The following is a 211,474-nucleotide window of genomic DNA, read 5'->3' as shown; positions in this document are numbered from 1 at the left end:
ATAGGGTTGGTTTAACTCGTGTAGTGATGTACACGTCTGGTCCGTTCAAGGGTGCGTGAACAACTGAACTTTGAAATTGAAGGAGAGCTTGGGAGAGGCTAGATTGTGGGAGAAGGTAGAGAAAAGCCAGGAAAAGGCTCGTACATTTGCAGCTACTTAATCGGAAGTTTGAGAACAACAGACAGGCGGGAAGCTGAGATACCTAGCGACAGTCTGAAAAAAACGGATGTGTGGCTGTAGATTATCCTTTTAACCTAGTGAAGGTTTCGCGACGCAACATAGGGTTAATTCCAGACCTGAATCTGTTGACGGAAACGTTTTTTTCAACAATATTGATACCGATATACGTGAAGCAACGCGGTTGTTAAATCCTCAAACCAGATTCAAGTTCATCGTCGAAACTTGCCTCCGTGCCTGTGTATAAAATGCCTGAAATAGTTTAGAATTGTATATTGAGAAAGAGATAAAAACTTGATACGCCCGAATGCGGTTAATCCATGCAGATGTATTTACTGCTAATCGATCTTCGTCCATGTCAAGCATATTTCAAACAATTATCAACCATTGAAGAATAACGTTGGAACTTTACGACCGCTCGATAATTGGTTTACTTTCTCAGCGTTGATGGGTCCAATACAGAATTGTCAAAATTCGCGCTAATTCTCACCTCCCTGGTTACGCAGGTAGGGTGAACCCGGTAAATTGGCCAATTTATATAATACTCTCGATGTTTATAGTTCCCGGAACCTCGCGATACTGATTCACTAACATTTCGGAGTTGACTTCTTGCCTACATAATCTAGTGAATGTAAATAATTTACAATAGACTATGAATATGAACATTTAATATACCTGCGTGCGTAAATACGTTTTACAATCAGCGACGTACACGGACGAAATAACAAATTACGCCCACGCATTGTGATAACAATTTACCGGGAACAAAGATACTTCATTCGTTATTCGTAATAACTTTGCTATAGCCGGGGACTCGAGGACAAGTTTCCACGAATCGGTTGAATGATGAGAATTTTTGTTTATTCAAAAGTTCGTTATATGCCTCTCTCCCTCTCTCTCTCTCTGTTCGTGGGAAGAGTGATGTATGCATATAGATATGTATTAATGTGAACGGCGCTCGTATGCGTCATTCCGAAAAGTACGATTAGAATCGTAAATCGTATAATAATTGATGGATAGACACTTCGAATCAAGACATCGTCAACTCTGCTATCGCGTTATCGCCCGATAAGCAATAAATGATTAATAATGGAAACATACGCGTTGGTGCGAAGGCGAGTCTGTACACAGCTACGTAATCATAGTGAATACTGACCGTCGGAGCCCCAGGACTCATATCAGGTGTAAACCGACTTTCCTGGAATTTCAATTTGTCAAAAAGGCTTGGAAACTTTCCGAACGAAACAATGAGGCCCGGAGGCCCAATAAAACAGCTATATAAATTTTACCACAGTGATGAATGTAAGGAGAAATACAGGTACCAGGAACCTTGTGCGCAGGTACACTAAAAAATTGTCGAAAACGATATAAGTCCTCGAGGATAAACCAAGTATACGCATAACAATACTTGTTAAATAGATTTGACTGTGGAAGACTTTCTCCACAAATGATTCACAAATTTAAATTCTCCGTATATGTCTGAGTTACACATATCTAGCAACATAATATTGATCGTTGTGAATGAGTAAAGACCTGTAAAGATGACTGGTAAAGTTTTGACGATTTTTTTTCCGGTACCAGGGATAGTTATTTTCAGTTAAATAAAATTCGTTAAAAAATTGGCCGGATTAACGAAGCAGGTATACATGTATAAGATACTTTTTTTTTACTACAGTATGAGTAACTTTATTGGCATATTTAACCGGTACAATTCTGGTTGCGGTTAGGACATTTTATGTTAAAAAAACTGGCGAAACAAATTAGATAGACTGTACAACTGTCGCGAAAATCGTTGATTGTTTTACCAGCTAAATGAAACATACAAACAATTTTCCAAACCCGAGCTTTTATCGTGATAATTCTGGCCCAGATTAATATGTAAATACATATTCTCTTATTTAAATCATTTTCATTCCATATTTGCTTTTTACATAAAGTATCATGTTTGAAACCAGAAAATGCAGTTGCTATTTTTTTTATATTTCAGTTTTTTAAGTCTGTAGTATTATATGTACATACATTTTTTTTTGATTCTATTACATATTTATCCGGGCCCTAGTCACGATGTACCAAACCAACCAGCACTGAATTTTTCAGTGTAATGCACAAGGCTTCGAGAATTTTATAGTTACTTTTTCCCCTGATTCCTCCGCCATTAGATAAGTGGTGTGTTTCTGCCATCAGCAAGTGATGAACAAAACAAACGCACAAGATGTAGTCGTTTATCTGGACCAGTCGTAATCCAAATACGGCCAGCTGCCGGGTGTCGCACAAAGTAGCACGGTATCGGAATACAATCGGTTTGTTGGTTGTACCTAGAACTTACAAAATTCCGTATTATGCCGCGAGTTGACCGACAGGCGAAGAATCATTCGAACACGTGTTCCGCCCGCACATTTCGTAAAAGTGTCAGTTTCACTGTTTTCCGTATAGTTTAACCCTCTTTGTTTACTACCGCCTGTCACTCAATGACCGACTGTATACGAATACAGGTATGCCTATACTTTGAGGTAAAAATCAGGCCGGATGACTCAAGAACGTTACGTAATTTTGTGCAATAATTCTTAACACTGACAGTTCAATTCTAACAAATTGCGCAATACTCACTACAGTTTACCAAATCTACGTGGGACCCATCATTCTTTATCCCATTCAATTTCATTCTACCGAATTCCTTTTTCGGACATCGTAAAAAATTGGCAAAAAAAAAAACCGAGCTGTACGTAACGTGTGTCACCGAGTCAAGCTAGTTTCTTGCATTTGGTTTCTAGATATCATAACAACAGTGATAAAACGAAAATTGCGTTTACTCGTCCCGTATGAGCAGATGAAGCACATGTATTTTCCAAGGCATTGATCACAGGTATAAGATATGTACACCTTAAATACTCACAATCAGGTCTTCTGGCACGATTGATGGTGATGTTGGTTTCCTGGATAAAAGTGTATACCATCTACGTTTGGTAATAGCCCAAAGAATATCCATCTACATTAGGGTGGCCCTTAATATGGGTAAAAAAAAAATTGATCGCGCCGCCCTCCAAAACGGTTCCAAATGATAAAAAAAAAGCACGAAATTTCCGTAATTTTAATAAAATTCCTTACTTTTTCACAATCGGTTTCGTATTTTTATTTTTTTTTTTTTTTTCATTATGTTGATGTGAAACTTTTTTTGCATCATCGTAACAACGATTCATACGTTAAAATTTGATTCACTTTGCCGATTTCCCTATGATGCATAAATAAATAAAGGCATCAACATTTCACTTGATGAAAATAAAAAAAAGATATTATTATCAAGAATAATCTACCTACTTTCCACATTTTTTTCATTTGTAATTTTGAATTTGGCGGTCGATCATAAAAAATTCCCCGATGCAAAAAAAGAGACGTCTATGCGAAACTTTTAGTCGGATCGATGTAAATAAAATTATTGTAACATGCAATCTTTTGGGATATTTCTGTGTTTTAAATAAATGAATTTGAACTGAACGAATTAGTATTGATATGTTATGTGTACATTTTTTAAATATTATGTTTTGATCGATTATGTTTGATTTTGATGTGATTAAAAACGTTCAACAGCAGCTAAATCGAATTATTGTTTCAAAATAATAGAACGGTAGAACTGAACTCTCATCAAATCTAGTATGGAGGACCTTATTATTTGATCTGTATATTGAATATCAATATACAATAGCTTCGGAAAGTTAAAAAAAAAAAATTGACTCGTAAACTAGATTTAAAGAATCAAAATTTCTCCAATCATGAAAAAAAATTGATAATTAAATTTAAGTTCATGCTTACAGCCACGTCTTCCTCTTAACGGACATAGCTGGGACTTCGTGTGGATTTTTTTTTTATTATATGGAACCGTTTTGGAGGGCGGTGCGATCAATTTTTTTTTTTATCCATATTAAGGGCCACCTTAATCTACATACATGCATGTATTATACATACCTATATACGTACTTCGTATAAAAGGTAATATATATGGTACGCATAGGAGTTTCATCGTATATTTTAGGACACGATTCGTGGATGTGTGGCAGCCGGTCACATGCATACAGTTTAAGTGTGCTACACTGCGTATGATAACGTTGTTATCTGCTGACATCAGCGAGGTAGTGCAGTAATATCTATATTTGTGAGCCTAATGGGTCCGATGATGAATACATGCGATAGGATCCATAAATTCACTATGCAGGCATGTTTCATTATTCAGGAATTCCAACATCGCATTCCCATTACACGTACATGAATGATACATGCAATATCAGAGTAAGTAGGTGAGCGAAGAAAATAACGTACACTGGTAGTTTAACTTTTCATTAATTCCTTTATTATTAAATAAATTTGCCAGAGGCGGTGTCCCCGGCAACGATCACATAGAGTTAATTTTTTTATCTTAATTTACTAAATTGTTTTCGTTTCTCTTCCGAAAAAAAATTTTATTTTCTTTTTTTTTTTTTTTTTTTTTTTTTTTGTTGACTTCAATATTCAATTGCAACAACACTATTGTCACGATAATACGAGAAAGGCGGGGGAACTAAAAAGGATAAAGAAAAAGAAAATATAACGATGCGAGGGAAAAAAAGATTTTACACGTACAAAAAAATTCGTACGGTAAGGAATATCGTTATATTTCTATACGACATACTCATTCGTCGGAAATTGATATTATCGTACTAAATTAATTCTCACAGCATTCTCAGTAGGTAGACAATACTTGTAACTACATACTAGTTGAGAAATATTTATTATTAACATACTTAAATATGCAATGACGCGTAGTCACCGTAGTTATGCGTAATTTGGTTGACATCTGGGACGCACTTGGGTGTACATTCACAATAATTCTCATCAGTTTATACAACCCACGTTGCGACGCAATATCAATACGTCTGTTCGGAAAAAAAATTTACGCTGCTATAACATAACGAAGGTGTACACAATTGTTCATTCGAGTTGAGCTGCGGTAAACGTAAGAAGTGAATAGCTCCGTTCTCTGATGTCAATGACCATATTTTAATATACAGCTTTTTTTTTGTTTATTTTTTTTTTTTTTTTTTATTTCATTATGATTTGTCGGGTTTTTTTTTCGTTTTTTTTCTGCTTGAATATACATGATATTTTACAAAAGCCATAACACGTCGTTACATCTAAATGTTAAATGATTATTATAATATTATGTGATTATATTATACATACCATGCACTAAAACATGCACGGCACGATGTAAAGCTATTTTTTTTTTTTTCATTTATAAGCCCCGTGTTTCTTCTCGCAGTTAGAAGTATAAATTACACGCATGTGTTATTATTACATGTACAGCTGGTGCCCGTAGGTACTATATTCCCGACTCTTTAATAAGCCGTTATTTTTCTTAGTATTTACTCGTATATTTGTATTCCGTGTATTCCCTACATAGCCTTTTCGCATTTCATTATTATCATCATACATACAAGCTATTTCCATTTCATTCCAATGAACAATTATACGCGTAAATATACACGGTTGTATAGACATAATATTATGTGTATCAACTGCAAGACTCGTCGGAACAAAGGTCACAAACTTATCTTGAAAATAAGAGAACAAAAATAAAAAATAAAAAATAAAAATAAAAATCGAGAAAAACATTGTGGAGAAATGTCCAATCAAATCGAACGTTCCAACTTAAATACTTTACCTTAATATGTTCTGTATGTCGACAATAGAGAAAAAACAAAAAAAAAAAAATGACACCGACGAACATATTTTCAGTTTCTATCTTCTTTTTTTTTTTTTCGTTTGACAAATAAATGAGATCACATATTTCCTTTCATTCCCAAAGTATAAAATTTCACATACGCGCACAAAAACGCAACAGCATACCGTACTTATTGATAAATGTACAGAATTATTCTTACTATTTTTACCTCTTATTATTCTCCTTCTAACTTTTATACTATACATACTGTTATATCGTTGATTACAAAGATGGTACTCGATGAAAATACACTTATATTGTATTATGCTCATCTCGCAAGTTATTACGGATTGATACAAGTCGCCGTAGCATTTTACATACCAATATATATATATATACATGTATGTATGTTAACTATGCAACTCCCTTATCGTAATGTTGACATACATATTTTAGTTGTTATACATAATAATATACTATTCACGTACATTATCCAGGTTTGTTTGCGGTACATTACGTGTAACATACCTATTATGCTACAGGAGGAGAAAAAGGTGTAAACACTGGCTAGTCCGATTGGTGCCAGAATAATACACGTTTTGGAACTTTAAACGTTGTACATTATGTATCTATATGTTTGTATAAATTAAACTAATATCAATAATTATAATAATGACGATGATGCGTGTATGTGTGAATAACGATAAATAATTTTTCAACAACGGTAATACCGTACAGAGGCGCAACGAAATCTGGTAACAGTATTTAATGACGAATATTACCCCCCCCCCCCGTCTTTGCCCGTAGAACAGTTCGCGATTCGCGGCGAAACGTGGCAATATTTATTTACCGCGAATCGTTAGAAAGCTGCGTTTTGCGAACCCGTTCGCAGTAGTAATAACAACAATAATAGTAGTGAGTCATGAAATTCGTTGAATGGTGTCGCGACTGTTGAGAGTTTAGAGCAGCGAAAGGCAAGCGTCGTGCCGCGTACACATAATATACATACGGTACGTAAAACTTTATACGTTTTACGGCTATAGTCTCTCTGCGCTTGTCCCAGCGTCGGTTTAGCTTTGAATGTGTGCGGGGTGGGTTGTATTAAAAAACTTATGCCGCATCTTACGTGAATAAAATCACACAGCGTGTATGCGCACCTATGTAATATACCGGGTGTGCGTGTATGCGTGTGTTATATTCTGCCGGCACGCTACATCGATAATGGTTGTGTGTAACATACGCTCGCCGTGAGTCTTCCACGTATAGCCTCTCGCTAAGCATACGTGTACTATCGTATATCTGTATTTACGAATATATAGTTATATAGTCAGAGTCGATACGCCGGCGACGATCTTGACCGAACGTTCACGAAGCATCCGCCAGAGTGAGAGAGAGAGAGAAGGAGCGATACTCCTTCAAATAACAACACACCATATTTACAAACACACGACCGTGTAAGGCGAGTTCCTGCCCAATTACGTTTATACCTATACTCGGCGCAAGCTAACATACGGTTTATAGAAAACCTCGGTGTTGGTATTGTACGTTTAAATGCAATGGTGGGTGGGTGTGGATGAATTTGTTTTTTTTTTGTAACATTTCAAATTAAACGTGTATGTGTGATGTGTGTGTACGTTTATATGGAATTTTTTTTTCTTCTTTCCCTAATCTTATTTGCCAAATTGTTCACTGTTTATTTTTTTTTTTTATGGAATTTTTGTTGTTTTTTTTTTCTTTTTAAATCGGTTCTGCACCTTCATTTTTCGATTACTATTAAACTACCACTATAGGCAACGCACTATGTATGTACCTCGGTATCCCGCACACAGTATGCGTGTAAGCTGAACAGCGCGAGGGTATGTCGAAATTATGTATGAATTTCACTTTTTCACATTGATTATCGTCGTCGTTGTTGCTGTTTGACATCATGGTTATGATTGTGATTATGATTACGATTACGATTATCGTACCAAATCGCGTTTATTTCTACCAAGTCCGTGATACATTTTTGTTCCATCACCTCAAAGTTCAAGCGGCGGTATAACCGGCCTGGGCTCGTCTTCGGAGTCGTAGAAGTAGGGCTTCCTCTCGTAGACAGATTCCTCCTCGGGGTTGTCCAGCTCCTCAAGATTCGCCTGTAGCGAGGCTTGCAACGAGGCCTGGAGCCTCTTGACCGCTTCCTTAATCAGACCACCCTCTCGAAGCAGGACCTGGAGCAGCTCGTAGGGGTCGTCAACGTTTGTGCTCGACCTCTTCTGGCTGTGATGATGATGATGATGATGCTGGTGGTGGAGGTGATGGTGGTGGTGATGGTAGTGGTGATGACTCTGTTGCCTCTCGTCCTCGGTCGCGTCGACTCTTAACCTGCATGCTTCGCACGTCGCCGCCGGGTCTGCCCACGATCTCGACGGTATCCTGTAGGGCGAAGGGCGACTTTTCTGCGTGAAGCTCGATTTGGCCTTGAATCCCGACAGCCTGAGGTTCTCCTTTATCTGGGATACGAGCAGATCGACGTCTCTCGTGAGAAACTCCTGCGTCGTCGTTGCCTCTCGCCTCGGCATAACGTCGATTAAATTCAAATAAGTGGTCTCTTCAGCTGCGCTCGGCATCTTTACGCCCGTCGTCCGTCTTCCGCCGGGAGAAAGAGGAGTACTGCTCGTTCCTTCGGGTTGTGCCGCTGCTGCTACGCTCGCACTCCTGCCGTATTCTTGTACGTATTCCTTACTCTCTCGGCAATGGTATGTCCTGGTCACCTCCGAATCCCTCGCTACCACAGAACGCGACCGCAATGCAGTTGGTCTTTCTCCTCCGTTCAGGCGAGTTCGAACTTGCGGGCCGCTGATGTGTACTGGGTCGTGAGCGTGACTCACCCGGCTGACGAAAACTATCCCACCTCTCTCTCACGCCCCCTCTCTCAAGTCTCACTCTGCCTCGCTCTATTCTCCACTCACTGACGATGATTCGACCCAGCTAAGCTACTTGCTGCTCGGCTATTCTCTGGATAGACCGGCAACGGTATCACCGGTCGACGACGACGACGACAACAACAACAACAAAAACAATAACACAACAAGGATAAATCGAGTTTGGAATTTTCCTCGTTATCGTTCGACCGCCGAGTACGATGTATATGCGTATATCAATAGACTCGTACCGGTTCGAACAAGCTGTATTTACCACCGCCGCAGACTCGGTTTGTTATTGTATTGAAATATTAAACGTTGATGAACGAGATTTCGATCCAACTCTCGGCTTCTTACGCAGCAGGTATTTCCTCTTGATATTCCTCTCTATCTCGGCCAAACTTTTGTTACAACTGTACTTAATGTAGCTCTCGGTTCTTTTGTCTATTGTTGTTATTGTTTTGGTTTCGAATAGCGTCGAGCGTCTGTGTATGCGTTACGTCACACTCTACGCGCTGCCGACGGATCGTCGTTCGTAACCGACGTCTCTGTGTGGCTACGCGGCTGTGTGTTTATCTATATATCGTATATCCGCGGAACGGAACAAACACGAGATACAGAATATGTAACACTCGCACTCGTAGTCGAAGCACACACGTGCAAACAACTTAGAACCGGCAAGAGTTTTTTTAGAGAGTTAGAATTGAGAACAGTTGATTAAACATTACACAATAATGGCAACACGCGGGTTCGGAGACTGTAGCCGGACTGACGAAATTATGGACACCGTTGCTGCGAGCGATAGAGAGTCGGAGTCAGAGCCAGCCAGCCAGCCAGCCAGCTAGTTAGTTACCACCGTACGACACGACACGCTCTCTGCAATCGAGATGATGGTAGTTATGTATAATACGTGTATATGCAATATATATTTTGGTGCGCGATCGTTGGTCGTTCGGTCGTGTTTATTATATATATACGTGTATGCGTAAGTGCGCGCGCGCGCCTCTCCGCCTATATCTCGTTTAGTATCCGTGTTTTGTTACGTGTCGACGACGTACGTTCGGAACACGGGAGAATCGAGCCAGCGACTACTGCCTGCCTGTCTCTCCCTGACGCCGCCAGGCCAGCCTTCCTTCCTACTCTATTATTGTTTTGGAACGACTCGCGCATGCGCCGTGGCGCCTTTTATACTCGCTCGTGTAAACAAACCGTTAACTCAGGCAAGCCCGGTCAATCGATACCCACTCGCTGGTATGCATCCGCTACTATTCTCGATACCGTTTCTCCCTCTACTGCCCGGCACGTAATACATCGGTCAAAATTTAACCCCCGTAACGGGAATATTATTTACAAACATCACAGCCGTTTGGCTAATTACTTCGGTGATTAGGGTTTCAGCCTAACTGCTGCGTAAATCGACCATCGGTCGATTCGTTCTCCGTACTCGGGCAGCCTAATCGCTACAGCGTTTGGCGATATCTTTGCCATTTTTAAACCACCTGATCGACCTCTTCCGGTCCTCCTTGCCCTTCCCCCGACCTTAGGCCCACCAACCCTCAGGTCAGATCAAGGTTACACCGGAGGCTCGTGCGCGCCTCTGCGGAGGTGTGTAGATGTGTGCGTGTGTTGTTCTCGGGTCGCCCTCCCTCCCTGCCTTTCTGCCACGCTGTCTATCATTCATCGCACCTTGTCCTCCCGGCGCCAGAAACACGTGCGCTTATCGAACCCCTTTTGTATTCCGCCTTGATTAAAGGAAAAACAAAAAGTATTGTTTACATTTCGAGGAAACTGTTGTTTATGACCGTTATTTTTGAATATCCGTTCAAGTTTCTCGTCTTTACACCTGGAACTTGTCTCGTCTTCGTCGGAATCTATCTACCAAGGGTACTCGACGAGGAACTTCCGGTTTATGTTATTCTCGATCGGGAAAAGAAACCTCGGAAAAAACCAATACTATTTTCGAAGATATTTTGTTTTCGGCCTCCGTCGGTCCCTTCCAAATCGTTCGATCATCCTGAATGACATTGGAAACTGATTTCCCACATTTTAAGATTGCATCTCAATCGTTCTGTCTGACAAAATCAACCGCGTTTGTAATTTCGCTTTTTATCCGCTTCCTGTGCTGTTTTTATCTACCTGTAGTTTTTTCCCTATCGTCCATTAATTAAGGCATCGGAGACAAATGCGGGCTGTTGTTATTCGACTCTGTAAACAGGAGTGAAATACGCGTCAGCTGAGGCGGTTTTTATACCGTTTATATCTACCCGCATAACGTAGTCTAAATTTAGATGAAAGCCCTAAGTGCGAACGAAGGGCAAGGATGCGTACAAGGGGTGAAATTCAGTTCGATGACTTCGGTGTAACGATCAACCTGCCATTGCAGAACTCTAGATACGTTGATGTTTGGGAGCTGTATTCATTCATCATTAAACCTGAACGAATGTACATATATCTGCAGTAATTTAGCTAGCTATGGGTCAAGGTTAAGGAAAGAGCCGAGAGAGAAAGAGAGAGAGTTTGATTTGACGCTGGGATCCGTACACGCTCGTGTGACCGCAATATAAACTTAAGTGGTTGAAACAACAAATTCAAAACAATGTATAAAGCGTAGGGCTGTCGAAATCTGTATTATCGCACTCTCCTGATTTCACGATTTTTTCGACGGTTATTACCGTTATTACGTCGTCGAGAGTCAGCACGCTCTGTCAACTGTCAAAATTCATGCACGCTATTATCGTAAGTGGGTCTGCGGAGATACCAGTATCAATTATGTAACCAAAACGTATCTCGTTCTTATAATTATCGCTATATTTAATCGGATGAATTTGTAAACTAGCTCAAGGTTCGTTGAAGCTAGCTGAATTATGCGCCATTCCTTTATTTACACACCAATCCACGCAGGCAGGCAGCTATTTATTATGCCAAGGTGCCTGCACGAGGCACCTCAATTAACTAGTACCTAGATTTCTGCATCGTTTTCAATTCATAAATACAATGCTAGCGGGTTGCAATCGCGCTACCCACGTTGTGAAGTTCAAAACAGCTCGGCTGATTCTCTTTCTTTTCTTCGAAAATCAATATGCTTGGGTTATTTTCATTGACTTTTTATTCCAATTCCTACAACCAGACTAATCGTGTTCCAAAATTATTAATTAAATTTTTTTTGGGTCACGCATGACTGTTAATTCTAATACTTGACTCTCTTATCCCTCTGTTTGATTATAATATTTGTCACAATTCGATTTTATTCATTTTCTTACATAAAAAATTACAAAAATACGTGCTTCGTTTTTTATAATTGAGCTAGTTTTTCTCAAAAATTTGTACCAAAGTGTAACTGTTCCAGCCTCTTCTGAGCGTCATCATAGACCTTTTTCACGGAGTTAGGATTAGCGAGGAATCTCTGCCAAAGGATCAACTTTTCCCATTCGAATCCGTCGATATTTTTACGCTGTGAAGAAATAGAATAATATAAAATCAACGCGACTCTTTACGAGGAAAGTGTTAGGAAATAAATAATTATAATTGTTCTTTTCATTCGTAAAAAGTACTTCTACTTCTCTATAAAAAATTACCAGTTTTTCCTTCAGCCGTTTTCTCCGCGCTGCAACGTCGTTTTGAAGCTGTGAAACCCGGCTGACCACTTCCTTCGTTCGCGTTGCTGTTTCAAACGACGTTTGTATCAAGCTCGACGTGCGGCCGTTGTTTATTTCCCGTTGATAAACTTCTTTCAGTTTGTCTTCCCTATAGAAAAAAGTTTTACCGGTTGCGGTGGTTAATAATGTTCATGACATAGTTTTTAAAGTCCAAATTACACGTATAGTTGCGTTACATACATGTGCATATGCATGGCACATCGTAAATAAACATTGCAGTTTCTAAATTCATGAGCAGGAAGAGTGTAGCTCCAGAGGAAAAACAAATATCAAAAGAAATAAATTTTCAAATTGCAAACCAAATACTCGTGGAATTAGAAAGTAAGATTAGCAAAAAATTGATGAATCGCATGCATAAACATATCTAATAACGTCCATAACGTGAGGATTTGAAATTTCACAACTTTGACGTATGATTCGAAAACAGTTGCGACCAAGGAGATAAATTTAGATGTGTAAATTGCATGGAAAATGAATGTTGACAGTTGAGGTACGTGTGTTTGTGTCGAAAACACATACGTGGGATACAAGTATAGAAATATCAAGAAATTTCAAACTGGAAGTTGAACAATTTTCGGAAATAAAGCCGTGCATCTGAAATTTTTGATGAGGTTTATTGGGATGGAAACTGTCCAAATTATGTACTTTCAAGGACGTTTATTTATACCCTGCCCTGTACTCACAATGATATGACCCCGTTTAATCTGCCGTCAACATCGTCGCCGAATATTTTCTCTTCGTTTGCTTCATTATCTGCTACTAATCGTTTGAGTTGCCTCATGGACTCGGCCAAAGAATCAATGTCGTTTACGTTACCATTCATCATAGAAATAAATATTTTGTTGTATACATTCCTCTTAGCGGGTGGGCCTGAAACGATAGCGTCATATTCGGCTTGCATTTGCTGCGTGATGTTCTGTAATTGAAATGGTAAATGGAACAGTTAAAAAACTTGAATAAGAACATTTGTTCTTATTAATTATGTCACTCCATTTAATAAACAGACAATAAACATATACACACATCCCTCACTGAAGAGAGCGAATATTCGGTGGAGAGATAATACCGGGCATCTGCGACGAATTCAACCGCTTCCATAACTCTGTTGAATTGCAATTCCAGGAGCATGCAAAGCAGGTCTGAGTGCGCGTGTCCGCGTTCACGTGCTAATTCCCGAAGGCGAAGCATACTGGATAGACGGTGTTCCCTTCTCTCGTATCGAAGCCGAGCATCCAGCACAAGAATTTCGGTTATGAAAAATTCTGCAGAATGCGTTACCGCCTCCTCCACTTGATTTTCTCGCCAAAGTCGGACCTTTTCTTCTAAATAATCTCTCCTTCCGATCAACTCCGTTACCTCCGCCCTGAAATAACCGCCTAATTGAGATTTTTCGAAGATATTACAGATGTCAAGTATAGATAAAATACTCACTCGAGATGCGCTTGTGATTGAGGCAGCTTTGGGTTACCATTGTTATATATATTCACTGCCAATTCTTGCATGGCCAGACAAGCATCTGCGCTCGCTTTGCTAGTGACCTCTTCGACCTTTGAAGTAATCAAGCTGAAAACCATATTTAATGCTTGTACATCTTACAAAATTAAACTTTATACAGCAATAAAGAATATGCAATACTGATTAATGATTTACTTTTTAAAACAAACGGATAATTCTTGCAATATTTCTTCTCCGCGTCTGTCTCTGCTGTCTTCCATAAAAGTGTTATAGTCTGAATCATTGATGTGTTCGTCTTTGCCAGTGTTTCCAAAATGTCGTTTTATACAAGCAGTTAAATAATTGATGTACATCTCGGTCTGAGTTTTGCATAGCTCTAAAGGCATCTGGGTCCAAACGACTGCAGGTCCTTTCTGAACCAAATAGTCAAAATATGTATTGTTTGTTTCGAATGACATAATAGAAATTTGTACATACAGTTTCCTAATTTCTCTTAGAAATTATTAAATGTTATGATAACTTTTTAATTCCAAGTTTTGTACCATCTCCGCAGCGTCAGCATAAACATTGATTAAATGTTCCACATCTTTGTACAGAACTCTATGGACTTCGTCAAAATCCCTTGTGAGATCCAAACAGTCCTTGTAACGCTCTTCCAATTCGCTGCTCGCTTTAGCAAGCTCAATTTCTTCCTGCTCAATATCTTCGTTCACTCTGTCTTCCTGTTCCCTGTAACACAGAATTTCCTAGTATTTAAAGTCCAAAAAATTTTTATATTAAAATGACTTACTTTAAATTCTTAACACTTTGTTCGAGTAACTGTAAGTATGCCCAATCCTCCTTATAAGCTTCTCTCTCCACTTCATATTGACAATTATAGTCTGTTTCATCTGTAATCTTAGAATGTAGGAGTTGGCGTAGCTCAGGGCAGTTTGCAGTGGCCTGTTCAAGCTCGGCATTCAGATCGTCGGTTAACCATTTATTAGTTTTTGTCAGATGTTGTTTTCTGCAATTCGGACAAAAAAAAAAATCGATCTTACTTGCTTAGAGGTTTATCAGTGTTCCAGTTTCTTTTCAACTGAGATATTAAAAATACTTACATTTGAATATCCTCTTCTGATAAAAAATTCTCACGCGTAACATGAGAGCAAAACCATTCTAAAAATCGCCGGCTGTCAGATTGATGGCATATTCTGTTTAATATTTCTGGAGTTATGTTGGGTGATATGTCAGGGAAAATTTCATGAATTTTCTTGTGCAAAATTGATCCTGTTACTTCCATTGCTCGTAATTTGTGCGTTATTTGTAATATAATCGAGTAATTGAAGCAATCAGCCAGACACTTCACTAACCTTCGTTACATTCGACAGTTCGGTAAACAGAGTGTAGTTCAAAGTTCAAACCGCGGGTATTTACCAACGCTGTTTATAACCTACAAATTATTGTCCTCCATCTGGCTTTCGGATACTTTCCAAGCTTTCAGTGTAAAAAAAAATAGACTAAGAAAGAAGACTATATACTATGAGTGAACCACGTTTTAACAGCCACTTATCTACTATTTGTTCCACTTCATAAAAATATTTTTAAACATTACATAGGTATGACAGTTTTTTACGACACTCAGAAGTTTGAAATTCGGAATTCTTCAGCATCAACGAGATCATTGGCTATAAATTGACAAAAAAGGTGAATCATAAGCCGCACAAAATTTGGCAAAAGCTCCATACAGAGCGCAGCACTGTTCGACTCGCTTTTTTTAAACTAATTTCCAGTGGGGAAACCAATGTCGGTAACTGATCTATATTTACTCTATTTCCTGACAGTAGCTAACATAAGCAATGCATGCACGCCACGACGCTTGAGGGTATGTTAACAGCTGTTAACAGCATGGTTTTTTCATAGAAAATTAGTTCCAGAAGCCTGGTCAGAGGGCGCGCCGTTGATTCTCGTGTAGCCTGCTAAAATCCGGAACAAGTGGGATTACATTCTATATTTATTTATAAATTTGTCCGCTACACTTCATCACAAACGGGTTCTTTTACTTTTGTTAATAATAACAAGCCACAATGTGGCAGATACAGGAAGAGGAAAAACATTAGGTTGGTTTATTTTATTACCGACCCAAGAAGATGTAAGTCCCCGCAAGGCCTGAGAGTATTTAACTGTTGCCAACCTGAGGCATTGGTGTCGGGTTGGTTCCGCCGTCAGCGTGGCCTGCAGAGCCACCTTCAGAGTACCCCCGAAATCACGGGGCGCTGAAAAATTCGAATGTGCTTAGCTCGCATCCTGTGTCACGAATCTGTGCAAATTTGTGCTCAATTCAATAATTTTTCGTAATTAACTCGATCCGTGGAGCTGGTCTTAGTATGTGTTCATCAAATATACAGTTCAAAGTCACCGAGACGTTCATTTTCACGCCATATCTCTGGGACTGGTTTTTTCAACGCTAAAGAAATGACATTCACGATTACGTCTTCACACCGACACTAAATTCTTGATGTTCAATTGTGTTTTCACAACGCGCTTGATCATTTTTCTTCATAGATCGTGCGTGAAGTCGTTTCTGGTACAAATTGCGAAACCTTTCGACACTGTATAACCGTTACTTTTAATTTTCAACAGGTATGTGCGGGCTCTAGAGCTTTATAGAATGAAGAGAAGAAATTACAAATAACCGTTATGCAGAGCTGAAAACTACAGTGACTCTACATCGGCGAATATTATCGCCGATGCAGCCTGAAGTGACGTGTTAGGAGTCGATGTATAAAAAGAACCGATACGGTGAGTCTTACCTGCATCCTGTTAAAGTAACAAGATGCCATGATATTTGCCCATAATTTCATGTATAATCGGGTAGTGATAATTCTCATAGAGGTGATCTCAATATAATTATACTGTTGCATTCTTATGTGACACTGTTCGTAAATCCACTGCAGATAATACTCAATGTTTTGCTATATATTTGAAGCATATAAGATTATTCTGCCGTATCACATCCATCGATGTGTTTAGAAACTAAAGTAACTCAAATTTACGCCTGATACAGCATAGCCACGAAAACTTGATGAACACCGTTTGATTTGTGCTCGAATATTTCGTGCATCGATCCAAATGGGCAAAATCTGAAAAACGAGCAATCGCAGTTTGATTGTCTAGCTCTCATAATTTTCATTTGCAACATTCTGAGATATTATTTATTCTTGTGTAATTTCCTTTAGAAATTTTACCGAATTAAATTTTTTCGAGTTTAGAATCTTATATCAACACGTAAATTGGATAGGAAATTGAGGAGGAATTGCTATAACATTCTCAGATCATAAGTTTGTCAATAGATATATTTTATATCATAACGTAAACAAGATAATTGTACAAATAGCATATTATAAAAAGATGCACATATTCGGGAAGTGAATTTCTTTTCTTACTTCCCTACTTACGTCTCAGCAAAATATATTAGACGTATATACAATTAGTCTCTGAAGACAGTGTTACTTGATAATGAGACTTATTAGAGTGTTATCTGAATTCGCGTAAAAGACTTCAATTCAAGTGACACTGTTTATTGAGGACCATTATATCCGTACAAACAAAAGGATTGCAAAAGTAGCTCGGAGCAAGCCTTTGGCAAACTGGATTAGATCTACTTGAACCAAACCACGAAAGTCCTTGGAATTTATAATAATTTAACTGGAGAAACAATCTTGATTCCTAATTAGACGTATTCAAATCGTTATCGAATTTGTAAAACTCCGTTATACGTAATTCGTAGAATTTGACTTTAACAATTTCATCTCATTACATCCATTATATTATGCTTACGATACACACTTGACTTGACAGCACTGCTCCTAAAAACTATTGACAAACCTTCCGATGGTAGAATAATATGGTATTATTATGTTATCAAGGCTATTTTACAAAAAATGGTCGTTGTACGTTTTCGAAATGAAATAACGCCCTGATTTCTTCACAATTTCTAACAATTTTAACAATTAACAGCTAGTTACCAAGGTCTGATTACATATATAAATGTCATTACTTTTATCAGTAATCCGTCTCTCCAATAATACGCAATATTGTCGCTATATATACAAGACAAAAATATTCGCGATACTAAAATCTCAGTTTCACGGAATGATTGTATTACTTAGAGGTATGTATTGTGTTACTTGGTCAAAGTAAGTACTATAAAAACGCGAAGGAGGCTGCAGGCGCTGCTCAATTCACTTCTAATACGTTTTCGAAATTGAACAATGCTATATTCCTTCTCGAACAAGTTGAATCATCGTAGGCAGAGTGTTCTGATCATTCTAATGAATGACATATCTCAAGTCATGCTAGTCATTGCAAACCATCAAATGCTAAACCAAGAGTCTATTTAATACTTCAAATTTTAAATTATTGGGAAACCTCTGCCCTTAATCAGTGACGATTTATTAATCTTGGTTGGGTAAAATATTGCCATAATTAGTGAAGATGGTCCGACTTTCAAGAGTTATGTTCTACATTCAATTTTGAACTTAAATGATAAATCTGTTAATTTCGGACTCCAGTAACATTAATATATCCAAGTCAACATCGAGGATTGTTAACTGATTTCTTGAAACGCATCCGCATGACGCGTGTATACCGTTGCTCGTAATGTAACCGATCGCGATTCACGTTTTGTGCGTAAAGAAATATTAGGTCGGGAGTGACGCCAAAGATTATGCAATATTAGGGAAGCCTTGGTGTGATAAGGGACCCACATAAATGCTCTAGCCGAAGCATGTCTCGAGCAACGGTAGCACTTCAACAATCCTTTTCTGGAGACTAATTGTGCTAAGCATCTTTCTCGTATCTCGATTATCTTCGTTTGATTCGTACTCGACTGAGTTCCTCGAATATTGATGGCTGTGAAAGTGTTTTGTCTAGATTGAACATCGTTTTCGGCAGGTAATTTTTGTGGCCGTCTCTGTTTTCGCGCACGCTTTTCACTGGTGCACGAAATATCATCATCTGGCCTATTCCTGTTTTCTGTCTTGATCTGATTTTCATAAGAAGCTAAGTAACTTCTTGTTATGCGGTCTATCATTTCCGAACAAGTACCAACGTCCAATTGGTAAATACTGCATTTGTAGCAGTAAATTGGCTGATTCTCACTGCAACGTCGAGAGACAGTTCCCTCGTGCCGCGTTCCGAATCCAGTCCTCTTCAGAAACTCAGATCCGCAATTCTCGCAAATTAATATATCCTGCGACTGTAAGCTTGCCGCGGCTGTGGAGCCGTCTACCATCTCGTGGCTGCAACCACCGCGGCACTGCTCCATAAGTTACGTTCGCATCATTTCAGGAACATCAGGTGTTAGTTGAAGAGATATTAAGAGAATACAACATTTCAGGAATATCAGGTGTTAGTTGAAGGGACATTAAGAGAATATAACAGAGTATTTCACATATGTATTCGTACAAATTACACAAATCGGAAAACAGCGTTAGCAGCAAAGAAAAGGAAACTACCAGCGCTAGTGTGATATGCTATACGGTATAGGTGTACCTCCGCCGGTATTTTCTGCAATTTGCCAAGTTTTTAATGTGTAATCTGACAAAAGTTAGAAAACTTGTAATGCCATTTGCTCAAATTAATAAAAGCGAAGTTGTCCTGAAATGCTTCCAATAAATTGTTGAAAGTTTGTTTTCACTTGAAGCGAGTGGAGTCTGACGACCTACACTTTGAAAAACTAGTAACGTAATCGTAATTTCAGAAATGCGTACAAACTCGATAGAAATACAATTGCTGCTAGATTTAGAGCTGTAGTTAATTCCGATTGCATAATCTTGTACATCATACATAAATATACGAATGAATGGATGGCATGCAGAAATTGAGACAGCAAAGAATAGTACCAAATGTGTCATGCGTTAGGTAATTAGTGTGATTGTAGAGTAATTCTGATTGAATCATGCAGTACAATTCTTTTTTTTTATGCAGTTAGTTTACCAATAGGCTATTATATAGCATCGAGTGAATGAAACTGATTGTGAGACAGTAAACTGAAAGTAGTAAATTATAATCTGTGCAGATACTCACCCAAGAATTGTGGTTGGCGGTATAACGCTACCGCTAACAGTCGGCGGAGCTGGAGCCGGAAATACAGGGGGACCAGGCGGCGGGCGTCCACCACCACCAGACGGCCTATTCATTGGGACAGAACAAAGTTGATTAGGCAACTAATGAATACTAAAATGCTGATACTTCATGCTCGCAATCACGGCTGTACGCACTGTAAGTGTTGATGATGGCGCGGAGTCGGAGGAGCCGTTGGGGCATTGGCGGTTGTAACCCTGTGAACGTGTAGCTGGTGCAGCTGTAGCTGTGCAGCATCTTCAGCGAGGTAAGAGCAGCGCGAGCATTGTCTCCTGTTATGGACCTTGAGTACATGAGTTGACAAACGTTCAGCTCGGGCGGCTTTGTACTCGCATAACGCGCAAGCAAACGGTTTCAGGTGAGTGTTCAAGTGGCGTTTCAGGCACCAGTTGTCCACACCGCTCCAAGAACAGTAACAGCACGTGTACCTGGGTGAAAGGAATCGCCAAATCGTATTAAAACGTATACATCATCTCCATTGACTATAATCATATTTCAGCCTAAGAATCAACAACTATTATTGTGCAAACTTGTGATTTTCACAACCTTCTTTCTTGGGCTCCTTTCGACGCTCCTTTGAGGTGACTCTTGCTATTGCATCCGCCATTCTGCGTTCTCCGTGCTGGTGTGTGCATCGTGGTGGCAGGCATCCCTGGCGTTGGATAAAGACCAGTAGTTGACGTGGAATGCAGCTGATAGCTTTTGTTGTTGTACGCGGTTGGGTAGTTTCCGGTATGGTGGGAGCCAGTGGAAGCGGTTCCTCCGCTTCCAGCAGCAGCGCTCTGGTCCTGTAAGGACTTGGAAGTGCTACCGGTGGGTCTACGTATCCTGGCCAACTCGTATCGGTGTTCCCTATGCATTCTCAAGAAATGTTTCTTCACATGATCCGCTCTGTTAAATGGCTTATAGCAGACGTAGCAATGGAACGGCTTTTCCTCACGGTGAATGTTCTCGTGACGGGTGTACAGATCTCGCCTGTCCGTACCGTAGGGACAATACGGACACGCGTACCTCTTCCCGCTAGCCGTTGTTGTCGTGGTTCCGGTTCCAGGACTCTGCTGATAAAGTCGAACTTGAATTATACGGTCAGTACGAAAGTCTTCTTGTTCAATTCTCTTTTTCAATTAGCCACTATTGCCCTTGGAACAGTAGCAGAATTTTACGTCTCCTATAATCTGACTAACTTTCACCTGTTAAGTAGTACCTATTAGTTTAATATCGTATCTTCATATACCTGATGCAAATGAGCATGCTGCGTCGACGTTGCGGCGTGAACATCGTGAAGGAGAAAACTAGTGGCGGGAGGCAAAAGAGCTGCAGGAATTGTTTGGGTTTCCTGGGACCTACGAGACGGAGGTGACGGTCTCTCAGCCCGCTCGCGGACCCGCTCTAGATAAAGGGTAACCTCGTCTGCGAGGGAGTCTTTCCTGCACTCCGTGGATCGACCCGCGTGGTGCCCTACTCCACCATCCTCAACGGACACCCTGGACGGATGCAGTCCGAGGAAATGCTCGGCGACTTCCCGAGGCCCTCCGCCGAGACATTCGCCTGAAAATGACCAAGTTGGCATGTTCAAAAATTATTCGTCACCAACTTTTTTATAGGAAAAATTTATTGATTAAAATCTATTACAATCTATTTGTTAATTAACTATTTTACAACGTCAGTCACGTACGACTCAAGAGTTTACAAGCACGTTATTCAAACTTTGGAGTTTCTACTGAAAAATGATTCAACACCGGGAGATGTAGTGTCGTAATACTTACCACATTCGCAGCATCTCCAAGTGGCTTTGGTCGCGTGGTAGGCAGCAACTCGACTACCTTCTGTACATTCTAGAGGTTCTTCGGCGCAGGTCCAACCTGCGTCGTCAGTCCCGTCATTTCCGTTTCCGGTATCGTCGTCCGTGTTATTTTTATAGGATGCCGAAGTCTCGAACTCATTTTGTATGCTCGATGCTATCGTCGTGAGGAAATGAGACGAATTATTGAAAATTTAAATGTAAAACAGATGATCATGCAGTTTAGCCTCGATTATATACGTCAGAGCAGAAACATTAGCGCAAATATAGCAATTATAGTACAGGCGTATACGCAGTATAGCTATGACGACGCAGAGGAATTATATAAAATGTGCAACAATTTTGACTAATTTTTAGATTCATATTTTCACTCAAAGGATCGATCTCATTGTAAAATACGTTGTGATTATCAACACAATGCACCGAATTACGGATCCAGAATTGATACTGAACATCGAAAGACGTTACTTATAGAGTTAATGCGAACCCTGAAAAGTTTCTTTTCATCCGTGTAGGTATGATTAAATTGTTCGGCGTTCATCATTAAAGAACAAAGTACCTATGTATTCGGCTCTCAAGGTGTCCCATGACCTTATAATTTTCTTACTTCGGTGATCAGGATCCTCTCCGTATAGCTTTCTCGTGATCTCCTTGAACATATCTTCGTAGCAGTCAATCCTGCCGATTCCGACGCCGCTACCCTCCATGCCCACCTCCGGTGATGGTGCAGCGACCCTCCCAGTGTCAGCACACCCGGCGCTCGGCCCGGTTCGCGGTAAGCTTCGAGGCCGGGCCTCGGTTGATGGACCTGCTTCACCCTCCCTCCGCCGGCTCCTTCACCACCTTCTCCTCTTCCTCTGACGGTGCTACCGCTGCCGCCTCTTATACCTGAAATTGCGAACATCTCCGGTATTCTTATACCTAGGTTTCAACCCTGCGCCGGGCAGAATCTCGTAACTCCTCTCGACTCTTATACCTTTCATGCATGATATAGATACCGGTGTATATATGCAGATATATTATAACGTATATAAGCATGTAAGATAACATTGCGCGAGTGAGAAATAACGCTCATTGTTCAACATCATTTTGTTCTGAATCGCAGTTTCCTTAGTTTATAACTTTGGTGCTTTAATCATGCTGCATGTTTTCAACTTTTCTTGATCGGTCGCAACATTTTGAACATCATTTAATATACAAGCGACGGTTGATTTTTTTTTTTTTTCTTTTATAAAAAAATGTTAACTTTCTGTTATTTTTTTTATAATAATACAAACCGCCGAATAAGAGTTACTGTAAGTTGTAACGGTGAATATAGTCTTATATGCCATTGAAAGCTTCGCGCTTTCCGCGGCAAAAGAAATTGGGAACCGTATATAATGACCGCCGATTTAGCTTCTCAAAAATATCATTTTCTCTTGGCATTATACTACTTTGCTCGTATAATTTATTATTGTCAAAACGTACTTATATCGCAAAATGTGTTCGTGATGCATTACTGTACATTTTTTAGTCGACTTTCCGGGACATGGAAAAAAACGAATGTCAAGATTAAGACGATAACCAACGGTATTACGATCGTACTTTAATATACACTTTGTGAAAAATCGTAATATATATATATATATATATATATATATATATATATATATATATATATATATATGTATATATATACACACACACACACACACATATAGATGACAATCTGTTCCGGAATCTAAAAACGAATTCTCCCGGCACGAAAGATTTCTGTATTACAATTATTAGCATACTAATTTATCCTGAAACAGAGGGGGTTGTAAATGGATTTTAGCGTTATCAAGATTTATATTATACGATAATAATCGACCTCGAACTAAACTTGAGTAAAAATAAAAATTCCAAGTGAACAAGTATACATTGTATTATAATACAGCACGTTTGTCGTGTCAACGTGCAGCTTGCAGCTTGCGGAAACGTATTATCCATACGTATATGGGGGTTAATGCGGGGGTTGTTCGGGTGGTACAGGAGGATACAAATACGAATTGTCGACCGCGCGTCGGGCTGATCAAGAAAAGAGGGAACTAAGTTGAAGAGACGCGTTGTACGTCTGTATTGATCGCCCGGGGTCAGGGAGTCTCGAGACCATGTTCCTAGTCGTCGGCCCGGTGGTTCCATGCTTCGCGCGTGTGTTCGTTCGCCCGTTCGTGTGGGCGTGAGGGATGGTATGTACCGACAGAGCGGAGGGGCGGGGGTCGTTGGATGTGAGAGGAGAAAATCAATACACCCTCGGAGGAGGTCGAGGCGGCTGTAACTCGGCGCGCACGCACACCAATCCGATCGACGGATAAACGTGCAGACTCGGCGTAAACGTGGACGTAAACGCAAGCACGTAAACTTGAGCGCCAGGTTGGCAGGGTAGTTGGGGGGGGGAGGTTGGTGGGGTTCGTCAGGCAGATGGGCCTCGGCTGAGTTCGGACCGCCTCGGCTCCTTTCGACCTCTGCCCCTCCCCCCCTTTCTCATCGAGTTGGCAGCAGAGAAACGAGCACAACAAACGAACGACCGAAGGAACGAACGGTCGAACGGACCGACGGATGGATGGACGGATTGTCGACCGGTTGCGAGCCACTGACTGTAACGACAGCAGGGACACACGTTGGCTGAAACTTTTCGAGGAAACGGTTCTCGTAGGAACAGAGCTAGAGGAACGCGGTTAGAGAGATGTTCCACAGAATGTTCGTTAATTTTTCGGTTTAAATAATTACAATACGGTTTTGTAATCCAGGAGCTTTAAGGCAAGGCAAGCGGTTACGTCATCTATTCTCGTGCGAGTGGTGAAAACCCCGGTTTGTATCGTTTCACCGTAAACCCCCTGTACTCTGTAGTTATCACTTTCGATATATGCACATGGAAACGCGCGCACATTTACGTACGTACACAATACATACATTCATATTCGGGGAAGGACGCGCGCGCAAACAACTACTTCGGGTTTTAAGGGATGGTCGGGGGACGCACGACGCGACGGTAGAGACGGTTGGGACAACTGCTAGGCGACTACCCCATTGCGCCTGCCTACAGCTCGTGGGGTTTGCAGAATGCAGGGCACACCTGTGCGTTGCGAAACATCGTCGTGATCGCACCGTATTCGTATATATAGATACACGTACGTAGATATCATATGTATACGCGAAAGAACTAATTCGCAGGAGGACGAGGAGCAGGAGGAGGAGGAGGAGGACAGAAATGTGGAAGGAGAAAGGCCAGCATGACGCGACGTCCGAATGAAACAAGGCGAATTCGGGAGGGAAATTTAGAAGGCGGTGGATGATGCCAACGCGCCACGTACATACATACGCGAGAAACGGGAAGTACGGAGTACAGCTTACGTATTGTTATTGCCTACTCACTCTTTTCAAGTTTTGATATTTTGTACTCACCCAAAGTGAGGCTGAGTCGATCTCGTGTCCCGTAGAAAGGAACCTCGTGTTCCACGATGTTGAGTTGCAGGTTGTTTCCTCGGCGGCAGTCGGGTGGCGAGTGGGTGGCAGGCGGGGTGGTGGCTGGGTGGGGTGTTGGGTGGCGTTAGGAGGGGGTCGTTGGTGGGCGTTGGGAGGGGGGCAATATCTACCACCCCTCGCCCATTCAATCCCGCACAGTACACATGCCCATGGGCCTCCTCCTCTCTCTACGCCTGTGCGTGCGTGCGTGCGTGCGTGCCTTCACCCTCCCCACCTACTCCTCCCCCTCCGCCTCCCTCCTCCTCCCACCGCTCCCCCTTCAACCTCCTCCTCCTCCTCCTCCTCCTCCTCCTCCTCCTCCTCCTCCTCCTCCTCTTCTTCCTCCTCCTCCCCATCCTCATCCTCCTCCTTCTCCTCCTCGTACTCCTCCTCATCGCCCACCCGCGTTTAATACACGTAAGCGCGTCACCCGGCTGCACACACATACCGGCAACAACGACACGACACGACGACGACGACGGTGACGGCGTCTGGAGCTGCGCTTCGTATCCTCATAGGAGTTACTGGATCTATCATGGTGAGACACGCGTGGGCGGATGCTGATTTCCTGGCTTTCTTATACGTACCACGTAGAGAGAAACCGTAGGAACCCGGAGCTCGCGCGATTATACAGATTTTCTACACTGCCAGGGGTAGAATTGCCAGGGATCTACCAGATCTGATGCTCCACCATGCGGCCCCGTGTACTCGATCTATACTTCAATTACTACAGATCGTTCGAAAATCGACCGCATTTTGCTCTCCGGTTTTTATGAACGAAAGGGTTGAAAAATACCTTCGACAGCGCATGCTTGTTCAATATTTAAAAATTAGATGAACCTTTGTGTTATTTGGTATGTTTTTTCATCTGGCACAGTTTAAGTGCAAGTGATAACATAATGTATGAGTGTAATTGTTGAAATCGATCATTGTACAAAATGAAAACAGTATTTTTCCAACTTTTTTTATGATGCAGAAATCATCGCTCATGCAAAAATTATGGCATATGTATGACAGAGATCGACTGTCCGAAACTTGTCGAAAGTGACAGAGTAGGGCAAAAAGAATAGAAACAAATGTTTGAAAATAATCTGACAGGTGAATATCGCAAATACCGGCGAGAAATCAAGATGCGACCGTTGATACTCTTCAAATTGACAGAAAGTAATATTTTCCCTATTATATATGTTTTCACCTTCGAAGGAAGTATAAAAGCTTCAATTTAGCTTACGGAATTCGCTCGTCCGTGATATCCGGATGTTTTCCCTCCGGGTATAGTTTACTCTTAATCAATACTTTATGATAAACCCCTGACTACGGATCAGCTGGCTTTACCTACAACCTCTTTCTATAAGCCGTACCATCTACGGAGGGATGGTGCCCACCGGTACTGCAGTGTACAAGATTTATCATACAGACGTATAAAATTGGAAGGGCGTGTGTGGAAATGAAGGGTTTATATACGGAGGAAGAGTTGATCCGTAAATCTTCTTCCGTTTCCGTTTCTCCATTTATATTATTTCTCTTAGGCACAACAGAAAAAATTGTATTAATTCTCTTATGCCGTTTGGATGATCCAATGTATATACCTAGGTATATATTACATATGTACTTACATACATACCTGTATATATACATATATATGTATATAATCTACCCGTATATGAATAGCGTATTTTTTTAATGTAACACGTATCAATCGAAGCCTGATGACTGTAAAAACATTTATTTAAATCGTGACGAGGCATCGAGTTTTTCATAAAATTTATGTGAATGCTATGTACCGATAAAGTTGTAGTACTGGCTTTATTATGACTTTTTTCAACATTCACGAATCGATGCACTATAATGCTGTACAGCTTCTGAACTGTATAAACTGCCGGCCAGAAGTTTGGGTATACCAGTCGAAATTTCTTGCCGCACTAAAAGTTAGATAGCGGACTCAAAAATAAAGATAATCAAAATTTCTTGGCGGCGTTTTAAAGACGAAAAATTTACCTTTATTTTTCTTTTTTATAAAATTCTCTACATTTTCTTTTGGCTCCGGTATATATTTTTGAACATGGACGTTTTTCGGCTATTTTTTAGCCGCCGGAAAGTAACCGCGTATCTTCGGGAAAAATTTTCCCTCGGTTTGTTCTGTGGTAAACTTAATAAGAATATCGAAACGTACATTTTAGTTTTTTTAGAAAGTTTCACAATTGCTCTACACGAAACTGTCGATATATATTTTTTTTTTTAATCTGTTTCGACAGTCTTGTGTGCGAACAGAAGCTACGAACACTTCGAAGGAAGCAAAATGAAGGTAGATCTGTTCTCTTTAAAACGCCGCCTGGAACGTTTGATTATCTTTATCATTGAGTCCGCTATCTAAATTTTAGTGCGGCGAGAAATTTCGACTGTTGTATCCAAACTTTTGGCCATCAGTGTATACGTTTGATGCGTATGAAAAAAAGAAAACACTAGTCGACTCATAATAGCGTAATAGTTTTTTAAACCGTTAAAAGACGTGGAAAAAATTTTGACAAATTATATGGAAAATAAAATTTATTACAGGCATTTTTCATGGCGTAAAAAATGGGTTCGGTATAATATACATACGCATGCACTTAGATACGCAAGGAAAAGCGATGGAATAAATTTATACAGCGCGAAGGAGCTGTATGTTTGTCTGCGAAGCAATAAGAAAATGAAAGAAATAATAATAGTAATAACAAAACGACCAGAGCCTGAATAAGACGTTTCTTGTTTATTTCGTTCTACTGCCTGCCGATGTCGCGGTAGGAAGCGATCGATAAAAAGCATTTGTGGGAGAACGTGAAAGACACGACTTGTATAAAGCAACTGTGACAAATTCTAGGGTGCACTACGGCGGTAAACGTGAGCCAGTAATAATTAAAATGAAGAATAAAGTAAATCCAGAGACGAAGCTGCAGGAACGGAAAATACTGAATTCGGAACTGTCAGTGCAAACGGAAGAAAAGATGTGCTTTACTGATTAATGAATTAATAATGGCATAACTGCAGTCTTTGTTTCGGCGACTATTCGGTCAGTTCGGGAATTTTCGGTGCATGTCATAAATTTGTACCGACATTAAGAGACCTTCAATAAAATTTGACACTTATTAGATCATATTCTTTTGTTTGGACATTGTAAGTAGCTGAAAAGCGTGCTGAATTGTCAACAGGTAAAAGTTGAACCCTGCATAGGAAATCGACAGGTGGCAAAGATCCTGCAAAGTCAGGTCTTATCGATAGTTACGCTTATATTTATATTAGGAGATTATATATATATATATGTGTGTGTGTGTGTGTGTGTGTGTATTAGGAGATTTCATGGGCAATACTCATTATTGGGGTCCCAGGGTAAAGGCTATTGTGAAAATAAGATAGTTTCCGAATACCCTTCGATTATCAAGGGTCTTCGAAAGTCTTGCCGTTACATCGCTGTATGTATATATTTCCCTGCGATCGGCAGCTGCGTTTTGCTTATCGTAAATTTATGCCTTTGTGTTTAAGCAAAGAATATTATCGTTCCTACACACAATGAACGGTTGTTCAAATCGAGTATAATATAACCGGAGTTTTCCCCGCAAGGTGCACTTTGACGCGGTCAATGGAGCGTCAAGTCCTCCGGCAATTCGAACATCGTCACACCCAGAAAAATGGATTGCCAAAGGTAACTTGTGATAAACCTTGAATGACAGGAATTTTGAAATAGTTTCCATCATCGAGTGAAATAATTTCTATATAGCGAACATATGCGTATATAAAATAATATTGCGAACGTCAGAATTGACGTCCCTGTTTCCCTGACGTTTGTCCGATATTTCCGCTGCAGCCGCATCAAATTTTCTGACACATATCATTCGTTCGTTTTTCCATACTTTTCTGACAACCGCGGAAGCTCAGGTTTGCTGAATTTTCAATCAAATAATTGGGGTTGTTATATAACCTCACGGGTACACATACAACGTATACATACAGACTCGAGAATCAATTCACGAGTCTGAGGACCTTCTTGAACGACGTCCTGTAAAGGTCTCCGAGCCAAAAGGGTTGTCCGATCGTATCGGTACACCGCTTGCGTGGGTATGAGGCCTCCACTTTGTACTCTCGTTTAACGTTATCGCTGCAATTTCATCGAAATAAATAATAACGTCGGTGAAACGAGTCGGCTGAATTTTCTCCCGAGTTTACCTTCGTTTCGTTGCAAACTCTTGTACGAATAAATTCGGAGATTAAAAAATACGGTAGAAAATTCCATTAAACTTCGAACGTTATTGTTATCACTGCGGACAATACGTATCGTAATTTTCACGAGAATCCGATTTTACTGATTTGAAAATTTCTTCTTCGCGCACTCCGAGCCGTGACGAGCGGCTGCAGAGTCTTTGATTCCTTATCGGTAAAACGCCACGCCGGCTGCAGCACACGCGTGAAAAACGTATAAACCGTGTATCGGAAAGGCGGCGAGATAAGCTAAGGGTGCGGAATGAGGTCGAAGCGAGGGTTGCAGGTGTACCAGAACGTGCGCACACGCCTAGAATTCACCCTCGAGTGGTGTGAGTACCGAGCACACGAAAGGTAAAGAAAATACCGCGGTAGATTCTACAGCGAGTTTCTTCTTCCCGAGAAAGATTACGCCGCGGCGTATATTTAATATACAGCGATGCTCCGCTGCGGAGGCGAGAGGCTTACATTGAAGCCATTGTCAAATTTTTATAATGGAAACCGGGTCACCGGACGAACGGAAATCCTACAAGCACACGGCGTCTTACGTATACAATTGAAGCGAAACATATCGCGGTTATGTAGAAGGAAGTAAAAGAAAACGACGCGCTTGGTCGCGGGGGAATCGAGGTAGAAAAGTTACGGCTGGGCTTTGTGGATCAGAGGTTAACATCGAAGCGTGCTCGGAGCTTCGGAGAGCTTCGCGGATCTCGCGCCGTTGAAGATCAAGACGAGTATAGGAGCCAGTCGCCTAGATCCGTCGCGGATTTCGTGGAGATGCGATAGAGAACGCTGATAATTGTGTGAAGTTCGGAAACGGCTCACGGCTGGCAGCAGCGACGTCCCTCCTCCACCTCCTCCTTCTCCCCGAGCCTCCCCCCCCGTCCTGACTCTCGAGGAAATATAGTGGCGCGGGCGAAATAAACAGAGAGAGGTTCGTTGTTATTACGAGGGTAAAAATATCTCGCTCGAAGGTATACGTATGCGTCTGCGTATATTATATACGCACACACACACACACACGGACAGGATCGCGCGGCGTTTAGTTGTCAGCTTAGCGCGAAGGCCAGGCTTTTCGCCGTTGGGAGTCGCATGCGATACGAGCGAGCGAGTTCGCCTCCCTTTGAAAAACGCATGTGATAAGTACACGTAAAAAAGGGTCACGTGTGTACAGGGTTAAAACGTAAGTGAATGGGAGTAATAATCGGTAGGAAGGGTGAAAGACAAGAAAAAAGAAAAAAAAAAGGAAACTGTGTCAACGTTGATCTCCTTCGGTCGTATATAATCCATGCGCTACGTTTGTAACTGCATGAGCGCGCGTGTGTGCGTGTGTGTGTGTGTGTGTGTGATGCGAAGCGATCGAGGGACCAAGTGAGCTCTGGCAAGAAAATTTAAGGGGGTGGAAAACCGGCGCGGGGGCGGCCGGCCTTATCGTATCGGAGGGAATCGGGCCGGATCGCGGAGGTTCCTCTTCCTCCTTCGATTCATCCTATCCGGGTTGCGTTGTGTACACCTCCGGCAGCGCGGCCGTCGGCGTCGCGTCGCGTCGCGTCGCGTCGGTGGTGGTGGACCGGTGCGAAGGCGCTCCCAAGCCACTCGCCAATCAATACGTGGGAACTCTCGACCCGACTCGACCCGACTCGCCGGCGAGCACCGCGCCTGCCACCAGCGGGCTGGAGCGGGAACGCGAAGCCAACATCATCATCACACACACCGTCTCTTATACCGCCACACAGCACACCCCTGAAAACGAAAGAGCCGAAAAACTATTTTTACTCAACTCGCACATACCATCAAGCACGAAAAACGAGCCACAACCGTTCGGATCATACCAGTAGAAGGAGATACCCGAACGACCGGAGAAACACACGTACCTACCTATCCGTCGTAATGCTGGAGTGTGCGTCGGGTGTGTTGCACCGGAGTGTTATAACCGTCGTCGACGGCGACCGGTACTTTTGTTGAAAATTAACGAAATAAGGAGAGGAGAAGAAAAAAAAAAAACAAACAAAAAACAAGAAGCAAACAAATAATCGAAGAAATTAATAAAAAAAAAAAAAAATAAAGCCAACCAATCAAACGAGGGGAACAAGCTTTCGCCGAATACACCCGCAACCACAGCAGCAGCAGCAGCAGTGACAACTGCAGCAGCGGTTCGAAACTGGGATATATATCGAATACACCTGTATACACGTTTTTTTTTCCTCCCTCCCCGCCCCCCGCCCCCTCCCCCTCTCCCCCGCTCTCTCTCTCTCTCCCTCCGGCCCCTCTTTCTTTCCGAGAACCCTCGATAAAGCCCACATTACTGTGTGAACGCGAGTGCGGGTGACCGAGTGGCAACGCGTTGTCTTGTACCGGTCATAGATCAGCGGTGCTGTTCGGTTGGAGGAAAACGCGGAGAAGCTGGTGCGGCACGGAGGAGGAACGGGCGGCTTCGACGACGACGGCGACGAGGAGGAGCAGTAGTTATCTGGCGAGAAGCGCCGAGGCGGAGGAGGAGGAGGACGAGGGCAAGGAGGACCCCGGGCGAGGTGCGCCGTACCCGAGGACGTCATCAATGGATCGCGAGAAGACGACGCGAGGCCTCGGCAGCACGCGGACGATCCCGGAGCTGAGCTAGGGCCATCTCCTTCCCTCCCTCCCCCCCTCTCTCCCGACCGCCCGATCCACCCGTCATCCCTTCCTCCCGCCCTCCCGCCCCCCAGCGTCGCTTAAAAGCCCTCCTAGCGTCATCCCGCCAAACCGAAACCTCCCCATCGGGGAATACGGGAGGAATGCTGCTGCTCCGTACGACGCGGAGGAGTTGCCGGCCCTGCAGAGGGTGAAAGTAGCGGTGAAAATACTGACTGGGGGGGGTTAAACGAAGGAAATAATACGGGAGGAACGAAGTAGAAAAGAAAAACTGAACAAGAGGAAGAAAAAGAAGAAGAAGAAGAAGAAGAAGAAGAAGAAGAAGAAGAAGAAGAAGAAGAAGAAGCGGAAGGAGAAGAAGAAGAAGTTCCATTCGGGGTGCCTCGTGTGTGCGGGATTATTCTGCGGGGGGTGCAGTGAGAGAGTTCGTGCGGTGTGCACATTTGGATTATATTTGGTGCTGGTATAACATCGTATTTTCGTGATTAAATCGCTATTATAATCGTATAGTAATATCGATATTCGTGGAGAATTGTGCGTTTCTCGTGTTTGAATAGAAAAAATTTAATCTTTTTTCACCCAGCAGTGAACGGCTTCGGTGGTCATCGGAAAGATCGGAAAGTGTGTTGAATAGGAGTGACGTGTGGTACGGTGTAATACGTAGCGGGACGTTAGTCGGGTATAACGCTGACGGGGTGCGGGAAGCATGCGGGGTTCGGGCGAGGCCCGGCGAGGTGGCCCCGGAGGACCAGGCTAAGGATCGCTACGAGTCACCCGCACCCGCCGCACCCGCACCCGCACGGACACCTCATCGCCAACGAGGAACGTTGCTCGACACCGAGCAACTGGTTACGCGGAAGGCGAGCTGGACTCGCTTTCAATCGCATGGAACATGATAGAGGTACGTCTGATACTGAATCTAGAGATGCCGCTTCGCCTCCTCACCCGCAAAAGTTCCCTTCATCAATTTCATTCCGAAACTTTAAATGGCTCCGACATCTATCACGCGAAACTCGTTCAGATACAGAGTGGAAAAACTGCATAAACATCATCGGTAATAACATCTCTTAGTACGTTGGGTATGTATGTGTAGTAATGACGACAAGATCGGTTCATTTCCTGCCTTCAATGAAAAACTCACTGTATGATGTCGTCTCGTTCTGTACAGATATTACGTCGATGGACGGAGAAGCTATTGTGCGGTATGAGTATCGGTTAGGTTGCAATTGATTCTTCAGCGTCCATTCGCACCACGTTTCGGTTTCGTGACCAAATCGGAATTGGTTGGTATTCATTGATTTTTGGTTTATCGTCGTCATGCCGTACCGACTGATATTGCACTTTCATTCATGGTTTGTTGGTGAGTCCTGTACTGAAATTCGTCTGAGATCTGTAGAAATTATGTTAATGGGCGGAGAAGGAAGTACAAATCATCGTACCACTGCAAGCTTGTAGGTTGCTTTTGTTGGAGGTGTTTGCTGTTCCATTCAATCAAATTTCCGAATTGCATCCGAAATTGGATCGTTGAACCATGAATAAACAATGTCGTGGCACAATTACCTTGCAGCTGAATAAAGAAACAGAAATAATCGACGTTAACGTATCCGGAAATATTTATAGTTCAGTATCCGTCCGCTTGTAACATTCGTTTGCAGTGTGAAATCGAATTTCAATTTTTACCTAACGATGCGCCTTAAATACGTGTGACTTACGACTTTGGATAACCTATCCATTTAAAATGAGATTCCTAGTTTTTATAATCTATATTACCAGTGACTGGACATTGTCTCAAAGCCGCATATTTAGCGTTTTCTCGAATCCTGAGTAAACAACCAGTGAGCATAACGGACACCAATGACAGTACCGATCGTTATTGTTTTATTCACGTTTGTTTCTCTTTAAACGAAACAACGGTCAATTGTCGACCGAAAGTCTGAAAATATCGCTGATTAAGTTTTCAATCAGTGATGTGTTGTTTTATTCTTGGATGTTTCGTTGAATTTTTTTATTCTCATTATCTCCTTCAACGTTTGTATTCGATACAGTTTATTACATTGGGTTCAGATGGCGTTGGTTTCGTTTTTCACGCTGTTGCTCTTCGTTACGGCGACTGCGATCATCGGTTAAACCATTACCTGTCAAAACGGTGTTAGGAGTGATGGGGAGGGGTACCCTGCAGGTGCGGGAATATGCGAACGAGCACCGATCGATGGAGAGTTAAAAGCATTTCAATTCATCATCCGCCACTTAGATGGGGCATGAAGGCGTAATTGTCGTCATGCCTACACGGTGGAATATTATTTAAAAATTTCTATTAGGTATTATAATTGGGAACAAAAATTTTTTCCTCTTCTTTTGTTTTTATTATCAGTACGATGTTCTGAAACTGCGAAGGTCCCATCGGGGGTAATTAGCGACAATTAACCGATTATAGGAGGAAAATTAAGGAATGACGCAAAAATGACAAGAAAGGAAAAAATAACCGCTTGTTAAAAATGGTGTACGTTACACTCCCGTGGCCACGATAAACCCTCGCTTGACCAACGTCCATTCAATTTGGAAGCTACGGTAAACAAATGCCAGTCACTCGGCCGCCCACTCAACCGCCGCCAACGTGCCGCTGCTAATCTTTAAGCGGCAGCGGCGAGGGAGGAGAAAAAGAGCCACGATTCGACGTTATGACAATGAGCAGCACGCAACATTAGTCAAGTTTGCGTCCGGGAAAACAATTGGGGGGGGACTGATGCGTCGAATGGTATTTTCACGCAATTGAAATCACGTTAGCTACGTATCTTTAGGGGGTTGGGGATCTTTGAAAGGAATTTCTTCTCAATTCTCTGTGTTTATAACAAATTTTTATGAAGGCTGGACGCCCGTCGTTTGATGTAAGATCATTCTAAGGTCAGGATTTCGTAAAAGGTTCTCACAGCTACTCTGGTCAATGTTGATTACAAGTCTGATCAGCAATCACGTGGCGTCTCTTCTACTTTGTCAGTTTCTCAAAATGATACATCTATTATCCTTGACCTATTTAAAAAGTTATTCACAACAAATTTTCAAATTACTCGTAAACGGCAAAGCTGATTTGATTTCTGTTCTAGCGGAACACCGTGATGGTCTACACATTAATGAAATTCAAGATGATTTGGCAGGAAAATTTCAAATGTTTCCAACTTCTAGGTCTGCATAACTTGAATGAACTTTATGATTTTCCAACAACTGAATTCAACCCATTTGCAGACAAATTTATCAGCGCGAACTTCCATTCAATTTACAAACTAAAATGTGATTTAATGTAACGATCTTCAGACATGCAGAGCAAATTTTTGATACAAGACAAGCATCTCTGTATCACACAAATTTAACTATACACCAATTTCAGTTACTTCTCCTGTGACTTTCCGGTATACTCACAATCAATATATCAGAGATTTTTATACCTCTACACATAGCCAGGAACTTGTTTTTCTCACTACGATTTAAAATAGTTTAAAACTGATCGTAATATAACGACGATTGCCTTTACTTTGTATAAACGCGACATCTTGCACGTGAACTGATTTCGCCGCGAATCCATTACAGTGGAAACGACTGTAGATGATGGTGAAAGAAAATTGGTTTATCGAAGAATTTCGCTTAAACGCGATATTATTTAAAAATTTTCTACACCACCCAGTGCAGCTATAACGCATCGGAACTCGTAATTTTTTTCATAATAAGGAACTCGTCTTGGAATTTATTTCAGATGTCGAGCGGAATCGGTGCAACTGCGATGGGGATCGGTGTTAGTCATGGAACGGAAGGGGGTGGCTGTCGCTTAAGAGCGCAGAGCCAATCCCAGGGCCAGTCGCAGAGTTCAGGAACAATGGTTCAGCACGGCAATCCGCAACAATCGACACAGCAACAGCAGCAGCAACAGCAACAACTACAGCAGCAGCAACAACAGCAACAACAGCAGCAGCAGCAGCAGCAGCAACAGCAACAACAACAGCAACAGCAGCAGCAGCAGCAGCGCGCTGGTACGCGCGACGCATTTGTTGGACGATCTAAAAAGGACAACTGTTGCCTGTGCTGGTGCTGCTGTTGCAGTTGCTCGTGGTATTGGCGTTCTTACCTAATCACTATGTGTCGTATTCTTATTTTTATGTCTTGTTTTGCGGCTTCTCTTTTTCTTTACCGCTTGTCGTCGTTGTTACTTTGCTTGTTTGCAAATCTTCTATCTCCTTGGTGTTCGGTTGCGATGAAAATTTTAAGGGATCCTTACTTGTCCCAGAGGCAATCATATAATAGCTATGTTGATTACCGCTGCTTCGTGCTTTTCACCGATCCATCAATCCTAGTCGTTTAATCTATCTTTGAAATTTTTCTGTTTCATGCTGCCTGCAGGAACAAGTGGTAAGCTGAAAATTAATACAATTTCGTTAGTCATTGTGCGACCTCGCACCAAAAGTTCATGAAATTGGCGACAAGCGATGTCGTCCACTTTCTTCGATATATCAGGATAGTGGCAAGATAAGTCAGGTCTGGTTAAGTCAAGTTAGGTTACATTATGGTAGAATAGGGTTTGTGATGTAAACGTTTGATCTTATCTCTACGTTAGTACTCACTTTTCCGTCGGCTTTATCGCATCAGGTGCGTTCAAATTTCCCACTCCAATTTGAATTTTCGGCTCCCCGCGTCTAGATCATTCGACATAGGTGCTTGAGCTTGGGAAAATGATAGATACTTGCATCTTAGGATCTTTTCAAAGTTGCGTTGACCCATGAAAAGTCAAATAAAATTAATTATGTCCGTTTTATTCGAATGCCGGGTGGCCGTGATAACGCCGTTAAACGGTATTGCATGTACTTTTAAATATTTAAAACTTATCGTGCATTTAAAATCGAATTGTTTCTCGTCACCTTTGCATAGGTATATAACCTGCCACTCGGATTCCTAATACATGTAATCAAGTTGTTGCTTCGTGGCGATCGAATCATCAACCGGAGTCGCGCACGAACATCACATAAATTTTCACGGTACAATGCTCAACCAGCACGAAAGCTGTCGTTGTAATCCAGAAATACTTTTGTTATCCTTGTGGCGTGTTATACACCCTATAGAAACGCGGCCCTGTTCCGCTGAGTGGAAATATAACGAGTTATTTGGTATTTGACAACCTCTCGGCCCCTGGAGGCTGCCCCCGGCAAGTGTAAAGATCGAATTCTAACCTTTGCCATTCATGCGAAACAGCTACGCCTGACTAGCGGCAACCCGAGGTACGTAACGCGTGTGTTACGAGCCAATATTCGCGCGACCGTATCGACCTCGCGTCTGGAACGGGTCGGCGCCAAGAACGCCGACTCCATACATACATACAGCCTCACCGTCCAACGGTTGTTTACGGTGCATACAGGATGTTTCCGAGCAAACACCCCAGTACGTTCGGTTGCCTATGGTCGGGTGTTAGCGATGCCCGTAGAGATCGGTAACATGAGAAAAGCAAATTTCGATATTTGCTATTATTTTACCGACACAGCGATGCAATATATATTTTTTTCTTCCGTTTTTGGTCAATAGTACAGAACTACCAGTTAGAAATGACCAGCTAAAAATGTTAATCGATTACCCCCTTTTACCATTATACTTGCTACTTTACCACATGCAGATGTTTTGTCGACACGGGCGAAACGGGGGACGATAGGCAACCCGACACACTGCGACGCTTACTCAGAAACACCCTATGTGCACACCGGGGGCTCTCAAGTTCTTGTACGAATGCCAATTAGCGGCTTCCCGCGAATCTTTATCGATATGACTCTGCTTTAGCTTCGTTCTGGGACCTTGCTTTTGAACCCGTCTGTAAGTGAATTGTACCCGTTACAGCGGATTACGACTAGATGTACGCGTTACTTTTTCTAACCATCATGCTTCGCGAGCGATTTATTGTGCCCAAGCCGCAATCGTTAGTCTGTCGGATGTAGATATTTATACCATGGATCAATATCCTAAAAATGCTTATTTAATATTCGTAGAATACTGTTTCACGTTAGGGTCGACGTTCGGAAAATCGACAGCGTTATGTATATACCCACTCGTCGCATGCATGCTACACAGTAATTGTCCCTAGAGAAGGTATATCCTTAGTGGCACGCATGCGATATATCATGCAGCGGCCATATTTAATTTGAGTGGGGAATTCCCCGTATCAACTATTCAGAAAACCGAAAGGACGACTGGAGCAACAACTAAAAGTTGCAAATCCGTGATACACATCTGGTCTTTGTATTTTAGATTGTTTTGAATAAATATTACAACATAACTTTTAGAAATATGGGTTGATTGAAAATTGCTCAAGCAACCGCTAGCCATAGGTATTTTTTGGAAGCAAGCCAAGGGCACGATGGGCGCGGGGGTAATCGTAGCGTCTTACACTTACCGACTCAGTTATGGGATTTTCATGATGTCCAATGAGCCGGTAATGATAGGAAATTTCTATACTGAAAGCTCCCCTCATCGTCTCTCGCCTAGTTGCACCAAGCTTAAAAATGCTCCATTTAGCTGGTTGTCTTTCACAATGTCCGATTCAGACGATACAAAGTACTCGAGAAATGCTCACTGCGGCTGATACCACCTGTTCTTGTAAATCTATCAAAATCCCGTAACGTGTAACTTTTTCTGCGAGAAACGATCGTGCTCGTCCGACGCCTGGCGGCGACTTGACGTAATGTCAATAGTTCATCGACTCACAACGCGCTAACAAACGGTGTTAATCCCTGTTCCTAGTTTGGCTGCTGTCGGCGGTGGAGGCCCAGGGGGTGGTGCCGGCAACTCCGGGGACCAGGGAAAGAAGAAAGGCGGAGGCGGTGGGGACTTGGGGTCCGGGGGTGGCACCGGGGGTGACCTCACGGGCGATGGCCTCGACGGCCTCGACGGAAACGGTGACGTCGCCTGCAGCAGCTTCGAGGAGATCAGAGAGTGGGGCTCCTCGTTCGACAGGCTGATGCACAGCGCCGCGGGGCGCAAGCTCTTCCGCGAGTTCCTCGTCAGCGAGTACAGCGAAGAGAACATTGCCTTTTGGCTTGCCTGTGAACAGCTCAAGCTCGAACGAAACCCGGAGCGCATCGAGGAGAAGGCTCGATACATCTACGAGGACTACATATCCATTCTTTCGCCGAAGGAAGTGAGTAGATCCCAGGCTTTCAGCTCGAAACGCTTAAATATACTATTCGCTGCAGGGGAACATATGGGATTTGAGATTGTCGTAAATTCGTTGTCAGTGCTGGAGGCAAAACGACAACCCCCGAGATCTACCTATATTGTTTCCGATGAGTCAAGCTTTTGTCAATGATGTGCTTAAGCGAACGAGAAATTCTTCAAACATGTAGTCATAGCGTCTGCGGTACTTATTCTTTTATTTGTATCCCAAAGCGAAGTGTTATTATGCTTGTAGACTTGTCGACGTCAATCCGAAGGCGAGAACAAAATAAAAAAACACCAACGGTCTTGGTCAATTTCAATGCAAGTTTCGTCATCCACAAATTCATTCGTTTAAGCATCCTTGGTCCCATCACTCATGTCCTAATGTGTGTACATAATATGCCTATACGGAATCAAATTTCCATCCGGAATTCGGAAAAAATAAATTGATCGTCTCAGATATACTGAGATACTTTTTGAACATTTATTACTGTATTCACTGTGTTGAAATTTACAAATCTTCCTCCAGATTTGACGAAACGTTGACAATTATCGGGACTTTAACTACGCACAACTCAGCGTCGTTATTTATTTAACTCTGGTACAGTTTTAATAATTTTCGGTAGATTTCAATCTTTTTTTAAAATGCATCTTACTGTAATATGACATAAAACTGAAGAAGTAGTTTCACGTACTCTATGTCGTATGAATTATGATTATACTGCGATATATTGCGATTATAACTTTGAATTCTGCGTGCCAGAAAAGGGGAGGTCCTTGGCCTGTTGACCTTGCGTACATGTGACCTTAATTCAGCGACTTCAGCTGTGCCTGTGACCTCGCGACCTTCTTTATTTGAGTATTCAGTTTCCTTCCTTTTTCCTTCTTTCTCTTTCCAACAAGTTTTCTAAACTCGGGAGGATCGAGTTTCGACGTATCGTGCACTGGCGTGACGCATCGAGGGGTATACCTATGGCAGTGAATCATTACGGCCTGTTTTTCTCTGCGAATCACATTTGTGGGAGTATCCGTCGAAGTTTTCGTTCATGATATATTCGAGTACATACGGGGAAATTAGTACCTAAGATGTGGGAAAAATCAAGAAGTGGCACTGACGAAGTAGCCGTCTTAGAGGCTGCATTATCGACCGGGGTCAGATCGATTGTCATGTGTCACGATACTGAAATAATTTCTAAACATTCATTTCATATCGTCTTTGTTGTCCTATTTCAGTAAGTACCATAATACATCGGGTACGACATAAAGTATACGAATGACGAATTTCAGGTGAGCCTGGATTCGCGAGTGCGAGAAATCGTGAACAGGAACATGGTGGCACCAACGCCAAACACATTTGACGAGGCGCAGCTCCAGATCTACACACTGATGCACCGAGACTCGTATCCACGTTTCGTCAACAGCGACATCTACAGAAGGGTGGCACGCCTGGGAAGCGGACCGCCGAGTCCATCGAGCGGCGAGCAAGGATTGCCGAGGAGCAAATCAAGGTCGACGAAAGAGAAGGACAAAGACAAGGACAAGGACCGGTCCTTGGCGATGGCAACGTAATCCAGACCATCCCCTCTAAACGCTGCAGAAGACTCGATCTCCGCAGAACTACTTCGATACTCGGTAACGATATAATAATATCTTACGGAGTGAGATGGCCATGCAAAGGTACCTGCAGGATAACAGCGGCATGACCTGGCCTCACGCCGCCGTCAGACATTCCCTGTTGATTCTTGGTCAACCCTCCAGGATGCCCACTTAAGATTGCAGTCTCGTTGCCCAGGGTCGAGGGCTGGTTGCACCATTCCAGGGACGGGACCATACGGAAGGACCTCGAAGCCCGCTGGACGAAAAATATGAGTTTCGGAAACTTGACGAGGATGCCGCGACGTGAAATGACATTAATAAAATAGGCGGGGGGGTGGGTGCAGGCGGGCTGCTGCTATAACCGCTACTGCTGCTGCTACCGTAAATTATATACATAGATATATACATATACTTGACTGCATCAACGGGTATACATAATAGGTATATATATATATCGTATATATATATATATATTATTGGGTATAATAACCATCGAAGAAATGCGCAACAATCAATAATCAATCAATGATGATATATGCTATAATAATAACATTAATGATAATAATAATAATAATAATAATAATAATAACAACAACAACAACAACAACAACAACAGTAATAATAACAATGATGATTATGATGATATCTAATAATAATAACAATAGTAAATAATATTAGTAGTAATAATATATATCTTATACGCATGAACGAACGGAGAAACGAGAAGCACGTACATATATTATACATTATATAATACATGTATATCTAAAAACGAACAAGGATATAATATAATATACATGTAAAATAACAAAAACAAAAACAAAAGAGAAAACCAAAAAGAAACACGAGTAAACGAAGATTTAAGCTCTTTACACGCACAACCAAAGTTCATCACGTACTATACTACATACCGTATACATATATATATACATATATATATATATATATATATATATATATACATACGTGTTTGTATATATACTATGTTAAATTATGATAATGCGTAAACCGTCGAGAATAAGGAGAAGAAAAAAAGAAGAAAAAACCATTTATACACGCCGCTTCAAGTAGCATGATGTATACCTAAATGTGCGGGTACGTCTGTTGTACTGTAATGCACCTGTACATTTCGCTAGCCGTTGATTGATTGCACATATTTTTATGTTTTTCCTATACTGCTGTAGTCGGTCGGTGTGTGTACCTGTAAATGAGGTGGGGTCGTTAATTAATGTAGGCATATAGTTACTCTGACCGTCTCCGAGACAACTGGGACAGACACTACAGCAACGACAAGAACAACATCAAAAACACAAAAACAAAATATTAAAAGAAACGAAAAGCAAAATATGAAAAAATGAAAATGGCACAGAAACAAAACGTCACTATATTACCTATCCAATTACTGTATAGTATATCTGTTGCATTAACTTTTTTGATGTAGGTACATGAATACGTTAGACATATACGTATATATATATACATACGTACATACCTATATACATACGCATACATGGAACATCTTATACCAAACTCGTTACCTGTCATTTTTTATTATACTCTATAATAATTATATTATATACTATTATAATATATTGTTGTAATTATAACCATTGTATTTATAATATTAATTACGTGAAGAATACGATTGAAAGTGAGAATGAGTGAGATGTGAAAAAGGAACGGAAGAATTGAGCAGGTGAAAAAAGAAAGAAAGAGAGTGTGACACGGTGGTTGATCTCTATCGCAGATCCAGATATATATATATATGCACACTTATACTATACGTAAAATAATTTCTTACTTCAGGAAAGCAATTGGAATGAATGCCCATGTGTAAACGCAGCCATAAATATACAATCGCCTATGTATAACTCGAACGGATCTTGAAAATGAGAAATCAGTTACGAAAGATGGAATATTAATATCTGACCCGAAAGAAAATTATTTACGGGCGGATACCTGCACAAATTTTCTCTTTTTAACCTGAAACAATATGCCAAAGAAATATACAGTACCTTGTACACTTATATTCTATAAATGTAAAATCGAGTAAGACGTATTTTATACTTATGGATATATATGTGTCTGTGTGTATATATATATATATATATATATATACACGAGTCATACAGTAGATGATACGTCGAGCTTCGAAATGTACAGATTGTACTTTATACCGCGTAAGATGTAAGCTACTGTTATGCAGGCCCTTGTACCTATACTTACTTCTAATGATAACAAGTTATAGAATTCGTATAAGTATATAATATACATACATGCATATACATATATACATATATATATATATACACACACACATGACACCTTTTAATCTGCGGACAGGGAGGAGAACACGCGTGGTCTATTATCGAGGGCCTAAAGACGAAACGTGGGAGGAAATTGAAAATTTCTTCGTTCATTTGTATTTTAAATTGAGTAAATTAAACGCGTATTTATATCCCCTCCCACCTTACCTGACCGGTACGTTTACCTATTGACCTACCTACTCACCTACTTGTCTGCCTACCCGCCTAGTCTACCGTTTGACTCTTTCTAATGTTGTTACACATACGTTACATATACATATATACGTATATGCATATGTGTATATGTATACGTATATTATATTATATACTCATGCGTATAGTTATCGCGCCCTATACATACATACCGTTGAAATATGATGCATTCAGCAAGAGGAATGGAAGAGAAATCGATGCGTATATATTAGTTGTACAAATGAAAAGAAAGAACCAAAAAAAGAAAATCAACATATTTTTTTTACGATATTATTTATCTAACTACATGGTAATTTCGTATTCTTTGTTTGTTTATTTATTGATTTATTTATTTATTTATTCATTTATACGATACGTTGATAGTGGTGATACGTTTGTTATAAACTGGAAGAAAAATATTTAACCAAAGAGAGAAAAATAATTATATAGTTATTGTACTTATTATTTTTAATTATCGTTATAATTATATTTACTCAATAATATATGTGAAATTCGGTAACAGGTGATATCCTCAACCGTATAAAAAAAAAAAAAAAAAAAAGTCTACAGCTATATCGGATACTAAACACTTGTAATAAATTATTCTACTGAATGTGCATTAACATATAATTAATCGTTACGTATGTAAGTCTTATTTACAGTTTATCCCAAGTTAATCAATTTATAAATTCTGCGTTTTATATATATATATCAATATATATATATATATATATATATTGATATATATATATACATATTCTTATACATACAGTTGATCGAAAAAATTTCACATTTAGTAGAATAATCTGAACACGTATTTATGTACCATTATTTTGGAATCCAATTGTACCCACGATGACACACTTCAACATTCTGACGAAAATCCGTACAATTTGAGCCTGAAACGTGAGGTATACAATATGCAGTAACTTTTTTCACCGATTCGTTTAGGAAACAGAGGTATTACGTCCGGCAATTATTGCATCTCGAACGTGGAGTGTGTGAACATACATAGAGAGAGAGAGAGAGAGAGACAGAGAGCACAGAGCTGTATCATAGGGGATAATTATACCGTTATTGATATGCTAACAAATCGACGAGTTGTGTAGGGACACTTGCAGGTGTCCTTCAGGATCGACTCGGTGCAGTCAGGAAGCGTTCTGCGAGTACCTACCTCTGTAAAGGTATATAATAATAATAATCATAATAATAGTAATAACAATACCGACACTCAATGCACAACTTGTCTACAAGCGAGTCTAAGGAATTATAGTAAAATAAAAATAGAAAAAAAAAAAATTAAATAAAATAATTACAGCGACAATTTTTATTGTTATAAAATATTGCAGAATAATAATCAAAGAAATTAAATATCGTATCATAACTGCTCCGTCAGACTCTGTGGCACTCACCTAGTATTCAAATATCGAACGCGCGAAAATTCGAACGACCCGAATGTCGACAGATTCAAATTTAACTCCGGCTCGGTTCCGGGCGAGGAAAATACAATAGAAACGCAACTCTGATGTAATCTGTCGTTAGGTATACATTTTATATGCATTATGGTACTTTCATCATGATGGGTAATCACGAAATCAATATTACATCTTCGACCAGCTACTGTTGAAAATTTTCTTTGATTGTATTTTTACAAGGCAAATCGGCGTCTTGCAGAATTTTATACAAATTTCAAAGTTTGTGATATAAGTATATGTATTATATGTATTAAGTATTTATACAAAGCCTGTGCACCGGTTTTTAAGGCGACATGTTTGAATTTTTTTTTCTGATTTCATTGTAAAGTAATGCCGCTTGTTACGTAAAAAAAGGCGGCTGAACAGGAACGCGTGTAATTCGCGATCAAGTATAATCGATCTTCTTTTGTCGCATCGAACAAAGAAATAGAATCAACACCTTCTGCAATTCGGATTTCCGGTCATAACCCATGAAAACCGTGAACAAAACTGACTTCCACATAGTTTATTTAAAAGTTTTCTCTATTCCTTGTAAACAATAAACGATCCACTTCCAATTAGTTTAGAAAAAATCTGTTGAATTTTTAATCTCCACTCGTTCGGCATCGGCTTAACAGTAATACAACGTTTCCAATGCTCCTAATTTCTTCCAGAACTTTCCAAGTGCAACACGAATATTTTAATTTCTTGTTGCTTTATGGTCCACTGTTGTTTCACTTCAAATTATAACTAATAGGATCAATTTCGACCAGCGTATATCATATATATATATATATATATATATATGTAATACGATGCAATGACGAATAAGCGGATTTGCAGAGCGGATCTGTCGCGAACAATGATATATTCGAGTTGATAATTAAATCAATTCGAATGATGAATAGGATAATAAATATATCTCTAAGTCACGTGCATATGTGTTCAACAATGTACAAGGATAACATATGTATGAGAACACGTTCGTGCGAGATAAAATTAAACGATAAAGAACCAAAAATTGTTAATCGTATCTCGCATAATGCGAGTATCATACACGCACTCTTACATAAATTCTGTAATGCGTATGTGAGGTTTACTCTGTATAATTATAAAACGAAAGGTAAACATGATATATAAATACATATATATATATATGTATATATATATACATATATTATGTTATATATATAATAAAACTTTCACATCAAGTTTTCGGCCTATGTATAAATATATACGTATACAGCGCGCATTTTGGGATCGAAATTGAATCCACAATACTGGAGAAGAAATTTAAACATTCGGGGGAATATGTTTATATCGAGTTATAACGTCGTAACTAATATGTATATGTGGCATTGCAGCACACATGCATGTATAGTGCGTGTCTATACCAGTCGACGCGTTGAAATAATCTATCAATTTATACATTACTCGTATATAAATTATATTCAAAGACGGTTTTACATGAATATTAGTGTGTACGATCACTTACGTGGCGGCTATTCGGTAACGATATACGTATATGAACAAGAAACAGGGGGAGGGGGGAGATACAGCGAGAACGAAAAGATGCAAGAGCCATATTTTACCGATGTTGTAATTGTACATGCACGTAAAAACGTACGATATTCCATGCCAAAAATATACCGCATAACACAAAATACACGCGCTATGATAGCGATAGATACGTACATAGAACTGTAACTAATTATCGGTATGTATGCGAATGTATAATAGTCAACGAAACACAAAAAAAAAAAAAAAAGAAAAAAAAAACGTATAATATAAATTAAAATCAAAACGCATCATTTCATACACATACGATTCAAATCCTCTGCTCCATTTTGTGCGCGCGAAAATTACGTGACACACAACGAGACTGCACAATAAAAGATTAATTCTAATAACATTAGACATGTATTATAATACTTGTTATAATTACGACAATTATATATTAAATATATATGGTGATAATTAATACGATCTTGCCGCGCTTCTCAAGTGCTTTTTGTAATAACTAATTAAACTACACCGAATCGACTTTGAACGCTGTTATATATTTTCAATAAAAATACTGCAATTCTGTAATTCGAATATATACAGCTTAATCCACCGATGCTCTATTGTTGTTGGAAAATTTTTTCACGGGATGATGGGCAATCCCTTCACACGACGTGTAGAATATTATACTGTCAGTATTTTATGTTCCTTTTAAATTAATTACTCGGGAATGAGACGCGGGCAAGAGAACGACACATCAAATCCGATTTATACATCTTTGTGCACAGAGTGTGTCATTATACGCCTAAGGACGACATAAATTATATAACCATTTGCGAGTCGTTAATGTAACAACGTTGAAGATAATTGAAATTATAAAATAATAAAATGAAAATCGTTTGTCGCGTCCTATGAATATATTATTATATAATATACAGACAATGCCGAACAATGTAAAACGTGTATAATTGCGACGGTTATAATTTTTGTTGCACGCATACGTACACACACGTATACATATGTGTGCACATGTACGTACGCGTGTGTGGCTGTAGGTGTATGGATGTGTGTGAGTGAGTGAGCGAGTGTGTACATATATGTACAATATGCTTCCTTCATCGACGAACTACTAAAATATCTATACACATTATAGTGCGCAGAATTATAAAATAACAAAAAAAGTTGTCAAGTCATATTAGGTATAAAAGTATGCGAAAATGTGAAGTAGAATATAAGATACGCGGATGAAGATTAGATATAAATATATGCGATTTAAATTGAATTTAATTAAACTTAAATTATATACACGTATGTAATGAATAAATTTTAAACAAAAATTTAGACATGACAAAACCAAAGAAACTCGACTGTAGCACGAAGTGACGTGAAATAAAGATTCGACAGCCGCAGCTGCAGGGGTTATAAGTGCGTTGAGAGAATTAATCAGTCGCGTCCTTAAACGATATAAATAACAATAATATTAATTAACATGATAAATAATTATTAACTAAATGACTATATAGTAGTCTAATCATTATTTATAATTACGCAATTATATAAATATATATATATATATATATACACACATACATACATTGCGCATTTAATAATAACAAAGTTATTATTATTCCATTCTATATATTATGTGTATACTACGTTTATTTAAGAAATTTTTGTTCGCAAAGTCACGCGATTGTTACCCACTTTTTTTTCTCACTTGGTTCAATTAAACTTGCACCAATTTTTGGTGACAAAAATATATACATACATTATACATTATAAATATAAACGTACATCTTACATGTATAGCTATAATGTAACTATATGAAATCCATACCTATTAGTATAACGGTTTTGGTTAATTGGCATCCCTACCTAGTAAATAAGCTATACATATAAATACCAAATACGAACGACATACTGTGTGTACCTACTTGATTATCAATAATGAACTGCAATTCGCAATCGTGTGGTTCATCCATTCGCCTGTCTTTATATATAACATATACGTAAGGAACGTACGTAAGGTATATGGGTATAAATCGGGTGCTTGGGATTTTCCTAGAGAGCAGCGCACACGGCAGACACAGAAATACATAGGACAGCACTATGTATGATAAAAATTTATATAACAGGGGTGTTTCCTTGGTGTGGTTTATATTACATAATATATATAAACGATGAAAACGAAGATACGGCGGATATCGCATTGTATAAATGCTACCGCGCATTTATGCAACGGCCCTTTCAATGGGTCACACATTTTTTAATATATGTAATATAGGTATACTGGTATACATATACATACATATAGCAAATCCAAAGCTTTCGGGTAAAAGCTCAATCGAGACATACTATGTATAATATATACGTATATAATTGTCGTCAGGTCTTGTAGAAATAAAAGATTCAACAACTTTTTCCTAACTATCAATTCTGCACGGAGTTGGCATACATATCTAGGTATACGGAATTTGTTGGCTGTTGCATTACGCGTTGTATGAAATTCGAATACTTCGAGGTAATGCGGAAAAAGAATCGACTAGATTGCTTGTTTCTCGGTTAGCCCTAGAACGGTATTTTTTTCTTACCTGTTCAAGTAACGGAGGGTGAAAAAAACAACCCAATCTTGAGGATTCCAAATCTTTGGTACATCGTATCGTTAAGAGTCCTATAGGGTCTCATTTTCTTCTCTTTTTTTAATAAAGAATCACGTGTGGCGAAAAACTTTTTACCCAAGTACCAAAAAAGTGACCGAAAATCAGTAAACGAAATATACAAACGTAAGCTCTTCTCTTGCGGTGGTAAATTTGCATTATCGTGAGGTGTTTTTTCACCCGACGTTACCGTTCTAGGGTTAAATTAATTTCTCGAACGCAAGCAAGCAGGTGCAAGTAAAAAGGTCGATAAACTTGTGAATTGGTAGCCGTTTATCCCCCTTCTTATAATTCAAACAATTAATAGAAAATTGTACATATCGTCGACGTTGTCGCGAATATACTCCACGTTTAGTCCAGACTATCCAAGATCCACGCTATGGATACGTCCACTTTGCGGCGACACAGGCTGAATCTCTGTAGGGCGGTCGGCCAGAAGGGCGAAGGGGCGGGGGGCGGAGGGTTGGGGAGGGGGGTGTAGATTTTACCCATTTCTTCATCTCCCCGAGCTGCCATGATCGCGCTTCGCGTCGTATACCTACAAAGAAACACACGCCTATGCCTTTTATACAATCCCACGTACGCACATCGCATGGTGCGTGATCGGATTGCCGATGCATCGGCCGTCATACTCGGTGCATGAGTATAGTAATAAACTCTGCAGCTAGCCGTATACACACGTAATAGGTATATATACCTATATGTACAGGCGTAAGGAGTATTGGAAACTGCACTGCAGGAAGGATAAGAAAAAAGAGAGAAGAGGAAGAAGAAAGTGACGTATAAAAAAAAAAAAAAAAAAAAAAACAAACAACGACGACGCTACCTGATATAAAACGACAGAAAAAAGGCGACAGAAAATGTTGAAACTATGAAACGGAAAAATACGCAACGAGCGACGAGTGCGAGGTGCAGGACCAGGAATGAAAAGTGTAAAGGAAAAGGAAGAAGAAGAAGAAGAAATAAGTAAAAATGAATATACTCGCTTAAATAAAAATCGATCGAATAAATAAAACCGCTCGCGGTATCACGGCCACGCCCTGCGGTCGCCCTGGATGTTACATATAATGCGGATCTCAGCTCTCGCGTCTTCGCGCTCTCTATACGTGCATATATCTGTACACGCATGTATACGTATACATATGTACACCATGGTGACGCGTGTATGTATAATATACGTATATATACATACCTACATAGGCGAGCCCGGGGATATAACATGTGAGAAGAGATACTTTACAGTCGCTCGGAAGCTGTACGGTGAGGGGAAAATAGGGGGCAGCTAATTCCTCCTCCCCCCCCCCCCCCCTCCACCTCCCCGTGGCTACCTCTTCCTCCACGCCCTCATCGTCTCAATCGCCCCTCTGACCCTAGTCAAAGGGGACGGCGACCCGGCTTCACCGTACACTGTGTATGTGTGTGATATAAATACGAACGCCGCGCGATATGCGCTTTTTAAAAACTCAGAAGTTGATTCGTCGACGCGTCGATGGACCGAGGTATCGTCTCGCACGCAAATATATACGTTATAACTATGTATTTACATACATGTACTGTATATACATATGTATGTGTAGCTGTACGTACACTTGGGGACAGTGAATCTGAGATGGTTAATTTTTTCCACCAGACAGTTATGTTGGCAACACGGAGAAACCTACGGTGCCATAGTCGGCCGAGCGCGGAACAAACTCGATCTCAGTAAACGTAACGTAACCCATGACCGTCGAATCTAACCTTAGAATACCGTGGGGATGACGACTTGTTAGATTGACACGTGTTCTAAGGTTAGGTTCGACGGTCATGGGTTACGTTATATTTATTGAGATTGAGTTTGTTTCGCGCTTGGTCCACTGTGGCGCTGTAGGTTTCTCTGTGCTGCCAACATAACTGTCTAGTGTAAAAAATAAGCCGTGTCAGATTCATTGTCCCCAAGTGTACATACATACGTTTGATGTATAATTGATATTGGTAACCATGTGCACGCGCATCTGCACGCGTGCATACCCATGTGCAGACAGCATTATATGTATACACCTGTACGCAGGTAAGTACAGATTTTATTGAGGCACCGTCCTTCCTTTGCATGGCATTGCACATGCGTGATGCACCTTGATGATGCGTATGCGGAGAGTAACATCGTTCCACGAGGATGTGCGTTTGTCGAATATGCATATTTTATATGTGTTATGGGTGTGTATTGGTAAGTATCTAAGAAGAATCTGCGGGAGACGTTATTAACGAGAGTAAGAAATCGAATAATATTATATCTGCACTTAGGTATTCCTGTACTTACGGCAGACTTATCGCGTATAGGTCATGCATGCCTGTTGTAATGTGCATGCGTGCTTCGTGCAAGGCAATTATGAGTAACAATTACTTAACTTTTCATTTCTACACCACGATGGGTAAATTTGTTAATAGAAAAAACAAAATAAAAAAAAATATTACCGACTTATCGATACGATTTTGTTCTATTTACGCAGTTTCTTGGTAATTTGATTTGTAAATATTATATTTAACTTTAAACGTGATTTTTTTCATTTCGTCACAAAATATTAATATTACCTACATCAAAAATCCATAATAGTGCAATCGTGAAATGAGACGCTTGCGCCGGTTTATTTCGTGCTAATTTACCATAGTTTAAATTACCCTGTATTCAGGACATTCAGGGTGCATTCTAGCAATCGTGAACAATGTTAGACAAAAATCGAACGGTAAAATGTAACCTCGGTTGCTGTAAACAGGCGTATTTCGGTCATATAACCAGCCGAATTGCATAAATGCAGGCGGATTTAATCTGTATCCTGTGCAGCCCGGTTTTTTTTTTTTAATTTTTTTTTCCCTCTAACGTACCCTTCGAAGACTTAGTTTTTAGCCACAAACGAAGCCTCGTGAAACCGGAACTCGGTACCAAAATTCTAAAACATGACTCATCCGGTTTGAATTTTTCAAACACTCTAACCGAAATATCTCGAAAACTGTACAAGCTGTGAAACTATTTTTGGTTTCATTTTGTAGATAGTTGAATTATCTTTAAAAAAGGTCGGGACTACTACACACCCTGCTGTTCATCTGGTACTCGATAAGAAAGTTTAAAGTCGATAATCGTCTTCATTCATTTATACGATGTATAATTGTACAATGTATATAAACAATGAACTTGTACAGTTTTCGAGATATCTCGATTGGCGTGTTTGAAAAAATTCAAACTGGATGAGTCACCTTTTAGAATCTTTGTACAGACTTCCGGTTTTAGGAGGGCTTTCTTTGAGGCTAAAAACAAAGTTTTCGAAGGGTACGTATGAATAAAAAATGAAAAAGTTTTTAAAAAAAACCCGCCTATTATTGTGGTTCTGACATTAATTCACCGATCAATACCGATTTCACCAACCCGGTGCACGTCAGTCTGGTTTTACATGTTGGGTATACGGTATGTACCAACACGTATTTATGCTACATACATACAAGTGCTGGGCGTAGCTCTTCAATCTGTCGTTGCAGTTTTTCCAAGAGTATTACGCGAGTCAACAACCCTCCGGCAAAACGGCAATCCGTATCAGTTCATCGCTGCCCGGCGTCGAGGAAGCGTCGACATATCCTTCCTCTCTCTCTCTCTTCTCTCGTTATCTTTTCAAGCACGCATCCGCGTATGTGTGATGCGTGTGTATATATATATATATATATATGTGTGTGTGTGTGAGCCGCATGCAGGTATGCACATATACTGTTGCAGAGAAAGCGATAGAGAAGAAAGAGAGACGAGAGCGCGGAGAAGAGAGAAAGATAGGGCGTGGAAAGTGTGGGTAGAAACTGTGCGATGTGTGAACATTACACATATACACGCTTCCGTCCACACACGGTGGGATACGCGTACGGATACATATGGAGCATTCCCTGAGACTCTGCAAGCTGTACAACTACCGCGGAGAAAAATAATAATTTATCGTTCAACCGTGATTATTCGATTGTGTTAGAGGAAATAATTTTGTTTTATTTGACTCGATGGTAAAATTGTCTGATTATTTATGAGAATCAGTAAGTATAATTACTCTCTGCTGTCGGTAAAAGTTTCATTGATTTTATAAAACAATTTTTGTGACATGGTATCTGTAGATTTATGTAATTTTTTTGGCAACGTTGTATGATGTGACAATTTCATCAAATTACTAACACTAACGCTTCAATTTCATCAGGAAGTTATTCACTATATATGTATATGCGTACTTTGTTGAAGTATAATGAGAAATTTTTTTTCAAGTTTAACGAAGCTTGTTCGATTTAGATAAAATTAAAAATCATTTCATAAAATCGTATTACAATTACGTCTTCGAACGGTTTGAGAAATACTTTTCTCAGGACGTAAACAGAATTGTGACTGGCTGAAAATCATATATTGAATTCTGATTTCAATTTTGTCCAATATCGACTATCGATTATTCCTTTTACAATTTACTTAAAATACGAGTATACAAGGTAAGTATTCCAATTACCGACCCTGTCCCAATTATTGATCGTTTTGTGTTGCATCCGTTTGATCCTCAGTTCTAAAATTACCAAAAAATAAATTTTTAGCGTCTAGCCCTCGAGCAATTGGTTTTAATAATAAATAAATTCACAATTGCTTCCGTCAACTTGTGATTTTTAAAAATAAAAGGGTCAATAATCGGCTCTAACCGCGTCGATAACTGGTGCACTCACCTCGATCGTTTTCGTGAAATGTTCAGATTTTTCTCAGAGTGCGGAATCGCCCTTAGCCGATACGTGCAGCGCGAGTATCATAACGCCAATGGACCGCCGGTGATCTGCAGACGCGTGGACTCTGGAAGCTACTTCGGTGTAAAGCGTGCATGTCTGCGAAGGTGCACAAAGAGCCGAGCAAAGATGCAAGCATTCGGTACAGGCATCTTAGGCGACATACGCATGTCGAGGTCCGGCAGTGAAAGAAACGAATGTCAAAGGATGATTGGTCATGGCTGTGGCCAATGGCTCCTCGGCTTCTTGTCGCCGCCTTCCGCCCGTCCAAGCCGATCGCGTATTTCGCTGCAGCGGCGTCGTCGCCGAATGCAACGCGCGTTGCACTCACACACGCCTGTCGCCAACGTCACCTTTCCTACCGCGGATAAATTTCTTTACGCGAGGATCGATTCCAGACGACGAGCCCCGCTCTTTTGGTCCCTCCGGTTCTTCGCAGAGACGCGTTACAAGCCATGCTCTTTACCTAACTATACGTGACCTTCATCCCCGATCGCGAACGATAAACGATTGCCTGTTGCCTTCAGGTTGGAGCGTTTCTTGGAGTAAGTTGCGTCTTCCGCATGTGAGGTTGAGTGTATTTCTGGAGCCTGAAACTTTTTACCATTTGTTCGTGCATCTGACGATGAGATGATGAGACGGATGGAAAATTTGTGGTCAGATTGAGGCTTTGAAAATTTTTTCACCGTAGCTAAATCTTGAAATGAAATATTCCATCTTATCACGTAGTTATTTGATATTCGATCATTTTGCGGCGTGGATAAATTACAAAAATAGAATCTTTATTCGTCGACTCGTCATTCGCGTGATTGTTAATAATTTGAGACAAGATTGTTTAAGTAATACTGCAAAATCGTACTAAAGTTATGACGAGGTCTGAATAGAGATCGTTGATAAATTTATATCGTACGCAAAAATTCTATAAAATAAACGACATTTTTCAACAATAAGCGAATGAATCAACGGTGTTATAAAAAAAGAATATTTTCTATACTGCAGTATAAAGACGATTGAGATACTGCAGTTTTAATTACAATTTTAAAATTCATATTTCTTCGATTCACCATATATGTATAATTTTAGCGAACCACTGCAGTTCAAAGGTAATAATCGACCCCCAGTATTTTCCCTATGATCTTAAAGAACCTGTTTGCGAAAACCATAGTGTAAAGACAATCCACATTATCAGGAAATTGAATATTTTCGTTGACTCTGCAGAAATGTGCGTTTCTATAATCAATGTAGCGGACAATATTTGACGTAACGTTTTGCAAAGACCTTGATATCGAAGAACTCTACTGTTAAATCAAATCAACGCTGATAATGCATCGACACGCGTCGGGGGGCGTTCGTTAGGTTCGCATTTCATGGGCGGCCACGTGTGTAAACCATTTCATGATTTCCTCTGGTTCCGATCACTCTTAATTATACGACTCCGTGTTACCGTCGAAGATTTTCCCGTCATGTTGACGAAACGGCTGTTTTTGGGGATCGTTATTTTCGCCGTACACACGGCAAAAATTTCGGGTGAGTTCCGCAAGCGATAATTATACGATTATGCTTTCTGATATCTGAATAATTTGTTTATGATGTTAACTATGACGACGTCGTCTTTATTTCGAACACCTTTCGACTTCATCCGGAATCCACGCATCTCAGTCGACGCCTCTTCGGACTGTAGCAGTGTTAGAAAGGGCGAACCGGCTACTATGCAATTGAAAAGATGTCTGCTGCGTAATTACGATCCGTTTATTCGTCCTGCCGGAGTTTCAACCAACGGAACTACGGTGGTGTCGATTGCTTTGACTCCAAAACACATTGATTTCGTGAGCTTTCCCTGCGGTCAACTACTTTATACGAAATAACTAAAAGTTTGAGTGCAGTCGTCGTTACACATCGCGATTATATCACATAGTTTGTTATATATTCCAGGTGGATCGTAAAAATATTCTAATATTTCATACTTGGATAAGACTGGTAAGTTGTTAAAGTCTAACGAGAATTTAATACCTAAAATCAACATAAAATGTACGTCAAGTTCTGTTCGTAATCTTTCAGAGTTGGTCTGACGGCAATTTAAGTTGGACAAGTGGAAAGCGAGGCATCGACAGACTTCACATTGACAGCGATGAAATTTGGATGCCACCCTTAACTATGTACTCCTCGTAGGTTGACGAGTAATAATCAGACTTAGCTCTAACTCAACGAGTATGTATTAACGTACGGTTAATTCTTCATCCGTCGTTTTTCAACACAGAGCGGAAGTTGGTTACGAGCACATGGAAATACCACCAACGGATTGTGTGCTGTTATCCAGTGGAGATTTCCACTGTGTAGTAGAGATGAATTACGTGTCGCACTGTGTCGCGGACTATCGGCACTGGCCCTTCGACAAACACAACTGTTCAATTATACTTGGTTCGTGGTTTGAAAGCCATGATGAAATAAAGTATCACGTCAAGGACAAAAAGGTATAAGATCGACACGTTTTTAATTCTTTAATTCGGTCATTTCATAATTCAAAATCGCTGAATACCTATAAAAAGTTCAGTTCATACGAGTAACAAGTTGATAATGCACTTTCAGAATTGCCGGGAAAATTCTCAATGCGTTCATTCTCGACGTAAAATTAGGTTAGTTAGTGTAGTGAATTAGGTTAATAAATATTTTCATTCCACTTTTGGCAGACAGTTTTTGGCGGACTGATGACTTTAGATTTCACCCCGAACCCCGAGTGGAAACTTGTGTCCTTTGGTATTATCGAAAATATGACGAAACGCATATCTCATGATATAACGATTCCTTCGGTCGTGTACAATGTCATCATCGAACGATACTCAGCCTACATGCAGACCACCATCCTTGCCCCTGCAGTTCGTGAGTATAAATCGCGCGCGGTTCTGGTTAGAAATATTTCATCTTCAATCACGAAATAAAGCCCAATTCCATTCCAGTCTTAATCATCCTGACGTTGGCGGTACTCTGGTTAGATCCAACGTCCGTCGAACGATTGTTATTGGCAGCTCTCAACTTGATCTGTCATTTATTGTGTATGTTAAACCTGAGCGAGAAAGTGCCCTTCAATGGTTCATCTTTGCCCTCGATATGTAAGCTACAATTTATTACCGCGTCTATTCGCACGCTGAAAATAAGTTTAACTGTATAATTTTCATATTGTTTTTAAATTTCCCGAGTTTATTGAAATTTAGTGAAAAACAACAAGGTTCCTTGCGATTCCGAATAAATATGCTGCGGCGGACACGACAGCGGTTCTAATACAAATTAATTTCAGTGGTATTCCATCAAAATTCGATGATCATCGCAAGCGTGACCCTTTTTCTGACGGTCGTGCTGCGTCAGATGTTGGAAATATCGGGCACCGCTTCAGCGTTGTTGGCATCGACGGAATCGATAATTTTTAAAAGCAGGGCTGCTCGGTTGGCTGAGGCGAAGAATTCGAATCCATCGGACTCTGCGACGGTTGAAACAGAAAACGATGACGTCGGATTGGTTGACGCGGATGGTCCGCAAGCTGAAAATGATCCCGGAAGCTCCAACGCCTGGCAACGCCTGATCACTTTTATAGACCGGTTGGCGTTTGCCGGTGCTTTTATCACCTACGTCGTTATGATATGGGTTCTCACACCGAGGAATGACATCAATACCGATGCCCCTGATTTTCCTGTACAGTCATAAAAAATTCTTGGAACTAACCCAGCAAGGCATTTTGCTTGACAAGAATCGTATGTAAAGTTTTTAAATAAAAAAGTACACGAAACTTGTATCACGCCTAACTTATTCATTGAAATTTTGATGTGCATAATTCAGAGTGCCGATCGTAAGTAAAGACCTCTACAACACGTTCGCGGAATACTATTCATACAGTAAATAAAACGAAACGAGACAGGTACGTAGATTTGTAAATATTTATTTTTAAATTAAAAGATTACTCGCCTTTGGTGCCCTCTGGTGGCGAAAAGGTGTCAAAAGCAAACCTGGTTCGATCCCTTTGTGCAGATCAGCGACAATCCCAAACTACTGTACCAGTAGTCAAAATAGTCGATTTTTGGTGTTTTCGATGACACGTCAGACAACTTTTTTGTTAACAACAAATTTCGGGCTTCAACCGCATAACGGATTTTTGAATTGCGGTTCAGCGAGTTCATGATGATACGGTGAAAATTTACATTACCTACATCTTATTGTCGTGACAAGATTTTAAGAGCATCTGTGATGCAACAAAAGCATATTGCCGCAAAAATGATGTAGATTACAATGATAGTGACCGTTGATGCATCTGCACATGGGTGAATGTTGCATATCCAGTTTCACCAATTCAAATTATAAAGCATTCGATGAGCTTATCGTAAGCAACTTTTGGGGGCGTTTGTTTGCGTCAAATTACAAAGGCGTCTGTGTTCGACCATTCGAGGCTTGTGTGTCGCTTTGTTCATTCATCTGATGTCACTATTCTGCTTCGCGTAACTTCCGCGGTCTCCTCTGTCATGGAGCTGAAATTTCTGATCTTGGTGCTCGCCCTTCTCGCCGTTTACACCACGAAATTCTCCGGTGAGTTCCAAACGACGTATCGTTACGTTACAAACCGTGTGTTTTTATGGTGAAACATAAACATTTACTTCGTCGAACCCGTAATTTGTGACAGCTGACGCAGCCCCAGACTACTGTAACAATAGTACGCAGGGTGTTTCGGCCACTTCACGACTTAAGAAAAATTTGCTCTGCAACTACGATCGCACTGTTCGTGCCAAATTTTATGATGACAGAACCAGAGTCGCTCTCTCTCTGTTCCCAAAATTCATCAATTTCGTAAGATATAGTCCCTAAAGTCATCAAGTTAATTCATGAGTAGATCTTTGTGGTTTGATAAAGTCCGGCCGTCCCAACTGATACACGTATAATCCCTATTCTTGCAGGACGAAGATTCAAATACTGTGATATTTCACGCTTGGTTGGGAATGGTAAGTGTCGATACGTGCATGACGACTGGGTGATAATAATTACTCCATATGTTAAAATGGTGTCTAAATTTTGCCACAGATAGGAAAAAAGAACAATACCAATCTAACTGTTTTAGTCATGGCCAAGCCGAAATCTGATGTGGCGCGGTGACAACCCACGCCTACTTCACGTTACGAGCGACGAAATTTGGGTCCCACCAATAGCTCATTACAACTCGTAAGACTCATCTCGCAAAGTTGATATGAATTGGTTTAAATTTCGATTGCAATCTCTTTTTAAACCTTTCGCTTTACGTACTTCTGCAGTGCGGGAGGGAGCAGGAGCCCCAATGGAATACCGAAAACTGACTGTTTTCTGAGTAACTATGGGTACATAGGTTGCGTAGCAGATTTGAAGTACGTTTCTAATTGCGTCACGGATTACCGGAACTGGCCCTTCGACAGGCACAACTGTACAATTGTTCTTGCTTCGTGGACTTACAAAGAGGAGGAAATAAAGTACTTGGCTATTGATCACAAGGTAACATAATTGCATATCCGTAATCGTTGAGTGCTCGTGATTGTTTTCTTCAGTTTTGACTTACGTACATACCGATTATGAATCTCTTCCTCATTTTCTTCTGTTCGAAAAGCATCACTTTCCGGCTATAGGCATGTTCGATTTCACACCCAACGCCCAGTGGAAGATGCTGTCGTTTCAGTACACTCAGAGAGAGGATGGAATCGCTGAGGGGTACACATTTCCAACGATCATATACACCGTCGTTATTGAACGGAATTCAGCCTCCATGGGAACCGCCATTTTCGCTCCTGTAATTCGTGAGTAATTATAATTTATTACCGTTATATGTTTAAATTTTATCTCAAATGACGATGGATCGAAACTCGCACGCGTTCTCGTAACATCCAACGCTGCAATGTCTCTAATTCCCACAGTGTTGGTCATCCTGACGTTAACGGTGCTCTGGCTGGACCCAATTTCCGTTGAGCGATCGGTAGTGTCAGTCCTCAACTTGATTTGCAACTTAATCTGTGTCATGAACTTGAACGAGCAGGTCCCATTCAACGGTTCGACGACACCCTCCATATGTAAGCTTTACACACAAATCGTAACATCATTGGTACATCATAGACTGAGAAAAACAACGCTGGAACATTGCATTGACACTGTATTTTCAACCGGCTCGACTGTACATACATTTCGTCGTACTAAATTTTAAAAATAGAAGCAGTTACGGTAATGGCTACATTTTTATGGCACTTCCCGTTACCGAAAAACACATAGTCGTCCTGACTACGTTACACGGTCTGTTGTCTTGAATTCTTACCGACACAACGTTTAGATACGAATCGTATAATTATCCCTTTCGTTGTAGTTCACGTTACGAGTATACCTTTCCGACGGAACAGTTAACAATGTAATACTGACAATTTTCAGTGGTATTTCATCAGGGTTCCATAGTTATTGCCAGCGTTGCTCTACTCCTCACGATTCTTCTGCGCCAAATGAAGAAAACGTCGGTTTCCCCTCCTGATTGGTTGACATTGGCTATCGCTTCAATCCTGGCGAGCAGGGCTGGCCAATTGATCGTACTGACAACTTTGGACCCGAAAGCTGTTGCGGCTGTCAGAGCAGGCGAAGATAATATTGGATTGGCGACCTCGAATGATTCTTCGATTAAAATTGAGACCGGCAATAAAGTTTGGCGGCATTTAGCCGTTCTATTAGACCGACTGGCTTTTGCCACTGTCTTACTTACATATCTCATTATGATAACTGTTCTCATACCTAGGAACGACGTTTTCGAGGTACCCGATGTACCTTCACTTTATTTCATGCCTTAGCGAAGTACCTTGTTTTTTATAATAAGATAGCAGCGAGTCAAATAGGTTTAAATTTTCGCGACAATAAACTTGATCCGAATAATTTTCAATCGACATAATTTGGGTATCGAAAAAAAAATATACCATTTGATAATTTCTTTAATTAGATGTTATGGATGATAAAATATTCAAGATTTTCAAATTTTTGCTCACGCATTGCTGAAATTGCCGTGACTCTGAGCCGACGATAGGTGATTTCAAAAATCTAATGAGAAGTGTATAAAACATTCACCACCTAAAGTCTGAGACCAACAAGCATGATTTCAATCCTCGTATTGGAAGAAATGTTTCTATACCGGACGAATTGATGCTTGCCAATGCAATACGTCGAGACTGGGAATGTTTTTGAAGGTAATCGTGATGTATTTATGTCAGAAGATTCTACAGACCATCGATCACAGAATGTAATTAAAAAAAAAAAAATACATAGACATGTAACAGCTGTTTCTGTACAATTTACCAACGTCGTATCACCTTACGTATCTTGAGAGAACTCTCGCAGAACGTCAAGAGTTAGATTTAGCTTGTGCGAGGTGATCAATGGAAACGTTGACAAATAATCCATTTAATGTTTTTCTTTTATCTCAAATGACCTACATGTCCAAGAATCTCTACATAAAAACTTGAGGTCAAGATCTGTTCTATATATCAATGGAAACCACTGTGTCACTTGGAAATGATTATTTCTTGTTTTTCATCAACGTGTCGTTGTTTGTGAAAAGACCTGTAATATGGTGTCCCAGCTTCAGATTCATAGACATAAGCGCTGTTTGGCGTTACCGATGAAGTGTAAGTACAACGTTATTCTCGTTGATATTGACTAAAGATTGCATGTACCGATAAACGAACAATTTTGAGGCCATTAAATGAAGTTTAACACACATAGATGTGTGCAATGAAAGTAAAGCACTGCACATGTTGTTCTCACATTAACGCATAATCCCGCGTCTCTGGTTCCAATGAATAAAAACAGCAGTCGATAAGATCAATCGGTGTTCGTCCTTGGGGGCGTTTGCCAGTGTCCGATTTCACCGCACCGTCTGCAACACCATTTTGACGACTGCGCATGGTTCTGTGAATTAAACTATCGTAGTGGTTCAGTCTCGAGTTGCCTGAGCACGCTGGTCTGCCATGCATACAAAACTGCTAGTCTTGGGGCTCACCCTCTTTGCGATTTCCACCACAAAGTTCTCCGGTGAGTTTCGATCATTGAATATTTGCTCACTGTCAACAAGATTAGGTATTTTTTATGATAGATATTTCTTTTGTGTTTCCAATTCATTCCGAACGTGTTTCTCTTTTGCCTAAAACCCCTGCCAGTTGACGCAGCTCTGGACTGTGATAACAAAGTGGACAATGCCCAGGTCACTTTGCGCCTCCGACAAGACTTGTTCTGCAATTACGATCCCGTAGTTCGTCCGATATACATGGATGGATTGAAATCGCTGGTGATAATCAGTTTACATCCAAGATACATCGATTTTGTAAGACATCATATTTATAGATATATATGCGTATAAAAGTGTTGGAAATTATACGCTTGTATATTTAGTGATTGTAGAAGTTTAATGTTTTTATCATATTTGTTACGTTTCAGGATGACAGCACAAATACCTTCACGCTGCAGGCTTGGTTGGAATTGGTATGTTTTTGAAGCGCTTATTCTTCATGCGGGATTTTTGGAACCGATAGGAAATTTAAATTTGCTAATGGCGAGAATAAGTAAAAATAAGAAAGAATATCTTTCAGTATTGGTGGGATGAAAATCTGGCATGGTATTCGAAACCTTATGCCAGTGACGTGACTGCACTGAAGGTTTCTAGCGATGAAATTTGGAAGCCGCCGATAAGTCTCTACAATTCGTAAGACTGATTTCGAACGATTAATATACAAACCAAGATGAATTCAAACTCTATTTTCGTTGTAAGCCTACAACTACCTTATTTTCATACAGTGCAGACGATGGCTATAACAGAGAGAACATAATACCAAAAACTAGGTGTATTCTCAATTTATTTGGGCATATGGTCTGTCGAGCGTTGGTGAAGTTCGTCTCACATTGCGCATCGGACTACCGATACTGGCCGTTTGACAGGCATAATTGTACAATGTTTGTTGGTTCTTGGATCTACAAAGAGAAGGACATCCGGATCATTCAAGATCTGGATCAGGTAACACTATCGTACATCTTCCATAATTATTCAGGTATGTCCGCACTGAAGCATGTAACAATTTCGCAAGTCTATGGGAGGCGATAAGTATTCGTATTTGTTAGTTCGATCTAGAACCACCTTTTCGAAGTACCAGATGCAAGGTTTTTGTGAAATTAGTATTTCTTACATCACGATTTCTGCCTTTTCAGACCTTCAACTTGACGGAGTCAACATTCTATGATTTCATACCTAACAACGAGTGGAAGATGCTGTCCATTGACAGTGCTTCGAGACTGGACGGGTTTCCAAAGTTCAATTACACGTTTCCAACGATAGTGTACAGCGTAATAATTGAACGACACTCAACCTTTATGCAGACCACAATACTTGCCCCTGCAGTTCGTGAGTATATAACACCCTAAATGGTCTATGAGGACGCACAGATCTGGACATGACTCGAAATTTTATTCTAGTGCTGATCATCGTGACACTGACTGTGCTCTGGTTAGATCCAGATGCCATTGAACGGTTGGTACTGGCTATCCTCAACTTGATCTGTCATTTGATCTGCGTTATGGACGTGAATTGGAAAGTGCCTAGCAACGGTTTGACGACACCCTTGATATGTAAGCAGAAAATCATTAATCTGTCCGTGTACCTGGGTAATCCATGCCTAAAAGAAATGGCATCGAAGAGAAACATTACGAAGTTGATGCGGTCGACTGCTTATACAAAGAAACAAAAATCACATTCCTCTTTACGTACAGTAGTTTATCACGTTTACGAAATGTTGCTTTCTTTGAACTTGGAACTACACCCGCCTTTCCACCAACCGAATACCAATTGATTACGAATGATTTTCAGTGGTATTCCATCACAGTTCCATGGTTATCGCCAGTTTCGCCCTTTTGATGACGGTCGCCTTGCGTCAGTTGAAGGAATTCTCGATAACCGCCCCTGATTGGGTGGTATCCGTATCTTCTACAATGACCAAAATCGGCTGGTCCTTCCCGATGACAAGTTTGAACCCGGAAGCTGCCGCACCACTCGAAACAGAGGAAAACGGTGTCGGATCGGAGACCTCGAATGGATCCTCGGTTAAATTTGATTCCAAAAGCTCTGACGCATGGCGATATCTAGCCACCTTACTGAATCGACTGGCTTTTGCCTTCGTGCTTTTAGCGTATATAATCATGATACTTGTCCTCGTACCCAAGGACGACATTAACGGGGTCCCCGATGCTCTCCCTCGCTTGAAAAACTTTCCACTCTAGTAACTACGTCTTTGAGTAGAATTAGTATAATTACAAACAACAAACCTATGAAAAATTTCTTCATTTAGTTCTGTATATACAAGAAAGTTAGACGGATGCCTTTTTGCATGTGTACTTTTGGGAATCACGTTATAATAATGGATAATAAATATTTGACCTGAATCAATAAAGCAGAACCTCGATACCCTTTTATTAATTTATCACGGAATCAAGCCGCGACTTTACAAGTTATCGGTCAATTTATTTCAATAATACGATTAATCCAAACCACAGCTACATGCTGTTTCGAGATAATTCATTTTTCTCACACATTTCCCGTACTTCCGTCTTGTTTTAAAAAAAGTCTAAACGTAGCCTAAGCTTCGGATCACCTTCACGTGTAACGTAAGTCTTGTCGACGTGGTAAATACCAAGTTCCAAAATTATAACGAGCATATTGCGTGACACGTTCGTGATATACATTTATTCGTATCTTCTATAATTCACGTCACATTACCGCGACGACTGTGATGTTACAACGATGAATCTCTATCGGCAAAGCATTTCCAGATCTGGATATATCCGCGCATCCAGTCTCACGGAATCAAATCGGCGATAGATAAGCTCGTCGCAGCCAGCCCTGGGGGCGTATATAAGTTTCGTATTTCATGGGCGTCCGCGTGTTACCGTTTCTCTCGTATTTCAGAATCAGTTTATTAAACTATTCTCGCAGTTGAGCTCCGCGCGTTTCTTCCGCCATGAATTCGCCGTTGCCCGTCCTTGGATTCGTCTTCCTCGTCGTTTCTACGTCGAAATTCTGGGGTGAGTTACCAGCGTTGACAAACATTTTCCCTGGTCCGTTAGAGTATTTCAAACGCCTTTTTCTTTCGTCTGGAATCCCTGCCAGTTGAGGCAAACGGCGACTGTAACAGCGAGGCGCCAGGAATCTCGGCCGCTTCGCGTCTACGAAGGCATTTGTTATGCAATTATGACAAAACCGTTCGTCCGATCGTCAATGACAGCTCGACCACCAAGGTGCACGTCACCCTCTTTCCGCAATCCATCGACTTCGTAAGTCGTATTTAATGGCGTTTCAAATTACGCATGATTATTAATTTTCTCCACCGTTAACGAATCTCGCTCACAATACTCACGTTAAATAATCTTTGCCGTTGCAGTACGATCGTGAAAATACCCTCAGGTTTCACGCTTGGATGTCATTGGTGAGTGACGGAACATTTTCCAGAATGTGGAAAACAAAGAATTTGCTTTTTATTTGGAAATAATCCTTAACTTCGCTGTTATCGCGGCTCTTGTCGGTGTCCGTAAATTTTACATCTAGTTCAATTTAACAAAAGCTGTTTTACGGACAAAATTAAAAAAAAAAAATTACGGTAAAATGTCAATTAATAATGTTTTTTTTTCTAGGAATGGAGGGACGAACATCTCAATTGGACGACGAAGGATTATAAAGATATGACATTCGTCCAAGTCACCAGTGATGAAATTTGGGTGCCGCCAATATCGATTTACAACTCGTAAGTTCTAATTCCACATAATTTTTCCTCGATCGGTAAAACATGCGCCTGTATAACAGTATCCTGTACATGACTCGGCGAACTTCGATTACCTTTGCTAAACCCTTTTATTTATAATTGCATAGCGTCGAGCTTGGCGCCGACGGAATGCAGACAACAAACTGCTTGGTACATTACATGGGTCTAGTAGTATGTGTCCCGATGGTCCAATATTTGACAAGTTGCGTTTCGGACTACCGGGACTGGCCGTTCGACAGGCACAATTGTACAATTCTTCTCGGTTCCTGGACGTACAAAGGAGAGGAAATATCTTATCGCATCTGGGATCCGACGGTATGTACATTTCTTGCATGCACAGCGTTGGCACAATCTCGTCCTATTGTTTGTATTGAAGAGAACACAAAAAGAAAATACCGATTCTCGACAGATGTTCTCCCACCCAGCGGTAGAATTATTTCAATTCGTACCCAACTCTGAGTGGAGATTGCTGTCGATCACCTCTATTACGAGAATCGACGGATTTCCGGAAGTCAATTTCACATTTCCAACGATAAGCTATAGCTTGATCATTGAACGACACTCGACCATGATGCAGACGACTATAATCACACCGGCAGTTCGTAAGTACGAATTGAATTATCGTGGTGTAAATATGCGGTCCAAATAGAATAACCGTAACGGTTTGGGTGACGTTAGTATCTACCAGTTGTGGCTACATTCATTCTGAGTAATCTCTGTCACAAGTGGTACGGAAGTGTTCAATTTCATCCACGTAAACACTGATTTTCGAATAACAAAAGTCAAATTAATAAATACTCACAGACTCTTACAAAGATGGCCACAAACGATGCATCTATCTTACGTAACACGCGTGTAATTTCATTCTAGTACTAATCATAGTGACCTTAACGGTACTCTGGTTGCATCCAAACTCCCCGGAACGATTGATAGCGGCAGTCCTCAACCTGATCTGCCATTTAATCTGCATCTGGGACGTGAATGAGCAAGTGCCTTTCAACGGTTCGAGCACGCCCTCGATACGTAAGCATCGAATCAATTTACGTATATTTTCGGTTAAGGATGGATTGGCTATACATTCTCATATCAATATTGAATACTTTAAGATAAGAGGAAAATCGGGAAAAAATTGACCACAGTAAAGACGATAAGAAAAATTGTTTTTCGACAACAATAATGCCGAAAAGCGATCAATAACTTGTTTAGACAAAACATTGTTCAGCAAATTTTTTTTGTTGTCGTGTCAAATGAATTCGTTGATTTTTCTAAATACGCATGAATTTTTAAAGAATTTTCTCATTATTTTGAAACTTGCGTTTTCAAAAATTTTCAATTTCGAAAAATGGCGGAAAATCGTGAATTTTGGCTACGTCTTCGCAAAAACGTTGTACATTACAATTAAGAAGTTTCCGGAACATTGAACGAATAGTTTCGTAAATACAGTCTTTATAAATTTTCGCAAACGGAAATTTCAAAATGCTGAAAGAATTCTTTCAAAAATCAAGAAATTCATTTCACATCGCAAAAAAAAACAAAAAAAAAACAGAAAAACATTCCCTCAAAATTTGTTAAGCAATGTTTTGTTTTAAACAATTGATTGCTAAATTTTGAGCATTAAATTTCCTTGCCGTCATTATTATTGTTGATTTTGTTCCGATTCTTATCCTATCACAAAGTATATATTCGATATTATCGTTGATACTCACTTTTCGTTCAGAATGTGTAGCCGGTGCGTCCTTAATTTGAACGTATCTCAATAACGGACGGAACTATAGCGCCGACAATTTTCAGTCTACTTCCATCAAAGCTCGATGATCATCGCGAGCTTCGCCCTTTTTCTGACCGTCTTCCTGCGCCAGCTTGGAGAAACATCGATCGCAACGCCTGCCTGGTTGGATTCGACGACATCCGCGATCCTGACAAGCAGGACCGGCCAGTTGATCCTGCTGACCGCTTTGAGACCTAAAGCCTCCGGGACACTCGGAGCAGAGGAGGTCAATGTCGGATCGACGGACGCGAAGTTTATCTCGCACAACGTCAACTCCGGGAGGTCAACCGGGTGGCAACAGCTCTCCACTATCCTAGACCGACTGTCTTTTCTAATTGTGTTTTGGACTTACGTCATCATGATATGCGTTCTGGCACCTAAAAACGACATTCTGAGCGTTCCCGAAATCGTACGTTCCTGAACATTCTTTAAAACCAGGAAAGCATCTTGTTATCCATTCTCGAGGGGTTAACGTATACTGGAAATAAGATGAAGAGAAAAATTTTGTACCGAAGATAACTTGGTAAAATTTACACACCCATGTTTAATTTGCGATGCCGTAACTGTCACGACGTCGAAACTGATCCTCTCAATTTATTTATTCGTACTTGTATGATTCGTTATTCGTACCGTTTGTTCAAGAATCATCGTCGGTAGTCTTATCTGAAATATAGGGTGATTGCGAAAATTTGAAAAGGATTTGAGCTCGGTGAAAAATTCGTTGAACTTTGTGAAAATTCAATGTAAGCCTGCGACAGAAAAAAAAATTCGATTTTCTGCACGCCTGCAGTCAAGGGCTGAAATATTTCACTCACGCATGTTTGTACAATACAATTATACGCAACTATACACAATAAAGTCGTATTCACATAAATTCCAAGGTACTGATAAATGTGACCGGTAGTAAATTTGTATGATGGTAGACCGATCGCCTTCCGGATCTCCGATATCATTGAACCAAACCATCGGACAGTGACCATAATAAAAAAAACAATTTTCAGCATTTTTTACGATTTCGTATTTTAAACGAAAACGATCTACACAGCCGCATAAATTTGCAAACATACCGGTAGCATAAAAATAATTAATCTCATCATATTCAAACGATATTTAATTTGCGATATCGACCAATGTATAGACAATGGTACAAAGTTATACATGACGATATTACGCTGATTAATCTCAGTATTATCCCACCAATATTTCATGGATCTACGTGAACTTCGAAAGTTCTGGCACGAGATCGTTACAACATTTTGAACAACGTGCTATGTTCCGTTTTGTGTCGTGCGTATGCCTGTTACGCGTAACACATGTCCAACGTGAACCAAGAGAAGTGCGCACGTCTGCATAGAAGAAACAGCGACAAAGAGAGGAAGATGAAAGACTCGGGTGAGCTGAAGTGAGCGCACACCTTAGCATCCTGTCAACTGAATACTAGAGAGCGAGAGAGAGAGAGAGAGGGAGAGAGAGAGAGAGAGAGGGTGTATAAAGCCTGCAAGTGCGTGGGATAACGTTGATGGCACAGGTCTCGCCCACATACGGTGAACAGCTAACATTAAGCGTGGCACACACGGTGAGTGAATATAAAATTAAGGTGGGTAAGTAAATCTGTGCGAGCGATGCAACCGCGTAAAGTGTCGTATTTGAGACGGGTGTTCAGATTCGACGCATCTTCAGGTCACCGCTCAGTCCTTAACTATTTTCATTTTTCGCCAGAATCGAAAAATATAGTTCTAGGTAGAAAATGAAAATTAGTTTTCTAGCTGTTACTAGAAAGTCTAGTATCAGGTACTATTCTCTCTCATCACGATCGCTGTTGCTATATTTTCTTGCAACTGTTGCGAAAATTTAACGATTTTGCAACGATAAATTGACGTTAAAGCCTTGTTTAACTAAAAAAGTAGAATAAACCGAACAAACCGATTTTGCGTTGCAATAACCAAAAAAGGATCGACGAAAGCGCAAAATGGTTAGGCGTACCTCGTTTTTCGTAATTCCAACGATACTCAAACAGCTTTTTTTTTAACGATACCTGTTTTACTGAATTTTTCTAGTTACCGTAACAAAATGAAATTTTTCTCAGCGTATATGATTGCCGAGAGATCAATGCCTTTTATAAGTACAGAATAATATTATTACGGGTCGAGCAAACATCGTTATTTTCAATCTCGCATCTACGTATAATAAGATAATTAACACCGTTTGCATTTCATTCGTTTGTATAACGACACCTGGTGTGTAAAACGTTATAATCTAGGTTTATAACAAACTGCGCGTATACATGTACATATAGTGGTAAAAGAAAGAAAAAAAAAACGTTTGTTTACGGTTATAAAAACCAGTCGTATTGTAGAATATATTTATTAAATAGTATACCTATGTATAACTGATACGGGTATTTACTTCCTGGCGGTAGAACGGAAGCTCTTCTGTCCCGTCGTTTAATTTCCCGGATTACTCAACGCCGAAACTATCGCCGCGTAGGCGATGCAGGAACATCTCGACAGGTTATATTTGTGTTTAATGACGTAGGAATAATACTCGTACCCGAAGTTTCTCTTCGAATCTCGATTGCGATCGATTTCAAAAAATTTCCAAATCCCCACGCATTAGTAACGCGCATATAACAGAGATAAATCAGTCTATTGCGATGTAGAAATGATTACACAATGCAAAAAGTTTCGTTTTACGATTGCCGAGGGGTTTTATTGTACACGTACACGTACTTTGTACGCAAATTTTTTCCACGTCAAGACGACCGTTATACCAAGGCTGTCCATTCTATATATAAAGCTTCCCGTAAGAGAAGAAAGAAGATGAATGAAAAAAAAATGCGCAATATCCGTTGGCCAACGATTTTGAATTCCGGTTTTTTCGCACCCCTATCCCGTAACGCGCTGCCTTACCAAGGTGAAACTGGACGTTATAAATCCTCGATCATACAATGAAATTATGCCCACAGACACGGTGCTTGACAACGCGACTCACGAGGATACGGCGTCGAAGACGTTTCGTCACTGACGTCGCACGCACCCCGTCCTCATGTATAAACATAAAACCACCGTCAACGTCGTAGAAAAACCGTCTTTCCGAGTGACCAGTTGCTGCCGTGCTCACGAGTTACGGACATCGCGAACGCACACAATTAGGATCGGAACCGTCCGGGGATTCCCCCGATCAGGTTTTCGTTCCCACCGCCTGCGAGAGGATACGCGCGTTTCCGAGACGCACAATGCCGTCGAAGGGGTGGAAAACGCCTGGACAACGGCCGGCGGTGGGACGTCCGATCATCCCCTGCGGGAGGCAGAGGAAATGCGAAAAGCGTCTGGAAGTCGCGAGGTTCACACGAGGCCGTTTCGGACCTCTCGGACCTCCGGACAGCGCGGCTCGTCCTTTTTCGTTTCAAACGACGACGGGGAAAAACCGGATCTCGCGGCCTGCGAGGGGCTGCGGAAGGGTTGACCGCTCGAACCGCCGGTCTCCTCCGGATGACCCCGGAATCCGGAAACTGGCCAAACCGGATCTGTCGGTCACTCGGTCCGGCTGCTACCTCCCTCCCTGTCTCATTATCATTATCGTCCTCATTGTTGTCGCGCATCGGACCCGTTTCGACCGGTCACTGCCGGGCCTAACGAAACATCGAAACACCGACGGGGCGACAGGTCCGCCCTTAAGCTGCGACGCGGTCTCGGACCTTGCGATTCGTGTGAGAACTCCGAGTTAACCGAGCTCTCAGACCGGCTCGAAGATCTGTTATCTAACTTGCGTCGTAGTTTGATTTCGATTTTTTTTTTTTTTTTCTTTTCCGACGCAGCACCGATTCGACGTCGTAACGAGCCGATATTTCAAATACGAGAAGCCACTTGCGTCGAATAATTTATTCCTCGTAATCGTTATTCGCATTCGTTCGTACGCTAATTAAACTTGACTGTACTTATGATCTGAAGAATCTGTACTTTTGAAGATTTATTTTATATTTCACTCGATGGGCTGTTTGTGTACTTTACGAAATCCCCTGAAAATTTAACGAAATCGTTCGAAACCCAAATCATTTACAATTCAATCGGAAATCGTTCGAATCACTTGAACATCACGAAAAGTCACGATGGAATTAGTTGTTCGAAATCGTCGAATATCTTCGAAATTGATAACATTTGAAATCGCATGATATCGAGTGAAATTATTGAAACCTCGCAGTCATTTGTCGTGAAAATTGAGTAAAAAAATTGACAACGGGGTTAAAATTTGTTGCTGAAACAATATTTGTTCATTTTAGGTAATCAAGCTTGTATGATTCATTGCCTTCTATATCTGGTTGTTAATCCTGTTTTCATTTTTGGATTATTTCAATTCGTCATATTTACAGTTTTACAGCCGTACAAACAATTCTTTTTATGCAAATTCTCGAAGGTCGTCCTTAATATTCAGGTTTTATGTTACTCGCTTTTTCACCGGACCCGATCAGGATTTTTCTTTTCTTCTCATTTTCGCAACTTGTATCTTTTGCTTTTTATCATACTACACACATGCATACTTTTTTCGGTTTCTTTTGTTTTATTCAAATCGCGGTGAATCCCGTCGAAGTATCCTTTAAGATCCTAAAAATATCCCAGCGATGACCACAACGCTGTCCCCGGTCAATCCGAACTCCGGCTTATCTCGTCGATCCTTTTTTTTTTTTTAACTCTCTCGAAGTCCTGCGAACGAGCGCAGCTTTCGCGATCCTCCGCCGTGAAATAAATGCGACAGTGCCGTTTTCCCTCCCTGATCGTCCGAGGCGTATATTTATATATCCTCGCCATTCCTTTCGGCATAAACATTCCTAAGTACTCGGATATACCGCGAATTTCAAGCTGCTGCTGGATTATGAATAATAAATTGCCGCTCGCCATATCAAGGCAAAAATAACCACGCAATCGTTTTTGCTGCGCATGCGACGCCGCTTCTTCGTTTCTCCTTTGAGCATTGTTTCTTCTGACGTTTTAAAAAATATTCTTTCCGGAATTCGTGCGAAACGTTGGGATATTCTTTTATTTTGTTTACTCTCACCGATACTCTTACTTTCCACACAATTGTTTTCCCGACATTCCTCCATCGGTGCACCTGTAAATTAATACCCGCATTCGAATAAATCGTCGCGATTATTGAGCGGAACTTCTTCTCGATACAGAAACGGAAAAGAGTCGTATCGATAATAATGCGAAATAAAAATACAGACGAAACGGAAAAATTAAATTCGACAACGGCTTAGATTTATAAACCGTAATTAAGTCGAACTTACGTCTGATGCCAAATCCCAATCACCCAATAATCTGTTACATTCTTACATATTCTATTGCACACATGAATATTATACCTATACACACACACACACACCTGTGAAGCGGCATATGTAATATTATTATCTTACCGTTCCATTCTCAACTAAGTTTGACCGTTTACGTTATATACGCAGGCAAAAAAAAAAAACAAAAAAAGAAATATGGCGATAATTGTGGCATTTTGTAATGATCGACTCACAAAGTTTATTGTTCCGTTAACCAATTTATTGTATACCTGCAGACTGACTGTATAAATATAACGTGCAATAATTATTCCTAGCAATTCTACAGTATGGTTGACTCGTCAAAGCAAAAACTGTGCGTATATATAAAACAACAAGGTACATTGAATTTTTTTCTTTTCTTCTACCATTTTTCGAATTCCCTTATTCATCTTCTAATTCAAATTCGAAGGTAGATAAGCTGTGAAAATTGTATCAAAAGTATATAAATTTGACAAATTCACACGAAATCAATGCAAAGTATCGATTATGGGTGCGACAAAGCATCGGATATAACGAATTCGGTTTGGCGAATGTTCACGCGACGAGTTGGAAGGCGGAAGGCGTCGTTGATCTGCAGGTTCGTCGTGATTAGTCGGCCTATCCGGCAATAAATGTGCCTGTCTACGTAACGATAGAATAGTCGGGAATCGCCTGTGGCAATACTAAGCATACCGATCGTTGCATGCACGGTTGTTTGAGTTGTGCAGCGGAACTTTGGCATCTTTCAATTGGCACTCGCAGCGTCCTAAACAACGTCTAAACAACGAGCAGTTATTATTCCTGGGGTGAAAACGAACGGACAGAATGGAGGCGGGCGGTCTTTGAAAATGAATGATTTAAACACGAAACAATCATGCTGGATGGTCCGAATAATAGTTATTCATTTCAGTATCGTTCTTTTCGGGAAGCGAATGTTTGTTTATAATGTGTAATATGATGAAATATGTTTCAATTAATGAACCATATAGTGCGGATTTAGATTTCATTCAAGTTTTTTCAAATTTTTATCAGAACCATTACCAATAAATCCATTTCGAGTAATCGTGTGACATGATTTTTTCTTCATGCATTCAGGGAAATCGTTATGAAATCATTTTGCAATTAACACAATCTTTCGGATAATTGCGATAAACTGGATTTTGTGACAAAATGTGAAAAATATTTGTTCTGTGTGAAAAGTAATTCGAGTCATATCTTTTTCTTTTTTCTTTGGGTTTAGAACGTTAACCCTGAACACAATTTTTTTTCTGTCGAAACCAAAAATTCAAGGAGAAAAACATATTTTCCTTATGTTGCTGGGGAAAATTTCATTTGTTACAGTAACTAGGAAAATTCAGTAAAGCAGGTCTCGTTAAAAAAACTGTTTGAACGTTGTTGGAATTACGAAAAACGAGGTACGCGTAAACATTTTGCGCTATCGTCGATCCTTTTTTTGGTAATTGCAACGCAAAATCAGTTTCTTCGGTTTACTCTACCTTTTTTAGTTAAACAAGGCTTTGACGTCAATTTATCGTTGCACGAGCGTTAAATTTTCGCAACAGTTACAAGAAAATATAGCAACAGTGATCGTAATGAGAAAGAATAGAGTAACGGATACCAGACTTTCCGGTAACGGCTATAAAACTAATTTTCATTTTCTACTTGGAACTATATTTTTCGATTCTGGTAAAAAATGAAAATAGTCAAGAACCGAGCGGTAACCGGAACTAAAAATTTCTCTCGGTGTAAAGACACGCAAGATTAACATTCCAATTTCCGTCCCTTCTTGCACCGTTATTTTCCATACAATATTCACGTATCAATTATTTATTAAAATTCGATTCCTCGGCAGAAGTTTCAAGCTCGTAAGCAGCCGTGGATAATTTACACTTCTGACCGTCGTTGCTGGATTCGTTATAGCGTGCAGGCTTCGTGTCTCTGCACTCTGCATCAGGGTGGAGCTGGGCGAGGTTGGTTATGATTTATGCGAAATCGGATTGGTCCCAACTCTGCGCCGTTCTCCACGGCGAGTCGAATGGGCCCGTTTAGGTGTCGCCGAGCTCCCGCAAGCCGCACGACGACGCCTCGCAACGTCCATAGAATATGTGCCTGTACCTCCATGAGGATCGTAATTAACGCCGATTAATAACTCTAATAACTCGAGCGTGCGATGCAAGAGCCCGTGTATTATACGTGTAATATTCCGGACGGACGGGAAAATTGTTGTAGGTATGTACATATAGGTACCTAATCGGGCGCTTCACGCATCGCGGAACACGGGATTCGTGCTTGCAGATCTGGAGATATCCCAACTGATATGCGATTACAGAGAACCACCGCCATTTTTCCGTACGATTACATACGCTCAGGATATTTCATATTCTATTTCTATTATGTACGGGGCATTCCACGCCGACTCACCAAACGGTTGATCGTGACATTTTTTTATTTTACCAAGGATGTTCAAATTTTTTTAATCACTCGTCTTAAGCCTATAAATTTTTGAATCCATTTTAAAAATACCAAAATTGATTGTTACGAAACAAGAACAAAAATTTGTAGTTTCCGAAATTAAGCATTTTCATGCAAGATTCAAAGTCAGATCTCATTATTTTTTTCTATTTTTATACCTGTTAAAAATCTATTACAATACACATAGCGTCTCTGATTTCATTATTGATTTTTCAAACTGTTTCTCCAGTTTTCTAAAACATACTCACGATTTGTTTAAAAATTTTATAGTAGATTTTGAACAGGTATGAATATAGAGGAAACGGTTAAAAAAGTAGAAAAAATGATTAAAAAAAAAAAATGGATATCAACGAGGTCTCACTGTGAACCTTGCGTGAAAATACTTTATTTTGGAAACCAAATATTTTTTTTTTCTTGTTCCATAAAAATGAATTTGCGTGTTTTTCCGATGGGTTTAAAAAATCATAAGGTAAACACGAGCGATTACAAAGGTTTGAAAATTTTTATGGAATCGTTTCAGGGGCCGTACTAACGTAGGAAAAATCCTTGGTGAAATTAAAAAATGTTGTGGTCAACCGTTTATTGAGTCGCTGTGGAATGCCCCATACGGAGTGATTATCTACCGGCTGAATGGTTCGTCGTCTATTTAAATGTAAAGCGCATGCGTTGAAATTCGAAAGCAAATTTTGGCAAGAGCAGCCAACCGTCATGAACGTAACCTCAAAAATTTGTACGATATTCGCTGGCATCTTAATTTATGACGGTTGGTCGCCCTGACAAAACAACTGCTCTCGAAGTTTAGCGCATGCGCATTATATTGTAAGGGAATTGCGGATATTACAAAAGTTCAGCTTTTTAACCTCGAATTACTTTGCTTTCTTTATACATGCGGTGACATGTATACTCGGATTATATTCCCACCATTAAAAATGGGAAAAATTTTTTACTTTCAACGGTATAAATAGTTGTGTATTGTGTACGTGCATCAACGTAATTACGTTCTAACGATATCATCCGTTAGGCGCGCGTTTTTCTGAAAAATTCTGTCTTTGAAATTCTTATCCGCGTATTCTACCATTGATACTGTTGATGTATAATTATTATAATTTCAGCTGCGTCGGCTCTTCGTAGTATAATATTATACTATCATTGTTGCGTAACATCTGCCTTATTCCTTGCGTTTGCAAATCTACATAAATTGATTTATAATCATGCGTTTATAACGTATAATATTAAAGTTTTACACCAAGGGGCTAAGATAACATATTTCACACTGTTACGTTTTTTTAACAATTTTTTACCTTGCGATTTCTTCTTCGTATTCTTCTTCTTTTTTTTTGCACAACATACATACGTCTTCCTTCTTTCTCTTAACGTATATCAATACGATGTACCTCTGAAATAATTGTAATATACAATCGTAAACGGTATACGAGTTTGATAATTTATTTACCGTACTGTCTTTCGATATTATAATCATGCATAATAGAATTTGTTTGAGGTCGTGCAGTTGAAACGACGCGTCGTTATAACGCTATCCACACAAGACCGAAAATTATATACTTGTAAAGAATATATGAGTGTAACATACAGACAGATTCCAAAGTCTATGATCACGCTTATTCGTACACACGTATATACACTGGATATATACGCATGATGGATGTATGCAATATCTCGCATACCTTTGTCATTATATTATAGTTTCACTGGAGGCAACTATTAGCGGGTAATTATTACAACCGTGTCCGGAACTTTCGTATGAGGTTATATAAAACATGTTATATCTTTCACCTATACACGTAAGCACTATTTCCGTATAAAGTATATCCCTAAAGTTCAACCTGCGCGTAAAATGCCCGACACGTGAACACGCAGTCTGTGTATGAAAATCCTCCTCCGTCATGTCAGATGCACGTTTCACCATCAACTTTTCCGTACACGTATATCTACGTATAATGTAAATAAAAATATCACGACGCGAATGTATAAACGTGTATTTTCTCTACCGCTCTGATAATGTCGCGGAAATTGGCGGAAGATATCAATTTATAAATTACGTTCATTCGATCAATGAATATCCAAGTTATATAATACTCGACAAGGGTTTGGTAAAAAGAGAGAAGAAAAAAGGTTTTTTTATCAATTACTTATGGTACAAGGTGCACCGAGATTTAAAAAATTACCGTGTTTGAATTACTAGATCATTGTACCCTAATCTTATTGTTAGACTTGTAAAATATAGGCAGATATTTGTTTAATTCGAGTGCAAATGCCTGCTGAAATGAAAAATCGGTGAATTCGGTTTTACGAATTGAAATTCTGATTACAGCTGACACGTGTGCTCTAAAATGAATATTTCTCAGACGAAGAGGCACCGTGAATACGGAATTGTTCATTCAATTTTTAAACTACACTTATCTATAAAATTTTTACAATATTACAAACAATATCTACAGATAAAAAAAAGTTTTTCATGAAGGACTTGGGATGGAAATCGGCGAGTGATTTAATTTTGTCGAAAATTTTGAGGATCCATTTACAAGGATGCGATAGGTTGTACAATATTCATTCAATGGGAGAAATTTTTAGTTCCTGTTACCGCTCAGTCCTCGACTATTTTCATTTTTTATCGCAATCGAAAAATATAGTTCTAGGTCGAAAATGAAAATTAGTTTTCTAGCCGTTACCGGAAAGTCTAGTATCCGTTACTATTCTTTCTCATTACGATCGCTGTTGCTATATTTCATCGTAACTGTTGCGAAAATTTAATGCTCGTGCAACGATAAATTGACGTCAAAGCCTTGTTTAACTAAAAAAGTAGAGTAAACCTCGCAAACCGATTTTGCGCTGCAATAACCAAAAAAGGATCGACGATAGCGCAAAATGGTCGGGCGTACCTCGTTTTTCGTAATACCAACAATATTCAAACAGTTTTTTTTTAACGATACCTGTTTTACTGAATTTCTCTAGTTACTGTAACGAATGAAATTTGTCTCAGTGTTGTAACATGATACGATATGCAAGCTTCCATGTATACGTAGCACCGAGAAGTCGATGGGTCAAGGCCAAACCGCTTCAAGCTCGAGTGTGTCGGGTTAGGTTGGGTTAGGTTAGGTTAGAAGTGTACCAAAAAACGGTCCGGTGCAAAGGGCCAAAGAATTAACAGCCGTATGCGAGCATACACGGATGAGGCTTTGCAGGATTTGGAGCAAACATCAACCGGTTTGGCGCCTTTCTACGTACACCCGTGCCAATGCATATATATATATATATATATATATATATATATATACCTACACGTACGCTACGTACCGCGGTGTACGTAATATACGCGAAATTGCGCAACGGTGATCGGTTCGTAAATTGAGGTGAAAAAGAAAAAAAGAAAACGCACAACCGAGTGCGTGAATAAAGAAGGGAAAAGTGAGGCGCCGCTCTTACGCCGAATTGAGAATTCAAACGCCAACGCGGACAATAAAAGCTAAGCCGATATAACGGCAATATCTCTTTTCCTCCCCGTCTATGAACATCCATCCCAATTCGGTCCGACTGTCCGTCTGTCTGTCTGTCTGTTTTCTATGGAGCGTTGAACAGGCTGCATTGTGAGAAGGTGTGTAAGGCGTATAATGGAGGGACGAGGAAGATGGGGGGGAGGGTGGGTAGCGTGAAGGGCCTCGGTTTCGAGGAGATCAGACGTTGGCTTTTCGACAAAGCCACGCCGATGCACCTCGGAAGGTGTCGGTCGTCTAGCTTTTAGACGAGATCTATTTCGGCGGTCGGCGCAGCAGCGTTACGCAGGTATAATAATACAGAGAGCGGACGGTTGCGAGGGTGGATTTCGGGGACGTTGCGTGCACCGTTAAACTTCGACAGGTGCAACGCGTTGCCACCCCGCCATGCACCATGGATGAAGAATTTCAATGGGGTGAGGCCTATACACGGCGTTTCGACTCCGCACCGGATCAACGCCGTGACTGTAAGACCGCGCAAGGGGATAGGATCCTGATGCTGCAGGTCCGTTGATCCCCAGGGATTTTTCGGATCTAGGTATGCCGTGAGGCACCTTGTATAACCTACGCGACCATGTGGACCACGGGGGCTGCGGGTAGTATAGCCGACGAAAATAAAGAAACACGCCGACTGCGGCGACGCCGCTGATCTATAGACGGGCACTGACGCAGACCGGGGAATCCGCGCCTGCGTGGTGTTGAGGCCCCTTTCAGGCCCAGGTAACCTCACCCTGTCGAAACCAGGGGTGCGGACCCCGATGACTCTGGGACCGGATAATGCGAACACGGTGCATGATTATGGGTTTTGTAGTTTCGTTGCGAGGCGATCGTGTCGATGGATTCGATCGTTGAAACGATATTGCATTTTCAGTTTTATCGAGAGAGGGTTATTCATGAATATACCTAAGCGTTGGGTCGGGGAGTTTTAGCCAAATCAAGGAAATTTTCGTCACGATATTTTCACATCAGCAAGAACGTTTTTCGTTACAGGTCAAATTTTTTATCCAACACATTGGGACTTGTTGGAGTGAGAAATTTTTTTTCGGCAGGTGAAATTCTTGGTATGATTATATTAACGCTACAATTTGCTGGCTAGGGGTTTTTTTTTTGTTTTTTAAGGGAATGGATTCGAATAAATGTTCGACTGATTGAAATCGGATCGCGAGGAACCAAACGAAGTAATTGAAAATATTATATGTATATACGCGGATATTAGTCCGAGTCTGAATTGTGTGATTTTCATTAATTTTAAATCATTCGTCGTGATTTTTTCCAGTGACTGTGCTCGACCTAAAAATTTCGGTAAAATTGCCTGGAATTCGATGAGAAATTATTGAAAATCGAGAAAAATCACTAAAAATGAATCGTGTGGATGAATCAAAATTCTGCACTTGATTTTAAAGTAAATTGCTCGTCGTTTCTGTTTCATCGTTTTTACGACTCTCCTTCCTCCGACACTTTGAAACAAATACTTTGAGAATACGACACATTGCACGTTATGCGAACCCGCAGCTTTTGGTCGGTTTATTCATCGTGCTTATTTACTTTTTATTTACGTCTTGTCAGACGCGTTTATCAGACAAGCAATTTTGTTAGTCAGTTACAAAAGCTGCAGCCTACCTGTAGCTCGCTTCGCGTGTTACGTCGTGTCATTTAAATCTTTTCCCATACCTTGCACTCTCCGGTCCCCGGAAGAAGAAGAAGAAGAAGAACAAGAAGAATAAGAACAAGACGAAGGTATAAGTATGAAGTGGAGCATCATGGGCGGAGATAAATGAGTGCGTAGGCTGACATTGCGTAATATATTACAGCTCTGCCTCAGAGTGCAGTAGTTGTGTGTTGTACGCACATGTTATAACAGTCGTCGCATTTTTTCTATATAATCGAAACGTGACACGTTACCGAAAGTCAAAATTTGAGAAAATTGAAACGGATCGTTTCACTTGTCTCGTCTTTTACAAGTCGTCCGGATAAACGGTTCTTGTGACTGAAAGAGATTTTCAAATTCCACTTCAGCTGCTCTGTCATTGTGTCATTCGACAACAACGGCTTGTCACCATTTCGCTCATTGTCAATACCACGAGGCGTTTTCACAATGAAAGGAGTATACAGTGCAGAGCTGCAACGAACCTTCTTTGACAGATCTCGTTCGACACCTGTTTGACACTGAGTTGCAATTCGCGTGGTTTCGTATACCTATCCTCATTGCCAGACAAGTAAGAAATAAACTTTTGCCCGATGGTTAATCGTGCTCATACATTTGACCAAGTGGGCGTATAAATTGGCATCCTCAGTTTTGACGTACACTAATAACTACACTTGAATTAATATTAATAGCCCATCGTGTAAGTCACCTGTCAGTATATGTATAGTGGATACATTCTTATCCTTGTATAATAATATTAATAATACTACAGCGAAAGGTCAAAACAGTTTGCAACGAGACGTGTCGTCTTTAGAAGAATACAATACACGTCGAAAGTTCACAAACATACGTACCCACGTAGCAGTTGGTTCAAGTAAACTAATACGCCTGCGTTTAGATGTCATGTTTTTCGACATTAGGCAGCGAGACCAATGAAACAACCGTCGATGTTCCCAATATCAAGTAGGTACCGATGCATCTGCATCCGCGCTATACATCCCGCACATGTTTAGGCGTCCTACGCCACTGCAGAAGAGGATAATACGGGTTACATGTGTGTAACTTAGGTCTACATGTGGTGTTCGAATTTCGAAGAGTGAAAAAAATGAAAAAGGAAGCTGGAAAGAGCGATGGGATAGGCCGAGCGAACGGAGAAGAAGAAGAAGAAGAAGAAGAAGAAGAAGAAGAAGAAAGATGTCTGACCGTGTGTCCGTGCACCCATGCACATGGATACCTGCGTTTCATCCAAGCGTATGGTGTGGCATCCACGTGTATGTTCCAGAGTGCTTCCTCCACCTCCCTCTCTGGACCGCGGGGTGAAATACGCGTGTATGGCTGACACCGAGGTCCGGATTCGCGTGAATATCATACGTGTACCGGCCCGTCTCGCAGGTGTGTGAACGGTTAGTCGATGTTTTATAGATGATAAAACCGCGACAGTGTACGGATGTGTGGAAGCATGTGTGTACAGCCATAACCGCAGTCCGCGGAGCCAGCTTATGGCATGTGAGAGAGAAACGCTATCTTTATTGATTTGTTTACGCCAGGCCAAGGCCGAGTCCAAAATTAGAAAGACTTGAAGACTGTTGGACGCGCCGAGGTTTCGGGATCAATATGCAACCATCCTTTACTCAAGTTCTTTGTTTAATATACATATACACGTATAGCAAACGTTGTGTACACAATATCGTGTTCGAGTATCGGTTCACACTTTACATCGATTAGCATTCGCACACTTTTCAATTAGTTACACACTGGGAAAAATTTTACTTGTTACAGTAACTTGAAAAATTCAGTTAAACGGGTACCGTTAAAAAAACTGCTTGAATATTGTTGGAATTACGGAAAGACGAGGTACGCCTAACCATTTTGCGCTATCGTCGAACCTTTTTTGGTTATTGTAACGCAAAATCAGTTTCTGAGGTTTACTCTACTTTTTTAGTTAAATAAGGCTTTAACGTCAATTTATCCTTGCACGAGCATTAAATTTTCGCATCAGTTGCAAGGAAATATAGCAACAGCGATCGTAATGAGGAAGAATAGTAACGGATACTAGACTTTTCGGTAAAAGCTAGAAAACTAATTTTGATTTTTTACCTAGAACTATATTTTTCGATTCTGCTAAAAAATGAAAATAGTTAAGGACCGAGCGGTAACCGGAACTAAAAATTTCTCTCAGTGCAGTATACATATCCAGCACCATATTGACCCTATTATAATATTTCATATTATAGTGTAATTATATGTATAATAACGATAGATCCCGCATTGCTGATTGTTACTGTTTGTTTGTTTTTTTTTGTCATGACCGGAAATTTTGATCCCAGTGCGCGTACAATGGTCCAAATTACATACCGATCGACGTATGATCGGTTCGTATATATAACATAGACGTATTTCAGTAGTGTAGTCATAGAAATGACTTTGCCGCGGACTGTTACAATTCCGGCGTTTATACGGCTACCGCACGGACTCTCAGTATCACAATCATAATAATATCTTATCGTCGGACTCTTACATTAGACACGTGACCTGAATGCCCGAGGCCATTATTCGGACTCTAATTTTGACTCGTACAATCTTGAGTTCCATCTGAAGTAGGTGAGTAAATACGTATAAGAATATAGATACAAAGTCGCACTGTGGTAGGTACGTACATGCACGCGTATAAGATCTATCATTAATGTCATTACAGCGGAGTTATAATACCAATCGATGCAAGCGTAGGTACACAACTGCGGCGGGTCAACGTGTTGAGACGACGCGTACACGTAATTCGCATGCGGGTGTGTACGAGGTACGTACGTATAAGGTACGTGGGTACCTACCGAAATAGGTATAAGGTATAAGAATTAAGAAGGAGCGCGTAGCTAGACGGAAGGAATACGCTTGAATGAAACGGGGCCTCTTCTAACCGGTTGAGAACCATTCAAAGAGCGCGGCTCCGAGTAACGAAGACAGTCTTACAGGTATACCTACCTCGTCTTGATAGTGTGAGGCGGGCGGCCATGAAGAGACTTCGATGCCCGGTTCGGCCGCGTAAGCGAGAGCTCTCCGTATCTCAGCCAACGGCGAAGCCAGAGATCGAGCGTCGAGCTCTCCGAGCCCGCGATGCGACGCGACGCGACGCGACGACTGCGTCCAATTTTCTTTCTTTTATCTCCTTTGCTTTTTATCCCTCTCTCTCTCTCTCTCTCTCTCTCTATCGCGTTTCGTTTCTTTAAGCGTACATACACGCGTTCGTAAGTACGTACGTGCAATAAGCGCCATTTCCTTCCCTCCGTCTCTATCTTTTTTTATTCATCGAAACCCTGCAAGCGTCGGCTTCGCGGCTCTGCAGCCTCTCAGAGTATATATTATACGTATATATAAATATATATATATATATATATATATGTATATTATTATACCTTTACGTACAACTGCGCCAGCTCTCGACGCTGATCGGCGCCGCTTCGGGCTACCCGATGCAATATATACATATTATTAATATATACATACATACATACATATATATATATATATGTACATATCAAATATCTGTGCGATAGGTTACACACACGTGCAGCGTATAACCTCACAAGCAAATTGTTCGCGATTGTAGTTGAACTACATGTACATATGTACAAATATACCGATTATTGTATATGCGTGCAATTGAAAATTTTCTATACAAATGGAACATACAATTCTACGCGAATTACAACACATCTACGATATCGCGTACCTATACAGCGTTTACGTAGGTATTATAGATATACGTGTGATACGAAGTTGTGTTACAGTCCGCAGCGTCGGATCGGAGGAGCTGTACCTACTCTGCAGCCTCCGGTATTTATCTCTATATCCTCTCTGCCCCTTGGGTGCGCACCTATGTGTAAAAGTATTTTTATTTGTATATTTTTTTTTCCTCTTTCCTTCCATCGCGTCGTTTTTGTTTCTCTTATTCAATTTTATTTCTGTTTTAATATTACACGTACACGTGTATATACATATATATACATATATATACATATATAGGTATACCGTATACCTCTTATCGTTTACTTTTTTATATTATACATGTATACGTATTACACGCACACACAGTCGCGAGGCACGGTTCCGCGCGTATTAGGTTATACATCTCGCTTCGTCTTTTAATTTTGTCCGACGTCGTGCGTTCTTATTTTTACTCTTTCGATAACCCTTCCCCCCCCCCCCCCCCCCCCCCATCCCTATCGCCCCCGTCCCGCCGCCGTCTCCCCCGCCTTTTTATCCCCCCACTCCGCCTCTCACCCCACCCACTATATAGCTGCTATACGGTGAACGTCTCGCGCGCAAGGAAGAAAATTTCTACCGCCCGCGCGCGCTAGCGTGTGTGTGTGTGTGTCTGTAGTAACGATGTGTAATACACGCGTATAGGTGCGTATTGTAACGCACATGGATTCGAGGTATCTTCGTCTACGGTCGGCGGAGCTGTACCACGCGGTTATCCTCGTCAAGAGATGTGAGCCGCGGTGCCGAGATGAGAGACGGAGGATACAATAAAATAATGCCCCTTTGGTCCCCGCGGCGGTCGGTTGTCTTCTCTCCCTCTCCCTCTCTCTCTCTCTCTTTCTCTCCTCCTCCTCCTCCTCCTCCTCCTTCAACGAACAGAGCGGACCGACCGTTCGTTCGTTAGCTCGACGACTCTCGACGCCCGCGTCTTTGGATATCCTTACCAGTTTCCTCCTCGATATCCGCACCGCGGCGGCATGCATCGCACGCAGGCGTTTCGTACCCGTCATCTTGCGCCGTTTCACGACCGCCGTCCACCGCCTGCTTCAAGCCCGACCTCAGCGTTTTCGTCCTGCGGCTCACGGGGATCCGCAGCTCTCTGTATTGGTGAACGCGTGAACCTCCGTCTCTCCCACCACTCCGTTCTGCCCATCGCACGCACTCCTCCGAGTTCCTCTCCTCCTCGTCGGGCGCGGCTGCCGGGCTACCTGAACGCTGCCGCTGCCGCTGCTGTTGCAGCGCGTCGATTCTCGTCTCCGCCGCAGCCTCCGGGCCCGATTCTCTCTCACTCTCCGTTCTCCCTCTCTCTCTGTTTTCCTCTTTTTCTCTCTTTCTCCTTCTCGACCTGCGCGGAGGGGTGAGTGGGAGAAACACCGCGACGGGATTAATGCCTAGAGGTAGGAAGGAGGGCGGCGGCGGCGGCGGCGGAGCGAGAGGAGCGAGTCGCGGGGTGGCGGCAGCGGGCGGGCGGCGGGGGGGGGGGGGGGAGGAGGTGGAGAGGAGAGGAGAGGAGAGGGCCGGGATGCTGGGCGGCCATATTGCCTCTCCCGAGAGAAGAGACTCCGGCGAGGTCCTCCGAGCAGCGTTCCTTCGGTTATACGTGTTCCCTGTGTAGCCACCAGCTCACGATCAGCGGCCCCAACTTTGGTGTGGAATATACAAGCCCAGGCTGGCCTCCGCAGTCCGGCAGGACGCTGGTAGTCACACATCCACTCATCCAGCCTCTGGATCATCGTCTGACTCGCTCCTCCGTTAACGGGCGAACATTACGAAAAACGCGCCAGGATTAAATATACGCGTTGTATACACTTGATCGACGCGAAAATACCTAATCACGCGGTTCCTTGCACGTCTAATATACACAGATCGTATATACAACATCATTGTATCGACCATCCTGCGCGTGCAATCGCGCGTGCCTGTGTGTGTGTACGTGTGTATGTGTATGTGCGTGTGTGTGCGTGTATACATATATATATATATATGTATGTATAATGCCTTGTGTCATCTGTGTACATTTATAACTGTCTCTAAACTTGTCCGCGCGTGCGTCGCCGATCAATCGATGTATAAACACCTCGTCTACGTTATACCGTACGCTATACGCATCGACGTATCTCGTACATGCAATTCCTGCGGTATACATACACGTGGACTATAGCTACGCGTGTGTGTGTGTGTGTTATTCGTATAAAAACCGCGCGTGCATTATTGTATATATATACATACGTATACGGTTGTAATGCCTGCAGTGGAAGAAAGGAATAAATTATACCTGTGTTAAAAGTGTCGTTTGATTTTTAAGGGGTATAATCGTCGTAACGACGACGACAACAGCAACAACAACAACAACAACAACAACAACAGCATCGTTAATAAAGATAACAATAACAATAATAATAATAAAAGAAACGAGGTAACAAAAAAAGAAAAAAAAAAGGAACTAAACTATAATGTTCTTATTGTTCTTGTTGTTCTTTATGCCGCAGCAGTACTGTACCTCGTTCAATTTTGACACGTAAAGAAACAAGAAAAAATAAAAACAAACAAACAACAATCTCGCGGCGGGAGTAATAATTGTGTTAAAGTGACATATGCGTAGAGAGAGAGAGAGAGAGAGATAGATAGAGAGAGGAAAGTTGGATCTGCAACGCCTCGTGCAATATACGCGTATTATACATATATACATGTATACCAGTAAGCGTGCGGCAGAGTTATCGCACGCGTGAAACGCGGACAGCTGATAATAATTGGGCCTTACTGCGAAATTGAACGCGGGGCCGCGAAAGGTGCGCGACGATATTGCACTTGAGTGCAGTGCGGCGGCAGCAGCAGCAGCAGCCTGGATGAACGATTAAGAACGGGCCCGGTATAGCTAAGCGTGAGAGAAGAAACCGCGGAGATGTGATCCAGAGACTGGGAGATAGCCGGTAGTTTGTAGTTCACCTATCCCACGAACATGCAGCCTCCCGTCTGCATCAGCATCCCAGCCGAGAGGAATCATACCTTCGATCTTAACTAAATGCAACCCAAACGAGTGAGTAGCTTTACACCTTATACCGTACATTGTTATTTTATATTATATATCCTGCGACGCATTGAAATTAGCGTGGGTAATATTTTAACGAAGATCAGTAATTGTATAGCCGCGGACTTACGGAGCGACGATCCAGCGCCCTCTTCGATTCACATCACACGATATTATTGTTTCTGTCCATAGCATGTTACGAAAATATGATGCGTAGTTTTACTTTTCCACCTTGTATCCAGATACTAACATCGTACACTGATACCTGCAGCCTCTCGGTCACGTACGTTTATTTATTTTTTTTTTTTTTTCAAATAAATTCCAACTCTCTATCACCAGCTAATTATCCCGGACTCGGATACACCGCGTCTCTTTATCCGTTCCTCGGTCCGATCACGTGACACCTTTACCATCGCACAACATCGAGGAAGAATCGAACGTACCAGATACGGCTGAAGATCGATCGAATTCCATGCGCGCAATTAGACGACCAGTAGTATGTTTATACACACATATACGTATACATGCATACATATATGTATATATATATATATATATATATATATATATATATATATATATGACGGTAAATCGCAAGAGGTAGAAAAGTCAGGTCCGAAGGATGCTTGCAAACTTTTTGGCACTGTGCGGTAGTCGTTTTACGCGGGGAGGGTCCGACACTCGGTGGTACCAGGAGCAATTGGTGACACTGCACTGTTGGTAAACGCGAGCGGGCAAGTCCGGAGCTTCTGGTTCTTCGGCACACTGTCCATCCTCCGTTTGTTGAGCTGCCGCTGGTTGAGAGGCAACGACGTCGGCCGCGGTCGCGGTCGCGGTGGCGAGGGCGTACCTGAGCTCCGGTACCTATACTTGAAATACAAACAGGCGCAAGAGGTGGGCCCACAACCTGACGCAGGGTCCCTTTCGGAATCAGGTTAGACCGGCCTAACCTGCTCCTCGCTCGCACGCGGCTTTGTATAATCTATGGTGCTGCAACACCACCCGCCACTCGGTCCCCCTCCGATCTTTTTCTCGTTCTCTCTTCCTCGATCGGTAGCATTTAACAGTTCGCACCGCGATCCTAGGCTCCTCGTCGATCTCGTCTCTCCCTCTCTCTTTCCCTCCGCATCAGCCGATCTTCACCGGCAGTCAATATCCTCCTCGCCTTCCTTCCTCATTGTCCCGACCGGTGGGCCGCAGGTGCATACCTGATTCCCGGTCGATCCACGTCCTCCTCTACCTGCACCGACGGGTCCCCGTGCCCGGCCCCCCCCCCCCCCCCCCCGCCCCGCGTGAGTTGTTACCGATTTTCGGAGTAGGCCAAACGAAACCTGCGGAGGTGAAACCTGTTGGGTCCGAGACCAGTTCCGAGGCTGCAGGGAGAAGAAGATCGTGTAACTCGAATTGTATGGATCGGGAGGGGAAAAAGACGAGATCGGACGATCGCTGACGAGTCCTTGTAATACCTACGATGTGTCTTGCCAACCGAGTGAACCCAGGTCAATGTCTCTTTTCCTTGTTCTCTTTCCGCAGATCTCTTCCTCCAACGTGCCATACATTCTTCAGCAGCCTGTGATACAAGACTTGAAACGAAAGAAAGAGAAAGAAAAAAAAAACGAAAAAATTACACACCGGACACACGTCTGCGCAGCCTGGTGATCTGCGGGACGGACGTTTCACTGTAGCCGTAAGAAAAGTAACGACATATCGATGCAGCGGAAATTTTGTTAACCAACCATCGAGGCATCGTCACTCCCTGAATTAAATTATATACGTATAGTATACCCGTTGTACCTGAAGGAGTCGAGGAGAAACGAAGACTTGAGAATAAAGGAAATGTCGACGTGCGCGGACGAACCGGACCCGGGCTCCATCCACATCCAGGAGGCCTTGTCTCCGGTCAGTTGAACACTATTTTTACCCTTGTACTATTTTTGAACGACGTCGACCGCGAATCTGAGCCCTCCTCTTATCCTCCAATCTTCACCGACGGCTCTTCGAAAGGAAATATGTTCATTTCGACGATTGGTTGCAGTATAGGTTTGCAGACGAAGTCAGGCACACCGATCGAAAACGGTTTTTTCTGAACTCGGTATGATTAAGAAATTGATAGATGTTAAAACCTCGATCCAAAGAAAGAAAATACTACTCAACGTATCGACACGACGTTTTGCCTTTTCACGGTTTTCCTCATTATCCAGTGAATACGTAATACGTATAAAAGTACACACGCATGCCACGGATATGAAGAATATTATTTACATGCAACGCTACTCGGCACACTGCGTGATTGACGGTTGGTAAGGTGTATGACTATGTACCTATATACATACATACCAACGTGCATAATAACTTGAGGAATTTTATCAACGGTTGTACATCGCGGTGAAGATAAAGCTTACGCGTATTGAAATAACATACGTATTACAGACCTGTACGATACATCTTATACGTGCAGATATCTCGGGACGAGGATCGTTAAGATCAAAGTTCGATCGGTTTTTTCTTTTTTATCGTCGATTAGAATCGCACAGTTGCAAGTCTACGAAGCAATTAACATTTAACGCGGAAACTAACGTCAGTTTTATTTACCCTCTGCTCACCTCCCGCTCACACAACGTATATTGCAATATGCTTTCAACGAGCCGCATTATCCATACAATAACTGCAGAGATTAATTACCGCCCCGATGAATCGAAGTAGGATAAAAATTCCGACGATTCAGGACGGCGGCAAACACGCGGCGTTGATCTGGGACAAACACCTTACCCTTACAGTTTAATCCGCAAACCAAAGGACTGACCGAACACTTGTCTCTTCCTCAGGTCGAGGGTCCCGTCTCACCGGCATCCTCATCTCTGAGCAACCATAATCAAAACGATAATGACCAAGTACTGCTAGCGACGATGCAGCCGGTGAACGTCCTGGACCTTCACGAGCCGTCGCAGCACCCTCTTCACCACAAGTTTCACCGTCACCATCACCATCACCATCAGCAGCAACAGCAGCATCACCATCCGCACCACGCGCACCACCAGCAGCACCACCACCACAGCCATCATCACCACCAGCACCAGCAGGATCAGGATCAGGACACGCGGGGCGAAGAAGACGATGACCGGGTGACTCCAGAGGCGGCTGGAACGGTAGTAGCGCCGCCATCGAACCTCGGTGAGCACAAGATGATCGACCTGATATACAACGACGGTCAGAAGACCGTCATGTACACCCACGACAAGGAGATCATCTACGAGAACGAGGCGGACAGGGTCCAGGTCGTCGAGTATCCGCCCCCGCCGCCCTCTCCGCCGACGAACTCCAGGTCGCGAGCCGCAGCCCTCCACCTCCATCACTATCCTCAGCTGCAGCTCCAGCAGCACGAGGACGCCATCATGGCACGTGGCACACCCTGCACTTCCGCTGCCTCTGGATCAAACTGCGCGACTACAACCACCGTCCTCGTTTTGTCGGAACTCGTTGCCGCCGATCCCGGAGCCGCGCAGCTCGCCCTTGGCAATGCCGCATCCCTTCGCGCAGGGTGAGTAGCATGCTTTGGTTTACATTTACGCTGTCGAAGAGCGAAGAGTAGTTTTATTTATATCGACGATGCATGGAAAGCGGGTGAAGAACCGTTCAACATTTTTTTTCAACATATTATTGTGCATGGAAGGTCTGGCCTGTGAAATTTCGGACCAAAATGAAAAACCAAACGTAAGAGGACGTTAAAAGTACAGAAAGCTCGAGACGCTTTATATTTGCTTGTATACCTACTTGTGACAATTGTTTATCGACTTTCTACTGACAATGAGAGGGAACTTCGAAATTTGGCAGATTGAGCTTTCGATTGCGCGTGCGCGAGTTATTTCGTTTATTCAAGCACGCTGGCCAACCTAAGATTCAGATGTCAAACTTTGCTGGGTTTCATTGGAGGTTATGTAGGCGATGCGAATGTTTTTTGGTTCAGCAGATGCCAAATCGTTGATTTAGCGATTCGGGAAAGTTTTGCAAACTCTCGCTACGCGTCAATGTAGTAGCATGATTTCGATTCACTACTTAATTGGATTGCGCTCTGTTTCGAGTAAGTTGGCTCCCCTGCCTTGCAGACGAAAATATTATCGCGGTAAGATTTTATCGATCGAGCATCGAGTTCAATTTGTTCATGTGCGTTTCACTATTTCCAATCAGTGGATTTTAACGTTCGCGTTTTCTAAAATTCGATACGTTGGCTCATCGCATTTCCGTAAAGCCGTTCAACTTTTTTACGCCAAACCATTTTATCCAAATGAAAAATGAGATTGAGCACTGAATTTCGGCAAATCGCAGCTGTTTTTTTTTTCTCTTTTTTGTACCACATCGACTTGTTTCCTTTCAACTTTTATTTTCCTTTGCGTTACGAGGGGGGATGTTGCTTTCATGAAATTCAACATAATTTATACCCGGTGTATATTTCATGATCGTATTGTATTTATTCGTCCATTTTTTTTTTTTTTCCGTCACTTTATTTATTTCGCTTTCGTTTGGCACTTAGTCGGCCATACAATAGATGCGGCCCACGCATATCGTATCGGATCAAGCGTACAACAGTTTCTAAATATAGAAAAGGCTCGCAATATTTTCTCTTGGAAAAATATTCCTGTTCGTTCTCTGGGCCTTTCGCAGAATACTGACTTTACAATACAACGGACGCTTGCAATACACGAAGAGCTAAATCATTGTCGAAGTGGAGGAAACTTGATATGAAATTGTTATTGAAAGTCTTTTATCTGTCGGTCAATCCTCAATTAAACCTGCATAACAATGTGTATTCAATCATGGCACAAAAACCGCAATAAACGTCAGACCATTTTGAGAGGTATAAATAATTGTCAGGGGAATTGGCCCGAGTATTTTTTGACGGTAATTGTGTATATAACGTATATGCGTGTATATGCACCTTGGAATATTTGAATGCAAATTTTTTTGAAATCGGAGAGTGAAGAATAGTCTGCCGGATGGCTGCATGTACGACAGACTTCAATAATTTTTTATCGCCATCGATCGAGACCCATAATATTATGCGCAAAACAGCCCGGCCGGACTCTCTCTTTTCCTCCGAGTCTCTCATGCTCAATTTTTATTCCCCACCTCTTTGTTTCTCTCTTAACCCCCTTCTCTCACTCTCTCCGTCTCGGATTGCGCGTGTAAATGCCTGAATGGCTTTGAGTGAACCGTGATTAATCGAGTGCAAATTAAACTCGGACACGCGCAAGGTCAGAATTATGAAAGCAAAAAGCATAACACCCCGCATGCTCCAACTGTAATACCCAGTTCTCTCGCATAATTAATACCTGTGTTTTAATTGGGATCGCGGCCTTCTCAATCTCGAATTTACTAGGAAAAATTTCGCCAACTGTCCCCTATCGCTTTTACGCAATATCATCCGACAGCGAATTCGACGCTTGCGTTATAACGTAAAACGAATTTATCCGCGTACCCTAGCTTGCTCATTCGATTATCACCCACATGGAATTACAGTATAAGAGACACACGTGTTTAACGGGATTCTCCAAAAATACAAAAATAAATAAAATACCAGTCATCGGGTCCTACAGAAATTCGGAAATATTTCATCTTCCGTTCGATCTATAGGCTACAAAATGCGGTATGATTAATTCCAAGTGTATAATACATCGGTGCATCGGATGTTTCCATAGCGCGGGAATTCCGGTGAACGTTGTGAATATCACAAGATGAAATTTTTATTGCTTGCGTTAAAGCCGCGACAATGAATTATTACCGTCTGCGCGATGTTATTGAATTATTGCATTATACGTGTTTGTCGTTGAGTCGAGACATTCGCCACATGTACCACATATTACGAACATTCATATATAGGTACAGGTATAATAATCCTGATGCAGCGCGATGCGCGCACTTTATAATGGGTATGAAAATGGAAATCGAGTGATGTAGACGCTGGGTGATAATTGATGTGCGTTTAACCGTTATAAGCTGCTTGACGCGCTACCTTGCTCTTTCGAGTATTGATAAAAATTGGTAATAATTAATCGTGATTTAACACATACGCGCACGGCATCCTGCGCCGTCGAAGGTATGACGCGTACGTATAAAGTGTAAGGTACGCATTCGACTCGCTATCAGTTATAAATACATTCACGTGGGTGTATGTTATACGTATGAAGTTATAGGTATACGCATACGTGTATATATGTATATGTATATAATTATATACATACGGTATCGCTATGCGTCGATTTATACGTAGGCAGGGAACACACCTTGGTCAAATCTCTGGCTAGGTGATGGTGAATGTCGGTGTAGGGTATAAGCCACAAGAGAGGTACGTAGAATTCCGCCAAGCGATTCCCGATTGCCGATCATTAAAGTGAGACGGAGACACGGCCGATAAAGAGAGAGAAAGAGAGACCTTGGAGTCTCGAAAACAACTGGATTTTATTAATCTCGCTGTTGTTTACTGTTTGTATTTTAATTGTATACTATATACCATTCGCTTTGTTATTTATTAATACTCGTATTTATTTATGCGATTACATAGTCATTATTATCACCTGATACGTGATCTACGGTAAGGTTAGAAATACATTGAAATTGAAACGTGAGAAAACAAAGGTTTGTAAACAGGCGTTAATTGAATGTATAATCAACTTAAACATTGTTGAAAAATTCCTCGTGATCTCTGAAAAAATAGATTAAAAAAACAAAAAAACTCATCGAAGCACTAAATTTCAACCGTAAACAACTCTTTGTTACCAACGTCAGAGAAATGAAAATTTATACTGTTTTTTTTTTTTTCGTTTTTTTTTTACCACATTGTTTAATCTCTTTTATTATCCTTTTCTAGTTAGATGTAACAATATAGAGACTTTTCGACCCGATTACGCGTCCCAGGTATCCCTGAATCTATAAACGAAATGTATAAAGCATGTGATCCAAGATGGCGCAGAGCTGAAGAGTTCCATCGGATGCGGTGCGCGTCCCGATTGAAAGTATCGGATAAATATCAGCGGGAATGCGCCTTACGCAGTAAATACGTATCAAACGTCCGTCTGTACGCCTTTATACCTATCCGCGATATTGTGCACGCGTGTTTTTCTTTCCCGTCGCAGCGTGCGTTGTTCGCACAAAAGGGGGCAGAGCTGCCTGCCTTTACGTCCCGCAGTGCGTTCTGTATGAGAAAAACCTGCAGCCGAGTGGTGAATTCATTGGAAGAACGCTGAGCTGCGTTAAGACGAAGAACGAGAATGAGAGGGGAAAGAGGAGAGAAGGAAAGAAATAGAGAGAGAGAGAGATGTGACGATGGCCAGAGAACGGAGAAGTGCAGGACGACTTGCGGAGAAGGAAACGGACAATCAATTTGTATTTACCAAGTGATTGGGAAGGCGATCGTCAATTAGACACGTGCGTCGCACGAAGGTATAGTTATGCCTATACCTATACCCTATTCCCCCCTTACTGCAACCATATACTGCACCAAGGTCTAGGGCGATACTTGGGTTAGGTTAGCATCCCGAGCTGCGCCGCTCTTGTTTGATGTGCCCGTAAAGTCAGCGTCGAAGAAAAAAGTCAGTTGATTCGAGTAAAATCAAATCTACTATGTCGAATCGGGTTTCCTTCGGATGGGGGTCAAAACTTGGAAGGATCAATATTTAGAATGGCCGATATGCGAGATAAAATAACGAAGGATGAATTGTTAGAAATCTTGATTTTCGATAGCGTCATTTGATGGAATGACTACTTGCGTTATTTTATTTTCGCATGTTTGAAATTTCGATATATCGTACATTCCGGATATCGATACTTCCAAGTTACAAGTTCAAGTCTCAGCATTAACTTATACGCAGCTGTTGTAAAAGAGAAGTCCAGTGCCACCGCGAATGCCAACAACATCGGGAACTGTTTTTTAGACCGTCTACATTCTTCATACGCATTTCAATTACAAGGGAAATCAAATTGGAGAAGCATTATACATATAGGGTAGATGGACCGGTTTTGGTCACTGCGGTACAACACCAGTTGTGCCCATATTCATTACGTATAATCTGAGGTCATGGTCACGACTGGTTACAGAGAAGTGCTTTGATCTAACTGAACACTAATTTGTAAAAAATAAATTTTTACCAAGTGATAAATACTTCTGGCTAAAACTTTTACGGTATAAATTTGATTGTATTCACGAATCGAGTAATCGACGTGATTTAAAGGTTTCCACAAATGTTGTATCCACCCCTGTTTCTTTCCATTTTCGGCGCTCGCATTCATTGGATTATGGAGTAATCAACGTTCTTCCGACTAAGATTTTCTCTCCTTTCCAAACGGGATCGGACCTCCACGCCCCGAAACTGCAAACCGATTTCCCCTCTTTTCCCGACTGGCGCCTGTCGTTTCGGACATCTCGTTTAAGTACCATGCAAATTCGATAAAGCTGAGGGTCTTCGTTCGAAAGCTGGAGGCAGGATAGCAACGGTTTGTCAGATCCGACGAATACAGCGTAGGTACTTTACACGTATAACGTCGGCGAGACAGAAGGCAAGACAAGATGGCCGCCGGTCCGCAGCCACCGCGGTCCAGCCCAAGGAAGACGCTGGACGCCGTTCGGTTCGGTTCCACGCCTCGTCTCTCCCGTTTCATAATTCCTCCTCTCTCTCTCTCTCTCTGGGTCTGCCTTTTTTTTCCTCTTCGTCTTCCTCTCTGCGTGCACCGCTCCTCGAAGCGTCTGTACACACAACGAGTCGCGGGGTCACACGTTTGGGTCTTCTTCGGTGGAACGTGAGGCGAGCTTTTCGTAATGAGAGACTGTCGGGAAAGTCCAGGATGCACCGAATAGATGGAAAGTATTTTCTACAAGTATGTCGTGAAAATTGTTAAGAGGCACGAGGCCTCACCCGTATAAAATTGTGATTTCGGGTCTGATATAATTTTAATTTAGTTGGTTATAAACACGTTGAACAATATTCCAAATGGTGTAGGTACTTTGTGAGCCAAACATTCACTTGCTTAAAAATAATTAGGTTAAGCGAACGTATCGGAATTCCATACAATCACTAACATCAGAGCATTGGTTCTTTGATTCAATTGCTTTTACTATCGAATATTTGAGGATCTTTGAATTCCCAAAATATTCGGTTGGTTCGATCAAAATTCACTCCAGTCGAGAAAGTCTTCTTCGAGTCAGGTGAATATTTGTCCTTATAAAGCGTTTACTGGTTAGAAGAAAAAGAACAATTGAATCAAATAAGCCATGCATTGATCTTGTTGAATTTGTCAGATTCCAGTGTCTTGTATAGTAGTTACTTTTAAAATAGCAAAATTCAATTAGCATCTTTGAAAGCTGAATTACTTTGATTTCCATTCGTTTCGTGGTTAATTGATCTAAAAAACTACGCGATGATTGGGGTGTAGAAAAAATGGTGTCTACGATGTACCTTCAAGGCAATATCTACCTGTACCAACTTGCATGGTTCATAAAAGTCAATGTGTAAATCGAAAAAAAGTCGGCTGCGTTGCTGCAGACGTTAGAAAAGCCTAATGACGTGATGCATTATACGTAGACACGATACCCGTGTTCACAAGTTAGTAAATGATAATGCATCCTGATGTATGTGGGTACCTTGTACAACAGAGACGAGTCTGGAAGTATAAGCGTTGCATGGTTTATGCATAGAAACTTCTTATTTATAAAACCTTCGTTAAGTCAACGGTATTATTTGATATATCGTGAGAATGTGACTGACATTGTATCGGGACTAGATTCGGAGTTGAGATCCTAGAAATTTCCAGATTCACCTGTCATACACTCCCCGCGTATAAATCGGAGAGCAGTGATCAATCGCTGTGGAAACTCGTCGAACTATTTACGCGTACTTCGACAGCTAATGGTCTGCACTCCGAAGGCGTGTGCAGTCGGCGATAGAAGTCGTTCTAACGTTGTTTCTTTCTATTATGCACACGCCTCGAAGGTACTTACAACCGTGGCTGGCTCTACCTATTTGGAAAAAGAAAGTCGATTGCGAATTCCGTTCCGATTCCACTCCGCGAACCATGCGGAGAGTCAGTCGCGATTTTCACTCGACCGACCGATCGTCTGATTTAATTTTGCCCGAGGGTGATACCTTAATTTATTGTACCGAGTATTACGCCTCGATCGGTCGATCCGATAAGAAGCGTCAAGTCTCCCGGTAATGGGGAAGAAAATGTTCAAGATCTTTTGTTTAAAAAACCATCAATCATTTCGAAACCGCAGCTAATTTTGGCAACGCTCGAATGTCGAAGATGACGTGACTCGTCATTCGATGGGACGAGACGCTGTTAAAAAGACATAGATATCATACTAATTCGCTTAACCGTAAAACTAGAACTGGAACTTGAACTTGAACGTAAATTGCACAATTATTGTTCTTACAACGCCGAAGGCTCAGACCAATTAGAATCTTACGGAGGGAAAAAGAAACTGTGCCACTCTTTGTTAAATACTGTACCTACTCATTCCACGTGAAATTGTTCGCTTCTTTTTATTCGTTTCGAATGAATGATCACGATGATAAAAAGTTTACTTCACGACAGATGACAGAAACATTCGGAAAAAAGTTTTACAGTTCTTTTGTTAACGTAGTCGGGAGAAATTGAGGTAGACAGAAAAATAAATTTTTGACTTCACACCTCAGGATGCGTCCTGCACCGGAGTTCAGAGTATCTCGGTATGTATTCTCGAGATGCAGTCTTGGCGAAATTAACATGATGTGAATTGATGAATGTAATGAAATGCAAATATCTACGTTACACGTACACGTTTATGATAATACGCAATGTATACACACAGCGTTCAGTGACTCATCCCAAAGACTATCGTTATTCTGAAAGGTCGTACTGTTTACGACATTGAAATCTCTCTCTTCCTATTTCCACCAACATTTCTATTTGCAATACGTACGATTCGGCGTTGAATTGAAAGACGTAAAATCGACGCATCCGAAACCTTAAGGAAATCAAATCCCGAGTATGATGAATCGTCGAGTCCGCCGGCTTATCACGAAACTCTCACTGCTCGGTGCCACTGCGCGTCGCTGACCGGGATAAATGAAAGGTGTAAAATCGGTGTCTGCGGTTTCGGTCAAAACAACTCGAGACCCAGACTGCAGAGTTGTCCGCCGGTGGACCAGAACCATTGAAAAACGCTGTGTCACCTGCAGCCAGTCTGTAATACCTGCTCCATGCTCGGTACACGGATACATACACGTTCACACACGACTCCGGAAAGACTTCTTCTCGACACTTGGACCTGCCTCAACCCACGTTTAGGCCGTTGTACACCAGCCTAACCTACGCCAACTCTTGTCCGATGAATTTCGTGCACCTAGACCACGATCGTCGGAGTCTGGACCATTGGACCAAGTCGCCTCAAGTCGAGCATCGTCCACCAACACCGGCTTCGGTGTTACCCCGCAGGACTGGGTCATTCGAGCGTATTACCCACGCCAGAGTTTTTGTCGGCTCGTCTCGGATCTCCTATTATAAAGCGGTCAAAACTATTGCCGCAAAAGAGAGAGAGAGAAAGAAAGATGGAAAGAGGATGCTCGGGATGCTGGCTCGTTATGATCGTACTTTTTTCTATAATCTCGACTAAACTCTGTTTAGCCGTGACCGACGCCCACTGCAGGTTTTACAGAGCTGTAGACTCGGGTTTCACTTCTCATCTCTTCTCCGCGTCCGATCCACCATTGTAAGTTGAAATACCGGGTTTGAGGTTATTCCTAAGCTGCTGATGCAGTTGTTATGATTCAACATTCAAGCATCTGCAGTTCAGGGGTCACACGGATTGCCCTCAAACTTGACATAACGGTGGAGTTAAGCTTCAAAGGTGTCGTGTTGACCGTGAAAATAGTAGAAATACCGTGTTGTGGGTTAGACAAATCGTGTATCAAGGTCGAGGACCCGCGAAATCATGCGTAGGTACCTACCGTGATTCTAACATCTTTTTTGGATTTCACTTCCTACATTTCCATCTAAATTCACTAAAGTCATTTCACAATGTCGGATTACTTTGCCGATCGGAAATTTCGTAAGATGCCGTAAGATACGAAAATGTACCGATCAAAAGATACGTTTGAAATTCAAAGATTCCGAAGATGATGAATACAGCCAGTGTACTTTTTTTCGTGTCACTGTTTCTCGCGATGACAGATTCGTACAGTAATTCCGTGTCACGACTCTCGGATACCTGAGAACACCGTTTTAATGGACCTAGTATAATATATGGTAATTTCGAGAAGGAAACGAAGAGGGAAAAAACATAATAATACGCTCTGTCGTAGCTGTGTTTAATACGTAAAGGCTTCTAATATTTTACGTCTGAATAAAAGCTTTCATTACTTCCTTTACGAGTTCTTATCTAGATATCTCGTGTCCAATCAGTTTCAATTAAATCTAGAAACTCACGGCCGAACGTTCGATCAGGAAGTAATTATACCGAAAGGTCGGGCGATATATTTTCGATTTATACGACCCTACGGCTTCGCGCAACCTTGAGCCGGCACTGCGTGCATCTTCTCCGGGGTTACCAAATTATACCTAATCGACAGCACGGTTGTTCCCGGATACGCGAGACTCGACTCCTATTCGTGGATCCTCGTTCCTTGAACATACGGAAACTGGTACCTAGCCCGTGAAAAATGTCCATTTGTCAGTCCGCTCCGCTTGTGTGGCCGTTTAGTAACGCACCTGTAGCTGAAACGGGTGTCGCTGAGTTTATAGATATAATTTATGTATAATACCAGTCTCCAGGTTTGAACGTCTCATTGTAAGTTGCGGTCGTATTCGTGGTCGGGTTCAAACCGGGCTTCAAACAGATCGCCGGCAGTTCAGGGTAGCTACGAGTCTCCGGCACCGGTTGCAGGTCGTCCAGATTCCATGGAAGGTCGTTTGCGTAGCCATGGAACGACGCGAAGGCGGCGGCGGCGGCGGTTCGGCTGCGGTGCCGCGGGGGAGACGCGCACCATAAACGTGAAACGTCTGAACTAAACTAGCCGAGTCGCAGCCGCTCCGCCGATGGAAGGAAGCAGCTTTCTTCCTGCGCCTATATAAGCGCACCCAGGCTTACACGTCTTCGTTGTGAAATGAATTATATATACTTGTACGCGCGTGTCGAGGCTCGGCTGCAGATATAACTCCGGATTCTAGTCTACAGCCCCGCCGGCCAGCTCGGGGAATCCCGTCCACGCGACAAGACTCTTTAAGAAAATAAGGAAAGCCCCTGAATAATTCGTTGACTCCGCGCAGCAGCGGCAGCGGAAAGCAACCGGTTCGATTCTTTTTTACTTTACTTATTCGGTCGCTCATTTTTGCTCCTCTTCTGTTTGTGTAGACGAGCGCGTTTCTAAACAGAAATTCTGATTCGGCGAGTCTTGTTGGAAAATGGAGCGGGAAATCTCACTTCGCGTTTATAAAACTCGCTGCAACTTTTTCACGAGTGAAAATCGCTGTTTTTCTCATCGGATTAGAATCTCGGCTGTCGATAGAGAGACTTGCACTCGTTACTTTACGAAAAAACTCGATACGTCCCGCGATTCTTACGTTCAATCGCTGAATACATGTCACGGTGAGCAAACATGGCGTCCGCGGTATTTTGTTCTACGGAAGTCAAAGTTTGCAAATGTAATTTTAAAAAAATTGTTACCTGAAAATTACCTAGATTCTTGTCTCTTCCGTATATCATTGTATAAAATCCTTCTTCTGACAGCATGACACATTGGTTTCGAAGAATGAGAGTGGAAACGGGTAGGAGCAAACTTGGCCGAGTGTACGGCTCGTGTACCTATGTAAACAGGCCGGTGTACACAAACGATTATTACAAAGTAGTAAAGTATATACAATAAAGGCGTTCGTAGCGAGCACTGCAGCCATATATCTGTCCCACGATCAGCTTCGAATATAACCCCGTCTCGTGACGGCGACGTAAGGGACGGGGAGCGAGTCGGTCCAGTACATAAGGTACCTATACATACATACATATATATATATATATATATATATATGTATACGTATATATACCCAGCGAGCAGAGATACGGCGAGGTCCGATACCCAGGTAAATGGAGCTGTGCGAGTGGCCAAGAAGCGTGTGTTAGGCTCTCTCACATGAATGCGGCGGAGCGAGCGACGAGCCGGCGGGAGAGTGTTAATCGTAAAAGACAAATACGCATGCGCGTCGCGCCTCTCGCACCCATGCCTTCTATCCGCGTATACGTGCACGCGATAATGCTCCAAGTCGCGACTTTGTGTGGAGGATTATACGCGTTCACGTTGGAGAACATAAGCCGAAGAGTCAAGAGGAGGCCCACTGATCGGGCTGGGTGACCGCCCGACTGGTTATCCGCGCGACCCGCGCCAGAGAAAGCTCTGTCGAAGCCTCCCATGTGGCCGGGTTCTCCACCTATGTAAACCTTTTCGTGTGTGAGTATGTTCGCGTCTTATACAGGGTGTCTCTCGCGTCGTATTGCGGGTGAAATTTCGCACTTTAGAATACGGTGGGTGAGCGGAACGGAAATTTACTTCTGGCCGCCATGTTTAATCTTTGGTGACTCTTAAAAGCCGGAAATCCCGACCGCGGATGACCGTTGTAGAAAATCGAAGGTTGCATGATTCTCTATCAGTCGCTAAGCTACTAATTCGATCGCTAAATCGGATGGCTTTAGTCGAAAACGGTTTTAATCGAGCGTCAAAGACGCGAGGTGAGACTAGGGAATTTTTCAACAACTGTACTCGTGTCTCTTATAGATTTATTTGTTATTTATTTTGACAAGCCATTTCTACGATTCTTCTACCGAACTTTTCATCTTAGATAATCTCGTTACGAGTATCGAGATATTTCTGTCTCCATGTGACTCAAGCCTCGAGAAATAACTTTTTTTTCTAAGGTTAACGGTCAGAGCTCGCAATTGGTTAGGCACCATGCAGCTATTGCAAAGTGTTCCTGAATGTTAATGCTTATGGGTCTGCTTGTGGAACTGTCCGCAAACACTCGCGCATTTTTAACAGACTGTTACATACACGCGGTTTATTCAGATATTTTTATCTCGCACACACCAGTGTAACTACCTTCACTTTTCCGCGAGGAAATTGTCGGAGCGCCGTTCCGTACACTTTTCCTTGAATCATTATAATATACGTGGGTAGAAACATTGCACTGCACAAATACGAGGATACGGCCCAACCGTTTGAGGAGCGAGGTACGATTTTAAGAAAAATTCAACACACAAGGAAATTAAGAACGAGAGTAAATTCACACAATGGGGTATAGAAATTACATATATTCCGCGACGATACGTCCGTATCGAATGATTTTCCTCGTATCCGTTGACGCATAAAAAATGGGCGAGGCTTTTCATTTAGAAAAACAAAGATTGACTTCGCTAACCACGGTACGTAAGTATATACAGATACGTACACACGTACAAGGAACGAGATAAAAAAAAAAAAAAGTGAAACCCAAGAAAAAAGGAAATCAAGCGAGAAAATCGTTACGCGCGAATTTAATTGAAACTGTTTATACAGCAACGTCAACGTGTACATCAATTATACCTGAGAAAAAAGTTCACAGTCAACATTTGGTGAATAAAAACTGTTTAACCGACTCGGCGAAAATAGATTTATATTTTTGTCCCTTCACCTGATAATTGTAACAAGTAATATCAAATCAGCGAGAGGAAGTCACGAATAACTTTCGTGCCGATTAAACAATATTAACACCGTCGTAAAATATTCTCGCATCGCGTCGTCCGGAGAACCGTTCTTTCTTTTTTCTCATATCAATGCCTATGCGGTATTAATGTTTTTCGATACTAGTGCGCGAAGGTGGCAATGCCCGCACAAGCGTGAAGGCGCAGCACGAGCCCTAGGACGAGTTGAAGGGCGAGTGCGGCGCATTCACGCGAGATAGGCATTGCCAACTTTCGCGCGTGTATCGAACTCTATTTTTTGCTACACCTGTAATGGAAAGTCCGACATACACGATTATATTTACACGAAACCACGGCACGATGTCTGTTCAGTGACGATGTCGAGCACGGCAAGGAGTGACAAACTATTCCGTCGGTGGCGCTAGTGGAGCTGTTTGCGAAACGCGCAACTGTGGATAAAAGCGCGGCCGCCTTTTTCGCACACCGCTAGCAATGTGCGAAGGTTTTTTTCTCACACCGCTAGCAATGCGCGAAAGTTTTTTCCGCACATGTGTATAAAAGACTACTTTCGGTGCTTGTAAATGGTGCATAAAAATCAACTTTCCATGCAGGTGTTGCAAAAACGAATATGCAATGCATGTGTTTAAACGTAAACCGGTGTTCAGACGTTGCGCCGTACAAACACGCCCACCCGAATCACCGAACGAGACACCCTGTAGACACAAAATTGTCTGTGCGGTATCTCTATCTGCCTACCTACCTACCTTCGTGCCTCTACCTACCTACCTACCTACCTGTCACATCCGGATATCTGAGTACGCACCTACACGACTCCCCCCTTCCCCCCTTCTTCCCTTCGACAGACACACACACACACACACACGCACACACACGAGCGCGTGCACACGTCTGTTTCTAACGTACAAACCCGCTAATGGGCCAACTGAAACGTTAAATATCTCTAATTAATTTAAACTCCAGAAAATCTACAAAAAAAAAAGAGAGAGAGAAAAAGCGAAGGAAAAGAAAAAAAAATCACACACACGCACACACCGTTCGTCGCAGGTGTGTAAAGGCGTAGAAAAAATGACATGGAAAAAAAAGCATATATATATGCCGAAATTACCTCCCCCCCTCCCCCCCGCAGCGTGCATACGACATAAATCATTCCATTAAACACCCCGCGAGAAACTAGAGACATAGTGCGAAAGGAGAATAAGGCGGGGGGGGGGATACGATAATTCGACATATTGTCCCACGCTGCATCCGGCGATTCTATGCTTGACGGTGATTTTTTCCACTCGCTGTTTTTCGTTTTTTAAACATATTTCTTACCTTTTTTTTTTTTTTTTTTTTTATCTTACTCGCTCTTCGCCTTCGTTCGATTTTCTCTGTCCTCCTCTTACACGATCCTCGTGTATTCCCGTATATATCAGCGTATTTTTTTTCTCTCTCTCTCTCTCTCTTTCTCTTTCTCCCTCTCGATTTTTGTTTCTTGCTTGTTGTCTCGAATCACGTCGAGTCCGCGTGTGTCCTCCAGCGATCGGCGCCGCAGGGTGGTGAGGAGGAGGGAGGTGTGGAGGGGAGGAATCTCTCTGGCCTTTCGTCGTGTTCGCATACATACGATACATTTATATCTATATATATATACACGTATATTATATACATTATATGGTCAAGAATCGTTATTTTTAATCGTATAATACTTATACAAACATGTGTAGATATAATGCAGACATATTATATTATATAGACGTGATGTTGGTGCGTATCAAGGTACTCGAACATTTCGCAATATTACAAGCGATTTTGACGAAAAGTATTAAATTTGTACGGTATACAGATTGCAATATTATAATTATCCGTGCGTCGGTAATGTGGAGATTTTTATTATACTTATATACCTATATGCACAATTAGATAACTTTTGTCTAGGAGTATTGTATTACTAATAACAAGTCGACTCGCGTTTGTTCTGAACATTCGGTTAGAAACCTCTTTATGTATAAAAGTTTAGTACTTAAACATACGTAATACATCGTAATATATATTAATTAATTTTTATAAACGGTCAAGTCCATCGAGTATGGGGGTGATTCCGTTTATCGATTTTCTGTTTCGGTTTCGAGTACCGCAGTTCTGATCATTTGTTCGAGCGACTGTATGCAAACCTTGAGATTTTATTAAACCGTTAAGCAACGTTTGAAACTAAATAGACGTGTATCACTATCATCTATAATTGTTTTAGGCAGCTCGATGCTTGTATTCTTCAGAGGTATATTAGGTAACGAGGTAAAAGGCAAATTCGGGGGAAACTGACGTGATTTACAACAGGCCTTAAATTTTTATAATTATTCAAAGAACGACTCGTACGTATAAATGCGCATAAATCGCAACATAAATTTAGGATAGGTATATAATTATAACGATCAGACGATATTAGCCGATGAATATTTTTACATAACGAGCAAAAATATTCATCCTGTTTTTTTTCTTTACCTCGTGAAACATTGTATACGTATTTGTTTTCACTTGATTATTTTTTTAATCTTTTTTCGCCACTTTCTTTCAACAATTAGCGAAAAAAACGAAACGGAGCTATAACGACTACCGTCGATTCCTCTCTGCGGATGAAAAAAAATTCGGTGCACCGCAGATTCAAGGCTTACAATATAAACATACGCCGCATCGTACAATGCTAAATCATCGGTATGTTAAATAAATAACCTGTTGAAAAAAAAAAAATTAAAGAAATATAATTACAACAATATCTTCAACTCAAATCAATCTAAATCCCAGCCTGATTAACCAACACCGCGTTGCAATTCCAAAACTGTTTATCGGTACATAACGTGGCATCGGTGAGGGCGGAGAGGGACGAGGGGAGGGACGCGTTTTAAAGCGAGAAACGCGCTACGTATAAACGTCAATCAACATAACCTATCGCACCGTTTCCATACTGCAGAAGTAAAGAGAGTGCGGTAAAAAGCTTCGTTGTATACCGGCTCACGCAGAGCAAAGAGAGGAAGAGAGAGGCGGCAGGGGGGATAAAAAGGGAAAGAGAACGCGGGGCAGACGCAGGGCGTGGTCCAGCCTTGCTCTCTCTCTCTCTCTCTCTCTCTCTCTCTCTCTCTCTCTCTCTTTCTCTTTCTCTCTGCACCTACGGCGCGTCTTGTCTCCTCACCGGGTGTTGGTGCGTCGGGACTTGTGGTGTACATGAGCATACGTATCGTTAAACGATGCACCAACTAACCAATACAGCAGATCCTTGCTCCACGCGCATCGTTCGAGTGAAATCTGCACGCTTTTATATCACTTCTGCACTGCCGCTTGCCGCAGGAATTATATACGTATGTTGCACATACACTTGTACGTGCATATATGTACCTATGTACGATATTGACGATGCAGAATCCGTTTATTCTACGTACGGGGTGACGGTAAGGTCCAAGACTGTTTTATCTTTCTACAGACTGAGAAAAATTTCATTTGTTATAGTAGGTTGAAAAATTCAGTAAAACAGGTATCGTTGAAAAAACTGTTTGAATATTGTTGGAATTACGAAAAACGAGGTACGCGTAAACATTTTGCGCTATCGTCGATCCGTTTTTGGTTATTGCAACGCAAAATCAGTTTGTGAGGTTTACTCTACTTTTTTAGTTAAATAAGACTTTAACGTCAATTTATTCTTGCACAAGCGTTAAATTTTCGCAACAGTTGCGAGAAAATATAGCAACAGTGATGGTAATGAGAAAGAATAGTAACGGATACTAGACTTTCTGGTAACAGGTAAAAAACTAATTTTCATTTTCTACATAGAACTATATTTTTCGATTGTGATAAAAAATGAAAATAGCCAAGTACCGAGCGGTAACCGGAACTAAAAATTTCTCTCAGTGTACGTAAAAGCGCTTATTTTACATTGCCAATTTATTATTTTCGAAAATTTATGCACCGTCCTTAACTATTTTTATTTTTCACTGCTGACCGGGAAATAAAATGGTTCACGATACAAAGTGAAAACTAGACTCGTGGCTATCTTTTTCTTACAATTGGTAGCACGAAAGGGTTTCAGTATATTTCAATGCAAAAACGAAGGTTTTTTCGCAAGTATATCATTGGTGTGTTCTCATTTCGCATGATTATTGTAAGCCAGGACTTCTGTTTAATTTAAGAATATAATGAGTAAAATCGAAACGAAAATCGGCAAGCACGAATCGGAGTTTCGCCGATCGTGAAAGAAGAAGGTCGCTGCAGGCTGTCGTTTCGCTAAAGAAGGTCACACTGGATCTTATGTTGCATTTTGCGAAAGCGACGTTAAGGGATCTTGGTTCGCGTAAAATTTAACTGCTGAAATACCGAACGGCACTGACTAGAATCCCGAGATTCTTATTGCTCAATAATAATACACCACGCAATATTGTAGAGAAAAAATTGACTATTCATAGAATTATTCTATCGAATTTCGTGTGCCATAGAATAGTATACTTTGATGAATGTATATACAAGCTCTGCTCGAAATTCTTCACTGTAAAAATCGGTTCATTCGTTTCTTCTTTTGCAATGGTTAACTAATTGCATTTTCGACTGACTTCAATAATAACTAAATTAACAAATCGTCGACAACGAGGAACGAGGCGAGGAATTTGAATTGCCAAAAAAAAAAGAAAGAAAAAATATCCCAATATTTCTTTCACGCTATGCTTCGAGACGCGATAAGGAGGCTCGCTGTGACATTGAGACACGAGCTGTCTCCGAGAAATGCCTTCAGGCGTAACCGCAAATATCAAGACGTGGTCGGGAATCCGCAGCACGAGAAGGTCTCACAAAAGGATCGAAGCCGATGGGAACGTGCGAATTTCTCGAGCTCACTTTCTGCGAAGCGAAATAATCAGGAAAGGCCGGTAAAATCGTATAACAATCAACGGACCCAGCGAACTTTTCCTCTACGTCGGAAAGGTTGTATAAATTTGGTTTAAGAAGGAAAAGCCAAAAATAGCACGGGGAAGAAATATTTAATAAGAATTCCCATCAATTACGACCGAATATCGTCAATCGTATTTCATTGTTTTTTTTTTTACGAACGTATTCACAGCATTCAGGCGTCATGCATTACGCAGATGGAATTTTTCCTGTTTCCCAGTTTCCTGGAACTCGATCGGAATTTAATAATCTTCTTTCATCACCGTTTGATTTGAGAAGCCTGAAACGACGTTCAGGAATTTGAGGATTAGGGAAGAAATAATGAGCAAAATCAAAACATGAAGTTTGAAGTCAAAATTTAAAGGGATCTTAAACTTTTGAGCTCCACCAATATATTTATCAAATTTTACCATAGACTTAAAAAGTTCGGTAAATTGATATAACAGTACCAAAAATATTTACAAATTTAGTTATAAGGCAGTTTGTCGTAACATCAAATCGATTTAGGATCAGCCGTAAGTTTAATTTTTAACGATCACACGAAAAAAAAACAAGTGTAAAATATAGAAAATAAATCAATAAAAAAAAAAGACGATCATTGCAGTGCCAGCAGCATATTCTATGGTAGAACCCGTGCAGAATTTATGGTGAAATTTGGAATGACAATTGGAAACGGACTCTTAATCTTTTACTGACAACAACTATTCTGTATCATCTATTTCTGTTTTGAAATAAATTATTGTATACATTATAATCTATTCCAGAGATAAAAAAAGATGTGGCATACTTTATAAGGTATATTTCGCAATGCCAAAATTTCACAATCAGTTTTACCGTAATCTTTCAAATTGGGGAAGTGAGAAGAATGAAAAAAAAAAAAAAAAAAATTAGACATTTCACAGTGATTTTCAAAATGTATAAATCTAATTTTATCGCGCGATAAAACGGTTAAATTACGTCCAAAATACACAGCATTCTATAACGTACAATAATTAAAAATGACAAACGAGAAGACCATCTCGCAAGCCAAGAACAAATATCCGTCAACGACAATTAGTGACATTCATTGTCGGTACGTATACTCGACGATACTTCCAGCGATATTCAAAGAATTGATTTGTATAAAAATCATAAAAATTAACCCAAAAAAAAAAAAGTATCCTCCGTTTTTACGCTTCTCCCTGATCATTATTACAAGACGACCTTCCCGAGACAAGGAAGGTCAGAAATTCGAGCGTCCCTTCTTCCCATAGAGCTTAAAGCTTAAAGGAGGAGCAGGACGACGGTCAAGGGATGATACATAGGGTCAACCATTGCATGGCCGTCTCATACCTACATACCTATATTCCATTATCGAGCTTCCCCCCCCCCTCCCCCCCCCCCCCCTCCTCGCTCTTTATTTTTACCATATAACGGGGTACACCGGCATGTAGATTCTCCCCTTCCGGTAGCGTTGCGGAGGGTAAAAGAGCGGCCCGGTATATGGCATAAGCATGGTGACCATCAGGGGAGGCAGAAGCGCAAATATCATCACATGACGCGGAGTACTTGTGCCCTCCAGGTGCAGCTTTGTGCGTGCGCACATAATGCCACCTAAATTATGCTAATCCGTTCGAAGCCTCGGAAATTTCCGTTGATATTTCTTAGACATTATTTACCATATTGTGCGTATTCAATTTTTCCGTTTAGACGATTTTTCGATAGTCGAAAATTCGTTTCAATTCTTCGGTTCGAGCTTCGATGTATTAGGCGTAATGATGCAGAGTATGATAATTTTGCAAACGTTAAAAAAAAATCGTTTGAATATTATTGGAACTACGAAAAACGAGGTACGCCTAACTTTTTTGGTTATTGCAACGCAAAATCAGTTTCTGAGGTTTACTCTACTTTTTTAGTTAAACAAGGCTTTAACGTCAACAGCAATTGTAGTGAGAAAGAACAGTAACGGATACTAGACTTTCCGGTAACAGCTGGAAAACTAATTTTCATTTGTTATCTAGAACAATATTTTGTCGATTGTGGTAAAAAATGAAAATAGTTAAGGACTGAAAGGTAACGGGAACTAAAAATTTCTCTCAGTGGAGTTTCATCCTTTCCGGGGAGTAAAAATTATCCTTATTCGAAAAATCACTTGTCCATGTACGTTAACACGTAACAATCTTTCTTAGGCGGAGAAAATATTGCACGCATCGAGGTACGCCTGGAATATTGGCGTGCAGTTGCTTCAATCATTGCCTCTATCGGATATAAATATAAATAACCTCATGTATCGCTTGTACGTATGAGAGATGCGTGGGTGTTCGTAAGTAATGATTCCTATCGATATATTATACCGTTATACGATGTAATAAATTTGTGTGATGCGAAGGAAGAAATATATCAAGTTTATTATACGGTATGTTATTCAATATGTATATCCATGAATATGTGTAGGTATATTAAAGAAAGGAAGAAAGAAAAAAAAAACATGAGAATAAATTAGTAATATTCGGACACTCTTTAAAATAAATTTCACCATTAGACATCACCAAATTTTTTTTTCTGTCTTTGATTTATAGAAATCGATATGTATACATATAATATATGTAGGTACGCTGGTATTCGCCGAGAATTTCATCGTTGCGGATTTTTTTCAAATTTCTTATGATTCTTGTAATCATTCATGCGATATGAATGTCTTATAACATGTAGTTGTACGGGGTGAAAAAATTGAAAACAGTCAGGTGTTCACTTATATCAATATTTAATATTCGCGTGACAATATATCATTCGATCGAATTACAAATCTGTGATTGAGAGTTAAAAAGCAAACGGAAGAAAAAAACGTCGACGTACATCGGTGTATTTTGTTTTACGTTTTTTGCAAATATACGAACGCAAATATAATCCTTATAGGTATGCATATATCTGTAATAAAAAGATTGAAATATTATACAAGATCGAAAATAAAGTTGGTATGTGAAAAAGACAACTCTTATACTTTGCAATTATACGCGCGCCACAGTCGTTATACAAAAATTGACGGGCAAAAAAAGGTGGAGTAAAAAACTCATAAGAAATCACGAAGTTGATGGACATAAGCATGTAATAATATTACCGATATACGTACATTATATCAATGATTTTTTACCCCAGTTGAATATACTTGTAATAATGATATTACTATTTTATGTATAAATATATAGGTAAAAAGTATTATGTACGTAATACATATTTCGCTTATCGATTTATACAAGAATATTATGTAACACGTAATGTGTCGTACATTTTTCAACAATCTTGCATTATTGTGACGTATAGCTCAACATATTTATCCCAAGTGGAAATCTATTCCACGCTTACAATTAGTTGAACATTTGATTTTCTTGGAAAATATTGCGTTTTTATTCATAAATCTTATACCTGATAGAATTTTTTCTCCGGAGTTTCATTTACGTTCATGTACGTCCCTTTTGCCATATCTGGCATATTTAACGCTGAACGGGTTTACAAAGCGTATTTTTCACCACGTTATCATCCAGTTCGCTTGGACATACATCCACTTTGTACACACACGTCGTATGTATCACGTATACACGATCGAATAGAATCCACGCAACTAAGAGTGACCAAAAATAAACGATTTTCGATTAAATTGATTAGTTTTTCACGATTAATCGAATATAATCGATTATTTTTCCTGAGAATCGGTATTTGTTTTTTACTCCCACGAACGACGTAATACATCAATTTATGTGATTAAAGTATCAGTTATTATCGTTGCCTTACTTACCAAGTACCTATTTGATGTAATGAGTCAAAGATGAATGAATATTTTCACCTAAAATTGAAAAACATTTTCAACGAATCACTGAATTATCAAAAAACTTTTCCGCTATTAAGACTACATACTGAAATTTATGAAATTTAAAAAAAAATACGAAACAATCGATTAATCGATTAATTTTCACCGATTCAATCGAGGCTCGTTCGATTATTTTTTTTTTCTTGACACGATTAATCGATGCATCGATTATTTTTAAGTCAGTTGGCATTATTAACGCAACACAGGTTGCCAATCGACGAATGGATCAGAGTCCGCATTGAGCGCGTCAAGCGCCTGCAGCGAGCTGAAAAGACAGAGAGAATGAACGAGAGAGAGAGAGGGATTGACAAAGATGTAAAGGGCAAGGTCGTCCAATTGACTTGCCCAGGTTCTCCTACGTCAGGCAAATTGCAATCGTACAGTGTATCGAGATTATTTTGAGAGGATGCCTCACGGCGAAAATACACGGATTCAAGCACGACGTTCGGTATAATTGCCGTCTGAAATGCGTCATTTTCTTTTAAGTCCATTTTGTTTTTTATTTTATTTTATTTTATTTTTTTTAATGTCATTGAACGATCGACCGTAACTTTAGAGAAATCAAAGATATCCAGTTTTACGGCGAGATGACTAAATTTTTGAAAATTTCTCATCGAGGTCTCCAAAATTCTTTACCAAAATTAAAGGTACGTATAATTAAATTCACAGAGACATGAGTTTGAGGTTTATAAAAGAATTTTCACGAAAAATTTTACCGTATAACATTTTTACGTATACATATACAAAATTAAGTGTATCGTCAATTTTCAATAATCAATCAAACATAATCAACATCGTGTAAGGTTTTTGCGCGCTATTTACGCGTGCACTGAACTTTTTCGAGAGTCGAACGAGAAAAAAAAGGAAGGAAAAAATCCAAAATTTTCGGTTATCAGCAAATAATCACTACATTTTTAACATCGAGTGTCGGCGTTGACGTTCACGTTGTATACCCATTTTGAAAGGAGTTATACGCATAAACGTGCCTGATCATATCTGGTAATCTAATGGCAAAAATGTTAATCAGCAAATATGTCGAGTTAAGTCGAAATAGGCACTATTAAAAACGCACGGGCCTTGTTTGTATATTCATTGTCAGTGTGTGATGTAAATATATATTGCAAATAGGTTCGGTATTTTTTTTTTTTTTTCGTCGTTTTTATGTCTCTCGCTTCAGAGCGCGTTCAAATCGCGCTGCAGCGTCTATAGTTTTTATATTATCCTAGAATTACGTGGTTCCTCCGAGTATTATTAGCATTTTAGAAACATTAAACGCCGAGTTTTATTGAACACTAAGCGGTGACAGTGTATCGTTCGCCTTTCCAGTGAGATTCGAAAATTACAGCAAAAACACGAGTTCTCAAACCGAATTGCGATTCTCGTCGAATTGCAGTCTCGATAAACTATATTATAGCTACGTTTAATAATATCGTTCGACAATTTTAATTCGATTGCACGCGAACGGAAGTGCCGATTGGAGAGGTCGACGTACTTCTTTTGCACATAAAGAAAAAAGAGAGTGTGAGAAAAACAAAAAAAAAATAAAAAATCACCGTAGTTATTCACCATCGTGATTCAACGACGAGTCTAATAAAAATATATCTTGCGGTTTCGTGAAATGTATGTATCAAGCTTGTGCAATTTTTAAAAATTTTTTTTATTTTATTGATACTCAAAACGAGGCGGCTTATCTGATCGGGATAGCGAATTTATTTTGTAATTTATTTCGACACTTAAAATGTTAGACACACTGAAGTGCCAATTATATTCGCAGTATTTTTTTATTCGCTGATAACGTTAGCTTGGTTCGTAACCTCAAAATCAATGCCCCCAGATAATTATTAAATTTTTTTATATGTATGTAGAAAAAAGAAACATGCAAAAGTGAGTAATAAAAACAACACGAACAAAGCACAAAAAGGAAAAAAAATAATTTTCGAATGACTCTTTGTGTAATGATTCTTGTCGTTTATACACATAAAATGTTAGATATTTTTTCCTGTTTCTATACTTGGTTAGTTTTGATTTTATCAGTCACTTTTGCATACCCATTTTTTTCCAAGCCAAGTAATTTCCATCGAAAAAATACAAGTCCGATTCGAAATTTCACTAGAAAATATAATTCGTTCCGTAGATAATGCACGGTGAATTTTCGTTACTTTCTGTCAACAAAAGGAGTCAATCACTCGATGAACCGTTGAAAATTTGAAAAAGCATTTATCCGATCATCACTAATTGTCAAAAATATAAAAAGTTTCGTTGATTAGAGTAAACAAGAATACTTCTGATATCTCAATTGCAAGTGCAATATCAAAATTGCTTACATAAATAACATACAACACGCAGATACCTATAAAAAAAAAAAAAAAAAAATCACCGCACTGCATCCGTCCCGCAGCTTTTCTCCGGACGCGATGAGATGACGCAGAGAATAAAAAGAAAGGCTAACAGTAATAGAAAAAGGTTATACAGACTAAAAGGTGAAGTGGATGGGGCAGGGCGGAGGGGGGGGATTAGATTGGATTGGATATCAAAGCGTTCTAAGAGCACCCGGGCTTGCAGGTAGATGCACGCATAGACGCAGAGCGAAGATAGATTCCTCCTCTATCGATGTATGGAGCGTGTAAATGGGTACGTAGCGCGACAAACGCATCGCGCACACATTCAGCTCAGCGCGGCGCAACGTAACGCAGCGCAGCGTATTGCGCGCACACGCGCGATGCGAGATTCACACAACGAGCGCAGGCGCGCGCGCGCGCGCTGACACGTACGGGCGAAAATGTCGGTGGCGCAGCGCGGAGTGAGGAGGTGGGAGGGGGGGGGGGGGGGGGGGGATTTTGACGGCAGTGGTAGGGGACTGATATGAGGGTTGGCATGGAGGGGGTGAGTAGGGGGGAAAAATGGGCGTGTCTCCGGAACGTACACGCACTTATACACGGTGGCACGTCTCTAATAGGAGCACACGTACCACGACACGTACGATCGGCGATGAAACACGGAGGAACGTCGTGCACGTACATTTACTAAGGTGTGTGTCACGCCGACTACTCACAGTCTCGACCGCGCGCGGACAAGATGTAAGTTCAGAAACTGGAAGGTGCCACTTCTGCACAGTCCAATACAAGACACCGAACCGGAAAGTTCGTCGAAAATATTTAAACCTAAAACACTTTGGAGACGCGACGGTGAGACGCTTGTTTTGTCGCCCCCTCCCCCCCTCGGGAATTAAACTGGCGATTTTTTACAACGGGTAAGGTATTCGCTCGTAAATGTGGTTTCGTACGGTGTCCAGGACATTAACGGTCGACCGAAATCTCAGTCAACTATTAACAGCAGTGCCGGGTGTTCCATGTCGTGTGCTTGATTTTTGCACAACCCCCGGACCTTGGGTTATAAATCCAAAAAGTGCCTAAATAGCAATGACATTTGACTAAGACGAGGGATGAAACCAATGAGGATTATCGAAGACCTCGAAATTAAACTAAAAACGGATAACGTTCTTTGGCATTTTATTTATTATTAATTCGAGGTTTTATTTTTCTCATTTCTTGGTCGGTTATTGAGATTGGAATCGGTACCGATGAACCACCGAAACCGCGTAACAGGGCGAGTGAAAAAACTATTCATCCCATGTGTTTGCATGTGTCCGAAAAGCAAATCCGCAGAGAATAACTAAAGCAGCAAAAACTGATGAACCACTTGCCGTGCAATCCTGCACAAGGATTCGCGAGTGTGTAGTTTGCGTGTTTGAAAAGCGCGGGAGGATATCAACACGGACTGTAAAAATTTTCCCACAACGTGCTGGTGAAGCGGAAAAGCTGTAAGGCGATAAGAATCTGCAATATCCTGGTGGGTGATAACCCCCGGAGTGCATACTATTCAGGGATCATTTGATTCGGTTTTACATCGTGTTATTTTATTTTTCGCGTCGTTCGAGTGACAGTTTTTCGACTCGAGTTCAGTGCCGCCCCGCAAACCCTTTCCAATCACCCTCCGCTTATCATCGGAAAGGATCAATCACCGGAAGTTCACATGCGTCGACAACAGCATCACCACCAAGAAGGAACTTAGGTAAATTGTCCTTGTATATTTTCCCGCTGGTACAGATCGGAAGACATAACATTTCAATGTCCGTATATAAATCATAAAGACTTTTCTCTAAAAGCAGGGTGAAAATACATGAAAATTAGAAATTATACGTATGTATAATATTCGGTGATTTGCAGTAGATAAATCAGAAATTCGAATTCCGTCTTTTACGTCGACCGGAACACACCTCATTTCTAGATTTTCACCATCAGGGGGTTAAAGTTTGGGTACATATGGTAAGTGTACCACGTTTAAACCCAATTACTGACCCTTTTATTTTCCACAATTATAAACTGTCGGCACAAATTGTGAATTTCTCGATTACTAAAACGAATTGCTAGAGGGCTAGACACTACAAATTTATTCTTTGGTGATTCTAAAACTAACTATCAAGCAGATACATTCAAAAAAGGTCGACAATTGGGACAGGGTCGATATAACTGTTACACTTACCTTAATCAAGCCCTGGCGAAAATCGAAGTCTCGAATCGAAGAGATAAAACAGTCCAATGTCAAATGTCCCACAGTACGAAATAGTCCGCACGTTGTACCCAGTCCAGCATCGGCAGGAGGACGAGTGTTTTACATGCTTGTGCATAAAGCAACCTTACGAGAAGGGACAGACAAACATATTTGACGGGGGGTCAGTCGGAAATATTCCCATGGGCATCCCTCATTACGGGGCAAGGGACACTAGTTCCATTATACGGGGCTATCTTCGCCGAACAACAACCCTTTATGCTAAGTGAGACTTTCCTCCGATGACCCCTTCGGCCATTCGCAAAGACTGGACGGTCAGACACCGAGGGACCTCGACAGACCTGCGAATCGCGCTCTGCATGTGCTCTGGACATATGTAGGTACTCTTCGTATGGGAGATTTCGATGCGCCTAACCGTTATGTCCGTGCTCACTCGCACCCGTCGTCCGAGCCGAATTTCTATAAGTCCAGCTCTTGGGGTGCGAAACGAGGGGTCACTTTCTGCGCTTGGAAGCCTGAAACACTCGGGAAAGAGTCGGCGATTATTACGGGCTCATTTTGCTTCCAGACGAATTTTGAAAACATGGTCAAGGCGAACGGGTTACTGACATGGTCAAGGAGACGAAAACGCATCTGGGAGACCATCAGGTGTCGTCCTGTTAAGTGTATTCAAATGGTCGTTTACCGGTTCGCGAGCGGTCAGTCACTGGTGCATTCACCCTAATCCTTGATCACTCCTGTTGTAAACTCGATGACAGAATTTTCGGTCCGCGTGCGTTGGACTTCGATTTAATTGACCGAACAATTATTCACTCGATCGTTTAGGCCAATCAGAGTTTTAAGTAAGTCTTAAGAGTTTTGTCGGAGGACTCTGAAGCTACGACTCGATCCTGGATATAAATCGAAAAAGCTGTAAGGGGGCTGAAGACGGCGCAAATTTCTAAATGGCTGGATCACGTGGCCGAGGCTGTACCTACCTATAATGTTCGCCATTTGGTACGGTGTAATGATTGTACAGAATGGAAACTCTGGGGCGATAAATAAAAATGGAATGAGCGCGGGAAATAATTGGCTCGCAAATCTCGCGGGCACATTCGACTCCTCTGCACGAATCCAAGCACGCCAATAATGGAGACTCTCTTTCTCTCTTTCTCTCTCTAAGGGCGCGGGGCCACGCCGCAGGGGTTTATTAATTGCTCAAAAGTCAAGTATACAGTGGGTAATGGTCTGGTTCCCCATGGCGCATTGTTCTTGGGGTGTTAATACGAAGTTATATTCGCGTTCGCTGCATGCCCTCCATATTCACCAGCGCTGCAGGTGTTAAAATACGCCCGCGGGTTTTCGTATCGCAAGTTTTCTCGGCCAAGCCTATTACCTAACTTGCATAAGCAATTCATGGGAAGAAAAAGGAAGAAGCAGTTGGATTCAGAAATATTTATGTTCACTGTCTTGCAGCGAAAAACCAAACGCTGGAAGTTTTAATCGGACTAGAAGCTTTGAATTAAGTATTATTTATTCCTAATGTGCGGGATTCTTTGTTTCACGTTATGTGTTCATTTTATTCAAGTCCAAAAACTTCGAAATACTGTATTTTATGTTATATCCAAAGAATCCACGAGGGAGGGTTATATATATCCTCTATAAATCATACGTATAATATTCGCGCGTATCTTTTTTTTCTTCATCTACCATGTCAATTTTTGTTTGGTTGCTATCGGATTTTTCTTATTTTCTTAATTTTAATGCAACATGTATAAATCGTGTTTTGCCTGCTGATTTTTATTATTTATTATGTATATTTACACGGATATATATATATATATATATATATGTGTGTGTGTACATGTGCATTTATGAAACAGTGTAAAACGCAATTTACTGTGTTCTTTGGCTATGATCTGAGATGCTGGTTATTGGTAGAGACGTCGGCACGATTGATTTATTTACTAATTATTATAGACAAAATAAAAGACTGAGGCACACCGTGTGTATATTTAATATGTATTCGATGTATCTGCACCAGCTGCGGTGATATTTATTACATATTATTCATTAGGATATAGATATATACGTGTGTGGGTACATTTGATATACATGTTGAAATCAAAATAAAAGGAGACAAAAAACACCACCAAATGTCTGATATCACAGCGATTTGGTACGCGGTGATAATGACTATGGTATATATATATATATAAAATACATAAACGGTGTATAATAAGATACCGAAACAAAGATGAAAAAAACCACCATCGAAGAAAAAGGAAATGAAAAAAACTACCAAAATACGTATAATTTCTAGACGTGGGATTCGTAAGACGACTTTGGATCCCATCGAAGGCCAGTATTTATGTACCTACTCGTGTTGTACGTGTGTGTAGACGTATGCACGCGTCGCCGCGTCGGTGTGATGCCCGGACAACGCGAAGGCCCGAAATCGGTCCCCGATCGACCGGCGCCTGTTAGCCTGTGGACGCCTATCGAACTTGAAAGTTTTAAAGCGGGTAAAAATCTGTAAGCCTAATGTGGAACGCGTGTATCCGTATCCACATGTGTGTGTGTTTGCGTGTGTGGATAGTTGCCACTTAATCGTGTGTAAATAACGTGAAATTTCGTTAGCTGAATCAGTAATTTGATATATGTATAATACATCGATATATATATATATATATATATATGCGTAGATAGATATACGCTCTCCTACTGACCAAGAAAATCTTCTACATCTCAAACTACTTTTACGTTCGAAAAATTATACAAATTTCTTCTTCGCAATTAGAATCTTTAAAGAAAGACGTAATTAATCAGGCGCGAAGAAAATGTCACTCCGTGCTCGATTCTAATTCGAGGTTCATGGTTCGAGTTTTGTTTGAGGCTGAAAGCTGACCGTTGATTGTGTGTGTTTTTTTTTTTAGTGTGGACGGTGGAAGAGATATATCATTGATTACGTTTCATTAATTAATTTGGCACGGGTATTTTGAAGAAACCCAACAATAACGATTTGCCTCAATTAAAATAAAAAACTTAGGTTACGCGGTGATAAAATGGGGCCGAATACGAGACCCTGACGTCACGGGGACATTTTCCGGGAAAATCCGCATCGTGCGTGGAGTGTAAAACCGCAATTAAGTTGGGGCCCGAGGATGTCGAGACGCCGATTTTGGACCGATCGCCGCATCGCGTCTCTTCGAGTCGGGTCGCGGCTTCGCGGAGACCGGCTGCGCAACTCGCTTGACTAATTACATACGGAAGACGCGTCGCGACGCTCTTCGATCGGCGTGGATCATGGGATCGAGGGGATCGTGGATCGTCGTCCGGTCGCGGCTACCGGTTTTGCGGGGTGAGGTGGGGGGCTGTCGCGATTCGTCGAGGCTCTACGCGTCCCAGGAGGATGCCGTTGCATCGCTGCATCAAGGATGCTGCTGCACCGCAGCTCCGGAATCGGAACCGAATGATCGTCTTGCGGGACGTCGAGAGAATAGCGGAATCGCTGGCGAAGGAACCTTGTACGCGTACAATAATAATAATTTTATATTTTCTCCCTTTTCCCCAACCGCGGGTGTCTTAGCATCTCGTAAATCGAGACTTGTCACTTGATCCTTATCAATTATCCTCCCCCGCGGGAAGAAAAATAAGAACAAATGTTACTCAGAACTGCAGCAAAAAGGGACACGTAAAGTTTTTTTTAATAAAAACAAATATTCTCGTCAAATATATTTTCTGTTACAAATGTAACGGATTTTAGTCTGTACAAATTTTGCATTTTACCAATTATGTTTTAACGAAAAATCATGATGGTTCCATATTTTCCGGCGATTTTCAGTCAAGTCTACTATTTTATTATCTCCGTAGCCGTTATGCAAAATGTTCAAGAGTTTTTGCATTCCGAACGACCTCCGACTATAATCCCGACGCTTGCGCGCAGGTAACGGCTAATGATCGAATGGCGGGAAAATTTTTCACCATTACCCGTGTTCGCAAGCGATGATCTATCGGCTATACGCACGTACGAGGATCTCACGTCATGCATCATCTATGTACCTTACGATTAGCGCATATCCTCGCGTTTTCCTATGGATGGATATTACCAGCGATTTGCACGTGGTCCTTGGTAATAACATAATAAAGAACAAGCGATTTCCGATCATCGGAAAATTTGAATTATGATACACAAGAACTTGAATCCTTTAATTGTTGCCGCAAGTATATAATTAAGCTCCGTTCAAAGGCAATTAGTTATTTACATTAGTTATTACGCAGACCAAAAAAGACTTTGTCTTTTGAAAAACGTTGCTTTGGCACAATATTTGGTGACCGAAAGAAGCTTTCCGAATCGGGATATCGCGTCCGTTTCATTGAAGCTGCGCCGAGTTGTCACCCGAAGAGCGCCGGCTTCTGTAATCTTGGGATCGGTATTCCAAATGCCGCATCGATAATGAGGAGTAGGTCGCGCATGCCTGAGACGTACAACGTGTACCGACTCTCGAGTCTCGTGTAAGTAACCAAGAGGCTCGTGAACGCTGACTGTATACGTACAGCCGAGCGTCTGTCTGTTCCCTGTAATGGGTATGCAAGCAGAGAAGCAGGTTCCATTCATTCATGCCCAAGCCGAACACGACTGAATGCTAGCCGACGACTCTCTGCCATTTATCCGTTTACCTCGCGCAGACGTGAGCCGCGCGCCACGTGGTTCGTTCTATGCCAACCGCCAAACGCCGTCGCGACGCTCTGACGAGGAAGGTGTCCCAGGTCGGTATCTCCGATTTGATTTCTTCTGCAGTATGCTAAAGCGGACGGAAAACTAAGCGACAACTGTTTTTTTTTACCTGCCATTAAACACTTTAGGGAGGTGAAATCATCCGCCAGAATAAGGCATGTCAAGGAGCGATTTGGCAGTTTTTTATTTTTATTTTTATTCTTTTATTATTGAGAAGATAACATTTTTCGTTTCTCGTTATGAGAAAACTTTTCCAGTTGGATTGGTTAAAAAGTATCATATTCTTGTGGGTGAAACTGCGAAATCGCTCCTTGATTTCATCCCCTTAAAGATTTGCCATTTTTTGTAGGAATAGAAATTTTGGATGTGGAAATATTTATTTTCAATGGAAACTAGGAGATGGCTCCGTTGATTTTGCTCAAAATTTGACCACTTCTTATTAGTCGGACGAAATCGAAACGGTCGACCAAGTGTCACGGAAATCAGTCCATCTGTTTAACAAAAGAATTGATCAGAGATTATTCTGTAGACCTTAAAACATCGACAGCTAATGAAAACTCCAGTTTGCATTTTCGGGGTTATAAAAAATTCCCAACAGAGAAAATTTTTTCGTCGCGTCCAACCAATCAACGTTAGGTAAAGTAAATAAGAATATTATCGACAAACTCACACAGAACCTCATGTTTTTTTAAATTTAAATTATAACTGCTCACTCTGTATACAATTTAACCGTATCTGTATGACGATACGTTACATCGAATTGGCTCGCACGAATAGAAGCGAATAGGTATATAAGTGCAAAGTGTAATTATATATCTTGGTGCTGCCACGCCTGTACTAGATTCGCAGTATAATAATAGACGTCCATTTTTTTTCTGAACTATGCAAGATAACTGCGGTAAGAACGTGCTCGATGGGGGTAAAACATGTGGGTAAAAAAGCACCGTAAATTATCATATATCCCCGTTATAATTTTGCGAATCGAATATATTGACCACTGTATCTGATAACGTCGTTGTTAATGTTGCTGTTAAATGCGACAGTTGAAGAATTCGATACATCGTCATGTGCGTTAGAAGAATATTTCACAAAATGGCGAATGTTCCGGAAATATTCGAAATTGACCGCAAGTCCTTTCCAAGCTGGAAACTCCAATTCAGCTTCCTGGGATTCCAGTGAAATTACTTAGCCCTGATTCGGATGAAATCTGGGTGAACGATCGCGTGCTCGGGACAGCAAATATGCCACGATATTTTACGAGCGTCCATCACTTCCGGTTTAAAATTGGCAAGCACGAATTCTCGTTATAACTTCAGGATTCTTCGTACGTCGTAATTTGGCCGTTCATAACGCATTTTCCCTAACGAGGCTCTCGAAGCTGGACCGAAACTCTCGTAACCCAGAACCCTTAATCTCATTCCTCTAAAAGTCACTTTCATCTGATGGGAAATTGCGAAAGTGATGCAGGAAATCACAATGCACGGATAGCTTTTCAAGCACCTCAACGGGTGACCAATTTAATTAGTTACCCCGTCCAAGAGTTCCCTCGACTATTTATACCCATTCGATCGTTTCACGTTCCATCACACATACTATTACACCTGGTGCCCCGACTTGTGATCGCCGACACGTATATAACGTGCAACGCACAAGGTAGACCGAAAATAATTACCAGGCAGTTTGTGCACCCTTTGGGAATCGGAACGATCATACCTGTTGGTATGCTTGGAGAAGTAGCGTTGTAGGTACGTAATAGGAAAACCGTAAAGCCAATCAGTTTGCAACAGTTGCCAACAAATAAAGTTACGACTAGAAAATATTTAAGGCTAAAGTTAGTAATTTTAACGTAACGAAATATTGGGGGGGAGGGATTATTGTTTTACAAGTTTATAGTGACTTTGATGTAGTTGAATCTTCAAACTATGAATAATTTTTGCTTTGTTGTATGATTTACCGCATTTCAGAGATCTTTGCTATTGTGAAGTAACGATTTGTTCGACAAGTATATCATCGCAATAACGTTACTAACTTCAGCCTCATGAAAACATGATGTGTTTGTACGATATTTCGGTTCATTGAGTTCGAAATGCTGTTGCTCTTAAAGTTGAATCCGCTGTAATTGTAACAGTGGCAGGAAAATCAATCGTGGACTTTTCCAATCTTCAACTTTGTAAGCGCGTCTTTCCGGCTGATCGGAAAAGACAACGAGATTACTAATCCTTCTCCTTTCTCTGTCAAACATACAGCGGGTAGTTACAGGATGACGACATAATAGCGGGTTATTCCATTGGCGGTCGAACAGAGTAACGCGCCAGAATGGAAACGCCTAGGCGGTCGGTGCAGAGCATCGGCAACATCAGCATCGGCATCGGATGCATCGGCGTGAACACCAGCAGCGTTTTGAGCAGATCGAAAGGGAACAAACGGGACAATGAGACAATGCCGTTTTGTTTATTGTACCAAGGTTTGCGGGGCATACGACGCCCTGCATAGAGAGTCAGGGAGGTGTGAAAAAGGATAATAATATAGAGTTACGCGCGAGTCCCGAGTTGAGAAGACCGGGGGAGCCCGTCGCAGCATCCCTATTAGGCGCACACAGACGGCGTCACCGCATCCATCCCCCGGCTTTCTGATCCTGACCTTTTTATCGCCTCGGCACCTCGCAGCCCTGGAAAAGCTCGCGCCACGGGGGGCCGCCGCCTATTGCCTATTATGGCCATTGTGGATGGCAAGAAACAGTGGAGAAGTCAATGCTGCCGCTTTGCAGGTCGATTCTGTCCGTAACCTGCCTGGTCCTGTCGAAGCGTCGTCTTCCGATGGTTCAGCGCAATTTTTGGTTTTCACGAGTCTGAAGTTGGTAACGTTGCCGTAACGAGACATTGGGGGGAAAATCACGGTTTTCTTAATTTTACTGTTATTATTCTAAAAAAATATGAGTGTGGTTTTGTTTTATTACGGTTTACTGAATTTCAGACAGTTCCAAAATCTCGAAATAACGGTTTCTCTAGAGCATGTGAATCGTTACGGTAACTTTCATTTGATCGGTTTTTGACATAACCTAATTCCCTGATAACGCCCGCGATAGTCGCCGCCATGTTCGTTTCAAAATGCAAAATCATCGATTCGGTGATTCGAAAAAGATTTCTCGCGAATACTGAAGGGTGCAAGTTACTCTATCACTCGATGCGCTTGCTGATCGGTCGGAAAAATTTTGTAATTCCGTCGGAAGCAGGCGGAAGAATAATCCGTAAATGCGAGGTGAGAGTAACCGGCGTCGCAACGTTTAAATCAATCCTATCTTAAATTTTCGCCCTGTTGAAACGCTTATCTATGCAAATATGTTGACGTGTAGTGAGAAACCTGATTTCTAATCTTGCGATAAACAAAAAGGGTGAATAATAATAAATAATGGTTCGACTGCAAGGAATAAAATGTACCGTTTCTTCTTATAGATAGAGGTTATCAAGTCAAGTGCAGACGGGCCGTTACTCGGGAAAAATTCTATTGAAATTAGACGTGGGTAGCAAAAATTTGGCCTCTTTCTTTACGCGCATACTCGATAAATAAAATCGCTATACGTATGTAGGAAGCAATGTACTAGATAACCGCTCGGTATACATTCGGAAGTTTTTGAAAGCTGAACATTACCCAGGAAGAGTCCGTCGTATCGCTTCATCTTGGTTTATTTACTTTTTGCACTATCGTCTGAATAATGTATAGGTATAATACAACGCATACCTTGTACAGCTGCAATAATATCTTAAACGCGGCGCTTCGTTACGCCTCATCAATCGGCGATCCGTGAAGAGTTGGAAAGAGGGAAGAGCCTGAACCGGGGATCGACGACAAAGTGAAACGTCGACAATCGTATTTAAACCGTGAACCTCGGTAGGCTCGCTTAGCATTCGGCAAGAGTATTGTCCACGCGACCATAGTCACACGCGGCTGCACTTCGTGCATACCAATCGGCGAGTTCGGCTTCGGTACCGATCTTCAGACGCCGTGGTGGCCTTTGAGTCATCCGCCGACTCGACGATGATCACTCGACGGCGACTTCTTTACCTCCGTATTTATGACTCTTCGTAAATGATTTATTTTAGAACAAAGATACGAATCTATCGCGTAGCTCGTACTTCTCACGAATCCTTCATTCTTATTCCACGCGGTGAATCAGTGAAACAAATTATTCAAATCAGTCACTCAAAACCGAGCAGCGGATTCACCAGATTCTTATTTTCCTTCACTCGCTCCCAGCGATCGGGACGTGAAAGAAAATTAAGCCTGATCGTTTAACTTTCGGTCCTCAATTTTACGGCTACACCGTTTGCAGGAGTGAACGGAATTTTTATACACAGCGATTATACTGCGTATACGCGATACGCGAATACTGCAATTTGTCTTTCGCGAATAATTTTATTGCCTTATTTTTTGCGCTGCGCCTTCGAACTGCACGCAGGATAATTAATTGCTATGCAAGATTGTGCGACTGAGCAGAGAAGGAAGGTGACGATCAATTATCACATACCTGCAGCTACGCGTTCTCGGCAGAAATACATATTCATTCCGTCGCTATTTACATGCCGCATTATTCTGACCGATAATTAACTACTCTTATTATATTATGAATTTCAATTACAATCTAACGCTAATGGGCATTCGCACACGTCGTTCGATATGCTATCTCATAACGTCACGATAGTGAAAAAAATTTTTTTTTTCAATCAATCGGTATGCAAGACGACGATAATCTTTGGCATAATTCACTCCAATCTCTCCGATCCCTTCCGATCAAGATCTGGATCGATCTCTGTCCAATTTAAGTCGACGAGGAAGAACGTGTGAAATTTTGCCAAAAGCAATCGATCACTCCGAACGAGGAATAATTTTTCCGTTCCGACTGCACTTCATCGGCCATCCTGACAGCCAGGATATTCGAATTCCCATGGATGTGCCGTCGCTGACAAAAAGCCGGCGAAATGACGTTCCCGCCAATATCCTCGCAGAGAGGCTCGGATTCCTCCGTCGGTTGTCGCTCTGTTATTCATAATATCTTCAGGCATTCGGGGGGTCGCGCGAAAACCGGATGCGCAGGTGAAGTCTCAAAAAGTATCAAACTCGAAAGAGGAGAAGGGCGAATCCCCTACACCGAGGAAGTGGGAGATCTTAAAGTGGAGGGGCGGAACGTAGTGGAATACATTGCAATTTACATATCTATGGTTTCATTCTGCAGAAATTCACATATACCGTGCTACCGGTAGGCCAAACAATTCCAGCTCCGTAATCTTGTGTCAGTGAAATTACGATTCCTCTTGAAGACCGGTAAAAACGGCAGGTTCAAGTAGAATTATAGACAAAAAAAAAAAAAACCCCAGCTTTTGTAAAACGATGCAGAAAACGTAGCTACGTATGACGTTTCTGACCCTGAACTGAAGCATTACGCGAGACGCTTAAAAGTGGCGATCCAGGATCGCGGAGAGATACAAGAGAGGAAGGAGCAGACAGGATTCATGCAGGACCTGTGCAAACAGTTGGATTGAAGAAGAGAAATATTTGCACGGGATAAACTCGGCCGAACTCATTATCGAGTTCACTCCGCGTTTTCAGGCCTGTCTCTCTCTCTCTCTCTCGCAAACGGAGGAAGAGAAAGACAAGGAAAGAGAGAGAAAGAGAGAGAGGGAGAGATGTTCGAGGGCCATCCCGTGGGACGGTTGTCCCGATGTACGCAGGGGAAGAATCCCAGGTAGACAATCCCCGTTATACCTACACCTAGGCCCTGCATTCGTAGATCGGCAAAAGGAAGAGGAGATTGATTCGAAATGCATAAATTAGACCGGGACGCGCCTTGATGCGCCAAGGAGGACGAGAGAGAGCATGAGCCGGAGGCGAACAAGAGTATTGATGATTGTAGGCACAAGGGAGGGTCTATAATAATTAATCTTAGCCCGTGGATATGCGTACACGGATACACCGTGTGTGTTACGCGCGCGGAGATGGGGTATTTTTATTATACATACATAGACGACTTACGCGTCGGAGAAGAATCAACAAAAGTTCACCATCTGCCTCCGAAATCCAAATAGAAAAGGCAGACCTATTATGGCCGAGCTGTAGTACAGCACTGTTTACAGAAGCCCGGATTGCCGATGTGTTACTCCCAACGTTCATGAATGTCATTAACTCTTTACACATTCATATTATACCTGCGCGCACATCCCTGTCTCCACTCGACCTTATCCTAATGTTATATCTCGCCAAACCTTGCCTTGGAAGCTTCGATCTTCGCGGATGACGCGAAAAATAACCTTATAATCGGTGGTCGAAAATCTGTATTATGCATATTGTCGCAGAGAAGGTTAAACTCAATCGTCTCAGTCAGATGTAATTTCTCTTTCACCCGTAACACGTCGAGGATGATTTTGCAGACTGGTGGTGTTTTTTTTTTTTTTTTTTTTTTTTTTTTTTTTTTATATCCATACTTTTGAGATGCGAGTGATTTATTAGTTTCCTTGTCCTATACTCCGCGTCTCGGTCGAATAAATATCAGTTGTCTGGGATAAAAAAAAAAATTCTCTCTCTCTATCTCTCTCGCCGTGCAGTTTGTCTCTGCAGAAGCGAAACTTGTGCTACTCGTTGATATATCTATACAGTTTATTGGAATTGATCAGTGTACTCGAGCTTATCGTTTGTGTGCCGTATATACATAATATGTTGTACATAAGACGATATAGAAGATATATAATTATACGTGCCGAAGCAGGCGAGATTTTTTTCGAAAATTAACAGTTTGTTTTGTTTTATTTTTGTAAACATTGTCCTTCCTCGTTTTGCCATTTTTTTTTTTCTCGTGTCTGCAATTGGATAATTATCAGCGCGCATTTATAATATTGCTTATTTCAACGATGCGCTCCGCAGCTTTCAAAAATGTTACGTTGACGAAACGATATTATACATATAATATTAATGAAGTGGTGGTGGCTGCATAAATGATCGGTGATGAAATGTGGGAGATGCAAGTGTATGTGTTTCTTATATTTTTACACCGTATTATAACTGCACGTGTAGCTTTTTCACACTTGTGAAAACACGTTTTAATAAGTGGTTGTCGTATGTCTATAGAATGTCAAGTGTATATGCAAATAACGAATGAGTTAATAAGTAGAAAATAATTAAACTGAGTAACGATAATAAATCGAAAGAAACGAATTTTAAAAAAGATATAAATAAAGAAGTGCAACGTCACTTTGACGAGGTTTCGAGATCTTTATATACTTATCAATAATGCATAATGCCGTAACGACTTTGAGTATGTACGATTAGTTGATCCAAGAAAAATTTTCACCAATTGTATATAACCTACGTTGAAATACCAGCTGATATAAATGTATAAGAAAATTCATTGCAAATGATCGCCGAGTCCAGATTCGATCGCCCCGTGCAAGGATCGATGAACATAATATTTCTTAAGATATACGTTTACTACGGATGCTGCTTCGATCCTCCGTGAACGATAATTCTGTACCAGGCACGACTAAAATTGAACGATTTGATAAATTGCAGGAGGAGAAGTCGCGCCGAGGAGGATTCCGGTGGCGCGGAAGAGGTTCAAGGTCAAGATCAGAACTTCGGACCCGGTGCATCTGGGAGTCGAGAGGAGGAGGAAGATCTCCAGGGTAGAGAGGAGGCGCAGTCGCTCCAGACTGCGGACGGAGAATCCGCGGAGGAGGACGTGCACAAGAGGGTCGCGGCGGTGCAGGTGCAGGTGCAGGCGATGGAGGGCGACTGGAGGGCCTACTGCGAGCATCCCCTGTCCGTGGCGACCGCAGCCATGCTCAACCTGCAGCAGCAGCATCAGGTGTCCGCCGTTTCCGGTCACGCGGACGATCCCGGCGCCTCCTACGTTTACGAGTACTACAAACTCCCGGACAAGACACAGGACGTCAAACTTCCCCCCACCCATGAACTCTGGTCCACGTGAGTAGTCGCCGCGCGTCGCAGCCATATTTGTTAGCCTCAGAACTTGAGAAGTAAGGACCTACGCTCGCTTTATTGCAAAACACAAATAGTGTAAATCATTCTCTCACTCGCGAGGAAGACGAGACGGTTCGAGAAACGTGAGAATTCAATCAGGGAAAGGCAGGAGTGACTTTTGTAATCCCGAGGTGAGAGCCTCTCGCCGCGTTTTTCGTCTTTCTCCGACATATTTTCTGATTATGGTACTCAGCCGATTCGTAAGGCAGTTTTACACGTTTTCATTATCTTACCAATCGCTGCATCGGGTTTTCAGTCAATCGGGGTTATAGGCCTCAAAGGATTTGACGAAATGCATTTTCAACTAGGTTGCGATTTGAGGATACATTATGCGTGATAGGCTCCTTGCTGCTAAACGCTCTTGCAGTAATCTTCGAAATTCACAACGAATAACGCAAGTAAATGTGAAAACGTTTTCACTCAAATACGAAAACCTGACCGCCTTTCAGGTTCGGTGAATGTACGTATAACTTTTTAACTATTCGTGCTTCTGAGCATCGAACTGTTGTTTATTCGTTTTAAATATCGTCTGAGTTCAAAAATTCTCTACTGAGTTAGGTTTAATCGCGAAATTACAAGTATTCGTTAATTTTCCAAAACGATCGAGAAACCAGCGAGCCGGCTGAAAGTCTAACGCAAAAGACAGATCAGTCTGACGGTGCGTTCCGTACGAGTAAACTCTTCCGAACCATTTATCTGGTTTACAAACTGGCGTTATTCTCACCCCTGCGCACCCCTATAACTCGGAGGCCTTCTTATTTTGGGCCTAACGTCCCCCGGTGGATACACACGTAGCGTCATACCCACTTGGATCCCCAAAGATCGGCCCGTCGGTCGGTCCCACTTTTGATTTATATCTACCGCTTAGCATATTTTGTAATTTACTGTTGAGAACCATCAACGTACTTACTGCGTTCGTAGAACGCTGTGCACGATCAGAACTCACGCGGTTGATCCGGCACAGTCCCAACCTGAGTAACAACACCGCAGGAGGAGAAAACATCTCCCCCTTCTCCCCCCCTCTCTCTCTCTCTCTCTCTCTCTCTCTCTCTCTCTCTCTCTCTCTCTCTCTCTCTCTCTCTCTCTCTCTCTCTCTCTCTCTCTCTTTCTCCCTCGCTGCCGACGCCGCTATCTCGATGAAATCTGTCCGATAAAATCTCGGTAATTTGTCGCGCATAATGCGTCCCGGTTCCTCGCCTAGCTTGCAACGCTAGTGCATCGGTGCGTGAACGTTACCGTAATCCAATTTCGAGGTTGCGACCCGTCGGTTCACGGCTCGGCGTCGCATATCCACGACTCCTGGACGTGGGTACGTACAGCAGCGACGCAGCTGACGCGCGTCGTGGCACTTGGTTTAAAAAAAAAAAAACAAAATGAAAAAACAAAAAGCACACACGGCCAAAGCTGCTCGACGAGGAAACTCGCGCAAACGGTGTCGTTTTCCCGCGTCACTTTGAACCGTTCTCCAACCCCGAGGTCGCGGGGTCACACCGGGGTCGCAAATTGAAGCCAACGAGACGACGCGTTTTCACCTCGGCGTAGACATACTGCAAGTTTCGTTTTATGACCGCCGGTTATTGTGTTATACACACACGGCCCGGCTCTCTCTCTCCTGCATGCGGTACACCGTGATAAATAAATCTTGGGATATATGACGTCTCCTTACAAGCTTATACCTACCTACTCAAGTTATTCTGTCATTACCGGGATGCGGTGCATGCCGTGCTCGTAACGCTTGTATGCGTCCTGCTTGTGTTGTACCTACTCCGTCACACAAAATACACGTGATTTAATCAAATGGCGCAGTTCGTCTCTTCGCGGATCATTTATTTTACACGTATTGCAGCCATTGGCTGTCTCCTCTGAATTCAACGGATCGACATTTTTTGCTTACCAGTTTCTTCAATATATCGCTCGTCCGCGTAATCTTGACAGATTTATTTTTATTCGACCAAAATTATTTGTGAACATCAATGAGCTGTATTTTTTTTTTTTTTTTATGTTTTTTTTCATGCAGACATGTAGACAAGATTCGTTTCTAACCGACCGTTCGAATAACATATGGTTAGGAATATATTTCTGGAAACTACTTATAGACATATTATATATATACATATATATACTAGATTAAATGTCATATGCTATTTGAAAAATTGTTACTGCGTTATCAGTTTTTGATCACTTATTTCATTGATGTGCAATAGATCAAGTAAATTGATCCTGAACTCTCCTCGAGGTTTTGTATATTCCTCTTTTTATTTATTTATTTTTTTTTTTTTTATCGGTTAATCGTTTTTTTTCTTTATCGTCTAATTTAAAAATAGAGAAGCGATGCAAAGACCGGCACTAAAAACAGTTTTAATTGGAACCTGCGGCGTTTAACGTCCCAGCCATTACACTGTGACCAACATCGTTAGCAGCTGATTCAATTTGGGCAAAATAAACCTGTGCGTTTTACGGGCAATTTCATGGTCACAGATAAATATTTGAAATCGTACCCACAAGAACCAGTGAATCCAAGGCATGATGATTTTCAAAGAAATGTCCCGGCAAAAATGTTCACGAATCGCGATTCCGTGTATCTTGCTGGTAAAAAGTGAGCTTTGGATAGTCGAAGATCGACATTTTTACCGGCAACGAGCTCTCGACAACGAGCTTATGGAGTACAGTCCCATAATTGCAGCCATGATACGTCCCGCAGGCATAATCGTCAGGCGGGTTTCTCGCGTTGTTTTCTAGCTATCTGAGGCGAAGGATCTACGGTTAGGTAAAGGAGTACCTAGGTAAAACTGGCTACTCTCGTGGCCTCTGACCCCGGCATCGTCGTGACGAAGCGCGTTACATGCGCGACACGTACCCGCGATGATCGTCGTCTGGTGGTTCCTTTTTTTGAATACACTATACTGTAATAACAACGACGATGTACCGTCGTCGAGAGGATCGTGCAGGCGTCGACGCCGACCCCTGACCACCTTCGGAGAGCCAAGCGAGGGGTCAACCAGCGAGCTTTTGCCTGGCATCGCGACGTCGAAGCGTCGAGGAAAGCACGTGCTACACAGGTGCGGTTTTAGGCCGCGATCCGTGTCGTTTCAGAAAACGGAAGAGGAATGTAGAAAATAGTAAAAGAAATTGTACGCCACACGCTCCGGGGCCAGTTTTTTAATACACGTGTATGCGTGGACCAGTATTTCGAGTTTCGGCTTAATTCTTACGTTATACACGTTATGCGCATGAGGTATATACTTGATTTTCTTGCAGAACGCGCGTGGCTCTTGTCGACACGGATATTATACCCACGTATCTACGTTATATTGTACACACACACACGCGCGCGTTTCGCATTCGGGTTGCCCGGCTTCCAGCGTACACGGTGTATACCTACGTCGTGTATAACCCGCGATTTCCGGTTTGAGAAATGCCGATTCCGGTTGCGCGGCGAACGGGTCGCCGTTTACCGCAAGCCCTAACTGGAATGTCTTGACCTTTAAGACGCGGATATGTGACCTTCGCGCTTCCCGCCTGCAGTTGTAGGTACGCTGTTAAGCGGGACAAGGCATCAAGCGCTTGCTTTGATAAATTGAGAAAATACAGATTCACAGACTCCGCGGTGTGATTATACCCGAGGCATATATCGCGCGTGGGAATAATTGGCGATTTTTAACCCAAGTCCGATGAAAGAAACTCATTTTGGTATCTTGGTCAGCACCGCGATTCATGATTATGGTTTCGGCTGTTAAAAGTACACGAAACAAGTCCCGAGTTCTTAATTATAAACTTCCAATCGCCAAAATTCCGCCACTAATATTCATCCGGCTTTTCAGAAATACGCTGCAAGTGATCGAAGATTTTTCTATTAATATTTATCCGAGCGAGTGAAGTTGATCTTCTCCGAATGATTTCATGTAATTTTTACTCACGAATCAACCGTGATGTTAATTTTTATGACCTGAAAATCGGGACGAAAGTAACAATCAATCGTTTCCCTCGGGCGTTAAACCCATCCGCGGGAATAATCTTCAACTTTACTCCCTTGTTAGGTAATGCAGTTTTTCAGAAATACGCTGCGAGTAATCAAAGATTTTTGTATTAGTATTTACTCAAGCCTCGACACTGCGGACGACGAATCAAAATTGAGTTCCTCGGACGATCTGCGGTTGTATAAGGTACTTTAAATTCCTCGACGCCGAATGGCGTAGCGAAGTTGGAAAAAAAAAAAATAATTTGGATCAAAAAGACTATCCGAAGCATATCCTGCGGGGTTTCCCTTCCTTCCTGCGCGCTTGCAGGATCAATTTCACTTAAGCCGAATTCATGGGGCAACACGTCGTGGGTTACACAGTGTATTTTAAGCGGCCGAAGGTCCCTTCGAACCAAAGAATTCTTCAGCTTCCTGTCTCGCTGCAGTTTCGACGACACTCGTCCTCTGCACCGGCGTTTCTACCTGCCGTTCTCCTCCTCGTTGCGTCTCTTCTCCTTCTCCCTCTTCTCCTTCTTCTTCCTCTTCTTCTTCTTCCTCCTCCTCCTCCTCCTCCTCCGTACCTGCAGACGGACTCGAGAGCCGGCGGAAGGGGATAGATCGGGTATCACAAGTGAAAAAGGTCCCATTGTGCGGGGCCATCTGACCGTAGGTAGCAGGGAACCCGGTACCGGGTTACATACGCCGTGTAAAAAGGCTAGGCAAGAGAACGAGGAGCGAAAAGAATAGAAAAGAATTGGATATCCAGGGCACGCAGCGGCGTTGAAGCGCGCCCGCCGCACGGCCTAGTTGCAGCTTCTTCTTATAATTCTTCTCCTCGATCCTAGGGGGCTCATGCTTTATTGTAGGTACGCTTTATCATGCTAAATATAACACGTTAACTACATCGAGTGCCGAACGGATCCCCGGTATTCCTTCAGGGTGCGGGGATCGTAACCCCCGAACTGTTACGGGAATAATGCCTGTTCCGTAGAATTTAAGACCCGATGACGTGCAAAATTCGTCTCGCATATTTAGCCGAACCTTGAAAGAATCCGGCTTCGATCCTCCCTCCCTCCCCCCTGCGACCGGATATCCATGAATATTATTACGACGATGCGTGAAAATATTTCCCTCTCAAATCTCGGTGAAATTTATACAAAAAAAAAAAAAAGAAACCAGGAATTGTTGGCGAACTTCTTTATCGCGTACTAATTATTCCAGTTATATTCATCTCGTCTGCAAATAAGTTTTTTCAATTCAGAATTCTTTTTATTTCGGTAGTTTGTAAAACTTGTAAAACGGAACGTGGACGGTTATAATGTGTTTTTATACCACCCGGTGATACGTTGTTAATAATACGTGCGTTGTAAAATCTTCGCGGATAAGGATAAACGTGTCGTGCGAGTTGACGTTGAAGCATAATTTTCGCCAGTTTTATCGGGAGCGTAAATACGAGATCAGCGTTAGCGTCGCGGCTTGAATGAGAGGTGGAAAAAAATTTCTTTATATTATTGGACACTTTTGAAAACGACGCGAATAGGTGTGCAGTACGGTATGCAATGTATTATACGTTCGTATGGAGTCTGTAAAGTTGACGATTTATGAACTTTTATTCGAGGTTATTTTCAAGCTTACCTGCGCTGCATTTCTTGCGAATTTCATTCTCTGCATACACACGATCAATTTTCTCTCACTTTTCTTATAACTAAACGTGTCAGTTTTTATGCAAAACTTGTACGCGTTGTGTGGTTATTTTTATCCGCGCCCTGCCAGCATACGTCAAAGGCGCGAAAATCCAGTTGTCATTTTCCTCGTCATTAGTATAATAATGAAATCGTTCGGGAAACGTCGATTCTATGAATACCTTAATCTGAAACGAGGAAAAAAAATTGTTCTCTCACAAATCAGGTCCTGTTGTAATCCTGTAGCGTTGCTCAAAGCTGTATTTGCTGTGGTTAAATGTTCAGTCACGTCATTGAAAATGTATAAATAATAAAACGCCTACAGCGTTTCATATTCGTAGGCTTGGTTTGAAAAAATTCTGACAAATCGTAAACCGCGAATCATTGTAGAAATCGAGATTTGAAGTTGGGTATACATATATACCTGATTCAATTCTGTTTTTCTACTGTAAATTCATTTGCAGTCTCAAAAATTAAAGCACCCTGATCGAGTCTATTTAGGTCAGTTTTCACGAGGTTCTTTCAAAGTTGAGTTTCATTCAGAGGAGATAATGTCATGTTTGATTAAAAACCAGAGAGAAACATGCTGCGTTTAACTGACAAGAAAAAATTGAATCGATAAAATCCGAAAACGAAAAATTGTTCGTAACGATACTTTTTTGGTTGCGTTATATTAAAATATATACACATCGGTACAACATGTAGAATAATTCTACGAAAATCGTTATTTTCGAAATACACGAAACGCTTATAACTGCATCCGTTTTATTATCTAATTTGAATATTTATGAACATGATCGTTAGAATATCTCCACACCAATAACTTGTTTTGAATTTTCGATTAGACGATTAATTTTTTGCAAACGCGACGAAAAAAATATGTTTCGACTATTCAAAGTATACAATATAAAATATGGTTACACTTTATCACTCAAATCAATTTCCATTAAGGCTATCTTTCTTAATTATGTTTTTTTTTTCTTATCTTTCATTAGTCGAATCAAATGACGATAAACTTTGAATCAAAAATACATTTCCTTCACTTACGAATCAATCCAAAAAATATTTATTATACTTCTAATTGATATTCGCTCAGCTCCATTTACACCTATTTGATGAACAAACGACAAGAATTCAATATACTCGCGCAGAATTTCGGATGAAATCGGAGAAAACTGAAAACCGTTTAGGTTACAGATCGCCAGTCAGCAACTCGGACACGTCCTAAATTCAATGTCCCAGTTAATGATCGAATACATAGAAATGCGGATTTTTTAAGCCGAATTTATAACCTGTTGAAATTAGTAATTAGTCTTAAATTCCTTTGGTCGGTAAGTTAGAAAAGTGCACTTTTATTTGTCGGTTTTGCATTAGCGATACAAAGGAAATAAAGCAATCCATAACCAAATGTCTATCGGAAAATGTCGGATTGTTAATTGATCCTAGTGACTTACACGTATGGAAATTTTCGCATTACTTACATGGTGTTACCGAGACCCTAGGCAATCTTGGAATATTATTATTCTACGCAACATTACCTTACGACTTGAAAAAAAATTCTGTGTAAAAATTTAACAATTCAGAAATAGACTCCGATCTTAGTTTTAGCAAAAAACGATAGATGATGTGGGAGAAATTCTTGAATCAAAAAAATTAAAACGACATGTAATACATACGCGGGGTCTCTGAGACCCCAAACTTTTTTCAATCATTCCTCATCTTACTCGCACAAACAATCCTGATTCAAGCACGCTCACTTAAAAATTCTACGGTTCTGGGGTCAACTGGACCTCGTGCAAGCGACCAGGGTTAATTGTGACCCGTTCGTTACTTGGGCCATTCACCTTAGCAGTCAACACCGCCAACATCATACATCACACTTAGACTAAACCATGGTATCGTTATGTGTCCGAAGGGGTGTGATGGGCCAGAAGCTGCTGGTGCAGGAGCCGCAAGGTTCGGGATCATCGAACCGCATGGAGACGGGCCCGGAGTCATCAGGCAGCGGAGAACTCCACCACTTCCTCCACCAGTACAACCAGTCGCACAGTCCGGGGGTCCAGAGTATGCCCAGCGGTCTGCCACTGAGTCCGCAGTCGATGCAGCGGCACGATTCCGGCCCCGGGGGCGTTTCCGGTGTGAAACGAGAGCCGGAGGACCTGAGCTCGTCGCGGGGCCAGCAGTCCAGCAACAAACGGCACAAGGCCCAGGACAGCCCGACACCGCCGGCCGACCACTCGGCCATGTACCACCACCAGCACCAGCTCCAGGTCCAGCAATACGGCAGCCCCTACGACCCCTACTCCTCCTGCAGTCCAAGGTTGCAGTCGGCCGCCTATTCCTCCGGGTCTTCGGGGGGTGCGGGACTCCAGCAGGAGGGAACCGCGGTCTACGTCACAGGAGACACCCTTCCGCCGCTTCCCTCCTCGGGTTCCTCGTCGTTACCGACGACGACCGCGTCCTACACCCGGTACGACGTCGTCCCGAGCTCCTACGCCGTCACCCACACGATAAGGTCATCCTCCAGCAGCAGCAAAGCTCTCACCGTCGACCTGCCAAGCCCCGATTCCGGCATTGGTGCCGACGCCGTTACTCCGAGGCAGGATCATCATCCGCCACCGACTGCTCTTCATCAGGTCAGTTTTTCCATAAAAAGAGGCGCTGGGCGTTGATCGCAACCCTCGGCGACTACGGTGACGCAACTGAGAAAATTGTCGTTTTTTAGTAGAAGGAAATAACTATGAGCAAAAAGTTTTGCATGCTTATGGAAGTTATGTAACTGATGTTGTCTGAGCTGTGACCACCAATTTTTCAACTACAGATATGTCACTTTTCAAGCTTATATAGATTCGAAGTTTGAAAATACAAATATGGTCCCAACTCTGAAGTGCCAATTTTTTAATTGCGTCACCCTTTGCTTGTTGCTATGGATGAAAGATCGTTCAGGGGAGGACGTGAAAGCTTAATGCAGATTTTACATCTGTGTGGTGAATACATGGACAGCACTTTTTCGGAGTATACTCTACATCAATTGCGGTAAATCCACTTGAGCATATTGAAACTCTTACTAACGGTTTTGTAACTATTATTATCCGACTTGCAGATCTTGCCACAATTGCTGTAGCTTTAAGGCCAAAAAAGTTCTGTGTCCATATATTTACCACGGCAGGTGTAAAATCTACAATATTTTTTTTTTTTCGTTAAATCAACTTACAGAGGTAGACTGGCATGCTTACGAATGTCCAAGTTTACGAATTTTGAATGCAAAAAAGAGCGTCACATCCCAATTCGACATGTAACTCTGAACAAATGTATGTGTCGAAATATTCTGCTTTTAATCGAGTATTATAGCATCTCTTTAAGGAGATGTAACACTGTTAGAAAGACGGACGTTGAATGGAAGATCGAAAATATTTAATCAGGATCCAAAGTATAGACGTGATGAACAAAAAGAGATAGGAACTTTTTTGCAATTGATTAATGATTTTCTGTTCACGAACGTTGAGTTAATACCGCGTGAAATATTGTTTGAAGAAGAATGTTTATAATTAATTACTATCCGCTTATAAAAGTGGAGTACATTTTCCTGCCACCAGATGTACTTCGATATTTCGGATCCCAATAGAAATCCACACCGCATTTGGGTGTTGATTTTAAAAAGCACAGATTACACCGATGCTGTTGAATTTTATAAAAAATGGCGTTGACTTTTATCGACACGGTAAATTTTCTAATAGAACAAGTCGGTTATTCGAAAATTGTTACTTCTTATTAACTTCGTTTGTACAAAATATGAAATTTCACTTTCTTTCTCTCACGGGAGTGAAAATCTAGCCACTCAGGCAGGAATTGTATTTCACCCAAGAAAATTTGAAGTGCGTGAATATTCTGCAAGACTTTTCTTTCGACATTTTCTGTACAAGAGTGCGATTTTACCCGAGCAGAAATTAAAATGTCCTTCGAAAGATTTTGTTAGCTATAATCTGTTCCCAAATTTTTATAACGAAAAACGCGTTAATAATCATAAAAACGCAATATCTCAAGCGGACCCGATTTTTTTCACTTTCATTTACCTACAATAGTAAACCTTGGATAATTTAACGCTGCAGTTAGTTGTAAAGAAGTACAAGCGCGTAATATCGAGACGGTGGCGGTTAAATTGAACTGCTTCATCGGATCCCACCGCAAGGTAAAGCGAACAGTGAGTCGATAATGATGATAATAAAAGAGCAGAGAGCCAAGGGAGAGAGAAAGAGAGAAGAGACGGTGGAATGGGCCGGAACCGCGGCTCGTAAAGTATTAATAGAGACGCAATCCTTTCATAAACGTCGAAATTGTCGCCAAGTGAGGAGCGCACGCATGAACGCGGTTCGCTTTACGAGACCGCAGAACCTGAAGAAGAGATGCGCGTTAAATCCGCACTCGCTTCAATTTACCATTTTACGAGCCGTACTTGAAGATCCCGCTGCACCGAAGCCGCGCTCGTTTCCTTTTCTTTTATCTTTCATCCGCGTCCAGGCAATCTGGTCTGCGAGTACTGCAACAGTTGCAATCCTTCGAAGCGCCGGCTCTTCTTCTTCTTCTTCTTCTTCTTCCTCCTCAGCAGCCAGCTCCTCTCTTGTTTGCCTCAATTTCACCTCCTCTCTTCAGACTATTATATCACTAATGCCGCACTTCGCGGAGCCCGCAAGAAATCGTCAGCGTGATTTAACGGCCTATTTTAACAACCGTGCAGATTGAAATTATCCCCAATAATAGAGCCTGTCTATTATACGCATGCAATTACGATTTTTTCTAACCTTACCGCATTTACACCTTGCAGATCATCTGTATAAGTGAAATTAATCATCCCCGAATGATTTTTTATACTTTTTACTCTCGAATCAATCGTAATGTCAACTTTTCTCACCTAAAAACCGGGACGTATGTCACAATCAATCGCTTCGCTCGGGCGGTAAATCCACCGGCGGGAATAATCTTCAACTTTATTCCCTTGTTACATAAAGTAATATTCTTTTTAGCTGTCTCAGAATACCTGGAACGATTTCTTCACTGCAGCCACTGCATGCGTGGCTCAATTCAGCATCACCCTATCAAATATACATTATACAAGTACTAAGATCGTTATCTTACTTCTTTTCAGACGTCCTTCGATTACACGGAACTCTGTCCCGGAGGTCCTGTCGCCGGGACAGCCGTGGTCCTCGAAAACGGGGCGGTCGTTCATCACCAGCCCCTTCAACTCCAGCTCCAGCAGGGCCACGGCCAGGTCCAAGTCCAACGTGGTGGGAGCGGAGGCCTCGTAGCATCTGGTACGAGCAATCCGAACGCATCCCAAAATCCGCCAAGATCGAGACCTTGGCACGACTTTGGCCGACAAAACGACGCTGACAAGATTCAGATACCAAAAATGTGAGTGCGTTAACCGTTGCGCAGGAATTTATTAGCCATGGATGCCTGCCGCTGTTAAAAATAATTTCTTCACTGAATTTCCTACACTATATTGGAAGTTTTATTTGGATACGTATACGTAAATCAAACTTCAACAAATCATAGCTCGTTTTGTTTGCAAATTAAGAATTTACTAATGGGCCCAAAATTACCGTAAAAACGACTTGTGCGAAATCAATACCGGTTGTGAATGTGAGAAACTAACGTTTCAGTTTCAAAAAATAAAAAAAATATATGTACATCCATAGGTTATTAGATTAGATCTGGTGATTTACCCAGAATTGATGCAGCCGTTACTCGTCGAAATTGGACAACCTATCAACGAATTTGCAAGAGTTTGTAAAAAAAAAGAAAAGGGTTCTATAATTTAAACCGTGCCACAAATTATCGAGTAGTTTTCTACTGAAACTAATCGCAACTCAATTGAAAATCCTGTTTAATTTCGCAACCTTTCTCGAGAGTTTTAAGACAACCTTACCAAAGGATAAAAATCCAGCTTTAAGATGACGCTGCGGACTTTATTCGGCGGAATTACCGATCGGATGTCAAAAATCCCCGATACGCGGTGCAATGTTACACATATTCGAGGGCGTTAACCCGTCGGAGGGTTTATCGCTCGGCGTGGTCCCATTAAATATTAAATACGAAAGTGTTCCATTTATATTATACCGGGCGTTCATCCGTGTGCGTAAGTTCCTTTAGATTACACATAATACAATATACGCGCGACGTATCGCCGGTCGAAGGAGCTAACGTTAACGTATAATAATACTTACGTCGGGCTTAGGTAGTTAGTCGTTGCAGGCGTTGTTTGTGGCTGTATGCTCGGTATATCGCGAAGCGACGTTATTAAATGTTGGCGGTAGGCTAGACGCGCGATAAGCTAAGTAGAAGCGGTGGTATATGTACGCTTTATACGCTTCTTTATACACGGTTTCACTCAGTGAACAGATATCGACTTCCTTCGGATAACGCGGGCGAAACGCGCCGCTTCGACTTTCTGTTTCTCCTTCCTTCTCTCTCTCTCTTTCTTTTTTCTTCCAGTCTCGCATGTCCTCTCCCTTTGACTGTATTTTTTTTTTTTTTTTTTTTCATACCTTTACTGTTTTCGAATATTTCCAATTCCTTTCCGTGTGATCCGTTCGCCCCGTGACGCAATATAGCTGGAAATTATCCCAGCCAGCCGCGTATGCTTGACGTGAAAGCATCGAAATGAAGACTTTTTTCAATACCTCGCGTCTCGTTAATGTAAACCAGTTACTGAACGTGTAACGTATGTACTGAATTTTATCGGAACGAAAAAAGTGTCAGGGGTAAAGAGAAAGAAAAAAGGATAACTATGTTATTCAATAAACATGTCGTCACATCGCACAATCTTTATTGAAAAACCAATACACACGCTGTTCACCGTTTGACTGGAATGCGCTTATACTGTATATCTACATTACGTAGATTTGTATGAATAATCTATTCAACGAATTAATATAAATCTCGACGCATTCGTACAACGTGTGATATACTGGCCCCCATTTGTTCAGAAATACGGCGAACTCATCCAAGTATAATATCGATGATATACCGATTGGTGGCTTCTAACGGTCGGAGTGAAAGATCGAAACTTATGCCGAATTTAGTACCAGCTCAATCTAAAATTATAAATTCGATTTTAGATGCAGCTTTTTCTTCATACATCAAATCTCTAAAAACTTGAAAATCCACCGCGCTTGCGCGGGTTTTATCGGCTAATCATGCAGGCTGGCCATCCCGAGTCTTCAGCTGTCAAACGGTTCCTGGCGGCGATGTAGTTGATACGAATATTCGAGGTTAGAATCTCAAATAATTGAGCTGGTGACTCGGAAAGGTTTGGAAAGCATTCGTTGTCGGTTCGGAAAGTTGACTCTTCAAAGAACGATCGGAATTTAATGCTTACGCTCTTTGAAAATTCAAACGTACACATTTTGCGCACGTTGGCACGCCTGCATCGCAGACAAAAATATCGCCGCGGGAATATTTCGCCGACCAATGAGATTGAATTACTTGGCGCATGCGCGGTTGATTTTGTACGTGTATCTACGTGATTTACGCGATAATTGGAAAATTAGGAGTCGACATTTTCCACGATGCGTATAATTGTGCAATTTTACCAATTGTCACAAGTATTACCGAAGAGTTGCCTACAACAATCGATGCGGCATAACGACTTCCGGGATACAAGGTGCGAGCAGAGATTGTCTGTTCGTTCTACCGTACGAAGTGCGCAAGGCATCGAACCTTTGAAAGCAGTGACAAAGTAGCTTCAAATTGCCCCGGTTCACCGCTGGCAGAGTTTGATAAACCGTCTCTACTTTCACAAATCGTTTATTACTCGCATAACATAGAAGTAAATGTAATGTTGCATACACGTGTTGAATTGCCATTATCATGCATGCGTGCATGTTATGTTATGACCTGTGCATATCTCGGCACGAAGTAATGTCCATTATACTTCCCTGTAATAAGTTTGAAACGTCAAGGCGCGGTCAATTCATCATTGGACGCGTTACTCGCTCGGCTTATAATATTATCCCTTTATTGGCGTCGATTCTCGATCGGTGTATAACTTGAGTCGAGGTTAGTTACAGGCATATAGTATACATGCATACCACTGCCGTGAAACTTTATTTAAATTACAAGAAGAAGAAATAATTTATTATTCCAATTGCAATTGCTCAATCCAGGAAATCGAAATAACCGCTGAATGTAAAAAAGAGGAGATAAGAATAACGCGAGAGAAGAAAAACAACCGCGAATAATTCATGAATATGAGCAATTTGTTGACGTGGAATTTTGTGGATTGTATAAAAAATCGATGTAGCTTCTCTCTCGATCCGATCGCGGGAATGTATCAAATAAATATATAAATTTTTTTTTTCCAAGTCGGTATTCGATCGTCCGGCATACAAGCTTCCGCGTCGGAATAATTAACCAATTTAAATATCTCGAATGATTGTTATTGGCGTAATATATACACATAAATATATTTCCCCGGGTACGAAGTAAATAAATTATCGTTTACGTCCCGCGCGACATGAAAATGAAACAATTCTTTTCCTCGGTTTCCAAACGGTTTTACTTTTTCTTTTCTTTTTTGTTGGTTTGTTTTTTTATTTTCAAACTTTTTTCTCCGATTCTTTTAATCTTTGATTCCACCCTGTTATTCACCGCCACGTATCGCGTGCGGTCTGGCACCTCTCTGGCAGCCCTTTATACTTACATCCATCCCGACTACCTGCCAGGGGATGATCGTAAAATCTCCCCCAAGAAATAATCTGCCAGCAGGAGTAGTCTTCAGACGCGAGTTTTGATCGATTGTCCTTTTTGTCCGCAGCTACTCGTCCTACGGTTTCAAATATCACCTGGAAGCGCCGATCAGCACCTCGCAGCGTCGGGAGGACGACCGCATCACGTACATCAACAAGGGTCAGTTTTACGGCATCGCTTTGGACTACATACCGGATCCAGACAAGCCGCTCCTCAAGTCCGGTCAGACGGTTAAGGTAGGTGAACACTCCTCGTCCTTGCTGGGAAAACGATTAATCGGCGTGCAATCATCCGCCCTAGAAACCTTCTAATTGCTTTGTCAAACGGAAGGCTGAGTTTGAAAATTTGCAGGATTCAATCTACGTTAAAAAAAAAAAAATAAAAACACAAAACAATTACACCGTTACCGGAATTCCAGAAGAAGTGAATTTATTTACACAATTATTATAACGGAAGCTCGATGGAAAAGGGGGTAAAAATTATCAAGCAATTAACTTGATTGTCCTTCAGCTTTGATAACATTCGATTGATTTTTCAGTTCAACTTTTTTTTTTTTTTTTTTGTAAATTCGAAGCTCCCAGCCTTCCTGCATCGGTGCGTGTTAAACTCGCGTGAAATGGAACGTCGAGATAAAGCTGGGTTAATGGATACCGCATAAAATTGTTATAATCGTCTTGAAGATCTCGTGGAATTATTAAATTAAACCGACTCGCCGCGTGCAACGTGTGTGTTATACACCCGTTCGTGTAATAAAGTTTCGTAGAGATTCAATCGAATTCGAGCCACGTATAAATGCCGCTGCATCTCGACTCGAAGACTACGTAACATTATAACATGTATACAAGTATACACGGTGCGTATAGTTTGCCGATAAATTATCAAAATTATCTTCGTCCGAGAATAAACCGTCGAAACGTTCCACGGAACCGTTGCAAATGGATTCCGATCTATAGATATAATGAGAACTGTTAGAAGCGTTGACACGATCGAGCGGCGTTTTCTATTGCCGGTTATGAGACGATTCCTCGGATCTCCGGCTTCTCCTAATCACCTGAATTTCAACACGCGTGTCTGAACCTGGCTCTCTTGTGTCGGATATAAGTCAGAACATCGCAACGACGACGGTGAGAATTAACGTTGCAGGTACTTAATTAAATACCCGTTCCGGTTGACTCTGAATTTCAAACAGCGAAGCCCTGATATTCCGCCGTCTGGTATGCATAGGTGTACAATATACCAGGGTGGTTAATTTTTCGACGTTTTTTTTTTTTTTGTTTTTTTTTGTTTTTTAGTATTTGTCACAGTGGCACCTTAAAAAAAAGAAAAGCAATGTCGAAAAATGAATCACTGGTATATACTTGTAAGTAAGAAACAGTAATTTGCCCGTAATTCTCGACACTGTCAAGTCAGTAACCGCGGTCATCGGCTCAATTATACTCTCTTTACGATTCCCGATAGTTCTCAGTTCTGTCATGACTTCAAATAATTCAACTCGCACGTCAATCCCGGTGACTTAACGGAGTGACGTTTCACCGTCGGCAGAGACACACTGTCTACTTTATCGCTAACCGCCGTCTGCGCTACCCAAGTAGCACACGGCTTATTTATTGCCGTCTTGTTAGCGTCGGTGTAGAAAATTGAGACAACTGATTTCGTTGAATAGAAAATCGTGCACGTTTTCAAACCAATCGTTACACAATATTGTACAATTGTTATCATTACGAGTGCATTATATCTGGTTAATGTTTAGTAAGAATATAAATTGGCCAATTGGACATGTACGAGGCTACGTTTTATCAAAATCCACCCGTATTCGACAGTCTAAAGTACATTTTCACTATTTACGATACCCTGAATTCCATAATTACAGGAAAGCTGGTGTTATCCTGGGTTACATTACCCACGCAACGATTTCATTCCGTACGTTCATAATATTTCCTGAAATAAATCGCCAAAAAATCGCGTACCTTCTGTCTTGAAACACGGTGTTTAAATTGCATCCTCGTTGCGAAATTGGCTAAACTTAACGACGATCGTCCGTGAATTAACGCTCGCCAATACTCCGTGTAAAAAAATATTCTCTGATAATACACGCGCGCACATTACGAGCGGTTAAAAAACATTCGCGACAGCATCGTGACAAGTGTGCTACCTGGAACGTATCCACTGATTCATATTTCGAGAGCTCGAGGGCACATGCCTCTTATTCGCGATCCGTGGTACTAAATCCGCAGCACGCATCGATGCACGCAGGCTCTACGTATCTGCAATCGGGGCTTGCACGCGCATATGTGGCACGCATATCGATACATTTATACATACATATATGTATAAACTTGACGCGGCTGCAGAGGACGTTGATCGTAAAGCTCTGCACCGCAGGAGCATTTCTCCTCCGCACAGTGTGCGCTTTAATCGTGTGCACACGTAGATACGTGGCGGTATCGGTTATGCTGCAGGAAAACATGGCGCCTTATATTCGTGTGCTGCGGAATCGGGTGCGACGCGTGTCCGTTCGCCCATTCACCCGAATCACGAAAAATCGCTGCCAACCTCTACGTGTGCGCGCCGATTCGATCGCCCTGCACACACGTGCATTCGGTATTACTTTATGCATTTGCAATGGCGCGGTCTCTCTACCCGGCATCCTATATTTTATATAATACGTATAACGCATACGTGTGGAATCGGGCGTGACCAATGACTTTGTTGTCACCGTCGTCGCTCCCTCGGCTCCTTGGAGTCCGAGCTATTTCATTTCGTATCTTGATCGCCTTACCCCACCTTATTATTGTAGGTACCGGTACAAATTCCAGCTTTCGACCCTCTTCGATATCGCACGCGCCGGATACCTTCTTTTTTTGGGAGGATGGGGTCAGGAATACTTCCGTTATCAAAGTTAAAGCATCGCGAATACGTAGGTATATGCGCAAAATTTGGAAATTTGTCAGACAGATCGTGGAATTTTTATTTTCGACTCTGTGTCTAGCTGATCACACGCCTTCAGGAATGGGAAAAAAATTCTGAAAATCATAACCGCCCACCTTTTTCATGATACCTGATTTTCATTCACGTTTTACGTCTTATCAATCTTGTAGGAAAGGATGCCTGTAAACCGGCTGCTTCAATACTACTTCACAGCGAGTGGGGGAATCTGTGCGTTAAGGTTTTTCCTGCATTCCACTTCGCGATCTCATTCCGTAAATTTGAGACAGTCGCGAGGCTGCTGAAACTCCTCCTCGCTGCAGAGCTTGTACACGTATATGCGTGTGCATGTATATACATACGTATATATTTATTTATACATACATGTATATATATATATATATATAACAACTGCCGCGGTGTTGAGCTGCAGCCTCGACGAACACAAAAACTGTGTGGCGTAAAAGGGCACGATGCACGTATAAGCATGCAGAGACGCATGAGATGAAACTTGAACGCGCTACCTCAACCAGTGCCTGCGTATAATGCGGTATCATACGTATACATATGCGATGCGTACGACGTACTCTTCGCCTTTGTAACGTCTCACGCGCATGCTTGATGATCAAACTAAACTCTCGTATACGGGGTGGCTCGGTCGAACTGAAAATTTTTGAGAATTTGCTTCGTTTTATGGTTCATAGACTACTCAGGATTAATTCGTCGCAGTTATACGGTAGATTAAATAAAAGACGTCAAGTTACTGGTACGATTATACGGTGTAGTACGTTTCAACTTGTTCTGTTCCATATGGAAATCAACATCCCTGTGATGAATCAATGCATGCTTGGTAATTATAAATTACAACAGTTCAAACAACTGTAAGAAGTATACACTAAGTGTAATAAACGTGCTTACAGATTTAGTAGACACAAGTTCTTTAAGTTCAACAATATGTAAACTTATTTAGAGTAAATACTTACCTTGCGGTGCATTTACGTGTACATTATGCGTGTACGTAAGACTTGTACTCACAAGTGTACACGCGTGTAGGTGGAACACGGACGCGTACATTTAGAGTATTTTTCTTATACGTACTTGAGGTCCATTCGTCAAGTATAACACGCCCTGTAAATTACACAGGCGTATAAATACGCGGCGTACCGCGAGTTGGTAATACCGATGCACTCTTCTGACGTAGAATCTTTCGTGCTTTCACCGACACACTCTAGTCAAGTAGTCATGCGTGTACCGACGTACGTATACCGATTGTGCGGAGCGAGGGTTCAGCCAATGGACGTTCTGATCTCTTTGCGTTTAACTCCGCAGAATTACGCGTTGCGATATGCCTACCTACCGCACTGGCGGACATACCAGCCCATGTGTACGTACCTACGTATGTACCTCGGTAGGCGCATGTACACCACTTGCGTACAATGTAATATGACGAAGAGATGTATGTAATATAACGTGATATATCAGCCGCGGTGCAACGTACGTCGCACAATATCCAAGCATACGCAGTGAAACTTGAGGTGTTTCCTTGCCTCGCGTTTTTGCCGCAGCTGCATAACCATGCGTATATACCTGCCTTTTTTTTATTTATTTTTTTTTAAATAAATACGGTACGAATATATCATCATTATCGTACGTTCTAAGAATACTGTACGTACTTATTTAAGTCACGATATTGGCGTACAGACAAATTATAGGTTGGACGATCGCATAGCATTCGGATTCATGTTTTTAAACAGTCGTCTAGAAGGGGGAATAATCGCAGCTGAAATACTCTTGCCATAGTTTTGTTTACCCTGAAACAGTCATCGATGACTATTGAATGCGTGAAATGATCTTACGGTGTAAATTGAATTCGAAGCGTGTCAATGGCGGCCATATTGGTTTCGTCCGAGGGTCTGAATTCAACTGTCAAATAAAACTTTGAAAGTACTTATGTAGCTTCCGATTTTCAAGAATCCATCTTCGACAATTCAGTCGTATAACTGTAGTGTATACCTGTGTAGGTACTTGTGTTTCTGCCGAAGATGGGTACGGTTCACTTGAAGCGACCTAAAACTCTTAATGAAACTTACAGAGCGTCGTTATGCTGATGTTCCGAGAGGAGAAAAGCCCCGAGGACGAGATAAAGGCGTGGCAGTTTTGGCACGGCAGACAGCATTCGGTCAAGCAGCGCATACTCGACGCTGGTAAGTCTGTTTACTCATTGTCGATTCTGTTTACCCATACCTGTGTCATCCGCACGCACTCGAATCCAATGATCGCGAGATGAGCGCGTGCTGCATTGTGCGCTTCGTTCCTTCGGACGATAAACCTCGACTGGTTCCCATTTTTTGGTTCATTGTAATGATCTTCGAGTTTGCTATATGCTTCCCGTATGATTTGAAAGTGGTCGTAATGTTGCCACTAAGAAACTGTCCGCCAATTTTCATCACTTTATCACATAACGCTGTGGATGGTGATTGATATGAAGATAGTCGATCAATGAATCGTGGATATATTGTTGTCGTTTCTGCGCAAGCTTTCGGGACCCGTTAAGAACGGCTTACAAGGTTGGTGATACAGACTTTAGACTACAATACGCTCTTTGGACGCTCGCCGGTTCATTTAGCGTTTATTTTTAGTAAACTACTAGTTTTCTCAGTTAACGAATATACCGTGAAATGTTTTTCAGATACGAAGAACAGCGTTGGCTTAGTTGGATGCATCGAGGAGGTCGCGCACAACGCGATTGCCGTTTACTGGAACCCGGTTGAATCTTCTGCTAAGGTAAGCGGATGGGCTCTTCCTTTTTGCCAATATCTGTTTTTGCAGATGAAAATTTTGATGAATCGATAATCTCTGTTAAACGAAGTCCATTTATGTACTTGGACGATTTTGTCAACTGTGAAGAATTGAAATACATTCGACGTTATCGATATACCTTATGTTTTGTAATAAATATTTTTGGTGTTAAATTTTTCGAACCATTACATCTCCACAATATTTCATTTATTATGAGATCATTCGGAATTCCCATGACGTATCGGGTCATGTATGTCTCGGTACTGACAAGACTCTTAAATACTTCGCAGATAAACGTGGCGGTCCAGTGTCTGAGTACAGACTTTTCGAGTCAAAAGGGCGTGAAAGGTCTGCCTCTCCACATCCAAGTTGACACGTACGAGGAGCCTCCACCCCATCCGCACACTCACACGCCTACGCCACCCTCGCATCGGGGCTACTGTCAGATAAAAGTGTTCTGCGATAAGGTGAGTGATGACGCTGAAGATAAGTCGTGCGATTTTCCGCAAGACGAAAATAGATCAGATTCAGTGATTATTCAGACCGACTGCAGAAAAGAGAGAGAGGTGGTGGATGAATGGAATAAATACATCATTCTCTGTCTTGCACAGGGTGCGGAGAGGAAAACAAGGGACGAGGAACGGAGAGCGGCAAAGCGGAAGATGACGGCCACTGGAAGAAAGAAGCTAGACGAGCTCTACCATTCCGTTACGGAACGCAGCGAGTTCTACTCCATGGCGGATCTACATAAGCCCCCGGTCCTCTTCTCACCACCCGCTGAACACACCATCGACAAGGTAAGCGCCGAGAGAGAATTAGCTTATGCCATTCGATTAGAGCGCCGTAGCGTATGGGCGAATCTTGCGGGCTTTATCATTGCAGTTAGAACCTTCCTCAGAGGTGAAGTAAGACGCGAACAACCCTTGCCATCGTTTTGTTGGAGATGGTATAGCTGTCGGTGACCATCGACTAAAGAAATAAATTTTACAGCCGAAATAAAATTCCAAGTGAGTCGACGCGCGCCATGTTGAATTGTGATTTGATCTCCGTATTACGGAAATATAGCTTACTTCACTTCGTACGCGCGAAATATCCCATGTTCTCTCGAATATGAAACGAGTATAAAAACCGTTGGCCAATTGCAGTTCTCGCCGATGGAACTGTCCGGATTTTACGGCGGTGGCGGCGGCGGCACAACCGGCGGAGACACGGACACGTCGTCACTGAGCAACGGGGAAGGTGGCGGAGTAAAAGCGGGGCCGAGCAGTCCGTACCCGACGTGCGTGAGGCCGAGTCTTCCTGCGCTCAAGTTCCACAATCACTTCCCACCGGACAACCTGACCTCCATCCACGACAAGAAGGACTCCCTGCTGATGCAGGTCCAGGAACTCCAGGGCTCGGCGCTCCAGGGGATGCAGCAGACCGGCCTTGGAACCGGCGTGGCGGTCGGCAACCGGCTTCACCTTCAGCAGCAGCATCTTCGCGGCAACGAATCCGAGGAACGCGTTATGCTCTACGTCCGGCAGGAGTCCGAGGACGTTTACACACCACTCCACGTCGCGCCGCCCTCGGTTCAAGGACTCCTCAATGCTGTAAGAGCCCTCCCACCCTTGAGTCCTAGCCTCGCGATCACCTCGCAATGCAGTCAATTCTACTAACTGTGTGCAATCGTTTTCTACTTGTGCTGCTGCTGTGTTGTTGCTGCCCTTTTCGTGTTTCTTTTTCATTGTATCTCACGCTGCCCCGGTGAAAATGATTTCTACAATTTTCCACGAATTTTTAGAGAAATTGGGACATTTCATACAATAACGTGCAAACAATTGTTTTCGTAAAAATTGTAAATATGCATAGTTTCTCATAAAAACCTGTAGATTTTCGTGAAAATTCGTATTCCTTCGATAAAATATCTATAACGTACGAAAATTTTTATCGAAAATTAACAATTCAATACGAAAAAGTATGCATTTTTTATAATTTTGTACGAATAAATACGAAATGTTCCAATTTCTGTAAAAATTAGAAGTAGTAGAAATTTTTACCAGGGTGATTACGCTTTTCCTCTATCGTACCTTCAATCATTGGCGATCTCACGTGATCACGTCTTGAATTAGCGTTCTCGAATATTGTGGTAAAAATCAAAAATCACCCACCGACTTGTGTATATTTTTTAATTTTAATTTTCACAAAACGCAGGTAATCCTGAAAAATATGGATTCTATTCGTCGTATTACATCCATTGCAAATTTCAACATTGTTTTATTAAATTCGAACTCAGTGACTCTACTTGAATCGTTGCCCCGAAAATCTTACATTTACGCAGAAAACAGTCTAAAGGTAACATGGCGTTTTTTCAATCGTTTTTATTCACCAATTCGGAGACGTGATCCAATGTATTGAAACAACCGGCTCCAAGGGATTAATTTGACTACGTTCTGTCAGGACGTTACACGATAATAAAACAAAATTGAAAACAAAAAGTCGACATAAGCTTGTTTTAAAATCGAAACAATCAAGTACAGCGTTATAAAATAAACGCTGCGCTTGATGTTTGGGCAAGTACTTAACATATTTAAGTCCTGTGTTGTCGAACCTAATGAAACGGCGGAGAATAGTACGGAGACAAAACGTTAACATTTTTAAAATAACTATACTGTAAAAAGCGGATTTTCAATCAATTATTTCTTATCTGTTCAGCATTGGTTTATGTGCTGCATAATGTGTAAATACATACAGATCAATATATCTATAGTACGTTTGTACGATAATATGAGCTAATTTTGGAGAGTAAAATGATTATATTGTAAATTTTAACACCTCTCCATACCTATACATCTATGATAGTTGAATAAAAACCTATTAAATATTCTTTATTCGCATTATTATTACTACTACTACTATTACTATTATTATTAGTATTATTATTATTGTTGTTGTTGTTGTTGTTGTTATTATTATTGTCTGTACCGTTTCATTGGGTTCAACGGAGGCTTCTTTTCGTTTTCGAAACCAACACCTCGCTAAAAATGTCACATACTGGGCTCTTATTCTGCGTCTTATCTTCGACGTGGTAAAGAATATTGGAAAGAAATGAGTTGAGAAATTTGTTCTCAGCAAAACTGGCGTATCCGCATAACCCTTATAATGCCGAAGCTCCCTTTCGCCATATTTACTGAAACACGCTGTAAATTAGACGTAACGCATAGGACGCCTTACAAGCATAATATATTAAATGTATATAATATCATTTTAATATTTGTATTTAATCTGTATCATACACTGATTAATGATTAAAAATAACACTGCATGCCTTGCCAAAGCCTCGGGTACTTATACATGTTCGTGTAACACGTCAGCACTTAACAAAGCGTATGTAATTAAACCACCGTCTATTACACGAGAAACAGACCAATTCAGCCCTTTTTCGTCGGTACATACCAAGACGACAGGGTGAAACAAATTACGTGCAGAGCGGAACAATCGCTTAAAGCATTAATTGCTTATTCCCGAGAAGGCCTATTAATTTTTGTTTATTTGCAAAGTAACTTCTTACAATTTTTTTCTTTTTTTTTTCTTTTACTTTCATGCGTATGCTTAGAATTGCAGTTAGAGAAAAAAGTGGAAGGATACATTGTGCATATTTTGGAAATAAAAAAAAAAGAAAAAGAAAACTCAACTCTTTCAATCTGTCTATTCAAATTTGACACGCGTTCTTTCTTTACTTCATTCTCTCATTCTTTCCTTCTCTATAATTTTTCATTTTCGCACAATTTTTCATCACCACGTCAGCCAGCTTCTTTTGGCACGTGCGTATATATTATATACAGATAAAAAGTCGTGGGATCTAGATATCCGGATGTATCACGACTATTAGATTAAAGAGAGAAAAAGAAAAACGTTAAAAAAAAAAAAAAAAAAGAAAAAATGAAACCACTGTCAAAATTCTAATATTCTACTTTTTTCTATTTTACAGATTGAGTCAAAGTACAAAATTGCATCCTCGAGTATTAATAACCTCTATCGCAAAAACACAAAGGGGTAAGTTTAGTAGAGTGTTATCTTTACTTGCATGTTCGACTACAACATTGCACATCACTGCACGCAAGCACGCAAGCACGAACGCACTTTTTTCTCTTTCAAATCACACTAATCATCTGTTTTCCTACATCCGTTTCTCTCCCACCCCGTTACGTTTAACTTCCCACCGCTTAAGTATTTATCGATTGATCGTTTTATCGTTGGTTTTGGCAATGGTTATGGTAAATATAATACCGTTTTGGTTACACAGTCATAATCGTTGGGTGCAAGTCTACCATTTTCACTGCGTGAATTTTACACGTTATACATACAGCATATGGAACAATAATACGCTCTGGCATATAAACGGACAATATGCTTTTTCTCTGCCAATCTCTGCCAATCTCTGTCAATTATCCCGCAACTAAAACCTTGTACTTAAGCCAATCTGTAGGTAGGTAATGCAAATTAGCGATCTTTGAAACTGACGTGTTTCACTGAGGAACGGTATTCGAACGTAATTAAACAAGGTGAAATGAGCCACCGAAATCCGAAATGCCACTTTTGGGAATGAGATATACGAGTTTCCATGATTGTAACACGGTTATCATTTTCGATTAAAGGGATTTCACATTCGTGTGCGAAACTTTCGCACGTGTGATCAAGAGAACGATGACTCGTACGTGCTAATTTTCTCCACTTCGGTGCACATTTTTAACGTAATTCTCATATTTTTGCAGATGTATTGGGAAAAAAAAAAACAGAAAAGTATTAAGTCTGGAAGCGATCGTACAGACTCTAATAAGAATTTATAAACACAGTCCGAGTATGCGTGTTGAATCTCATAACACATAATCATTGCACCTGAAAGTTCAATTATTATACTACTTATCATTGAGATCCGAGATATTGACACGACTAAGTAACAGGGTGCCACAAAAAACAATCAGCTGATCTTTTTAGAAATAATATTAAACGATAATCAAGACGCGAAAATCTTAGAGCAAATTGTTACGCTATTATCTGACATTCAGTTGCCTCAGATTGAACAATTGAATGAAAAACCGCGTTCACAATTAAATACAACTAAATCCCAATATCGTGTATCTAAATTTTGACCATCGAGATCTTCAAAACTTTCGCCTTATTCACTTCTCTACAACCAACTTAAAATTTATATTCACGATAGGGTTTTGTCGATATTATTATTATTATTATTATTATTATTATTATTATTATTATTATTATTATTACAATTATTATTATTATTTTACCGAGCAAATTTCAGGTGCGAACACAAAGTCCAGGTGATCCGAACCAACGTTTCTCATTCGATGTTTCTCCTGTTTCAGAATTACGGCGAAAATTGACGACGACATGGTGCGATATTACGTCGACGAAGACCTTTTCCTACTCGAGGTTAGTCACACCTCGGTATCGAGTAACTCCGACCCGAATTCCGAGCACGATCCCTCGTCGCCTGGCGACATCAGGAACGGAGCTGGGGCCGGATATGACGTCACTCTCATCGAGCTTTCGACCCCAGCGGTCCAGCCCTCGGTTCCGGTCTCAGTTCCGGGGTCGTTGTCGCCCCACCCCCACTCCCAGCATCAGCACCAACATGGACACCCTCACGAGAGCAACAATACGTGAGCTAGGAACGAGGATCGCCGAGTCAAAAGTTCGAGCTTGGTAGTCGGGTGAGGAGAAGAAGAAGGGAAACGATCGGATAGAGGTACAGAATCGAGTAATGATTCGTAATTATACCGGAACGATCTCTTGAAACTTGTAAATTGAACCGCGCATGCGCGGGTTTTATCGACTCTTCGCGCAGGCTGGCCATCCCCGAGTTTTCAGCTGTCAACCTCTTTCTGGCGGCGATGTGGTTCGTACGAATTTTCGAGGTTAGAATCTCAAGTAATTAAGGCAGCGACTCGGAAAAGTTTGGGAAGCATTTGTTATTGGGTGGGAAAGTTGATTCTTCAAAGAACGGTCGGAATTTAATGCTTTATAATCTTTGAAAATTCTAACGTACACATTTTGCGCAAGTTGGCACGCCTGCATCGCGGACAAAAATATCGCTACCGGAAGATTTTGCCGACCAATGAGATTGAATTACTTGGCGCACGCGCGGTTGATTTTCAACTTTCAAGAGATTTTCCCGGTGTGCGTATATGTAGGCTCGCAAGGAAAGTGTCTGGTCTTCGGATCACGGATCGACCGAAACTTCTAGAACAGTTAATTCGGCTCAAAATACGAAGCTTCCGATGTGTAGTTTTGTCAAATTGCTCCGTTTACGATGTAGATCAGGTCGTCGAAGGTTCGCTGTTTAATGAAAATTGATATCGAAGGCAAAAACACGCTTCTTATCTTGTTAGGTCAGGAAATCAACCATAGAAATTCTGGGAAAATCAATGATCCAGAGACAGGATACACTCCGTGTTAGTTTTATCACGTTATCGTTATGTTTGGGTGATTGTGGCAGTAGAATCGAAGTGACCGTTACTCGTGTGCACTTTAAGTGAGAACGAGCCTATCCCACCATCTTCTTTTCTTTTTTTTTTTCTATTATTGTACTGTATACGTAAAGTAACTGCACTGTCTTCCGCTCTCTCGTTATAATCGGATAATTTTCCCGAGAACTCATTATGTACCTATAACAATCGCGTCGATATCACACGATTCTTCATCGTTGTAAATACTTTCATGCTATGTGTTACGCCTACTATACATTATTTCGTTATGTCTACTCTATACATCTTATATAAACTCCGAGTATAATTTTCTCCGTTAAGTCACAATTCATTCGCCCAATTTCAATCGTCAAACTATAAAATGGCCGTTGGTCGTTTTGACAACCATATTCAATACTACTCCGATGTTCTCAACAATTACTTAGGCGCTATAATATTGTTCTCATTATTTCGTAAAATTTTTTTATGGATGTAGAGTAAAAATTCCCAACAGCGGACATCTTCGGGATTAGAAATATTGTCCGTTATTGAGGAGTGGCCGCTATTCAGAACAATATTAACGTGTAAATTGTGCTTCTGGAGATTTTTAGACTGTCCGTTGTAAAAAGGGATCCTTTGTTTAGAGGTGTCCGTTAAGAAAAGTTTCACTGTATTCGCGACACATTGTCAACCAAAAGTGAGTCTCGTCGAAAATATTGAATACTTTATGATATGATAGAAATCGGGAAAAAATCAACCACGGTCAAAGACGATAAGAAAATTAAATTTGAATAAGAACAGTACCCAAAAGTTATCAATAAATTGTTTAAACAAAACATTGCTTAAGAAATCCGTAGGGAATGTTTTTTTTTTTTTGTCATGTGAAGTTCGTTTATTTTTTTGAATACACGTGAATTGTTAAAAATTTTCTTATTATTTTGAAATTTCGAAAGGAGAGATGTAATGCAATGAGATTTGATTTCGGCTTAGCGAATCCACATACATCGTTTCAAAACATGTTTTCTATTCATCGTTGAGTCTTTGTACATGTATAGAGTCAGTTGTGCTCTTCAATATAAATAAATCAAATCCAGTCAAGTAAATCGCAAAAAATAATTGGCAACCACAAAGCGAACGACAGCTCATGTTTCAGCGAAGATTTCACTATTTTCTAAATGTTTGTTCATTAGAAACGAGGTCGAGTCAGATTCCACAAAAAGTTCGAAAACTTTGACCCACTATTCGATGTGAATTAGCTGAATATCGGTACTGCGGGATTGTTTGGAAATTGGTAAAAAATCTGCTATTTCAGCGTCAAAATTATTCAATATGGCCGCCGAGATAGCCGGCAAAGCCATTATAATGAGTAAGCACTTGTTTACCTTACCTGCGTGATTCACTCTTTTCATCTTTCGGCGGCGCCAAGCTCTCAAAATTATTTTAATAATTTAAAAGTAATAATAAAAGAAGGAATAAAAAAAACCGGAATATCGTGCGTTCGTGACGCGGTATGTGAATCAGCTTTAGAGATCCACGTGTACATCAACGCTAAAGAATATAAACTTTTACTCGTAACGCAAAGGTAGATTTACAATACACGGGCATCTTCATCAATCATAAATTTTAACAATGCCGATTACGCAATCAAAGATAAATTAACAGGGCCCAATCTTTGTCCGCCTGTCGTTTTTGTTTTCCCCATTAAACCTTATAACCGATTGTTAACGTTAATTTAGAAGCAAAGAAAACATTTTAGACAACTAAAAGAACTCATCCATTAATCTGGCGTGATTCGTTCGTGGACGGCATGCCACGTCACTATAGAATAGTAGACATTGAACTGATAAAAAACGATCAACAATTGAGTGTAAAGTCTACGTGTGATTGGTTCTAATTACCGGTATAAGCTCGTTTCTGTTTTTATGTAGATACGGTTGGCTGTTCAAAGTTAATCTATAACAGTCGAATAAAAACTTGATTTGCTTACGAAAAAAAGAAAAAAACAAAAACAAAAAAGAATAATGTACGGGTAACAATTTGTGGATAGCAGAGAAGTTGTATTATCGCAAAAAAAAATAGACACTTATAGAGTCAGAATGAAAATGGGAAAATACGTAGCTTCATTTTTTCCGTGACCTTTTTTTTTGACGGCCGTTTCCTTTCTCACCTTTTTTTTCTCTTTTAAATAATTATACACATAGGCATATATACTATGTTATGATTGTTTTTTTTTTTTTTTTTGTTTTTTTTTAATTGTACATCGTGGTCCATTACATATTATTATCGAAGATGGATATGCCACTTTTATACATATATAGGGTTATAAAATGATCGTGCGAAGGACCAGCGATAGTTTATAAGAGAAGTTTACTTATGTAGATCGTATAATAATATAATAGTGATCATATTATATAAACGCAAAGTATAAAGTATGTTAGGAAAAATGGCATATGATGCTAGATGTTGAAAATTCTTATATCGATATTAATTAATATAGTGGGAAGGCCATATATGCAGCGATCATGAGAATATATAGTATATACATATATTTTTTTTTTTCTTTATATATGAATAGTGGTTAATGGTTATCGATTGATTAATTATATCTATTCCCGGTTATATATATATAAGTACAGACCAAGGCACGGCTTTAAGCCCGGATTCTCTTGTTATTACGAAATCTGCGTAAATTTAAACATAATAATTATACGTTATTAGTATGAATATATTCATACTATATTATATATTTGAATATTTACCTGCAGAATACCTAGGTTGTATTAGATTTTAAATCAGATACGATTAATAGGATACATTATAATAATACGTTACGTTACTATATATAGTATATATAACGTATATGTTGTTCATAATATATTTGTCATTCAAGAACGATTATCCCATGATTATTATTATTATTATTATTATTACTATTATAATTAACTTTATTATTATGCCATTTATACACTTCTTATGACATACGTTAATCACGCACGTTATACAAACAAACATCGTATTATACCCCCCACATACATCAAAGCAACGATCAAAATACGCTTGTAAAATCAATATGTTATGTTATTATTACTTTTCTGTAAACATTATTATTTTTGTTAAATTTATTACAAGAACATATATGTTATCATCATTATCGTAATTACCATAATTATTATTATTATTATTATATATATTTTCGTAAAATTACTTGAATCAGATGATCATTATTTTTATTATTACCGTTGTCAATAACATTCATACGCATGATATAAATTAATTTTATTCCAACGATATAACATTGCTAGAACTTAGTAGTATGTGTATTATTATTACTATTATTATTGTAGTTTTTAAAATTTTATCAATTATCATTATTAATCGAGTAATTGCAGAAATACTTTGAGGATTTCAACCGGTACGTTAATTATACATCTTACATAGATGTATAAAAAACTTGATTGCAGGTTTATAACCGATATAGCAGATCTGGGGTTAATGCGGAAATTGAACAGACATCCGACCATGACATATAATTATTGTAAAGAAAACACTGTTCGTAATTAAACATACATATAGCTGTATACGAACGGGGAACAAAGTGAAAAAGAGACGAAAGAAATAGAGTAAGAAAATAAATATGACGTTAGAAAAGAAAGCTAAAGTTGACAACGTTGTGTAAAGGAAAATCAAAGTATGTATACGGGGATTCTTATTATTCTTATCGTTATTTTTATCATTAATAGTATTCCTTTTTTTTTCGTTTTTTTACGCACCTCAGCACATTAGCATCCAGCCAGCCGTTTTGACTTGCCGTAATATATTATTATATGCTTGTACGCGTACCGTCACGTATAAAATACGCGGTATTGCATTTTGTATTAAAATTGAAATGGTGAATCTCAATTCCGATGAAAAAATTGTGGAAACTCTTATAGGGTTCTACTTGTTAGGTTTTTTGTTGTATTTTTTTTTTTGTTTTTTTGTTTTTTTTTCTCTCGTTTCATTTCCGGCGTAGTTAATAGTTTCTATAAATACCTGTACGTGATTAATATGTACCGTTAACAGGTACATAAATATATTAAATAGTTGCGACAGACTGAGTCGATTTGGAAAAATGAATTCCTCGTGATTGCATTGCAGCATGCAAACCGAAGAATTGATATACGTACATTACACCCGTATATATTACGAGATAAATATATACACATATATTCATACATATATATATATATATATTATAATAATAATATAAAGTTGACATATGTATATATGAATAGATATATATACATATACACACTTGTAATACATGTGTTTGATTGTCGCGCGACATCTTGCCATCGTGAGATTGTGCCAGAGGTGATATTACACGTTATAATTACTATTATTATAATTAATATTAATATCATCTTTCGTTCTTTTTGTTCTTTTTTTTTTATTCTCTTTCGCTCATGCAAAAACAAACAGAAAAAACATTTTTAAAAACAATACATATTATACGTTAGTATGTTTTACAAAATACCATTATTATTATTATTATTATTATTATTATTATTATTATTATTATTATTATTATCATTGTTATTTGACACATTATTTGTTACGTTAAAATAAGCCTATCTGACCTTATAAACATATATACTATATATATACCTATGTATGTATATATTATATATTCCAATTAAAGTTTGATCGATCATTTACAATTACCATATGCATATAATATACATATACAAACATATAAGATATGTTACGTCGATGCGAATATGTCGCTTCAATAATACACACAATGCCTAATGGAAAATATGTATAAAAATCGAACGATACATATTTACATGAGATGTAAGACGTGTAAGACTTTCGTGAAATTTGCGACTCAGCCGGGAATTTCCTAACCAACGTTGTTTGTTGTGCAAAAGAACCGCAGGAAGCATGCATGAGTAATGAGTACGGTAATGATTTATGAAATTTTCACCAGGAATTCTCGCGGCAAATTACACTTATATATGCTAGCTATATACAAGCCGGTATTATCATTGCCTACTATATATATATACCTACCTATCTGCTTGCGCCACGGATTAATATCGAATTTAATTAACAATGTGCTGTATGATGTCGGTCCCGAAATGGTTTGATTTGTTCGATATTGATCCGCAATTTCGAAGGACGTGAAAATCAAGATAGACATACTTAACCGCGGATATATCTGGACATTCTTTTTCTTTTACCGTTATTTAAAGCCTGTTAAAATTGTACCGCAAAATCTCTCAAGGGGTGGTCGAATCGTCCTCAGTCTTTGAGTAGACTATATCGGGTTTCGTATACGTAATAAGATTCTTTGTCTCCTGCTTCAGTTGACGATAATTTTTGGTTAATTTTATTATAGTGATGATTATTATTATTTTCATTTTCGTCCAATTAATTACAGACGGATTAACGAATAACGAAGCACAGTCGCTTATGAGTTTGAATGCGTAAATATGTTTTGTTTGAATTGCGAGAGGCCAAGTTGTGCCAGATGACGATTTAAAGATGCCACAAATATTAATAGGTAATGTTAAGGGGAGAGCGAAGAATGTTTTTGTATCATGAATATTATTGTTGATTGGTTTGTTTCTATGCAAATAAGTACCTGAAATAATCGCTTTATTGATAAGTAAGCAAGGATAGGTAGGCACAATGTTAATAGGTATTAAGTGATATTGATACTATGTAATATACATGAAGAAAATATCTATACAATAATATTATGTACCTACCTACATCATGTCTATTCGTTATACTTGATATTCGTACATACGCGCATTATAAAATGGTAACAGCAGTCACAGTTTACACGCGTGGACGAAGATTTTCAAATACCCTGACAGTTGCCATACTCTCCCAAGTTTGAGCACCAGAAAATATTGCGTCGAGGTGCAGAAAAAAAATTAACTTTTTGACCATCTTATCACTGAACTGATAACTTTCAAAATTCACTTTGATTTCTATGATCGAATAGAATGGAGAACTTCAACGAAGTATCGGCGAAGTGATGGCGCCTGGTTGATGACGACCCGCATTACGGACAGCCATCGATGGTTGCCTGCAAATGGGACTTGCAGAATAATTAAGGTATTATTTCACTTTACAAACAATTGGAGAAATCGCACTTGTGTGTTGGAATATTGAACAAAAAAATTGGTGAACAATATCTAATATATTATCGTTGCAACGACAATATCGCTCGGCGTCATTTTAAAAATACAAATGATGCCGAGCGATAATTTAAGAGTTAGAATGTTGATTCAAATATTGATAAAATCAGATTTAGGCGAACAACAATTCGCTTATTTTTTACCGTTTTATTACCTAGCTAATATAAAAATCACCGTTTAAATATGAATTTAGGACCAAATTTGCCAATCTTCACGATAATTGGGATCGGTTTTAGCCCGTGTTGATTAAACGAGTCACAGTTAGTCATATTAGCCCTCGAGACTAGAAAGACACCGCACATATAACGTCTAATACGAATAGCAACTATTTGTACTAAGATAATAAAAATTTTGCAGCGGAAATACCAGCGAGACGTTTCGATATGCGGTGCGAATATGAGTAATTCAGCCAGTCTTTGCAGGCTATATTCTGTTTGTGAAAAGAAAAAAAAGAAAAAAAGATATGGACAGAAACTACGAGAGGTGAAAAACCGATACGGTATCTGGGGACCATTAATATATGCGAATATGAAAGCAGAGTTCAGTTTCTTGGTGTAGAGGTATGAGAAGGATGTGAAAACTAATTGGCTTGGCGGTACAAGATTTGACTTATGAGCAAACATCTACAATAAGCGGATCATGGGTACCGGGAATCGAAATAGGAATAGCAAAACACGATCCGGTCAAATCAGACCTGAGCGTATCTTTGTGGGCATCCGATTCCGTGGAGTTTGAGAATAGCCTTATGAATATATATTCAAAGTGCTACTTACTATAGCACGCAATCTTAAGGAGCGCTCACACCGTATCCTCTGATTTGAATAAAGGGATCATTCATACGAACGAAAGGATCTTATTCGTAGTAAATAAACGAACGCAATATAAAACGGGTTGCGAGTCCAGAAATTATCAGTTTTATTTGTTTATGAATGTTTTAGACAACGCAACTTGAAGCTCTAACAGTATACGTGTATATCCACTTGTACGCGTCACTGTAATAATAACGAATATTTATTTCTTTCACGTACCTTATATAATGGACATCAATTATCTCCGGAACGTTAATCAAACACAACTACCGAACGGAACTTTAAAAAGGCATTAACGTTGCCGTCACCCGACTAGGGCTCAAAAGTACCGCCGTATAACTTCTTTCAAATCATTAACAGATCGGCAGTCTGTTATATGTATAGCAGAACGGGAAGTCCCGATTTACGGGAGGAAACTTCCTTGGTCTCTTTGATCTGGCTGGAGGAATCGATTATTACCGGTTGGCGAATGACGCAGCGGTTGACCGCAAAGAAAATTATGCTTATCCCTACTTGACACAAATTATCAATTTGGCGAATATCCTTTCACCGCGATCGTACGTACCATAAAACTAGAATAGCAAATATCGCGAGCTTAGCGATTCCCAGAAGTATAATCGAGAATGGGCAGCTCTCCAAGAAAACTGCACGATCGCCGTCGTGCGCCTTCCACTTCGCAGTCGATTTCTATCTGCTAGTCGTAATATCGAATGCAGTCGGCGTAGAACTTGGGAACCACGATTCTTCGATCAGAGTGAGTAATCCGGAGCTGCTTGCGTACCCTGAGGTGCATAGTGAACAGCCCAAGCGGACGTGTGGGTTCATGGCGCGTTCAAAGACGAAAACACGTACGAAGACGGGCGTGTGTGGTTGGTCAAATGGCGGGCTCACGTACCCAGTGGGTGTTACGACCTTGAGGGGGCCGATGGCCCGATCGTAATTTCTAGTTTTGTACTTTAATGTCGTCCACGTTTCAGAGGCTCGTGACACTTCGAGGATGGACACGCCCGCCATTGTGGAGGGGTTCTGCAAATTGCAATGAAATTGGGTTCTTCAGTCCGTTGATCGAGTATTGTGAGAATATCAGGATAAGATCGTCTATTTTTCACGCAACTTTGACACGCTACAAACGATTAAATTACAGGCAATCCTGATCTCCCTTGCAGTTTGTCATCGGCTACGTTTGATTTACGTGCGGGTGACCCCATGGGACTAGATATATAATAAAGAAGATTGCAATTTCTGAATAGAATGTTTGATGCCAAGCCCGCAGCTTTTACATTCTCTGCTGACATTTTATGGCGCTTTGAGCAAGATTAAGGGCCGTGGTTGTTTCGTTCTCCGGGCAAGTTTTATCTTACCGTTAAATTGCTTGACGTCAGCCGTTAGTTTAGAGTAGCGAATGAAATATTTTAATGAAGAATGAAGTTTAAACCTAATAAGTATGAGACAACCTTCCCCAAGAGGTAATCAAATTAATCGAACTATGGTTTTTTATAGAGCCGGGATCTTCTGAAAACGTGAGGGTCGTGTTGCCGAAGTGGCTTGACCATTAGATCTCAAATGTACGAGCATCGCTAAAGCGTTGCCTGATCGGTTAGAAGTTTGTGAAGCAAGTTGGTCATGTACGATATCTTAGACGCTGTGGAATTTGCAAATCCGTAAATTTATCTTTCATATTTACCAGTATAATCAAGAGCCAAAAATAATAGATAGATAACACTTTTTTCCCGTCACGTTACTCGTTCATTTTCCAGACTTGAAATACCAGAGATTTCGTAAGCTTATTCAAAATACATTGCGTCCCGGGTCAACGTCACCTTGCTCCGATTTGCATTTGCGTCGTAATGAATGTAGCGTGTCAGCTACATTGGGTATGATGATGGTCACGGCATAGTGCTAACGGATTCTTTTCACTCACGGGAATGCTTTGCTTTGTAACTGTAGGACATACTGATAGGTTCAATAATGATATTGGTTCACATAAGATTACACCGTAACAGGTAAAGATAATATATGAAAGGCTCTAAGAGCATAACGGAGATCGACATTGTTCGTCATATCTCAACCTCGGGCCATGGCGTGGGATGCGAAGTTTTAATGGATTCGCAATTTCGCCCAGTTATAGTGTCACTCGCGTCTGCTCGAGTTATCGGATTAACTCCGGTTCGAACGGTACTCTGAAAGCCGAGTGAACCTTGTGTATACCTCTTTGTTATTTTCGACGCTGAACGATCCGAAGATCGATCCGCTGGAGATTACGACTATAACTCGCCGATCGTGCAAGCTTGTCGTAAAGTATTCCAGAGCACTCGGATACTTCTTTTCCCAAGCACATAACTTGTAAATAATGAAAGAAAAACATCGGCCGATCTTCAGACCGGTGCCCAAGGGGTCAACGAACCAAATCAAATCCCAAGTGGATGCAGTAAGGGCAAGCGACTTCCTTCGGCCGAGACCGCGGAATTCAATTTCGGACCTACTCGCTTTCACCGAATAATTTTCGGCGCCCTCAAGTCCGGTTTGACGAGTTGCACCGTAGTCTTGTTTCCCAATCCCTTCCAAGACGTTCGCAAGGTTCGCAACACCTGTGCACCTAAAGGCGAATAACCCTCGCACGTTTGACCTTTGCATGGCGACCAGTTGCAGTGAGACCTTCGAAAAAGCCCTCGCGGGCAAGATTTTATAATAACAGTTGACAGGGTCAAGTTCAGGTTTCTGTAAGGACTGTACACAGGGTATAGGGAGTCTCGGACTCGAGGTGAACGCCATCGACTGGCTAGACGAACCTGCAGGCTATTACCGTGCCTGCACCCTACATGCGATCCAGTTCGCAGCTACAAAGGCTAATTGGTTGCACCATCCACCGGGTTGAGACCCGCCTAGCAATGCCGGCGTACAAGTTCATGGCCGCTTCAAGGACAACCGATCACTCTTCTCCTTTATGCTAAAGACAAAATGCATTCCGTTACGGCGTCACTGGTGGCCGGATGCCAAAAGTTAAATTGACACAATAATTCTTCGGCGCCATCCGATTTGCATATCATGCACTTAGCTGACGAATCTCTGTCTAATCCCCAAAGATCGATCGCTGGGATAAAGAATCGCGACACGGCAAAGATATTATGGGAGTGAACTCTACGTGGGTCGGGGAGCCAGTTGCGGCCCGGGGGCCCCGTCCTCTCGGGACCAAGAGGAGGGCGCGCCCGTTATAAGCTCGAGACACGGGTGGTTCCTCAGCTTAGTGACGATCCGTGCGGCACCCGGACCCTAATTCGTATCGTGCTCCTCTGTTGTTACTGTGCTACCAAAGAATTCGTACGTGAGAAATCACGCCTCCCGGTTCCGTATCAGTGTCAGGAACACCGCATATCAGCCGACGTCTAGGAGATCTGATACCGCAAACATGCGCAAGCGTAGACTGAAATTCTCACTGGCCACTGCGGGGTGTCTTTTTTTCGCACTCCTTTGTCGCGCAGATACCGATTATCTCGAGGATGACTCCGTCGTCGTTGAAGGTAAGTGCGATTTACTTGCTCATGGCAAAGTTCGCTGAACGCCGCCATTCCTATTTATCTATGCAACGTGCGTACAAACAGCTCGCGGAATTTGCTGTTAACGACTTTATACGGCGTCGAGCCACGATCGACGATTAACAAAGACTATCTTCGAAGATCTTTCGCTGTTTTGATTGATTGTTATTCCTTGTCCGTGTACTCGGAGGCAAAAATAACACCATGAGTACATCATCGATCGAATGTTCGACGGTTACAACGCCGAATGCCACAAACATTCGTATACGAGAGTCAATCTGGTATCTAGTGGTTTGAACAACCACGTGCGGAGATGTTTATTTCCGTCGATTCAGCGTTAAGTCACTCGGCACAAACCGCAAAGAAGGTGCTGCGCAGTTATTTATCCTTCCGAACATCGTAGGAGTGATTGTGAGATCACTTTGAGGTTCTCGACCCTGCCCACTATCAACCAAGTCGTTTTTATTTCCGTTCCTGACCAGCTGCTCAAGACGGAGACTTGCACACTCGAATGAGCCGTGCGCTACCCTGGGAGCGCGATGCTGGACCCGGTTTCTACAGCGGAGCCCCTTGCCTAACTTCGAAGGGTGAAGTTGGTCGGTGTACGACGTTTAGAGAGTGTTATCCGTACTTCAAGGTCCCCGACCTAACTGCATTCGACGGTTGGATCCTTGGCGTTTACGAGACATGTAACTACGTGGATCCCGATGGCCGCATGGCGTTCGGTGTTTGCTGCTCGAATCCACCAGTCATACCCATCATTCCACCCGACGCCGGAAATGTCCCTGTCGTTGAAGAGACACAGGTAGGTTACAACGTACGATCATCACACGTTCGCCTCTAGGTCACGGGCACAGAGCATTCCGACACGTTCGTTTTTGCGACGGTGCACCCGGATGGAGTCCGTACACGAACACCGTGTCCGTATTGTTAAACATTAAGAGAGAGTGTTTCGTGTTTCACTTGATTAACAGGCCATGCGGTACGGATCATAAGGTACCGTTTATGGTATTGTGCGCAGTTTGCAAATCGTGTCTCAGGATGTCATAATGCAGTCGGAATACTATTACACTCGCTTTTCAATTCCAGGTTGGTTCTGCAGATTCGGAAAAGGAGAAACCACGTCCCCCCATAGCCTCGTGGCCACCACCGATTCCAACCCATCCACCAGATCACACGATTCCACCTCTTCCGACTCATCCGCCATCGCCAGGATTCCCTGCAGTCACTACTCCAAGGCCGCCAATCACGACGACCAAAAGACCCGGCGCCACAACGTGGCCAACCAAGAGACCATCCTGGTGGCCCACCACACCAGTCGCACCCGTTAAACCACCCTCGTCACCGGCCACAGTTGCTCCAACTCCAGGAGGCGGCGGAGTTCAAGCGTATTGCGGATCCAAGAATGGAAATCAGGACCAGGAACGAATAGTTGGAGGGCACAGCGCGGACGTCGGCGAATGGCCGTGGATAGCTGCTCTTTTCAACATGAACAGACAGTTCTGCGGTGGATCCCTGATCGACGAGTCGCACATTCTGTCCGCCGCCCACTGCGTCGCACAGTAAGTAATTCACTTCTTGATCAGAGTGTAATCCCGAAACGGTAACTCGTTACGTGACAGCAACCTTCATACGGATGATCCGATGATCATTTTCAGAATGAGCTCATGGGACGTTGCTGGATTGACGGTTCGGCTTGGTGATCACAATATAAAAACGAACAACGAGGTGCGCCACGTCGAGAGACGGGTACGTCGCATCGTTCGGCATCGAGGATTCGACTCGCGAACCCTTTATAACGACGTCGCAATTCTCACCCTCGATAAACCCGTAGCTTTCACCGAGCAAATACGACCCGTCTGTTTACCCTCTGGGTCACAGTTGTACTCTGGAAAAACTGCCACCGTAATTGGCTGGGGCTCGTTGCGAGAAAGTGAGTTGGATAGCAATTTCTTAACACCTCATTGCTCATCTTCATGTAGGTATTCATAAAGCATGTAAAAGTTGTGTATGAATCTCTTTGACGAATGATCGGGTTGTGCCGGAGTCCGCCTTTCTTAGCATTTCCGTGAGCGTCACTAATCGACAAATATTCCCCACTCTTTACATAATTTCTTAACAATGCAAACAGGTGGTCCTCAGCCAGCTGTTCTTCAGGAAGTTGCTATCCCTGTATGGACTAACTCAGAGTGCAGATCGAAGTATGGGGCAGCAGCACCGGGCGGTATTATCGAAAGTTTCCTGTGCGCAGGAAAAGCTGCAATGGATTCATGCTCCGTGAGTATATTATCACAGATACAAAATCTTTGTTACTTTTTGTGCTGCTTCATTTGTGCGAAAATATGATAATTGTTCGATTCTCACTTGCACAGGGTGACAGTGGCGGTCCTCTCATGATTAACGATGGCAGATGGACCCAAGTTGGTATAGTTAGCTGGGGAATCGGGTGCGGCAAGGGTCAATACCCAGGAGTTTATACTAGAGTAACTCACTTCCTACCCTGGATTCAGAAGAATCTTAAGTAAGCCAGCAGCGTATAAAAAATTTATTCCCTGGATTGACGGTGGGGTGGGAGCTTTATCAAAACTAAATACACACACGGTATATCTCGTAGCGAAATATGGAAGCGAATATAATTTTTCTTTTCAATGACAATTCCGTGCTTCGTAAGCGTGTATATACGTAATAGGTATACAGCTCAATTTCATCGCCAAGGCATAACAGTCGTGAAAAAAGGCTAATTTTGTAAGTCGTAATAAAATACTTTTATATCATTATGCATATCTACGTACATAAAGGAAATAAAATAAAATTGTACATCCCGACTGTTGGTTGACTATCGTTCAACCCTTTGTTCTTCTTCTGCAGTGCATGAGCCGCAGCAACTCAGTTGCCATTCCAAATATTCTTGGCTACACATCACAACTGCTAACAGTAAGGTGCTGCAGTATATTTCGAGCTGTAAGTTAAAAGACATCAGAATACATGTTACTGAAGCAAAACTTCAAAGAATAAAATTAAAAAGAGTTATGTTTTCATTTCAAGACATAACTAAACAGTCACTTTCAATATTAACTAAAGAGTTGTTCCAATCAGATATTATTCTGCAGTTGATCATTCTCAATAAAGAATCGAAATGCATATTGCACAGTACATAACTCGAATGACGTTTTAGAGCACACCGCGTGACTGAAGTAAAATAACTAACAAAGACTAACTTATTATCAGTCCTGAAAAACTTTCTGTTGACAAATAGTTGGATTGAAAAAAAAAAAACCAATAATATGAAATAAAGGACATACCTTGAAAATAACAGGTATCATAATTATCATCTGGCTGTGGTATAAACGGTGGCGTCGCACTATGTGGTTTATCCCATGGAAAATCACTGAATAGAGTCATAGAACGAACCTCGACTGCTGAAGGTCTGGTTAATGGATCGAGAGTTAGCAGAGCATCGATGGCCTCCATTGCGGAAGCTGATAAGGCCTCATCCTCTGTTGGCCATGGAACGTCCCGAGCCAAAATATTGGTAAACACCGCCTGCGGTGTCTCGTCGTTGAAGGGTGGAATTCCAGTGCAGAATTCGTATAGGCAAACCCCAAGTGCCCACCAATCGACAGCTGAGCTGTGACCCTGCCTTAGAAGTAATTCAGGTGCCAAGTAATCTGGTGTGCCAAGAATACGGTCGTCTGACCGCGACGACAACTTTCCACCTCTCCTTACCGACTTTGGAGTTCTGTATGGCGTATGACTACCGGCAGATGTCCCTGGGGTTTTAATAGGTGAGATACCTGGATGGTCGTCATCTGTACCAAGCTGTATGTCAGGTGCAGACCGAGACGTTGATTGTGGCAACTCAAACCTGGTTGTCTTGATTAAAATTGGTTTATCGCTCTCGCTTGCCTGCCGATGTTCTTCCAATTTAGGGTGCCGATGAGTATGATTATGATTGTGGTTCTGGAGGTGATCCCTGCCATTGCCATTGTCGTTGGATTCGTCATCTTGAGTTCGTCTCTGCTTTATGGAGGAGACTGGAGTACTGAATGCGACGCCTCCTCCGCTGCTGCCCGTCCCTTCGCCATTCGTTACCTTAGCAGTAGTAATTGCTGGATGTGGGGAGACGGCACGGGAAAATGACGTCCCTCGATTCTTCCTTTTGGGTGTCGAGTTGACCTCTAGACCAAGAAGATGAATTTCCTTGGTCAATCCTGTTGCTGCAGTAGCAGTGTTCCTCTTTCGCTTTGTTCCTCGGGTAAACGAGATCTGGCTACTGCTCAAAGGACTTGTGTGACTGAGTTGCTTATTAGGCCAATCAGCCTCCAGCGTTGAATCATCGTCTTCAGTCTCTCCCTTGCTGCTATTCACTTTAACAACCGAACTTGAAGCTTCACAGGTGTGAAAACTGCTACCAGTGCTGTTATCATCGCTCTCGCCTAGCCCCTTGGAGCTTGTACTGCTGTCCGTATTATTACCGTTGGCTAACCGAACATCTTCTGCAGATTGAAATAGTGTGATTCCAGAAACTTGGCAGTAGTCACCCGATGCCCCAATCGAAGATGTGAATGAACCGCAACATCGTCCACTAGTTTTTGAACTGTTATTACGAAGAATTTGGATAAGGTTGGTGGCTGGATTACTCCTCTGACTCGAATCCGAAATATTTGCCTCAAGGCTCGACTTCTGGCCTGATCCAAACGACAAGTGAGAGGTAAGCGACAGTAGCTGGCCAGGAGTTCTGGTAAGGAGACTAGGTGTGCAATTGACAAGATCAGATATCTCGAGGTCCCTCTGCATTGCAGGTATTCGACTAAGTCCAAAGTCCGTTAGTTTTACATGACCCTCACGGGACAGCAGCATATTGTCCGGCTTCAGATCTCTGTGCACGATACCATGGGAGTGAAGGTACTCCAGAGCAAGACAGACTTCTGCCGTGTAAAATGCTGCCATGGATTCTTCCATGTAACCGCAATTCCCCAATAAACTCTTGAGGTCTCCACCCACCATGTACTCCATCACCAAATAAACACTGCTGATCGATTGCAGGGAATAAAACAGCTGAACGCAGTATGGGCTGCGTGTCAAAGCCAAAGCGTTTCTCTCAATAACTACCTGTGATGCCATGTTCTTATTTATCATTTCATTTTTCTTCATTACTTTTATGGCATACATTTGCTCTGGATTTGTCTTTTTGTAGCCTAAAAAGACTTTTCCAAATGCACCTCTACTGATTGGCTTGACAATTTTAAAATCCTGTATTTCCGGCACCTGAAATGAAATATTTTTCATAGTAGTTAGTGGTCTGTAATTAATATTTTTCATTGCGTCGAATGGAAATGCATTGAATATTAACTGGACTACAGGATGTACATAAGGATGTGGGTAATCGCAGAAGCAGTCCAATAAATCATTATCCCAAGTCTAGAGCAGTGGACAGTAGGAAAATAAATAGAGTCAAACGAAAATCAGCAAAAGGACAGCAACAAGCAGATTATATAGCAAAACTAATTTATAATAAGATCCCAATAAATTTAAGAGATAGCAGCATTCAGTCTTGGAAAACTGGCATAAAAAAATGAATATTTGATGTGTGATAAAGTATTGACACCTTATACTTAACATATTTACTACAAGATATGCAAATTGAAGATAACTAGACAATAATATAATTTAACAGTGAAGAGGATGAATAAACTCGAAGCTATAAACTATAACAAATTGTTTTCAACAAACTTTAGTTCCAATAATCCCTTAACATTAATTTAGTAACTATTTTTATATGGATACTTATTTAACTAGACCGTATGAGGTTTGATACATTCTTATGAATTTCACCTTGGCTGTGCAATTGACTATTTTTCCGATAGTATTGAAGATTGAATTATCTATTTGCTTGACATCTGACTGCGGCGTGAGCTCTCCAGGCCGTATCACCGATTCTTCGAGGGTACAGGAGCTCGAGGTTTCTGTGGTATCAATTTCGTCGCTGAACGGTTGACCCGGCATCTCTGTCGTCGAGTTTTCCATTTATTTACTCGGAAATGTACCGTAAAATAGGTCCAGCTACTGTTTGAATGACGTTAACTTGGTAATGTAACATATGTGGCATTTCTATGGAAAGAAAGCAAATCCTGACATCCTAACTGTGACAGTCAAGGTTCAATCATGACTAGAAGACACATCAAATTATCAACATAGTTCCGCAATTTGTTGATTTAACATCTGGAATACGCGGGTCAACGCGACGATCGGTTACAACCATAGAAGCATGAGGATAGAGTGTGACAGGCGGCTCTGAACGTACCCGCCCTTACAGAAAGAGATGTCTTGAAACCTGCCTTTATCCGTAGACTGGCGCATGCGCAGTCAAGAAAGTAACTTGTATATCGTCGTGTCTAACTAGTCAGCTGCGAAGGCAGACCATTTGATAATGTCTCGTTTTGTGAGACTCATACTTCGGAGGTTCTATTCTTTCGTGAAAATAAGATTTCTTACGTCCATGTGTGTGAAATATCCTATGAAGGATGTGTATGAAAACAGCCTTCGGTACGAGGAACCGACCGAATATCAAATGTAGTCGATCAAGTTATCCATAACGTAGCTAAAAGTGAAAATTTAAGCGAAGATATTAAACGAAGATATAAATCACGATTCCACAACTAATTACAAGCCATCCATGCATGTCATTGCTATTTGCTAAAAGGACCAACCACGATTACACAGGTCTGCAAGCAAAAAATTGCGCAGGCATTATTACACCATTTCTTATAGATTTTTACGCTCTGAAACCGGAAAAAACACTCAAAAAAATCCATCACGTCCGGTTTTTTCTTAAAGTCGTCTTTGCAATTTCAATTAGACTGAAACTCTCGTTTAACACGAAATCTAGAGACTAAAGAATAAATATAAACAGGAACAAAGAAAATGAAAAGCGGAAACCTGTTCAGAGAACTATCAAAAAGAAGAAGAAAGGGTTTCATAAGGAAAAAGAATGAACACGGAATGTTAAGTACATTTAAAAGAAGTATTGTTCAGGTGCATTGAAATGAAATGGTGGTTTTTTCATTATTCTTGTATGCTTTTGTATGCTAATACGTTGTATTTTGCAAAGATGGAGTGGAATGGAAGTAACTTTTGGATTTAGCACACTCGAAAACATAACATTTACCAAAAACATCACATACAGCTGAAATAAACTATCTTTTTGCAGACCTGTGTTATCTGGCTACTTCATCGCCTCCAATGAATTTTTCTTTTCTGTTCAAAGGTGTGTCCTCATTGGTCACGCTGATGTCCGATCTACGCATAGAAAATGTAGTACCAAGAGGCCAAAGATGATAATGTGAGGCAATGCGTGACGACGGGAATCGTGGACGTCATGTGGCGCTTATCGGTTACCTCAAAATTCCGTCATCTTGTTTAATGTGTCGTACACACGTCCATGCATGTTTATGTATCCATCGTACCCATGCATAGATACGCAGTCTACACACGTATCGTGTCGTAAATAATAAGTTGAGCAATTAGAACAAGTAAAGGCAAAAAAACATTGTGATAAATTCTAGTTGCTTAAAAATTGACGTTGACCAACGATGGCGGAGGAGTCAAACGGGGAATCTACCTTCGAATTTGTCGAAAAAAAGACCGACGAAATGTCGATATCCGGAGAAACTGCCAAAACTGGTTAGTACCTGCCCACCTTTGATATAAGTATTCGTTCATCTCCTTTCTCGCGCCTGTCAAAGATGCATACAGCCTGTACAGCTACCCACAAATTTCAGACTTGTGCCAGCTCACACTAACATGAAATTTTTTTTACCCGAGTATGCAGAGACCTCATTCATAGATGAGTAAATATATTCATCTTCTCTCGATCTTTCCTTCATTACTTTTTATTTGATTATACCATTGTAGGATCTTTACTGTGATTGATTCAACGAGTAATGACATATTATCCAAAATCTTGTTTTTCAGATTCTTCGAGCAGCATATCGTCTTCCGCGTCTCTCTTGGCACCTCTCGGACTTTCTTCATCTTCTGGAAATTTGCTGTCCAATGTCTCTCCGCCAAGCGCCTTGCCCAGCTTCGTATCAAGCTCTGTTAAACTAATGCCAGATTCAAGTGGTACTAGCACTGGTGGGAACAATGATTCAATTAATAAACAACCACAGTCTCAGTCTGGTATAACGGTGAAGCAACCTCATCAGGAAACTTATTACTCTGCCAGTTTTTCACCAGCTATTCCATCCAATGAAAGCACCGAAATACCACAAGCAACTCAGAGTCAAGATTTCAACTTATTTTCATGGGTAAAAGAAAATGTTGCGGCAAGTAAAGTTGTGAAAAAAGTCACTGAGACAGCTAAAAGTAGTGTTAACTACATGCTAACTACCCTGGACCCACAGATGCAGCAATTTATGTGTAAGTAAACATTTTCCAAATTTTTAATCTACAGATTGGAGTTGTCTGCTACTAATGCTCTGGAGCTTCACTCAAGCTACACGCTGTACAGTTTTCACTAAAGTTTCTTAGTATGATCAACGAATCTGCATAGGAGATACCAGAGGTCTGACATCAGTTAATCACAGATGAATCTTGAAATTATCGACAAAAATTTGTTGATAACTGTAGTTATCAACCGAGTATCACAAGTGTTTTCATTTGTTATGTCAAACTAATACCGATCTATTGGTGTAAATTCTTTCAGTTACATTTTCATACTCCGAAATGATCAGAAACAATTTCCACACCATGTTTTTTTGCCCTCTGTTAGATATAGCTAGGGCACAGAAGTACATACTTGTGCTATCTATATACACGTACATCCCATTGCATCACGTTGGCGCTGAGTTTATACTGCAGTTTATTTTTTGCCAATGCTTAGCCCAGTTTTGAATTAACGAACAAATCACATTGACATTCATCTTCAAAATACAGTGAATCTGGTTTTTTTTAAATGGAATTTCAAAAAAATTTACCTGCCAATGTTATTTTAATTGACAAAAAAAAAGCGTAAATGTCCCGTGATCGACATGTTACTTAATCATGTGAGAACTTATGTGCAAATTTTTTTTCAAATGTACGTTTTAGATCCGTACGATGAAATTGAGGTTGTAGTTGCCTCTGATAAAGACATTAAAGTTGGTCCCATCCAAGATGCTTTTGAATCTGTTTTTGGCCAAGTAAAAGTATCGTAAGTACAGTTTTCAAGATCAAAATACAAACCACTTCATCTGTAAATTCTTAAGTGTCCACTGAGCTCAGAAATTGACTATGCGTAGACACACTTTGTTTTCTAGTTTACTCTTCAGTTTAATAATCCCTCAGATGTGAACTTGCACTATTTTCTTCAAGGGGTGTAGCAGCAGATTGTTCAAAAGTCGCAGTACAGCCAGTTGGATTTGCTGCCGGGATACGTGGTGCTGAGGAGCGGATTAATGTTGCACGCAGTAATCCTTCAGTTGGAAGTGATGTACCTGTTGTGGCGATCGAGAACTTTTTACTAGAAGTTAACCAAGGACAGTGGTACGACTTGGGCGTAATTGTTTTGAGTGATCTGAAAAACAATGTAAACCTTCAAACATTCACGCAAATGACACCAGTTCCCAGTCACATTGTCGCATCCGCTCAACAAGCAACTCCACCAGATTACCCTTTCAGATCTTCAGGATTAGCCGTTACCATTGGCAGCTTGATAGCGGATAATTTGCAGGTATGACATAATTTCCACTTTTAGAATTCCTGTATTGATCTAACAATGTCACTCCCACATTGTGTAATTTGCCAAGTGAATGATATAAATCAGATTTTTTTAAAGTGTATAATATAATTTTAAGAAATTCATTTTGTTATCAGGTACCTCATAATGAATGGCATCATTCGCTGTCCGGAGTTTCTCGACGAGACATTATTCAGCTCGCAGCGCAGTCATTGGTTGGAATATATGTTAAGGCAGTCCCAAGAACTGAAAAATCGTCGTCAGGATCGCTACAGTCACTGTGAATACAATTATATTATTCTGTAAATTAATTTTATATTATGTACCAGGCAATCTACAATCTGAAGATGAATAATTTTTTGGTATACATATATATATATATATATATATATAGGTACTTTTCATGTACGGAATTATTATTTATCTAGACCGGCACACCCAACATTCACGTAAAAGCAACATATGCTGAACCGTTTTGATTTTTATTTAAAAGACGGCATCTTGTAATATACTACATATTAGACAACTTATTATCAAATGCCTCCCACGGACTGAAAAAAGCGACCAACAACGGCAAATAGCTCTTTGTTGACTTACCCAATATCCGCCGCTTCGTCAAACTTTGTCGGTATGTATTACCGTTTAAGCTATGCCTATTTGCATTTCAAACGTACCTAAAATCTCGTTACAAAATTTTAATACAAACTTTCGTAATGTGATTGTTTAAAATTTGTATGATACATAGGCAACGTAGGTCTCACGATTAATGGGGTTCCATAAATCTGCGACACTACTAGAATTATAAATAAAAGTAATATTATTGACTGATCCGAGGTCGAGTCAGAAATATGTGGAGTTATGTATGATCCAGTGGACTTGAAATATGACATGCATATGTTACGGCAGAAATTGTTTAGTTTGTAAAGAAATTATTGTATCACTAATACGAATATATATTTTATCTAATCGAAATTGCCCGTTCATCCCTGTTACCTACCTAATCAGCTTACACGCACAAAACTCATCGTTGTGTAACAAATACATCAAAATAAAAATTGTTTTGAGAATTCCACCGGCAGTCTACTTTCCAAGCTGTCATCTATTATTTAATAGTTTGCAGAGGAAATTAATGATTAGAAATTGTATACATAATAGGGGGGCCAAGATACGACCAATTCGATATTTCATTTATATCCTTTAATATACCGGAAATCTTAAGGTGGGTGTGTGTGTATCATACATCTTGTTCAAGCATACGCATTTCTCAGTCATTAAGTTTTCGTTTTTATTGAATAAATGGAATCAACTGGAAAACTTAACAGAGTAATAACAAAGAAGTTAAATCAGAGTAGAAAAGAGTTGCGTAAAAAATCTACAGAACAGTTGATACATATGTATATACGTTTAAACTTTAAAACGGTATTATACGAGAAAAAAATTAAAGAACGAAATAGGTTTTACTGTGATTTGTCACTGCTATTAAAGTAAAGTATCCAGCGAAGACCATCTTCGATTAATATTTCAAAGGGTTCCATAGGTAATATATTATTAAAAAAACAGCTTTCACACATTTCAGTAATAGGTACCACGGGGAGTTGGTATGGCGTACATGTCTTTAAATAAATGTATAAAATAATCGTCCATTTTCCATATTAACATGGTTTTTTCCGACATAATTACAATTTCTTTATTCTTACTTCCGTTTTCCCTTTATTTTTTGTTTTTATTTTCTCATTACTTTTTATAATATTTTGTTTTTATCACCTTTGCCATATATACCTGCGGTTGCTCTATGCTCATGCGTAAGATAAGTTTTGCGCAAAACAAGATTGATAGAGGACCGATTTTATGATTCGAGTAGTAGCAGCAGGTTCCAAAATGATATCATATTGAATTACAATATTTAAATAGATATTTAAATACACGGCACAAGCTTCGTTGAACTTGTTACAATTTGTCAAGATACGAAGTCAGGTCGGGAAGGCCTTCCTTCAACCCCTTCCTCTTTCGGGTATCCTGAAAATGAATTATTTTATAGTAGACGATGATAATCTCTTTCACTAATCTGTCAACACAAAATTAATTAACTAATTTCAATCGATATTTTGTTCGACTTCCTATTCCGGTTCACCAGATGAGACTGGAAACCCAAACTAAAAGACGGTTACTGTCTCACGAATTTAAAAATGTCAATGCTTAGAGTAACATTGCCATTAGTTATGATCGTGAATGAGTTTTATATAAAAGGTAAATAACGCTGATTGTTTAAACCATTCCCGACATCTAGTACCAAAAAGCTATTCGTAAACAGAATAATAAATTAAAAGACGAATCTGAAGCACGCTCACCTGTACAACCTGGAATGGGCGAGTACCAGATTCAGTCGGGTCACCAGGAAGAATTTGCCAGTGATCAAACACGCACTGTGGGAACGCCTGCCCTCCGGTGTTAGACCGAAGGTCAGCTGTGAACCCGAACGATTCGTTGACAGGTAAGTAAGCCTTGACTACGAACATGGGTGTTCCTGCAACTTGTAATTCTTCGAAAACGTGTCCACGTCTACGATTGAGTACTCCGTAAATTCCACCAACGGCAACTTCAGGGCACTAAAAATAAAGATATGTATAAATTTAGGCCAAGACTCGAATGGAGATGTACGTAGTCAGACTTTAAAACGTCAGTTGGCCGTTCTTAAATGTCTCTCATAGTATTTCAGAACAGGTCTGTGAAGAACAATCATCATGTAAAATAGGCATCTATTAACTATTTAACAAAACATAGTATCAATAAACAACATGCTTTTAACTACGACAATACAAACATCCTTTGTGAAAAACACAATTATTATAAGACTATTACTAGAAATGTGCAACATTGTAGGTCACACCAATTCTGTTAATCTTAGACAAGATGTTGAATATTTAAGTAATATTTACAAACCTCTAATCTCCGCCCACATAACAAATATTGTTTAACCTTAACTAGATACAAAAAAATTTTTGTCCCCATAACACAGTTTTTCTACATAATTTTTTTCACAAAATATTTTTTATTTTTCTGTATAATTGTTTATATTAGGTTCACCTTCACTCTGGATCATATTTGTTTCTCCCATCAGTCGTTATTCACCTGTTGACCCAATCGGTTCAACCAACAATAATTTTTGTTAGACATGTGGAACATAGTCATAAAGAGCCTACCTCCACTTCTTGGACATTTTGCAAATTAATTTTACTGCTAAAAAGACCTTTAAAAACCTTTTAACACAATGACATACTGACTGTGAAGAAACATAGTTCTTTAATCTTTTTAATTAATGACTTCCAACTATTAACTCCTACATGTAAAATAATTAGAAGATTGACATTGACTACCGTCACTCAAAGAACATTGTCTCCACTAATTGTAAATTGTGAATTCGACTACATCTTAGTCCACTTACTTATAAAAAAAGGTAAATAACACTTTAAGCCATTCTTTTTTCAATTAATCAAATTGTTCTTACTAACCAATAATATATAATAGCCCTAAGAGTATTACATCTACAATATTTAATGTCTGATTGTACTTCTAGTATTATTATTTAAAAAAAATTTTTTGTTGTTCTTGACAGTTAAATAAATAAATCTTTCTGAGGAGGGCCCATATCCGGGTCGAAACGTTAACTAAAAATACGTTTACTTAATTGACCGATCACCAAGATTCTATAATAGATTATATACGAGGTCGAGAATTCTTATTCATCAAAATAGGCATCTCTTTCGTGAATTACGAAAAGGATAAAACAACTGCTACACACCTGGATTTCGCAAAGATATACGGGCTCCATAAGTCGTGGGGCAGCGGTGAGCAGACAGGCGTACAGACACCGTCTCGTGGTGGGAATGATCTGTCCACCACCTCTATGAATAGCATCAGCGTGTAGTGTGACGTCGTAAATGTTGAAACGAACGCCTCTCAAGTTCTCTTCGGACAGAACACCCTGTTAACAGATGGGATAGTATCCAAAATTATTTCGTATGCACGTTGTTTAGAAATAAAATGAATTTTTTAAATATTAGATCAGTGTGTCAATGATAATCACGGTTTCTCATAACCCAGTGCTCAAACGAGTTTTTTCATCATTTAATAAGTTAGTCATTTGAATATCTAAATTTACACATCGAATCATATCTTCATTGAAAAATCACAGAACGATTGATTACCTCTTTGGCGGCCCACTGGAAACCAGCGACTACGGAATCCTTGATTTCGTTAAGATATTGTACTCCCTTTGTACAGTCAAGTAGAATATTTGGTCCAGTTCCATCAGGACCAAAGCACCAGATTTTTCTTGCCTCGGTGATGTCATAATCGTACTTGTCGCACAAGTAACGCGCACGAACTTTAAAATCGTCTCTTGGATTGACATCTCCCTATGAAAATCCATGCCAATTTGATGTAATTAAGAAGGATAAGCCGAAAGATTATTTCATTTGGAATGGAATGAAGCTATGCTACAAAACTCCTCAATTTGAACGCAATTACAAAGATACAAAGAATTGAAACAAAAAAAATTGCATCGGAACTGTACTATTCGAGAAAATTGTTACATTCCAATAACAAAAACCCTACGGCAAAATATTTCAAATTCTTCCGATTGAAATGAAATTATATACATATTTCAAACGATCACTTACGTTGTCAATATCTTCGGCAAGGCCATCTGGCATAGGTTGAGCTTTCATGAAAAGACGATTGTGTTTGTTGGGCGATTTGGACAGACACATCTGGTCTGATTCCTCTGACACTGTTTCACGGTAGGATACAACAGGATCGGATTTCTTGATGGGAATGCAAGCATGGTCATCTTCAAGATCCTTTAGACAAATTTCAAGATGGAGTTCACCAGCACCAGCAATGATATGCTCTCCAGATTCCTCAATAATACACTGGACCATGGGATCGGATTTGGCCAAACGCTTCAATCCTGTGAATCAATTCTTTGTTTACTTTGTTGATCGCAGACAATTTTCCTAGCATGAAAATACGGTCCGTCTCACAAATTGTAAATTTATCATAATTGGTATAATTTATTATCACAAATTAATCAGTATGTACAGACCTTCGACGAGTTTGGGCAAATCGGCAGGATTCTTGGGCTCAACAGCAACGCGAACGACGGGCGATACTGAGAATTTCATGACCTTCATGTTGTGCGCGTCTTTGAAGGTGGTGATGGTTCCAGTCTTGACCAAGAATTGATCAACACCGACGAGTCCACAAATGTTACCTATGGTTGAACAAGCGGTGATTAAATGACGTATTCATTGAGCAAAAAACGTTATCATAACTGTACATCGTTACTGTCAGTTGGCCGTTCTTTCTGTCTTTCATTTCATATCAGAACAGGTCTGTGAAGAACAATCATCATTCGTTTACAAATCAATCAATGAACAACGTCGAAGAATATTTTATTTTTAGTCAAGTACTACATCAGCTGCAAAAGCTGGAAGAAAGTTGAATGCCTTCGGACACTCACCAGATGGCACATCTTCAATGGCCTCTACGTAACGTCCCATCATCAAAATAGTACGTTGGATGGCCTTTTCGTACAAATCTTCCTTCTTTCCTGGAGTGAAGTTGGGTCCCATGATGCGAGCCTTCATTCCGGTGCATACTTTTCCTGAGAAAACTCGTCCGAAAGCGTAGAAACGTCCCTTGTCAGAGGTTGGTACCATTTTCGAAACATACATCATGAGGGGAGCATTAGGGTCACAGTTCTGCAAAATCGAATTAACCTCTATTACTGATTTTGTTACAATAGAAGGAGCGAGATTCTGTTTGTATGTAACAAGTCAGTTGGCCGTTCTTAATGTCATTCACTAGATATCAGAACAGGTCTGTGAAGAACAATCATCACGTAGAGACAGAAAATGATAATGACTACACGGAAGGTAGAGGAGTTTTACCTTGATGCCAAGAGCAGCTTCGTCATCATGAGGACCTTCGTACAACATCTCCATACGATATTTCTGAGCTACAACGGGAGATGGCAAGTGGATAGCTATCATCTGAAGCAGTGCTTCTCCGGCAGGCAGCCAAGTTCTCATAACGACCTGGAAAATAATAATTTTTCGTGAAGAAAATCAAAACAACATTTCTTGTGAGCAACGTTTGAATGCGCTTATTCACGCGATGTCAGATTTAGCTTATAGATTACCTCACAACGGTTCAGAAGAGGTGTCAGAAATTAATATAGTATTCATCATATAAGCAACAAATTATTGCCGTTTCTTTGTGGTATTTCACAAAACTATTGAATATAACTCTATATGAAGTGTTGATAGGCTCACCTTAAGGAGGGCCTTGCCATCCTTGTCCTTGTCTTCAGGCTTCAAAGTGATGCCCAACTTTTGCAATAGACTCTCAGCTTCGTCTTTCTTGTAGTTCATGATGCAGTCGAATACCTGAAAAAAAAAAACATATTTCATAAGTAAACATGTACTTCGTGTAACGAATACTAAAATAGCCATAGAACTGAATCACACTGACATACTCTATTATACTTGCAGTTTGTTAGTCACTTTAGACTACACAAAAGAATAAAAATGCATTCTAAATGTGCATAATACTCTAGAAACATCAATTGATAGTACAGTGAAAACTTTGTTGTTTCAATGCATTGTCTTTCGTTCAGTAATCAATAAACTTGAGACACAATATACATAATATGTTTTAGAATTACCTTGTAGATGGGATCAAGGACATACATGCAGAAGGACCGCTTGTTGTCAGCTTCCTTTTGCTTGCTCCACTTCTTGGTCTTTGGGTTGAAAAAGGATTCACCCCAGAGTCGATTCATCAGTTTCACAACATCAATCTTGAATTTCTCAGCATACATTTCGGAAAACTGTTTCAATGTAAATGCCCATCCATGGAGTCCAGACCCGAAGCCCACAGATCCCTTGCTAGGGTCAACCTTTAGAAAGGAAAAATTAATATTTTAATTGGTTCAATCTACAAATTATTAATTGACGGTGATGAATTGTGGAATTTGTTAGGGTATTATTCACACAGCACGGATAACTTACACGAACTTCTCCCATGGGACCATCGTCGTCTGAGTAGGTGGCAATGATGACATTCACATTTTCAACAATACGCTGGAAAGTCTGGTACAAATCTTCACTTTCCAACTGCAGCTCAAGCAAAGCACGGTCCATTTTGTTCATGAACAATACAGGCTTGATACGTTCGGCAATAGCTTGACGAAGTACTGTTTCGGTCTGTACGCACACTCCTGCAGAAAAGTAGCCAATTGAAATCCAACACAACTTGGTCATTGTGATTTTTATCAAACACAATTCAAAGGAATTAATTTGTTTTGTAGGAACAAGGTCGTAGCATGCCAGTATCGGACATAAAGATAGAGGTCCACTGACAGCGTTTAAACAAAGTGACATATTTGATCTTCTTCCATAAATGCACTGCAAACACTGTCAAAGTGCACGGAACAGCTTTTCAAGAAAAATTGTTCGGCGCACTACAGAGTTGCCCTGGTGTGCTGGAAGGTGTACAGAAAATTATATACAATCCAGCTTACCAGAAACACAATCGACGACGACAAGAGCTCCGTCAGTAACACGCAGAGCAGCCGTTACCTCACTTGAGAAATCTACGTGCCCAGGAGAGTCAATCAAATTAATCAAGAATCCTTTCTCTTCTTTGTCACGTTGGTCTGGATTCGTGATGAAAACGCAGTCCTTCTCGTCAAGTTCAAAGTACATGGATATGGCACTAAAGAATAGTATTGTAAAATGAATGTAATATCAGTAGCAGATTTGAGCTATCCGAATACTTAAATAAATCAGTTTCTGTTATCAAATGCTGTAATAGCAATATTTGAAAAAATAAACTAAATACTCACGTTGATTTGATGGTAATGCAACGTTCCTGTTCATCTTTGCGAGTGTCTGTGAATCGGGTCTCACCAGCTTTAGCACCGGCAATAATACCGGCCTTAGAAACAAGGGAGTCAGTCAATGTTGACTTTCCGTGATCGACGTGGGCGATGACGGACATGTTTCGGATGTTTTTCTTTTTGTCCATCATCCCACGGATCTCGTCTACTGTGAAGTTCACCTAAAGTATAATCATAAATTTTCTTAAATACACATAAGCCAAGTTTATTTTTCAATTAATTTAAACTCTGCTAGTAATGATTGGCAACTTTGTTCAGGTAATTGCAAAACAAAATGTTTCTCATAGCAACATAAAGTTATGGTAGAAAAAATAAATTATGAAATTGAAAATAGCCTGTAGTCAGTGGACAATGAAGGAGTTTTCTTAGCCTGTTCATAAGCATGATTAGATAAATAGATATTTCCACAGTAAATAAAAACTAATTGGTTTAAAGGTCATACTGCAATCCTAACTGTTAGGATTAAAAATATTTTCCAGACAACAGTTAATTATCAACGGTTGCCTCCTTTGGTCAAATATTTGGAGAAGCTTGGATATCCCTAGTATGCTTTTGTCAGATATAGTACATATTACCTAGTAAGATTCCAAACATATTGTTTAATTTAGAGACGGGTATCCTAATCTAAGATTAGTATCTGAATAGATATGATTAAGTTTGGTAGTTGGTCGTCCATTAAACAAATATACCCATATGTAGCTTCAGTTAAACTTTTTTCGCTTCTACTTTCATTTCTCTTCCGGAATATTGATACTCTCTCTTCCATATTGGTAAATTAATCGCCTAGAATTTCGAAAAGTAGGAGAGTCCGTGGGAAAAGCTATAATTAATAATGCGTATAAGCAAGGCTCGGCCAATATTGTGAGAGCATGTAAACTCGAGAAAACTGGTGAACATGGCAAGAGGATCGTCATGTTGGCTTGTGACACGTTGTCGGGCAATGTCTGTGAGGGATGCGATCGACATATTCTACAGATTTGCATCGTTCAGTTCGGATTCGACATACGAAATTTGGAAGCATATAGCCGTTAAGAATATGGAAGAGGGTTCGGCGTAATTCTTATTAGGATAGGTCCTTGTCGAGAATGGTAATTCATTCTCAAGCAATGACGTTCGGAGGGTTGCGCAATCCAGAGCAATCCTGGAGTTTTTAATTTCTTTCATTACTCCCCGACGCTCGGGTGTAAAAAATAAACACGTTATTTCACTCTCCGATTCATGCGGAATTCGATTTATCCATTATCATGCTAAAATTCTACTTACCATTTTGGATGTTGTCCGATTTTCGTTAGCCTGGTCAGAAATATACGTGCGCCAACAACGGCGGACTCCCTGGGAAAGAATAGTCAAGCGGACCAGAGTGCAGTAAGAGGGCTATCTCTGTCACTATCTCTGTTCGTACGTCCTAGATGGCGCGCGCGTAGCAATACACACACTCTCCACACTAAATCCGACCAATCAGAGCTCTGATTTTCACGCATGCACAAAAAATATAACGGCGTCGGAAAACTGCTGCCACCTGACGGATGCTGACGCTGTGAAATAACCAAACCAATCTCTAAATGAGCTTGTATGCTATCATTGGAGGATTAGGGTTGCGTTATCCGCGATTAATTAACATAAGAAAAATGAATTAATGTTAGTTTTTTTTCTCACTAGTTTTATTATTCTTTTTTCAAACAACAACCGACTCTACCCAACGAAAAATATTCATCTCACGTTCAATGCGTCACTCGTCGTCGCGTCGCAGTTACTATCTTCCGGCTTTGCTTACATTGCATTTACTCGTCAATCTGCATGATCTGCGTGCAACACACCAGGTTTTGTAATATTGTGCAACAATATTCTTAACTCTATTTACTATGTTTGGTTTGCTTCGACGTACAGGATGATCTCAATGGAACCTGTATTCTTACGACTCTCTTATATAGTATAAACGTTTATCGTCTTCGATTAACATGATTACATGTATTTGTCTACAACGTATTATGTACTATTGTACTAGCATAAATATTCAAATTCTGATATTAGTTGTAAGTATATAATCGCATTAGTGAACTGAAATGAATGTAATATGCATCTCTTCTTCATTTCCTTCTTGTTTTTACTCCTACAGAACGTCTGATCCTCTTTTTATAGTAGGAGCCATTGCAGTGCGGTTCGTGTTTGAGCAAAGCGTCATTTCTGAAGGTTCTTCCACAAGTTCGACAAGGCTTCAACGAATTAAGATGATTTTCCCATATCCTATGAAATGTTGCGATAAAATCGCAATCACCTTCGGCTGAAAATAAAAATATTCATCTGTAGCCTACACAAAATAACGTCAGGAATTCTTAAAGAAATAACAAATAGTTATTCAAACAAATAATTATTTTTTTTCTGCAAAGATATATGTTATATATTTTTTCAAATCAATACATTATGCGTGTGTACATAAGCGGTTAATAAATATTCATATAATTGTGATTGAATTTAAAAAATCAGAGGTAAAACAAAATATCTTAAACACATTCAAAAGATGGAAATAGTAAAGATTTATTCCCGTCGAGTTTTGCGAATTCGCATGATTGCGCACGCATAGGTATAATATACACTTTACGTGAAGTTACTATTTCTGTTTATCCTCTTACGTGAATGATTTTTCAATTTTTTTTCCTCGTTATTTTTTTTTTTAATATTGCTTCTCCTTTTTCACCGTGCACAGCTGTGTGTATTAAAACTCTGTGTTCTATACCGCTATGTGCGTATCACTCAAAACACCGTGATCATCACGCTTATCCATTCGTGGACTCATTAACATCCAAACGATCCGATCATTGCAAATGTAAAATAAAATAACACAGGACCAATTCTGACCGTGTACTTGGATGCCAGATATTTATTTCGATGCAGTGACATTCCTTTATTGCTGCATCACAACACGGCATGGTCATGGGTATAACAAAAAAGGTGCCTACACTGATAACTATTGAATGTAACAGCTAATTCTCGAGCGTGTTCAAGTGCCTGATTTGAAAAACTTAAGGTAACCGCAATTATTTTCGGAGACGTTGTACGGTCGAAGGGTTATTTATATATTTGCAGCGAAAGTTATATTCTTCGGTGTTTTGAATTTTCCCGCCTCAGCCTTCCTCGTGTCATGCGGTTGGGAAGTGTTACGCCTATGCCGAGGTGTTTATGTATGTACAATTGTACGGTAAACAATAGCAGATTTAGTGAAGAAATTCAACGGGTTCCTTTGCAGCCACGTTCGTGAATGGCGACACGGTCAGGATTAAAGGTCCGTCCGCACCGTTTACAAGGAACCAGCTGTCCCAGGTGGGATCGCCAGTTCGCTTCCGCTGTAGCTGCGTAATCGATCATCTTTACCCCGGCTTCATCATCTGGAAATAAAAATTCAACCCTACTTACATCCCCGCTTGCGGTTTAATTTTCTGCGTATTTCACCATTCCCAATTGTCCCAGCCTGACGGTTAGAGCTCCACACGCTAAAAAATCTGTATATGCTATACGAACGTTCAAATAATGAACTCTGCAGCTACGACAGGAATTTCAAATCAATAGGATCAATGTTGGATTGGGTATCGAGGAGTGAAACTCATTTAACGACGACTATAAAATGCTCGAATATTATATGGTTACTAGAGAAATGCGTGTGAGATGGGAAGAATTTAAATTTAAAACAAAGAATCTATAACGTACGGTTAACGAGGGTTATCAGATATTTTTCGATTTCCAAGAAAATAACTGCCACTCAACAGCGATTTAAAAGCAAATAACCCGGCCTAGAGGCAACGCGACGATCTGAAACAGGGGACGGCTGCTTTTGGGGTAAATAATCGATCCCGCAGGTAATGGGCAATGGTCGAAGCGGAATGAAAGAGAGAGAGGAGAATGTCGTTGACCCTGGGATATATCGTTGTACCTGCGAGTGAACTCCACTGATATTTACCTGGGGCGTTACTTCTTATTTTCTTCTAAGAGGGGACTCTTCCGAAATTTCGATAAAACCGAATTTTTCGTTTTCGAAATAGCTAAAAAATATGTGATCATTTTTTCATGATTTCAGATGAATCAATTTTTTTCGTCAGAACATATATTACCGTGATATAAATCCTGTTGGAAAGAATTCTTGATCACATCTTTTTTTGTCATTTCAAAAACGAACAACTCGATATTATCAAAATTTCACTGGTGTTCCCCCTTAATGGTATACAATTTATATTGTCAAAAATTATGCTGCCTGGTAGCGATTACAGTATCACGCGGACAGGCCTTTATTAACGACCTGTGATAGGATTTGAGCAAACGTTAATCAAAGACGTTTTAAAAAACTGGAATTTCCCAAATGAAATTTGTTAACGCCACGCTATCCTTACGATCCTGTCCATAAACCACGTAGCAAGTTTGATGGGGGGGGGGGGGGGGGGGGTTGATAAAAGTTACGCTACGTTACATAGGGTGTCTTATTGTTGGTCTACGGTACATGGTTTTACAATTGACGCACTCTAATTGATTTCTCCTCGCGTAATATATTATCTTTTTTACAGTCACCGATTTCAATGACGTATCCACGCAATAGGTACACTTGAAACTTGGCTTTATTATCACGAAAAGACGAGTACAATTCTTTACCTATGTTCAAAAATGATTTGCATGCATGGCTAGTCTCGCAATTTTCTCCTTCGGTTGTTTTAGAATAATACGAATTAAAAAAAAAAAAATAATTGCTTCTTTATCAATTTTTTAATGTGTGACTTTTTTTTAAAAACCAAGTGCCTTTCAGTAGAGGAAAGGGGGGAAGGGGGGAGGAGGCTGAGAAATGTATTCACGATAGACGACATGAGGTGAGGGGGGAAGTTCAAAAGTATCCAAAATAGAGCTACGTAGTTTATGAACATCATCTTAAAGATCAGTTTTTGGAAATAAGTACAAGACCTTCGTAAGCGAAGTATATATTATCGACTGCTAGGCTTGAATCCCATTAACGATCAAAAGAAAGCACTCGAGTCGTTGTAACCTTGACTTATTTGCGGAACCATAAGAATTAGACTTACAAGTAAATACGATATCCGGTTTTTCTGGTTGCTCTCGGCGCTGACTAGGGGGTAGCTTGTCGTTTTCTATGTTCCATTTCCTAAGGCACTGTGGTTCATGGATGGCGATACTGGTAGAGCCGAAGTCTCTGCCGCATATGTAACACGTGACAGTTTTCTTCTGCGATATAAGAGTATCCTGCGACATAATGAAAAAATATAATATATAGTTGATTTTTCACTATTAGCTGGAGTTAGACCGATCGTGAGCAGAGTAGAGAGTTATCGTTCTATCGCCCGTGTTGTTCTCTGGTTTAATTGACACTGCAGCAGGTTCCCATTCGCATGAAACTGTGCATGGGGTAATCAATAAACATATATGAATCATTAAACCAGGAAATAATACAGCGGCTATTACAACCTTAAAAAATCAATAAATGTTATGTCCACAGTGCTTACTGGCTTTGTCCATACACGTTCTTTTACTACGTAGAGCTGTGATCGGGAATCGATTTTCTTTCTCCTTTTCCTTTCTTTCATTGTACCGCGACTCGTAATTATTATTTTTCCTCAAATCAGGCCTTTGCTTAAAATCAGGAGAAGAAGTAAAAAAAACTGGCCGAAAGTCGTGTCCTCGAAATAATTTGCCAAGTCTGTTTGAAATTAAAAAATTGACATACTCTTCCCTGCTCATCCTTGCATTATAAATGTTGAACTCTTAATTGTCCCATACTAACATAAGCTTGTTGGCTTTCACATGTCGGAAGCCTCCTTGTTTATTTTCATTCTCGTATCTATCAAAGGCGAAATACGCTGGCTATACACAATTGTTTACATACAGGACAAATCACAGACAATACAACAAAGTTCATATTAATTGTACATACATCATACGACATACAATGTGTGATTTCACAGGTGTAAGGGAAATATAAACGTCGTCTTTTCTTAGTGTTTCTGCGGAAACTGGGACCAAAATTAGCGATTCGAATTGTTCCTGCAGCGTCCTTGACTCACCGGGGATGAGCTTGAAGAATTAGTTGGAGTTTTCTCCTTCTTGCGCTGCGGTGGAGGTCGGCCTTCGTTTTCCACCTGCCAACGCTTCAGGCACTGAGGTTCGTGGATCTTTATGCTCCTGGTTCCGAAACTTCGACCGCATATGTGACAATATACCATCGGTGATTCCCTCGGGAGCGATCCACCCTGAGGCCCTGCAGGCTGTCGATCCTGGCGAATTCGTTCCTCAGGTTCGTCTTTTTGCGTCGGAGACTGCTGGACAAGAGGATGTGTTTCAATTTTGGAATGCAAAATACATGTAACACACGGTGTATACCTTCTTTTGCACTTTGCAGCTCTTCTCGTGTACCGGCAAACGGTCTGGTAAAAATGTTCGTCCGCAACGGGAACAGGGAAGCAGCTGAGCCTACAAAAGTATGTTTATGACGATATGCACGTGAGTTAACAACAATTATGAAATTGTAAACCTGAATAACCCCGTGAAACCACTGCAGAGAGTGATCACCATACCTGGCTCTGTTCCCATGCGACTTTGTTCCAATCCTGATGACCCGGTTGAGTTTGGGGTCTTTTGGGGGGTCCGGAACGTCTTTGCCACGGTGGTAAGGCATTGTTCTCTCTTTCCCATTTCTGAAAGGAAAATTCGGATGTGGGATATCGCCTGTATTTGTAGTTGACGATCTTAAAGGGTAGGCAATAAACATTGTCATTGCGTGATCACAGTTTAAGCAGATCGCGCATTCGTCATGCATCCCTTTCGAGACCAAGAATGTAGAACAGTTATGATACGAGAATAGCCCAACGGTGGGTATAATGTATGAATTAGCATGACCATTAATTCTGACCAACTGTTGCTCGCAAACTCATATGGGATAATTATACGGGCTACTGACGATGGATTTATCATCGAATATCTATCTACCGAGCACCGTACTTCGGGTATATCATCGGACGATGTCCTGTACCGCCGTACTGACCATGGTCCGTCCATGAATTTACATGACTAAACTTGGCACCCTAGACCTTTGGATTCAGGTTAAATAGGAACGTAATAGGAATTAATACCAAAGCCTCGACAGGCACCTTGAGCTCCTTGTCAAGCGAGCACGCCAAGCTCTGCAAGCTCGGCACTGGTTACATTCCCTACTGAAAATGATCATGTCTTAAATCATATGGTTAACTGTAACATCCTCTAGAAGAAAATGACGTTCGCCGATTTCGTGAAGAGGAACTTTATACTCCGAATTTCGGAAAACTAAGTATTCCCACGCTTTTTCAACTTCGGTTATTTACCTTTGTGACCATGTTCAAGACCCAAGAGGTCCTGAACAGACTCCGTCTTCGGCTGTAAATCCCTTCAAGATTTTATTGTTAAATTTGATGAGCCGGCTCTGATTAAGCTCTTGCAGAAGTTGAAGCTTCCGCTATTCTCACTATCGGTCGCGAACTTTTTTCGGGGTCTGATAAGCGACGCACGTGATTGGCGAAATGAAAATACAAAAATGAACAACGTACGTCAATCATCTATCAGCCTGCACAGAAATTAGAACCATGATTTCTTTGTGTTCTCCATTTTTAAAGGTAATTATTATTATGATAAGCATTCATTTCGCAATGAATGACTGCAGGTCATGCAGTATTTCCAACCTTGAGACCTTTGCCACACGCAAAGCGGTGAATTAACGAGTGATCGCTGATACCCGGTCGTTTAATCTTATCTTCGTATTCATTTTATCGAATTTCCTGGTGCGTCCGATGCTTCCTGACTCAAAATTGCTTTTCATGTTACTATAATTTCCATGGTATCAATTGTGTCTTTGTATTTTCCGATAGGCTGTGTAGTATCTTTGTAAAATGTAGGATTTTTACGACTCCGAGTTATCGAGTTACCTGTGATGTCCAAAAAACTTAACAAGTCAAATCTACTTGACTGTACATATTTAGTCTGTATCAGAGGTCCACCTGATACCCATATATTTATGAATAAAAATCCCAGCACTTTTCTTACGTGTATACAAAATCGATATACACCGCTAAGGCATTCGTGCGAATTAACGCAAGTATTATGCAAACTGTACACTATTTGGTACAATGTGGTTATACGCTAGCGTTGTTGTACGCGTATAGTAGAAGTTTAAAAAAATGTCGTTCCATGGTCTCAAGTAATTATGGTGACTAAGGTTTACAATGATCCTACGATTTGAATTACACCAATCGTAACACAGTGATCCTTCGTTTATTATAAGTACCATTTTCTCAGATCGATGCGAATGTGTTGTACTTATAATACTTATACATATACTTATTACTTATTATGGTGAACTATTTTTTTAACTCTATTTTTTAAGTACCCTTCGAAAAGTTAGTTTTTAGCCTCAAACGAAGCCACGTGAAACCGGACCTCGGCAGTAAAATTCTAAAAGCTTCCTTATCCGGTTTGAATTTTTCAAATAATCTAACCCGAAATATCTCGAAAACTATACAAATTGGGAAATTGTTTTTAGTTTCGTTCTGTAGAAAATCAAATTTTCTATAAAAAAACGTCTGGATTACTGTACAACTAAATGTTCATCTTGTATTCGATACGAACGTTTAAATTTGAGTGCATTGAATAAATGAATGAAGATGTTTATTACCTTGAAAATTTTTATCTCACCCCTGTTCTAGGATGATAAAAATAATGTCACGTAGTAGTCACGACATTTTCAAAGACCGTTTGATATATCTACAAAATGAAACCAAGCAAAGCTTCCCAGCTTGTACAGTTTTCGAGATATTTCGGTTAGAGTGTTTGAAAAATTCAAACCGGATGAGGTACCTCTTAGAATTTTGCTACCGAGTTCCGGTTTCACAGGACTTCGTTTGAGGCTAAGAACTAACTTTTCGAAGGGTTCGTAAAGAAAAAAAAAGGCGACAAATAAAACCACTTTAATACTTATAATACAGACCTACAATGATCTAACGAAAATATTGATCGCTAAATAGCGTCGCGTCGCATACGCGCGAGTAAAGTAGACCATATATTATTCATGGTCCGTTATCAGGCGAGGAAAAATTGACAAGAGTTAATGTAGAGAGATAGGATATTTTTTTTTATTTATTTTTTTTTTTTGTTGTTTTGGCGAAGGAAAATAATGCACGCGAATCATAATGTACCGCGAACTGTCTGCAAACGATCCATAGGTATAAATACGTACAATATCTGTGGCCACGTGAAACCGAGCGGAGTTTACTGTTGAACGAATAAGGCGCGGTTTCAATGCCACGGTTGGCAAATTACCGTAATCACAATCTAACGCCCGACCCAGTGGATATTTCGAGTAGTATTCGTCATTCGTTACATCTTACATCGTTATGAATCCGATTAACTTTATATACCGGAGACAGAAGTCTACATCTGTACGTCTCTGACTTATGCATGTAGTAATGCCTATTTATAATCCTGCGGACATATGTTAGCATCGATTTTTCTGTTGTACAATATTCGCATCGTCAATAAAAGTGACGCAATACGAGGATTGAAACAAAAAGTTGTTTGCTTAAATATATGCGCTGTATAAGTAGCGTGGAGGAAGAGTGGATGAATTTTAGCCTTTGGCAATATTCCGCGTTTTTGAATCCGAAATTTCATTTCAACTTATTCCAGCACGCTTCGCTTTTATTTTATTTTAAATTCGCTGAATTGATTTATTATAAATTTTAGATTTTGTAACAGTTATTGCATTAAAATCCATGTCTCCTACTCATGAATGTTTTGAAATTTCCTATACGTCATAATTCACACCTTCTCAAGTTCATGGTCACTTTCAGCTCTGTTGGTCGTTTGTAGATATGTATTCGTGATTAGTTACGGGTTATCATTCTTATCACCTTCAATCCAACGGTGCATGTCGTATCAATATTTACATGTAGCGTACACGAGTATTTGCTGCTATATATATCGTATAATCTATAGCCCCGATATTTTAACAAGAACATAAAAAGTATGCATACTTTATCTGAAACGGCGAACTCATTTTTATCAAGATATTTTTGCAACTGATATTGTTAATTTTTAAATATATGAGTAATGTCCAACAGCTGCGAACCATTCCCAGATACATACACCACCTCTGAGTCTAGGTAAGTATTTTGTTGTTTCAACTTATGTAGAGTTATTTTCTTACATTTGTATCTCAAATTACAACTAATTAACAAAGTTGATCGAGAATTTGATACAACACGACAATCACGATATGAGACACGAAAGGGTGGAGTAAAGTTCCCAAGTCACACCTCGCGATTTCAAGAATTTCTTTCGGCTCCGTTCTCAGACGAATCCCTATTTATTTTATCATTTTACCAGGCCACTGACTGATAAAGTCATTTTCACTATTCAGTTTTTGCAATAATTACAGCTGCCATCACGTGCGATGCTTTGTCATAATTGAATCGTAGGATAATAAAAATGGCGGCCGAATGTCTGTTGCTCATCTCACGAAGAATCAGGAAAAGCTGCTTTCGTATACAAATGCGGAACTAGTAATCGATCAAGTCACAATAAGTTGGAGAAATGTTTGGCCGATAAAAAAAATTGATTACTTGATTGATAAATGAATAATAATATTAACCCTTCGTTCGCCGCACCTATATTTCTACTAACGCCGTTGGCCAACTAGCAAGAATTCGTCCGGGACTGTTTTTTACTTACTTAGGGATGAGCAAAAGTTTAAAAAAAATTGAGGTAACTAGTTTGAAGTTTTTTTTTGATATTTGGATAGTCAGAATAATAAAATATTAAATCACGCAATAAATAAAAATTAATAAACAATAAGAAGTCGAGTCGAGCGATCATTCCAGAGGAAGTACGACTGGAAGAATTCTTCCTGAGCGTCCAACGAAAGATTAAGAAATTGACTCGTTCACTATTACTTTTAACTCTTACCTCCAGGCATTTTGGTTCGTGAATGGGAAAGCTAGCGGTGCCAAATTCCCGGCTGCAAATGTAACACGTAACGGATCTCGGTCCTCGTTTAGGCGAGAGATGAGCTGCAGCGGTTGTAGATTGCAAGGGCAAGGAGACGTTGCCCTGGGAGTCTTTCTGTTCCTGACTGGATTGCCGCGAGTTCTTTGTCGTCTCGCCCTTCCGTTTCTCGCTTCGAAAATTTAGAACAACGGGCTTTTGAACGCTCTTCGGCACGGCGTTGACCTTGGCCTTGTGGTTGGCGTTACCATCGCGAACCTTGACCGTGGCGATGGCGGGTTTCGTCGGGTGGCTGTGAAACCGTTCCGGTTGATCCGATCGGCCGCAGGTTTTGCAGGGTTCCGGGGCCGTGCGGGTGGGGCCCGTAAAAAGCTCGACGTCCGACTTGATCGACGTCTTCGACGACTTCCGCTTCGATATCGGCAGAGCGGGGATCTTCGGCGCGATGTTTCCGGGGGCGGCAGACCGCCGATTGTTGTTATCGTCGGCGCTGATCCGTTTGCCGTTCGCCAATTGGCTCCGTTTCTTCATCGCGTCGATCAGCGACGTGTCTCGACCGTCGCAAGCCTCGGAGTCCGTCAGGGGCTCGAAGCTCCTCCGCTTCTGTCTGACCAGCGATATTATCCCGGAGTTCGAGGGCGTCGCGACGCTCGATCTGTCCGATCGGTACTCCCTCCTCGATCCGGACGGATTGACGTTCAGACTCTGCCTGCGCCGCTCGACTCCCACGCCGGCGTGCATAAGCTGAATGTGCGTCATCGAGTCGCAGAGTAGCTCCTTGCTCAGCATCGACATATCGAGCTTGTCGATCAGCCGAGGGTCCAGAAAGCTCGGCTCGTCGAGGTTCGCCGTCTTGGGCCGTTCGAGGGAGGAGCTTGAGCCCGTCGACGAGCTTTTCTTGAGCTTGGGTGGCCAGGTGTTGGCGTTGCTTCCGGTAGACTTGAGCTTCGAACGGGGGGCGGGTCGCGTGCTCGCCTCATTTCCGGAGTAACCGTCGAATACGTGAAGGTCGTCCTTTGTCACGAGGAAGGTTTTTTCCGAAATGAATTCGGACTCTTTGTTCCGGTTCTTCCACCGCATTTTTTCACCGTGCGGTAAATATCCGAGATTACCGTTCTCCGAGCAGATCGAGGTCTCCGAATTCTTTCCCCGTGTTACAGAACCGGAGTTAAAATCCGCCGGCTCCAGCTTAGCGGTGGATCCGGCATTCAGACCTCTTATCAAGAAGTCACGTGCATTGCGCAGATTTTCCCGCTGCGTCGACGGCGATGATCGTTTCTCGTTTCTGGAATTCGTGGTTACAAAGGTTCGATATTATCCCCTCTGGGCCCCGTTAATCTACCTTCATCCTCATCGGTTGACACTCGCCGGCCCCAAACTCTCTCGTATTTTCCTCCCGCTCTCCTCCTCACCCTGCGGTTATTTCTACCGAGATTTATCAGGCAAATACATTCGTGCTCTTGTATTTTAATTTATGGATTGACAGTTTCTTACACTCGTGTCTTTTGTCGCTCAATTATTGTACGAGCCTCAACGAATCGGTGGCAATGACTTTACTGTATTGGCATGCGTAAGGAAACCGGCGCGGGATCTAATTGCTATTATATCGACTTGACACTTTTCTTCGGTTCTACATCACCTCTGGCAACATTTCGATCAGTTCAATTATCCCGATTCTTTTTCACTACGATTTAATTTCAGATGCGGCCGGATATTATGATTCGTTAACAGGGAAACGTTCAAGCCTTACTTTCACTCATTTGACAATATAATCTTCGTAGTTTCGGCGTATCCCTTAAAAGTGATCGAATTTTCTTCGCTTTACTTTTACGTTGTGTACTATTGTTGAGCATGAGTACATATATTTTTCTCTCTCTTAAAATTAAGCGAGAACTTGGAATGGATGAACAAAAGTGTGAACAAGGAAGTATAACAGTTGGAATATAATCCGAGGCTTCCTTAGAGGTAAAATTGTGCGCTTGGCGCGACTGTTGGGCAGGTGCGTCACGCGTGGACTGAGGTCCGTCGCTTTTACTTGGGGCGTTGGAGCTGCTTGATGTGGGGAAAATTGATGCGGTCGCTCCGAGACCCCTGGTACACACCTTCGCGTCGCGATTGTGTTTGTGTAGGCGTTGATCGATCCAACGGCGACTGTTAACAAACGTTTTTATCGTTCGTGTGCTGAATTTGACACTCGGTGTGTAAACGTGAGTATATTTGGAATAGCCGCCGCGCTTTTGCTTCGGCAAGCTGTTTAACAAAGCCTTCCATTCGATCACGCGGCCTCGGCCCAAATTTTTCCGTCAAATAATATAAAAGTTGAAAAGAAACGTATCATTGATTGATACGTCAGGTATTGTTGAGACGGCCGAATTTCGGAAAAGAATAATATTTGTTTTACACAAAGTATAGGTCCCGTTCCTGCAGTTTCAATAGAAGGAACACGAAAACAATTAACGAGATGTTGTTCGTTTATTTATGTTTCAACATTTAGATATTTCTAATCGACGATGTAAACATTATTATCCTCGTAAATATGGGTCAAATTCTCGAAGTACACTTTTTCATTCAGGTGTCTTTGATTCATGAATATTCATTACTGTTACCAAACATCCCGTTCGAGTTGAGCATCGAAGTTTGCGTAGCTGGTGAGCGGTGATAACATTTCTGAATGCGGGTATGTCGTACAATATAAATCAAATGGGTCAACAGGTCGGCATGAAAATACGAGGGTTTAAACCTATCTTTTCACAATATGCACAATTAATATCCTGAATACTAAGATATATTATGTGGCTATGTACAATGTGTTCGAAAACACGGAACTGAAATTTTAGATCTTCAAAATTATCAATCAAAAGACTTTTGCTGTGAATTTTTCATCTTCGGTAACGGTATCTCTTGAAGTGGAACCACAGCTGGAATATGTTGTTGTGAAATTGGCAGCGAAATCCGCGCTTGTAAGAATACTCCCACTCTCTGTTCACTATCTTGAAAGCTATGTCTTCGTAAGGTGGCCCAGCGTGAAACCTCAGATTTGCAAAGTCCTTGTTGTCTGTGCACGGCGTCTGTAAAGCACGGCAAATCATTCCGTTAGTCCATGATTAAAACAGAGGAGTTCATTAATTTATTTCCCTTAAAAAAACAAATAATCACCAAGAAATATTCCGGCGTTGTGTTCTTGTCGATCAGATCTGGATAAAAAATATTGAATTTGTAACCCTGGACGATCTTCGGTGGCGGATTGTCCATGTCGTAGTGCGTTTGGTTGTATTTGTTCCATTCGAAACCGGTGTGGACCCTGTTGAAATACCTCGGCTTCCTGGGTCTGTATTTGTCGGACCAAAGGTAGATTTGCGCTTCGAGGGAAGATTCAACGCTGAACTGGGCCTCGTCAGCTCCCATGTTCTTCCGAGCCTCTCTGTGCATCGCCTGCTCTTCTGCACTAATTACGTTCTGAACCTTCCGTCCGGTGTTGAGAACTTGACTCCTGGCATACTCTAAACGTTGACTGTCTTCTTCCTCCAGAGTTATCAACGTCCCTGGTTCTAGTTGAGATTGTGTCATATACTTTGGAGAGTAACCACCTGACTCGTAATCATTAAAAGACTCGGACAGCATATCGTCAGCAGCACTTTGGTTCTCAGCTTCAGCTCTGTAAACATGGAAAATAGAGTTCAGGATTTGATTTATCGATCAATTAGGGAATTGCAAATAGCTAGCTGGTTAAAATCACTTACTCAGATTCACTTTCATCGCTATTTTCTGCAGCTGCAGTCACACTTGTCGAAGGCTGCTCATCCTGTTTGATGGAATGTTCGCTGGGGGCTACGGAATCGCCAGCTTCACTTTCGGTCTTTACTACTCCTTGCTCTGCCTTCAGGACCTCCAACTTCTTCCGCAAATTCTCCTGATGACGATCCCGCAACCTTGCTCTAGCCATGTGAGCTGTTATTTAGGTATCAAAGTTAGTACAGAGTTTTATTGTTATAATGAATACGGAATAGCAGGACAATAAATAGAAACTGACCTTTAAGCTGCGAAAGAAGACTTTCCCAATAACCGATATCAACGCCCTCAGGCTTTCCGATAATTTTGGATTCTATTTGAAGCTGCAAGGCTTCTAGTTGCGTTGCAGTTTTTCCTTTGAACACAGCTGTCACATCCTTAGCAACCGATGCATGAATGCCTTCTCTTCTGCCGACAGCTGTAAGAATTTAAGAATAAATGTTTTGGAGGAAGTTTGAAAAAGGAAATAGATATATGGAATAAGTGTGAAGTGTATTGATGTGTCTCCATAGAGTACTTAAGCACACAACTTACCAGCTTCGTACTCCGATCTGTCCATTTTTCTGAGTTTGTGCAGCTCGTCTTCCACAATTACCGTTATATCATTCCAGTAATCAAGGTTTTTCCCTCTTTCCAGTTCTTTGTATACCTTAATATCTTCAATAAGGTCTTCCAAGTCCTTAATTTGGAGTCCTCTCAGATACGTGTAAGGCTCGTGCATTTCAACAGCGTCGACTTCCTCTTCGGCGCTAATGTACTTGGCCAGGAGATCGATCGGCTTAGCCCGACCGTCTTGAATTCTGATTCTAGACCTGAGTCTCGCTTGCTCTAAGTGAAACTGGTCCTCTTGCCTGGCCCACTGTTCTAGTTGCGCAGCCTCTTTTCCTCTCTGAAGCAGAGCCATTTCTTCTTCACGTTGCTGCCTCTCCAGCTCCCTTTCTTGTCTCCTCTTCTTTACTTTCTCCAACTCCCGTTTGTTCTCCTCCTGCTTGTGTCGGTTTCGGGTCTCCAGTTCTTCTCTGCTGACCCCAATTAAGCCTTCTTTTTCGAGTTTCTTGGACCACACGAACGTGGATAATAAGTTCCCATCTCCAAACGGATTATCGGTATTCGTATAGTGAAGGTAATCGTTGTCCCACCCCATCCGCTCTTTTCTCTTGCGCTCTTTTGCTTCTTTTTTCCTTAAACGACGTAGTCTCTTTTCTTCTGGAGTCTCTGTTGCTTTCAACATTTCCTTCTGATTTCTCCGCTCCTCATCCTGCTTTTGTCGTTGCTTTTGTAGTTTTTCCAACAGCTTTGTTGAGTCTGCCGAAGAGGTCGACGCATCTGACGAGTCGCTCGACGACGAGGATGGTGTTCTGGAAACAAATGAAAATATGAAAATATTGGTGAAGTAACATACGGCAATCTAATATTTGGGTAAGGTCAGAGACGTCACGAAAACAATGTTGGTAACTAAGAGGAGAGTGAAGTGAGTTTGGAAGCGATGAGAGACCATTGAAAATAAAAATGAGGTAACCTCGAAATTTTATCAACATGTTATTACCTCTTGCGATTTTTGTGCTTCGACGACTTTTTTCGCTTAGGAGACTCGGACCGTTTCTTTTTTTTCGATTTCTTTTTTGAAGCATCGTCTTTTTTCACAGATTTATGCCTGGACTTCGATTCCTTTCTCGAACTACGTTCCCCATCACTAGTGTATTCATTTCGTCTGAATCTTTCTACAGACCTTTTTCGTGATCTGTCACTCGACTTTGAATCGTGATGATTATTTCTGTCCATTTCAGTCGATAATAGTAATAATTAAACAATTTATGAATAATGAATCATAAAACAGGTTAGAGCCAGTATTTGAGGTTAAGTTAGGACTACGATACAATCACGGCACACACTGACTGTAGGTATGCGTTCGTAAACTATAACGAATGTCAGTGAGCAGATCAGCTGAACAAAAATCTGAAGTTTACGGACGCAATCAGGAAGAATTGAAAGCCGAGACCGCCGAGACGCTTCTTTCTAGCGTCGCAGCTGCGGCTTAAAGTTTACAGACAGCTGATTCCGGTCAAATTAAAATCTGAAATAAGGTTTGATAAGGTTTTTTTGAATAAACACGATAACTTTGCGGGGTCAAATAACTGTCGAAAATATTGTACGGGTTAAAAATTGGAATTTTTCAACTTAAATAAATCACTTTAAACAGTCAATGTCGAACAAGTCCTCCCCACCATTCGCCTCGCCTGTCGACAATCCGACATCCGTTAAATTTCAAATGAAACAGCATACACGCCGTCAAGCAAGGTTTTCGAGTGAGTCGCAGTCCGAGCGAGATTTGCGTTGAATTTAATAGTCAGTAAAGCGGGAATCTGTGCGTAATTGTAAGTGAATAATAATGGCGCGCAACAATATCTACTATTCGGACAAATATTACGACGACAAATACGAGTACAGGTTGGTTTCATTTCTCATCGATTCGCCGTCCGTTTATCCTTTTGTTTGGGTTTCATTTGGCTGGACCACTCGACGTTGGTAGATACATACGGACGTTTAATTCTCTCCCACTCCCGTCCGATGCATTCTCCGAATTATCCGTCACTCTTGACGCTTGTTGTGCTCAGATCATTGCCGAATATTCTAGACTCCTGCCGTATCTACATTTCTTTCCTTTTTTTTAGGCACGTCGTCCTGTCCAAGGAGCTCGTGAAATTGGTGCCAAGGACCCATCTCATGTCAGAGCAGGAGTGGAGGGCCATTGGAGTCCAGCAGAGCCAGGGCTGGGTGCATTACATGACTCATCAACCTGGTATGAGACCAAAAAACCACTTTTTGTTCCTCTTCATCTTATTCTCCTTTTTGTAACACGTGAGCATAGTCCATGTCGTCGCATCTCTAAGACAGATTCCTGCTCAGTCTTCACGATTATCGATCTATTCAAGTGTGTTTTACAAAGTCATTGGATTTAAGTTCTCCAATTTATGGATTGATGATACGTGTATCATTTATACGTAGTGAGCACACATTTTATGGTCTTTGTACTTCGGCAATTAATTTTACATGATGTAATTTAGTAGAAGACTCGCGGTCTCATTACAGCTGCTTAAATTATTTTTTGGACTATACTCAGGTGAAAACTAAAGTTTACAGAAATTCCCGGTTCACAACAATCGTTGAAACTTCTTTATTTTTCATATTAACTGGGGAAAGTTGAATTGTCATCGTATTTTAATAGGAGATAAATTAATTTTGGGGGTTTCCAATGTATGATCTAGTCCTCTGCTGCATTTAGATTCATTTATAAATAATGCTGATCGTGACTCATTTTCATTATTGAAATCTCGAGTGACACATATAATTATGGATAATCACTTATTGTCTTACAATACGTATACAAAATTGAATATAAATATTGAAGAACCTTGCAAAATAATTCTCAGTTTTTTTTTTTTTTTTATTAGTTGTCCAGTCTGGTCAACTGGCCTAAATTGAACTATTATTTTTTATACATTGAAATATTGAACTGGGATCCTTGGAAATCTTGGGTATTTCAAACACTGATGAAGAGGATAGTGACATAATCCAAGAGATGAATAGACTGTTGTAACAACACAGTGTCATTAAAAAATTCTTTCTTCACAGATCAGTCCTTTAGAAGAGACCTATTTTTAAATATAAGTGTCCAATTAGCTGTACGACTACTTTGATTTCTTTCTTTTTTTTTTTGTAGTTTAGTGAACACAATTCGTAAGCTGCTAATGAATGAGACTAATTTCAACAAGAAACGTGTTTTTCCAGAGCCACACATCTTGTTATTCAAAAGAAAAATAACTTCACCACCACCGGAGCAGTAATCCGATCGAATTCAGTGTGCCGAGCTTGATGTATGGAAACGGGATCATTGTTGTTGTTCAAAATAGCTTACTTTTAGTGAATTCATAGATGGCGTCTACTTTAACTGCACATGGCAAATGAAAATGCGCAGCAGCACGTTAGTGACATTGATAACAATCAGAATATATTAAAACAAGCAAAAAACGAAGACAAAATGCAAAACAATACTATGGCTAAAAATGTCAATGAACAAAAGTAAATGAACGGCACGTTTTGAAATGTACTTCTAGGATCCCCTCTTAATTTGCAAATAACTACGTCAATAACAATCCTTGCAAGCAAGCTCTTCTTACTCTTTTATTTTACTTCTAATTTTGTCATTCCTCGCAACGACAAAAGAAGTATATTGTAAATATGTCTATAGTGTGTTCTAGTTTGTAATTCTCCGTTCTCAGCATTAACATTTAACTAATATGAAAGCCAAGAACAAACGAAGAAAAAAGTAACGAAAAAAGATAGCATCAACTAAAAACATCTCTTGCTCGGTCCTGACGATTTGAATCGATATCTCAAAAAATCTAATCATTACTGCCATTTGCCAGAATGCGACATCTGGATTCACGAGTTCAACATTATTGGTTGAGTTGTTTTTAATTATTCGAATATTTTTTTTTTATTCCGGCGAGTAATTATCAAGTTCTCGGGTATAATTATTATTCAATTTAAAAGTCACTCAATTTTGTGACTTAAGTGCCTTATTGTTGTTAATCTATTTTTTTATCGTATAATTGTCCTTGAACTGCAACTGTTTCAATCGACTCGATTTAGAATACATGTATAATTACGTTCATTTAGTTGTTTTTTTTTCAATCTCCTTATAACTAATTACTTATAATTTGGTCAAGCTAATTAGACTAATAATAAACTATATGTACCTAACTTTTGTCGAATAGATTATTTCTTCAAATATCGAATCGACGTACCTCCGTTTCGGATATAGATGATAATAATATTTTATTCGTAAGATTAAGTGTCACTTAACGTAAGAAATTCGAGTGTAACTGCGGAAATCGATTTGAAAGATAGAAAATTATCCTGAATTGTTTCGTGCAGATGTAATTCACGGTATTTTTCTACATTAATTTCAAATCGTCTGGAATGCTTTTGAATTTCCAATGTGTTATTATGGTGTTTGACTAACTTCTGAATAATACTTCTTGTTCTTTTTTCTACCAACCGAAAAATTGTAACTATTAATTCAAACTAAATAAATTTGTAGTTTTTATAAGATTATCACCTGTTCACTTTTTCTTCCTTCACCTTACCAGATCAAACTGAAGCATGATGAGGAGTAAGGGTAAAAGTGCCAGCATTCCGGATGATCTGTTTATTTTGTTGAAATATCGCACGTCCGATGCGCCTGACGACAGACAACCGGTTCAGCATTACTCCATGCATGTTGCATCTAGTCAGGCGTATAATACGCGAGTAATTCTAAACGTAGGATCACAGAACTTTTTGTTATTCTTATTTCGTACTTCTGGGCGAAGCCTTCATTCCTCTTTGTTTATTTTTTGTGGATCACGGCCGGCAGAATACAATGAACTATTATTATTCGTTGGGTGATTCGCGTTCTATGGAAGATTATCATATTGATGTTAGTAATGTTTTCGCAACGATTTGTGTTAAGGCAAAATCGTTATTTTGCGGTTTTGGAATTCTCTGAAATTCAATAAACCGTAATGAAACAAACTCACTCATACTTCGAAATCTTAGTACCTTAAAAATCATTGTAAAATTAAAAAAATAACGATTTTTCTCCTATGCTTCGTTACGATAACGGTACTAACTTCAACGTAGAAGATTGACTGCAACTATTTTTAGACTATTTGTACATTACGTACAAGATACGCGTAATAAATTATTTCAATTGTACAAACATGGCGTGAAATTGTCTTACATCTATAGCGATTAAAATTCTATCGATTTATTCCCACCTCTCATGGGAAAAATTTAATTTAAACATTTCACGGTTCAAATATATAAGCCTATTTTTTTCTAGACAAACCGTGTAAAAATTTTACCTCTCCGCAGGACGGAAATAATGATAAAACTCCAATCGTACTAATTTGCGACACACGTCATATGCGGATCAAATATCTCGGCTACTTGAATTCATTAATTTTATCCGTCCGTAAACGTCGAGCAAGGCAAAAAATGAATATTAAACGGGATGCAGAAGGAAGTTGGAGTCTAATGCAGATGCATAAGGTATGTATATCTGTATCACTCGTATTGAAATCACCTTGAAAATTTCGTCCCGTCATAGCGCTAAAATTATGCGCCGCAAGTGTAAATTCGAAAAAAAAAACGTTTAATGCTAATCTAAAATACAGTCTGAGAAATTTCACCAAATTATTTCTGAAAATAGAGTAATTCTGTCCCAGCGATGGTTTTTTACACATCATTTTCCCACTATCTACCAATCAGCTGCAGGGTGGGGGAGGAATATTTATGGTTGTTATCTTACGAGTACAGCGTTACATGTCGACGGTGAATTCAACGCGAGTATTCAATGTGTTAATCACGTGTTTACTATGCACCGTGGAGGCTGGAAAGATTCAAATATGTATGTACACATGATGATCGTCATGGCCACGCGAGTCGCGCGCGATTAACTTGCACGGCCGGAGGAGGGTGAACAAATAACGTGGAAAATTTGAATTCATGCATAGCGAGTATGATATTTCCCTCGCAGCTCGCAGATCATCGCCATTGATTTACAACCATTTAAACAATACCTAATTTAAATAATTTCCTGCAACTAAACAGCCCCTAACAAAATTTCAATTCATTCAACTCTAATTCTAAGATGAACCAATGCGCTCCTCTTTTACCTACACTGTGAATAAATGCCAACGAATTGGGCTGAGAACTGTATATATATATATATATATATTTATATTTCTATAGTGTACCGTTCGTGTGGGAGCTGGATTGTTTGTTACATTCTACATAACCCGTTTGGTCACGTGTCTTCCACACGTTTAACACTGCCCTGCAGAAAGTACGCCGATGTACGTGCGTACGGATATGGATTGGGAAACTTGTATCATACACCGAGTGACCAAGATAAAAAAAAATCACCGATACATATGCTTATTACTCGCTGTAGGTCTTTTTTCCGTTTTTTTTTTTTTTTATTTACCAATTTAATCGACAACGCGTCGAGAATCATCGTCTTTCAATCAGGGGAATCACAGTGAAGAGTTTTGACGTGAAAACGTTACTCGGTATTACAGAAACACGCTGTACATACGTCAAACTTCGTCCAACCTGTTTCACAGTATAATTGGGCCGCGGCTGAAGTTGGGTTTGGATTTGCCTTTTCTTCGATTCATTCGGAAGGTTCGCTTTTTGCAATGAGCTCCTCAGTTTCTGGGTGATTTTTGAAAGTTGTTGGCGCATTTTTACAGGCGTGGCTCGAAACGAATTGCTTATTCTTCTCACTACCAAGTGTCGACTGGGATTATACGCTCTTGGCAACTGCAGATGTTTATCTGCTAATAATTAATCACGCGTGGTTTAATCGATTTTCAAGCGCGTTGTTTCCCTCATCTCTGTCAATAATTCATTCACCATGAGTGCGCCTCGCTTGGCGTGATTATTAATTAATTAATCTGCATGAATTGTTTCAATCGATTCTGAGATATCGTTGTACAATAAGTCTTCGAGCACATTTCATTAGCTTGGTGGAATGGAGAAAACCGATCGAAATGTCGAATTGATTAACCATCTTTTCTTGTTCTCTGGGGGAAAAAAGAATAAACAATCAAAAAGATAACACAATGTTAATTGGCGGGAAAAAATGTATGTCCTTATCGCGAGTGTGCGCAACTACGATGCTCAGATAAGATGGATGAACTATATTTCATGTTACCTAATACAGTATTCGCATACATAATTCGGTTAACATGACTTCCTGCACCAACGTGGGCCTGAACTATAACCTTGGGTTTCTAAACAGAGCGCGTAATTAATTGATATTATAGCTGTGTTTCTCCATATGGGTAATAAAAGTCACGTTAAACTCTATAATTAAGAGAGTAGATCTCAGCCAGCTTCTGCAGGTACGTATAATAATGAAATATCGAACCTCTCTGGATGTTTAGATAAATATTGATGAAAATTTTTCATCGCTGTAAAGGTGAAAAAACGACAGCAAGTTATGTATTCTTTGAATTTGAAATCGCAGACGCTATTCAGAGGCGCCATAGGCGTGACGTCATCCGCCTCAAGCAAATTATCGCTGTTCTTTCTCGGAATATCGCGAACAAGGCGGAAAAATTTGAATCAGAATGAAAGCAATGTTCGAGGTCTCTAGTTGGCGTTTCGATGAAAAAAAGCCATTGTTTAAAAGGTCGTCATACTTGTGTACCGTGTACATACTTTTCCAAGTTCAGAAAGCCATTGAAGTTCTGCAAATGTTTGTAAACAGGTTTCATTTGATTATACCCGCCTTTGGAGCGGTATAGAATTAAAACGCACAATACACGGTATATCCATAGATTTTGCTGGTGAACATATTTTTTAACAACAGACGAGATTTTCACGCAAATATCATTCCTTGACTATCCTACTTGTCTCTGGTTCTGGCAGACAGGAAGTTACACTCACAGCTAACTGTAACAGTCGCCGTTTGGTTGAATCACGTGGTTTGTTTGATGCAGCAGATTACTTTCACAATGTTGACCGCAGGACTTCAACAAAATAAGTGCTGATTAAAACGGTGCGTGACGAGTCGCATCCCAGTAAAGTGATATGCGATAAATTTTTCTTGGTATTATTAAAGAAAAGCTGGCACGTGACGTTTCGTATAATTCAGACAATTACGTTATAATTGGTACGGAAATACGCAGAAATTCAATCGAATATCTTGAAAACTAAAATGCAAAGCAGTTTGAAATTTGTAAGAAGAGTTAATCAAATCGGGGGAAATTAATTTTATTATCACCAGATTAATTGGCAATCTACAGATAAGTTTGACTTCATTATAATTGGACGTTTGCATACACCGATTAACGTACGTCACGCGTGTTAAATTGAAGATTATCTGGTAGTCTTACATTTTGATTTTCATAACGTTTTTTTTTTCATACTGGTTCTGTTTTTAAGCTTTTAATTAACGAAACATGTGTGCTGTTTTTTTCTTGTACATCTGCGCCCCAAATTTGCTGTAAAATAATGTCTCTGCAGGACAAGGATAAAAAGAGAAAGCTAAGTTGACTCGGCTGTTTCGTATAAAAACTTCTCAACGTGACCGAGTGAAGTCATCCTTGCGGATGGTTTATTCTGAAGGGCTCACATGTATAAAACATAAGGTACAGAACGTGTTTAATATGATAACTTTTAGTCTTTTAGACCGACTTGCGAAGATTACTGCGAAATGATTGATAAGAAATGACATACATACGGATGAAAACAGATACACGATGAAAAATAAAGGCTAAATAATCGAGGATATGCAAGTAGGTACAGATTGTTGTTTACTTCGAATCGGAGAGTTTGCGTCAATTCGTTAAAAGAAATGCCACACATACAAATATATAAATCACTGATAGCGTATTGAAAGTTTCTTCTGTTTATTAATTTTTATTCTTCTTTAAAGGCAATATCATTTTTCTTCAAATTCTGCAATCAGTTTACCGGAATTTCTTGTCCAACTGGCATCTATACTTTTGATAACTGTAGACATTTTAATTCCGACTTTAATTAAAATCTCTAGAATTGAATGGTATAACATGTAGGGTAAGGTAAATAACAAAAATTACAGTGATTCGAATTTGATTTAATATTTACTGCCCCTGTAAGCTATTAAACTTGTTAAAATATGTCGAAGGTGCGCGGAACGACTATTCCTAGAATTGCGTTAGCTCGCATTACCTTGACACTGACATTTGTTATTTATAGGCAATATCTTTTTACCAATGCCTTATTGCCATTTAGCGAATTCACAGTGCGATGGAATTTGGACTTTGAAAACTTACATTTAACCTATCGGCCGGTGTTTCATCTGTAGTTGAGATAAAGTGTTACCTAATTCGAAATAGTTTTAAGTCATTCAAGAATGAATCGGCTGGACAGTCAGAATAAAAAGTTAGGCGAAGAAAACTAACTGTTTAGAAATGTGTAATAATATTTCACGCCATTATAAGGAAGACGAATAAAACAAAATTTATAAAATATTGTAACAGAAACGAATCCGAGCAAATTGAAATATTAGTTGCTTAGTGAATCAATTGATCCTTCTTGTAACTATTTTCAAATTTCTAATATTATAAAGCCTCGTCTGAAATCGTAGATGCCTTAGCTTGTGTTATTCGAATTAGCTCAGATACATTTCGATTACATCACAGGAACGTCGTTTCATTCGTGTTCACCATCATTTGATCAAACAAAATTCGTGAGGTTTTTTTCATAAACCGTTTTCTCCGACCCCAACTCTTGTTTCAGACTGTCAGGCCGATTCATTATCAAATTCTTATGCCAATAACGTCGTTATTCATTCGAAGCGGACCCAGTCGTGCTGAACACGGACACAGGCGCAAAATGACGTAATAAATTGCAAACACGTCGGTACATACCGGGAAATAATTGTTGACTCCGAATTTTTATCATCTTCGTATGAGAGACTGACGATAGAGATGGACGGGCAGTTAAATATACGCTATAAGAACAAAGCGGGAGCGAAATAGGTAAATTCAGACGCGTAAAAGAGAAACGAGACATGAACGCCTACGCGGATTCAATGCTTTAGGAGTCATAAATACTTCAAAAGTCAACAACAAATTACGCATACGACTAGCAAAAGCGAACGAACACACACTTCAAGTTATCCAAGATTCGATTCTCGCTTTTGCAAAGGACTTAGAAAGAGTTGAGATTTGGGTGACTTCCCTGCCACCTGGCGGTAGTATAAAACATACACACCGTGTCAACAGCCTCGTATTTAATTTTAAAAGTATCTTTTTATCGCATTTTCTAACGAATATGACTGCATTGTACTGAAATAGAAGCTGTACGGCTTGCACGAAGTTATCCGTGTCATGGTCGTCATGCAATTAGTCCAAAACGATCGGCTTATTAATCTTCGTTCGGCGCCATATTGTCTCGCTTTCAGCTAATCGGCATTGATGTTTATCATTTTTATCAAGCAATTTTAGGTGTCGATATTTCTACGTCTGTAAACAAACTTTTTAGTCATTTTTCGCGTATTAAATCAGACATCAATAAAACGGCGCGGTTAAATCTGTTGACTTCAATTTGATTGTCCAGAAATGATCTTATTTTAGACGCTAGTAAAAAACATTGAACCAATTTAAAAACAGTGCCGTTAATTCGATTTAACGTAAAACATTTTAACTCGGACACGTGAAAAACTGACTACTTGGACAAATTGTTACACCGCGGAAGGTTGTGCACGTGATACGTTGGGTAGAAATTCTCACGTCTGCTGAAAGGTGGGGAAATTGTAATAGCACGATCTGGTCAGCTGTCAGCGAATCGCGTTACTGACATTGCGACAATTAGCTAAATGACAATTAGAGTCTCGGTTGGCACCCCGCAAAGCGACCTGACCTGCCATGCCACGTTCTCACACTAATTACGACGAATTTTTTCCATAAATTAACCATGAGCACTACCGCAGCCAGCCTTCTCGTTCCGTACGGATGTTTGTCGTTATCCCGCGTATGAATTGTGAGCGTAAATTCGCACATCGTGGCGCCTCGGATCGTCCGGTTTGATCACGCCCAGCGAAAAGGGCCATTCCACGAAACCTGACGTTAAAAAATATTGTCACACATTGGAAGGTTAACACATTTCCTTTTTTCTACACTATACATTTTCGTTTTTATAACTTTCTCGATGTATACTGCGTATGAAATATCTATCAAGTATGTGAAATAAGGGTAAAATTTTCTGACAAATCGATTGCCGCTATTTATTTTTTAAGATTTTGCTTCGAATTACAGATCGCTAGAGGAACAGAAGGTTTATTTATAAGGGCTATTATTTATAATCCCGTCGCTGCCAGACGCTTGCAGTTTGGTTTTAGGTTATCGGAGGTCTGTGCTTCTTAGTACGAGTTGCACGTTTATCTACACTGAGTTAGCGGGAAGATAGAAAGCACATTGGTTTTATCGAAATGGAAAGTAAATACGATTCAGTGTAATTGAACACAATTTGCTTCTGAATTTATCATCGACGAATATAAATCACCATGCAGTTAACGTAATAATGCCGATAGGTATCTCGATTCGTTACGGGTAATTTCTGAACGTGTATGATTCTCTTTATGCGTTGATTTACATCACCGTGGAATTGAGTGCGTGTGCGTAAATGCCAGAACATTATGAGTATGCACAGTAAAGTGCATAAACGGCTTAACTTTCCACCTAACTGTTGTTTCGGTCCGAAACGAAATGTGAGTTCAAATCCATACAAATTATGCGACGATGACTGACGATGCAGCTGACGTGAGAGAATGGGATGTTTGAATGGGATGCGCGTCAGCTGCAACCAATAACAAATAAATGTTATAGAACTGAACTCGCATTGTGTTTCGGATCGAAACAAGTTAGACGGACGGTTAAAGCATTTGTGCATTTTACTATGCCCATGTATTATAGGTTCAGCTTTGTCTGCATTTTCGAGAACAATGCAACGTTACTTATTCAGTGTTGGCACAATCACAGCGGTTGTTGTTTGTTAAACTCCAGGTAACTTGACAGGTAAAAATTTCGGATAAAATGCACTATCGTTTATATACTCGGTGTACATTATATCGTTGACATTTCGCAATCAACTGTAATATGCATTGTTGAATGATTTGGGGAGAGAAACCCGATGGAGAAATATAGGCTCAACAGCCGTGCCAGCAGTTAATACCAAAATGGTGAACTGCGTATTTCAACTGTTACGTAATTATCGTGTCACTCATTTTAATGCCCAACACTCGCAACAATTATGCTGGTCAATTAGAATTCTCTCCAAAAATTTATGCAGAAGACACATTTTTTGTAACAATCGGAGAAAATATGTATGTAGGTAACGCATTTAAATGTTATACTGTATAATAAATGATACCCAT

General features: G+C 40.7%; 14 protein-coding genes, 2 long non-coding RNA genes and 1 other non-coding gene across 31 annotated transcripts; 10 read left to right on the top strand and 7 right to left on the bottom strand.

Moving 5' to 3' along the window:
• Positions 1–5,217: 5,217 nt before the first annotated feature.
• Positions 5,218–9,870, bottom strand: LOC124214059 (GSK-3-binding protein-like). The gene has a single exon (XM_046616033.2). It carries the CDS (start codon positions 8,476–8,478, stop codon positions 7,891–7,893), a length of 588 nt encoding a protein of 195 aa, XP_046471989.1. The 5' UTR covers positions 8,479–9,870; the 3' UTR covers positions 5,218–7,890.
• A 2,116-nt stretch (positions 9,871–11,986) lies between these two features.
• LOC124215615 (HAUS augmin-like complex subunit 3) lies at positions 11,987–15,534 on the bottom strand. The gene is made up of 9 exons (XM_046619215.1): positions 14,984–15,534; positions 14,674–14,889; positions 14,426–14,612; positions 14,079–14,296; positions 13,860–13,991; positions 13,452–13,791; positions 13,112–13,344; positions 12,348–12,516; positions 11,987–12,223 (listed from the first exon to the last, which is right to left on the bottom strand). The coding sequence occupies exons 1-9, from the start codon at positions 15,163–15,165 to the stop codon at positions 12,086–12,088; spliced, it is 1,815 nt and encodes a 604-aa protein (XP_046475171.1). The 5' UTR covers positions 15,166–15,534; the 3' UTR covers positions 11,987–12,085.
• Positions 15,535–15,836: 302 nt separating this feature from the next.
• Positions 15,837–21,328, top strand: LOC124215622 (uncharacterized). The gene is made up of 3 exons (XR_006882404.2): positions 15,837–16,247; positions 16,506–16,664; positions 19,945–21,328. It is a non-coding gene; the product is annotated as an uncharacterized lncRNA (long non-coding RNA).
• chn (zinc finger transcriptional factor charlatan) lies at positions 16,022–25,488 on the bottom strand. 10 transcript variants are annotated; one of them, XM_046619200.1, is made up of 8 exons: positions 25,237–25,488; positions 22,370–22,698; positions 21,776–21,967; positions 21,244–21,557; positions 20,556–21,067; positions 20,147–20,437; positions 19,953–20,057; positions 16,022–16,138 (listed from the first exon to the last, which is right to left on the bottom strand). In XM_046619200.1, exons 2-8 carry the CDS (start codon positions 22,515–22,517, stop codon positions 16,129–16,131), a joined length of 1,572 nt encoding a protein of 523 aa, XP_046475156.1. In that variant the 5' UTR covers positions 22,518–22,698; positions 25,237–25,488; the 3' UTR covers positions 16,022–16,128. The 10 variants fall into 10 exon arrangements, with proteins under 10 accessions (XP_046475156.1, XP_046475067.1, XP_046475125.1 ...); XM_046619111.1 differs by lacking the exon at positions 16,022–16,138 and adding an exon at positions 17,201–19,165; XM_046619169.1 differs by lacking the exon at positions 16,022–16,138 and adding an exon at positions 17,201–19,165 and having other exon boundaries at positions 20,556–21,064.
• A 4,818-nt stretch (positions 25,489–30,306) lies between these two features.
• Positions 30,307–46,691, top strand: Dhit (Double hit). Of its 3 annotated transcripts, XM_069134763.1 has the most exons (5): positions 30,307–32,623; positions 32,744–33,061; positions 35,906–36,258; positions 38,926–39,322; positions 40,627–46,691. In XM_069134763.1, exons 2-5 carry the CDS (start codon positions 33,053–33,055, stop codon positions 40,906–40,908), a joined length of 1,041 nt encoding a protein of 346 aa, XP_068990864.1. In that variant the 5' UTR covers positions 30,307–32,623; positions 32,744–33,052; the 3' UTR covers positions 40,909–46,691. The 3 variants fall into 3 exon arrangements, with proteins under 3 accessions (XP_068990864.1, XP_068990862.1, XP_068990866.1); XM_069134761.1 differs by having other exon boundaries at positions 30,307–33,061; XM_069134765.1 differs by having other exon boundaries at positions 30,308–33,061; positions 35,906–36,255.
• Positions 46,692–55,175: 8,484 nt separating this feature from the next.
• Positions 55,176–57,576, top strand: LOC124217942 (neuronal acetylcholine receptor subunit beta-4-like). Of its 2 annotated transcripts, XM_046624152.2 has the most exons (8): positions 55,181–55,332; positions 55,465–55,631; positions 55,738–55,782; positions 55,864–55,970; positions 56,063–56,276; positions 56,493–56,682; positions 56,760–56,912; positions 57,098–57,576. In XM_046624152.2, exons 1-8 carry the CDS (start codon positions 55,269–55,271, stop codon positions 57,499–57,501), a joined length of 1,344 nt encoding a protein of 447 aa, XP_046480108.2. In that variant the 5' UTR covers positions 55,181–55,268; the 3' UTR covers positions 57,502–57,576. The 2 variants fall into 2 exon arrangements, with proteins under 2 accessions (XP_068991939.1, XP_046480108.2); XM_069135838.1 differs by lacking the exon at positions 56,760–56,912 and having other exon boundaries at positions 55,176–55,332.
• A 654-nt stretch (positions 57,577–58,230) lies between these two features.
• Positions 58,231–68,401, top strand: LOC124224860 (uncharacterized). Its single transcript, XM_069138194.1, has 15 exons — positions 58,231–58,374; positions 58,469–58,632; positions 58,740–58,784; positions 58,901–59,001; positions 59,091–59,304; positions 59,417–59,603; positions 59,721–59,873; positions 60,223–60,628; positions 64,941–65,145; positions 65,253–65,297; positions 65,503–65,612; positions 65,738–65,945; positions 66,040–66,232; positions 66,501–66,653; positions 67,422–68,401. The coding sequence occupies exons 1-15, from the start codon at positions 58,311–58,313 to the stop codon at positions 67,817–67,819; spliced, it is 2,646 nt and encodes an 881-aa protein (XP_068994295.1). The 5' UTR covers positions 58,231–58,310; the 3' UTR covers positions 67,820–68,401.
• On the top strand, positions 61,756–64,265 carry LOC138190935 (neuronal acetylcholine receptor subunit alpha-7-like). Its single transcript, XM_069135841.1, has 8 exons — positions 61,756–61,863; positions 61,989–62,152; positions 62,266–62,310; positions 62,418–62,530; positions 62,623–62,839; positions 63,031–63,223; positions 63,295–63,447; positions 63,686–64,265. Exons 1-8 carry the CDS (start codon positions 61,800–61,802, stop codon positions 64,093–64,095), a joined length of 1,359 nt encoding a protein of 452 aa, XP_068991942.1. The 5' UTR covers positions 61,756–61,799; the 3' UTR covers positions 64,096–64,265.
• Positions 68,402–85,637: 17,236 nt separating the features above from the next.
• grh (grainy head) lies at positions 85,638–160,156 on the top strand. 3 transcript variants are annotated; one of them, XM_046608836.2, is made up of 14 exons: positions 85,638–87,131; positions 88,656–89,021; positions 89,948–90,660; positions 128,424–128,837; positions 136,450–137,170; positions 139,678–139,946; positions 143,353–143,521; positions 148,303–148,414; positions 148,900–148,994; positions 149,300–149,476; positions 149,621–149,806; positions 150,155–150,601; positions 152,980–153,044; positions 154,376–160,156. In XM_046608836.2, the coding sequence occupies exons 2-14, from the start codon at positions 88,959–88,961 to the stop codon at positions 154,674–154,676; spliced, it is 3,732 nt and encodes a 1,243-aa protein (XP_046464792.1). In that variant the 5' UTR covers positions 85,638–87,131; positions 88,656–88,958; the 3' UTR covers positions 154,677–160,156. The 3 variants fall into 3 exon arrangements, with proteins under 3 accessions (XP_046464792.1, XP_068990387.1, XP_046464802.1); XM_069134286.1 differs by lacking the exon at positions 88,656–89,021; XM_046608846.2 differs by lacking the exon at positions 152,980–153,044 and having other exon boundaries at positions 154,376–154,527.
• Positions 160,157–165,705: 5,549 nt separating this feature from the next.
• On the top strand, positions 165,706–168,837 carry LOC124217784 (proclotting enzyme). Its single transcript, XM_046623847.2, has 6 exons — positions 165,706–165,997; positions 166,495–166,817; positions 167,102–167,574; positions 167,671–167,945; positions 168,144–168,289; positions 168,385–168,837. The coding sequence occupies exons 1-6, from the start codon at positions 165,886–165,888 to the stop codon at positions 168,535–168,537; spliced, it is 1,482 nt and encodes a 493-aa protein (XP_046479803.1). The 5' UTR covers positions 165,706–165,885; the 3' UTR covers positions 168,538–168,837.
• gwl (serine/threonine-protein kinase greatwall) lies at positions 168,619–172,277 on the bottom strand. Its single transcript, XM_046623836.2, has 3 exons — positions 171,848–172,277; positions 169,315–171,280; positions 168,619–168,971 (listed from the first exon to the last, which is right to left on the bottom strand). Exons 1-3 carry the CDS (start codon positions 172,037–172,039, stop codon positions 168,925–168,927), a joined length of 2,205 nt encoding a protein of 734 aa, XP_046479792.1. The 5' UTR covers positions 172,040–172,277; the 3' UTR covers positions 168,619–168,924.
• Positions 172,278–173,394: 1,117 nt separating this feature from the next.
• LOC124215945 (protein PRRC1) lies at positions 173,395–177,596 on the top strand. The gene is made up of 6 exons (XM_046619908.2): positions 173,395–173,695; positions 173,987–174,433; positions 175,103–175,205; positions 175,367–175,724; positions 175,868–176,010; positions 176,159–177,596. Exons 1-6 carry the CDS (start codon positions 173,605–173,607, stop codon positions 176,181–176,183), a joined length of 1,167 nt encoding a protein of 388 aa, XP_046475864.1. The 5' UTR covers positions 173,395–173,604; the 3' UTR covers positions 176,184–177,596.
• Positions 177,244–185,091, bottom strand: eEF2 (eukaryotic translation elongation factor 2). The gene is made up of 14 exons (XM_046619865.2): positions 184,957–185,091; positions 183,640–183,854; positions 183,316–183,509; positions 182,804–183,012; positions 182,458–182,691; positions 182,066–182,179; positions 181,682–181,828; positions 181,252–181,492; positions 180,835–181,002; positions 180,410–180,699; positions 179,936–180,145; positions 179,530–179,712; positions 178,079–178,336; positions 177,244–177,746 (listed from the first exon to the last, which is right to left on the bottom strand). The coding sequence occupies exons 1-14, from the start codon at positions 184,957–184,959 to the stop codon at positions 177,678–177,680; spliced, it is 2,535 nt and encodes an 844-aa protein (XP_046475821.1). The 5' UTR covers positions 184,960–185,091; the 3' UTR covers positions 177,244–177,677.
• LOC138190562 (uncharacterized) lies at positions 178,630–180,108 on the top strand. The gene is made up of 2 exons (XR_011176610.1): positions 178,630–179,184; positions 179,344–180,108. It is a non-coding gene; the product is annotated as an uncharacterized lncRNA (long non-coding RNA).
• Positions 181,907–181,987, bottom strand: LOC124210870 (small nucleolar RNA Me28S-Gm3255). The gene has a single exon (XR_006881327.1). It is a non-coding gene; the product is annotated as a small nucleolar RNA Me28S-Gm3255 (small nucleolar RNA).
• A 241-nt stretch (positions 185,092–185,332) lies between the features above and the next one.
• cactin (cactin, spliceosome C complex subunit) lies at positions 185,333–200,787 on the bottom strand. Its single transcript, XM_069138193.1, has 12 exons — positions 200,045–200,787; positions 199,033–199,856; positions 198,740–198,916; positions 198,450–198,657; positions 197,866–198,364; positions 197,592–197,777; positions 194,671–196,014; positions 190,257–190,376; positions 190,063–190,152; positions 189,747–190,001; positions 188,751–188,928; positions 185,333–185,974 (listed from the first exon to the last, which is right to left on the bottom strand). The coding sequence occupies exons 1-12, from the start codon at positions 200,278–200,280 to the stop codon at positions 185,781–185,783; spliced, it is 4,311 nt and encodes a 1,436-aa protein (XP_068994294.1). The 5' UTR covers positions 200,281–200,787; the 3' UTR covers positions 185,333–185,780.
• On the top strand, positions 200,739–203,613 carry Cks30A (Cyclin-dependent kinase subunit 30A). The gene is made up of 3 exons (XM_046619926.2): positions 200,739–200,946; positions 201,171–201,298; positions 202,288–203,613. The coding sequence occupies exons 1-3, from the start codon at positions 200,888–200,890 to the stop codon at positions 202,341–202,343; spliced, it is 243 nt and encodes an 80-aa protein (XP_046475882.1). The 5' UTR covers positions 200,739–200,887; the 3' UTR covers positions 202,344–203,613.
• The last annotated feature ends 7,861 nt before the right edge of the window (positions 203,614–211,474 follow it).

This window comes from Neodiprion pinetum, chromosome 1 (genome assembly GCF_021155775.2).
Source record: "Neodiprion pinetum isolate iyNeoPine1 chromosome 1, iyNeoPine1.2, whole genome shotgun sequence".
Taxonomy (NCBI): Eukaryota; Metazoa; Arthropoda; class Insecta; order Hymenoptera; family Diprionidae; genus Neodiprion; species Neodiprion pinetum.
This window is presented reverse-complemented; position numbering and strand designations above follow the sequence as displayed.

Bases quoted from the DNA above. Each gene is read 5' to 3' on its own strand.
- LOC124215945 (XM_046619908.2), top strand. From the start codon at position 173,605: ATGGCGGAGGAGTCAAACGGGGAATCTACCTTCGAATTTGTCGAAAAA. The intron at 173,696-173,986 runs GTTAGTACCTGC...CTTGTTTTTCAG, and splicing joins CGGAGAAACTGCCAAAACTG to ATTCTTCGAGCAGCATATCG. The intron at 175,725-175,867 runs GTATGACATAAT...TTTTGTTATCAG, and splicing joins TGATAGCGGATAATTTGCAG to GTACCTCATAATGAATGGCA.
- LOC138190935 (XM_069135841.1), top strand. From the start codon at position 61,800: ATGCATACAAAACTGCTAGTCTTGGGGCTCACCCTCTTTGCGATTTCC. The intron at 62,311-62,417 runs GTATGTTTTTGA...AATATCTTTCAG, and splicing joins TGCAGGCTTGGTTGGAATTG to TATTGGTGGGATGAAAATCT. The intron at 63,448-63,685 runs GTAAGCAGAAAA...AATGATTTTCAG, and splicing joins TTTGACGACACCCTTGATAT to TGGTATTCCATCACAGTTCC.
- chn (XM_046619111.1), bottom strand. From the start codon at position 22,517: ATGGAGGGTAGCGGCGTCGGAATCGGCAGGATTGACTGCTACGAAGAT. The intron at 21,068-21,243 runs GTATATGAAGAT...CGACTTTATCAG, and splicing joins AGCATGCTCATTTGCATCAG to CAGAGTCCTGGAACCGGAAC. The intron at 20,058-20,146 runs GTGCGTACAGCC...CCCAATGAATAG, and splicing joins CGCCATCATCAACACTTACA to GCCGTCTGGTGGTGGTGGAC.
- eEF2 (XM_046619865.2), bottom strand. The intron at 182,180-182,457 runs GTAATTCTAAAA...TTTTTTTTTCAG, and splicing joins TCCTTGATCCCATCTACAAG to GTATTCGACTGCATCATGAA. The intron at 181,829-182,065 runs GTGAGCCTATCA...ATTATTTTCCAG, and splicing joins ATGGCAAGGCCCTCCTTAAG to GTCGTTATGAGAACTTGGCT.
- cactin (XM_069138193.1), bottom strand. From the start codon at position 200,280: ATGGACAGAAATAATCATCACGATTCAAAGTCGAGTGACAGATCACGA. The intron at 190,377-194,670 runs GTAAGAGTTAAA...TTTTCCTTTCAG, and splicing joins ACGAACCAAAATGCCTGGAG to AAATGGGAAAGAGAGAACAA. The intron at 188,929-189,746 runs GTGAGTCAAGGA...ATTATGTCGCAG, and splicing joins ATTCTTCAAGCTCATCCCCG to GATACTCTTATATCGCAGAA.
- grh (XM_046608836.2), top strand. From the start codon at position 88,959: ATGTCGACGTGCGCGGACGAACCGGACCCGGGCTCCATCCACATCCAG. The intron at 139,947-143,352 runs GTGAGTGCGTTA...TTTTGTCCGCAG, and splicing joins AAGATTCAGATACCAAAAAT to CTACTCGTCCTACGGTTTCA. The intron at 148,995-149,299 runs GTAAGCGGATGG...AATACTTCGCAG, and splicing joins CGGTTGAATCTTCTGCTAAG to ATAAACGTGGCGGTCCAGTG.
- Dhit (XM_069134763.1), top strand. The intron at 36,259-38,925 runs GTATTGGCGTTC...CCCTGTTCCTAG, and splicing joins TGCTGTTGCAGTTGCTCGTG to TTTGGCTGCTGTCGGCGGTG. The intron at 39,323-40,626 runs GTGAGTAGATCC...GACGAATTTCAG, and splicing joins CCATTCTTTCGCCGAAGGAA to GTGAGCCTGGATTCGCGAGT.
- LOC124217784 (XM_046623847.2), top strand. From the start codon at position 165,886: ATGCGCAAGCGTAGACTGAAATTCTCACTGGCCACTGCGGGGTGTCTT. The intron at 165,998-166,494 runs GTAAGTGCGATT...GTTCCTGACCAG, and splicing joins TGACTCCGTCGTCGTTGAAG to CTGCTCAAGACGGAGACTTG. The intron at 167,575-167,670 runs GTAAGTAATTCA...GATCATTTTCAG, and splicing joins GCCGCCCACTGCGTCGCACA to AATGAGCTCATGGGACGTTG.
- LOC124217942 (XM_046624152.2), top strand. From the start codon at position 55,269: ATGTTGACGAAACGGCTGTTTTTGGGGATCGTTATTTTCGCCGTACAC. The intron at 55,971-56,062 runs GTAGGTTGACGA...TTTTCAACACAG, and splicing joins CCCTTAACTATGTACTCCTC to AGCGGAAGTTGGTTACGAGC. The intron at 56,683-56,759 runs GTGAGTATAAAT...ATTCCATTCCAG, and splicing joins CATCCTTGCCCCTGCAGTTC to TCTTAATCATCCTGACGTTG.
- LOC124214059 (XM_046616033.2), bottom strand. From the start codon at position 8,478: ATGCCGAGCGCAGCTGAAGAGACCACTTATTTGAATTTAATCGACGTT.
- LOC124215615 (XM_046619215.1), bottom strand. From the start codon at position 15,165: ATGGAAGTAACAGGATCAATTTTGCACAAGAAAATTCATGAAATTTTC. The intron at 14,297-14,425 runs GTACAAAACTTG...TATTTGGTTCAG, and splicing joins ATGCTGACGCTGCGGAGATG to AAAGGACCTGCAGTCGTTTG. The intron at 12,517-13,111 runs GTGAGTACAGGG...TTTTTTCTATAG, and splicing joins TTAAACGGGGTCATATCATT to GGAAGACAAACTGAAAGAAG.
- LOC124224860 (XM_069138194.1), top strand. From the start codon at position 58,311: ATGGAGCTGAAATTTCTGATCTTGGTGCTCGCCCTTCTCGCCGTTTAC. The intron at 58,375-58,468 runs GTGAGTTCCAAA...AATTTGTGACAG, and splicing joins TTACACCACGAAATTCTCCG to CTGACGCAGCCCCAGACTAC. The intron at 58,633-58,739 runs GTAAGATATAGT...CTATTCTTGCAG, and splicing joins TCCCAAAATTCATCAATTTC to GACGAAGATTCAAATACTGT.
- gwl (XM_046623836.2), bottom strand. From the start codon at position 172,039: ATGGAAAACTCGACGACAGAGATGCCGGGTCAACCGTTCAGCGACGAA. The intron at 171,281-171,847 runs GTGAAATTCATA...ATTTCATTTCAG, and splicing joins TAGTCAATTGCACAGCCAAG to GTGCCGGAAATACAGGATTT. The intron at 168,972-169,314 runs GTATGTCCTTTA...TTTAACTTACAG, and splicing joins TGATACCTGTTATTTTCAAG to CTCGAAATATACTGCAGCAC.
- Cks30A (XM_046619926.2), top strand. From the start codon at position 200,888: ATGGCGCGCAACAATATCTACTATTCGGACAAATATTACGACGACAAA. The intron at 200,947-201,170 runs GTTGGTTTCATT...CCTTTTTTTTAG, and splicing joins GACGACAAATACGAGTACAG to GCACGTCGTCCTGTCCAAGG. The intron at 201,299-202,287 runs GTATGAGACCAA...GTGTTTTTCCAG, and splicing joins TTACATGACTCATCAACCTG to AGCCACACATCTTGTTATTC.